Source organism: Canis lupus, chromosome 4 (assembly GCF_048164855.1).
Source record: "Canis lupus baileyi chromosome 4, mCanLup2.hap1, whole genome shotgun sequence".
Lineage (NCBI taxonomy): Eukaryota > Metazoa > Chordata > Mammalia > Carnivora > Canidae > Canis > Canis lupus.
This window is the reverse complement of record NC_132841.1, coordinates 2296461-2556245: the sequence shown is the minus strand read 5'-3', so window position 1 is coordinate 2556245 and position 259785 is coordinate 2296461. Positions and strand designations below refer to the sequence as shown.

The 259785-nt window shown below is 35.1% G+C and overlaps 4 long non-coding RNA genes across 15 annotated transcripts; 2 read left to right on the top strand and 2 right to left on the bottom strand.

The window, feature by feature from the left end:
• Positions 1-16978: 16978 nt before the first annotated feature.
• On the bottom strand, positions 16979-196071 carry LOC140631725 (uncharacterized). 12 transcript variants are annotated; one of them, XR_012029222.1, is made up of 8 exons: positions 195249-196071; positions 176650-176813; positions 175507-175695; positions 160855-160944; positions 156857-156914; positions 88582-88800; positions 80528-80564; positions 16979-17391 (listed from the first exon to the last, which is right to left on the bottom strand). It is a non-coding gene; the product is annotated as an uncharacterized lncRNA (long non-coding RNA). The 12 variants fall into 12 exon arrangements; XR_012029226.1 differs by lacking the exon at positions 16979-17391 and adding an exon at positions 31881-32038; XR_012029223.1 differs by lacking the exon at positions 16979-17391 and adding an exon at positions 33331-33457.
• Positions 55192-84691, top strand: LOC140631727 (uncharacterized). The gene is made up of 3 exons (XR_012029232.1): positions 55192-55311; positions 83310-83550; positions 84625-84691. It is a non-coding gene; the product is annotated as an uncharacterized lncRNA (long non-coding RNA).
• Positions 196043-242950, top strand: LOC140631723 (uncharacterized). The gene is made up of 4 exons (XR_012029217.1): positions 196043-196354; positions 205936-206070; positions 237571-237742; positions 242506-242950. It is a non-coding gene; the product is annotated as an uncharacterized lncRNA (long non-coding RNA).
• Positions 230560-252191, bottom strand: LOC140631726 (uncharacterized). The gene is made up of 3 exons (XR_012029231.1): positions 252054-252191; positions 231587-231773; positions 230560-230825 (listed from the first exon to the last, which is right to left on the bottom strand). It is a non-coding gene; the product is annotated as an uncharacterized lncRNA (long non-coding RNA).
• Between the last annotated feature and the right edge of the window lie 7594 nt (positions 252192-259785).

Sequence of the window (259785 nt, the reverse complement as noted above, 5' to 3'; positions counted from 1 at the left end):
TCCTGCCACTTGTACGTGAGAGGTCTGCTGACAGTAGTCTCATTTAATGTCTTTGTGAATTCTAATACTTAAAAAACAAAACAAAACCATAGTCCCTACTTCAAGCTCGTTTGACTTCTTTTCTAAAGGAGTACAGTGTTTAACCATATTTTTATTATTTTCCAGGTCGGGTAACTATGAGTAAATAATTCATATTGTTTTGGTATATTACAGGCACAAATTTGAGATTTTAATGTATTTTGGTTTTTTTTAATTACAAAATAATCCAAATCTTGAAATCTTATTCTTTGAAAGATTCCAACTGACGTTTAGAAAGTAATTTAGTCTCAAATATGGTACACAAATTCCTTCACATCATCACAGAGGAGTGACAATCCAAAGTCTGCCTAAACACAATCAGAGGTGGAAAAATCAGGGCTTAAATGGGGGGGGAGGGGGGGTTCTGATTCGTCTTCAGAAAGTTCTATTTATTAAAAAATTCCATTGTGTTAAGCCAAAATTTAAGTTCCTCTAATTCCTACTCATTGATATTAGCTCTGCCTTCTAGAGTATATATATATTTTTAAAATGCTTGCTTCCATTTTTATTTCTGCAAATGTTGAAACAATTGCCCTGACTATTCTTTCTTCGAGGCCTAACAGAATTACTTCATTTTATCATATTTTGTGTACCCTTGTTTTAGTTTCATCATTTCCATCACTTAATAAAACCCCATCCACTAGGAAAGCATTGAACTCATGTCTGAACATGATACAAGAAGTGTGTCCTAACTGCTGTAAAATTTTCAAATTTCTTAAATCTGCAGTTCTTCCCATTTATTCAAACTACATTCAAGGCATTATATTTTTTTCTGGCACTATAATCAAAAGGTAGGAAATATAGAACCTTGTGCTAGGGCCTCGCTTTGCCACCCATCCTATGTCTGTTGTCATCTTGAGTGACTTCCACATTCTCTGGATCCATCTAGCCCCATAATCCAGTGTTTCTCAATGTCTTGTCCATAATTCACTTTCTCAGAATCATCTGTTTCGCTTGTTGGACACAGAATTCTTACAGCTGGATCTCAGATAACTGATCAAAGTTACCTTCAGTTTTATATATGTCTACTAAATCTTGACAATGACCATTCTAGTTTCTCACAATTCCATTAACTCCCCTCCTCTGGTACTCTGTTCTCATCCACCTCACTCAAACAATTGGATCTAGACTCCAGCCTCCAGAACTGTGAAAAAAGTTCATGTTGTGTAAGCTGCCTTGTCACTGATAGATTCTTATGGAAGCTCCAACTGACTCTTAATTTTCTTTTCTAACCATTACCCATTCTTAATATACCTACTCTTGATCTTCATAGAGACCTTTCATACATAATTATTCTTCTACTAGGAGGCTGACTTCACTTCTCCAAGAATGATGCCCCATTGGAGGCTCAGTGTTGGTATCTGCTTTTGGCAGTTTATTCCAGTGGCAAGAATAAGGTCAACCTTGGTGAAAGGAAATCCCATACTATTGATTACATATGTAATCTCCATCCCAAATACTATGCTCATTTTTCCATGAGCCAATTAAGTAATCATTATGTTGACTTGAGAAAATATTTAGCATCCATAGCAAGTCGTAGTGTCCACCTAATTGTTCCCTTATAGTTGGTGCTGCCTTATGACTAAGGGCTTGTAAATGGAATTTAGCTGGGAGTGAGCATGTCATATCCACATGTCACCTGTAGAATAGTTTCATAGTGTGGGATGAAAATATGCCAATACTCTGTGCCATTCCTAGTGCTCTCTTGTGCTTTCTTGTATGTATCTTTCCCATCCTCTTAACCACCAACCTTACTGTCTTTTCTAGGAACATGACCATTCAGTCAAAATATTGAATACTACCCATTAACTGGTGTATTTCTGTCAGTGAGACCATCTTCCTTTTTAAGCACGGTTAGCAACCAGTTCTACTGCATAAAATTCAGCAAATAGTGGATTTCTCTTTTTTACTGTACCTTCTAGGCACTCTTAAGCAGGGCTATTATGTTGCAGCAGTTTATAATCAGGTAATGGAATATGAACTATAGGCACATTTATAAACTAGGTTCTAGTATTTTTCTTTCTCAGTTTTAGGGTCAGAAGGAACTCTGACCATTAGGCCCCACAAGTGAGCTGAAGACAAAATGAATAGGGAGCTTACTAACCTTACTTACTTACCTTTGGGCCTGTTTGATTTTATCTTCCATAGTACAGTAAACTTAAAGATGGATTATTGTTACACATCCATATATGTATGGCATGATAACTCAAAAAATGTAATTGACAGTTTAGGATAGTTGGGCACATCATTTCATAATTAAACATGATATTTGTCCAGAATCCAGAAAGTCTCATCAATTTTTTTTTCTTAGATATAAGGGGGCAAAGTATAGGAATCTGTAAGCTATTTGGGATACAAGCTTCAAATCAACTAATTCCCTAAATTTAACTTCTGGGGTAGATCCTTCTATCTTCATGAAGTTATTTTACCACCATGGCAATCATGTCTCCTTTAAGGAAGTTAGCATACCTGCCAATTCCCTCTCTCTAGATTGAATTGGAATAATGTCATTGAAGTAGTGGAGCAACATGATATTCTGTGGGATAACAAAATAGTTAACTTTCATTCAGAGTGGATTGTGACAGAGAACCTAAGCTCTGACAAAGCCCTGAGAGGGGATGGTGAAGTACCGCTGTCACTGACAAGTATAATCAAGTGGCTTCTAATGATCTTGGTTAATAACTGTAGCAAAAACAAAAAGGCCAAATCAATATCTGTACACTAGATGTTGAGGGCTCTGTCTATTCGCCTCACTAAAGAGATTGCATTTGGAATGGCAGCTGCAATTGGAGTGACTACCTGAACAAGTTGATGATGACCTACTGTCAGTTTCCAGAACCTACATGTCTCCTACATAGGCCAAGTAAATAAGCAAATGAATTAAACAGAATTTAATAACAACTACTATTATGTAGTTAGAAAGGAGTGAAGTAGAGAGGTAGATGAGAGGCTTTTAACACATTTTTTTTTCTGGTGATAATAGCCCTAGTTCACTAGTCAGGGAACTATTATAGAGATTATCCTTCTTTCCTTCCTTCCTTCCTTCCTTCCTTCCTTCCTTCCTTCCTTCCTTCCTCCCTATCCTTCCTTCCTCCCTATCCTTCCTTCCTCCCTATCCTTCTTCCTTTTGGTAGTTCTATCCAAACTTCAAAACTATAGATTCGAGAACTATGAATATGATCAAAACTTGAGGCACTAACTCTATCTATCCCACTATATAAAAGTCCTAAAATGAAGATTTTTTTGCCAACTCTGATTAGTAGACTACAGAGACATTTTCTATTCTCAGGGATTTACAACACCTCAATGTTAGTTCACAGTAAATCCCCAAATTATGAGTTCTGTTGGAATATTTTCATAGTTTTTTTTTTCTTTTTAGGGAAAGCCTTGGGAATATTAAGTACATACTTGAGAATGCTTCAGGTTTCTTTTTTATGTGGATAAACTTCTTCTCATTTATGGACTCTGAATCTGTGAACTGGCTCTGATATAAAAATGGATTAAAAAGTATGACTCTCAAATACAGCCCTCATCAGCCAGATCTAAATTCTTTCCATTCACATAGATCAAGTAAAACTTGAGTTCACTGCTCACACACTAAAGTCCTTAGAACATATGAGTAATCAAAGACCACCAACAATCTCTAAGGGTCCCACCATTATAATTTCTGCCCTGGACTTGCAGCCCATGTTAGAAAACATGTTTACTTTGACTATGATAGTAAGAGCTATGTCTGGAAATGCCACTGCAAAAATCCACCATCCTCACTGAATTGAGGGGGTGCAATCTCAAAGTAAGGCCTCCCCTACCTTCATTCTTATCCTGGAATACAATCTCTAGAAGTCTACACACAAAGTGTTTTAAGAAAGCTTTAATCTTCTCCAATATATTTCTCAAAAGTTGGAAGAGAAGCTTAGAACTCTGCCGGTATACTGGCATTCCAAACATCTTTCCCCAAGTTTTGGATTCCATGATTTCCATGATTTCCACTTTATCAATGTACATGTACTTGCAACCACTCCCTGTGGTTCAGAGGAGAGTCTAAAAGTGAAAGAGTATTTCTGAATACCTATGGATAGTATCTCAAGTTCAATGAGCTAATGTATTTCCTTCATAGCTAATAGCTTGTTAGTCTTTCTATTAATGGTTGAATTGAGATCTCAAGGGAGGTGGACTTTCTACCTTCCACCTCTAGATCAACCATCTTTGGGTGCAGGTTGCCTTGGAGAGAGAAATTATAACCATAGTCTCCTCAATTGAGGGTAAATCCTGGGCTAGGACTAAACTGTGAGCCATCAACAGGCAATGTTCCCTGTGTCTGGGATAAGGAGCCTTTCGTGTGTGCACCAGTGTCCACTACCATGTTATCATTTACACATGTGTGTATCAGCAATATTTTTCATTTTGCTTTATTTTATCTTTACACAAAACCATCTAACTATATGAAATATTCTGGCACTTTACTCTCACGTGTTATTTCATTTCTAAGGTTCTTATATTGGTTAAATGTAACATCAGTTACTATGTTTTCCTTCCTGTATAATATTAATCATGTTAATATATACAACATCATGTTGTCAATTTTGTTATAGTTTGCAGTTATGAGAACGGTCTTCAAGTTTTTTGCAGTTATACAGAGCACTTCTGTACATCTTGGTACATTTTGTAAGAGTTCCTGTAAGACATACATCTAGTAGTGTAACACACAATCGCCAAATCTTCAGATATGCCAGTGTTAAGTGAATACTTGTTCTGAGCTATAATATGGAGTATTATCTATTATCAGCAGCTGATTGCTAAACAAATAGTGTTTCCATTTGCTATCCCTATATTTCTATATTTCAAAGTAAGTATGACAGTGTGCATAAGATTTAGAGGGAAAAATATCCAAAGGAATTATACACATTACATCACTCCACACTTTTAAGCAAACAGGGACTCTTTTATCATGGAAAGGTTTCCTCTGAAACATTAAATATTACTGATGTAATAATCTGTTAGCAGAAGTAAGGAGAAAGACACAAAATAATATATTAAAAACACATTAAAATGTAAACAGTTGAGGGATTTTGAGCCATGTGAACCAGAGTGGGTGGTTTCTAATGTGATCTCCTCTTTATCGTTCCTTTTCCTTTCCTAACGAATATAACTTGCTGCTGTGTTTCCTACTCTTGTTGTTTAACCAATTATTAATTAAAAGATATTGAGCAAAGACAAAGTTCTTTATTACTCTTATTTTGATGTTAATCTATTCACTAATATTCTAAAGAAGTCATAGGAACACAACCTATTTATGGGAATCTTCTATTAAATTAGCTAAATATATTGTAAGAGAGACCACATTATGAATTTTTTTCCAATGAGGCATCTAGCAAATGCTTAGCTAAATTCAGTATTCATTATACTAAAAATGGATGTGATATCTGGGTAGCTCAGTCAGTTAAGCACCTGACTCTTGGTTTCAGCTCAGGGTTGTGAGATTGGGTCCCACAACAGGCTCCCTACTCAACACAGAGGCTGCTTGAGTTTCTCTCCCTCTGCCCCTCCCCCTGTTCATTCATGGGTGTGTGCATGTTCATTCTCTTTCTCTCTCTAAAATAAATAACTATATCTTTAAAAAAATGAGGCCATGATTTCCAATATCTGATAATTGAATACACTCTGGAGTATTTATCTTTAAGAAATAGATTCTAGATCTTAGTGACCTTCACTTAGCTAGATACACAAGTAAAACTTCTAATATACCTAATATACTTCCATTACAGTTCTTATGAATTTCTATACAAATTTTCAATTTTAAGAATTTTAATTTTAAAATTCTAGGCATTTGTCAATTTGTCTCATAACACCTCTTATTTGCTTCAAGATATTACTCTGTATGTTAACTAACTGGAATTTAAATAAAAACTTAAGACAGATAATAAATAAATAAATAAATAAATAAATAAATAAATAAATAAATAAATAAAAATAATCACACACACAAAAATAAAGAATATTTAGAGCCCCTCCCCCCAAAAAGGATATGCATAGATTATAAATAGCCATTTATCAAGCTCATATGAAACACTGTTCAATATTGTGGAATACAATACATAGAAGAAATATTAGTTGAAATGGTTGTAGCAATTAAAATTAGGTTAACTCCTCTATTTTTGTCCTTCCCTTTCATCCTCTGGTGGAAGGTGTGTATGCAGCAAAAGTGCCAGATCTCCATCTCTGAAATATTTTATTAAATGAAAAACAGGAAGTATAATATGTAGAATGGAACACACACATTTATAGACACAAATACACATTGGAAATTATAATAGCATCTCGATACTGCCTTATTAGAAGACCAAGGATCAATTAAAATATGATGAAAAAATGTTGAAATATTTAAATTCTTCCTGAAAGAATAAGAAATTTATACCTGAATGTTAATTGCCATAAGTTCCATTTCAATATTAAGTTTAAATGTAAAAAAGTATTTGGATATTTTAAGGTTGCTAGAACAGCAGGTGAACAAATTAAGGATAAGACAGTAGGTAGTGAACTATATAGAATCTTATGGAAAAACAGAAAAAAATAGGACAGATCCAAATAAACTCCTTTGAGTAAAGTTTGGAATCAAGGGGAATTAATTAACTTTTAAAATAAAGGTTACACTAAAAAAATATGATATATTTTCCTTACTTTCAGATGAAGAATATGTAAACCATCTTTAAGGAGTCAAAAAATAAGATGCAATTTTGATAGCTCTTTCAGTATTAAAATTATGATGATATAAGTTGATTTTTAGAAGAAATGCATAGTATACTGAGAAATTAATGAAATATGTTTCCTATTTTATACAAATTTTGATTATTATAATGGGACTGATTACTAATGAAAATAACAGGAAATATGCTCTTACTGGTCTCCATAAGCACCTTCTCAAAAATTTTATTACTTCTTCAGAGTTACTACATTTCAAATATGCTAGCATATGAAACTGAAAGGCTTATCAGACAATTATTTTCCAGTATACCACAATCAGTATAAGTGTAATTTTTAGTTTATTTATGTGTCCAATATTATTAAATTCAAATATCTCTAGGTAAAAAATACACATCAGTAGCTACAAATAGTAACCCTAATTATAATGATCATAATGTATTAGTTATATTTGCTTTTGAGAGTATCTTTAACTCAATTAAACATCATACATTTTTTAAGGAAATCATTCTTTCTTATGAGAAAACATTGAATTCTTTAGAATTTTCAGAAGCATTCACCTAATCATTTATAACCAAGGTATGTTAATAAGGACAATTATTATATCATATTTGAGTGTTATTTATATTTATAATATTTATATTTAAATATTATTTAAATTATATCACATTCCATTGTATCATATTTAAAAAGTGTTGAAATAATTCCACAATTTCAAATAAGAATGTATATAAACACATTGAAAGTGAAAATGTAGTAGTACCAAAGTTCATAGAAAATTTGTAAGAAAATTTGAAAAAGGGACACCTGGGTGGTAGCTCAGTAGTTGAGTGTCTGCCTTTGACTCAGGACATGATACTGGGAGATCCTGCTTCTCCCTCTTCCTGTGTCTCTGCCTCTTTCTCTCTCTGTCTCTCAAGAATAAATAAATAAATAAAATCTTTAAAAATTTTGATCAATACTTCATATCCGACTCACTTTTGCACTGGAGAGTGAGTATATCCTTAACCTTCACTGTGTTTTTAACCAGCTTCCACCAAAGACTAATCTTTTTTAAATTTATTTTTTTATTTTTAATTCAAGTATAATTAACATACATTGTTATATTAATTTCAGGTGTACAGTGTAATGATTCAACAATTCTATACATTTCTGAGTGCTCATTACAATAAATCCCACTCTTAATTCCCTTCACCTGTTTCACTCATCCTCTCCTCACCTACTTCCCCTCTGGCAACTACCAGTTTGTTCTCTATTTTTAAGAGTCTGGGGGCTCCTGGGTTAGCTCGGTCAGTTAAGTGTCTGCCTTAGGCTGGGGTTTTGATCCTATGGTCCTGGGATCGAGTTCCACATTGGGCTCTCAACCCTGCAGGGAAAACCTGCTTTTCCTTCTCCCTCTGCCTGCCCCTCCCCCTGCTTCTGCTCTCTTTCTCTCTTTCTGTCAAATAAATAAATAAAATATTTTAAAAAGGAGTCTTTTAGGGAACCTGGGTGGCTCAGTGATTGATGGTCTGCCTTCAGATCAAGGCGTCTCAGAGTCCTGGGATCAAGTCCCACATCAGGCTCCCCACAGGGAATCTGCTTCTCCCTCTACCAGTGTCTCTGCCTCTTTGTGTCTCTCATGAATAAATATATAAAATCTTTAAAAATTAAAAAATAAAAATGGAGCCTGAATATTTTTTTGTTTTCTCCCATCTCTTCCCTTCTGTTTTCTTCTTTTTTCCTTTGTTCTTTTTTTCTTAAATACCACGTGAGTGAAATCATATGGTATTTGTCTTTCTCTGACTGATTTATTTCATTTGGCATTATATCCTCTAGATCTAGCCATGTTGTTGCAAATGGCAAAATCTATTCCTGTTTATGGCTGAAATATTCTATTGTGTGTGTGTGTGCCTGTGTGTGCGTGTATCAGTTTCACTCTCCTGCAAGTAGCTGTCCAGTTTTCCCAACATCACTTTTTGAAGAGACTCTTATTTCTTTAGTGTACTTTCTTGCCTCTTTTGTTGAAGATTAATTGACCATATGTATGTGGATTTATTTCTGGACTCTGTTCTGTCTCATTGATCTATGTGTCTATTTTTTTAAAAAAGATTTTATTTATTTATTCATGACAGAGAGAGAGAGAGAGAGAGAGAGATGCAGAGAGATGCAGGCAGAGGGAGAAGCAGGCTCCATGCAGGAAGCCTGATGCGGGACTCGATCCCGGGTCTCCTGGATCATACCCTGGGCTGAAGGCAGCACCAAACCGCTGGGCCACCTGGCCTGCCCCTATGTGTCTATTTTTGTGCCACCTATCATACTGCTTTGATGACTACAGCTATGTAGTACACCTTGAAATCTGGGATTGTGATACCTTCAGTTCTGGTCTTTTTCAAGATTTCTTTGGCTATTTAAGGTCTTTTGTGGTTCTATATAAATTTTAGGATGATTTTAGGAAAAGCGTTTTGGGTATTTTGATGGGGATTGTATTAAATCTATAGATTGCTTTGTTTAGTATGGACATTTTAACAATATTGATTCCCCCAGTCTATGAGTATGGAATACCTTTCCATTGTTTGTGTCATCAAATTCTTTCATCATGGTTTTATAGTTTTTAGAGTACATGCCTTTCATCTTGTTGGATTTTATTTCTGGGTATTTTATTCTTTTTGATGCAACTGTAAGTTATTTTATAATTTCTCTTTCTGCTACTTCATTATTAGTGTATACACATGCAACACACTTCTGTGTATTAATTTTGTATCCTACAACTTTACTGAATTCATTTATCAGTTCTAGTAGTTTTTTTTGCTGGAGTCTTTAGGGTTTTTTCTATATAGTATGATGTCATTTGCAAATAGTGAAAATTTTATTTCTTCCCCACTAACTTGGATGCCTTTTTTTTCTTTTATTAACTGATTCCTATGGCTAGGACTTCAAGTACTATGATGAATAAAAGTGGTGAAAGTGGACATCCTTGTTCTGTTCCTGCTTTTAGAGGAAAAGCTCTCAATTTTCATCATTTGATGTTAGCTGTGGGGTTTTTCATATATGTCCTTTATTATGTTGAAGTATGTTCCTTCTAAACCTACTTTGATGAGAGTTTTATCATGAATGGATGTTGTGCTCAAATGTTTCTTTCTGATTTATGGAAGTGATTATATGGTTATTATTCTTCCTTTTATTAATGTGATGTATCATATTGATTGGTGAATATTGAACCACCCTTGCCTCCTTGGAATAAATCCCACTTGATCATGGTGAATGGTTTTTGTTTAATATATTGTTGGATTTGGTTTGCTAATATTTTGTTAAGGATCTTTGCATCCATGTTCATCAGAGATATTGGCCTGTAGTTTTTTTATTGTTTTTATTTTTTGCAGTATTTTTATCTGGTTTTGGTATTAGGGTAATTCTGCCCTTATAATATGAAGGTAGAAGCTTTTCTTCCTTTTCTACTTTTTTGGAATAGTTTGAGAAAAATAGGTATTAAGTCTTTTTAAAACATTTGGTAGAATTCACCATGAAGCCGTCTGGTCCTGGACTTTTGTTTGTTTGGGAGTTTTTTGATTACTGATTCAATTTCATTGTTGGTAATTGGCCTGTTCAAATTTTCTTTTTCTTCCTGAATCAGTTTTGGGGTAAGTGTGTTTCTAGGAATTTACAGATTTATTCTAGGCTTCTTCTATTTATTTGAATTCTTTCCATCTTCCTTCCTTCCTTCCTTCCTTCCTTCCTTTCTTTCTTTCTTTCTTTCTTTCTTTCTTTCTTTCTTTCCTTTCTTTCTTCTTTCTTTCTTCTTTTTCTTTCTTTTTCTTTCAAGTCTGGCTAAAGGTTTATCAATTTTTTGATCTTTCAAAAAAAGCCCAGCTCCTGCTTTCATTGATATATTTTTCTCTTCTCAATTTAACTTCTTTTGTAATCTTTTTTCATTCCCTTCCTTCTACTGACTTTAGATTTTGTTTGTTCTTCATTTTCTAGCTCTTTAGGTGTAAGGTTAGGTTGTTTATTTGAGATTTTTCTTGCTTCTTCAGATAGGCCTGTATTGCTATTATCTTCCCTTTTATGACTGCTTTTGCTACCTCCCAAAGATTTTGGACAATTGTGTTTTCATTTGCATTTGTCTCCATGTATTTTTTGATTTCCTGGCTAGTCAATTCACTGTTTAATAGCATGTTATTTAACCTCCATGAATTCGTGTTCTTTCTGGGTTTTTTTCCTGCGATTGATTTCTAGTTTCATACCACTGGGGTCAGAAAAGATGCATGATATGATTCCAATCTTTTTCAATTTGTAGAGTCTTATTTTGTGGCCTAACCTGTGGTCTCTTCTGGAGGATGTTCCATGTGTACTTGAAAAGAATGTGTATTATGCTGTTTTGGGAGAGAATGTTCTGAATATACATATTAGCTCTGCCTGGTCCAATGTGTCTGTCTGTTTCTTTGCTAATTTTCTCAGTGAATTATCTATCCATTAATTTAAGTGAGGTGTTAAAATCTCCTACTATTTTTGTATCTCTATTAATTTCCTCCTTTATGTTTGTTAATAGTTGCTTTGTGTATATGGTTGCTCCCATGCTGGATGCATAAATATTTACAATTGTTACATCTTTATGTTGGATTGTTCTCTTTATCATTAGGTAGTGGCCTTCTTGGTCTCTTGTTATAGCCTTTGTTTTAAAGTCTATTTTGTCTGATATAAGTATTGCTACTCAGCTTTATTCTACTTCCATTTGTATGATCAATGTGTTTTCCATCTTTTCACTTTCAACCTGCATTGTAGATGTGACATCTGCAATGAGTCTCTTGTAGGCAATATACAGATGGGTCTTGCTTTTTTTCCCATTCTAGCACTCTATGTCTTTTGATTGGAACATTTAATCCATTTACATTCAAAGTGATTATTGATAGGTATATACACATTGCTATTTTGTTACATGTTTTACAGATGTTTTTGTAGTTCTAGTCTGCAGTATTTTTATCTGGTTTCTCTTCTCTTGCTTTCTTCCCTTGTTGTTTGATGGCTTTCTTTAGTGATATGCTTGGATTCCTGCCTCTTTATTTTTTGCATACCTATTACAGATTTTTGACTTGTGGTTACCCTTAGGTTTATAAATAACATCCTATGAATACAGAAGTCTATATTAAGATGATAGTCATTTAAGTTTGAACCCATTCCCAATGCACTAATTTTTTTGTATATTTTTTTATTGGAGTTCAATTTGCCAACATATAGTATAACACCCAGTGCTCATCCCGTCAAGTGCTCTCCTCAGTGCTCATCACCCAGTCACCCCACTCCCCCACCTCCCTCCCCTTCTACTACCTCTTGTTCATTTCCCAGAGTTAGGAGTCTCTCATGTTTTGTCATAGTCTCTGATTTTTCTCACTCATTTTCTCTCCTTTCCTCTATAATCCCTTTCACTTTTTTTAAATCTTCCCTGTATGAGTGAAACCATATAATGATTGTCCTTCTCCGATTGACTTACTTCACTCACCATAATACCCTCCAGTTCTATCCACGTTGAAGAATACCACACAAATGGTGGATATTTGTCATTTATAATAGCTGAGTAATATTCCATTGTATACATAAACCACATCTTCTTTATCCATTCATCTTTTGATGGACACCGAGGCTCCTTCCACAATCTGGCTATTGTGGACATTGCTGCTATAAACATTGGGATGCCAGTGTCTCAGCTTCAGTACATCTGTATCTTTGGGGTAAATCCCCAGTAGTACGATTGCTGGGTCATAGGGTAGCTCTATTTTTAACTCTTTGAGGAACCTCCACACAGTTTTCCAGAGTAATGCACTAAATTTTTACTCCTTCCCATGTTATATGTATATGATGTCATATACATAAATGCATTTTGTGAATATCTTGACATACAAAGTAATATTTTCCCCCTTTACCTATAACTCATTATCATTTCAGAGATTTTCACATGTTTTTTACACATAAGCATTCTCAAATGGGGTGCAAAAAGGGAATGTTCACGTATTCTTGTTAATGGGTATTTTGATTGGAGAGTAACTGAGCTATAAATGAATAAGGATCTTGCTATTCTAAAATATTATAAAAGCCCACTCTATCCATGGATTTAAAATAAATATTGAGGATTTGCTGTTCATATGATAGTCTATTTGGCAATATGAAGAATAAAATAATAAGTGTTATGATTTTTGCCTTTACCATCCAAGAAGAGAAAATTATACCCAAAGAGTAACAGCACAATATAGAACATGGTTAAGTTATAAGTAGTAAAAATCAGAAATTCTACCATGAACAAAATGTGATTAACTATGGGAAAGATAATCAATCCTTAACACAAATAAGAAATAAGACAATTCACTTAACACTAAAACTCCTCCATACATAATTTGATACATTTCAGGTTTTTAAGGTTATTAAATGTCTTATAATAACCTAAGTTTATCATACTATATTTCAATTATCATCATGCCACATAAATAGAAAACTAGGCTTTGGAATTAGATCTGGTTTGGGTGTTTTATTTATTTGTTAACTGTGTGAACAGTTGCAGGTGATTCATTTTAAATGGTTAATTTTTAAAACTGAAAAATGGGGCACCTGAGTGGCTCATCTGTCTTTGGCTCAGGTCATGATCCTAGGGTCCTGGTTTTGAGGCCTGTATAGGACTTCCTGCTCAGTGAGGAGTCTGCTTTTCCCTCTGCCCTTCCCCCCAGCTTGTGTTCACTTGCTCTCTCCCTCTCTCGTAAAAATAAATAATATCTTTTAAAAAATAAATAAAATCTTTTGAAAAATGTAGGATATATATGTTACAGTGGTCTTGTGAGGAAAGGAAAGGAAAGGAAAGGAAAGGAAAGGAAAGGAAAGGAAAGGAAAGGAAAGGAAAGGAAAGGAAAGGAAAGGAAATTATGTCTATAAATCCCTCGTCACACTGTCTGAGCCAGAGTAACCACTCAGGAAATTGGATATTGTTATTATTCCTATTACAAATGATAATTAAACATAATGAGATTTGAGGCCATAGAAATTGGAGAAAGGAGAGTTTGCCTGCATAGCTCAAAGCACAAGAAGGTAAATATTTTTTATTAACATGGATTATGTATAACTACACATTGCTGTCACATTTTAAGCCCTAAGAAGGAAATAACTTTTATATATTTTATGAAATGCATTATTAACCTTTTGAAATATGTCAATATTTTCTGTCACCTCCTATTTTGAAATATTGACAGGCTGACTTTAAATCTGCCTCTCCTGTATATTCTCAGAACTCGCCTCACTGTTATGGATGCTTTTACCTCTATATTGTGGAAAAGAAACTAACATATTCTTCCATTTTATGTTCTGCCTTTATTAACAATGCTACTCAGCCACATTGAAAGACTGTTTTTGCAAAACTGACAAAGTGATCAAGTAAAATTAAATATAGCTCTATAATACTCTTCCTCAGAGCTCTTTTCTTCCCCTGAAAAGTTGCAGTGAGTTAATAAAGGTATTTTTGAACATTCAGTTTTAGGTTCTCATATTTCTGCAGAAGCATTATGTTTCTGCTGGTAATAAACAACTAATACATGGAATCTCTCTATGTAATCTGCTGCATATAAAGCATCTCTGGGTTTCCAAGACAAGGGAGATAAGAGACAACAAGGAAGAAGAGACAGAGAGGCTGACGAGTGACTGCTGATTACCTGCTCTTAACCTTGTGTTTTCCCCATAAACCAAAAACAAAGTCAAGTTATTCTTTATTTCACTATAACATCTGTAAGATAGATCCATTTTTTCTATAAATAGGCTCTCCTGATAAAATGCTTTCTACCAAAGCTGTAACTGACAGAAATTTATTTAAAGGACAACCAAGTTAACATTTTAGGAAAGGAGATTAAGTGTACTTTTCTTTCATCTGAGAGAATTGCCTTTTGGATCTATCAAGGGTGGAAGGATATTTATATTTAATTACCCCCATAGATTGGTTAAAATCAGAAATCCATTTCTATCTTGTTCTTTTGTTTGTTTGTTTTTGGTTTGATTCTCTTTCTTTATCCTCCTTTAAAGATGTATGAGGTTGTTCTGGAGGCATTTCAAGAGTTGGAGCCAATCAAATCTGTCCTGGAACCAACCTCACTTTGCTTACTATGCTACACCATTGAGTCAAAATATCAAAAAGGTTGCCCAATATTATAGCTTAGATAAATGCCTTATTTACAAAACAGTCATAGTGAAAATTTTACAATCATATTTCAAGGTTAAAAATAAAAAGAGTAATTTTATTTCCATATATTATGACTTCTACACTTGAAATATCTGAAAGAGTAAAACCAAGTGTTACTAATTTTTGATAGAATTATCCAAGTATTGAATGTCATTTTTGGAGAGATAAATAACTCCTATCTTCTAGCAATGACAAATCATTAATGTGGACAAGCATGTTTTTTCTTTCTTTTGTTATTTTCCAATAACCATTGAAGAGAGACTTTTCATTTGCAGCAGCTGAGTGAAACATTTCTTAAAGAAGTGTCATATCAGGATCCCTGGGTGGCTCAGCGGTTTAGCGCCTGTCTTTGGCCCAGGGCGCGATCCTGGAGACCCTGGATCCCACGTCAGGCTCCCGGTGCATGGAGCCTGCTTCTCCCTCTGCCTATGTCTCTGCCTCTCTCTCTCTCTCTCTCTGTGTGACTATCATAAATAAATAAAAAAAAAATTAAAAAAAAAACCTGTTTGAAATAGAAAATTAAAAAAAAAAAAGAAGTGTCATATCACCCTTCCCCTCATTGGTCAAAAATATTTTTTTCTTATTAATGATGTTTTCACAGCATGTTTATTAAATTCAGAATGTAAATCAAGTAAGATGAGAATACATTAATACAGTTAATCTCAGATAAGTGTGAATGAATAATTTAAAAATCCACATGATGGAATGCATTTGAAATAGATACTCTTTTAGTTAAAGAGTTTATTTTTACTCTGGTAAAAATATTTAATGAGCACATTACTGACTGATCTTGTAAAAATCCAGGGGTCATAGCAATTAATTAAATCAGATCAGATTTGAAATGGTTGATGATCCTAAGTGAATCCAATATGAAAATCACTCAAAGTGTTACAGGTGCTATGATGGAAATATCTAGAATGTGCTATATTGACGAAAGGAATGGAGAGCAGGAAAACATACATTCCAGAAGGAACAAAAACACTTTCAAAGGCCACACTCTAGAAACAGTCCCATTAAAGCCTGATTTAATCAGTACCTGATATGACACTCCACCCCCCACCCTGCTGCCAGCACCCAATGACCCTCCAATATAGAAATAGCAAATTAAACTTAAATAATATCCAAGGTGCAGACTCTCTCTGTGGAGCAATAAAGCCAAGGAAGGTGGGGGGGAAGGAGTACACCAGCATATATTGAAATATCTGGCATATATAGCTGCATTAAACTCATCAAACTCTTAGCCAGATTAATGTAAAAGTTCACATTAAAGATCTGATTATCTTATTATATTTGTTGGTTTGGTTACATATATTTTTTTGCTAAAATGTTATTTTTAGGGCAGTTTCACAACAAAATTAAGGAAGCAAAACAGAGATTTTTCTTGTACATCTCTTGTCCCCCAACATGTACAGCCTCTCCCATTATTAATGTTCCTTACTAGAGTGGTACAGTTGTTATAATCCATATATCAGTGTTGACACATCATAAGCACCAAAGTCCATAATTTAAGTTACAGTTGACTCTTTGCAGTCTATAATTTATAGATTTGGGTAAATATATAATGATCTGTATCCATCATAATGATGTCATACAGAAGAGTTTTACTAGTGTAAAAATCTTATGTGCTCCATCTCTTCATTCCTCCTTCCTCCAAGACCCCTGCTAGCCACTGATCTTTTTACTTTCTTCATGGTTTTGCCTTTCCAGAATACCATTTAATTGGAACCACATAGTAGGTAGTCTTTTCAGATTCAGTTATTTCATTTAGTAATGTTCATTTAAGATTTCCCCATGTCGTAGGAAATATCAGAAAGGGAGACAGAACATGAAGACTCCTAACTCTGGGAAACGAACTAAGGGTGGTGGAAGGGGGGGAGGGCAGGGGGAGGGGGAGAATGGGTGATGGACACTGAGGGGTCACTTGACGAGATGAGCACTGGGTGTTATTCTATATGTTGGCAAATTGAACACCAATAAAAATAAATTTATTATTAAAAAAAGATTTCCCCATGTCTTTTCATAATTTGATAGCTCATTTCTCTTTAGTGCTGAATAATATTCCATTGTATGTAACACAGTTTACTTGTCCATTCACCTACTGAAGAACATCTAGGTTTCTTCCAAGTTTTAGCAATTATAAATAAAGTTGCTATAAATATCTGTGTGCAGACTTGCTCTTGGATATAAATTTCCATCTTCTTTGGATAAATACCAGTGAGAGTAGTGCTGGATCATCTGGTAACAGTATGTTTAGTTGTATAAGAAACTGCCACCAACTGTATTCCAGGGAATGTTTATCATTTTGCATTCCCACCAGCAATGAATGAAAGGCCTCGTCTCTCCTCATCCTCTAAAACGGTCTAGAGTAGCAACAGTACCACAGTAGCAATAAGCACACCAAGCTCTCAGATCTTAGTTTCTTCACCATCCTGCAATTTAAAAAAAAATCAGTGACCTTTGAGATAGTACTTCTTGATTCTATGATTGGGGTAGGAAACATACAGGATAAGCCTGGAACATCTTATTGTGCCAACAAACAAGGAAGTGTCCATAAAACAAGATGGTGGGATGTGTCAGAAGGACTCAGAAACCAACCTTAAAAAGCTTTCAAAGCTGGAAGTTGGAAGAATTTGAGCAGCAAAATAAATAACATAATACCAGTTTATATGCCAAAGTGACTGTGCCCTGAGTGATAGATTTTCAAAAAATTGAGAAGCAGCAAACAACCCAATGGAAATTCAGAAAAAATATATGGACAGGAAAAAGAAACACATAGAATGCTTAAACATGTGAGAAGGTCAGCTTTATACATAGTAAGGCAAATGCAATTAATACTACCATTATTCACAATTCCTCACTGAAAAATCTTAAATTTTGAAAACATATAGTGAATGAGGCTGTGGATAAACTGCATTCTTATGCATTTGTAAAAACCAATGCAAATTATTAACAACCTCTTTGGAAGAGAGCTTGGCATTTTCTAGCAGAATTATTTAAGAATTTATCCTTTGATCAAGAAATCCCACTTCCAAAAAAAAATCTTTTTTAATTAAAAAAAAAAAAAAAGAAATCCCACTTCCAGCAATCTATTCCAACATTACTCTAGCACAAATATAAAATGATTAACGAACAAAGATATTCTCTGAAATACTCCTGGGAATAGCAAAGGTCTTGAAATAACCCACTTGCCCATAGAGAAGCAGTTTAAAAGACATGATACTTTCATGTAATATATTGTTATGCAGTTATCAAAAGAAATAAACACTGCTACACATTATTTCCACCATATGTCATAAATCAAAGCAAAATAATAATCAGAAGAGTGCTTATAATGTACTCTGGTGTAGAAAAAAGTTGTACATAAATATGTGTTTATAAGTTTATGTTGTCTGAAAGGAAAAATGAAGAGAAACGAAAAAATGATAAGCAATTCAAAATGCTTACATACAGAAGGAAGGATAAAAGAGAGGTAAGAGGATCTTTTGAATGTAATTTGTATTGGTTTTATACTAAATTATGCTATAGTTTTTCATAGTTAAAAAAGACATAATTACACTTAGCCTTCCCTTATTTGCAGGATATGTTCCATGTTCCAGTACCCCCCAGTGGATGCCTGAAACCACTTATCTTGTATTTTCATGCAATCAGACTTAGAAAGAGCCATTTTTGCAATGAGTCCTAGTTTTTCCAAGAATGGCATTTAGAAATAAAGACCTGGATTCTGGGTATGTTTGTTGCTACTTAGATGTCACAGACTGTAGGTGCTGTCAGCAGAGACAGAAAATATGTATGTATCCAATTATAATATACATACATACACACACACACTATATCCAACTGTATAATTGGATGTAATGTCTATGATACATTTTAATTTATACAGAGTAGAGTAACACTACAAGTTCCAGAAATGATCAAATGTAAGAATTTCCTAGATAAACCCATAAACTTCAAATGTTGTTGGAAAATTAAAAATACTTAGCATACTTCAATTTGGACCAAAAGTAAAATAGTGCTTATGATTAGTGATTTTAAAAATATAGATATATATAAAATCAATATTTTGACTTCTTTTGTTTAATTCACATGTTTGCAAATGCTACACTGCTCAAAAGTAATAACACTGAAAATGATGTTATGTGGATAATTTGACTATACTTATGAAATATGTCAAAGGGCTTTGTTAATTCACCTCTGAGTTGATGATCAATAGTTCTGAAATTCTGCTGACTAGACAGAGAAATTTATTTCAAAAGTACACACTCAATCAATAATAGCCTGAATCATAAAGTAGAAAAAGCCATTTTCCTCAGTGACACAATCATCAAACATAGTTTATTAAAGACTTTTCTGTATGAGAAGCTGATGAAGTGACTAGATAGGTATGCTTTTCAAATGCAAGAGATTACAAATCAAGGTTCAAAGCATTGATCACCAAATAAAAATATAATACAGTACATATGAGACATAAACTAATAAACACACTTGAGCATAAAAAGCCGCTGCATAATTATAGATACATTTGAAATTAAAATAATAATAGGAAATAAATTTTCCAAGTAAATCTCAAAAATTAGGTGAAATGAACAAGCTTATAGGAAATAAAACTAACAAATATTTTCAGTTCAATATTGATTGAATTTAAAAATTAAGTGAACCAAAAAATAATAAATGAATTTCTTTGGTATTTTAAAATATCTCCACAAAGGTCTTTTTCTCTCTCTCTCCCTCATGTAAAATTTATTTTTCTAAGCTGCAGGAGAATAAGGGGGAAATTGTGATGCCTATATAAGCCTCAATACTTCAGTGGATATTTACCGAATGTAAGATATTCTGTTACACAAAGAAACTATGATTATCAAAATCTAGAGATGAATAATGTTAATATATATCATCTAATACGTAGGCTTTGTTTCAATTTCTCCACTTTTCCCAGGAAGGTTTATTTCAGCAAAAGAAAGCTACAAGACCACACAATTGCATTCAGTTGTCATGTCTCTTTGGTTTCCTTCAGTCCAGAATGGCACTGGTCCTTGTGTTTCATGGCATTGAAATGACGGAACAGTACTGGTCATTTAAAATGATCTTCAGTTTGGGTTTGTTAGATGTTTATGATTAAAGTCAGATATGCACATTTGTTTTGGTAGGCATGCCTGAAAACATGCTAAATATGTCTCAGTGTGTCCTATGAAAAGGCCCAAGTCTGTTGTTCAATTACATACAATGTTAAGTGTGATGATTTGGTTAAGCTGTTATAGCTGTGTGCCATTCTTCTCCATGGTAACATTATCATACATACTCTTTGGATTTTATCTTGTGCTTTCTTCTCAGGTTTTTTATTTATGAGTTAATTTGCATCATTATTAATTTATGCACATTTCTTATCTTTGTGCTATAACCTAATACTATCATTATTTATTTTGTTACTCAAGTTCTTGCTATTTTAGTTATCAGAAATCTTTGTAGGTTTCCCCTGAGTCCTTTGACATCTTTGTTTTTGAGCACTTCCTTAATTTCTAGAACTGTAAGATTCCCCAAGCCTATCTAAGCCATCAGCCTTAGAATTGGCCATTTACCTCCAAAGGAATCCTAGTCTGTTTTTCAAGAATGTTATTTAGAAATCAAGATCTGGACTCTGGGTATGTTTGTTGCAACTTAGATGTCACAGCCTGTAGGCACTCTCAGAGGAAAGAGAAAATATGTATATTATACAATGCAGACACACAATCTCTATTTTGTAAGATAGTTTAAACTGTTGCTCATTTATATCCCTGTGTGCAGTAGATTTACCAATGAGAGCATAATGTTAAAGTACAGTTATCCTGATCTTCAGCATTATTGCATCTAATCAAAAATAAAAATTTTCCAAAGTTATTTCTGTTAGTTCCTCTTTTCCTACTCCTTCATTGAGGTTATGTCACACATTTATAATAGATTCATTTGTCACAGTCTGTATTCCACCCTGGGATCCTCTGACAACCTGCTTCTATTGTTGTTGTTTTGTTATTGTCATTTTGAATACAACCAAATGTATTCTTTGTGGTGTTTTCTATGGGGTTAACAAATGCATAGTCATGTATCCACAAGTTTGCTATCTTACAGAACAACTTCATCACTAATAATTGCATTGTGTGGTATGTTAATACTAAGCCCTCACCATATCTCACATTCTGGCAAACACCGATCTGTTTTCCATCTCTACATTTTACCTTTTAGAAACTGTTTTATAAATGGAATTACATAATATACAGATTTCTGGATCTGAGTTTCCCTTATCAATATGTGTTTAAGTTTCACAAATGTTGATATGTGAGAAAATAGCTTGTTCCTTTTAAATTTCTGAGTAGAATTTCATTGCATGGATATTCCACGGTTCATTTATCTGCCCACCCGTTGAAGGATATCTTGGTTGTTTCTTGGTCTTAATAATGAATAAAGCTTCTATAAACATGCATGCACAGATTTTCATATGAGTATGTTCACTTGGTTAATAACTAGGAAGTTTTTGGTTGATTTAGCTGAAATCTGTGTTTAGCATTATTAAAAAAGAGACGCCTGGGTGGCTCAGTGGTTGAGTGTCTGCCCTTGGCTCAGGTCATGATCCCAGAGTCCTGGGATTAAGTCCCACATCAGGCTCCCTGCATCTTCCTCTGCCTATGTCTCTGCCTCTCTCTCTGCATCTCTCATGAATAAATAAATAAAATAAATACAATCTTTAAAAAATGTATTATTTTAAAAAATTGCCAAAATACCTTCCAGAATGTCATTTCACAGTCTCATAAAAATGAATGAGACTTCCCACTGTGTCTTATCCTCACAATCATTTGACATTGTAACTAACCCCCTTTCCAGTCCACGAAGCATGTCATAGAATCTCATCTGGGTCCTTATTTGCATTTTCCTAATGATAAATAAGGCTGAGCATATCTTCATATGTGTATTTAGAACTTGCACATCTTCTTTTGTGAAGTGTTTGTTCATATTTTTTTCCTATTTGTATTTTTTTAATTGCTGTTTTAAGAGTGCTCTAAATATCCTGGGTATTTCCTATATATATTTTATAATTATGTGGCATGACCAGATGAAAAATTAGAGATAGTTATACAATTAATAAACATAAGTAGGAAGTGTTCATAATCCAAAATGGTTATCTTTCATGAGTGATGTTTCCTCATGCATTTTAAAAATGATTGTTATTTCATAATCAAAACATATCCTAGTATAAGAGAAATGGAGCTATGTCAAGTGATTTGGACAACTTCAGAAAAAGAATACATTTTTAAAAGATTTTATTTATCGATGAGAGACAGAGAGAGATGCAGAGACACAGGCAGAGGGAGAAGCAGGCTCCATGCAGGGAGCCTGATTTGGGACTCGATCTTGGGACCCTGAGATCACACCCTGAGCCAAAGGAAGATGCTCAACTGCTGAGCCACCCAGATGTCCCAGAAAAAGAATATTTAATATATATTTGGCATTTACCAAAATCCCTTTAATCGATAATAAAGTTTGGTGTTGGATAAGATCTATAATTCACATAATTCTATGTTGACAATTTCAACTCTGTGTAAACTCAATTTCCTATTAAATCGAATGAGGCTGTGATAACAAAATTTGACAGACAGGTAACAAGATGTTAAAAGCATAGGCTAATCTTGTTCCAAAACATTAATGCAAAATACTTAACAAAATGTCAGAAAACATAGTACAGAGATACATAAAAGATTAAAAACATGATTTTATTTATTTATTTGAGAGAGAGAGAGACAGAGACAGAGACAGTAGAGCACGAGCTAGGGGTACTGGCAGAGAGAGGGGAGGAAACAGGCTCCCCACTGAGCAGGGAGCCAAATGTGGGCCTCAATCCCAGCACCCTGGGATCATGACCTGAGTGGAAGGCAGATACCCAACCGACTGAGCCACCCAGATGCCCCGAGAAAAGAGAGTTTTTAAAGTTTTCTGATCATATCGATAAGATGCAATATATATACATATATGTGTGTATATATATATATATATATTTGATGAAATTAAATATCTATGTACTCAAAACATTTATTCATTTAAATTTTAAATTTAAATTTAAATTCCAGTTAGTTAACAAACCATGTAATATTAGTTTCAGACGTACAATATAGTGATTCAAGTCTTCCATCCAAACCTGGTGTTCATCACAAGTGCACTCCTTTATTCCCCATCACTTATTTAAGCCATCCCCACACAATAACTTCTGGAGACAACCTCTTTTTTCTCTATAGTTAAGAGTCTTTTTCTTGGCTTATCTCTCTCTCTCTCTCTCTCTCTCTCTCTCTCCACCCACCTTAGCTCATTTGTTTTATTTCTTAAATTCAGTATATGAGTAAAATCATATGGTGTTTGTCTTTCTATGACTGATTTATTTCACTTAGCTTAATAGTTTCTAGCTCTATCTATGTCATTGCAAATGGCAAAATTTCATTCTTTTTATGGCTGAGTAATATTCCATTTTATATATATGCTATATCTTCTTTATCCATTCATCAGCCAATGGATATTTGGACTGTTTTAATAATTGAGCTATTGTTGACAATGCTGCTATAAACATTGGGATGCATGTATCTATTTGAGTTAGTATTTCTATATTTTGGGGGTACTTGGTGCAATTACTGGATTATACGGTAGTTCTGTTTTTTTTTTTTTTTTTTGGTAGTTCTGTTTTTTAAATGATTGTATTTATTTATTTGAGAAAGAGAGAGCATGAGTGGGAGAAGAAGAGGAAGAGGGAGAGAGAAAGCAGACTTTGTGCTGAGCAGATAGCCCCACAAGAAGCTCAATCTCAAGACCCTGAGATCATGACCTGAGTCGAAACCAAGAGTTGGATGCTTAATTGACTGAGCCACACAGGCACACCTAAGGTAGTTCTATTTTATTTTTAACTGTTTGAGGAACCTCCATATTGTTTTCCAGACTGGCTGCACTAGTTTGCATTCTCACCAACAGTGCCAGAAGATTCCCCTTTATTCATATCCTTGCTAGCAGTTGTTGTTTCTTGTCTTGTTTATTTTAGTCATTCGGACAGATGTGAGGTGATATCACGTTGTAGTTTTGATTTATAGTTCCCAGATGATCAACAATGATGATATTTTTCATATGTCTGTTGGCCATGTGTACATCTTCTTTGAAAAAATATCTATTCATATCTTCTACTTGCTTTTTAATTGGATTATTTGGTTTTGGATTATTGAGTTTTATAAGTTCTTCATATATTTTGGATACTAACCCTTTGTCAGATATGTCATTTGTAAATATCTTCTTCCATTCTATAAGCTGCCTCTTAGTTTTTCTGATTGTTTTCTTCACTGTGAAGAAGGTTTTCATTTTGATGAAGTCTCAATAGTTTATTTTTGCTTTTGTTTCCCTTGTCTCAGGAAACATGTCTAGTAAGAAGTAGTCAAAGAAGTTACTGACTATATTGTCTTCTAAGATTTTTATGGTTTCAGGTCTCACATTTAGGTCTTTGATCCATTTTGCATTTATTTTTGTGTATGGTGTAAGAAAACAGTCCAGTTTCATTCTTTTGCATGATGCTGTCCAGTTTTCCCAACACCATTTATTGAAAAGACTGCCTTTTTCCATTGGATATTCTTTCTGCTTTGTGAAAGATTAATTGACCATATAGTTGTGGGTTTATTTCTGGGTTTTCTATTCTGTTCTATTGATCCATGTATCTATTTTTGTGCCAGTACCACTCTGTCTTGATCACTACAGCTTTGTAATATAACTTGAAGTCTAGAATTGTGATGCCTCTACCTTTGTTTTTTGTTTTGTTTTGTTTTGTTTTGTTTTCAAGGCTGCTTTGGCTATTTGGAGTCTTTTGTGGTTCCATACAAAGTTAAGGATTGTTTATTCTAGCTCTGTGAAAAATGACCTTGGTATTTTAATAGGGATTACATTAAATGTATAGATTGCTTTAGGCATTATAGACATTTTAACAATTTTGTTATCCCAATCCATGAACATGGAATATCTTTCCATTTCTTTGTGACATCTTCAATCTTTCATCATTGTACTAGAGTTTGAAGAATATAGATCTTTTGCCTCTTTGGTTAGGTTGAATAAACCTAGTAATCTAAGTATCTTATTATTTTTGATGCAGTCATAAATGAGATTATTTTCTTAATTTCTCTTTCTGCTGCATCATTATTGGTGTCTAGAAATTCAGCAGCTCAAAGCTTTTAGAAAATTAGGAATATGTATGAAAAGAATAGTGTTATTGCTCTTTCCTCTAGCTTTAGGGAAGTGTTCCTTTCAAAAGTAATTTAAGAAATGTGTTGGATCAAAATTAAATGAGGGTCCTGCTGAATTTGCTATGTGCTGACATAGATTGTTTACTGAATGATGCAGCTATCCAGAAAACAGAAAGAAGTAACATGCTGATGTAGGGCTATGTAGTTAGCAAAGAATAAAAGCTGAAGAGACTACAGATCTAATGCTTTTCCTGAGCTGAGGTGGTTGATATCCACTCAGAGCCATCTGCATTGACAATGTGATCCCTAACTACAACATAGTTTTGGGAAATTGGAAGCTGCACATGGGGATCAAGAATCCTCTGCTCTGTTATTACTATGTATCTGTGTTGTCTCTTTACTATTTCTTAAAGCTACATTAACTTGGTGATGAGTGAAGTCCGTAACATCCTATAAATTTAAATCCACCTTTACTGATCATTTAAACCTTGTGAGAATTGATGAAGGAAATATCTTAAGTTTACTAAGAGGTCATCTTCAAAAAATAAATAAAATGATTTATTTAATACTGAAAAATTTAAAGCTTTCACATCTGAGTTTAATATTCAGATAAGAAAGGACACGTTTCTATTCAATATTTTACTTTAGGCACTCACCACTGTATTAAAGACAAAGGAAAAATATTAAGAATGAAAAGGAGGCATTAATATTGTCATTTCACAGATAATGCATTCATATATACAGAAAAATTAAAATCTACATAAAAATAATAGGTATAAAAAATAGGTTTAGTGTATTTAATGAAACTATATCTATATCCAAAAATAAATTAGTTCACTATTAGGGAAAATTAGAAAATGAAAAAAAAAACTTTAAATATTATTTACAGAGGCATCAAATATGAACAATGGAACTAGAAACATAATAAAAACATTTAAAAATTAGTAAGAAAAACTGAAGTGATTCTAAATAAGTAAAGCAATGTATCATGTACCTAAATTGAATGTTTCAATTCTGTAGAAATATCAATTTTCTTCAAATTGATCTACAGATTCAGTATGATCCCAATCAAAACCCTAACAGGATTTGTAAAAATTCATATGCTAATTATAAATTTTTGTTATTAAAAATCAAAGGACCAAATTCAGACTAAAGAACTTTGAAGAAAATTTTAAAAGTTGAGGACCTATTTTACCAGGTGTTATGATTTATTATAATGACATGAATTAGAACAGTCTCATATTGGTACAAATATAGACAAATCAAATTATAGAACTTAATAGAGAATTCAAAAACACAGCTGTTCATATACAGATACTAGATTTTATTTTTGACAACACGACCACCAAGAGCAGTAAGGAAATGACAGTCCTTTTAATAAATATTGCTGGGTCAATTGGATAACCAGGTGGAGAAAAATAAAACTTCACTTCAGGATAATGCCATATTCCAGATTCAGGATTAGCAAAAATTTTTGACAAGGCAAGATAACAAATATTTTATGCTTTGGGGTCATGTCACATCCACAGTTATTACATAGGCACCACAAGCTACTTAACTATTTAAAAATATAAAAACTATTTTTAGCTCATGGGACACACCCATACACATGAAGCAGGAAGCTGGCCAGATTTGGGCTTTAAGTTTGCTGACAAGCCAGTGAGAAAAGGCCAGAGTATTCATTATAAAAATGGCCAAAGACCTTGAACAGCCATTTCATAAAAGATGATATCTATATGCTCAAAATCATGAGTAATCAGAGAAATGCAAATTAAGCCAAAATAGATTCTATTACATACCTCCAATATAGGTACACATTAAAATTACTGACAATGTCACAAGCTGGGGAAGCAAGTGTAGAGCAATTGCCAAGTTTTCATAAAAGTAGAAGTGCAAATTACTACACATTGGGAAAATGTTTTACATTTCTACTTAACTTGATTATATGCACACTAAAATACTTAACAATTTTACTTTTAGGCATGCATCCAACAAATATAAATGCATATGTGATCCAACATACACATACAAGGATGTTTATAGAAGCATTGTTTGTAATCAGCACAATCTAGAAAAATTCAAATGTCTGCTCACAATAGAAAGGATAAATGATTTAACTGGAGCAATGAAAATGAACAAACTACTGGTGAACGTGAAGATAAATTTCATAAACATCATGTTGAACAAAAGAAGTCAGCACATAACAATATGTACCATTTAATTTCATTTTCCTAAATTAAAATGAATGAACAGGCAAAAATCAATCTATGGTGCTTGATCATCAGAATGGTTCTTATCTTTACAGAGGAAAAAGGGAAATTTCAAGTCTGGTTATGTTATTATTATTATTGTTATTATTATTATCTTTTTTGAAGTCTTATAGAAAAATAATTAAAGATGGAAACTGGAGCAATCAGCAAACCAATCTTAAGCCAATGACTAGTAAAAAATGCAGAATTATCCAAGGGACTCAAATTAAGAAAGTCATAGTAATGCTGTCAAAAATTGCCACTATCAAGGATGCTCCCCAAATTACTTCCTATGAATTTATAAGAAATCATTACAATTTAACCAGTCATAAGTTTTTATAAAAGCTTGCTGAGACAAGATACCAGGGCTATTTTAAAAACTGTGCTCTTGGAATCTCAGATTTTGAAAAAGTTATGAGATGCTAGTTTTTCATAGTTGAAATCATAAAAACTATGAATCACTAAAGATAAAATTTAAAACATAGTTTCATAGACAGATTTTTTAAAAATATTTTATTTATTTATTGATGAGAGACACAGAGAGAGAGAGATAGAGGCAGAGACGCAGGCAGGGAGAAGCAGGCCCCACGGAGGGAGCCTGAGGCGGGACTCCATCCTAGGTCTCCAGGATCACGCCCTGGGCTGAGGTCAGCGCTAAACCACTGAGCCACCAGGGCTGCCCCATAGATAGATATTTTTTATTATGTCTGTATGAAGGCTAATTTTGTACTTAACTTACACTCAGCAATCAATCAAATGGTTGCCCAAAGGAACTTGTGTGCAAGGTCACAATATGTAAACAGTATGCGATGCTCTGCCCTGCCATTCCCATAATAAATAGAATGTGGGGAAAAAAATGGAAAAATAGCAAGCAAATCTTTCAATTCTAAGTCACAGATTTTTAGGATTCTGTGATATATGTTCCTTAGTTTTGGATCATCTACAGACAGACTATAAATAAAGGATTAAAGTACAGGATATGTACCTAGCAAGTCATCCCAGGTAACAATGGTAACATAGTAGGGGAATTGAGATGGGAAGAAAGGGAAGCCACAGAAGGCTGTGTTACCAAGACAGTCACAACATTTGGGCAACAAGAGTTCAATCAAACTGGTCAGCTCTGGGAGATAGCAGTGGCCTCAACCGAGGTTATTTTCCAATGAAATCAACTTTTGTTGAATTGGTTAATTAGACTCCTCAAAGGGTAGCTCAACATTTAATGGCTCAACATTGGTCTATGATGCTGACAACTTCACCCATCATGGCTGTAGGTGGATCAGCTGTGGGGTCATTGCACTAGCCCTGGAATACATAAACAGAAGCCATAAGCAGAAGTGTGGTAACGTATGCTGGATCAATCATGCTATTGATCTGACTATTCAGATCATTCTTTCTAGTGGGTGCTCTCTAGTGAGTTGATGTAAGACCCACTACATAGCATTATACACATACCGACTTCCATACATGAATCCACCCTCTTTCTCTGAATTCATTAGTCACACATCATTTGATCTTCTTCCTTCCAATCCCTGATTAAACAAAAAGCTATTAAACATTACCCAGAATTCATGAATATCTTTACCACAGCCCACTTTTTCCTCTATAGCAAGTTGATGAAAAGGCATCTCTATAGACTAGCTCACAGCATAGCATCTGGCTCTAAGTGAGGGAGAGCAAGTTGGAAGCTAGAGACATTTGTAATTTAATTTCAAAAGATAGACATCCTATCAAAATTTCTATATTCTGTTCATTCCATTAAGCCCAAACTCAAGGGGATCACCTAAAGCTGTGAATATCGGGAAACAGTGGTCAATGGGTGCCATTTTACAAGTTTCCTACTGCAACAAAATTAATCTTTTCAGAAAAAGCAATTGATAGCATTCCATATCTAACCATGAATATTAATAATTATTATAATCATAATAAGCTTTCAGCAAATTAAAATAAAACTAGTGACACTAAGATTAGCAAAACGACTAAAATACCTACTTTTACCAATTCTATTCATCATTGTACTGAGAATTCTAACCATGACAAAGGGATGAAAAATATACAAAGACTGCAAAGCAAGGAACAAAACTATTTGCAGATATTTTTGTGTCTTTATAAAATACAAAGGAACACACGTATAGAATATTAAATTTAATAAGAAAGATTGGAAGAGTGGCTGGAAACAATATAAATTCACAAAATTTAATTGCATTCCTATATACTGGTTATATACAATTAGATAAAAGATTTATCATTTAAAATTACAGCAATTCAGGGATCCCTGGGTGGCGCAGCGGTTTGGCGCCTGCCTTTGGCCCAGGGCGCGATCCTGGAGACCCGGGATCGAGTCCCATGTCGGACTCCCGGTGCATGGAGCCTACTTCTCCCTCTGCCTGTGTCTCTGCCTCTCTCTCTCTCTCTCTGTGTATGAATATCATAAATAAATAAAAATTATTTTAAAAACAAACAAACAAACAAATAAATAAATAAATAAAAGTACAGCAATTCATATGAATTGATTTTCTTAGAAATCACCTAACAAAAGAGAAGTAAAATTTTGTGGATATAATTTTGATTATCAAAATTTAGTAGGCAAAATTAAATAAATAGAGTGATATAACATTTTCATGGATTTTGTGGAACACACATGCCACATATAAATTCTTGACAAAAATGTATATAAATTAAATTAAAATTTGAATCACAATCCCAGGAGATTTTTGTGTGCAATTTATCAAGATAATTCTAAAAGCAAACAATTGCCAAGAACAAGGCAGAAGGTCTTGTTCTCCAATAATCATGATATATTTTTAAACTGTAATAGTTTAAATATGACATTAAGGAATATAAATGTTACATTTATTGACTCAGGGGAATATAAACAGGTTTAGAAAAACCTTCAAGAAAACCTAGAAGCATGGCCATAGATACATGTATGACATAGGTAGCAAGGTAGATCAGTGGTAAAAGAACATGTTTTAATAAACATAAATGTTGCACTGTTGGGGATTTACCCCAAAGATACAGATGCAGTGAAACGCCGGGACACCTGCACCCCGATGTTTCTAGCAGCAATGTCCACAATAGCCAAACTGTGGAAGGAGCCTTGGTGTCCATCAAAAGATGAATAGATAAAGAAGATGTGGTTTATGTATACAATGGAATATTCCTCAGCCATTAGAAACGACAAATACCCACCATTTGCTTCAACGTGGATGGAACTGGAGGGTATTATGCTGAGTGAAGTAAGTCAATCGGAGAAGGACAAACATTATATGTTCTCATTCATTTGGGGAATATAAATAATAGTGAAAGGGAATATAAGGGAAGGGAGAAGAAATGTGTGGGAAATATCAGAAAGGGAGACAGAACGTAAAGACTCCTAACTCTGGGAAACGAAAGAGGGGTGGTGGAAGGGGAGGAGGGCGGGGGGGTGGGGGTGAATGGGTGACGGGCATTGAGGGGGGCACTTGACGGGATGAGCACTGGGTGTTATTCTGTATGTTGGTAAATTGAACACCAGTAAAAAATAAATTTATTAAAAAAAAGAATAAAAAAAATAAAAAATAAGCATAAATGTTTAATAAACATTTAATTTCTAACAATGGTATGTCTTTATATCAAACTAAGAAATTATAGCTATATTTCATACTGTAGCATGTAAATTATGTACAGGGAAAAAATGGATAATTTTCACAGGTTAAAACTAAAGTCTGTGGAAAAAATAGTCAAATGACATATTAGTTTTACCAAAATAGAAAAAGAAGAGCAAAACAAACTCAAAGCAAGCAGAAGAATAAAATAATAAGGACTACGGTGGAAATATATGAAGAGAACAGAAAAACAACAGAGAAAAGCAACAAAATTGGCTCTTCTAAAAGGTCCTGTCACCAAAAATAGTCATTTATCTACTCAGAGACTCAAATAACTGAAGTCGAGCATGAAAGAAGGGACAATACTGCTACCTTGACAGATTTTTTTTTTTTTAAGTTACCCTGAATACCTGCATGCCATTGAATTGAGTTGTCTGGTCCACAAAGAGATGAGCTCAGAAATTGAGAATAAAGATTTAGAAACTTTTATAGCAAAGTGATTTGTATCTGCTACTCTAATAAAAATTTGGGACTATTTTTATATATTAGTTTACATTTATTTTTCTAGAAGGCATTTATACTGTATCTTATAATTTACTAACTACTGAATAAACCTAAACTGGTAATTTTGTACTACTATTAGTAATTAGTCTATTGCAACCACTAAAAAGTAATTTTCTATTCCATGAAGGATTTGAAATTTAAAATTAACATGTTCCTTCATCAAGGCTAGCTTGAGCTCTGATCTAAGAAATATGAATCTGAGCTGCCAATTATAGAAGGATACATCATCAATGTTTTGGGAATTTATAATTTACTTATAATAGACTTACACTTTAAATAAAGTTATTAGAGGGTCACCTGGGTGGCTCAGTGGTTGAGCATCTGCCTTTGGTTCAGGTTGTGATCCTGGGGTCCTGGGACCAAGTTCCTTATTAGGCTCTCTTTGGGGAGTTTGCTTCTCCCTCTGCCTACGTCTCTGCCTCTCTCTCTGTGTCTCTCACGAATAAATAATACCTTTAAAAAAATAAAATTATTAGAGGCATTAGACTAGCATGCTTGCTGAAGTTTTCCGTAGTGTTGGTCTTTAACCACTTCCTAGATGTATTCTTATTTTGCACATTGAGCAGGTAACATGCTGGTGACATATCTTTTGATAATAGTAATTACAGATATTGAGAAAATCATTTATAAAAAATCTTTCAATTCCTCTTTCACAACCACTTCACCTTACCTGGAGAAAAAAAATCTTCAAATGCTCAAGTTCCTGTAGAACTACCTGGCACACTGCCATCCTTGTAACTCCCCCAGCAGGCTGTCTCAGGTGAAAATGAGATTTACCTCTGTGAATCTGAGAGCCATTTCCACACTACATAAAAAAGGAGCCAGAGCACTGACAACAGACAGTTTGCTTCATCCTGATTTCTTTAACCTGGGGTGTTGACACCAATGTACCCTGAATCCATATGAGTGTTATCCATGGCAGACCTTCTCCAAGGGTTGTTACTGTTAGCATTCTAATAATCCCTGGAGATCTCTCATTTCAATATGTCAGATTTGTAACTTGGGAGTAAGAACGTCTATGACCCCAAATTTCCCAACATTCTTCTGACTACTTTGAATATAAAATGTACTCTATATTGTTTTGACACCATGGTAGATGGCTTGGAGACTTAATGGACTGTTGGGACAGCTAGTGTTGAGCTGAACAGGAAGTTGTAAATGGAGAAGTAAAATAAAATCCACAAGAGTTTTGGCAGAAATCTGTGCCACAGGATATTTGAGACTCTGTCAGGAGAGGTGAGGCAAGAGCTCTTCATGTATTATTATTTTGTTTTGACAGATTGTAGGTAATTTTTTAAAAACTAAAATCAAATAACAAACTAAAATCAAATCATATGTGAATCTTTCAGTCATATATTTTGAATCTGGAAGAGATTTCGTTTAGCAGCTTTAGAAGTTTCACTTGGAATATCCTGAAACTAATTATTCCAATATAAAGAACTAAAAGCCCATGTTTGTATAATGAAAAATGAAACTCAGTAGTGTCACCTAAAAGGATCTCAAGAGATTCTGAGGGGCCAACCTATGTGGAAATTCAAGAAAGTGTTAGAGGAATTTTATGATTTTTTACTGTTACTGTAGTTGTTTGTGCAAGTAGCTAGAATGATCCAGAGTTGAGGTTCTGTGGCTATAGTAGAGATTCAAAGAAAAGAGGGCGAAGTCACTGACCAGGCTGACAAAAATATATATAATCAAGAAGGACAAAGGAATATCTATTAGAGGAATACTGTAATATTTATTGTTGGCTTTGACTATCAGAGATGTTGACCATAGAATATTTCTTTCCTTCTGTATTTTTTCCATCCTTTGTCTATTTCTTTCCTGTGAGTTTCCCAAGGCAGATATTTGATTACTTATTTTCTATCTTCTTGCCTAATAAGTAAATAGAAGATAAATTAATAAGTAAATTGTTTTATTTCCATTGAGTTTCATTAGAAATATATGAATATAGAACCTGATTGAGGCCAGCATCACCTTAATTCCAAAACCAGACAAAGACCCCACCAAAAAGGAGAATTATACACCAATATCCCTGATGAACACAGATGCAAAAATTCTCAACAAGATACTAGCCAATAAGATACAACAGTACATTAAGAAAATTATTCACCATGACCAAGTGGGATTTATCCCCGGACACAAGGCTGGTTCAACACTCGTAAAACAATCAATGTGATTCATCATATCAGCAAGAGAAAAACCAAGAACCATATGATCCTCTCATTAGATGCAGAGAAAGCATTTGACAAAATACAGCATCCATTCCTGATCAAAAACTCTTCAGAGTGTAGGGATAGAGGGAACATTCCTTGACATCTTAAAAGCCATCTACGAAAAGCCCACAGCAAATATCATTCTCAATGGGGAAGCACTGGGAGCCTTTCCCCTAAGATCAGGAACAAGACAGGGATGTCCACTCTCACCACTGCTATTCAACATAGTACTGGAAGTCCTAGCCTCAGCAATCAGACAACAAAAAGACATTAAAGGCATTCAAATTAGCAAAGAAGAAGTCAAACTCTCCCTCTTCGCCGATGACATGATACTCTACACAGAAAATCCAAAAGCCTCCACCCCAAGATTGCTAGAACTCATACAGCAATTTGGCAGTGTGGCAAGATACAAAATCAATGCCCAGAAATCAATGGCATTTCTATACACTAACAATGAGACTAAAGAAAGAGAAATTAAGGAGTCAATCCCATTTACAATTGCACCCAAAAGCATAAGATACCTAGGAATAAACCTAACCAAGGAGGTAAAGGATCTATACCCTCAAAACTATAGAACACTTCTGAAAGAAATTGAGGAAGACACAAAGAGATGGAAAAATATTCCATGCTCATCGATTGGCAGAATTAATATTGTGAAAATGTCAATGTTACCCAGTGCAACTTACACGTTTAATGCAATCCCTATCAAAATACCATGGACTTTCTTCAGAGAGTTAGAACAAATTATTTTGAGATTTGTGTGGAATCAGAAAAGACCCCGAATAGCCAGGGGAATTTTAAAAAAGAAAACCAGAGCTGGGGGCATCACAATGCCAGATTTCAGGTTGTACTACAAAGCTGTGGTCATCAAGACAGTGTGGTCCTGGCACAAAAACAGACACATAGATCAATGGAACAGAATAGAGAACCCAGACGTGGACCCTCAACTTTATGGTCAACTAATATTCGATAAAGGAGGAAAGACTATCCACTGGAAGAAAGACAGTCTCTTCAATAAATGGTGCTGGGAAAATTGGACATCCACATGCAGAAGAATGAAACTAGACCACTCTCTTGCACCATACACAAAGATAAACTCAAAATGGATGAAAGATGTGAGACAAGATTCCATCAAAATCCTAGAGGAGAACACAGGCAACACCCTTTTTGAACTCGGCCACAGTAACTTCTTGCAAGATACATCCACGTAGGCAAAAAAAAACAAAAGCAAAAATGAACTATTGGGACTTCATCAAGATAAGAAGCTTTTGCACAGCAAAGGATACAGTCAACAAAACTCAAAGACAACCTACAGAATGGGAGAAGATATTTGCAAATGACATATCAGATAAAGGGCTAGTTTCCAAGATCTATAAAGAACGTTTTAAACTCAAACCCAAGGAAACAAACAATCCAATCATGAAATGGGCAAAAGACATGAAGAGAAATCTCACAGAGGAAGACATAGACATGGCCAACAAGCACATGAGGAAATGCTCTGCATCACTTGCCATCAGGGAAATACAAATCAAAACCACAATGAGATACCACCTCACCCCAGTGAGAATGGGGAAAATTAACAAGGCAGGAAACTACAAATGTTGGAGAGGATGCGGAGAAAAGGGAATCCTCTTGCACTGTTGGTGGGAATGTGAACTGGTGCAGCCACTCTGGAAAACTGTGTGGAGGTTCCTCAAAGAGTTAAAAATAGACCTGCCCTATGACCCAGCAATTGCACTGTTGGGGATTTACCCCAAAGATTCAGATGCAGGGAAACGCTGGGACACCTGCACCCCGATGTTTCTAGCAGCAATGTCCACAATAGCCAAACTGTGGAAGGAGCCTCTGTGTCCATTGAAAGATGAATGGATAAAGAAGATGTGGTTTATGTATACAATGGAATATTCCTCAGCCATTAGAAATGACAAATACCCACCATTTGCTTCAACGTGGATGGAACTGGAGGGTGTTATGCTGAGTGAAATAAATCAATTAGAGAAGGACAAACATTACATGGTTTCATTCATTTCGGGAATATAAATAATAGTGAAAGGGAATAGAAGGGAAGGGAGAAGAAATGGGTAGGAAATATCAGAAAGGGAGACAGAACATGAAGACTCCTAACTCTGGGAAACGAAAGAGGGGTGGTGGAAGGGGAGGAGGGCGGGGGTTGGGGGTGAATGGGTGATGGGCACTGAGGAGGGCATTTGTTGGGATGAGCACTGGGTGTTATTCTGTATGTTGGCAAATTGAACACCAATAAAAAATAAATTTATTATAAAAAAATAAAGAAAAAATAAACAGACCCTAAAGGTTTGTCTCTCTAATTCCTTGCTGTAAAGTGTTTCTCTTTTAGACAATTTAATGTTTCCTCATTTTTTTAGAACCACCATAATAATAAATACATGTCTTACATCTGCCTAAACCCATAGAATGCACAAGGCCAAGATGAACAGTAATGTAAACCATGAAATTTGGGTGAATGTGTCAATGTAGGTTCATCAATTGTAACAAACAGCACTTTGATGAAAGATGTTGATAATGGAGAAACTGGGCATGTGTGGAGACAATGAGTCTGTGCTCTGCATCCTCTCCCTTCATTTTTGCTGTAAATCTTAAATTGCTCTAAAATGTGATCTTAAAGAAAAAGACCTCATATGTTGTGTTTATGATTAAGCAAAAAAATGGCACCATACATATGTTCACAAGTTAAGGACATCATGACTCATGTGTCACAAATGGTCAAATGATACAAGATATTTTGGGTCTCTTATGATAATCACATCTTGCTGGATATAATGCAACCTTAGTACCTGATAATTTATAGAGACTGTGAAATGTGATGTGTTCCTATATGTTGAGTAAATGTTTCTGATCTGCTGATATTAGTGTCCTGCCATAATATAAAATTTAGTTCACAGTCTTTCTTCAGAAATAAGTATTATTTTACACACTGTCAGATGGTAAATCTCTAAGGGTTTGTGTTAGGCAAAGAATTAAAACAATAGCTTATTTAAGGAGAGAGATTATTTAGAGGAGTGAATGTCTTAAAGAGTCTCATGAAAAGCTGAAGAAACAGCTCATGATACCAGGAATGACTTGAGAGTCACATGGCAGAACGAGGGTATTAAGGAATCATTGTCTTTTCTGTAATTAAGAACATTTTATGATCAAGAAGCCATTGTAGAGGAGTGCCTGGGTGGCTCAGTTGGTTGAGTCTGACTCTTGATTTTGGCTCAGGTCATGATCTTAGGATCTTCAGGTTGTGTGATCGAGCCCTACATCAGATTCTCTCTCTTTTAAGAAGAAGAAAGAAGAAGGAGGAGGAGGAGGAGGAGGAGGAGGAGGAGGAGGAGAAGGAGGAGAAAGAAGGAGAAGAAGGCGGCACCACTGCAGAAAAACGAAATATAACAACAGCAAATATAACCAGAAATGGCAGGAAAAACTGACCAGTCTGTTTCTATCAAATCTTCCAAACTGTATTTATGTACCAAAGATCTAAATATTAAAAGTCACATGCATATAAATGTGTATATGTAGGGAGTCTGAGAAATGTATTTTGTAGTACAGAAACACATAAAGTTGGAGACTGGTATAAACTATGTGTGTGAATGTGCCACACCCTACAATGGGAAAGTTTCCCATATTCACTTGTACATTCCAATAACTTAATCAGATGATAGGGAGGTAAAGATTTGGACATCAATTTAAAATTGTATCTTAAGTATCCACCATGCTTTTTCACATTCTGAAAACTATAGATCAAAAACACAAATACTTTTTTATATAAATAATTCAGTAGCTATACTTTTAGGACAGTGAAGTTTAAAATTTTGCTCTGAGAATCAACAAAATATTCTGTAGACCTACACCTACAAAACTTACAAAAAAACAAACAACTCATTAATTAAGATAGCAAATAATACACAGATGCAAAAGTTTATGAACACTAGAGAATACTAAGCTAATAAAAAGATACCAAAAGAAATCAGGTACACAGTAAGGAATAACGAAGTTAAGGATGCCCACTGAAAAAACAAAATAATACAATAATTAAAACAATTTCATGTGTTCCATTGAAATTTCAGGGAACTAAATTATTGGCAAAAATGACATAATGGAATGAGTGAATCTACCATTCAGTGAAATATTTGTCTAGTCTACAGAAAAGTACACAAATAAAATCTGATATGATTATATTGCCTGTAATAATTTAATAAGAATTAATTTAGTACCAATTAAATAATACAAATAAATGTAATAAGAATTATTTGGTATCCAAGCTCATTTGAAGGAAGTTCTGTTTTAGTTTTTTATATTATCAGGCCAGCAATCCCTGCTGCAGTATTTCCCAGCTCCCTATGAAGACACCATGAAGACCACCATCAACTCTAGAAAGTGACCAAAACCCATAAGCCCACCAAAATCCCAAAATTTACTAACCACTTCTGTTCATAATTATAGGATAATTTTTAATAATTGCAAGAAGCTAGATAAAGCAACACTAAAAAAAAAAAAAAACAGTGAAAAGTACCTTGGCCAATTAATTCTTTCTTAATGAAACAGAATAATCACATGGGAGGGCAGAAGATATGTCACTTTGCGTCCACTCTCTGTTCTTCTCTATACTCTTATAGGGTATACAAAAACCTAAGCCAAAGAAACTAGCATTTTTTTCCTCTGGGATAATAATAATAAACTTTGAGGGAGACAAAATAACACTCAGTGAGTCCTCTCATATTGTGCATCCCTCAGGAGAGCAGTTCTCAAAAGACCAAAAAAAAAAAAAAAAAAAAATTCAAAGGAAGTAAAAAGCTAAGCTCTCAAGACTAAAAGGCTCAGTCTGCTTTACTTCACAGTGATGCTACTTTCCTGATCTTAGGCAGGTGAACCAAACTTTACAAGCCTAAGTATATTAATACATAAAATGTGTATATAATAATATTTACCTCAAAGGGTTGTTGTATGTATAGATGATTCTTCATTTTCTACATACACAATCATGCCATTTTAAAATAATTATATTTTTAAATTTTCCCAGTTCTTGCATGTTTTCTATTTTCCTTTTCATTGCCTTATAACACTAAGACTTCAAACATGATGACTTTTGTGATCATGACCTCAGAGGGAAAATTCTCAATTTTCTATCACTATCATTTGTGGGTGTACATAACCTTTGTTAAATTAAGAAAGTTATATTCTATTCTTAGTTTTCTGAGGATACTCTTTATTGGGTATTAAATTTTAAGAAATAATTTTTTTTTCTCTGAATAAATTCAGAGATGATTATATGATTTCCCCTCATTTCTATTAATGTAGTAAATCCTATTGTTTGAAAGTCAAATGTTTAAACTCACATGTGCATAAATCATACATGATAATATACATATTCTGATTTGATTTTCTTATACTTTGTTAATATTTTGTAGATGTAGGGCAGCCTGGATGGCTCAGCGGTTTATCACCGCCTTCAGCCCAGGGCATGATTCTGGAGACCCAGGATCGAGTCCCACGTTGGGCTCCCTGTATAGAACCTGCTTCTCCCTCTGCCTGTGTCTCTGCCTCTCTGTGTGTGTCTCTCATGAATAAATAAAAAAAATCTTATAAAAAATATATTTTGTAGGTGTATTTATAATTGTTAGAACCATTGCCAAGTTTTTATTTTAATGTTACTCTGGCTTAAAATTGACTTTTGATATTTGATTGGATGTAATATTTTCTAAAGATATTTCTGTAAGGTTGATTTATCTCTTGCTTACCTGTTTGGCAAAAGACATAGGGAAAAAAAGAAAAAAGAGATATTGGACTTCATAAATATTTTTAAAATTTGCATTAAAAGATACCATCAACAGAATTAAAAGGCAATCCACAGAATGGGAGACACAATTTGCAAATTGTATCACTGATAAAGGATTAACATCAAGAAAATAAAGAAAACTAAAACTCAACAACAAAAAACCAAACAACTGAATTAAAACAATGAGTGAAGAACTTGAATAAATATTTCTCCAAAAAAGATATGCAAATGCCTAATAAGTTCATGAAATACGTCCAAATCACTGATTATTAGGAAAATGTAAATCAAAACTGCAAAACCACCTCACACCCATTAGGATGGCTACAATCAAGAAATATGGAAGCAAATAATAAACGTTAGCAAAGATGTGGAGAAGTTAAAGCAGTTATTGGTAGGGATGTAAGATGGTGCTGCTGCTGCTGTGGAAAACAGTATGGGAGTGCCTCAAAAAAATAAAAAGAGAGTGATAATATGATCCAGCAATCCACTTCTGAATATATGCCCAAAAGAAGTGAAAAGAGGGCCTTGAAGACACATTTGTACACTCACAATAGCTTAAATGTGGAAGCCATCAACAGAATGAATGGATAAGCAAAATATGGTATATACACAATCCTGCCTTAATAAGTCTGCTGGAGAAAGGTAATTATCATATGATTTCACTCATTTGCAGAATATAAGAAATAGTGCAGAGAACCATAAAGGAAGGGAGGGAAAACTGAATAGGATAAAACTAGAGAAGGAAACAAAATGTGAGAGACTCTTAACTCTGGGAAACAAACTGAGGTTTGATGAAGGGGAGGTCGGTGGGGTGATGGGGTAACTGGGTGATGTTCATTAAGGAAGGCACGTGATGTGATGAGCACTGGTTGTTACAGGCAACCAATGAATTATTGAAAACTATATCTGAAACTAAAAAAGAATAAGATAGATAAGAGTCTTTAAAAAAAGGAAGAAAATTCTGACTTATGCTACAACATGGATGAAACTTGAGGACATTATATTAAGTAAGCCAGATACAAAAAAGACAATATATAATTCCACTTATATGGAGGTACTTAGAGTATTCAAACTCATAAAGAAAGAAAGTAAAATGGTAGTTGCCAGAAGCTGGCAGGCAAAGAGGTAAGAGGAGTTCTTGTTTAATGTGTATAAAATTTCAGAATTACAAGATGAAAAAGAACTCTGGGATGGATGGTGATAATGGTGGCATATAATGAATGTATTTAATACCACAGAACACACTTAAGAAGGGTTAAGATAATTTTGTGTCTATTTTTTCAATTAAAAAATAGAAAAAGGAATACTTACTTAAATATTTAAAAGTTAAAAGGCAGTTAGGTTAGAAATTGGCAAAAGCCAATATTAAGGAAGCAAGACAAACATACAATTAAGAAAATCAACAAATATCAAATTTATTGATTTACTATATATTAAAAATCAAATAAAGATTAATTAAACTCATAAATAAATGTGATCAAAAAAGGATAACAGATTTCTGTTATTAAAAACTAAAGTCATCACACCAGAGAAGTTGAAATCAATGAATCTGTTAAACAAATACATTTGAAAATTTGAATGAAAAAGAAAATATTATTTAAAACAGTATTTCATACCAAAAACATAAAGAAAAAAGGGAAGAAAAGAACAGAAAAATGATCCACAAATAGAAAGCACAGATGGCCCTGTATCATTAAAGTATAAAGTACCTCCATTCAAAAGTAAAGACCACTGGACAAACAAAACTCTTTAGTAACAAATTGTGCGAAACATGTAAGTGAAGAGATAAATCAACCTTACAGAAATATCTTTAGAGAACAGAAAAGGTAGAAACCAAATTTCAAATCATTTTTAAGCCAAAGAAAATTAACAATCAAAAGTTGGCAATGGGATGCCTGGCTGGCTCAGTCTATAGAACATGCTGCTCTTGATCTCAGGATTGTTGGGTTCAAGCCCCACGGTGTCAAAATTTTTTTGACAATGGCTATAGCAATCATAGATATAACTACAAAAAATATCATTGGGCTTTTGATAAGGATTACAGTGAATCTGTAGATAGCTTTGGGTAGTATTGACATCTTAACATACTGTCTTCCCACCCATGAACATGGGATATGTTTTTATTTATTTATGACTTCAATTTCTGTCATGTTTTGTAGTTTTGACTGTACAAGTCTTCTGCCTTCTTAGTGAAGTTAGTTTCTAAGTATTGTATTCTTTTTGATGCTATTTCCTTTTCAGATTGTTCATTCTAGTGCATAAAAATGCAACTGATTTAGTGCATAGATTTTATATCCTGCTACTTTGCTGAATTTGTTTATTAGTTTTAACAATTTTTTTGTATGGAATCTTTAGGGTATTCCACATATAAGTTTATATCACCTCCAAACAGAGAGATGATTGTACTTCTTTTCAACTTGAACTTTTTATTTTTTTATTTTTTGGTCTAACTGCTAGAGCTAGAATTTCCAGTATTATATAACAAAGAAGTGGCAAAAATGAGCATCCATTAATTTTGTGGAAAACTTAAATGTAAGTCTTATTATATCTCCTTTGAATTTAATCTGTCCTTTTTTTGTTTCTTTCCTTGTCTTTTTTTTAATATTGTATTTATTTATTTATTTATTTATTTATTTATTTATTTATTTGAGAGAGCTGGACGCATGAGCATGAGCTGGTGCGGGGGCAGAAAGAGAGGGAGAAGCAGATGCCCTGCTGAGCAGGGAGCCCAATGTGGGACTTGATCCCAGGACCCCAGTATCATGACCTGACCTGAAGGCAGATGCTCAACCACTGAGCCACCCAGGGGCCCCTTCTGGTTTCTTTTACAAGTTATTGTTTCTTGTCTTTGGCTATCTGCAATTTTACTATAAGAAAATTAGATGCAGTTTTCTCTTTGTTTATCCAGGGAAGTGTTTGCTGAGCATCTTCAACTCATGGCTTAATATCTTTCATTAGCTTTAGAAACTTCCCGGCCAGTATTGTTTCAAACATAGTGCTTTAACCTTTCCTTTTTTTCCCTCTTTTTCTCTGACCCCAATTACATGTAAAATGTCTTCATTCTCATTTTCTCAATTCTTCAGTCTGAACATTTTCTACTGACTCATAGTTTTGAGTTCACTAATCTTTTCTCCTCTTGTGTGTAATATGCTATTAAGCTTATATTTTGAACTTTATGTCTGGGTATTTATTTTTCCATGTCTAGGATTTGTTTGATTTTTTTAAAAAATAAGTCCAAGCCTCTGATGAATTCCCCCATTTTTCATATATTTTGGAAGATATTTAAAACTCATGCCTGATTGGGACGCCTGGGTGGCTCAGTGGTTGAGTGTCTGCCTTTGACTCAGGGTGTGATCCTGGAGTCCTAAGATTGAGTCCCACATTGGGATCCCTGCATGGAGCCTGCTTCTCCCTCCATCTGTGTCTCTGCCTCTCTCTCTCACTGTGTCTCTCATAAATAAGCAAAATCTTCAAAAAAGAAAACCTCATGCCTGATAAATCTATGATGTGGATCACCTCTGTGTCTGATTCTATTCTTTCTGTCTCTCTCTCTTGTTTTTTGCATTCTCTACCTTTTTTTACCTTTGGCTTTTAATCATTTGGTCTTGACCCCTGTGATTCTCATGTTTGATTTTAATTGCATGCATGACACTGACTTTTAGAGAGGTTAAGGATAATATTATTACATTTAAGATACTATCCTCACCTCACCAGTAGAATAAAATCACCTTTATCAAATGGGTGTTGTGTTATTTGGGTCTAGCTTTCAGGGAGCTAGTCTATTTCTGGTTTACTTTTCCTGGTAGTCCCTAGTCTCACAACAGAAAGGTGAATATTTTACTGTGGCCTCTTATCTTTGTTAACCCCTTAGCTTTAAGAGTTTACTTTTTTTTTTTTTTAACTTTTTTGTTTTTTAATTTAACTAATCTCTATACCCAACATAGGGCTCAAACTTATGACCTCAAGGTCAGGAGTCATAAACTCTTCTGATTGAGGCAGCCAGGAAACTTTCAAAGCTTTTTTTTTTTTTTAAGATTTTATTTATTTACTCATAAGAGACACACAGAGAGAGGCAGAGACACAGGCAGAGGGAGAAGCAAGCTCCCTCAAGGACTTGAGGTCCCACACCGGGGACTCAATCCCAGGACCCTGGGATCATGACCTGAGCCGAAGGCAGGTGCTGAGCCACCACTGAGCCACCTAGGTGCCCCTCAAGGTTTTACTTTTTAACACTTCACTGATACTGCAAGAAAATTAGGAAGAAGGATCAGACCGAAGTGAAGGAGGATGGAGAGAGAAAGGAGGGTTAAGATGAAAGAAACAAATTTCATTATGGATTTTAATGAAAAACATGAATAAAACATTATCAAATGTAATTCATTAATACATTAAAGTTAATACATTGTCAATACGTGGGAGTAAGTTTAGGTATGCGTACAGAATAGGAAAAGACTGATATTTTCACCATATTAATGTTAGAGGAAAACATCATTTCCAGGTATATACTTTCAACATCTATTCCTGATAAAGTTAAGGAATTTTGTTAAGGTAACAGGAAATATTTATTTAAAGAAAAAAACACTAGCATCATTAACTCTTATAAAAGATTACAATGAGTTCTATAAAATCCTGAATAAGACAAATATATTCATTATCATCCTCATTAAATTAAATTACATTGAAACTAATAGTCAATGAAATCAATTGAAGTACAAAACTATTCATTATACACAGAAGGAAAAATACAAAGTTATCCTTTTGTGATTAAAAAAATATATGCCTATAATACATGAACAATGCAAGAGTAAAAATAAGCAAATTTAGTAAGTATAAAATTTTAAATTTTAAATTAATAATAGCATTATTTTAACCAATGTGATCAATTTTAAAATATAGTGAAATAAATTATTCTGTTTATAAGCATCACAGAACAAAACTATAATACTTTATCGTTAGAGAAAAAAAAATCTTAATGATAAATAAGAAGTCAAGATGTTATAAATGTGCACATTTGACCATGATTAGTCCACAAATTTTGTATGGTAAATACAAATGGTATTTGTAGAATGTACAAATTATTGTAAATTTCTGTTGAAAGAGAGGAGGAGTACCTGGCTGGCTCAGTTAGTTAAGTGACCAGCTCTTGATTTGGGCTCAGGTCATAGTCTTGGTCATGTGTCAAGCCCAGCCTAGTGTGGAGACTGCTTGGAATTCTCTCTCTCCTATTGCTTCTGTCCCTTCCCATCACTCATGATTCTCTCTCTCTCTCAAATAAAAATTAAAATTAGAAAAGAAAATAAAAAATAAAAAGAGAGGAACTGGTAGGCAGGAGTACTAGGGAGATTTTTTATTTTTTCCAGAATACATTTTTAGTTTTCCGTGGCATTTTTATGCATAAGATGGGCTTCAATTTATATGTAACAATATAATATATCAAATAATAAATATAAAAGCTCCTCAGTTCTCAAATGCAAATTTATGACAGAACTTAAATATATATTCTCTTTGGTTTGGTTACTACACATATTAAAAGCCCTTTGGCATTATGCTAGTATGTTCATTCTCATCATGCCTTCAATAGTAAAAGTACTGGAAACTACCCAGATATATCTCAATATGGGAATTTTTTCAAATTAGGATAAACTAAACAGAGACTGTAAAACTATTTAAAGGTATATTGTATACAGATAAGGCTGGCTATTTTACAATATTCAGGATGTAAACACAATACTTGTATTAAATACATTTTTAAATATATACTTATAAAATTACTCAACATTTCCACAAGATACATTTAACATTGAAAGTTTCTGGGTGTTTGAAGAAATCAGCACATTATGAATTATGTATTTTGCCCTTTTGTATTTTTTTTATCACAAGCAAACACTAAATGTATAAAAAAATAAATGTAAATGTCTCATTCTTGTCATTGTTACTACATTTTGGCTTGGGTAATATGATTCTAATCACTCCTATTTTTTTCTCATTAGAAGTGGCTTGTGCCTCCAGATTAGATATAAAAGAAGTAGCTAATTTTTCCTCTTTTTAAAGTTATTGTTTCAACATACTCTAAAATAAGACCTTCTAAAAACTTTAAATTATTCAAGGATTTGCTTACTCAATTTTTTGAAGCAAGAAAGATGTAGGGAAGAAAATGCTTTGAACAAGTCAATGGAAAATAAACGGTTTCAAAGAGTACTCCAGGTGGCAAAGACATGGCCATCATTAATCTGTCGGAAATTATAACTACGACTTTGAAAACAGGATTAGTCATTAAGGGATTGCCTAGAAGAGAAAATTGTAGGATACTTAATTTAGTGACTCTGATTCACTACACAGAATTAAGTAACAGGGTTGATATAATGAGGCATCCTTAGCTGCTCCCACACCATCCCACAGGTGGTAGTTGAAATGCCTATTTACAATATCTTCTTAAAAGTCCTATTCCCATTTCTCTTTTCCATACCAACTCCCCTCACTCACACACACACACACACACACACAGAAAGAAAGAAAACAGAAAGAAAAGAAATGAACTCTGTAAGTAGTAGAAAGAATAATGACATTTTTGAAGACTTTTTATAGACTGTGGCATACATGCACACTGTGACTCCAAATAGAAAAATGGGAAGGGAGTTGTGATAGAAAATGTATATGAGGAAGAGATACCAATAGCAAAAATGTTCTGTGCCTGTCACCTCCGATAATTGGAAACAATTAAATAAACAGTACCACTGTGTTAATTATACTTGTGACCTGGAATATTGAAAGAGAGATAAATTGATCTTTAGCCGATGAAGACAATGGGCTAATAAATTTTCATCCAGTTAAATTAGATGCTGCACAGGTTGCCATAACAACCCACTGTAGATTAGATCACAGCAGAAATGAACTTCAAAAAACTTGCCTCCAGTTAGTAATGAGGAATATGTTTTAAGAAGAAAAATATGTTTGTTTTGAAGAAAAAAGTTGAATAATACAATACATATTTAGTTTCTTTGTATATTTCCTTGAAAATGAGAATACCCATAGAGATTTAACAGGGTACCATTGTAGAAAATCTGATAATGTGAATATACAAACTGTAATCTGGACATATTTTTCTTTTACATAGTATGTTTATCAGTAGACTAGAATCTTCCTATTTATTCAATGCATACTATCTTATGACACACATCAATATATGCATATAATGTGGCTTATTTAGCAGAGTATACAATCCTTGATAAAAGACATTATTGCTCAGAAATTTTGCAAATACTCCCTTCATATACTGTGTTGCTATAAGGCTTATTGTAAATGAAGGACTTATCAGTATTTATTAGTGATAAGTGATTAATATTGAAATGTGAACAAACTTATTAGTGATTTTTCTTGCCTGTTTTGGAAATGGCCATGAAATACTTCTCACCTACCAAGTGAGAAACCAGGAAAGCAGAATTTTTGTCCTTTAAATAAAATTTTAAAGAAAATACTCAGTATATCAAAATAAAGCTATGCAAAACCGTAATGAAGAAAAAGTGAATAAATCCATGTAATTAAAAAAAATGTGGGTAAGATTGTGTGGCCTAATGCCCTTTCTTTAAATGCATTGGAGAAAAATCCAGCCCTAAATCCAAATCCCCATTAGATTTCTCCTGTGTCATTGCTTTCTAATTCTCATTCCAATAGCCACCAGGGAATCTCACTGAAGAGGTGTATCGAGCAGAGGTAATTTAAGAAAGAGAGGGAAAAACAGCTGAGAGGAGAGAGCAGGTAGAAAGGAATTCTGGGAACACTCACTTTACTACTTGCCTTATCATGAATTTATCAAACTCTCTAAACCTTGTACTCTTGTATTTTGCAAATATATATGCAACTAATTGTTGTTCTATTTCCACAAAGAAAACTAAAAATTGTCTGTTTTTCTAGAAACTTCTCCATGCACTAATTTTCAAATTTTGGGGCAGCATGGAAGCCTGAATTACTTAACAAAAACTATTTAACATCTGCCAGAAAAAATATAAATGTACATATTCACAAAATCTTTTTCAGAAGATGAATGGATAACTGAAGTCTATGAACTATAGCCTAAAAACCAATGATTTTCCGAAAGAATGATTTTCTTATATAAGATACCATGGTTATTATTTCTCATTTTTAAATAATACATTTTCACTATGATGCCAATTTTGATTTTCATATAGATTTTTCTAAAAAAGAAATCCAAAGTGCATATAATGGTTTTGTGGTGGGAAATGCAAAGATAAAGAGTTCATTGTCTTTGCCTAAAGAAATACACAATCAACTCGGGGCCTTGGTTGAGCCTGGTTTTATTGTATTTTATTTTATTTATTTTATTTTATTTTATTTTATTTTATTTTATTTTATTTTATTTTTATTTTCATTTTATTTTATTTATTTTTTTGAGCCTGATTTTAGATGAGAGCGTAAATAGCCTTAGGATCAAAAGGATCCAAGTTTGGGGAAACATATCCTTATGCTTTATAAGAAAATCAGGTTTTGGTGTGAAGGCTGACAGAAACTTTGTTTTGTTTTTGTTTACAAGTTTTATGTTCTTACGGAATTTTTATTTTTTGTTGTCTCCAATGAAAGGAACACACTAACCTTAGTTTATTAAAAGGAAAAGACAGAGTGATTATTTTACGTTTTCCATTACGTTAACAACTGGAGATTATTCAAATACAAAAGGAATTCCCCTCACTCATAAGTCACTTTTTAAGCCTTAAATGTATGCAATTTAATTGACCTTAAACCTCAGATGCAGAAAATTATCATGGTTGTCAAAATAGACATATTTTTTGTTGATTTTTTTTAGAAAATTGTAAATTCACGTCTAAGAAATAATATTGATAGAACACATGTACTCTCTCCAGCCTCCCGAGTAGTAATAGTATATTATTATAGCCAGGATATTGACACTCCATAAATAAATTCCATAAATAAAATCATCTTTCATCGTGTGCTTTTACTGTTATACTCTTCATCATGGAATGTATTAGGAGTATTCCCTGGAATGGATGTAGCACAATTTATTTAACTATTCATCCATTGAGAGTTGTTTCTGATTTTTGGCCCTTAGAATAAAGCTGGTGTGAACATTTTTGTCCGGTTTCTATGTGAAATAAATATTAATTTCTGTGAGAAAATGCTTACTCATACAACTGCTGACTCATATGGTAATTACATGTTCAGTTTTTCAAGAAACTGCCAGGTTTTTTTTACAGTGCCTGCACAATTTTCCTTCCCAACAGCAATGAATGTGTGATCCAATTTCTCAACCTTGACAGCATTTGCTGTTGTTACTTTTTCATTTTATCCACCATGATAAGTTGTGTAGTGATATCTACATATTTTTTGTGAAATGTCTCTTCATGTCATTTGACTATTTTCTAATTGATTTTTTTTCTGCAATGTTTGGATGTTCTTTATGTATTCTAGATATGTATCTTTTGTAGGATATGTGGTTTGTGAACATTTTCTCCCACGTTGTTAATTGCCTTTTCATCCTCTTCACATGAGCTTTCACAAAGTAGTTTTTCATTTAATAAGACTAAATGTACCAATTTTCTTCTTTATAGGTAATTATTTGGTACCATGCCTACAATGTTTTGCCTAAACCTAAATTGTGAATATCTTATTTTATGATATATTTGTAAAAACTCTTCATTTTATACTTTCCATATAAATCAATGATCCATTTTAAGTAAATTTTTGTGTAAAGTATGAGTTTAGGTTATGTTTTACTTTTTGTTTGTTGCCTATAGATTTCCATTAGCTCCGGCACCATTTGTTGAAAAGCTAAAACCAACTCTCTTGATTTGTTTTTGCATCTTTAAAAAAAAAGTTAAACATACATGTGTGGGTTTTTTTTTCAAGGTTTTCTGTTCTGTTCCATTGATCTACTCTTTATCCATCACCAGCACCATAGTGTATTCATTGCTATATCTATATAGCTAGTTTTTTTTTAACTTTTATTTATTTATTCATGAGGGACACAGAGACAGAGAAAGAAGCAGAGACACGAGCAGAGGGAGAAGCAGGCTCATGCAGGGAACCCGCCGTGGGACTCGACCCCAGGTCCCCAAGATCACACCCTAGGCTGAAGGCTGTGCTCAACCGCTGAGCCACCGGGGAGCCCTATAGCTAGTTCTTAATATTGAGGAGACTATTTTCTCAAACATTCTTCTTTTTCAAAATTGTTTTAGCTTTTCTATGGCTTAGCTATCCATAGAAGTTTCAGAACAGGCTTGTCTATTATTTACAAAAATCTATGCTGGGATATTGATAAAACATTTATTAAATGTATATATTAATTTTGAAAGAATTGATATTTATAGAAGATGTATGAAATTTGGGTCTTCCTCTCTATAAGCAAGGTATAGGTCTTCATTTATATAGTCTTTATTGGTTCCATTTGTCAACATTTTACAATTTTTTGGCATATAGAGTCATCTTGTATTTTGATAAGGCTATAATTAATATTTCATTTTATTTGGAATTATTGTAAGTTGTATTGTTATTAATTTGATTTCCACCAGTACATTGTCAATATATGGAAATGTGAGTGATTTTTGTATTGATCATATATTTTGTGACCTTGCTGAACTCACTTATCAGTTCTAGATGTGGTTGGTTTGTGTTTATTTATTTTATTTTATTAATATATTTCTTGGGATTTTCTCCACAGTCATGTTATCTATAAATAGGAAGTTTTATTTATTATTTTTAATCTGTATTGCTTTTATTTCTTTTTCTTATTGCAATGGATAGAATTTATAATACTATGTTGAATAAGACTAGTAGTAGTGGACATCTGGCTCTACTCCCAGTCTTGAGGGAAAGAACTTCATCTTTCAATATTAAATATAATGTTAGCTACAGGGTTTTAGTAAGTGCTCTCTATTAGGTTAACAAAGTTCCCCTCTATTTCTATTTTCTAAGAGTTTATATAATGAATGGGTATTGGATTTTGTCAAATGCTTCTTCTGCATCAATTGATAATATAATTTCTCTACATTGTCTATTGAAATGATGGATTACATAGATTCATTTTCCAGTATTGTAGCAGCTTTATGTGTCTAGAATACATCCTACCTAGTAATGGTGTACATAGTTTCTATACACTGATATTTAAGTCCCTACTATTTTGTCAAAAATTTTCTCTGTCAGTTTATGAGAGGTATTGGTTTGTATATCTCATTTTTGGACTGCTAGTCTGTTTTATATCAGGGTGATACCAGCCACATAAAATTAGAATGTGTTCTTTTTCTATTTTCTAAAAAAGATTATTTAATAGTGGTGATCATTTTTTGGATATTTGGTATATTTTTCCAATGAATCTGCCTTTTGGGAGTTTTAAAGTCACTATTTCAATTATATTTATAATTATAGGACAATTCAGTTTGTCTCTCATATTGAGCAAGTTGTGGCAGTTTATAGTCTTAAAGAACTGGTCCATTTCTTCCATGTTCCATGTTGTTAAATTTAATTGTAAACTTATATATAGTATTCCTTTATTATTCCATTCATAGCTGCAGGGTCCATAGCAATTTCTACTGTCTCATTCCCAATACTGGTGCTTTGTGTTTTATCTTTTTTTTTTTTAAACTTTGTAAGTCCTATTAAATGTTAACCAATTTTACTGATTTTTCAAAATGTCATTTGGTTACTTTCTGGTTTAAATTTTATTGATGTCTACTTTTATATCTATTGTTTCCTCCCTTCTTGCTTGGGTTTATTTTACTCATCTTTTTCTAGGTATTTGAAGAGTAAGCATGGATTATTGATTTGAGTCATTTCTTTTTTTAATGTACACATGTATTGTCAGAAAACTTCTAAACAAATAAAACACAAATTTTATTAATTATATTTTCAATTTCTTTAATTTCAATGTATCTCCTTTAAGACTTTTTTTTTTTTTTTTTTTTTACCTAGAGGTTACTTATTACTGTGCTAAGTTCCAAGCATTTGGAGATTTCTCTGTTGTCTTTCTTTTATTGATTTCTTTTTTTTTTTTTTTTTTGTTATTGATTTCTAATTTGATTCCATTATGTTCAGGGAACATACTCTGCATAATTTTGATTCTTTTAAATCTGTTGAAGTTTGTTTTATGGCCTAGGGTGTGGTATATATTAATGAAGTTCCATGAGCATTTAAAATAAATGTGCATTCTTCTTTTTTTAATGTGTTAAAAATCCCAATTAGGTACTTTTTCTTTCTTTCTTTCTTTCTTTCTTTCTTTCTTTCTTTCTTTCTTCTTTCCTTTCTTCTTTCTTCATTGTCTTTTGTGTGTGTGTGTGTGTGTTTAGTTCTTCAAGATGTTTACTGGTTTTATTTCCAGTAAATTTAGCAGTCTGAAAATAGGATATTAACATTCTAACCCTAATTATGGATTTTTGTATTTCTTATTTTTTGACCAATCAGTTTTAAATGTATTATAGAGTCTATTGTTTGGTACAGATAGGCTTATAATTGTTAGGCCTTCCTGGTGAATTTGTCCTTTTGTTATTATGTGATATGTCTTTCTGTTTCTAATAAATTTTTTTTTTTTTGGTTTGAGGTTTACCTTGTCTAATAATATAGCCACTTCTGCTCTTTAAAGAATATATATTTGCGTAGCATATCTTTTTCCAAATTTTTGTTTTCAATCAATACCATTGTATTTGAAGTCAGGTTTTAATAGACATCAGATTGTCGAGTTATGTTCTTTCTTATCCAATATACAAATCTTCATCATATAATTGATATATTTAGACCATTTATATTTAAGATAATTGTTGATATATTAGGACTTAAATTTGTCATCTTATTTTTGTTTTCTATTTTTTTCTTCTTCTAATTCCTCAATTTATCTCTTCTTAACTTTTTATGGATTTTGAATATTTTTTAGGGTTTCATCTTTATTTTTATAGTGCCTTTGTATATATAATTTTGTATGGTTTTCTTAGTACCTGTTGTAGATATTACAATATATAAATGTAAGTTATAACAATCTACTGGTATTGATTTTTTATCACTGTGAAAGAAGTATAGAAACTTAGTTTCCACTTAGATTTCTTTACATTCCAAATTTTAAGATACAATAGATTATTAACTATAGAATACAAACTGAGGATTGCTGGAGGCAAGGGATGGGGTAAATAGGAGATGGGCATTTGTTATGATGAACACTAAGTGTTATATCTAAGTGGTGAATCACTAAATTCTATTCCTGAATCTAATATTACACTGTATGTTAACTAGCTAGAATTTAAATAAAAACTTGAAGCAAAAAATAAATAAAATACAATTCTGTTAAGTAGGTCCTTAATATATGTCAAGCACTGCACCTAGAATAATTTAGGCTTCAATCTTCAATTTTTTAAAAATAAAACTGACTGAATTAGAATATTGTATTTTATTTACCATTTTAATTATCTTATTTTTTGAATTTCTAAAATTTCTTCTTTTATTATCTATATGGAGAATTTATTTTAGCCACTAGATATTGAAGAAAACACACACCCACAAAAACGGAAAGATAGTCTATGCTCATGGATTGGAAGGATCAATATTGTTAAAACCTCCATACTATCCAAAGCAATCTACATGCTTAATGCAATCCCAATAAAAATTCCAATATCACCTTTCACAGAAATAAAACAAACCAGCCCTAAGGTTTGTACAGAATCACAAAGACTGAATCACCAAAGCAATCTTTAGAAAGAAGAATACAGTTGGAGGCATAATACTCTCTGATTTCAAACTATATTACACAGATATAGTAATCAAAATAATATAATATTGGCATAGAAAGAAACAATGGATCAATAGAACAGAATAGAGAGTCCAGAAATAAACCCACACATATGTGGTCAATTGATTTATGACAAAGATATCAGGAATATACACTGGTAAAAATTCTCTTCAATAAGTGTTTTTGGGAAAATTGGACAGCCACATGTGGAAGAATGAAACTGAACACAATTTTACACCACAACAAATATTAACTAAAAATGTATCAAGGCTTGAATGTAAGATCTGAAACCATAGAACTCCTGGAAGAAATAACAGTAAGCTCCTTGATGTTGGTTTTGGCATATTTTTGGATTCAAGACCAAAAATAAAGGCATCAGAAGCAAAAACTAGAAAGTGGGATGACATTAAACTAATAGGTTTTTCACAGCAAAGGAAACAATAAACAATAGCAAACAAAACAAAACAAAAAAACAAAAACAGTCTGATTTTAAAATGTGCAGGGGATCCAAATAGATATTTTTCAAAAAAGACATACAGATGGTCAACAGGTACATGAAATGGTACTCAACATTACTAATAATTGGGGAAATGTAATCGAAACCACAATGAGGTATCACCTCACACCTACAAGAATGGCTGTTACAAATAAAATGATAAGAAACAGTCAGTAAGTGTTGGCAAAGATGTAGACAAATGGGAACACTTGTGCACTGCTGATGGGAAAGTAAATTGGTGCAACCACTAAAGAAAACTTTATGGAGGGTCCTCTAAAAAAAAAAAAAAAAAAAAAAAAGAACTCCCATATGATCCACCAATTGCACTTCTGGATATTTATCCAAAGAAAATGAAAACCCTACTTCAAAAAGCTATATGCATTCCAAAGTTCATTGTTGCATTATTTTCAATTGACAAGATATAGAAGCAACTTAAGTGTCCATCAACAGATGAATACCTAAAGATGTGGCATATATATACAATGAAACATTATTCTCCCATAAAAAGAATGAAATCTTGCCATTTGAGGCTACATGGATGCACCTAGAGGGCATTATACTAAGTAAAACATGAAATAAGTTACATAGAGACAGACAAATACCATATAATCTCACTTATATGTGGAATCTAAAACAGACAAAACAAAACTCATGGATAGAATAAATCAGTGGTTGCTGAATACAGGGCAGGGAGGTATAAGTGCCGTGGGAAAAGGCAGGTAAAATGTACAAATTTCCAACTAATGGAATAAATAAGTCATAGGCTGTAGTGTACTGTCTGGTCAATGTAGTTACTTAACAATTTTGTATTATATATTTGAAAATTGTTAAAAGAGTAGATCTTAAAAGTTCTCATCACTAGAAGAAATTTATAGCAATGTATGGTGATAATGTTAACTAGACTTATTATGATCATTTTGCAATATACATAAATATTGAATCATTGTACACCTGAAACTTATATAATGTTATATGTCAAACATATCTTTAAAAAGGGGGCCAACTTGCTAACAATATTTTATTTTTGTTTTTCTTTGTTGAAACATTTTTATTTCCTAATGATTCCTGCAGTAAATTTTAACATTACATATAATTTGTGATGGGAAGTTATTTTCTTTCAGTACCTGAAAAAATGTCATGTGACTTTCTGTCCTCCAGGTTTTATTTTTTTTAATTTTTAAAGATTTTATTTATTTATTCATGAGAGATAGAGAGAGGCAGAGACATAGGCAAAGGCTTTTCAATGAGAAATTCATTGTCATTCAAAATAATTTGTAATAAACATAATGAAATTCCCAAAATACTAATGTGCCCTTTCTCTCTATCTGTTGCCCTCCACCCCCTACCCTGCTGACACCAAGAAAAGAGAAGAGGGAAATGGAATGACAGCTAGCTCTGCCTCTCAGCACCTCATTCTGACTACTGAAGCCGCGTGTGAATGGAAGCTCATTAAGTCACTTGATCTCACTGATACAGAAGAAGGTAGAAACCTATTTCCCACTATTTTGTTCAGTCTCTCTTTTGTCATGTTGGTGTAAAGGTTCAGCCTCTTACTAGGCCTTGATAACACCAGAGGTAGGAGGAAGTGACGTGCTTATAAACTTTTGACTTGTGAAGATGGTGGAAGAGTAGGGTTCTTCATCCCACCTGGTCCCACCATCTTACCCACCTGGTTTTACCATCTTACCTAGATAACTTTCAAAACATCCTGAACACTTATGAATTTGACCTGAGATTTAAAGAGAGAACACCTGGAATGCTACAGAGAGAAAAGTATTTGCTTCTAACAAAGTAGGAAAGTGAAAAAAAAAAAAAAAAAGGAAATAAAAAAGAATAAAGTGGGGGATGGGAACTGCAAGTAGCCAGGATAAAGCTGAGTGGTGAAAGCGCCTGGGACAAGAGAGCCCAGCCTTGGAGAAGCAGGAACTGTAAAAATCCATGGAGTTTAAACATCCAAGGAGTTTTCCCTGAAGGAAAAGTCCTTAACAGGGAAATTGGGTAGGTCCCAGGGGGGCGGTGAAGCCTCCAGATTCCCAGAGTCACTACAAGAGGAGAGGCACTCAGGGGAAAGCTCATCATAAACCGTGGTCCAATATCAGTAAAGGGTGCCGCAGCCCTTCAGGGCATTTGGGAGAAGCCAGTTGGTTAGGTAGGCTGGCTCCAGATGGACGTGGCTGAACCCTGTTCCCTTCGGGAGGTGCAGCCCCTGGGAGCATGGGTCCAGTGGCACAGGGCCCTGGATCCCAGTGTGCCCAAGCAGACAAAGCCTGTGATCCTGAGTTCCCCCTGGAACAGGTGGAAATGGGGAGGTCACAGGAAAGTGAAACTCTCCAGCCGCTGAGGGCCCCAAGCTGTACAGATTGGTCACCCACGATGCCCCAGGAGCATCTAGGTCACTGCAGACTGGGAGACGGCAGTTAGCTACTTGCAGGGAGCTGACTCCAGAGCTGGAGATCTGGCTGTCACCACTGTTGTTTTTCCTCTTTGTTTCACCGCCTGCTTGGGACAGGTGAGGCCGCCAGGGAACAAAGGCCTCACGGGGTAAACAGCTCACACTGAGCCTGGCACCTGGCAGAAGATGGGTCATCTCATCCCAGGCACACACACCTGAAAATCAGAGCAGCAGACTCCTGCCCCAGAAGACCAGCTGGAAGAACAAAGGAAGCGCAAGTTTACTGACCAAGCAGCATTAGAAATCTCCAGGACAAAGGGAAAATAGTATACTGAACTAGAGGGTCCCTTTTTTCCCCTTTTTTCTTTTCTTTTTTTTCTCCTTTTTCCATATAGACTCATTTTTTTATCAGACTAATTTCCCATCCTAATTACACTATTTTACCAACTCTTTAAGTTTTTTCTTTTTTGACTTTCATATTTCTACAATTACATGTGTTAGATATATTTTTCACTTCTGGATTCTCTTCAATGTATTCAATTTAATTTTGGTAGATATACAAGATGGGTTTCTGGGTGTTTGTTTTGTTTTGTTTTTGTTTTTGTTTTTGTTTTTGCCTCATTTTGCTTTACAATGGTGGAAGTTAGTACCTTCTAAAACATGACCAACATACACCCAGAACCAAGTGGAATACCATGCTGTTTTATTCTGTGAGATTATATTCTCCCTTCCCATTCTGCCTCCCCCCACCCCTTTTATCTCATTTATGCTTTGGTGGTCAGTGTTGGGGCTTTCTAGAAGTATTGCTGGTTTATATGATTTTGGGATTGAGCATCTTCTAACATGCAGAACAAAATACACTCAGAACCAAGAGGATCACCCTCTGGGATCCTTCAGGTATACTAGGCTTTCTCTCCACTACCACTTCCTCACCACCAGCATCCGCCCTACCTTTTTCTCTTTTTTCCTCTTTTCTTTACATTTTTTTTCTTTTTCTTTTTTCTTCTTCTTTGTTTTTGGTTTGGCTTTTTATTTTTACTATTTTGTGTTAAAATTTGTTTTTCACTTTAGTGGTCATTTTGTTTTATTTTGTTCTGATCCTCTTTTTCTTCTATTTACCAGTCTCTGACCTATTCAGAATCACCTAGGATGTATTTTACTTGGCTTGTGGTTGATATTTTTGACTCAGCCCACTCATACAGCCACTCTGCCCTGGACAAAATGACTAGAAGGAAGAATTCACCATAAAAGAAAAAAAAAAAAAACAGAAACAATACTCTCTGCCACAGAGTTACAGAATTTCGATTTAAATACAATGTCAGAAATTCAATTCAGAAATACAATTATAAAGCTACTGGTGGCTCTGGAAAAAAAAGCATAAAGGACTCTAGAGACTTCAATACTGCAGAACTGAGATCTAATCAGGCTGAAATAAAAAATTAATTAAATGATATGCAATCCAAACTGGAAGTCCCATTAAAAAAAAAAAAAAAAAAAAACTGGATGTCCTAACTGCTAAGGTTAATGAGGTGGAAGTGAGAGTGAGTGACATAGAAGATAAGTTGATGGTAAGGAAGGAAGTAGAGGAAAAAAGAGAAAAACAATTAAAAGCCCATGAGGAAGGCTTTAGGGAAATAAATGATAGCCTGAGAAGGAAGAAACTACATCTAATTGGGATTCTAGAAGAGGCTGAGAGATAGGTAGAGGAACACAAAGTATATTTGAACAAATCATAGCTGAGAACTTCCCAATCTGGGGAAGGGACAGGCATTCAGATCCAAGAGAGAGAGAGGACGCCCCCCCCCCCAACAAAAACCGTTCAACATATAGACATTTAATAGTGAAACTTGCAAATTTCAAAAATGAAGGGAAAATTCCTAAAGCAGTGTGAGACAAGAGATTCTTAACTTATATGGAGAGAAATATCAAATTAACAGCAAATCTCTGTACAGAGACCTGGCAGGCCAGAAAGGGCTGGCATGATCGATTCAGAGTACTAAATGAGAAGAACATGCAGCCAAGAATACTCTATCTAGCAAAGCTCTCATTCAGAATAGAAGGAGAGATACAGAGCTTCCAAGATAGTCAGAAACTGAAAGAATATGTGACCACCAAAGCAGCACTGCAAGAAATATTAAGGGGGACCCTGTAAAAAAAAAAAAAGAGGGAGTCAAGAGAAACAATCCACAGAAACAGGGACTGAATTACTATGACACTAAATTCATATATTTCAATAATTACTCTGAATGTGAATGGGCTAAATGGCCCCATCAAAAGATGCAGGGATTCTGACTGGATAAAAAAGCAAGACCCAGGGATCCCTGGGTGGCGCAGCGGTTTGGCGCCTGCCTTTGGCCCAGGGCGCGATCCTGGAGACCCGGGATCGAATCCCATGTCGGGCTCCCGGTGCATGGAGCCTGCTTCTCCCTCTGCCTGTGTCTCTGCCTCTCTCTCTCTCTGTAACTATCATAAATAAATAAAAATTTAAAAAAAAATTAAAAAAAAAGCAAGACCCATCTATTTTCTGTCTACAAGAGACTCGTTTTAGATCTAAGGACACCTCCAACCTGAAAATGAAGAGGTGGAAAATCATTTACCATTCAAATGGCCCTCAAAAGAAAGCTGGAGTAGCAATCCTCATATCAGATAAATTAAAGTGTATATCAAATACTGTAGTAAGAGATGAGGAGGGACACTATATCATACTTAAAGGGTCTATCCAACAAGAGGACCTAACAATCATGAATATTTATGCCCCTAATGTGGGAGCTGCCAAGTATATCAATCAATTAATAATCAAAGTAGAGAGATACTTAGAAAAGAACACATTAATTGTAGGAGACTTCAACACAGCACTTTCAGCAAATGACAGATCTTCTAAGCACAACATCACCAAAGAAACAAGGGCATTAAATGATATACTGGACCAAAGAGATTTCATATATATATATATATATATATATATATATATATATATATAACTTTCCATCCAAAGCAACTGAATACACATTCTTCTCAAGTACACATGAAATCTTCTCCAGAAGAGATGACATACTGTGTCACAAATCAGGTCTCAACCGATACCAAAAGATGCAATTGGGATTGTCCCCTGCATATTTTCAGACCACAGTGCTTTATAACTTGAACTCAATCACAAGAAGAAATTTGGAAGAAACTCAAACACATTGAGGTTAAAGAGCATCCTACTAAGAGATGAATGGGTTAACTGGGAAATTAGAGAAGAATTTAAAAGATTCGTGGAAACTACTGAAAATGAAGATACAACCATTCAAAATCTTTGAGATACAGCAAAAGCGGTTCTAAGTGGGAAACACATCGCAATACAAGCCTCCCTCAAAAAATTGGAAAAAATTCAACTATACAGGCTAACCTTGCACCTACAGGAATTGAAGAAAGAACAGCAAGTAAAACCTACACCAAGCAGAAGAGAGATTATAAAGATTCAAGCAGAACTCAATGAAATAGAGACCAGAAGAACTGTAGAACTGATCAATAAAACCAGAAGTTAGTTCTTTGAAAGAACTGATAAGCTAGACAAACCCCTAGCCAGCCTTATTACAAAGAGAAAAGACTCAAATTAATAAAATCGTGAATGAAAGAGGTGAGATCACAACCAATACCAAGGAAATACAAACAATTTTAGTAATGTATTATGAGCAGCTATATGCCAACAAATTAGGCGATCTACAAGAAATGGATTCATTTCTGGAAAACCACAGATTACCAACACCAGAACAGTAAGAAATAGAAAACATGAACAGGCCAATAACCAGCAAGGGAATTGAAACAGTCATCAAAAACCTCCCAAGATACAAAAGTCCAAGGCCAAATGGCTTCCCAGGGGAATTCTACCAAATGTTTAAAGAAGAAATATTACCTATTCTACTAAAGCTGTTCTGAAAGATAGAAAGGGATGGAATACTTCTAAACTCGTCTTAGGAGGCCAGCATCACCTTGATTCCAAAACCAGACAAAGACCCCACCAAAAAGGAGAATTATAGACCAATATACCTCATGAACCTGGATGCAAAACTTCTCAACAAGATACTAGCCTATGGGATCCAACAGTACATCAAAAGAATTATTCACCATGACCAAGTGGGTTTTGTCTCCCAGATGCAAGGGTGGTTCAACACTCCTAAAACAATCAACATGATAGATGACATCAACAATAGAAAAAAACAAGAACTATATGATCGTCTCAATAGATACAGAGAAAGCATTTGACAAAATACAGCATCCATTCCTGATCAAAACTCTTCAGAGTGTAGGGATAGAGGGAACATTCCTCGACATCTTAAAAGCCATCTACGAAAAGCCCACAGCAAATATCATTCCCAATGGGGAAGCACTGGGAGCCTTTCCCCTAAGATCAGGAACAAGACAGGGATATCCCCTCTCACCACTGCTATTCAACATAGTACTGGAAGTCCTAGCCTCAGCAATCAGACAACAGAAAGAAGTAAAACACATTCAAATTGGCAAAGAAGAAGTCCAACTCTCTCTCTTCACAGATGACATGATATTGTACATAGAAAACCCAAAAGACTCCATTCCCAGAATGCGAGAACTCATACAGCAATTCGGCAATATGGCAGGATAGAAAATCAGTGCACAGAAATCAGTGGCATTTCTATACACTCACAATGAGACTGAAGAAAGAGAAATTAAAGAATCAATCCCATTTACAATTGTACCCCAAAGTATAAGGTACCTAGGAATAAACCTAACCAAAGAGCTAAAAGATCTATACCCTAAAAACTACAGAACACTTCTGAAAGAAATTGAGGACGACACAAAGAGATGGAAAAACATTCCATGCTGATGGATCAGAAGAATAAATATTTTGAAAGTGTCTATTCTACAAGGGCAATTTACACATTCAGTGCAACCCATGTCAAAATACCATGGACTTTCTTCACAGAGTTGGAACAAATAATCTTATGATTTGTAAGGAATCAGAAAAGACCCTGAATAGCCAGGGGAATATTGAAAAGGAAAACCAATGCCAGGGGCATCACAATGCCAGATTTCAAGCTGTACTACAAACCTGTGATCATCAAGATAGTATGGTACTGCACAAAAACAGACACATAGATCAATGCAACAGACTAGAGAACCCATAAATGGGCCCTTGACTCTATGGTCAACTAATATTTGACAAAGCAGGAAAGACTATCCACTGGAAAAAGGACAGTCTCTTCAATAAATGGTGCAGGGGAAATTGGACAGCCACGTTCAGAAGAATGAAACTAGACCATTCTCTTACACCATACATAAAGATAAACTCAAAATGGATGAAAGAGCTAAATGTGAGACAAGAATCCATCAAAATCCTAGAGGAGAACACAAGCAGCAACCTTTTTAATTTGGCTACAGTAACTTCTTGCAAGATACATCTATGAAGGCAAAAGAAACAAAGCAAAAATGAACTATTGAGACTTAATCAAAAGAAAAAGCTTCTGCACAGCAAAAGAGACAGTCAACAAAACTAAAAGACAACCTACAGAATGAGAGAAGATATTTGCAAATGATGTATCAGATAAAGGGCTAGTATCCAAGATCTTTAAAAAACTTATTAAACTGAACAGCAAAGAAATGAAAAATCCAATCATGAAATGGACAGAAGACATCAACAGACATTTCTCCAAAGAAGACATGGCCAACAAGCACATGAGAAAATGCTCCACATCACTTGCCATTAGGGAAATACACATCAAGACCACAATGAGATACCACCTCACACCAGTGAGACTGGCAAAAATTAGCAAGACAGGAAACAACAAGTGTTGGAGAGGATGTGGAGAAAGGGGAACCCACTTGCACTGTTGGTGGGAATGCAAACTGGTACAGACACTTTGGAAAACTGTGTGGATATTCCTCAAAAAGTAAAAAATTGAGCTACCCTATGACCCAGCAACTGCACTACTGGGTGTTTACCCCAAGATACAGATGTAGTGAAATGGCAAGACACCTGCACCCCAACATTCACAGCAGCAGTGTCCACAATAGCCAAACTGTGGAAGGAGCCTCAGTGTCCTTCGACAGATGAATGGATAAAGAAGATGCGATCTATATATACAGTGCAATATTACTCAGCCATCAGAAAGGATGAATACCATTTGCTTCAACATGGATGAACTGGAGGGTGTTATGCTGAGTGAAGTCAGTCAGTCAGAGAAGGACAATCATCATATGGTTTCACTCATTCATGGAATATAAGAAATAGTGAAAGGGATTACAAGGGAAAGGAGGGGAACTGAGTGGGAAAAATTAGAGAGGGCAAAAAACCATGAGAGACTCCTAACTCTGGGAAACAAACAAAGGGTAATGGAAGGGGAGGTGGTCAGGGGATGGGGTGAATGGATGATGGGCACTGAGGAGGGTGCTTGATGGGATGGGCACTGGGTGTTATGTTATATGTTGGCAATCGAACTTAAATAAAAACAAATAAAAAAAACAACTTAAGAAAACAACAAACCTCTGTTTTGCAGCAACTTGTTTACTGTCTTTGATGTCAAGTAGGTATAAGGTTTAGTTCCCCACAAGCTCTACTAATTCCAAGTGTATGTATCTGCATGAAGCAGAGGTGAAGACTCTTGGAGACCGCCTCATTAAGTGTTACCATTTCTGGGCAGAAGTGAAGGATCAAAGCACCACCTGGTTCTGACAGGTAAGGGAGGGAAGATCAATTGCCCATTAGGTCCTATAAAAATCAACTGGTTGGTAAATGGGAGCATCGCATCCCTTGCTTCTGTGAGAAAGAGGGATTGATTGAAAGATCATCTCCCCAGTTGGTTCCCTGAATTCTTAGAGGAGGTGATGCAATTTTTCTGTTGATGTTGCCTGGAATAAAGCAGGTAATGCCAAAAGATTTTCTATTGTTCGGGTGTGGGTAGGAGACATTTTTTGGAGCTTCTTTTGTGTATGCCTGTTGATTTTATGTTGGAGACTATTGTAATACCCTGTCTGGGATACATATGAGCCATTAACAAAATTCAGGAAAATCCAATGAAAAATCCAACAAGAAGGATCCCAAGATCCTCTCCCTGGTCCAGTTTCTTCTCTCCACCTTTCAGAGTCTTCCTATGCTTGCTGGTGTGCTGTTTTAACTGTAGAAGCTAAAGGTTTTTTAATTGTAAAAAGTAGAACATGGGAGGAATGGGCCTCCTCCATCTTGATGGACCAGAACTCTCCAACATTGTTTTATTGTTAATTCTGCATTGTTTTAGGTTCCCCTACCTCTGATATTCTTAGTCCTATTCTTTAGCCTCACAGCAACATTCACTTGAATCAACAGATTGATGTACATGAAATATATTTTCATATTGATAGATATCTATTAAAATATATACTTGTATTCTGTGTGTTTTGTACGTGTGTGTGTGTGTGTGTGTGTGTTTAGTATATTTACATTAGTGATAATGTGTTCTGTATCTCATTGGGCTTTTAGTTTACTCATTCACAATTAATTTTGAGAATACATCCATAATTGTACCAATGGATATACTATTTTTATCAATGTGTAACACACAATGAGCAAAAATGTGTTTTATTTATACATTTAAAAATTGATACTTAATATGTCTTTGATTTTTTTCTCCTAATATTGCCACAACAACTATTAGTTGATAAGTATTCCCTTGAGTATTAGCCTCAGTATGTTTCTGGATATATAAGTGAAATTGCTGTGCTGTGAAGCATGTACATATGCAATTTTATAGGACACTGCTACATTTTTCTTCAAAGAAATGTCTATTTACACTCTGGACATGTGCTATTGCCAGACTTTTTGGTTCAGGCTTAATTTTAATGATCTAATGTCCTTTTTAAATTTGCATTTTTTCCCTATTTCCAGTGGATGGAGCAACTTTTTATCCACAATCATTAAGTTGGATTGGTCTGTGCAATCCCTTTATAAATAACTTTCCCATTTTCCATTTTATGTGAGAGGTAGTTTTTTATTTGTTTAGTTACTGGTTTTCTGTGTTTAACCATAATCTGGGTACATGACTATAGTACATTTCCCCCAGCCTATCATCTGCTTTATAGACTTGCTTATAATATCTTCATCTTTAAATGTCTTATCTGTTCTTTATATTTTGCATAAGACAATGTATTGCATAAAAATTGTAAAGTGTGCATATCTAAAGTATATTTCTCCATTAACTTTGCCCATCTGTGTAACCAATGAACAGATCAAGATATAGAAACATAAGCAGCCTTGAGATGCTTGAGTGTCCTGTTCTAATCACTGCCTCCACACTAGCCCTTACATTTTTTGAAACATTGTTAGCTTTGTTTGTTTCAAATTTTTATTTAAATTCTAGTTAGTTAACACAGAATGTAATATTGGTTTTGGGAGTAAAATTCAGTGATCTATCACTTCCACACAGCATCCAGTGCTCATTTCCACAAGTACCCTCCTTAATCCTGATCACCCATCTGGTCCGTCCCCTGCCCACCTCCCTCCACCATTCCTCAGTTTGTTCACTATAAGATGGAGCTACAAAGTATTAAGCTAAGCAAAATAAGTCAAAGAAAGATAAATACCATATGATTTCATTCATATGTGGGATTTAGGAAAGAAAACAGATGAACATAGGGGAAAGAAAACAAAAGAGAGAGAGAGAGGCAAATCATGAAACAAAGTTGTAGTTTTACCTGTGTTTGAACATTTCACAAAGTGAGTTATGCAGCATGAACTCTTTCTGTCATTGATTTCACTCTTTTTCTTTGAGTTTCACACATTTTCTCTATAGATTCAGTTCATTGTCATGTAGTTTTTATTGCATGAATACAATACTACTATTCATATTACTATTAATATTTTGTTAAAGGTTTTGGTGATTTTTAATATTGTTTCTATAGACTTTCTTGGACAAATTTTTCCAAAGTGATTTCATTACATAATCCTCTATCAGCATATCATGTGTGTGTGTGTGCTCATGTAAATTATTCCAAGTGTTCTAAGGTTCTTACTATTATATCCTGAAATAAACCCTACCTTGTTAAAGCTTTTGTTTTCTTTTCTATAACTTTGTTATATTTAGTTTACTAAGATTTTTGTTTAGGATATCTTCATCTATATTCATGAGGGAATATTATACATATATTATGCATATATATTAAATACATTGTCTAGTACATTTCTTGCTTGATTTTGATGTCAAGTTAATAACTTACAAAGTGCTTTATTTATCCTCATTCTTCTATTCCATTTTGAAACCTTGAATATTGGGCAGAATTAACATAAAATATTTTGGGACAAGTTTCTATTTGAATTATCTTAGTAAGGAATTATCTTAGTGAGGAATATTAATGCTTTTTATTTAATGAATGAGAAATATTAATTTTTTTTTCTAGAAAATTGTCCATTTTATCTAAGTTAAAAATTTAAGGTATGAATTTCTTAGGGAAAACATCTTAAATGGAGATGAGATAGAGTCTTTAAGTAAATGGATGTTCCAGAATGGAAGAGCATTGTTTGCTTAGAGTGGAAATGTAATTTCACATTATTCATAGGCTAATACTAGAGTTTGTTAATGGAGATTTGAATTTATAATTGTCATTTACCAATACCCTTTCTAAAACACATGGGAGACTAGCACTCTTGTGATTTATGGATTTGAATGTTTTGTTTCCGCAAGCTAGATATAAATTGATATTTGATCAAAGTGTATCTGGGGTTGCAATTAGATCTGTGTAGAAAATGAGAGAATTATACAGATATAAATAAGAGCATTTCAATCTGAATAAAATTATAAAGGCAGGTTTGCACTGATAAACCATAATCACTGCCAGCATTTGACATGCCATAGTCATCTCTTACTGGGCTGTTATCCCAAGAAGGCATTCTTGGGAAAAGTAAAGAATGATTATTTCCTGAACACACACCCAAAGGAAAAAAAAAAGCAGAAAGAAAAGTTCATGATCTAAGACATAAGAAAAATAATGTGATGAAAGTTAGAATTCTGCCTATAAAAGATACTGAATAAAGAAATACTGAAAATGAGAAAGGTCTTCTTCAAAATGAGAGGAAGAAAAACCTAGGCTATCTGTAACCTTTGAGTCTTTTTTTTCTCATTTGAAAAATAATAATTTGTGCTAAAAGATGTATATTATTATTTTAAATTTTGAAATTCTGTGACTATGAAATGATATTGAATCCAAAATATTTAAGATCAATATATATTGGGGCTTTGCAGGGGATTTTGCATCTTTAGATAAAGAAATGGGTTTTAATATAAAGAATTTCATGAAATAGGAGCTAGAGATGCTGGTTGGTTAAGCATAGAACACTATAAAACTTCTGAGCTGTGGGGCACCTGGATGGCTCAGTCCATTAAGCATCTTACTTGAGCTGAGGTTGTGATCCTGGCACCCTGAGAATGAGCCCCATGACTGACTTTGGCCCTCCTCCTGCTTGTGTGCACTCTCTCTCTCATAAATACATACATACCTACATATGTAAATACATACATACATACAACTTCTGGGCTGCACAATGTGAACTACTACTATATATAAAATTCAAATTAACCTATCTGATAGTAATTAGTTCCCTAGTTCTATTAAAAAGGTTTTCAGGGATGCCTGGGTGGCTCAGTGTTTGAGTGCTGCCTTTGGCTCAGGGCATGATCTGGGAGTCACGGGATCAAGTCCCACATTGGGCTCCCTGAATGGAGCCTGCTTCTCCCTCTGCCTGTGTCTCTGCCTCTCTCTCTCTCTCTCTGTGTGTCTCTCATGAGTAAATAAATAAAATAAAAAATGTAAAACCACATTAAAAAATAAAATAAAAAGGTTTTCATTTCTATCCTGGATGCAATACCAGTTAGAAAACAATCCGGAACATAGCTTAAAATTGCATAACCTCACTGTTTCCTAGGTGCTCCCAAATCTTTCATTCTTCCTTTCCTGACATTATCTTTCTTGACTGAATTGTCAAATTCTTTGACTTATGGTGTTGCACACCATGTAAACTGTGAATCCAGCTATGGCCACACTCAAAAATGAGCAAGGCCCCACCTCTGCCATCCAGGTATCCCAGAAAATTGCTGTGTTGTCCAAGCCAGTCCTATTTCATTTCCTAATTAACTCATCCCAATTTGCAGTCTCTAAGTTTGTTTGAAGCATTTATGACACCTCTTTTAGTTATTGAGATAACTAGACCAACCAGAAATCAGTGAGAATATGAGAGATGTACAAATAACCTTAAATGATTTGACATAATGGACACTTTTAGAATGCACATAAAATACTAATTATATTAGTGTTTATAATATATATATATTATATATATATATTATTATATTCTTTTCAAATGCATGTGGGACATTCATAAAAATATACCACATTGGAGCTATAAACATAAACAATTAGAAAATATTGAAATCATTCAAGTACTTCCTACAATTTTATAGGAATTAAAGTAGAAATCAATAATGAAAAGTTAACAAAAAATTCTCAAATATGTGGAAATTGGGCAACAAACAAAATAATTTCAGCCTAAGACATAGAAGAGAAATTAGATAGTATTTTGAGTTTATATAGCAATGGGAATATGACTGGAATTTTTAAACAAAGCCAAAAGAGTTGGTGATAAAGAAACTTATACCTACAAAAGACATTTAGAAAAATGGAAAATTTTAAATCAACCTAGTTTTAATGAAGAGGTTAGAAAATAATCACAAAATTATTTTAAAAGTTTGAAAAAAAAGAAAATAATAAAGACAAGAATAGAAGTAAATGAAGTCTAATTACTACTGCTGGCCATGTTTCTACTCTTTCATAAAAAAGAAATAGAATACATGAAACAGCAATTTTCAGGCATTAGGTACATGCAGGATTAGGATTACAAAATAAGATGCAATCAATTGAGGTCATATTTATGATACACTTACTTGGCTTTTCTGGAAGTACATTCTAGAGAGTGTAGAGAGGGAGGCAAAATCAAGAAGAGCACTTTACTACTGCACAATTGAGTAAAACAGATTGGAGTTTAGGGATGATGAGTCAGCTGGAATATATAAGGAATAATATGGGAGAGGAGAGAGCTACACTGAGAAACTTCTCCAGAAATCTGCATGAAAGTCCCCTTGAATCTGTTACTGAAGAATTATCTGCAGATAGGTTGTGTGAAATCTAGCATGCCAGGTGAAGTACATCTGAGCAGCTGTGAGCTGAAGAATTCCAAGGGTTTTCCAGGCCTGAGAGAGTAGTGAGTTCCAATCAACCAGAAAGGAGATATTTAATGAAATGCCCAGGTCATTCAGTGAAGGCTCCAGAGAGCTCATTCCTTAGTAGGAGGCATAGACTACCCTAGGGTAAATGCTAACTTTACACCTGCTCTAACACAGCTTAAAAACAAAGATTAAAATTACTGAGTTGATTCATAAGTTAATTTCCTGGCAAAACAAATTCAATACATCAAAGCACTCAACAAAGTTATAGTTACAATCTTCAGCATTTAAACCAAATTACTAAGTATGAAAGGAAGCTAGGAACACATGACCCATAACCAAGAGAAAAATCAGCCAATAGAAAGATGCAGACACAATAGCATTGATGGATTGGCAAATAATTCTAAAAGAACTAGTATAAATATACATAGGGTTTAGAGAAAAAATAATAAATTGAAAAGACAAGTAGAACATTTAAAAAAATCTATCACAAATGAACAATGCAATTTGTCAAATGAAAACATGTACTTGATAAAATTAATAGCAGATTGCATAAGAAAAAAAGATATTTGAGTTTGAAGATATATAAATGGAAAATATTAAAATTGAATCACAAAGAGTAAAAAGACTAAAAAATTTAACAGTTATCAATAATTTTACTTTCAGACAATATATATAAAATTTGAGTCACAATGGGTGTGTCAGAAAAAACACACTTGAAATATTAACAATTTTTACTAAATTTGATGAGAAGTAGAAATCCACAATTCGATGATCACCAAATAGATTAAATACAAAGAAAAAACACACTAAGCAAAGTATATCATAATCAAATTGTGTAAAACCAATTGATGCCAACAAAAAAGAAACATAATACAAAGAGAAAAAATATAAGAATAAACAATATTCTTATAAGAAGGAAAACAAGCCAGACTATTATGGAACCATATGTGTAAAGTGCTGACACAAAAGCCTTGTTACCTCAAAATTTAATATGACAGAACATATCCTTCAAAAATAAAAGTGAAATAAAGACATTTTTATTCAAACAAAAGTTTAGACGAATAAGTAGTATATCTGAACTGCAAGAAATGAAACAAGAAATTCTTTAGGGGTGGGGCACCTGGTTGGTTCAGTCAGTTAAGCAACTGACTCTTGACTTGGTCTCAGGTCATGATCTCAGGGTCTTGGGATTGAGCCTCCACATCAGTCTCCATGTTCAGCAGGAAATCTGCTTGAGATTCTCTATCTCCTCCTCCTTCTGCCCCATCCCTTGTTCATATGCTCCCTCTCTCTCTCTCTCTCTCTCTTTCTCTCTCTCTCTCTCAAATAAATAAATACATCTTTTAAAACAGAGTTTCTTTAGAGGAAAAGAAAATAATATCAAGTGGAAACATATATCTGCAAAAATAAATGAAGCATGCTAGAAATAACAAATGTTTGGATTAATTAAAAGATTTTTTTCTGATTTTTAAAAGTCCATAAAGAAATATGTACTGTTTGAAGAAACGTAATATCAATGAAAATACATTGTGAGGCTTTAACACATATATAAATAATATGTTTGACAAAATAGCGCAAAGAATAAGGTGGGAAATGTACAGGCCACAGACTGTTACATTATACTTGCATTGATATTTTGTTAAATGAAAGTAAGAAATGATAAAGATACATACTGGAAACTTAAGATTGGAGCCTGTGAATGTTCCCTTAAAGGGCTACATGGTCAATACTTTAGACTTAGTAGCCATTCATTCTCTGTTCAGCTATTCAACCATGACATTGTAGCACAAAATCATCTTTGGGCAATTTGCAAGTGAATGGGTGTGTCTATGTTCCATTAAAATGTAATTTGCAATCTACACTGCCATCTTGAGGTCATAGTTGCTGACCTCTGCTAAACTGACTAAAAATTCAAACCAAAGGTATACTACTAAACCAATAGAAGAGATTAAAAAAAAATTAATTTGATTCAATTAAAAAGTTCAGCAAAATAGGAAGAACAAAGTAAAGAGGACAGCAGAAAACAAATAGCAAGTTGGTAGACTTAAAGTCTATAATATTGGTAATTGTACTATACATAAACATCCTAAACACTTAAAAAAGGAGAGATGAGGGATCCCTGGGTGGCGCAGCGGTTTGGCGCCTGCCTTTGGCCCAGGGCGCGATCCTGGAGATCCGGGATTGAATCCCACGTCAGGCTCCCAGTGCATGGAGCCTGCTTCTCCCTCTGCCTGTGTCTCTGCCTCTCTCTCTCTCACTGTGTGCCTATCATGAATAAATTAAAAAAAAAATTAAATTAAATTAAATTAAATTAAAAAAAGGAGAGATGAACAGATTGTGTGAAGACAGACAACCCCATCATATGCTGTATACAAGAATCTCATTTTAAATATAAAGACACAGAAAGGTTAAAAGTAAAATGATGAAATAAGAAATACCACAAAAAAGTACAAATATCAGTGCTTATATTTATTTCAGATAAAATAGTCTTTAAACAAGTATTACTGCCAGGAATATAAATGTCCACTTTCTACTAATAAAGAGGGCAATTCATCCTAAAGATAAAACAATTCTAAACATTTTGTATGCACCTAATAACAAATCTTCAAAATACTTGAAAAAATAACTAAAAGAAGGAATTCACAAATTCAAAATTAGATTTGGAAATTTTAATGTTCTTTACTCAATATTTGAAGTATAACTTGAAGATAAGACTTAAATAGCTTATAGAAGGTTTGAACAATACTTCTAATAATTGACATTTATACTACACTCTACCCAATAGCATTAGAATACACAATTTTTTCAATGCATATAAGATATTCACACACAAAAAAGAACATGTGCTGGGCAATAGCACCTATCTCCATAAACATAAGGAGACTTAAATCACAAATAGTATAGTCTCTGATTATGAAACAGTTAATTAAAATCAATAATAGAAAAGAACCTAATTTTTTTTTTCAAATATTTGGAGCCTAAAGAATGCACATCGAAACAGTCTGTGGTAATTAGAGAGTAATTTTAATTAGAACTAAAAACAATAATCAACATATCCAAATTCATGAAAAAGAACTAGAGCCGATCTTAGAGGAAATTTTGTGATTTAAAATGTTTATATTTGACTAGAAAGAAAAGGTCTAAAATCAGTAATTTATGTTTATACTATAAGGAAATAGAAAAAGTAGTATAAATCAAATACAAAATAAGTAGAATAAAGAAAATAATAGAAATAGGAGGAGAATTACATGAAATAGGAAATGGATGTATATAGAAAAAAATAATAGAGTCAAAAATCTTTCCCTAAAATTAGTAAAATTGATAAACTCCCAATCATGAACAACGGAAATCATAAAATGTCCGATATTAGGAATGAAAGAAAGGATAGAAGTCTGTAGAGTTACAGATATTAAATGGATAGTAAGGAAATATTACAAACAACTTAATTACAATAATTTTAATAAGAGATGAAATGGACAAATTTATTGGAAGACAGCATCAAAACTGATTAAGATGACGTAGAAATAAGGAATATGAATAGCTTTATATAATTAAAAGACATTTAATTAATAATCAAATCCTCCCCAAAAGACAAAAGGACCAGATTACTCTACTTGTGAATTATTTTAAATTGTAACCAAAACATAATACTGCTATAAACAAATCATTTCAGAAAACAGAAGAGGAAGTGCTAAGGAAATCATTTTATGAGATCATTACTCTGCTACCAAAAATAAGGACATTGAAAGTAACAGTTTAATGTCAGACATGAATATAGACAACATCTCCTTAAAATATTTTGGCAAGTAGAATTCAACATTATATTCAAAGGATATTATGCTGTGCGATCAAGTTGGGTAATTCCCAGAAATGAAAGTTTAACCATCAGTTCCACTGTCATTCAGTATATTGACAAAATAAGGGGGAAAAACAAAACCAACAGACATATGGAGAACAGAAACTAACAAATTTGAAGTCCATTCAAAATGAAACTTTAGGTAATTAGGAATAGAAGGAAATTACTTCAACCTTATCAAGAGCTTCCATAAAATATTACAATTAATATCACATGTAGTGATGAATCATTGAAAACTAAGAACACTTGCAGTACAAGTATGTACTGCAGCTACTATAACTAATAAGAAAACTGAGCAAGGTTGCAGGATATAAGATGATTAGACAAAAAAATCAATGTAGTTCCATATGCTAGAAATGCACAATTGAAAAATTAAATTAATAAAAAATAACATTTATAATTGGATTAAAACAGAAATACTTAGGAACAAATATAATAAAATATTTGCAAGGACTGTATATTTTGAAAGACAAAAGGCCTTGTAAAATCTAAAAGGTGACCCTCCCTAGATCTTCTCTGCTACAGAGCTTCAATAATCTTAAAGCTGTTATCCCAAAGCATGTTTTTAGGGAACCCAAGGTAAAGAAATAATTGTTTTAATAAGATAAGAGGACATGTTTTGCAAATCATTTTATAAGGTCAACATTACCTTTTTTTCTGGATGGAGTTTATTTTCTGCATGTGCTTTGTCTAATGGAGTATATTTCCATTGATTTCCATAATGTTCTCAAGATTTTTAAATTAATTACAGCAACATGGACTAAAGAAAAAGTCAATGCAAAATGAAAAGAGGCTTTTGGAACTTTAAAGTACTTACCTGCAAATATGTGCTATTCTAATGTAAAAGAGAGAATGACTCAGAAAACCATACTAAGAGCAAGATGCTAGAGCTCAGGTCTATGTGCTTGATTGGATTTCAGAACTGCTATGGACCAGTGACTACTGCTTACAAGCCATTCCCTGTCTCACTATTTTTGAAACAAGTGTCTCTAGTAGTTTTTTGGTGCCTGTCCCACCATGTTATGCTTGATAACTTCAACACTTAGTTCACATATTTTAAAGTGAGACAACTTAAAATACCTGGGTGGGTCAGTGGTTAGGCAACTGCCTTAGACTCACGGCATGATCCTGGGTCCTGGAATCAAATCCTGAACCAGGCTCCCTGCAGGGAGACTGATTCTCCCTCTGCCTGGTTTCTGCATCTCTCATGAATAAATAAATAAATATTTTAAATAAATAAATACATATATAAATAAATAAGACTTGTACTCAAATGTCTGTATCTGATGAATGATATTTTAGGTGCCTCATTTGCACATGAACATGATGCAGATGATGAAAACCTGAACTTTTAGATAAGTCACAAATGACAGAATGCCTAGGGGTTTGGAGTGTATTTTTAAATTTTTTTTCCATTATTTTATTATTTTATTTTATTTTATTATATTTTATTTTATTTTATTTTTTATAATAAATTTATTTTTTATTGGTGTTCAATTTACCAACATACAGAATAACACCCAGTGCTCATCCTGTCAAGTGCCCCCCACAGTGCCCGCCACCCATTCACCCCCACCCCCAGCCCTCCTCCCCTTCCACCACCCCTAGTTCGTTTCCCAGAGTTAGGAGTCTTCATGTTCTGTCTCCCTTTCTGATATTTCCCACACATTTCTTCTCCCTTCCCTTATATTCCCTTTCACTATTATTTATATTCCCCAAATGAATGAGACCATACACTGTTTGTCCTTCCCCAATTGACTTACTTCACTAAGCATAATCCCCTCCAGTTCCATCCACGTTGAAGCAAATGGTGGGTATTTGTCGTTTCTAATGGCTGAGGAATATTCCATTGTATACATAGACCACATCTTCTTTATCCATTCATCTTTCAATGGACACCAAGGCTCCTTCCACAGTTTGGCTATTGTGGACTTTGCTGCTAGAAACATCGGGGTGCAGGTGTCCCGACGTTTCATTGCATCTGAATATTTGGGGTAAATCCCCAACAGTGCAATTGCTGGGTCGTAGGGCAGGTCTATTTTTCACTCTTTGAGGAACCTCCACACAGTTTTCCAGAGTGGCTGCACCAGTTCACATTCCCACCAACAGTGTAAGAGGGTTCCCTTTTCTCCGCATCCTCTTCAACATTTGTGGTTTCCTGCCTTGTTAATTTTCCCCATTCTCGCTGGTGTGAGGTGGTATCTCATTGTGGTTTTGATTTGTATTTCCCTGATGGCAAGTGATGCAGAGCATTTTCTCATGTGCATGTTGGCCATGTCTATGTCTTCCTCTGTGAGATTTCTCTTCATGTCTTTTGCCCATTTCATGATTGGATTGTTTGTTTCTTTGGTGTTGAGTTTAAGAAGTTCTTTATAGATCTTAGAAATTAGCCCTTTATCTGATAGGTCATTTGCAAATATCTTCTCCCATTCTGTAGGTTGTCTTTTAGTTTTGTTGACTGTATCCTTTGCTGTGCAAAAGCTTCTTATCTTGATGAAGGCCCAATAGTTCATTTTTGCTTTTGTTTCTTTTGCCTTTGTGGATGTATCTTGCAAGAAGTTACTATGGCCGAGTTCAAAAAGGGTGTTGCCTGTGTTCTCCTCTAGGATTTTGATGGAATCTTGTCTCACATTTAGATTTTTCATCCATTTTGAGTTTATCTTTGTGTCTGGTGCAAGAGACTGGTCTAGTTTCATTCTTCTGCATGTGGATGTCCAATTTTCCCAGCACCATTTATTGAAGAGACCGTCTTTCTTCCAGTGGATAGTCCTTCCTCCATTATCGAATATTAGTTGACCATAAAGTTGAGAGTCTACTTCTGGGTTCTCTATTCTGTTCCATTGATGTACGTGTCTGTTTTTGTGCCAGTACCACACTGTCTTGATGACCACAGCTTTGTAGTACAACCTGAAATCTAGCATTGTGATGCCCCCAGCTCTGGTTTTCTTTTTAAAAATTCCCCTGGCTATTCGGGGTCTTTTCTGATTCCACACAAATCTCAAAATAATTTGTTCCAACTCTCTGAAGAATGTCCATGGTATTTTGATAGGGATTGCATTAAACGTGTAAGTTGCCCTGGGTAACATTGACATTTTCACAATATTAATTAGGGAACTCGGCGCACTCTCCCCGGGGCGCAGGTGTCTGTTAATGTCCCCGGGAGCCCGAGGGCATCCCCGCCCTCCTGGGTCCTGCTCCACCTCCCTGCGAGCCCCTCTCCGCCCAGGAAGGTTGATGCAGCTCCTGCTTCTCCGGGACGGGGCTCTCCTGTCCTGGGGACCCTCGCCCCGGCCTCAGCCTGGCTCCTCGCGTGGCCCCTCCCCCTTGGAGGCCTTTTGTTTCTTTATTTCTTTTTCCCCGTCTTCCTACCTTGATAGAAGCGCGAACTCTTCTCACTGTAGCATTCCAGCTGGTCTCTCTTTAAATCTCAGGCCGAATTTGTAGATTTTCAGGATGATTTGAATTTTATCTAGGTAATTTGGTGGGGACAGGTGATTTGGGGACCCTACTCTTCCGCCGTCTTCCCCTCCATCTGGAGTGTATTTTTTTTATATGAGAGGGATGTGAATAGTTGTGACTAGAGAACAAACACTTTATTTTCCAAGGATGTCCATCACGTGAATAAGTCTACATGAGCCAGAATTGGCATATGATTTTGACTATGCAGGTAAAGAAGAAAACATTGAAGGTTAATTCAGCCAAAGACATTACCAATGTGTGCAAGTATACACACTCCTTAAAATAGAGCATTGGCAGTGCTGCTAAAGTAGTGGTATAAAAGTCACTTCATCTTGAAACAGATATCACCTTTATGACTGCTCTGATCAAAAGAATGCAGTATATGTAATGCTATATGACTTTAAACATTTAAACTAAGTTATAAAAATGCCATACACCTGAACTTTTCTTGGGATCTTTATTTTTAGAATCCAGCCAACATGTTGTAAGAAAGCCAAATAGCCATGTGAAAAGATATCCATAGGGCTTTTGCCACATAGCCCCAGAGAGGTCCTGCTGATAACCACAATTATCATCAGATATGTGAAGAGATATATGAGGAGATATTTGCAAATGACATATCCAATAAAGGGTTAGTGTCCAAAATATATATAAAACTTATAAAACTTAACACCCCCAAAACAATCCAATTAAAAAATGGGCAGATAACATGAATAGACATTTCTCCAAAGACAGCATACAGATGACTAATAGACACATGAGAAGATATTCAACATCACTCATCATCAAAGAAATGCAAATCAAAATACAATGAGTTATCATCTCACATCTGTCAGAATAGCTAAACTCAACAACACTTAAAACAAAAGATGTTGGCGAAGATGAGGAGAAAAGGGTCCCTCATGCACTGTTGGTAGAAATGCAAACTGGTGCAGCCACTCTGAAAAACAATATGGAGGTTCCTCAAAAAGTTAAAAATAGAACTACCCGATGATCCAGCAATTGCACTGCTGGATATTTACAATAATACCCAAATATCCAAATACAATAACACTCAAATAATAATATACTGTTTTTTTCCTACACATACATACCTATGAAGAATTTAATTCATAAATTAGGCACAGTAGGAAATTGAAAACAATGACTAATAATAAAATAGGACAAGTATGACAATCTTTTGTAATAAAAGTTATATAAATGTCTCACTCTCAGTCTTATTGCACCTTACTCTTACTCTTACTCTATTGTCACCTTACTCTTCTGGTGACTATGTGAGATGTGAGATGATAAAGTAAATGCCTACATGGTGAGAAGTGAGGTGAATGACGTAGACACTGTGACATAATGTTAGGCTAAGTTTGACCTTCTGACATTATGTGAGTAGGAAGATCACCCGCTTCTAGACTGCAGTTGACTATGGGTAACTGAAATCACAGAAAGCAATAAGGGGAAACTAATATATATATATATATATTTTTTTTGCATAAACATATATATAAACACCTACAGATAAATATGTATATTTATATAAAATATATAAACATATCAAAATATATAACACATATAAATGTATAATATATTTTATATTTATATATACTTAACTTTGAGATATTTGTTTTTCCATAAACACTGCAGATCTGAATTTCTGAACTTATATAAAGAAGCAGCAGCTGTTGAATAGTTTCCCCAAAAGTGTTGCATATTAAAATACTTTCTCTAATTTCTTACTATATCTGTCTTCCAAAACCACTGGTTCTGCTCCAGTAAAAGGAATTAAGAGCCAGAGCATATCTGACTGGTTCTTAAAGACTATGACCTCCATAAATAAAAGCTCCTGCCCAGGAAGGAGAAGCAAACTATTGAAGTATGATTATTCTGGACAAAAGAGGGTAAAACAGGGATTCAATACACTGACTTACTTACCAACATCTACACTGATTATTCCCCTTTCATCCAACTCGCCTCATTTCCTCCTATCTATTGTGATTTTCAACGACATTACCTTGGGAATAGGTGAAGCAAAGGAGAAGGTGTAGATGGTGCTGGAGAAAGAATGAGCTGGACAGAGGGTCTAGGACACACAGGTCATTGCATTGGTGAGAGTTCTTATTTGTAGAAAGAGAATCCATTCTAGTAACTAGAAAGAGATTAATTAGGCCACAAAGAGAGAGGGCTGAAAAGTAGATTCTAACTCAGGGAATGATTGTTTAAAATCAATCAACATAGATTCCAAAAACATCTGAGGAGATGTTTTCCATCAGGAAGCCACCTGCCAAACCTAAAACAATGCTTCCTTGGCTGGTCATGATACATGCTGTGATCTCCTTCTAGTTCCTGCTAGTCTCCTTCTAGCTCAGTTTCAAATTATAGAGTTGGTCTTATTCATTTCAAAACAAATCCAGGCCCCTGGCCACAAGAGAATCTTTAGAAATCCTATTTGAAGTTTTTACCTTTAAAATTTGTCTTGAAAAGAAATCCTAGAAAGCACTTGAACTCAATATTTAATGAAGCAATCTAAAGACCCTGGAAACATCCCCAAGGAATTCAACAATAAAAGTTAGGTTTTCAACAATTTGGAGGCCTATTTGTATATATGTTAGGGTGGACTATAGAAACACATAAAGGAAGTAGTTCCACACAATAGAAGTTATTTTTAAATTATATAGGAAGCTAAGTTTGCAACAGATATTAAGGACTAGTGTACATTAGTTCTGACAGAGACCTAAACATGTTGGTCTGTAAACAATAGCTCGATATAATAGTAGTTTTTAAATTATTTTAACAGATCGGGATGGTTCCAGATTTACAGGAACTCTGCTATTTCCCGTGTGCGTGCCCTCTGGTGCCTCATGTGTTATTTCCATCTCAGCCCAACTGAAGAGAAAAAGAGATGGAGAAGCACATGTTTGAAAGATTCATGGGCTGGAAAGACCTGGGGGATGGGGCAGAGAAGTTTTGCTCACAAAGTATTGCTTAGAAATCACTGATTTGGCCACACTAACTGCAAAGGAGATTGGCACATTTGGATCAGCAATGTGTGCTAAGAAAAATTGAAATGGATTTTGATAAACCTAGTAATCTCTGCTAAAATATAAAGAAGGATTTGTGCAGAGGGTCATTTCAAGTGCAGGTTAGTGGACAACATGAAGCCTGCAGTGAATAGCTTAGGAAAGGCTGGAAATGGATAATTAGTATAAAATATATGACTATAAATAAATTTACAGATGAACCCAACAAAGAACAGGGCTTACAATGGGCACTATCATGAGCTAGAATTATAAAACACTTAAAACTTATGTAAGCTATTAAAGACGTCATCACAACTTGCACAATTAAAAATCCATGATTACTAATGCTACAATGAAATTTATAAAACCCTACTCAGTGTTTTGTTTAAGCCTAAGGACTGTTTTCAGATGAACATGGTAGGGTTGACTTTTGTTGAGTGAGGAGCAGAAGAAGAAGAGAAATGGTGGGCAGGAGTCATTAAGAGAAAAAAATCAAGGGGCACTGGGGTGGCTCAGTGGTTGAGCGGCTGCCTTCAGCTCAGGGCATGATCCTAGGGTCCTGGGATTGAGTCACGCACCAGGCTCCCCACAGGGAGCCTGCTTCTCCCTCTCCCTATGTCTCTGCCTCTCTTTGTGTGTCTCTCATGAATACATAAATAAAATCTTTAAAAAGAATGGAGACTTCAGAACGAATGTTCTCAGGAAAGTTTCTTACACTTTAAAGCTCAGCTGACTTCCTACTTAGATTAAAGTAGATCTATTAACAGGGTGCCTGGGTTGCTCAGTTGGTTAAGTGTCTGCCTTCAGCTGGAGGCCTGATCCTGGGGTTCCTGGGATCATGCCTCCTGCCACAGATCCCTGATTATTGGGAAGTTTGCTTCGCCCTCTGCCCTCTGCCCCTCACCCCCCATTTGTGTTCTCTCTCTCTCAAATACATAAATAAATTTTTTAAAAATATGTCTATTAAACTACCCATAGTCTCACTGATAAAGCTATTCTTTGAACCCTTAGGACACTTATAATCTTTTTTTTTAATGTTTATTTATTTATGATAGTCACACACAGAGAGAGAGAGAGAGAGAGAGGCAGAGACATAGGCAGAGGGAGAAGCAGGCTCCATGCACCGGGAGCCCGATGTGGGATTCGATCCCTGGTCTCCAGGATCGCGTCCTGGGCCAAAGGCAGGCGCCAAACCGCTGCACCACCCAGGGATCCCTAATCTTCAATATATAACTCATGCTTAGTTTCCATGGCTTTGTTTTGGCCATGGTTTCATTTGAGTTTATGTATACTGAATAAGAACAATAATACTTGGGGATCCTTGGGTGGCTCAGTGGTTTGGAGCCTGCCTTCAGCCCAGGGCATGATCCTGGAGTCCCAGGATTGAGTCCCACATGAGGCTTCATGCATGGAGCCTACTTCTTCTCTGTCTGTGTCTCTGCCTCTCTCTCTCTCTCTCTCTCTCGCTCATGAATAAACAAATAAAATCTTAAAAAAAAAAGAACAACACTTGAGTAGTCAAAATTACTACAACATGGTACTAATAAAAATATTATTCACCTCAACTATATTGTAAATTAAATATATTGTAAATTACTTAAAGGCACAATATGAAATCCTATGCCCATGCAAAGTTATTAAAACATATATACTTAGTTAATAAAATATAATATAATAAAGGTACAAACTACAGATAATGATTTGAAGAAAAGTCTTGATTTTAGACCTCTTATATAAGTCTATCAAAATATATTCCAACAAGTGTGGCTTTTACCTCTCACAATGTTGCAATTCAACAGATGTGTATCATCCTGGAAAAGAATGACAAAGTATTAAGGACAACTCAGATAAAGAATACTTAATTAAACAAGCTGGCACTGATTTTGTTCAAAAACTCAGATTGAGGGCAGCCCGAGTGCCTCAGCAGTTTAGCACCTGCCTTCAGCCCAGGGTATGGTCCTGGAGGCCCAGGATTGTGTCCCCCATCGGGCTCCCTGCATGGAGCCTGCTTTTCCCTCTGCCTGTATCTCTGCCTGCCTCTCTCTCTCTCTCTTTCTCTGTGTCTCTCATGAGTAAATAAATTAAATCTTTATTTGTTTATTTGAGTGTATTTGTTCCAAAACACCCATCATAAATAATGGGGGTGAAAATCAACACTGGAAACAGTCCTACTAAAGTTTTACTAAACTCAGGAACAAAACAAATACGCCCCTAGCATTTTATGATATATTAGACAGTGAGATTATAATATAATTATGCAAAAGAGAGAAGTAGTTGGTATCAAAATACAAAAAGGGAAGCGAAAATATTCTATTTCTACAGATATTATTTTACATATGGAAATCCTAAAAGGATCAACTCAATACAATCAATGTTCAGAAATCAGTAGACTTATATATGCAAACAGAAACAAGGAAGAAGTTTGGGCAAAATGGGTGAAGGGGAGTAAGAATGTTATGGAATGAATAACTCATGGGAATAAAGGACACAGACACAAATAAATAAGATCTTAAAATAAAAAGGTTTTGTTGGCTATCTATCATATGATTCAGATTATATGATGTTTTGGAAAGGGCAAAATTATGGAGACAGTAAAAAGATCAGTGGTTGGGGGAAGGATGGGATGGGCAGGTGAAGGAAAAAATAGAGCAGGGAGGATTTTTAGGGCAGTGAGAATACTCTGTATCATACTATAGTAGATACATGTCATTATATATTTGGCTAAACCCATATACAACACCAAGAATGAACCCTAATGTAAACTTTGGACATTGAATGATTATGATGTGTTAGTGTGGATTATTTGGAACAAGTGAACCATTCTAATGGGTATGGTTATAATGGGGGAGGCTGTGCATGAGGAGGTGGTATATGGTAAAGCCCCATACCTCCTCTTAATTTTGCTGTGGACCTAAAGCAGCTCTAAAAATAAAAATTCCTTATTTTTTTAAAAAAGATTTATTAATTCATTTGAGAGAGAAAGAAAAAGAGAACAGAGGGGAAAAGGTCAGAGGGAGAGGAAGAGAGAATCTTAAGTGGACTCCTCTCAGAGTGGGAAGCCTGACATGGGGCTTGATCTCATGGCCCTGACATCATGACCTGAGCCTAAACCAAGAGTCAGACAACTGACTGAGCCACCAAGGTGCCCCTAAAAATTCCTTTAAAGAAATAAAGACTCTAAGAAGGACTGAAAAAAATAGTTGATTATATCCACTGCTGAGGCATTCTTACATAATGATAAATGTAGATTGGGGTATATTTTTGAAAAATAAAACTCTGTAGTAATTGTTTAAGATAATTCCACTACAAAAATTTTATCTTACAGACTTACCTATATATATGCATAAAAGACAACATGGGATTTTTTTTAACAAAGGGTTTTTAATACTTCACTATGAATAGCAAAAACCATGAGCAACCTAAAATGTCCATCAATATGACATTAGCTCAAAAGATTATGGTAATAATGGAATTCTATGTAATAATTATATAATGAAAAGTAGATCTATACAAGCTAATGTGGAAAGGTACAAAATATGGTGTACATATGGTTCCATCATGTATCTATATTTTGTGTTTTAGAGAAAATACATGCAAATATATAAAAATATACACGTGAAAACTATGGAGACAGTAAAAATATCAATGGGTGCATTGGTCAGGAGATAGGCAGGAATGAATAGGTGGGGCACGGAGCATTTTAAGGGCAGTGGAAATATTCTGTATAATAGAAAGATGTGTGATACATGATATCATCATGACATAAAGATGCATGTTACTACACATTTATCCAAACTCATAGAATGTACAACACCAAGAGTGAGCTATGAGGTAAACTATGGATTCTATGATTATGATGTGTCCATTGATTGGAACAAATGTACCACAGTGGTAGGGGATATTGATAATTGGGAAAGCCATGCAGAAGGGTTATGTTCCAACCCTTGCTTGAGGGTTTATGGGAAGTTTTTGTGCCTTTTCTTCAATGTTGCTCTGACCTTTAAATTGCTCCAAAATATTAAGTCCTAATAAAAAAATAAGCAGGTGCCATTTGCTTCTACGTGGATGGAACTGGAGGGTATTATGTTGAGTGAAGTAAGTCAATCAGAGAAGGACAATCATCACATGGTTTCACTGATACGAGGAATATAAAAAATTATGAAAGGGATTATAGGGGAAGAAGAGAAAGTGAGTGGGAAAAATTAGAGAGGGTGACAAAACATGAGAGACTTCTAACTCTGGGAAACAAACAAGGGGTAGTGGAAGGGGAGGTGGGCTGGGGGATGGGGTGACTCTGTGATGGCCACTGAGGGGGGACACTTGACGGGATGAGCACTGGGTGTTATACTATATGTTGGTAAATTGAACTTCAATAAAATATGTATATATATATTTTTTAAAAGTACGTGCTACTTATACTAAAAATTAACATGCTAATTGAAAAATGGATTTTGGTGTATTCACCTGTAAAATGTGTGTAACCGTCTTGTGATTGCCTTTAAAGTGTTCTTTAAAACATCGTTTTTCCTTCTTTTTTTTTTTTTTTTTTTTTTTAGAGAGAGAGATTGAGAGAGAGAGCATGCACACACTCATGGACAGAAAAGGGTAGAGGAAAAGAGAGACAATCTGAAGCAGACTCCAGGCCCAGTGCTGAGACCCAGGACAGGCTCAATCTCAGGACCCTGAGCTGAAATCAAGACTTGGACACTTAAGTGACTGAGCTATTCAAGCACCCTGTTTTTCATTTTCTAATGGAAATTGCTATATACCATTAACTCTCCTTTCATTGTCACTTTGGTAAGCTCTATTTTCATAAGAAAATGTATTTTCACAGAATTCTGTAAGATAGTCTTTTGCGGTTTTAAAAGTTTCCTCTTCGTGTTTATTTTTTTCTTTGTGTATATTTCTATCTCAAAAGTTCTTACTGCATATTTTCAACTACTTAATCTGTCATTTTGCTTGTGATTTATTATTTTTACTGTTTTTTTAAGAACCAAAGCATTTAGTTATTCAATTATACAGTAAAACTGCATTTAAGTTTACTAAATTTTGCTCTAATTTGTATTAATTTCCTTCTGGTATTAGAAGTTTTAGTTTTATATTTTCCTTCACTTTTTTAGTTCAATTCTTAATTTATTAATTTTCACATTCTTATTAATGATTATTTCATGTTATGACTTTTCCTTCAGCCACTGTTGTAGTTGTGCTCCATAGATTTTTCTGTCATATTTTCATTGTCATTGTTTCCTCAAAATTCCTTTTTGACTTAAAAAATTAAGAGGGAAATACAGATCTATATTTTAATTGTTCAAATTGAAGAACTTTTTTGTTTTCTATTATTTTATTTCTGTTGTGGTCAGAAAATGTTACATTATTTATACTATTGGGATTTATTAAGGTTTCTTTTTGACTTGATATATTATTAGTTTATATAAGTAGTCCTTGGAATCTGGAAGCAAAGTCTTGTTTTTTCTTATCATAATAGGATGTTCTACATAAATCCATTACACTGCATTCTTCTTTGCTTTGGATCTTCTATAGCCTTTTTTTTTTTCCTCTATCTGATTTAACTTGATCCCAGAGGGGTTAAGAAAATTTAAAACTTGAGTTATTACTATTGGTTTCTTCTTGAATCTCCTATAATGTGTTTCTTAACACTGTTGCTCATTTGTTGCTCAGATATTTCTAATAGTCATATCTTTTTCTTGAATGAAATCTTTTGGTGCTAGCAAATAACCATTTTAGATATTTTGATGAGATTATGCTAGTAACTCATTCTTTATTTATGTTTATTTAAATATTGTCTTTATATTTTGCTTCATTTACCATTGCTCAACTTATAATTTTTGCTTTTTGAATATTTTGTTTTAGTGTATCCACCGAGGAATTGGATTTTGCTCTTGGACCTAATCTGAAAATCTTCATATTTTGATTGGTAAGTGCTATGGACTGAATGTTGTATTCTCACCCCTCCACCCCCCCATTCATATATTGAAGCCTTAACCCTACATGATATCAGCAGGTATTAGCAGGTAGAGGCTTTGGAAGGTAATTAGGTTTAGATGAAGCCATGAGGGTGGAGCCCCCACAATGGGATTAGTGGCTTCCTCTTAGATAAAGAAATACCAGAGGCTTCTCTTTTCTCTGTGTGAAGATATAAGGGGAAGGCAGTCATATGCAAGCCCAGAATAGAGCCCTCTCCAGGAGCCCAATCAGCCAGCATCTAGATCTTGGACTTCCTAGCCTCTGAGAATGGTAAGAAATAAATGACCACTTATTTAAATATTTAATACTCAATTTATAGTACTTTGTTATAGCAGCTTGAACAGACTAAGTTAACACTAATTAGTTTTATTATAATTGCTGATATGACAAATATCTTTTCTGTTAATTCTCTCATACTATATACTTTTTTTCAGTTTATAGGTGTGTATGTGCATAAAAATATAAAATATTTCCCATTTAATCTCTCTTTTAAATTTGCAATCTGTTCTAGTGACAATTTATATGCATGTTTTTTTACATTTATTTCATTATTTCCCTGTTTAGCTTATATCCTTACATCATTAGCTTTTCCCCTTTCGATCCTATTATTTCATGATCTGACTTAGGTAAACAGTACCTTCTCTTCAAGGGTTAGCTTTTTATTCTTAATTATGCTTACTACTTGATTTGTCAGTTTTAAATATCATTAAATATTTACTCTTACACCAATGAATAATCTTCTTCTGCTATCCACTGATTATGTCATTGTTGGATCATATAACTTTTTTTTCCTTTAATTGTCAGGTAAGTTCTGTTATGTATCTTACACTTCCAGAATTCAGCAGAATTAGCATAAAGCAAATGTCAATAAAATTAGAACTGCTGAGTGGCCACTTAATCCCTCTGAATCTCAGTTTCCTCAGTAGTCAAATGGAACTCTCAGCTCCTTTAATGTGTTCTCACGAGGATTAAATGAGGCTTCTGGAGAAGAAAATTGTCCAACATGTAGCAGGCTAAACAAATCTTAGTTCCTCCTTCATTCTAAATTACTGAATATAAGCCCTAGTGGCACAAATTCACTTTAAAAAAATATTTTAAAGATTTTTATTTATTTATTTGACAGAGAGAGCGTAAGTGCACAAACAGGGGAAGGGGAAGGGGCTGAGGCAGAGTGAGAAGTAAGTCCCCACTGCCAGGGAGCCTGATGCGGGACTCCATCCCAGGAGCCCGGAATCATGACCTGAGCCAAAGGCAGTTGCTTAACTGACTGAGCCAGTCAGGCGCCCTGCAGATTCACTTTACAATGATCTATTCCTTAATAGCATGACTTTAGGCATATAAACAAAAATGACTAAATATATATTCAAATTTGTGATGCAATATATAATAGCCAGATATCTTCCTGTCTATAATATTCTTGTTTGCCATAACATAGCATATATGTTAGCACATTTTAGTTATACTTGGATTTAAAAAAAAAAAACAGTTAAATGAGAAAATATTTGAGGGACATTTCAGAGTTATATGTACCGAAGTAATCATTAATTTCACAAAGATGCTATCACACTGTCCCCTATATTATTTATTACTCTTTTATGGAATATGTCTTTTACTAAATTCAATACATGCTGATTTCTTGAAGTCAAATATAGTTCTAATTTTTCTTGATCTATTTTGTTACTCCCAGCTTAGTTTTTATTCTAGTTCAAATTCTTATTTCTCCTTAAAGTGAACTAAGCCTTTTTCAATATCGAGGTAAAAGATCACTAAATGAAAATTAACTCACAGAACAGTCTATGGACAATAATAAATTTTTGCTTAGTAAGTCACATTATCACTGTCTTTCAATAAAAGGCTTATCCAGCATTGCCTGTTTCCACATTGTCTGCGTTTCCTCCCTGTAGGAAGAGAGTAATTCTGCTCCATTGTCTTTTCATCTGACTTCTTTGGACCAATAGAAATGTTCTTGGAAGATGCCTTATATCAATTCAGAGCAGAAACTAAGAGACATCTCTCATTTCCACTCTGTCTTGCTCTTTTTCCTCTACCATGACAAAAGAATGACCCAAATAGGGGTTCCTTCTGCAGCTTGGGACCTGTACTGGTAGGACAGTGCTATAGTAGATAGATGCACCATCACCTCCGTATAATGTAAACAAGAAATAAATGTTTGTTGTAAGTCACTGAGATGGATCAGAAAACCTAATAAATAGAGCATCAGCTGTCTATGCAGGGATGAAATTACTTTACATCTAGTAACTGAGTGTTAGTCCTTGTAACAAGACCAAATCAGGGATTTGGTATCAGTTTATTTGTTTCCTCAAGTTACACATTGAAAAACTCCCCTGGGTTGCCTATAACCACTCATTAAAAAGTATATTTTCCTTACTTCAATAAACTCTGAATCGAGTGGGTGACGGGCACTGAGGGGGACACTTGACGGGATGAGCACTGGGTGTTATTCTGTATGTTGGTAAATTGAACACCAATAAAAATTATTTTATTAAAAAAATAAAAATAAAAAAAATAAAAAAATAAAAAAATAAACTCTGAATCTGGAGATGACTCTAAATGCAGCCACTGTTAACCTTCTACCATGTACTATTTTAGCTCCAACATCTTAATTCGTTGTGTCTTCAGGGGTACACAAATTTGAGGATCATGGAGCCTCTTGCTGGCATGAGATGAAGGAGGCAATAATCTCATCATTCTTTCTTCTGAGCAGAATTAGTCTGGCAAATACACTTTCAAAGCAACCTCTTCAAAATAACCTCCATCTCTTTCCATTCTGACCAATTTTTATATTCTTTATCATGTTGAGGAGTCCCAATGTCAGGGAACCAGTTCCTGAAATATTCTTTTGTAATTTCTGCATGTAACAAACTCTCTCAAACTCAATTGGGAATGAATAGCTATCATACTGATACTTCAGTTAAGACCAGTGTAGGAAGAGTCCTGCCTTAGAAACCATTTTATATGAATAGGAAATGATAACACACTTCATTTCCAAATAGAGATATTGTCAGGATTTAAAATTTGAATTTTGATCCACTAATTTTAGTTAGAAAATATCCATAAGCATACAAATAAGAAAATCTTCCAAAGTAATTTATCCAGGATTTATCAAGTGAATTTTTAAAAAATATTTGGAATATGAAGCAATTTATTTTTATGTAACCAGCTTAAAAGTGTACCCAAACTACCAAGTTATGGATGAGCATAATATTTGATACTGAAAATGTATGCATCTTGTGAGAGTCTTATAGCACTCAGCTTCTTTTTTTCAATCTTCTAGCAAATCAAGTTGGTAATAAAAGACATATGGAAACACCTTAATCAGATGACTTCCTGATAATATCTTTTACAAAGGAAATATCTGACTACATATTATCATTTAACTCCAAAATAATAATTACTTAGGAAAAAAAGAGAGAAAGATATCATCACTAATTTAGCTAACAATGCATTATTTTGGTATATTTATCTTCTGTATCTTCTTAAGATATTTCAAAGAGTTAAAACTATCCCATATATTTAAATATGTTTCATTTTATATACTTATTAAAAAATAAATGTTTAATTAAAAGTCTTCCTTTACTTCTTTTCAGTCTTCATAAGAATGATTGGAAACACTGTGCACTAGCCATCACACTATCAATGGCCACTGCTTATTTAGCTATTTCTTAATTTCATCACATTTCAGCTTTAAAAAAAATCTTAGCTACTATTTATGTTTGCCATCCCCAACACATATTTGTAAAACATTACAAAATATATTTATATAAAATTACAAAAACTTAAATCTATCAGAAAAACATTGACTGAAAATGGGACCATACATACCTGATTTTGAGAAACTCCTGGAAGTACTAAATGCAGAAGCAAAGCTGCAGGAAGGCCTATGCATAAATATATGCAAGAGAAGACCATACAAAGGTAGAAGATAGAGCAACGAAAGCCCAGAGAAGTATGATCTGTGGAAATCTCCAGCAGATATGTCCCAGGATAGCAAGGCTGTTCTGTTCCTCTTCTTTCTCTCCCCAAGGACTATGGATTTAGATGCTGGAAACAGAGTCCAATCAGTTTCCCAGATAACTACACATTCCAAAAAGAGGGAGAAGCTATGTCCAGAATATATATCATATGCAGAAACATAACTAGCTCCTTTTCTACAATACCTTGAACAGATGCTCAAGCAATACAAAGAAAGATAAACTTATTCAAACAAAAATTCAAATCTGAGAAAATAATATAGCTAAGAGAAAACTTTAAGTGCAATTATATATGCTGGGAAGAATTTTATATAATTTTATACATAATAAACTTACATAAAAATAATTGTATGCTATGAAATAGGACTACTTAGAACCAATAGGAGATCTTGGAAATTCAAAACTGATTTGTAATGAACAAAGCAAAGCAAATAAAAATTCAGTAAATAAAAACGGAGATACACATAAAAAGTGGATAAAACAGGGGATTAACACTAAAGAAATAGCACATAGAAAGTATGAGACAAGAGTTAAGGTAGAAAATAGATTGAAAGGGTCAATTTCTTCTTCAAGCAATGAGTTCTAGAGTGTGAGAAAAGAGAATGAATGGAGCACAGGAAGAATGGTAAGGCAGAAGAGAAGGGATAGAGTGAGGGAGAGAGGAAGGAAAAAAATTGAGCTTTCTTAAAAGTAGAGTTGAAATGCATCTTCAGTCTGTTAGAGGCTCACTGAGTGTTGAGGAGAATGAATGAAAATAAAATAAAATAAAATAAAATAAAATAGAATAATAATAATAATAATAATAATAATAATAATAATAACTAGCAAAATCCTGGAGTAATTCTGAGCTCCAAGGTAAAAAAAAAAAAAAAACAACGAATCGCAAACACTTTGAATCTGACCATACAAGAAAGATAATGAATTTTCATCATATTTCTCATTAGGAACACATGGTTCTGGAAGAAGAAAAATTAGCAATATTTTGTAGTTCTAAAGGAATATCCTGTATTCTGTTAAACAACTGCTCATGTAGAGTGGGAAAAAAGCAGTTGAATAGGTAAGTTCTTTACTCTGTAAAGAAACTTAAAATCTTTAAATACTTTCTTATTTTAAAAAAGGGGGCAGTAAAATAGAGTTATCACTGCACACCTACTATAATGGACAGGACCAAATGCTAGAGAGGCTGTCAAGCAGCAAGAAGTCTCATTCATTGCCAGTGGGAACACAAAATGGTAATCATTTTGAAACAGTTTGATGATTTCTCACAAGCTAAAGATACTACTGCCAGGTAATCCAGCAATCGCCCTTCTTAGTATTTAACCAAAGCCGTTGAAAATTTATATCTTTTTTTTTTAATTTTTATTTATTTATGATAATTACAGAGAGAGAGAGAGAGAGGCAGAGACACAGGCAGAGGGAGAAGCAGGCTCCATGCACCGGGAGCCCGATGTGGGATTCGATCCCTGGTCTCCAGGATCGCGCCCTGGGCCAAAGGCAGGCGCCAAACCGCTGCGCCACCCAGGGATCCCTGAAAATTTATATCTTGAGATGTTGAGGAAATCCTCTGCTTTTTGATGTCTCATGTGATAGATTGGGCCACTCGGATAATCCAGGATACTGCTATTTTAAGGTCCTTTACCTTAATTATTTTGGAAAATCTCTTTGGCCATGTAATTTAACACATTCATGGGGTCAGGAGATTAAGACCTGGGCATCTTTAGGGGGGTATTATTCTGCCTACCACAAGCTATTCTCAGACCTGTAAATTCCACATCCAACCCACACAGAGAGTACATTCATTCCACCTAAAAATCTCATTTAAGTATCATCAATTCAAAATCCCCAACTCTCAACATCTAAACCATTGAAATTAGGTGTGGATGAGTAATTGTCAGGAGGCCATTATTCTATCTACTGCCCTCTTCACTCATGAATCTTACAATTCACATGGGAAAACAAACAAGAGAGCAGTAATTCAAAAAAACAAGTACATTAATAAAGATAAATGCCAGTTTATATGGAAGTATAAATTAGAAGAGTCTAATATAATATGGGGAGCCATAGAAAACTAAGTTTACCTCCAGTATCTGAAACCTCGAAGAATAGTAGATATAGCTAAGTAAAATAGTAATGGATGGGGGGAAAGATAGAGCTGTAGGGCATCCAATAAGAAGGCTGTTTAGTAAACCAGGTAAGAATGGGCATTAACTTGTGCTAGCATTAAGTAGGAATATAGAACAGTAGAAATTTAAGATTTGGAATTATATGTATAAACTATGTTAATTTAGTTTGGGGAGCTAGTCTAAGGATGAGTAAGAGTCATCAAGGACCTCCAAGTACTGGCATAAGCAGGAGATGACAGAAGTACCTTCTGCACAAGGATTCAAGGGTGATGAGATCCATTTGGGAATTTTTGAGATTTGAGACCTCTGTAAGACATCCAAGTGAAGACACGTGATAGGCAGGTGGTTAAACAGGTCTTTGGCTTGCTTGCAAGAGGAGTCTTTGCTAGATATTTGATTGAAAAGTAATCATACTATAAGTGGCAATTAAAAACACAAGTAAATGGGGGTGTCTGTGGCTCAGTGGTTGAATGTCTGCTTTTGGCTCAGGTCATGATCCTGTGGTCCCAGGATTGAGTCCCACATGGGGCTCCCTATGGGGAACCTGCTTCTCTGTCTGCCTATGTCTCTGCCTCTCTCTGTGTCTCTCATGAATAAATAAATAAATAAATAAATAAATAAATAAATAAATAAAAATATAAACACAAGAATATGCATGAAATAAGCAAAACAAAAGGAAATAGCAATGATTTCAATGACCCTGAGTTTTTATAATAAAAAGAAAGAAGAAAGCAGAGAACAAGCATTCAAAAAACAGGAATATATAAAGACACGAAAGGATGGACATGGGAGTGGCTTATTCAGTTGGATGACTCACTCTTGGTTTCATCTCAGCTCATGATCTTAGGATCGTGAACTCAGGGTTGTCATATTGATCCCTATGTGGGGCTCCATGCTCAGGGCAGAGTCTGCTTAAGACTCTCTCTCTTCCTCTCCCTCCCCTTCTACCCTCCTTTGCCCCCCATCCCACACTCATTCTCTCTCAAATAATAAATAAATCTTTTTATTAAAAAATGACACTAAAGGAGGAGATAAGAAAAGTAACAAGAACGAATAGGAAAATGTAGTAGGATGAAAAACAGGGTTTAAAATTAACAGAATTTGGATTGGTATAACAGAGAATATACATTCTAAGTAGGAGGCCAACATGTGAAATGTACTATTATTGAATTGACAGTGGACATGAAGGTGTATCAGGAACTGAAACAAGCATGAATATTAAATATGGAATGGTTCCAAGTTCCAGAGTTTGTAATTGACCTGATAATTAGGCAAAATATAGATCCTTACATACAAAATGACCCAGTGAAAATAAATGTCTATTATTTAGATTAATATAACAGATAATAAATATGCTTTTCTTTTAGTACTTTTCAACAAAAAAAATACTTTTCAACAAAAATAACATTGTTAATTTGTCACATTGATGTACATCATTATATATATATATATGACGTGTGTGTATATATATATGTATATACATATATATATACACACATACACATGACATATATATATATATATATATATATATATATATATATATATATATGACAGTCCTAATCTCAAAAGTCTTAAGTCTAAAATGTAGTAAATGTTTAATTAATAAATTTTCTGGGGATTAACTCTCTGCATAAATAAATCAAGAGGTAATCTGAAAGATTTTATATGGGGTAATTAGTAAAATTTCCTATAAATAAAATTATTTTATGGTATCTCACTCTGTGGAAATCTGAGTTTCCAGCTATTGCATTTTTGCCCTGAGAACAGGATGGCAGATCTTCAAACAACAGCAATAATGAGTTCTGCTAACTGGTTTCTGCCAAGCCTTGCTTTATTTCAAAATTCTTCCTGATTACCTAAAGTTCTTCACAGGATGAGCCATCTGGCAATCTCTCTGAATTTCTCACTGGGTTGATGGCAGAAAATAAGAACAAAGCCAATTCTCAGAGAACCCAAAGGAAGCATGTCTAGATTGGCATGGCAGATTTTTACATCAATGCCAAGAATCTCTGCATAGATGCCAGGTAAGATATTACCACTGAAATCTGATTTAACTATCGAGGGACATCTGACACTGAGCTCACTAATTATGCCTTTGCTAATTGAAATTTGCAAATATCCATCATCTGCATAATTAAAAAAAATCTCAACCATGTATTTATTCACAAAAACAAAATATTGATATTGATATATGTAACATTAAATGTGTGGTAAACTTATTTTTGGAAGTAAAGACATAGGATGATTAATTTTACCAATTTAATACAGGACTTTTTAAATGATTTTACTTATTTATCTGAGAGAGAGAGAGCAACAGGTAGGAGCAGAGAGAGAGGGAGAGAGAGAATCTCAAGCAGACTCCATGCTAAGCATGAAGCTCAACGTTAGGCTTGATCCCACAACCCCGAGATCATGATCTGAGAGAAATCAAGAGTTGATTCCTTAACTGACTGAGCCACCCAGGTTCCCCTCTCATGTCGGTTTAAAGAAGCATAATGCTAAGGCAATATAAGGATTTAGAAGGATAATTTATTGCAAATAAGGAAGCTACTTCATTTTTACATGGATTTCTACAAAAATAATGTAATTAAAATATGAACTTTTTAAAAGCTCAAATGGAATATAATTTATACTTCATCCAACCCCATAAATCTTCTAAGAATAGATAAATAGAAATAATTCATTTTTATTTCCTTTTTTAATTTTTTTACATTTTTAAATTTTTTTCCCATTTTTATTTCCAATTAAAGTATTGAATTAAGATGTAGTAGTTGTATTTTGTTTTTGTTGTTTGTGCATGTATTTATGAAAGCCTATTATGGATCAGGTGTTAGGAAACTGCTAGAAATACTAGGAATAACAAAACAGATTCTGACTCTAGGAATTGTCAGAAACGAACATGGAAGACAGGTAAATAAAGTACATCAAATATTAGACTTTTTCATCTGTGGAGGAAAACACATTTATATTAAAATTTTCTTCAATCTTAATTAGATATGTCTTTTAACTGGCAATCTTCATTAGATTTGACAAAAACTTTATTTGATTTCTTAGATGTTGAGTTCTTGAATGTACATATCCTGCCACACGTGTTTTCAACCATGCCCAGAGCTCTTTGAGACTAGCTATTGTAACATAGAGTTTATGATCAATTAATGAATCTTCAATAAATATTCATAAATGAAGACAGCTTTTTTTAGATAAATTATATGCTTCACTTATTAATTTCATGCAATTATGTGTTTCCAGTTCATGATAGCATGGGGAGAGCTAAGTAATAATACTAGCTGTGAACTTCAAAATCCAACTTGCTCATTATTGTCATGGGTACTTTCTATTTCTCCTTCCTGCCAACTTCAGGGGGTTGAGAGGAGGTGCCTTTGTGTTCCCAGATGGTTGCAGCAGTTCTAGGAATTATATAAACATATGAAAAATTCAGAGAAAATGAACTATTTGTCATATCATTTCATTTTAGGAATAAGTAAATTTTTCCAGAAGCTCCTTCTTTGATTCCCTTTCATGTCTTATAAGTCAGGATTTTGTCCAATCCACAACCCTAAGCGACTCACTCATAGGGCTTTGGTTTACCTCAGTGACCCTGAATTCTTAATTTGGGATGATATGGATGTTTGAGATTCAATCATTCTGACTCATTCCAAGTATATTTTAATCATTTTCATTCACTCAGAGATTTGAAAGCTAAGAATTTTCATGATAAGAAATTCATTCTAACAGAGAGCTGGTGTGCACAAACTTGGCAAAATGTCCATGTTTAAACATCAAAGGATATAGTTTGCATTTGGAAATACAACATAGTGCGTGTTATTTGTTGAATCTACTAGCCTGGTTTTCCCGAAACAGAGAATGCCTCTAGAAGAAAAGGGGGTGTCCAAACACCAGTGTCCTTAAGATATGGTGTTTGGTACTGACAACATTGAGGGACTGTGGATTAAAGTCTCATAAGGTTTTCATGGGCACTATTTTCCGATGCAGACACCTTTGAAACCTATTGGATAATGGAGACATTTTGCATTAGAAACAGCAGAGATCCATGTGATCAGCAATGAGAAGAAAAAAAAAATCCAACACATTGCATATGGTAATATATGTGAACAACCCTTAGAGGATTCTTTGCATAGTTTGAAAATTCAGGAATTTTGGTAGCTACAGGCAAAGCCAGAAAAAATATTGACTATTTTTTAATAAAATATTGTATCTCTCATCTTTGGCCTGGAAAATATGAGCTATAAAGAATAATTAGTGAAGCAGCTTTTTAGGGAATGGTGATGAACTTGGTTTTGGAAATACTGGCAATAATGTGTCATTTAGATATTTAATTGTTTAATCACTTAAAACAATAAAGGCATAAAAATGACTGTAATTCATGACATTTCCTAACAGCTATTTTAAGAGTGTGTATTCTAGGTAACATAATTGCTAATTTTTTTTTTCAATATGAGAAAGACATTCTCCTAAACTCATACACGCACACACACACACACAAACTTAATGGGGCAGCTCAGGTGACTCAGCGGCTTAGTGCTGCCTTCCACCCAGAGCCTGATCCTGAAGACCCGGGATCGAGTCCCACGTCGGGCTCCCTGCATGGAGCCTGCTTCTCCCTCTGCCTGTGTCTCTGCCTCTCTCTCTCTCTCTCTCTCTGAATAAATAAATAAAATCTTAAAAAAAAAACCAACTTCATGTTTACCATATAGTACATCAAAGATAGAATTTCCTCCTAGTTGTTTGACAAATAGGATTCTATTTCACTTCTTTTCAAGATGTAATTTCTTACTTGATGCTAGGCATGACTCAGTTGATTGTATAGTTGGCTTTTTTCATGAAGAGCCAAAACCTGTTAAAATATGCATCTGTATTTTTAAAGTGCACATGTGCAGCTACTGATTTCAGAATCACAACTTCTTACTAGAACAAGAATTTAATTTCATGTAAGTCTTAATGATGGCCTCATGAAATCCTGGGTTGATTGGAGGAAATTTGTTTATGGAACAACTGGCTTTACCTGACTTCCCAAAACCAGTTTATATTAACTTGGGGATTAATTCATGCTGTCTCCTTGTCTTCTTACTCTTTTCTTCTTCAACAAGCAGCCTCTGAGGGGCTAGACCCCATTGGCCATCATTGAAGAATTAAAACTGAGAAAATACAGGGAGACTGTTTCTCATTAATAATACCCTGGTTGTTTTCTTTCATTACCACCTTTTTCCTCTTAAATTTGATTATTCTGTTATCCAAATAGACTTACAGCTGTATGGGATCATGGTCATACCTCTTCCTCATACTCTTTTCAAAATTCCCACTAAAGCCTGATATTCTCCTAGATGTCCATCTTGTTTCTTTTATCTGCTCACAGAGCTTGCCTTTGGGTGGACGTTTTCACCTGGAGGCTTTTGAACTTGCTATTGGTCCACTGTCACTCCACTGTCCTATGACCCTTGACTCCTTTTATCCATGTTTCTGAATCAAAGAGTTCTTTCTGAGCAGACGGCAGCTGATCAGATTCAAGCCTACCATTATAGTCTTTCTTATTCTTTATCATCATTGTCCTTGCATTCAATTAATATTACATAGTAAAACTATTAACCTATCTACTTTTCTCTTTCCTACTATAATATGTTCAATGAGGTTGGAATTTTTATATATCTAGCACACTGCTATAACAACTGAAACAACACCCAACAAACGCAATACATCCAGGAATATACGATGAATTCAAAGGAATGTATGCTGTTCTGGAGCTAAAAATGGCTAGTGGGAACAATAGATATTGTGTTGCTCTGCTAAGGCTGCCATAACTAAATACCACCAATTGAGAGGCTTAAACAACAGAAAGATATTTTCCCAGGCCACCTGGGTGGCTCAGTCAGTGAAGCATCTGCATCTTTGATTGATTGATCTCCCTCTCTCCTTCTGCCCCCTCCTGCATTCATGTGCATGCTCTCTTTCTTATCTAAAAATAAAATAAAATAAAATTTATTTTCTCACAATTCTAGAGGCTGGAAGTTCAAAATCAAGGACTATCTTCCTGACTTGCAGGCAGTTGTCTTCTTGCTATTTCCTCACACAGTCTTCGTGTGCGCTGAGAAAGAGATCTTAGGAGTCTCTGCCTCTTATAAAGATACCGGTCTTAAGGGAGTAGGACCGCATCCCTATGATCTCATTTAACTTTACCTTCGTAAAGGCACTATCTCCAAACATAGTCACATTGAGGGGTTAGGACTTCAACATATGAATTCTAGGGGAAATCCACAGTCCATAATAGGTGGTAAATGATTGGAAAGAAGGAGTTATTTTTCATACTAGAAAGTTAGGTGTTTCTCTATCATTCTTATCATTATGTTTATTAGATCAATTATTTACTTGATTTCTTTAATTAGTAATCTACTTTAATTAGTAATAATTATAATAATCTACTTGATTTCTACTTGTTACTTTTCTAGTGTTAAATTTAAAACATTAAATACTCTATTATCTCTAAGGAAGGTCATGTGGATTATAAACCTTAGGTATTGAAATGTTGGCTTACTTAATTCCTTTGGAAAGGTTGTGTTCTTCTGGCTACTTACCATTTCTATGCTTAAATATGACAGATGAAGTGTTTGATCAGGTGGAAGCTATTGCAAATTAAAAACTGCGATAAGAGATAAAAGAGTACCACCTTTCAGTTATAAGATGAATAAGTTCTGAAGGTCTAAGGTGTGCCATAGACACGATTGTTGGGAGTGATGTATTTTATAATTGAAATTTTCTGAGAAAGTCGAACTTAAATGTTCTTAACAAAAAAAATTAAATACGTGAAGTGATAGAAGTGTTAATTAACTTGATAGGGAGTTCTTTTCGCAGTATATGCATATATCAAATCATCATGTTGTACATTTTAAGTAACTTACAATTGTATTTGTCAATTATACCTCAACAAAGCTAGAGACAGATTTTAAAAGCAAACTAAGAAACTAATATAAGAGAATAAAGTTGGAGATAATTGGAACTGTGCCATGTGTGTACACTGAAGAGATATATTATGGAGTTCAGGGATAATTTATAAGTTGTTCTCAACTCTATCACATAATGCCCCTTAGGCCAAAAGAAAATGTATATAGAATAAACCTACCTATATACATATAATTTTAGGGATATTAATATAATGCCCCTATTATTGCATAAAGGAGAAATGGAGAAAACAACTTATAAAAAGGATTCTTTTTTCAATATGTCAGTGTTAGACAAGACTACACAAGAAATTATAATGAAGATCACAAATGCTTGCACTCATAGAACACATCACTGTAAATGCAATAGCTGTAACTACAGTATTATGTAGACATATTTTGTTAAGAATCAGCAGCATCCATGGCATCAAATGATTTTTCCAAGTGGTGAGTACTTCTCAATAAAGTTATAATGAAAAAAAAAAGTTATAATGAAATGAATTATAGTTTTCTCTCAATTTGCACGGTGTTTGCATTCTTGGAAAGCCTAGAGTGCATTAAGCTACACACAAATGTTTTTTGCTAATGTGTAAAATGGAGTTATTTCTAAGCTTGGAGAATTATAAAGATGTGTTTCACCTATATGACTTCTAAAATCAAGAAAGACACAGGATGAAACTTAATTGCATAGAATTATCACAGACACTACAGAAAACATCATACCTGGCCCGTTGCCACTGAATGTCAGTAGCACACCTTAATCATCTTTACAGAATAAATGCCCTCAGACATTTGCAAAATATCTGCTATAAAAGGTGGACCTGCCATCTCTCTCAATCCCAGCAGCTGAAAACCACTGAAATGAAGTCACTAAAGATTCAAAATGAACTTTTTCTTGCAGAGTGTACAAGTCTTTTGAAACTTCCTTTTTTTAACAGTTCTGAGTCGTTATAATACTTAAATGCATTTCCTCAGTCATTTAAGAAACATTTATTAAGCACGTAATACTTTATTAGTCCATAGGAATTTAAAAAGGCCCCCTAAAAACCAAAAGCAAAAACAATTTTTTAAAAAGTTGTCTTAATGAAGGTTATAACCTATTGAAGTACAGAGACTCTTGGCCTATAACTTAATTAAAAGTTCCCAAAGCAAAAATTATACAACATAGTTCACATGGTTTTTATTCTTGATGCTGACCTTCTATCCCTACCTTCAAACTCCCCAAATTGTCACCCAGCAAATAAACTTGAGGTAGAAGTAATTAAAATGGAGTCTAGTTTTAGTGGCTACTTTGGTAGGTAGATCAGCCAGTGGAATAAAAGGACAGATTTTTAACTGAGTTATATTGAGGTTTAACTTAAACACAATGAAATTCACTGTTTTAAAGCACACAGTTCCATGAATTTGGATAAATACAGTCAGATAACTACCAAAATAAACAGAATATTTACTAAGCACTTTAAATTCTCTCATGGCAGTTGGCAATCAATCTCTTCCAAAACTAGCTGCCAGTAGCCACTACTTTGTTTTCTATTGTAATTTTATCTATTCCAAAGAGTCATATATGTGGAATAATGCATAACGATACATAAGGTAGCATTTTGCTTTCAGCTGCTTGCATTTAGCATTAGCCATTAACATGAGATTCATTAATTTAGCTGCATAGATCAGTAGTTCCTTCATTTTTTATTTCAAGTACTATCCCATTTTACACCCAGGAATGAGACTATTAGGTGCTATGGTAGGTGCACATCTACCTTTCTAAGAAATTGGTGGCAAATCTTACAAAGTGATTATGCAATTTTGCACTCCCACCAGCAATATATGCAGTCTCAAGTTGCACCAAATTCTTACCATGTTATGATCTTATTAGTCTTTTTTTAATTTTTGCCACTCTCCTATGTATTATCATAATTTGTAATTTTATTTTTTTTATTTTTATTTTTTTTTAATTTTTATTTATTTGTGATAGTCACAGAGAGAGAGAATGAGGCAGAGACACAGGCAGAGGGAGAAGCAGGCTCCATGCACCGGAAGCCTGACGTGGGATTCGATCCTGGGTCTCCAGGATCGCGCCCTGGGCCAAAGGCAGGCGCCAAACCGCTGCGCCACCCAGGGATCCCATAATTTGTAATTTTAATTTGCATTTTCCTGGTGACTAATAATGTTAGGTTAGGAATATTTTCCTATTACTTATTAACCATTAACACTTCTGTCTTAGTGAAACAACTGGACAAATCCTTTCCTTTTTATTTTTTTTTTTTTGAGGTTTTACTTATGTATTTGAGAGAGAGAACGCACACACAAGCAGGGAGGAGGGGCATATGGAGAGGAAGAAGCAGGCTCCCCGCTGAGCAAGGAGTCCTAGTATGGGGTTGAACCCCAGGACTCTCAGATCTTGACCTGAGCCAAAGGCCGACTCTAACCAACTGACACCCAGGTGCTCCTCCTTTCCTCATTTTTTAACATGTGTTGTTTGTTTCTTATTGAGTTGTAAGAGTTCTTTATATATTTTGGATACAAGTACATTAAAAATATATGTTTGCAAATATTTTCTCCCAGTATGTGGTCTGCTTATTCATTTTTTAATAGCGCCTTTTTGTTTATTCATGGAGGATATTGGTTTGTGATTTTCTTTCCTTGTAATATCTTTGTCTAGTCTGGGTATTAAGGTAATGCTAGCCTCATTAAATGAGATAGAAAGTATCCCTCTTCCTCAGATTTCTGTTTAGATTGTATTGAATTGATATTCCATCTGAAACGGATCTTGGGTTATTCTCTCTCTATATATATACACACACATATGCCTATAAATGATGTAGGCAGATAACTTATTTCTTCAAGACTGATATTTATGATCCTTGTTAGCTTAGGTATTTGAAGAATTTAGCAATTTCATTTAAGTTGTCAAATTTCTGGGCATAAAGTTTTGTATAATATTGTTATGATACAATGTGTATAGGATCTACAATGAGGTTTTCCTTTCCCTTCTTTGTTCTTTAAGTTGTAATTTTTAATCTTTTCTACTTTTTCTATTAGTCTGACTAAAGGTCTATCAATTATATTGATCTTTTCAAAGAACTAGTTTTGGGTTTCACAGCTGGAACTGTTCTTGATCTCCTTAACTTTTTTAACAGCTACATTAACATTTTATTTGTTTTCTTCTAGCTCTTTTTAAGGTTATTGTTAAGTGTTTCCATAATCATAAGTACTTCAGATTGGATTTTTGGATGCTGGTGATAAACCATAATCTCATGAGAGATTTTTTTCACCCCAGAAGGATTGCTTGTGTGCCTATGTGTTTATTCCATCATTAGGAAAAATATTCATAATTAAATAATTTGCTATTAGGATTTCTCCAGATATTGTGAAAAGAAACTGGCTTCTCTACATTCTCAGTGGTTCCCTAAAGATTTCCTTTAGCTTTGACTCGGTGAAAATTACATATTCCTTAAGCAGTTGTTTTTTTTAACTTTTTCATTTATTTATGATAGGCACACAGTGAGAGAGAGGCAGAGACACAGGCAGAGGGAGAAGCAGGCTCCGGGAGCCCGACATGGGATTCGATCCCGGGTCTCCAGGATCACGCACTGGGCCAAAGAGCAGGCGCTAAACCACTGCACCACCCAGGGATCCCTCCTTAAGCAGTTTTTAAAGAGGAGTACAAAGTTGAGATGTTTCCTGAGCCTTATATATCTGGGAATGTCATTTTGAATCTCTGCCTTTACCAATCAATTTTTTTCATTGCCTCTGGCTCTTAATGTTGTTGCTGTTGTTTTAATTTAAATTCAATTAACCAACATATACCACATCGTTCCAGATGTAATGTCCAGTAATTCATTGGTTCTGTATGACACCCAGTGCTCATTACATCACATGCCCTCCTTAATGTCCATCACTCAGTTACTCCATCCCCCACTCCCCTCCCCTCCAGCAGCTCTCCGTTTCCTATAGTTAAGAGTCTCTCATGGTTTTTCTCTCCCTTTCTGATGACTTCCCATTTAGTTTTCCCTCCCTTCCCCTATGATCCCCTTCACTATTTCTTATATTTCACATACGAGTGAAAACATGTGATAATTGTCTTTCTCTGATTGACTTATTTTGTTTAGCACAATACTCTCCAGTTCTATCCATGTCAATGTAAAAGTTAAATATTTATCCTTTCTAATGGCTGAGTAACTCTCTCTCTGTCTCTCTCTCTCATATATATATATATATGTGTATGTGTGTGTGTATGTATCAGTCTCATATGTATATATATATGTATATATATATATATATACATATATATATACATATTTTTTTTTAGAGTCAGATGTTTATTTAAAAATCTGATCCACTGGGATCCCTGGGTGGCGCAGCGGTTTGGTGCCTGCCTTTGGCCCAGGGCGTGATCCTGGAGACCCGGGATCGAGTCCCACGTCAGGCTCCCGGTGCATGGAGACTGCTTCTCCCTCTGCCTGTGTCTCTGCTTCTCTCTCTCTCTCTCTGTATGACTATCATAAATTAAAAATAAAATAAAATAAAAATAAACGAGAAAATTAAAAAAAAAAATCTGATCCACTAAAACTTAGAGTTTTCCACCAGCTCGGGGTGTGGAAACCTTCACAGGCTTCACAATCTTTTGCTTAGGTTCTGCCTTTGTGGGAGCCTTAGCAGCAGCCATTGTTGTCTTTTTTAGATGCTCGCTTAGCCTTTTTTGCTTCCTTGGAAGCCCTGATGGCTTGTTCTCGTTGAGCCTATATATGTTGATATATATATATGGCTATTGTGGACATTGCGGCTATAAACACCAGGGTTCAAGTACCCCTTCGGATCACTACATTTGTATCTTTGCAGTAAATACCCAGTGTTACTTTTTCCAGAGTGGTTATGCCAGCTTTCATCCCTACCAACAATGTAAGAGGCTTCCCCTTTCTCTGCATCCTTGCCAAAATTTGTTATTTCTTGCCTTGTTAATTTTATCTATTTTGACTGGCATGAGATGGTATCTCATTCTGGTTTGGATTTGGATTTGCCTGATGCTAAGTTATGTGGAGCATTTTCTCATGTGTCTGTTGGCCATTTGTATATCTTCTTTGGAGAAATGTCTTTTCATGTCTTCTGCCCATTTCTTGACTGGATTATTTGTTCTTTGGGTGTTGAGTTTGATAAGTCCTTTATAAATCTTGGATACTAGCTCTTTATCTGATATGTCATTGACAGATATCTTCTCCCATTCCATAGTCACCTTTTAGTTTTGTTGACTGTTTCCTTGACTGTGCAGAAGCTTTTTATCTTGATGAAGTCCTGATTAGTTTATTTATGCTTTTTTTCCCCTTGCCTCTAGAGACATGTCTAGCAAGAGGTTGCTGTGTCTGAGGTCACAGAGTTTTCTGCCTGGGTTATCCTCTAGGATTTTGATGGATTCCTGTCTCACATTTAGATCTTTCATCTATTTTGAATTTATCTTTGTGCATGGTGTCAGAAAATGGTCCCATTTTATTCTTCTACATGTGGCTGTTCAATTTTCCCAACATCATTTGTTGAAGAGACCATTCTATTGGATATTCTTTTCTGCTATGTCAAAGATGAGTTGACCATAGAGTTGAAGGTCCATTTCTGGGATCTCTATTCTGTTCCATTGATCTATGTGTCTGTTTTTCTATCTGTACCTACTGTCTTGATGATTACAGCTTTGTAATAGAGCTTGAAATTTGGCATTGTGATGCCACCAGGTTTGGTTTTCTTTTTCAACATTTCTCTGGCTATTTGGGGTCTTTTCTAGTTCCATACAAACTTTAGAATTATTTGTTCCAGGTCTGTTAAAAATGTTGATGGTATTTTGGTAGGGATTGCTTTGAATGTGTAGATTGCTCTGGGTAGCATAGACATTTTCACAATATTTATTTTTCCAATCCATGAGTATTGAATGTATCTCCACTCCTTTGTGTGTTTCTCAATTTCTTTCCTAAGTCTTCTGTAGTTAATAGAGCACAATTCCTTTGGTTAGGTTAGGTTTATTCCTAGGTATCTTATAGTTTTCAGTGCAATTGAAAATGGGATTGGTTTGTTTGGCTCCCTGCATGGAGCCTGCTTCTCCCTCTGCCTGTGTCTTTGCCTCTCTCTCTCTCTCTCTGTGTGTCTCTCATGAATAAATAAATAAAATCTTAAAAAAAAAAAGAACGTTGTAGATTTCAGCATACAAGTCCTAGGCATGTTTTGTTAGATTTAGACCTAAGGATTTCCCTTTTTCCCAGTGATTTCAAAAGGTATTTCATTTTTCATGTTCTCCAGAGAATATATATATATATATATGTATGTGTGTGTATGTAACTACATATAACTATGTACTATGTATATAGTTTGACTTATTTATTTAGCATAATATCCTCCAGTTCATCCACGTCAATGTGAATGGTAGGTATTCATCCTTTCTGATGGATGAGTTACATTCCATTGGATATATATATATACCACAACTTCTTTATCCATTCATCTATTGTAGGACATTTTGGCTCCTTCCACAGTTTGGCTCTTATGGATATTGGTGCTATGAACATTCAGATGCAGATGCCCCTTTGTTTCACCACATCTGTGTCTTTGTGGTATATAACCAGCAGTACATTTGCTGGGTCATAAGGAGGGGAAACTGAATGGGGTAAAATCAGACAGGAAGACGCAAAGACGCATGAGAGACTCTTTTTTTTTAAGATTTTATTTATTTTATTCATGAGAGACACCCACACAGAGAGAGGCAGAGACACAGGCAGAGGGAGAAGCAGGCTCCCTGCAGGGAGCGGGATGTGGGACTCAATCTCAGGTCTCCGGGATCAGGCCCTGGACTGAAGGTGACGCTAAACCACTGAGCCACCCGGCTGCCCGGTTTGTTTTGTTTTGTTTTGTTTTGTTTTGTTTTTGTTATGTTTTGTTTTAAAAGACATGAGAGACTCTGAACTCTGGAAAACAAACTGAGGGTTGCTGGAGGGGAGGCAGGTGGGAGGATGGGGTAACTGGGTGATGGGCATTGGAGAGGGCACAGGATGTGAAGAGCACTGGGTGTTATACTATACGTTGACAAATTGAATTAAAAACAAAACAAAACAAACAAAAATAAAATTGTTGAGACTTTTGTACTGATCCAGAATATGGTCTACTAGTGAGTTTTTTATTTTATTTTATTTTATTTTATTTTAAAAGATTATTTATTTATTCATGAGAGACACAGAAAAAGAGGCAGAGACATAGGTAGAGGGAGAAGCAGATTCCATGCAGAGAGCCTGAGGCGGGACTTGATCCCAGGACCCTAAGCTCATGCTTTGACCAGAAACAGATGCTCAACCACTGAGCCACCCAGGCATCCTTATTAGTGAATTTTCTAAGGCCAATTTAAAAGAATATGTTTTCTGCTTCTTTGAAAATATCAATAAATTTTCCAAACTTCTAGCACAACTGACAAAGAAATGAGTAAAGATATAAATTACCAATATCAGGAATGAAACTGGTTATCACTATAGACCCTTCAAATACCCAAAGGATAACAAGACAATATGGAGAACAACTGTACACACTTATATTTGACAACTTACATAAAATGAACCAATTCCTTAGTCTTCCTCAATTCACCAAATATGAAATAGATATTTCTACCACAACTCACCACAACTCACCAAATATGAAATAGATAATTTGATAGTCCTATAACTATGAATTCATAATTTGAAAAGCTTTCTCCAGAAAAGTAATCTTCAAGCCCAGATTTCACTGGAGTTCTATTAAGCCATTAAAGAAGAATGAAAGTCAATTCTACACAATCCTTCCAGAAGATGAAAGAGGAGGGAATACTTTCCAAATCATTTTATAAAGCAAGTATTACACTGATTCCAAACTCAGACCAACATAGTACCAGAAAGAGTGAGAAAGAAAAAGAGGGTGGAAGGGAGGGAAGAAAAGAGAGAGAGAGAGGAGAGGAACAAAGAAACAAAACCACAGAAAAATATGCTTGTGATATAGATGTAAAATCCTTAACCAACTATTATCAAATTGAATGTGGAAATATATTAAAATAATTGTGTAAACCTGACTAAGTGGGATTCATTCCATAGAAACAATGCTTGACCAATATTTTATAATCAAACAATGCAATCCACCATATTAACAACCTGAATGAGAGAAAAAATGGTCATATCAATTGATGGAGTAAAAAGCATTTGACAAAATTTAATAGTAATTCATGATAAAAAAAAAAAAACCCTCCCAGATAAAAAGGAATAGAGGGAACTTCCTCATTTAGAAAAACAGAATCTACAAAAATCCTGTAGCTCACATTCTACTAATGGTGAAAGTTGAAGTACTTCCTTCTAGGATCTAGAACAAGGTAAGGATGCCTGCTCTTAGCCCACCATTCAATCTAATGCTGGAAGATCTAGTCAGTGAAATAAGAGGAGGAAAATAAAAAAACAAATGGTATATACATCAGAAAAGAAGAAACAAAACTATCCTATTGAGAGGAAACAGATTATGTAAAAATGTCTAAAGAATATATATATATAAAAAAACCCTCCTAAAACTAATGATTAAATTAAAATGGGAGTACTATGATGGTTAATTTTACATGCCAACTTCACTAGGGTAAAGAATGTCCAGATAGTAAAACAAGTGAAGATGTTTCAGGAAGACATTAGCACCTGAATCAAGCAGGCCAAGTAAGGAAGATTCACCCTCAACAGTGTGGGTGGATATCATCCAATTCATTGAGGATGTGTATAGAGCAAAAAGGTGAGAGAATTCTCTTGCTCTTCCTGACCTGAACCTTCCACCTTCTCCTGCCCTGGGACAACAGAGCTCCTGCTTCTTCAGCCTCCAGACTCGGGACTCACACGGATTACACCATTGGCTTTCCTGGTTCTCCAGCTTGCAGATGTCATTCTGTGAGATTTCTTTCTCAGCCTCCACAACTGCATAAACTCTCTTCCTCTCTCTGTGTATATATATAGTATATATACTATACTACTATATATATTACTAATACATAGTTTTATATAAAGTTACTAATATTACTAATTACATAGTTTTATATAAAGTTATATAGTTATGTATCTCAGTCATACTTATATATAATTATACATAGTTATAACTCTCTCAATATAGTTATATATACATAGTTATATATAGTTACATAGTTGTATATATAACTTCTCTGGAGAACCATGGAAAACGAAATATCATTTGAAGTCATGAAAAAAAAAAGAGAAGTGCTTAGGTCTAAAAAAACTAACAAAGCATGCCTAGGATCTATATGTTGAAGTCCTCAAAGTGCTGATGAACTAAATCAAAGGAGATCTAAATAAATAGACATATTGTGTTCATTATTGGGTGGTACAATGTAACAAACATGTCAATTCTTTACATATTAATATAAAGTTTTGATGCAATTCCTAGCAAAATCCCAGCAAAGCTTTCGGTAGAGATAGACAAGCTTATTTTATAAATTATATAAAAATGCAAAGGAGCTAAAATAGTTAAAACTATTATGAAAAGTAAGAATTTAGAGAGATGGAACTGGCTATCTCATTCAAGATCTATTATAGAGGTATAGTAATCAAGACTTTGTGATATTGGTAGAGGGATAGACACATAGATAAGTACAACAGAATAGAGAACCGAGAAATAAACCCACACAAATATGCCCAACTAATTTTTGACAAATGTGACAACTTTAGGGGAAGAAAGATAGCCTTTTCAACAAATGGTGCTGGATCAATTGCGCACCCACAGACAAAACATTGAAACTCAACCTATTTCACAACTTACGTAAAAATTAATTCAAAATGTGTCACAGACTTAAGGGCAAAATATAAAACCATAAAACTTCTTGGTAAAAAAAATAGGAGAACATTGTTAGGATCTAGGAGGAGGCAAATAATTCTTAGACTTGACACCAAAATGGGATGTATTAAAGAAAAAGTTGATGAATAGGACATCATTCAAAATTAAAAATGTTTGCTCTGTGAAGACCTATGAAGATAATAAAAATGAAATCTATACATTTAGAGAATATATTTGCAAACTAATGTACTACATATCTGACAGAGGGCTAGTATCCAGAATAAAACATTTTTTTTAAAAAGTTATCAAAAAAAAGCTATCAAAACCTAACAGATTAAAAAATATCCAATTAGAAAATGGGTAAAAGCAATGAACAGATATTTCACCATAGAGGATATATAGATGAAAAACAGCATTAGGAAGCACAAATTAAAACCACAGGAGGTACCACTGCATGCCTATCAGAATGGCTAAAATAAAAAAATAACACCACCGAATACTGGCGGAGATCCAGAGCAACTAGATCACACATACATTGCTTATGGGAATGTAAATTGATACAGCCACTCTGGTAAACAATTTGGCAGTGTCTTTCACAGACTAGACCTGCATTTACTATAAAACCCAGCAATTGTCCTGTGGACAATTTATTCATAATAATGATATTTTATGTTCAAGTAAAAATGTCAGCATGATGATGACAGTATCTGTATTTGTAACAGACAAAAACTTTTTTTTTCGAAGACTTGTAACAACCCAATGGGTTTTTTTTTGTTTTGTTTTGTTTTGTTTTGTTTTGTTACCCAATGGGTTTAATGTCTTTCAATAGGCTCATGATTAAACAAACTGTGGTACATATATATCATGATATATTACTCATCAATCCATTAGTCAATAGACACCATTAATAAACACAATCTGGATGTCTCTCCAGAGAATTATGAGTTAGGGGGTGGGGGATGACGACCCAAACCACAAAGATTACATAGTGCACGACAATATCCTTGAAATGGCAAAGATTTAGAAATGCAAGACAGATTACTGGTTGCCAGGGGCTAAGAAGTAGAGGCAGAGAAGGAGTGAGGTATAACGAAGGGAATGTATTAATGATGAACTAACCTTGCAGTGATTGCAATGTTCTGTGCCTTGGCTGTCTAAGTGCAATACACTAGGTGGACAAGATGTTACCATCAGGTCACATTAGGTAATGTGTACATGAGATCTGTCCATATTATATCATATGACTACATGTGAACATACAATTACCAAAAATAATTTTTAAAAGTTTAATTTTAAAAGTATTAATACTCAGGAAACAGGCCTTCACAAACTGATAAGGTCATTCATTAAATATTAAACAAATTTTATGAAATCAATTTGACTCTCTATTCCAAGAGTCTTTTAAATATTCCTACCCTTTCACTCAAGCATCTGTTTTGAGGATTTGATACTGTGTATAATCAATCACATGATGTCATGTCTAAGATTTCCATTATTAAAAATAAATAATCTAATGAGCTAATGAGATTTAGGTGCACAAAACTCATTAGTCCCTTATCATAGCACAGCAACAGAAAGGAGACTACCAAAATGCCCAAACATAGAAAGCAAGCAAAATAAATTACATTGTTTACATTGAATAAATACATCCACTTATTTGCATGGTGCAAACAAGTAAGTAAAGCAAATTATAAGTCTGTATATTACACATTATTTTAATTCTGTAATAACAATTGTTAATTAGTTATTAATAGTCACTAATATCTCATCTAAATATACTAACAAAGATTGTTTGCTTGACCAAACCTTAGGCCTAAACTTCCTCTTAGGCTCCCATGTGTACAATTGAAAATCCAGTCTTAGCAAGAACTAAGTCTGTCTGACCAGAAGCCCCTACTCTCAGTATCTCATCACCCTAAGATACCTGGTCAGATGTCTGATCACCCTGTCCTGTTGGCTGCAAAGAATCCTGCTAGCTCCACTTAGCCAGAATCCCTTTTACCCCTGATATTCCCCCTTAGTAATTTTCAATTCACTGACTCCTGCCCTGCTCCTATGCTATAAATTCCCACTTACAGTTTTTTGGAGTTGAGCCCAATCTCTGTCCCCTACTGTGAAATCCATTGCAGTGGGACCTCTCATGTCACCTATCATGACAGTCCTGAATAAAGTTTGCCTTAACCATCTTTAACAAATACAATTGAATATTTTTCCCTTAATAGTATTTTTACCAAAATAAAAGTAGCAATTATATTTAGGAAAGAAATTATGGAGTTTTTGAAATGTTTTTCTTTATGCATTTCTTGTATTTTAATTTTCTACAATTAACATGTTAATTAGAAAATAATCAGAAAAATAGTCCTCTAAATTGAAGTTAATACTCTAAGATTTAAAAAAAGATTGATTCTGCCTTTTATGAATAAATTATGAATTTCATGGGGGTCCAGTTGGAAGTTAGTGTTATTCTGGTCTTCCATAACCTTGTTAATTTCTTCTTCCCTTATTCTGTCAATTACTGAGAAAAGAATGTTGAAGTCTCCAATGGTAGTTCCGGATGTTTTGTTGTATTTCTCATTTCAGTTCAATCAGGTTTTGCTGGGATCTTGAAGCTCTGTCATTACAGGCAAAAGCATTTAGGGTTGTCTTGTCTTCCCACTGAATGAACTCTTGGCTCTGGAATCTCCTTTATCAGAAATTAGCACAGTTTACTTTTGTGAAGTGTTTGTCTATCTCTTTACCTTTAACTTACTGACATTTTTACATTTAATGTGAGTTTCTTATAGACAGTATCCAAATTGGTCTTATTTTTTTAATTCAATGTAACAATTTCTACTTTTTTAGTTGGAGTATTTAGACCACTTAGTATAGCTTAGTTTAGTGCAATGATGGGTGTGGTTGGATACCTCGTGCTATTTTCTATTTTTCCCATATGTTCTTTGATTGATTTTCTATCTTGTGGACTATTTTGACTGTTTATTTTATTTCAGTTTATCTCCACTACCGGCTTATGTGTGAAACCTCTATATTTTATTTTTGCATGTTGCTTAACTTTTCCTTCAGAACCTTGAAGGGCATTGCTGATGGTTGTTTTACAGTCCTTTTTAGATAGTAGACATTTATCTGGGCCATATCTTATGAGCACATAATATACGTTCATATCTTATGAGCTCATCTCTTCCCATCTCAGTACAATCATACTGTGGATTTAACCAATCTCAAAGTATTGGACTGGATTTGGTTTTAGTCGTTACTTTTGTTGCTTTCAGAAATTTACCAGTGTAGGATTGCCTCAATCTCCAAACCCTTCAATGACTTCCAAACACTCAGGATAAATTTAAAAACTTACCATGTCCTAGAGGTCCCAGATTGCTGTATCTTCTACTTTCCTCAACTTTTACCCTGCCCTCTTTAAATTTCATAGTCAGGATAAGCTCTCCAATGTTTTCAGAGGCTGCTTTGCTTTTCATTTCTAGTACGGTTCACAATTGGCAATTAGGTGTTCATGTCTTACTTAATTTATTACTTTTACTCCCTTACTGAATAATAATTTCCATGAGTGCTTAGTGCAATCTGACATATTGTGTGTTCCCATTAAATATATTTTTTAAAATAACAAATGTACTGTAACGAGAAGAAAACACACCAATTAAATTAAGACTAGATGTTAATTAGGAGGATAATGGAATTACCTAGAACATGTGTGCAATGTTGAATAATTGCAGACTTACAAAGTTATTTTACATAGTGATTCTCTATTTAAAAATATTATTTTATTTGATTCATTTCCTTAAATATACTAAATCCATCAGAACTAAATAGCTTTTGCTATAAAAGTGGCCTGTTCTATTTAGTGAAGTGCAATGCTTTGATTTAAAATAGTGGTTGATGGTCTCTGGGTCTGTGTACAAATTCAATATTTTATCTAAATGTATAAATAGAAGCATTTCATTAATTGATGCATGTGAGGTTTATACAAGTTATTTTGAAATTTGTCCCACATATCTCACCATTTTTTTGACTTTCTGTGACTGTGATTGTAAAAACAAAAACTATAAAAAAATTATGAAGGTAAGGATTTCACCCACTATGATCTTCTTCAAAAACCTTACATTTTTTTTCTTTAACTCATCCCCTGACATTTAGCTTACTAGTGTAGCCTGTTCACCTTAGAGACAAAGTAAGAAAATTATAATCTAACTGTATGGTGCAGAAAATGCCATTTTTATATTAGTATAACACACCAAAAGGGTGATTTTTAAATTTCTTTTTGAAACCACAAGATTACAGTATATTTTCCAAATAGGCATGGGATTATTAAGAAACTTAATTATGCTACAAAAGGTCTGGTGCAATGATGATTCATAATGATTATTGACAGGTGGAGGGGCACAAATCTTCATTCTATAGGAATGTCCAAGCTATATGTCATATTTTGGATGAGAGTATTTCTCACATCATTGCTCATAACACAGGAACACAGATTATATTTTTTAAGAAAGGGGGAGGAGGTGGAGCCATAGGACTCACTCACAGATAGTATCATGAATTCTATCAACTGCATGCAAAGACCATACATAATAAGAGAATGCCTGCTACACAAGCTAGAGGATATTAAATCATGAATCTAGCAGCTGGCTTAGAAGACACAAGATGGCCCATGATAAAGGAGACTGTTCCTCCACTTGATAGCATATTAAAAATGTGCACAGTTCAAGACTTGGAAATAGAGGCTAGTGCCTTCTATAGTTGCAACAAATGATTGCCTTTATATTTTTTCCTTGAAGCAGGATCATAGGGGAAGAGAGGGAAAAATAAAATAAAATGAAATCAGAGAGAAAGACAAACCGTAATAAACTCTTAACTATAGGAAACTAACTGAGGTTTGCTAGAAGGGAGGAGTAGGAGGATGGGGTAACTGGATGGTGGGCATTAAGCATGGCATGTGATGTAATGAGCACTGGGTATTATATGCAACTGATGAATTACTGAAGTCTACATCTGAAACTAATGATACACTGTATGTTAATTAATTGAATTTAAATAAAACAAGTTTTAAAAGATAATATAATTGTTTCTTATCCTTATGATTCTGAACTATGGCAATTTAAGACATGAGTTCCTAGGGATAGGAGGCAAATCAGGGAATAACATAATGTTTTTAAAGTATTGGGTCTAATATTGACACTTCATTCTGGAAGGTGAATCATGGTTTTGACTGGAATGACTGACCCTCACTATCAATAGGAAATTATTGAAATTCTAGTTGCAGTGATACAGTGATACCAAAAGCAGTAGATGTGCTGAAGATACATTTGGGTTGTTTGCACATCTTCATTCCCTGCTAACCATTACTGACTTTCTGCATGCTTCTATTTCCAAGTACACTGTGGGAGCACCATATGTGTTCGATACCATGACCATAGGTGAGTGGACCACATATAGGAACAAGATCAACACGGGAGGGAGCACTCAAGCTCCTTGCAAGGTTAAGATGACATAGTAAACACAGAATCTCTTGCATACTACTTGCCATTAAGATAGATACAATATTGAAAGTGATATTAAATAAAAGTGATCTTTGGGTCAGAAATAAGCTATGCAGCTTCCTGGACCAACAGCAAGATCAAAAATTTGAAGAAGGAATGGGAGAATTTTGCCTATGAAATATCAAAATCTAATGTCAAGCAATAGTAATTAAGACACTATGGTATTGGCACACGGACAAATAGACCAATGAAACAGAGGAGAAGACTCATATAGAACCACCTATATATGGAATCCTGATGTAAGTGGCTTTACAGAATAGCACTAAAATGATGAAATCATCAATAATTGCTTGTAAGCAATTGATTGTTCATATTTTTTAATAGAAAATATAAAGCCAATTTAGAATCAGTATGCAAATGAAAGCAAAGTTTTACATTTCTTAGGAGAAAATGTCAGAGAACATATCATTAGCCTTGGATAGGGTAAGGTGTTTGTAAGATACAGGTACAAAATGTATAAACCATAAAAGTAAAATTTGATAAATCTGACTATATTAAAATGTAAAACTTATGTTTACAGTATGATGTTCTAAGGGGAGTCAGAAGACAAGCCATGGCAAAAGAAATAATTTTTAAAATGTGAGTAAACAACAACAACAAAATAAGTAAACAATCAAGACAGTATATTAAGAATTTAAATAAATAAATAGATGCATTATTATTGAAAATAAAGAAAAATAACTCCCTAGAGAAACAGGACAATTCACAGAAAAAGACGCTGAATGGCTCATGGAAAGCCATTCAGTGGAAAGATGCTCAACTTTCTAATGTTCAGGGAAACGCAAATGAGATATACACTAATGAGATATATCCAATTTTAAAAGCCTGACAATATCAAGAATTATTGAGACTATGAACAGCGACTTTTAAAATGACATCCTCAAGCAAGGCTGAAGATGTGACTGTCCTATAACCTAGGGGGAGGGGGAGAAATGTGCAAATATCATGAGACCAATTGTAAAACAGAATGATCCACTGATCCAAATGCTAAATCAGCTTATAAAGCCTTTGCAATGGCCAATGATACTAGGCAATAGATTTCATTTTAAAGCACTTATTTGCATTTTTAATTGAAACTCTCAGAGATCTAAGACTTCCTCAAAATTGCCCAAAAGAAAGATTTGCTATAAGTCTTTCATTATCCTGAAAAGAAAGACTTTGGGATGCTTGAAACCCAGCTTGGTGCTGACCATAAAGGCAAAAAAAGAGGAACAAATTTTCCAAAAGTATGTGTAGTGACAGTCCCTCCCAAGGATGAGTTTTTTTTTTTTTAAGATTTTATTTATTTATTCATAAGAAACACACAGAGAGAGAGAGGCAGAGACAGAGAGAGAGGGAGAAGCAGGCTCCATGCAGGAAGCTTGATATGGGACTGGATCCCAGGACCATACCCTAAGCCAAAGGTAGAGGCTTAACCACTGAGCCATGCAGGCGTCCCACAAGGATGAGGTTCTGAAGTCTGGGTACTTTGCTGAATATGCCTGCTCTTCAGTGTGAGATTGCACAAATTTTTGGAAATAAATAATCCCAGGATTATACTAAAAGTGCTAGTCCAGGTACTCAAGACCTTGATGACATGGGCAAGTTTGAATCTTCCTTTCTAAGTAAACATTCTCTGCTTTATTATCCAGTCTTCTGGCTTTCGAAAGGGTTGTGCTTTACCTTTCTTAGCAATCTTATTGATTTCATGCTTCAAACTCTCACTTTTAATTGGGTAACCATACAATTAGTGATTCTATGTAGAATTTTGCTCCTCATTTTCAAACCCACATGCCCAACTAGTGGACATCTCCATCCATAAGTCTACCTCAGGTCTGTCCAATAGACCTAACATGTTGGAAATATTCTGTGCGCTTACTGGTAGAATAACTACTAGCCACATGGGGGAACTGAGTGTGGGGACTGAATTTATTTATTTTACTTTGATTTGATTAAAGGTTAAATAACCACATGTGGCTACTGTATTATACAATCTACATGCACCTAAGAGCACAAATCTACCCTACAAAGTTTCATTTGCCAAGAATTAATTTCTCCAATTCTTTGGAACCTAGCCAGCTTTGAAAGTACTTTTGTGTAGCTTTGTTATTTTTCCCAGAGAAATGCTTACTCGACCCCTTTATTGTCAAATGGTGTCAACTAAGAAGTGACAGATACACTGTATAGCAATCAGCACTTAATATTTTGGGTTTTTTAAAGCATATGTTTTAATATTTTAGTATTTACTACATCAAACATATTTTGCTTTGCCTCAAGATATAGGAATATATCACATTAATTTTTTTCCTCTTTCATAAGCACCTTAGCTTAGATGCCAATAAGCTCTTTGGGTCCAGCCCTCAAAGAAAAATTCTAATCAACATATCCAAAGTTAAAATGAAGTCTACATTACACCAAAAGTGAGCAAATAATTTCTTGATTTGTGTTTAATTTTCTCTGCAAGTAGATGATAGAGTAGAAACTTACAAAAATCAATTAGCTATTGTTTGTGACTGGATAATTATAGACTGGTTTCTCTGAACTTGTTCATGCAAGAGAAAATGAAAAGAAAAACGTGTTGCACCATTTTGAAATAAAATGTCAGGATAAAAAGCTGACTGAGAGGAAAATTGGACCACATTGAGTGGTGACTATTCATGAATATATATGAAGTACTATTGTTACTGTAAGTTTGCATAATAAATAACTTGTTTTCAATTTTTAATTTTATATATATTTTTTTACAATTTAACAACATACAGAATATTAACAGCATTAATTTTCTTTACTAATACTGTCAAAAATAATGTTAATGTACTCGTATTGTGGTAAGATAATGTTTCCAAAAGCATCTCTCTGACATCAATTGAATCCAAGTCAGAAATAAAATTTTTGCCACATCCATACAATTATATAGTGAGATATTTAAAAAGATCTTTAACAACCGGCTCTCTATAGCCTACTGATGTCCATGGGATGTATTCATTCTTTCCCCTTTTCATCAGATTTCTCCGGATCTCCTTTGAAATGGATCCAAAAGCACACTTGCTTTATGCCACTGTGTCCTGCCTTCAAATTAATATATGTAAAAAGCACATCATGAAAAAAATATAGTTCAATAGCAATATATGGTTTATAATGAGCTATAACTCAGATCTAAACCCCAACATCCTAAGCACACTCACTACCCCCAAATAAAATAAAATAAACTTGCATAAACATATGCCAAACAGGTGTTAATGAATTCCAGCTAAAATGTACTAGGTACAGATAATTATAGAAAAAATAATTTAGTTGACTTTCAAATAACATAGATAGCATAGTAATTTTTCAAGCAATGTAAGAATTAGCGCATTAATTTTCCCAATTTATTTGAGGAACGAAATATGGCTTAATAATAAAACACACGGACAACTCATTTATAGCACGTAAGGTGTCTTCCCAAGGTCTCCCTCCTCTCAAAAGGCAAATTTCTATATTTGATTCCATCTGCACAATATCCCATAGAATTTCTTGGACGTTATTGTAGTTTGACTGCTCTATTTTGTAGTTTTTAACATCTAGGCTTGATTTTCCTTGTTTTTATAAGGATAGTCTACTTTTAATTGATATTCTGTAGACTTTTTTGGGGCGGGTAGCAGAAAAATTGAGAGAAAGATGCAGTGATTTCCCATATGCCCCTACCATGCCACATGTAGAGTCTCTCTCATTATCAACATCCCTACCAGAGTGGTATATTTGTTATAATTGGTGAACCCATATTGACCCATGTTAATTACCCAAAGTCTTTAGTTTTCTTAAACTTTATTCTTGGTTTTGTATATTCTTGGTTTAGACAAATGTATAATGACATGAATCCACCATTATGGTGTCATAAGAGTTTGTTTCACTGCTGTAAAAATCCTCTGTACTCCACCTATTCATTCCTATTTCCCAGCAACCTCAAAACCAATGATTTTTTTTATATTACTATCTACATTAGTTTTGCCTTTTGTAGTTGGAAACTCAGATTGGCTTCTTCCACTTAGTAATATGCACTTAAGTTTCCTCCATGTCTTTTCATGGCTTGAACATTCATTTCTTTTTGGCATCAGATAATATTCCATTGTCTGGATGTGTCAAAATTTGTTTATTCATCTCCTAAAGAACCCTGGCTGCTTCCAAATTTTGGCATTTATGGATAAAGCTTTGATAAACATCTATGTATAGGTATTTTTATGGACATAAGTTTTCAACTCCTTTGGGTAAGTACCAAGGAACATGATTGCAGAGTCATATAGACATTTTATACGAACATATCAAACTGTGTTCTGAAATAGCTGTACCATTTTCTATTTCCACAAGCAATGAATGAGGATTCCTGTTGCCTCACATCCCCCCCAGCATTTTGTGTTGTCACTATTCCAGATTTTCATCATTCTAATAGGAGTATAGATCTTATTGTTTTTTTAATTTGCATCTTCCTGATCATGTGAAACATCATTTCTTATACTTATTTACCACCTGTATATACTCTTCAGTGAGGTGTCATGTCTTTGGCCCATTTGAGGGCCATTGTTTGTCTTCTTATTGTTAAGTTCTGAGAGTTGTGGTATATTTTGGATAAAATTCCTTTAGGACATATGTCCTTACTTGGGAGAATACTTTCTCCCAGTCTTCTCTTGACATTGTCTTTCACAGAGTAGAAGTTTTTCATTTTAATTGTGTCCAGCTTATCCATTCTTCCTTTCATGGATTTTTTGCCTTCACTGCTGTATTTAAAAAGACATCACCATACCCAAGGTCATCTAGGTTTTCTCCTATGTTGTATTTTGGGAGTTTTATAGTTTTGCATTTTATGTTTAGGTCTATGATTCATTTTGAATTAGGTTTTGTGAAATATAAGGTCTGTATTTATATTATTTTGCATACGTATTTCAAATTGTCAATGCATCATTTGTTGGAAAGACATCTTTTCTCCATTGTATTGGCTTTGCTCCTTTGACAAAGATCAGTTGACTGTACTATATGGCTCTATTTCTGGGCTCTCTATTCTGTTCCACTGAGCTTTCTGTATTTTTTCTTTCACCAATTCCACACTGTATTGATTACTGTAGCTTTATAGTAAGTTTTGAAGTCAAGTAATGTTAGTTTTCTCTCTAATTGTTTTTCTTCAAAGTTGTATTGGCTATTATGGGTCTCTTTCCTCTCCATATAAACTTTAGAATTAATTTGTTGATATCCACAAGATATTGGAATTTTGATTGATACTGTATTGAATATACAGATCAATTTGGGAGGGACTCACATGATGACAATATTGAATCTTCAAAACCATAAGCATGGACAATTTCTCCATTTTAGCTATTCTTTGATTTCACTCATGAGAGTTTTACAGTTTTCCCCATAAATATCCTGTGCATATATTATTAGATATATACTTAAGTACTTCATTTTGGGGGATGCTAATGGAAGTGTTATTACATTAGAAATTTCAAATCTCACTTATCCATTGACTTTTGTATATTAACCATGTATCTGGAAACTGTGCCATAATTGCTTATTAGTTCCAGGAGTTGGTGTTTTTTGGTCAATTCTTTCACATTTTATACAGATGCTCATTTAGAGTTTTATTTCTTCCTTCCCTATCTTTATGCCTTTTATTTCCTTTTTATGTCTTATTGCATTAGCTAGAACCCCCAACACAATGTTGAAAAGTTGTGAGAAGGGACATCCTTGTCTCATACTTGATTTTAGTGGGAAAGTTTAGAATTTATCATCATTAACTATAATGTTAGCTTTAGTTCTTTCATAGAGATTATTTATCTCATTGAGTAAGTTACTTTCTGTTCCTGGTTTGCTGATAGTTTTTATCATGAATGGGTATTGGATTTTTTTGAATGCTTTTTCTGCATCTATTGATATGATCTTGTTATTCTTTTTCCTTTTGGGATTACATGGTGTATAATTCTCCTACATTGTTGGGAATTTTTGTATCCATGTGCATGTTCTTTTTCTTAATTAAGCTATCTAAAAATTTGATTTCTATTGATCTTTTCAAAGAACCAACTTTTGGTCTCGTTGATTTTCTTTTTTAATTTCCTATTTCCAATTTTATTGATTTCTGCTTTTACCTTATTATTTTCTTCTCTTTCTTTAGATTTAATTTTCTCTTATTTTCTAGTTTCTTAGGGAGAAAAATTAGATTATTGATTTCTGAATCTTTCTTCTTTTCTAATATATGTGTTTAATGCTATAAATAATCTCTCTAAGCACTGTTCATGCTACATACCAAAAAACTATGGTATGTTGTATTTTCACTTTAATTAAGTTTAAGATCTTTTTTTAAATTTCTCTTTATATTCTATCTTAGATCTATGTGTTATTTAAGAGCATGTTGTTTATTCTCCAATTATTTTGGGATTTTCCAGTTATATTCTGTTATTTCTAGTTTAATTCCATTTGTCTGAGGTCAGATATTGTATGTATTTTATTCTTTTAAATGTGTTAAACTGTGTATTATGGTCCAAAATATGGAATATATTGACAAATATTTATTTGAATATTGCTGTTTTTGGATAAAATAGTCAATAGGTAGCAATTATACCCAAATGATTGAAGGTAGTGATTAGTTCAACTATGTTATTATTGATTTTTCCACCCACCATATTTGTTCCTATCTTATATAGGCATATTGAAACTTCCAATTGCAGTTCTACTAGTTTTTACATCACATAGTTTGATGTCCATGGTCAGGCCTATACATGTTAGTCTTTGTTATGTCTTCTTGGAGAATTAACCCCTTTGTCATTATATATTTCTCTTCTGTATTTTGGATCACTTTACTTGCTTTAAAGTCTGCTCTCTAAGAAAATAATATATCTACTCCTACTTTTTTTGATTAATGTAAGAATGACATATTTTTCTCCATTTCCTTACTTTTAATCTATATCTTTATATATATTGTGACTTTCTTGTGCTTTACATATAGGTGAATCTTGTCTTTTGATCCACTCTCACAATCTTTGTATTTTAATTGGTGCATTTAGATGAATGACATTCAGAGTGATTATTGGTATAATTGGATTAATACCTACCATATTTATTACTGTTATTTACTCTATTTGTTATTCTCGTGCTATGTTCCTATTTTTGTATTCCACTCTTTTCCTCCTTTTTGTCATTTTAATTGAGCATTTTATTTGATTACATTTTCTCTCCTTTCTTACTATATTATTATTATTTGCTATTTTTTTTTTTAGTGGTGATCTAAATTTGCAATATACATTACCACTAGTCTAGGTTCACTTTCAAATAACACTGTAGCAGTTCACAGGTAGTTTGAGGACTTTATAATAACAAAATAATCTTAATTCCTACACCCATCCCAGTATTATTTCCATCATTGGTTACATTTATATACATACATATATATATGTACACATATATATATATACACACAAATATATATGTATATTTTGTATGCAAGAATGCAATATATTTACAATATAAATAAATATGCAAATATATATGTGTATATATTCACACATATAAGTATATATATATACACATATAAATACATAATGAAATGCATTGTTGCTATTATTTTGAACATCTATTACATCAATTAAGAATGTATAAGAGTTTTTATTTTACCTTCACACATTTTTCTTCAATTCTTCCTTTCATTATGTAGATCTTACAATTATTAATTATGCATGTATTCAAGTTTGCATGTATTTTTTTCCCTTTTAAAGATTTTACTTATTCACTCATGAGAGAAAGAGAGAGAGAGAGAGAGAGAGAGAGAAAGGCAGAGACACAGGCAGAGGGAGAAGCAGGCTCCATGCAGGGAGCCTGACATGGGACTCGATCCCCGGTGTCCAGGATCCCACCCTGGGCTGAAGGCGGCGCCAAACCGCTGAGCCACGGAGGCTGCCCTTTTTTTTTTTTTTTTTTTTTTGATATATCTTGACAGACTTTCTACTGTAATGTTCTTCTTATGAACTACATAGTTTTTATTGCTACATTTGTATTTGTTTTCTTATTACTTAATAACTAGAGTTATATGGAATATATGTGTGTGAGTGTGTGTGTATATATATATATATATATATATATATATATATATATATATATATATATATATTTAGCTTCACCCAGAACAAAACCCCCTTATAATGGATGGCTGTTGCCAAAGTATAAATATGCACTTACCTTCAGAGCTGTCAATCAGTATACTTCCATTCTCTCTCCCTCAGCCTTTGTGTTATTTTTGGCATTCATATTACAAGTGTTAGAATCCTTACAATTCATTGTTATTGTATTATTCAAGATCATTTCACTTGCAAATGATGTAAACCCAAATTAAACTAAGTTGGGCAAAAACTAAAAGGAAGGAGGAATATATTGTCTTCTATACTAAAATAGTAAAAGGAACCATAGGGTGGATCTAGCTGCAACCAGAAACTCACATGCTCTCAGAATATTCTTTCTTCAACTCTCATCTCATTCTCTAAATTTCCCCATGCACATGGACTTATGACATATATATCCTTACATGTAACAGAACTGAAAGAAAGCTTTTCCTCTTCTGTATGTAATAATAAAATATTGTAAAAAATATTGTAAAAAATGCCTAATTTAAAGATACACATTCATTTGTGCACCAATAATTTTAGCTAATTAGATACAGGTGTGCTACTTACAATAGTCATGAGTCTATAGGGATTGAACAACAACAACAAAAAAACCAACTATCTTTATTCAGAGATAATATCCTGAGAAAAATCTAAAGAAGGCTACTAAAACTAGCAACTTTTATATGTTTGCAGAATACAAGGTCAATATACAAAAACAGTTGGTTTTCTATGTACTAGAAAAGGAAATGTAAAATTAAAATTTAGAAAAACAATTTAAATAGCATCAAAAAGTGTAAAATATTTACATATATATTTGCTAGGAGTTACACAAGATCTGTACACACACACAAAAATAAAACTATAAACATTGCACAGAGATTAAAGAAGAACAAAATAAGTGGAGAGATATGGCCCATCATGGATTCAGAAACTCAATATTGTTAAGATGTCTATTCTTGCACAAACTGAACTACAAATTTAATGCAATGACAGTCAAAATCCCAGATTGCTTTTGGTAGAAATAAATGGGCTGATTTTAAAATTAGTATGGAAATTCAAAACACTTAAAATAGCAAAAACAAATTAGAAAAAAAATAAAATGTAGAACATCAACACTACTTACGTCAAGAAGTAGTTTAAAGTTACTCTAATCAAGCAACTATGAAATAAAAATGCATGGTATTGAATAGAATTCAGAAATGGACCAACTCAAATTGTCTGACTTTTGACAGAGATCCCAAGGAATTAAATGGAGAAAGGATAATGTTTTTGATAAACTGTTTTGTAGCTATTGGATATTCTATATGCCACGAGAGAAATGACAATCCTTGGCTCTTACTTTTACACTGTATGAAAAATTATTGCCAATGTCTTACTTACCTGTATGCAAAAATTATTGCAAAGACCATTTGCAGTTGTTGAACCTATAAAACTTCTAGAATAAAATATGGGCGAAAATTCAAGTGACTCTGGGATTTTGTAAACATTTATTAAATAGAGTGCTTGCAACAATCACAGCTTCTGAAGGAAAATAATTGATAAACTGTACTTCTTCAAAATTAAAATAATGCCCTTTAGAATATAATTACAAATAAGAAAAGGCATTCCACAGTAGAGAGAGAACATTTAAAAACATAAGTTTGACAAAGGACTTATAACTAGGATATATTTTTAAAAAAGCTCTTATGTAACAAAAATAATATAACAAACCAATTCTTAAATTGATAAAAGATTTGAAAGACACTTTGAAAATTTAAAAATACTGTTGCAAATACATGAACATATCTTTATTATTAGTTACAGAGAAATTCAAATTAAAATACAAGATACCACTACATATCTACTAGAATGACAACATGTAAAAGAATGCTGATTTCAACAATTGAAAATAAATAAATAGATGTGATCCACTGTCTCAACAAACTAAAGTCACACAAAGACCAATAGAAGACATAATGACTGAAAATGTGCCAAGATTTTGATAGAAACCAATCTTCAAAGTTGTGATGGCAAGAGTTTGCAAAGGTTCTAGAAATACCTATGCAAAGCCATGTACAAGAAACAGGAAGAAAGATCCGTGTGTATAGATTAGAGGGCAATGATAAAAGGAAGAGTGATAGAAAATAGAATCAGAGACAGATAAGAGAGCTGGCTCATCTAGGACCTCATTAGCCATGGTAATGATTTTGAATTTCACCCAGTGAGGTAGTAGCCATTGGAAATTATTGAGGAGAACAGTGACATTATACGGTATATGGCACAGGGTGAGGGTTAATTGTCCAAGAATGATCTCCTGCAGGCTGGCCTCCCAGAAAAGGAGCAGGCTTCCTAGAGGGTCCTGGAGACCAGCTACAGCCTTGTAATTAAAAAATTAATCCCAATCAACAACAAGACTTTCCTCAAAAAGGCCCTCCACTTCTCTCCAACTATTATGATGAGGTGCTGGTTTATGTCATCACACAGCTGCAACTATAAGGCTGAATCACTAGTCTTTCCTCCCTGGTGAAAGTTAGGCTTCTGCAAAATTTGTCAGCTAGGAGAATAGGGCTAGAACCAAGGATTTTCATGCCACTTGGTGCTGGATCTTAGTCCCTGGTCAAGTCATGAAGGATCACTTCCATTAAAAGACTCAGGGCCAATCTTGCTCTCCTAGTCTTATGCCCATCCACATTAGATTACTATGCACTTCCTATAATGCACTCAGCACCAAGGATCCCACACTCTTGCTCTTGCCTCAAGAAGTTTTTTTCCCAGTAAGAGCTGTTCATAATTGTCTTTTTTGTTTGCTAGGCACTGGCTTAATTTTTAAAAATTAAATAATAATAATAAAAAACAGGGATGCCTGGGTGGCTCAGTGGTTGAGTCATGCCTTTGACTCAGGCATCCAGGCTCCTGGGGTGGAGTCCCACATCAGACTCCCCACAAGGAGCCTGCTTCTCCCTCTGCCTGTGTCTCTACTCTCTCTCTCTCTGTATCTCTTATGAATAAATAAATAAAATCTTTTAAAAAGAAAACCCACTCTGTTTGCTATATTAAGAATAAACTGTATTGGCAGCATGAACATAATCAATGATATAAATTTGAAACCTGTTCCAAAAATCTAAATGAGAGATGATAATGTAAGATAATTTGTCGAATTCTAGGTTTATGTGAACAGAATCATGGATTTCCTGGTTGACTAAGTGTTTGCATGAAAGAGGTCAACTTTGACAAGATACAGGCACCAATAATATTAGATGATTTAGAAAAAGAGGGGGTTAGGACTACAGTACAGACTCATTGGGTCAAAATAGCCAATAAATCTAACTCTTTAATTTGGCAACAGCTTTTTACAAGGACTATATTTCATCGAATGTCAGTCTCTGCCACATATTAAAGGGTCCAGAATGCTCCCCATCTCTAAGAGTGTTAACAATAGTGAATATCACAGAGACCTGATAATTAAGAAATCTGAGCCACACATGAATGCAGAGTTCACATCTCCAGAAAAGCCAACAGCATTGAATAATGCACAAAGGATTTTCTGTATCAAAAAAAGAAGCATATATTTGCCTGTAGTAGTCTCTGTTCTCATCTTCACAATTTTACTTCCTGAGAGTTGTTATATTAAATGTGCTACTTTTCTTCCCACTTCCCTTAAAACTTTTTTGAAGATGTGTATCAATGCTTGCCATTCAACTGAAACTGTCCTTGTCAAAGCAACCAACTTCTCTGAGAAATTCAAAGGGGCAGATTTTGCATACAACTTTTTTTTTTTCAGCCCCCAGGAGAATTACCTCCTCCACCTTAAATTGCTCTCTGTCCTTAATGTCTATAAATGATGTCCTAATTTGGTTTAATCTTTGGCCTTTTTTTCTTCTCAATCTACATATTTTTTTCCACTGTGTTTATCTACACCTCAATTTTTGTTTTTAAGATAGAGAGAGAGAGAGAAAGAGAGAGAGAGGGAAAGAGAGAGCATGGACAAGAGGGACAGAGGAAGAGCAAGAAAGACTCTCAAGCAGATGTCATGCTGAGTGTGGAACCCAATCTGGGGCTCCATCTCACAGCCCCGAGATCATGATCTGAGCCAAAGCTAAGAGTCTAAGGCTCAACCAACTGCCCAGGCCTCAAATTACACCCCAAATTTAATGACAACCAAATCTGTTTGAGCACCTAAATATCTTTCTTGAATTTTAGAAACATACATCAAATTGCATGTCTACTGGATACCTCTATTTGTACCCAGTGTCCAAAATGGAAAATCTTCAGTATTACCCCAATTATTACTAGTCTTGAGTTCATATTTTGAATAATATAAACATTTATATACCTACCAAGCTATATAATTTGAAGTTCTTAAAATTTCTTCTCTTCTCATTCCTACAACCAATCCTGGTGACTTTTCTGTGTATCTCATGAATCCATATTTAATTTTATCATCATCATTCTCTCTCCCTGGATTATAATTACTTTAATGAATTTTAACTGTATCCAGCATGGAGCTGTCCAATACATTTTCATTGGATGAATGCATAACAGAATAGGTTACATTTTACATAATCTAATTTTAGACCTTATTTTGCAGATCAAGATAATGGGTAAGGCTAGGAGTAGAGGTTCCCTAAGGTTTATAGTCTAACTTAATTTAACAACAGACAGGGCTAAAAGATTCCTATAGTTAAGATACATCATTTTAAAAGGGAGGGAAGAGCTAAGGAGCCTTTCTAGAGCAAGTTCAGAAGCCAAATTTCAGTGACTTGGGTGTATAGTTGAAGAAAAATGCTGGGAATAATTGAGAAACATAGGAAATACTAAGAAAACAAAGAGGGAAAAAGGATTTGAGAAATGTTCTTTATTATAAATTTTAACTTTATTATCCCATCTGCTGGTGTGTTTTTTGAAATTACTGGGAAAGATTTTAAATTGTTTGGTAATTATTTTCAGATACCACCCTAATATTTGCATACAATTGAATACTACACGGGATCAGCTACAACTAGCCCCAAGCTTCTTCAGTTCACAAATGAATTAGTGGAAATTCTTCTCAATCAAAACTATAACTCCACTCTCCAAAATTTTGAAATCAGTTTTGACAGTGCAATCAAAATGGTACTTTTCAGCACAACCCTAGACACTTTAATTCTCTGCTTAAAAATCTTTGGTGGCTACACTTTTAGAACAAAATCCTTATTACATTCATGATATCTAGTCCCTACTTTTCTCTTCTGATTTTTTCTTGATGTAGGCCTCCTATCCAGCATGACTTTCTCCTTCTCCCACAAATAAATTGGTTTTCTGCACATTCTAAAGCATTTTTTTGAGCATTCTCTTTGGTTTCTAATAATGTGTATACTATGTTCTTTATTCATTCAATTTTGAATATCCTCATTTTACTCATTCTCCCTACCAAACCTCTTATTTATCCTTCACAATTCAATTTAGATTAGACTTCTTCCCACCTCATTGACCAATCTCTTACACTGACCTTGCTACAGATAGTTTAGAAGTCTTTCCTGTATATTCTGATAGGTAAGATAACTTGAACAGATCAATGATTGTACCAAATCATTCCTTCTTTTAACTGGAATTACCTAAAAAATAAATAAATAAACTGGTATTACCTTGAATATATATTATATTATATTATATTAATTATATTAATTATTTTATTTTATATTTATTTTATATTTTATTTATTTTATTTTATTTTATTTTATTTTATATTATTTTATTTTATTTTATTTTATTTTTTTATTTTATTTTATTTTATATTGGGCCGGCTATTGTGCCCAAGATTGTGAATCTGAGAAACCACCAAGGAGCCACACCAATGCAAACACACGAGGATTTATTATACAAGCTCGAGCTTGGGTCCAAGTGTACCAGAGCAGGGACTTGGACCCAGAGGTGGGTTCCAGCTGAGTTTTATGGGCTGTCTAGGGGTCTCCAGAAGGGGAGGAGGAATTTCTCAAGTTCTGTTTACATTCTGATATGGGCTTTCCAGGGCATTAAGCTCTGTTCTCATTCTAATATGGGGTTTCCTAGGGCGTTAAACTGTCCTCCTTCCCCTAACTGAAGTAAGGTAAAGTTCAGCTCTTCTTCACAGCGGCCTGAGATGGCTGTACTTATGCTAACACTGAACTTAAGGTGGAATGGCCTTAATTTTCTTTGGCCTCCACATCAGCAGGATCAAGGGGGATCAGGAGGCACCAACACGGTAGCCGCAGATCCTTCATCTTGTTAAGCCCACACTCAGAAATTTCCCACCAGCAGCTAAACCACCCAAGGACACATCATCAGGGGGACACAGGACCTATGCAGGAAACCTGAACCGTACCTTACCCAGACCCCATATAAGGGCATAAGCAGTTATCGCCCATACCGATTCCACCAGCAACATGCCCTAATACCTAAACACCCGTACAGACACACAACCCCTTACCCCTCCCCCTTAAAAAAGTCTGCTTGTACTCCCCTGGGTGTGACTTCCCCAGACCCGAGACTTCCCCGGCTTCACTCCTTTGTGGGGCCTTGAAACCTCACGCGAGAGCACATCCCATTAAAAGCCTGTTTCAGGGATCCCTGGATGGTTCAGTGGTTAATCGCCTGTCTTTGGCCCAGGGCTTGATCCTGGAGCCCAAGGGTTGAGTCCCTCATCAGGCTCCCTGCAGGGAGCCTGCTTCTCCCTCTGCCTGTGTCTCTGCCTCTCTCTCTCTCTGAGTCTCTCATGAATAAATAAGTAAAATCTTAAAAAAAAAAAAAAAAAAAAAAAAAAGCCTGTTTCAACCAACTTTTGCCTGGCTTCTCCATTTCATTTCACTACCAATCAGAATAAACCTGACATATTATATTATTATATTATATTAATTATATTATATTATATCATATTATATTAATCTCAAAGCCTAGCCTAGTGCAATGGTTTAAATGTTTGCATCCTCCCAAAACTCATATGTTGTAATCCTAATGTCCAATGTGATAGTATTAGATGATGGGGCCTTTGGGAGGCACTTAGTTCATGAGGATAATGCCCTCATAAATGGAATTAGTACACTTATAAAAGAGATACCATAGAGCTCACTAGTACCATCCACCATATCAGGACATAATAATAAGTCAGCAGTCTGTAACCCAGAAAAGAGCTTTCACAAGAATATGATCTTTCTGGAACAATGATCTTGGACTTCCAACTTCTAGAATTGTGAGAAATAAATTAAGCCACCCAGTCTGTAGTATTTTGTAATAGCAATCTGAATGCACGAAGGTACCCAATGAAGTCTTAATAACCCTTTAAGAAATATTTGTTTAATAAGTACATACCATTTCAAATTTACTAAATTTACTGTAAAAATACAAAAATAAAAATGCCAATTATATTTGCAATGCATGTATTTATGCCTAATTTAATGTCCAAGAAAAGAGTCAAGATGACTGCAGCTATAAAATAGAAGAAACACGTATATAGAAAGAAAAGAAAAATCAAGAAGAAATTCTTAAAATCAATAACCATGTCTAAAAATTACATGTACTTACTATACCTTTTCCAATATACATAGAATCATATGTCATCATCTTATGGAAAGAATACTATATGTAGTCAAAATGTAAATAAAGACAGCATCAAGTTCAAAGTGAATATTTTTTATTGGAAAAGTTTGTTAATATATTCTGTGTGAGTCTTTGCTTGATTCCCAACTCACTAAAGCTTGTATTTTATCTTTTCTCCAATGATATGGTATTTGACTCAGTGTAAAGACTTGTGATCATTTATTTGATTGCAACCATCTGTTCCCTAAAAGTCATTTATCTCTCTCAGGATTTAGAATCATATCTACAGATTCCTAGGGTGCCCCCTTTCCTCTCCCTTGAGGGAAATTACTTTGTCTTGATTGCCTGTTTCTTTTTTATTCTCTCCTGGGTTTTATCCTAAATCAACCCTGTCCATGGGAGTCCAAAGGCAACAATTATAAAGCTTGAATCTAAGAATTACCAGTGACTGCATATCAGAGAAAATGAATATGTGTGTTCAGGTGCCTGTTGGGACTTCTCATGTACCCTTCAAATTTTCATGCAAAAGCAAATGCATTCAGAAAAGTCAAAACACTTACAATATGGTTTTCTCTAGATAAAATATTGAGGTGATAAGAAGATATCTGAGAATTTACCATAATGGACAGATAATGTGTACTCATTACTATGTAAGATAATTTTCTTGTATCATCTATTAAATTCTCAAGACAAAGCAATGAGTTGGGCATTCCTTTAGCTATTTTTAAAGTAAGAAAACTGAGGATCACTGACTTGCCCAGGCTCCGCTTAGCTCATGGCAGAGTTGAATTCAAACACAGGTCTCAAAAACTTCAAAGCATATTCTTTCATAAGCTCTTTACCTCATACGGACATATAACAACATTAGTATACTTTAAACGTGTTCTTTACAGCTCTTTCAACACGGTTAATTTATAAGTTCTATAATGTCAGAGTACATATAGGGAAACATATATGCTAGACATGTCTCTGTATTGCAAGGTGTTTATAGTCTAGTTGGGAAGACAGGACATGAACCAATGTAAAATATTTCACTTAAAAAGATATAAGGAAGGCGCCAAACCACCTGGGTGGCTCTGCGGTTTGGCACCTATCTTCAGCCCAGGGCATTATCCTGGAGTCCTGGGATCGAGTCCCACCTCAGACTCCCTGCATGGAGCCTGCTTCTCTCTCTGCCTGTGTCTCTGCCTCTCTCTCTGGGTCTCTCATGAATAAATAAACAAACTCTTTTAAAAAAGTAAAAAGATGTAAAGAAAATTTGAAAACACAAAAATTTTTCCTTTTTTTTTTTTTTTCTCAGTTTTTAAGGCTAGAGGGTAAATCCCATCCAGTTACTCCTGGCTAGTGCTGGAATTCACTATAAGCCTTAAAATCGAGGAGTATTTTCTTCCAACTTTGTTCATCCCTTTAAAATTGGTTTGGCTGTCCTGTGTCATTAATGTTTCTATATAATTTTCTAACAAAACTAACAATTTATAAAACAATCCTGATGGAATTGTAAATGGAATCATTTGGAACTTATAGATCAATTTGGAACAAAATTACACTTTGGAAATATTGAGCCTTCTAATTCATAAACACAATGAATCTTATTTGCTTAGATTTTCTTTTATATCTGTCAGCAATTTTCAGTGGTTTTAGTAAAGAGATCTTGCACTCCTCTTATCCCTAAGTATTCTACATTTTTTGGCACCATTATCACTTATATTTCATGTTATTTTTTCTTTCCAATACTCAAAACTATAATTGATTTTTTGAGTGTTATCAAAGAATTTGATCATTTTTGAGTACCTGAAATTATGGTTATTAGTAACTGAGTGTTATTTGAAAATCATTGACAATAACACTCTATATTTAACTTGTCCTTTATAATATAAAAAGCAATTTCATATTTACTACATTATTTCATTCATCCAACAAACCTTGAGCCAATCTTTAAGATATTATTTTTATTTGCTCAGTTTAGAACAGAAAAAAAAGCTTAATAGGCATCATTTATTGAACACATAAACTATATTTGATTGTTATATCTCAAGGTTATGTTGCTGCAAGCTTATTAAATTAATGTAATAGTTATAGTAGTTTTATAGATTTCTTAAAATTTTCTATGTAGACAACTATGCAATCTTGTAGTGACTAGGACAAACAGTATAAGACCAAATAAAAATGGGAGAATGGACATCCTGGCTTCATTCTCAATCTTAAGGGAAAGTGCTTGCATTTACATAGGACATATAGTGTCCTACAATATTGATAATTTTTATATTTGTTAATTTTGTCTTTGTCAGATTTTGGTTTGGAGGCTATACTGGTTTTGTGAAACAACTGAAAAGTATTCCCTGTTTCTACATTTTGTGAGTCTGTTGATAAGGGCTACATTAAAATAAAAATATTTCATGGCACCAGGGAAGCCATGTGGATTGAAGTTACCATTTTGGGGATTTTGATGATGAGCTCATTTCTCTAATAAATACAGAACTATTCAAATTTTGTATCCAATTTTGTTGAATTATAGTTTTTAAGAAATGTATCCATTTCATATACATTGTCAAATGCATGGCAACAAAAATCACTTCCCTTTGGATGTCATTTGGATTATGGTAATAGCACTCCTTTTGTTCTTGCTATTGATTACAAATAATTCCTTCTTTTTATTTCTTTTTTTCTTTCCTTCTTTTTCTCCATCAATCTAAGGATCCATCAATTTTGTTTAACTTCAAGAGACAGATTTTTCTAATTTTATTTTTTTTTGTTGCATCTTCTATTAATTTCTGTTCTTATCTTTCCTTTCTTGTACTTATCTTTTTAGTATAGTTGACACACAATATTACATTAGCTTCAGGTGTACAACTTGGTGATCTGACAAGTTCATACATGCTATGCCCATCACAAGTATAGTCCACTACTTGTCCATTACATCACTACAACAGTATCATTGACTCTATTCCTTATGCTCTACTTTTTATTTCTGTAACTCACTTATTCCATAACTGGAAGCTATGTCTCCCTCTCTTTCACCTGTTTTGCCAAACTGCCCACAGCCCCTCCCCTCTGGCATCCATCAGTTTATTCTCTGTATTAATAGTTCTGATTCTGCATTTTGTTGTTGTTATCTTCTTTTTATTCCATTTATGAGTGGAATCATAACAGTATTTCTTTTTCTCAAGCTGACTTAGTGCACTAGTGTAACAACTTGTAGGTCCAACCATGTTATCTCAAATGGGGACATCTCATTTTTAATGGCTGTGTAATATTCCATATTACACTATATGGAATATATATTATATATTATATTCCATATATATTACATATATTATATATTTTATATATATGTCACATTTTCCATATCCATTCCTCTATTGATGGACACAGATTGCTTCCACGTCTTCTACTTATTTGGGGTTTGACCTTTTATTTCTAACTTCCCAAAGTGGAAGTTACTTATATCACCAATTTTAGAACTCTACTATTTTGTTATTTATTATTATGATTTTATTTTCTAATTTAAGCATTTAAAATCATAAATTTCCCTCAATAAACTGTGTCAGTGGCATTCACAAGTTTTATTAGACTATCGTTCCAATTTCATACATTTTGAAATATTTTCTAATTTTCTTGTGATGTCTTCTTTGTACCATGTATTATGAAGTATATTATTTAATTTCCAAATATTTTTTCTAGATATCTCATTATTATTACTTTTTCTTTTAATTTTGCTCTATTCAGAAAGTAAGCTATACATAATTTCAAAAGTACTGAGTATTTCAACCTTTTTTATGACTAACTTATGATCTTTCTGGTGAACATTTTGTTTTATTTGAAAAGAATGTGTGTGACATTTTCATATGTAACATTCTACAATGTCAGTGAAGTCAACGGGTGATAGTTGTTCACATTCTCTGTCTCGATTTTCTGTGTAGTTCTATCAATTACTGAGAGAGAAGAGTTGAAATCTTCAAGTCTTTGCAGATCTGTTTGCTTTTCTCAATTCTATCAGTTTTTGATTCATGCATTTTGTGGCTCCCCACCAGATGCATACATTTTTGGATTATTAACTCCTTGAGGAGTAATCTTCTTTCATTATAAAATAAAAGTATAAAATCTCCTTGTCTGTTGTAATATAACTTTTTTCTGATGTCTACTTGTTCTAATACTAAGACAGTCATTTTAACTCTTATGATATGGTATATCTCACATTTTAATACTAAAAATGTTTAAATGATAAAAAGCTTTTTCATTTGCCCACATATGTTTTTCCATTGTTTTTCACACTTGTCTACAGATCCAGGTTTATATCTGGTATCATTTTTTCAGCCTGTAAAGTAGTCTTTAGTGTGTTCTGTTACATGCCTGCTACCAAACAATTTTGCTGGAAAAGTCTTTTCAATCTTTATTTTTGAAAAATTTTTTTTTTGCGGGGGGCACAGATTTTAGATGCTCTCCCCACCATTTTCCTCTTTAAATATGTTATTTGATTTTCTTCTGGAAGCTTTTTTCCTGAGAACGGTTAATCATTATTTTTCCCCACACATAATAACCCACACACACATGCTTTTAGTATTTCCTCTTTATCAGTGCTTCTCTACAATTTGATTATGATGGTTTCCCATAGTATAACTTTCCTTGTTTATTTATTTTAGAGTTTTATGAGCATCTGAGGTCTCTGTGTTTATAGATTTATTACATATGAAAAATTTCCAACCCTTTCTCAAACTTTTTCTTCCCTAGATCTGCTTCTAATGACTCATCTTTCCTGGTTGTGGGACATACCTTCCTCTCTGGTAAATCTAGATTCTTGTTGGGGATTTTGAATCTTAGATTATTAAGCATATGAATTTTCTCATCTTTCTCTAAAAGCTATTGAGTTTAGTGGTCTTAGGAAGTCAGCTGAATTGCAGATTAGCTTGATCATTTTAAGGCCTCCTTGGCCCTATTCCTAAGGCATCTCCTATTTGGTCCCCGATCTTGATTTCTCCATCAAGATATCTCTAACTGGGACTCAAATTATGCATGCTTTACTTGTTTTGCAGTTTATATCATCCTGTACTTGTTTTTCCAGTTTCATACGTCATTTTTACCCTTTGTATGTGCACATGAATATTCAGGAACACACTTGGTGGATATTCAGAGTGCTTCTCTGATTATTTCCTTCTTTCTGATTCTCTGCCTCTCTAATTTGATATCTCCTAAGTCCTCAATATTTAATACCTGTATCTTCAGTTCAATGAGATATGTATGTTCTCTTGAGTACCCAGCCCTATTTGACAAGCACCTATAGGCAGAAAGCCTAGACCAGCTTTAGGGTCAATGTGTTTCTGTTTCCTTCCCTTTCTCTGAGTTTACAGCCATGAGCTGCCTGTTGTCCAAAGTCAAAAAGTATCAACAGAAGTTAATCCATTATGGACTGAAGAGAAAACCTCTTCAAATGTTTTTCTTAAAGGAAAAAAAATGTTTTTCTTTTTCTTTTAACTCAGTAGCCCATCAGGACCTACCAAACTTATTTCATGGGGACTCAAATAGGTTCTTAAATTATATTCCCTACAAAAATTAGCATTCTTAAAGCATGTTTTCTAGTACATAATCATTTTACAAAATGAGCTTCACTTTTATCTACTACAAAAGATTTAGTGTAATATCTAGTCATCCATCCATAAAATGGTGGCTTATAGTAGTTGTTGAGGAGATCCTTCAAAGTTTGTACACTATGAAATGTTTAAATTAAACATTAGTTATTAAAGTACAACATAGGGATCCCTGGGTGGCTCAGAGGGTTAGCGCCTGCCTTTGGCCCAGGGCGTGATCCTGGAGTCCCGTGATCGAGTCCCACATCAGGCTCCCTGCATGGGGCCTGCTTCTCCCTCTGCCTGTGTCTCTGCCTCTGCCTCTCTCTCTCTCTCTCTATCATGAATAAATAAATAAAATCTTAAAAAAAAATAAAGTACAACATAATTTCCTCTACTTCTATAAAGAGAAATAACGTGTATTGGTCAAATGGCATAATATAGCATTTATTTTCATATGGCAGTGTATGTGTGGAAAAAATGCATTGATTCACAGAAATATTAAAAGCACATTTTTTCTTCACTATTCTCAAATTATGCATTTATTTAAATTAGAGACTTTGTAAATGCTTTTCATGTAATTTAGATAGGCTTTCTCAGATATTTAGATATGATTAATATAAATTAAAACACATGCATATCAAGTTGTTTCCTTTTGCCAGAATTGTTCAAAATTCCAAACTTTCTCTGTATCTCAAATATTGTGGTAATCTTAACATAAAGTTCCTTTCAATTTAAAAATGTTCTCTCTATAATGAGAACATGGTAGGGGAAAATCGCATAAATTTTTAAATGGTCTTCTGAGAAAGCTCTGAAATAATGCATTTCTTTTCTTCATTTTCAAAGGGTGAACTATATTACCATGTACCTCTCAACTAATAAATGCCTATGGTTATACAAGATATACTTCAGGAAAACAATTTGACATTCTCTTACTTCTTGCTATTAAGTTATGCTTTTGAGGTCCATAGATAAAATTAGTAATATCTCTTTCTCTATAACTCACTGTACAGAAGCAAATACACACACAAAGATGAGCTTTAGTTTATTTCTTAATGACTTCCTGGAGACTGTATATCAAATTACATTTGTTTATCTAGAGGGAGAGAAAATAATAATGCATCATTTCATTAGTTGTGGAATATTCTTTGCATTAGTTATGCCAGACACTAATGATTTATCTTATTCAGTGATGCCTTCTTTTTATTAAAATATTATAAATCTCAAAATATTCTGTAATTAAATCCTTAATATTAAAGAAAAAGTCTTGGTGAGTTGCTTTCTCCAATATTTTAAATATTTCTTTATTTCCAATGAGCTGAATAATCTCAGAAGAATTTTAGTTAATCACAAAGAAGATGCTTGGTAAAGCTGACTGTGGCATAGTAATTAAGAAGCAGCCAAAATCCCCATTTCTTGCAAATTTTCAACAATATGCTCTTCAAAGGATGATTTTAGAAGAAACCATTGAATCTGTCCTCTAAATTTTATTTTAACTTGGTCTACTCATGACATTTTATCTCAAGAGTGAGACCACATTCCCAAAATGTAGTTGCTGAATGCTCTTAACATAATGATTACTAGGGATGAAATTGAGATTCCTGAGATATGTGAGAGCTTCAGTTTGAAGTTAAATTGTCAGTGTCACAACATTGTGGGGTACACTCTCTCAAATAAGGAGTGTGCATCCGATGTCACTAATAACCTTTAGAGCTAAGTATATTTAAAAAAAAATAAGCTTTATTTTAAATTCTATGTATATTTTTATTCTTTACTTCCTACAATATCACTTCCATGACAGCAGTTATTTGCTATTTTTCCATATAAATTTTGGGATCTGAGGCTAACCTATGAATAATGATAAGTTTGAGGCATAGATACTGACAACTCTATAGGGTAGTGGGAAGATTCATATATTATGTTTGAAATGTAGAAATTAACTCATTCTCAGATAAGGAACTATGTATATAAATGGGTACATTTATAGACCTGAGTTAAATGTTAAGATACATTAAGATTATCACTTCTGTTTCAGAAGATTAGACAGACTCCTATAAAAACTGAGCCCACTATCTGGTTCAGTCTAACACAGGAAACATCTCAGTGTGAGTATTTCAGAACAATGTCCACTGTATACCATATTGGATTTACTGTGCTTATTAAAGGAACAGCTTACATGTGTGGGAGTAATGTTAAAATATCCAAGGCCTTAGAAAAGCACTATATGTGAAATCAACCCCTTACTCCTAAATTTGTCCCCCACACCCATAAAGATCTTTTAAGTAAACTTTTGAAGTATTAAAGTTAAATGCAAGACATCTTGAGGAGTGTGCTTCTTGAGGAGTGATGTGTGAGAATGAGCAGTCCTATCTGATTTACCACAAAAACATTATACAGAGCGAGTTACAGAGCTGTGGTTTCAACTCTGACATGTAAAATATTTGAGTTGTGTCACTCTTATCCTTAAAGTTAAAAAAAAAAAAAAAGGTGAACTAAAAATCAGTGAATTTTCTTAGACCCACCAGATAACTCAAGACAGGATAAATTGGCCATCCCCAAATCATGAGATAACTGAATCAGTCATGGCAGTGATCTGCTTACTTGGAGCAGAAGCCATGAGAGCAATAAACAGGTAGCAACCCTTAAATGGTAATTCTGTAGACTGTTTAAGTATTAGTAAAATTGGTACAAGAGAGAAACTTCTGGTTGCCAGTCTTAGGCCACAATCCACAAATTTGTGGATTTTGCCTCAAGGAACTCAACAGGTTCTTACAGTGAAGATCCCAAAAGATAACGTCATGGTTCTGGTAGGGGGAAGGAAAATTAACATCTAAAGTACAACCAGAGTCTCAAAATCAAGGCCTACTGTCCAAGGAAAAAGACTTTATCAGAGCCTTATTATACCTGGCACAGTGTTTACCTGACTTATGTGCCCATTAGTCTGTTTGTCTAGAGACAGAGAACGTTTTGTTATTGGACTTATAAGCCAAATTGCATACTAAAAATATCTATAAACTACAATATCTGTATCAGGTTCTTAACTTTTAAAATTTATAAAACCTGCACAGTGACAGATAATTACAAATAAAGAATCTCAATATCACTAATTTTAGCTCTAATGAAATGTTTTTAACACGAGATAATACAAACAGCATATAGACCTTAAGATGTAGAAAAACACGGTGATTGCTTTAGATCAGTCTCTAGATTTACATTGTCTAACACAGTAGGCACTAGCTACATGTTGGTATTGAACTTGAGATGTGTCTAGTCCAAATTGAGATTTTTGTAAATATAAAATAAGCATTGGATTTCAAAAACATTGGATTTCAACATGTAAAATGTACATTTATTTTATATTGATTACATGCCAGAATAATGATATTTTGGATACATAATGTTAAATAAAATTATATTATTAAAATTAATATTACCAGTTTTTAAAAATAGTGGAATACTGAATAATACATATGTGGCTCCATTATATTTCATTTGGACACCTACTGTACAAGGAAAAAATGCAAAACTCCTGATCAACCATAATTATTCAGTAATATAGTAATGGGTCATCTGATGACTTACAATACAATGTGACAACTTAACTCACAATGCTTTTTAGCTTATTGATACCACTTCACTGATTTTTTTTTTCAACAAACTGAATTTTTCTGTGAATTTTTGCATTGGGAAGGCACAAGTCAGAAAACACCACCGTGAATTTGTTAAAATTTTAATTCAAGAGCAGCATGCATGACTGTTGTCTGGAATAATAATTTTTTGGATTTTCAGCTTTGGCTATACCAATAGATAACAATTATTAAGGTAAAATACTGAAACATTTATCAAAATTAGTACCGCTGGTAATTTCCATTTCATTAATATTTATACGTGTTTCCATTTGTAAAGTTTCTTAAACTCTGTGAGATCCATGAAACCTTTCAACATTTATAGATGGAGATCATGAACTCAGTGAAATTTTATGGAACATTTTGTGGATTTGTTAATTTTTCTATTCTGGAGAGAAGAGTCAAAGACTTTACTAGTTTGCTAAAGGACTCAATACAAAAAAATTAATTTCCTACTTTAGAACTAGCTTAATCTCTTTCCAGTACTGTGGCTTCTTTTTGGTTGAGATAAAGACTAACATACATTTCTTGAATTTAATGTGTGCTAATAAATTTTTTGAGCTTCTGAGTTTTAAGAAATTAACTGGAAGTACTGAGAGATATTAATCCTTGCAGTGGAGGATGAGGGACTCCTTTTTAATCTGAAAATGATAGCAATTTTATATGGTTTAAATCATATTTGATGTATTCTCTATGTCTGCTATCTGTAGTTAATGCCTTCATGTAGAGTATTCTCTATATCTGCTTTCTGAAAGGTTAATGCCTTCAGGTAGAGTAGTTGGTGTAAAAGAAACCCTCATGCATGGGTGATGGGAATGTAAACTGTGCAGCCACTGTGTAAGACAGTATGCAGGTTCCTCCAAAAATTAAAAATAGACTTAACCTACAATCCAGCAACTGCACTAATGGGTATTTACCCAAAGAATATGAAAACAGTAATTCAAAAGGATATCTGTACCCTTATGATTATTGCAGCACTATATAATAGTCAAATTATGGAAGCAGTCCAAATGTCCATAAACTGATGAATGGATAAATAAGATGATATATATATCTATATATATACACATACATTGGAGTATTAATCTACTATAAAAAATAGTGAAATCTTGCCATTGCAACAATATGGATGGAGCTAAAGGGTATAATGTTAAGTGAAATAAATCAGTCAGAGAAAGACAAATACCATATGATTTCACTCCTATGTGGCATTTAAGAAACAAAACAATGAACAAAATTAAAAAATAAAGAAAACAAAAAAACCCCAGACTCTTAATTATAGAGAATAAACTGATGGTTATCAGAGGGAAGATGGAGGTGGTGAAATAGGAGAGGAGATTGAGTACCCTTATCATGATGAGCACTGAGTAATGTATAGAATTGTTGAATCACTATATTGTACACATGAGATTAATATAACACTGATGTTAACTATACTCGAATTATAATTTAAAAACAATAAAAAAGTAATTGATGTCTAAGTCATCAAAATTTAGTTAAATTAGTTTAGTATGAGGGCAATCATCAATTTTATCCAAAAGAAACTTCCTTTTTGGTATTCTCATTATTAACTTCCCAGGCACACAAGCTAATATAGAGCAAAACATCCCTTAGGCTCTATAAAAATAAAAACAAACAGCTTTCCACCATGCTACTGCAGGCTTTAGCATATGAAAGAGTGATTTTTTCCTATCACAGGAACCAGATTTGCTTTAGAGAACACTAATTTCATAAGTTTGTCTCCAAACTTGGTACAGTCTGAAGACACAACCCTTATACACAAAAAGCCACAAAGTCTTCAAAAAACTAAACCATTTAAAAATAAATAAATAAAAGCCCACAGTTTTATTTGCTCTTGTGTTTATGCCATCATAATAAAACAGTCAATGCTCAGTGTGGCAATTTCAAAAATTTGATCCCGAATATGTGTGTAAATAATAGATTGAGTTTCTGAGTGTTTCCACAATGTAACAATAACTCAAATTATAGCAGGATTGGAGGCAAGTAGCCACTGGCTACACAGATACAGGATATACAGGGAGTCAGCTGAATTTTGTGGTTCTAGCAATTCAGGAATCAGCCTGGGCTAGAGTGGAGTCCTAGAGAGTCATGGCCAGGAAGGAACACGGACACACTGTATCACCTGTAGATCACAGGAATCCAGAAGAGAGACCAGAGGTTGGGTAAGGGAATGGGGTGGACACCAGAAGACTCAGTACAATGAATATGTTCCCTACTTTAGAGATGTTTTTGATATCTAGCTCTTGCTACAGGAAAGCCATAAACCTTGATCATAAACTATAAATTCACACCATTTCAGTGGTTTCAGAGGCTATTTTCATAATGATACAAATACACTGTATGTATATTTCACTGTCATTCTCTTGTAAGTGTAGAGTGGAAATTACAGAGGCTGCATGAAGTATGATTCATAAATAAAATACATGGAGCCTGAAAAAATGAATTCAGGAGCAAACATAACAATCTAGCAAGACGCTAAAGCAATCTGCAACAATATAAACCAGTGTCATTCTCACCATTTTTGTCTATTTTACAAAATACAATTATTTGAAACAAAAATGTTACTTAAGTTAATATAATGTTTAGTATTCTGTTTTAAATTTATACAATTATTTATTTATTTATTTATTTATTTATTTATTTATTTATTTTTAGAGAGAGAGAGAGCATGATCAATCAGGGGGCAGGAGAAGTGCAGAGGGAGTGAGAGACAAAATCTTAAGCAGACTCCACACCCAGCATGGAGCCAACGAGGGGCTTAATTCATAACCCTGAGATCATGACCTGAATTACTGCAATTTTAAATGAATTAATAGAGGTTTAACATTTTTTCTTAGTTTTAATTTTTAGTTGGTAAATATTAATAGAATAGCCCACATAAACTAAAGCTCCTTCAGGTGCTCAGTTACTTTTAAGAGTATAAAAGGAGCCATGAGTCAAAAAATTTTGACAAACATTATCTTACATTAACACATCAAAATAGAGAAATACAGGGGCACCTGGGTGGCAGTCCTTTAAGCATCTGCCTTCGGCTCAGGGCATGATCTCAGGGTCCTGGATCAAACCCTCATTGGACTTCCTACTCAGTGGGGAGCCTGCTTCTCCCTTTATCTCTGCCCCCTGGCTTGTGGTCTCTCTGTTTCTCACACTCTCTCCATCTCAAATAAATGAATAAAATTTAAAAAGTAAAAAAATAAAATAAGAGAAATACAATCTTCTCACAGGGCACTTAAAATGCATCTTATAACATTCAACATCTTTCTAATAAAGAAATAAGCAGTTTGCATCTGGCCTGTGTCTGGGCTGGCAACTCCCAATTGTGGCAGATCCCACTGGGAATTTTGAAGGGTTATATTGAGATATAGCATCCAAGTGCATGTCTTAGCTATTTCTTCATGCTTTCTGAGTCCTCTTCTCTATGATAAGCCTCTGGGTATCCATGGGCCATTCTCAAAACTTGTGCATTTTCTTGCTAGGGTAAGTAGAAACTTCCAGATCCTTTCACACTCTGGGCAAGGCATGTGTACACCCAGGAGTTTCTCTTCAGACTCTGCAATGAGGTCCCACACAACCTTCATGTCTGCACCAACATGCCCACTCCATGTTAGAAACTGTATTCAGCCAAAGTCTTGAGAGGCAGAACAACGGAAACAATATTCTTCAAAATTTATTTAGGTATTTCTAAGGCAACATTTCCTCATCATTGATCAATTCAAAAATCTAGAGATCAAAATCTAGTCTACCAATCACTGCCCTACTGTTGTCTCCCTTATACACTCACCATCTCTTGGGTCTAGAGGGACAAATTTTCTTGGGACCTCCCTTGGCTGTCTCTTTTTGCATCTTGATTCCTTCCCTGGTAAGCTCTCATATGAATAAGAGAACACAAACCAAGACTCATCTCAAAAATTTCATATATATAAATAAATATATATATATATATATATATATACACACAATTTCTATTAAAAAATGAAAGTGATATCTTCAAAAATCTATAGCAAACATTATACCAAATAATAAAATATTAGAAACATTTAAAGGAATATCAAGGAAAAATATGGATGCTCAAGATCATCTGTAATATTCAATATTTGCATGTAATTTCTACATAATAGTCTTAAGACATAAAAATAAAAGAGATACAAATATCAGAATTAAAGAGACATAACAGATATCTTTATGCTAATGTTATTATTGTTGGTTTAGAATAACCAAAAGAAGTGTCTGTCACATTGGTAGATTTGTTAGAGCTTCCAATAAGGTGATGTGCTATAAATAAATACAAGAAAAACAGTAGCTTTAGAATGGCTTAAAAAACAAATGAATTAAAATAAAGTTCATAACAACAATTAAACATCAGCAGTACAAGTGAAAACACTTTTCCTTCCTCTTTAATTTCTCTATTCCCTCACATTTCTTAGAAACTACAGTTAACAAGCTGGAGAAGTAAGGAAAGAAGCCAAAAGTCAAAAGTCACATATTAGCTGATAAATTATCCCTTCCTGCAGTACCTACCTGTGGATGGTAGATATATTTAAAATCAATTTCAAATATTTCATTATATAATGGTGCCAGACAATTTAATTTGTGAAATGAAATGTTTTAATTTATAATGTGAAGATGTGACATGGGATTACAAAATCCTGCCACTATCATAATTTTCATCCAGAGCAATGGAAAAAAAAATTCAACTGAGTATATTTTAAAGAGACATGGAAGACAAACTAAGTTGCATTGTATTTCATCTATGAGTAATGCTAGTTTAACTTCTGGTTAACAAAAGTATATGTTTTTCAATATCTGAGTTTATTTAGTCACAAAATAAATTATGTACAATGTATTTTATATAAGACATTTTTAAAAATTGTAAAATTCCGATATCAAAAATATATGTGCATTATATACTAATCAAGGAATTCCAAGAACTTTCACATTTTTAAGATACTCATACTATTATTTACATCCACAAAATCTTATAACACTGAGTTCAATTGCCATGAAACTTGTCAAACATTTTTCCTAAGCCCCCAAATAGAATTCATTGTTTCCCTTTTTTTTTATGTTCCTCTTTTTCATTTCAAATAATGCCTGTATTTGGTATATTTCAGTTGAATCAGATGTCTCTCCTGTTAGATTAAGCTCCCTAGGAGCATGATAATTTTCTCATCATTGTTGTATTTTATGTGCTTGGTATGTTAGATACCTATTAAAAGAATGAGACACAAAAATTCTGTTGAAATATATAACTCAAAATTCTGAGCCATGAAATTTTTCCTTACTATTGTTATGGTTATGTTTTCTAAATTTACTACATTGCTTTTTGCTATTTATTACCTCACTTTACATTGTTTTATTACATGAATTATTATAAGCATGAGCTATACTTAAAAATCATCAAGAATTATTTCTTTTAAGAGAGAGGGGAAAATGGTGTCAGAGTAAAAGTACCCTAGGCTTGCCAATGAATATAACTAGATAACTATTAAATTATCCTAAATCCTCCAGAAATCAATCTGAAGACCCAGAGAACAAACTTCACAACAAAAAGTAGAGAAGGGGCCACATCAAAGAAGGTAGGAAGTGTGGAGAGGTGGCTTAGGAGAGAAATGGATCATGGTTGCTATGGTAGGGAGGCAGCTGGTTGCAGAGAAAGGCATCAGACAGACTAGCACCCAGAGCAGCACACACAAGGAAGATGATTCCTCATAGCAACTGACTTGGAAAAGAAGAGGGCCTGAATTTCATGACTTCTTGCAACCAGCAGGACTTAAAACCTGGAGTTTTAAAGGTCAGTGTGCTTGACTCTGGGAGAGTTATGAAGACATTGGGCTGCTGATGGAGTAAAGGAGGCCAAACAGCCTGTGGACAAACAGCATGGAAACAGCAAACTGAAGAGCACATGGGGTACACAGTGGGGAGGTTATTCATTCATCTTGGAGTATGTCTCAGAGAGGCAGTTATCACAGAGATACCTTTCCAGGAACAAAGGAACCAGCAGGTGACATTTCCTTCCCCTATCCTTCAGCATAAACAGAACCACTACAGAAACCATTACAGTGCTGACACTGGCTACCTAACTGGCTTACAATAAGCCCTGCCCTCCATACTCAAGAAGAACTACCCTTCCCAGTCATGCTTGTCTCAGTCCCAGTGCAGTGGGCCCCCTCCCGCAGAAGACAGCCCAAACCCCTGCCAACACAGCACCTTTCAACTCAGGAGCTGTGCAAGGCCTTGGTTTTAGTGGTGACAGTGATAAGCCTCATTTCACAAGCAGATCAGAGCACACATGGTTAGAACACACCACTTTCAGGCCAGAGACCAAACACTGCCCCCAACAGGCAACAAGAGCCTCTGCAGATAACTGGCCTAAAAAAATAAAGCAGCCAGGACATAACAGCAGAGGACATGCAGCACACATTGGAGACACTCCTGGAAGTGCCAGGCCCTGAGGAACAGAGCAATACAGGACCTCTTCTTCATAAAGCCATAACCTTCAAGAACAGGAGACATAGTTGACTTCTAACACATGGAAAGAGGCACAGAGACTTACACAAAATCAGGAGAAAGAGAAATTTGTCCCAAATGAAAGAACAGAACAAGGCCACACCCAGAGATCTAAGCAAAACAAGACTTAAATAACATGCCTGATGGACAATTTAAAGCAGTGATCAGGGATCCCTGGGTGGCGCAGCAGTTTAGCACCTGCCTTTGGCTCAGAGCATGATCCTGGAGACCCGGGATCGAGTCCCACATCGGGCTCCCAGTGCATGGAGCCTGCTTCTCCCTCTGCCTGTGTCTCTGCCTCTCTCTCTCTCTCTCTCTCTCTCTCTCTCTGTGTGTGTGTGACTATCATAAATAAATAAAAAATTTAAAAAAATAAAATAAAGTAGTGATCATAAGGATACTCACTGGACTTAAGAAAAGAATGGAGGACATCAGAGAGACCATTAACACAGAGATAGGGAATAACATAGCAAAGTAAAGGGCTCAATAAACAAAATGAAAAATACACTTGATGGAATAAACAGCAGGCTGGAAGAAGAAGAGTGAATTAATGTCCTAGAAGACAGGATATGGAAAGTAATCAAGCTGAACAAGACACAAAAAAAGAATTATGCAAAATGAGAATAGGGAACTCAGTAACTACATCAAATGTAATAACATTTATATTATAGGAGTCTCAGAATAAGAAAAGAGAGACAATTTATTTGAAGAAATAATACCAGAAAATCTCCCTTTTCATTGGAAGAAAATAGATATCTAGATCCAAAAAGAACAGAAGACTTCCAACAAAATCAACAAAAGTAGATCCACACTAAGACATATTGTAGTTAAAATGGCAGAATACAGTGATAAAAAAATTCTTAAAAGCAGCAAGACAAAAGAAGACAGTTACATATCAAAGAACCCCTTAAGCCTATCAGCATATTTTTTCAGCAGAAACTTTCCAAGCTGGAAAGGAGTGGCATGATCTATTCAAAGTGCTGAATGGGAAAAATCTACAGCCAAAAATACTCTGTCCAGCAATGCTATCATTCAAAATGGAAGGGAAGATGGGATTTCCCAGGTAAACAAAAACTAAAAGAGTTCATGATCCCTAAACCAGCCCTGCAAGAGATATTACAGAGGACTCTTTGAGTGGAAAGGAAAGACCAAAAGTGACAGTATGAAGGTAGGAAACACAAAAGCAGTAAAAATAAATAGTTCTCTAAAAAATCAGTCAAGGAACTCATAAAATAAAAGGATGTAAAATATGACACCATATACCTAAAAGGTGGGGAGGAGAGGACTCAAGACTGGATTCAATCCTAAAATCAACCTAATATAGACCACTATATATGCAGAAGATGTTATATACAAACCCAATGATAACCACAGATTAAAAACTACTAATAAATATGCAAAAATAAAGAGAAAGAAATCCAAATACATCACTAAAAATCCCAAGCAAACCGTGAAAGAAAAACAAGAAGGGTCAGAGAAAATCTTAAGAAACAACCACAAAAAAGTAATAAAATGGCAATAAATACATATATCAAAAATTACTTGAAATGTAAATGGACCAAATGCTCCAATCAAAAGACACAAGAGTATTATACTTAGTGAAATAACTCATAGAAACACAAATATGATTTCACTTATGTGTGGAATTTAAGAAACAACATGAACAAAGGAAAAAAAGAGAGAGAGTGAGCCAAAAAATGGACTCTATAGAAAATAAACTAGTGGTTACCAGAAGTGGGTGGCAGGATGGATGAAAAAGGGGATAAAGGAGTACACTTGTGATGAGCATTAAGTGATCAAAATAAAAAAGTTACATAAATAAAAATTTTAAAAATGAATAGGCAACCTCAAAACAAAAGGAGCAATCCCTTTTGCTTTTATCTTCGAAAAGTTTAATTTACATAAACTAGGAAAACTGTAATATGTATATTAAAAATTATGAAGCATTTGAGTGACATTGCTATTATACATGTTGTAATAAAAAATAATGTAATTTAACTTTCTGAAACTTAATAATAGAAATTTAAAAATATTTGCTTGTCACGTTATGAACAATGAGAAAAGATTTACTTTGAAAAAGTAAAATAGCCATAAATCAGTGTAATAGTGGATAACACCGTAAATATTTTAAAGAAAACAAGACAGTGGTTTAATATATCCTAACTGAATTTTAAATTTTATAAATAAAATATAAGTAGGTAGGAAGGAAATTAATATATCAAAGTGGAAGTAAAACAGTATATATGAGGCAGAAGCAAACTAAAAACCACAGTGAAGTTCTCTGGGAGATATTCTATAATTTCATAGGATACCATGAAATGATCTATACACAGTTTGTCTGATAATGTCATTTATTGCCTTAATTTAGCATCATGTAAGAAATACAGATGGTATACTTACCCTATTTTCTTCTTTCTAATGATGTCTATGTAATTTCCTTGGAATGTGAAATTTACAATGTATATGTGACATATTGTATGCACATCTTCTCCTTCCTTCCTTCCTTCCTTCCTTCCTTCCTTCCTTCCTTCCTTCCTTCCTTCCTTCTTTCCTTCTTCTCTTCTAACTTTGACCCTTATTATTCATAGCAGATATGCCATATCTCAAGCCTAGAAATGGATTTTGATTGATGTAAATCAGTCATAATGGTTCCTATTGTCCTTACCAAAAGTTGGTTTAAAAAAATGCTCTGGGACATCATTTTGGCTAATAAGACAAAAGATAACTTCTGAGGGGCTTCTAGGAAATGTGCCCTTGCTTTTACTTAAGAGTTCCTTTTAAAACTTTGGATGTTATAGGGACTAAACGAGATATTTTGAGACAGATGAATCAATCTGGAATAATCTGATATAAAATTGCAAAGGAAAAGATTTTGAAAGTATAAGTTCCTGCGGCCATTATCGAACCATGATGTCTTCAGTCAGCTGCTTAACAGAATACCATAGACTATGTAAACAACAAACATTGATTTCTCCCATTTCTAGGGGCTAAAAGTCTAATGAGTGCACTCTCCCTGGTTTGACGACAGTCCTTCCCAGTGTATTCTCACTTGTAAGAGAGAGAAGCAATAAGCTCTCTCCTCTTTTGTCATAAGGATGCTAATGCCATCATGAGGACAGGAAGGTAGAGCCATCCCGAGGGTGTCATTTCCAAACACCATTACATTGGGAATTAGAGTTTCTTTTTTTGGGGGGGAGGGGTAGAGTTTCAACATGAATTCAGCACATGGATTCAACACGTCCTGGAGCTCCCCTAATCCCGGACTTCTTATTTGAAATACTAGTTCGTGTTGTGCAAAAATCTGAATTTGAGATTTTAACATATAACTGAAAGGATACAAGATATAAAACAATTCTACAGTAACATTATAAATGATAACACTTATGAAGGTCAAGGTTATAAATCTCTGAGTGTGTTATGCCTTTTTGTACCCATCTTCATTGAGATTTCCTTGAAATACATCATGCATTAAGAATGTCATTTTCTTTTTCTTGGTAATTTTGACACTTTCTTGGTAAAATTAGCATTTTACATTTTTAACTATTTCTTAAAAGTGAAATATAATATACATTCTGTGCCTACAACTACAGAGAGCACACTCCTACAACTCAATGAACAATAAAGCCAATGATCATGTAAATACAACTCAAATGAAGTAAGAGAAGATTGCCAGAACCCCAGAAGCTTCTTCCATATCCATTTCCAAGCACAACCCTGACTTCTAACTGCAGAGATTAGCTTTACTTATTTTGGAACTTGTGATAAGGGGAATCACAAGGAATGTATTGTTTTTATTAGATCATTTCTTTCATAAGCAGTTTGTTTCTAAGATCCATGCATTTTTATAAGTAGTTACTGATTATCTTTTTTTTGTTTAGCTGTACAGAATTCTAATATGAATATAATACCATTTATTTATCTATTTTAACATTGACAGACATTTACCAAAAGCCTTCCTTAAAATGTGAAAATTCCACAGACCAGTGGAAGGTATTTTGAAATACATAGAGCTAACTGAGATCTCACATTCAGAATGCAGAGTCTACGGCCATACCATCCTGAACATACCTGATCTTGTCAGAATAAAGAATCCCCAGAATTCAGTAAAAGACAGAAAATCAAGTAATAAAATGTGCAAGAGATTTACAAGTGCTATACAATAGGTGATGTTCCAGTCTTCAATAAAAACCTTTAATTATTTTTATTAGTAGTAACCAGACAAGTGCACATTAAAACATAATTAAATTCCACTATACATGCCCCAGAAAGGCAAAAACAAAAAAAGTACCAAAAAAACACAAAACAAAAGCAAGTTCATGACAATACCAAATATTAGCAAACAAGTTTAGCAACAGAAACTCTTAGACTCTATGCAGCTAGAATTGGCAATTAGTACCATATTTTGGAAAATATCTTTCTTGATCTTCTAAACTTTAGCATTTGTTTTTTCTGTTACCTGAAAATTTCACTCATAGGTACATTCTCACTTAGTCGCCATTTGTTTCAGAGGACACGTGTTTGAATATTTTTAGCAGAATCAATCTAATTTGTCTAAAAAATGGAAAGTACTTTTTAAAATCATCAAATCTCTCTTTCATATCAGTTCAATTGTGTGATAATCTACAAAAGACCTACAAAAGACAAGAGCACTAAAGGAATGAGAAAAACAGGGAATGAAAGTTTAATGTTGAATCCAGAGAGCTAAGCAAAAGAAATCTAGAGGAGGTCTATTGTATTCAAAATCTGTGGACACTAAACCTAGCTGTGTCAATCATAGAATTTGTTACTGTCTCCTGGATGGATTCTCTCCCATTCTAGAGAACAAAAATCATTCATACCGTCTCGACTATTCTCAAGCCTGACATGGCAGCCATAGATGTGTACTGCTCAGATTCTTCCCTAAGAGGAACCCACCCAGAACGTAGCTGGCTTATGGACTTCAGCTGCCACCACTTTGGCCCCATCACCACCTCCCACACAGGATACATTCTCCCTGAGTTGCTCCCTACCAGTGATTGTATATGGCAGAAGGAATAGAGTGCTGTTCTGTCCAACAGACAACTCAAATGTACACTCTTCACTCTGGGACCCCATCACCCTGATTGAGACCCTCTCAGAGTTGTGCCTCAGTCACTTCTACTCAAATGCCCTTCCTTCCCTACTTCCTTCCATAGTTTTTCTTATCTGTGTTTGGCCTGAAAGCTCTCCCTGCTAACCGTCTTTCATCATTCACTGAATTACCCCAAATGATTCTTTTGCACATCCAATTCCACTTGGATGTCTACTTCCAGGAGGACATGAACCATCACGTCCAGTATCTTATACCTTTCCCAAAACTCTCAAAAACATCACCTCATGGTCCCTACCTACCTCCACAGGGAGCTTGATGTGGGACTCAATCCCAGGACCCTGGGATCACAGCCTGAGCCAAAGGCAGATGCTCAACCACTGAGCCACCTAAGGGTCCTGCTTATTTAGTCTTATCAATTAATTCTTCCTTTCAATTTTTTAAAAGATTTTATTTATTTATTTATTTATTTATTTATTTATTTATTTATTTATGAGAGACACAGAGAAAGAGGCAAAGACACAAGCAGAGGGAGAAGTAGGCTCCTCACAGGATGCCCAATGCGGGACTCAATCCCTGGACCCAGATCATGCCTCGAGCCAAAGGCGTGCCAGCTGAGCCACCAAGGCATCCCTCTTCCTTTCAAGTTATTAAAAAGAGTTGTTCTTCTGCTTTAGATTAAAGGTAACTACAAATTATTTGCTCAATCATTTAAGGGTTCGACTCTTGGTTTTAGCTCTCAGTTCAGGTCATAATCTCAGGGTCATGGGCTCAAGCCCTGCATCAGGCTCTGTGCTCAAGAAGGAGTCTGCTTGAGGTTTCTCTCCCTCTCCCTCTACCCCTCACCCTGCTCGTATGCTCTCTCTCTCTCAAATCAATAAATAAACCATTAAAAGATAAAAATTTAAAGGAAGCCTGACTTTGAACTCTTATATTAATTTAATATAACATAAACTTGTACACAGGGATTAAATCTCAGTAAAAGGAAGTGAAATGGAAAGCTTAATACAAAAGAAACCAATACTGTAGAAAGCCAGGTGAGAATAGAAATAAACAAAATTGAAGGGATTTTTTAAAATCTAAATTTAAAAAGGTAAAAATGAGAAGATTCTCATGCATGGAGGGCAAATACATGACAATTCTAATAGTGTCCAAAATATTATATGGGACCTGGGTTCAAAAAAATTGCCAATAGTATTTCTCTGTGTTTCCAAGGTGCAAAGAAATCTTGCTTCTAAACCATTGTTTTTAAATGGTAATATAGATACTTGTTTTATTTATTCATCTTGCTAACATTTACTTACCAAGAGGGTCTTGTACAGAGTGGAAGGGGATATGGCAAGTAACAAAGTTTGGTTGTTGTATATTTTAGTTGGAGAAAAGTATTCATAAACAATTTTGCTACAAAGCAGTAACAAAGTAACTGTTATACAAGATGTTGTAAAGTGCCATGGGGATAAAAGAAGGGAGTGGTGACTCTTGTTGGTGTGATCAAAGAAGACCTCATAACAAAGGTCACATTTGAGGGAGTCCAGAAAGATAATAGGATTTCAACACTCAGAGATCTGAGGGTGGGGATGGTCTCATAAGGATAAAGAATACTTTGAACCAAAGCCTTAAAGCAGAAATGTAACCAAGGAATGATAAAGAGATCCCCTTGAGTGTATAGAAGAGGGTTTGAAGGATTGTAGTAAGTGGCTAAATTAAAGTGTGATAGCAAGGCTCGAATTATAGCCTGTTTAAATCTGGATTGAAGACTTTTTTATAAATTTGGTAGAAAATACTAATTTTAATTTGACTAGTTTATCTTTTCTAGAAATTGTTATAAAGGGTCAAAGATTTCAAGAGTGAGATTTAGGAGTTTCACAAATTACATTATCATACATTAACTAAATTATGCCTCACAAAAGTGTCTTACACATTACTTCTCACTGTATCACTGACTGAACATTATAACAACAGCAGAGACCCAATCAGAATTTAAAAGCCCCCCTGATGCTTAAGTGCTAAGAGGAGGAAGACACCGGGAGGATCAAATTGGATATGACAATACATTGGCATAAGATATTAGTACATTTTCCAAAATATTTGCAGTTTTGATTTGCAACCACTACTCTTAATAATGAGCAGTTTGCCTTTAAGATGTAAGCTAATAAAAATATAAAACCATCGCAAATAGCCAAGTATGTAAAATACCACATTCTTAATCATTTTTAAAAGTTCTTCTTTCATATTTAAATTTCAAAATATACTGGCATAGTAATGCATAGTAATTATTTAATACATATGCTAAACTTTTAACTGATAGCAGCAACCAATCAGAAAAGTTTACAAATCATTGTAAAGTATAAGGATATTTGCAAACTGGAATCAAAGTTCACCATAACCCTCTTTGTGGGAGGAAAATATTTGAATGTTTATAAATGAAAGTTAAGTTAGTTGGCTCTAGGAAATATAATCTGTAGATAATATAAATCAGACACAAGTATTCTTCCTTTCTATTGTACCTTACTATTTGTCAAACATGAGAGAATATTAACATATCAATGTTGAAATGTGATAAACATTTTAACATTTATGATATGTGACCATCTGACATTCAGACCAGGATAGGAGGGCTGGTGTCATCTGTAAATTCAAAATCCATTTAAATTTTAGTAAATCTTAATTTCTTTATTATTTGCATTAAAATGAATATTAATACAAGTTCAAAAATTGGCTTCTACACCATCATCAATTCTCTCTCTCTTTTTTAAAGATTTTATTTATTTATTCACAAGAGACACACACACACACAGAGGCAGAGACAGGCAGAGGGAGAAGCAGGCTCTATGCAGGGACCCCGATGTGGGATTCAATCCTGGTACTCCGGGATCACAACCTAAGCCAAAGGCAGATGCTCAACCACTAAGCCACCCAGGCATCCCTAATTCTCTTGATCCTTACTTTGTAAATCACTACTCTACCTTTAGCTTAATATTAAAATTCTATTCAGATGCAGACACATTGACAGTATAATCTATTTCCAACTGTCTGCATAAAATAGTAACACCTGATTGCATGAAATAAATCCACTTTCCAGCTGGCTGTTCTATATTTTCCCTTACCTGAAAATTTTATAAGCCTAGTTTGCCTTTAGTTCAAACTGGATCATCACCCATGCTGTCCTATAAATAATGCGTCATTTTGTCATCATTGTATTTTCACCTACCTGGGTTTGTGAAAAAAAATAGTAGGTTAGACTACTTATTTTTCACTTTTTCACAGACCTCTTAAGTCTGACCACTAGTATACCTTTTCTCTCCCTCTTAAACCTGTTAATCTTCTTCATAATCGTCCCCTCTTCCTTTTCTGTTTTTAAAGCACTGTCATAATGTCACTGCAAGATCCCAAACATGAATGCATGTATGCACACACACACCCCCACACAGACATATCCAGAAAACTAATGCATTGGTCAGGGGAAAACAAGGTGTATAGGATGTCAACTTTAAGAAGAGGGGACTTTTTTGCAACGGGTTTGCCGCCAGAACACAGGTGTCGTGAAAACCACCGCTAAACCTAAACCAAAATGGGAAAGGAAAAGACTCACATCAACATCGTCGTCATTGGACACGTAGATTCGAGCAAGTCTACCACTACTGGCCATCTGATCTACAAATGTGGTGGGATCGACAAAAGAACTATCGAAACATTTGAGAAGGAGGCTGCTGAGATGGGAAAAGGCTCCTTCAAGTATGCCTGGGTCTTGGATAAACTGAAAGCTGAACGTGAACGTGGTATCACCATTGATATCTCCTTGTGGAAATTCGAGACCAGCAAGTATTATGTGACCATCACTGATGCCCCAGGACACAGAGACTTTATCAAAAACATGATTACAGGCACATCTCAGGCTGACTGTGCTGTCCTGAGTGTTGCTGCTGGCGTTGGTGAATTTGAAGCAGGTATCTCCAAGAATGGGCAGACCAGTGAGCATGCCCTTCTGGCTTACACACTGGGTGTAAAACAACTAATTGTTGGTGTTAACAAAATGGATTCCACTGAACCACCCTACAGCCAGAAGAGATACGAGGAAATCATTAAGGAAGTCAACACCTACATTAAGAAAATTGGCTACAACCCTGACACAGTAGCATTTGTGCCAATTTCTGGTTGGAATGGTGACAACATGCTGGAGCCAAGTGCTAACACGCCTTGGTTCAAGGGATGGAAAGTCACCCATGAGAATACCAGTGGAACCACCCTGCTTGAAGCCCTGGATTGCATTCTGCCACCAACTCATCCAACTGATAAGCCCTTGCATCTGCTCTGAAGACGTCTACAAAATTGGTGGTATTGGTACTGTCCCAGTGGGTCGAGTGGAGACTGGTGTTCTTAAGCCTGGCATGGTGGTCACCTTTGCTCTGGTCAATGTTACAACTGAAGTAAAGTCTGTGGAAATGCACCATGAAGCTTTGAGTGAGGCTCTTCCTGGGGACAATGTGAGCTTCAACGTCAAGAACGTATCTGTCAAAGATGTTCATCGTGACAATGTGGCTGATGACAGCAAAAATGAGCCACCAATGGAAGCAGCAGGCTTCACGGCTCAGGTGATTATCCTGAACCATCCAGGCCAAATCAGTGCTGGATATGCACCTGTGCTGGACTGTCACACAGCTCACATTGCTTGCAAGTTTGCTGAGCTGAAGGAGAAGATAGATCGTCATTCTGGAAAAAAAAGCTGGAAGATGGTCCCAAGTTCTTGAAATCTGGGGATGCTGCCATTGTTGATATGGTTCCTGGCAAACCTATGTGTGTTGAGAGCTTCTCTGACTATCCTCCTTTAGGCCGTTTTGCTGTTCGTGACATGAGACAGACGGTTGCTGTGGGTGTCATCAAAGCAGTGGACAAGAAGGCAGCTGGAGCTGGCCAAGTCACCAAGTCTGCCCAGAAAGCTCAGAAGGTTAAACGAATATAATCCCCAATACCTGCCACCCCAGTCTTAATCACTGGTGGAAGAATGGTCTCAGAACTGTTTGTGTCAATTGGCCATTTAAGTTTAATAGTAAATGACTAGTTAATGATAACAATGCATCGTAGAACCTTCAGAAGGAAAGGAGAATGTTTTGTGGACCACTTTTTTTTGTACATGGCAGTTTTGAGTTATTAGTTTTTCTTTTTAAGATTTTATTTATTTATTCATGAAAGACACAGGGAAAGAGAGAGAGGCAGAGACACAGGCAGAGGGAGAAGGAGGTTCCATTCAGGGAGCTGGTTGTGGGACTCGATCCTGGGTCTCCAGGATCATACCCTGGACTGAAGGTGGAGCTAAACTGCTGAGCCACCCGGGCTGCCCTAAGTTATTAGTCTTTAAAATCAGTACTTTTTAATGGAAACAACTTGACCAAAAATCTATCACAGAATTTTGAGACCCATTAAAACAAAAGTTTTATGAGAAAAAAAAAAAAAAAAAGAAAGAAAAGAAAAGAAGAGAGGGGCACAGAAGGTCCCTGTGCTGAAAATGATTAGCTGTATACATTAGTTGATTTGAAAAGGAGTCAAAGAGCTCGGAATTTAAGGCTAAGCAACTACAAAAATATCCATACTACCAAGAAGTAGGATACAGAATCTGAGTCCACATGGGAGACTAATTTTGCCTCTTGGTAAAACATTAGGCTCAAGATTTCCTACACTGTTTCCTTTTATTGCTATTATTGTTTTGATGCAAGAAATTATTTTTGTGTAGGAGAGGTATGAGAAGATTAATTATAATGTTAATTGATTCATTTATTAGAGTGATTTTTGAGAGTGATGAAAAGAAACATCAAAACCAAAGGAACTGCATCTATAGAAGTCTAAACATCTGTTATAGGGAAGGAAAACTTCCCTTCTTCCCTTCTAGATTCTTTGGCTGGTCAAATAATTAAATTGACATAACACAGATTAACAGGAGAAAAACAAATTTAATTTTGTGCATATGGGAGCCCATAAAAATATGAGATCCTCCAAAGTGACCAGAAGGGTCAGTTTTTACACCTTTTAAACAAGGAAACAATAAACTTGTGAAGAATTGACAAAACAAAGGGGTTTGGGCTCCAGAAATCACAGTGCAGGGGAGCTTCCTGAAGGCAAAGCAGGAGCTCCTGGGCCAGGGCAGCCCAAGTTTCTAGATGAGAAGCTGGCATTGGCAGCAGAGGTGGCAAGGTTCTTTCATGGGGATGCAGACAAGGAAACTGATGGCCAGGAGTAGACATGTGTCTACAAGTACATGCAATATCCACAGGGACTCTGAGAAATAATTAGGAGAGACATTTGATGAGATTAAAAGGCTCTGCAATTTGATCATTAGTGTTGACTGCTCCCACAGAGCAGTCACAAGTAAAGCAATCAGTAATCACAGGCAAATGTTTGAGGTTGGTTTTGTGGAAGCAAAATCATCCACACTTGGGTTGTGGTTCCAGCTATGGGCATAGAAGTGATTATTAGTGGAGGGAACTACAGAATTTCTTTCAAGAAAAAAATCTTAAGACATCCTCATTTATTCTACAATTTAATATACATTGATATATTTTTCTATAATCAATCAGACTAAACTTTTGATTTTTGGTGAATAAGAGTTGAGAGGGGAAAAATGAATCAAATAGAGTAGAATAAGTTCCCTAAGATAAAGACTTTTAATATAGCATGCAGAAAAGAACTTTTAAGTGAATGTTAAGAGGCCATCAGTGTAAAGATGTACATAGTAAATTCTGCTCAATTTAAAGACAGGGACATATCAGCACCATTAAGGTCGATTTAATTAAAAAAAAAATATCATTCAGGCTTAAGATTCCATATTTCATTTCAGTGGCCCTGATCACAACTGCTTTACAGAAATTCTTTGGTCTATTTTCAGAGAAATATTTTCTCAACTACAGATTTGGTTGCTCTAAAAATGTATGGAATATATGGTTTTGTATCCTTTGAAATGCCTCTTTTCTTTGTCCTATGATTGTCAACAGAGGAGGGTTTTTTTTTAAACATAAATCATTTGCTAGATCAAATACTAGATGAGTCATCAAGTCATTTACACTATAGTTTCAAATATTTTCTTTTTTAAATTGCCAGATTACTACTGAGCAGGACAAGATAGCACTTTTCTTTAAAATTGTGCTTAAAAAAATAAATAAAATCAAAGAATAATTTCTGTAATATTAATTTAGAGGAGTTGCAGCTACTGGAATGAATAAATAGTAAAAAAGACAGCATTGAAAAATCGACATGAGTTAGGGTTTTCTTGGTTTCATCAAGTTTTTAAGCTTACCTTTCAAAGCTTCTTCCAATTTAGATTTGTCTAGAGAACATGCAGGAAAGCTGAATACCTTACATAAGTAAACAAAAGAATAAAATTAGCATTTGAAGGATTTTTATAACCAAAAGGATAATACTATTAATTGTTCAAAGTTAAGGATTACTTAAAATAATAAAATATTTTAAAATTTGATCATTTTTATAATGGAAAGGAAAAAATTTTTAAAGAATTATTTATTTACTTGAGAGAGAGACAGAGCAGGGGGAGAAGGAGTGGGAGGGGGAGAGGGAGGGACAGAGGGAGAGGGAAGGGCAGAGGGAGAGGGAGGGACTGGGGGAGAGGGAGAGGCAGGCTCCCACTGAGCAGGGAGTTCAGCAGAGGGCTTGATCCCAGGACCCTGAGATCATGACCTGAGCTGAAGGCAAATACTTAACTGACAGAGCCACCCAGGCACCCTAATTGAAAGAAATTCTTAAATTACCTTCCTCAATGATGCATTTAACTACAAACAAATGACAAATTTGAACAAAATCTGGAAAAAAGTTCTATATATTTCTAGGAAAGAATTATAATAGAAAAACAACAGTAAGCACTAAGGAGGATTTGTAAAATAGAATAAGTGCAGGTAATTGTCAAAAACATAATGTTCTCCTAGAGAATCAATCCTTTAGTTGCATACAATTACTGTTCCAAAGTAAGAAAGAATAGAAAAACTGAACTATGTCAACCAACTTTTACTCTGTATCAACATGGGGTCATAGCAAATCAAATTAGAATTTTAAAATATAATTGGAAGACACCAAGTTTTTTGACAGAAGCTCAAAACAAGATACTATTGGAAGAACTCAATGACTGACAAGACCTGGCCAAAGATTTTTGAAATACTTACAGAGCAGCAGAGAAGCACAAATTAAAGAAAGCAACTGTGTGTATTTTAGCATGAACAAACGAAAGATGCACATAGAAGCTCCAGTTTGATTCATTTACCCTTTCACAAATCTCTAGAGAATATTCTTGAGGCCCCCCTCAGGCCTAGTCGGTTCAGCACGTGATTCTTGATCTTGCAGTCATGAGTTCCAGCCCCACATTGAGTGTAGAGATTACTTAAAAAAGAGGAAAGAGAATATTCCACCTGACATCATAATACATAAGAAGGAAGGTCATAGGCAGCCTGGGTGGCACAGCGGTTTAGCACTGCCTTTAGCCCAAGGCATGATCCTGGAGACCTGGGATCAAGTCCCGTATTGGGCTTCCTGAGTGGAACCTTCTTCTCCCTCTGCCTGTGTCTCTGCCTCTCTCTGTGTGTCTCTCATGAATAAATAAATAAAATCTTAAAAAAAGAAAAGAAGGGGGGATCCCTGGGTGGCTCAGCGGTTTCGCGCCTGCCTTTGGCCCAGGTCGTGATCCTGGAGTCCCGGGATTGAGTCCCACGTCGGGCTCCCTGCATGGAGCCTGCTTCTCCCTCTGCCTGTGTCTCTGCCTCTCTCTCTCTCTCTATGTCTCTCTCTCTCTATGTCTATCATTAATAAATAAAAATAAATCTTAAAAAAAAAAAGAGGTCAGACAAGGAAATAATAAGAACATGGCTCTTCACAGGAGAGTTTGTAGTTTGGTTAGACATGAAGAGACATGACCTGACATGTGTAAGATGGTAAGAATGGATAGACAGCTCTCAGCAGAAGGATGAGGGAGGAGATGGGAACAGTGGGACCAAGGAGTCATGACTACATCTGCTCAGCTGTGGTGGGTTACAATGAAATGCAAGACATAAATTTCAGGATTCAGGGGACACCATAGTTCTGTTTTATAGAGCAGGAAATATAAGCCAATGAGTGGACCTACAATTACTCAAATAAGAAGAGTTGCTCAGAGACTCTAGTCACATGTACTTCTGATTTCTGAAATTCACTCGGAGCCTGACTGAAACAAATTATATTTGATAGAACTGAGCCACCAGAAAGCCTTACGAAGTTTCTTACTGAGTACAGTGTAGGAGAAACACCAATGACCAACAAGAATTAGTTATCTATAACAAGTATTTGCTTTCTTACAAGAACCTAAAATGGGTCTCAAATTTACCCACCTGCAGCTCTTATGATTAATGTTTCTTTTCTTAATTGATTTTCCCAATTTGTTAGGGTAAAATCAACAGAATTTGCTTGCCTTATCTTTAAGGCATTTATATGTTTTTTGTTGTTGTTTTGTTTCTTACTATGTAGATTTTGCCAAGCTGAGACTATACACTTCCCACATTCCCTTCCTCATATGGTTCTGGGTTAAGACTGACTACAGGAGAAATTAGCAGATGTGGAAGGCAGGAGAGAAGGAGGAGGACTTCTACTCTGCAGGCAAAATTCACACATGTTGTTGTTGATTGGCTGGTGCACCTCAGTGACACAGAACAGCCAGATCCTCACCCCCTCTTCCTATTTTATCTCCTCATTACGCTTTTCAGAGTTCTGGGCCAGGTGTGTGTGCAACCATGACACGAGGGGCAGAAGCTTCTTCTGCAGGACACCTATCAGGTCAGTGGGAGACAGACAGGGTTTCCAGTTTGTCCACATAGTTTTCTGATTTGCCTTGTTGATTTGTCTTGCAGGTCCTAGTGTGTTGTTGGTTTCTTCCTTTATGTGGCCTGGAAAGTGCTGCCCCAGACTTCCCAAGCAAAAACAGAGTCCACAGCCCTCCTTTTATGTCCTCAGTTCCCTCGGCAATCTCTAGTTGGTGACTTTTCTCTGATCTACCAACCACTCCCATTCAGAGTTAATTTCCTCAACTTCTCCCATAATTGTAGAAGGTCTCAACCCCGCAATAAATATTTTATTCTAGGCAGCCTGGGTGGCTCAGTGGTTTAGCACTGCCTTACAGCCCAGGGCCTGATCCTGGAGACCCAGGATGGAGTCCCACATCAGGCTCCCTGCATGGAGCCTGCTTCTCCCTCTGCCCGTGTCTCTGCCTCTCTCTCTCTCTGTCTGTCTTTCTCTCTCTCTGTCTCTCATGAATAAATAAATAAAATCTTTAAAAAAATGTATTCCATATCATGTACCAGACTTGAAGACATACAGGCATGAAATGAAGAGGTTTTATTTTTTCAATTGAACCAAGACTTTAATTTCTGCTTTTCTATTAGTCAAAATACTTTAAACAAATTCAGCATTCATTTGAATACCATTTTAGAATACCTTCCTCCATAATGGTAGACTTTATATTGAGAATCTTATATTGAGAAGATGTTAGGTAAAATAATACAAGTTGTAACATATTTTCTTCTGATAAGGGCTGACTGCTCAATAAAAATTTGTCCATGGCCCTTCACCACCTTATTTAATTCTATTGTGGTGGTTTTGATCCATTCTTTTTTTTTTAAATTTTTATTTATTTATGATAGTCACAGAGAGAGAGAGAGAGAGAGAGAGGCAGAGACACAGGCAGAGGAAGAAGCAGGCCCCATGCACCGGGAGCCCGACGTGGGACTCGATCCCGGGTCTCCAGGATCGCGCCCTGGGCCAAAGGCAGGCGCTAAACCGCTGTGCCACCCAGGGATCCCTGATCCATTCTTTGTTCTTGTTTATCTCCTCTATAATGCTTCATTTCTTTTAATGTATGAACCTTCATATAATCTGAAATTAATTCTGACAGGAAGATGCTTGAAATCACAGGCTGGTCACCATTCAGCCACTAGAGGTACCACCCATGTTATATCTGAGGATCTTGGAATAATAATAATAATAATAATAATAATAATAATAACAGCAAAAAAGATAGCATTTAAAACAAATACCATATACCACAGCATGTAATTTTTAGATGTAAGCTCACTTAATCTTCTCTATCATGGAACATGTATAAGTTCACATTATTCTTAATTTAAACATGAGGAGCTGAGACACCAAGGACATTTTTAAAATTGCTTGTAAGTCATGCAGCTCCTAAGTGGCAGAGGAAATATTTGAACTTAAATCTGCCCATTGTCGAATATTACTTAGTCATCAGAAACGAGGAATACCCACCATTTGCTTCGACGTGGATGGAACTGGAGGGCATTATGCTGAGTGAAGTCAGTCAATCGGAGAAGGACAAACATTATCTGTTTCATTCATCTAGAGAATATAAAAAAATTCTCTGCTTCTATTCAGGACTCACCTGTTTCTCCTTATTTCAAAACTCATCTTTTTTTGTGAGACCAAAATATAGCATATAACAAAATATAACATATTTTCTTTCTTTGTGTGTCCTTGCATGTTATCGATATCAAGGTGATACATGGACTCTTTTGTATGGCTACCTTAAACTATTTTTCCCAAAATTATTAAATCTGACAAGGCTGTTTTGGCCATCATACAAACAAAAGCCAATGACAACAAAACAGAAAAGCATAAAGAAAAAGTTAGAAAAAAAAAAGAAAAAGTTAGAAGTTGGGTCTTTAGAGTGGGATCCTGATAGGATAAAAAAAAATTCAGTAATGTTTCCTCAACTCAGCCAACTTGGAAATATGACAAGAATCATCTCTCCTGACATTACAGTATTTCACTTGTCAAACATTTTAAGAACAAAAAAAGAGAGATGATGTGTATTGGCTCTAGTCCCAGTTCAAAATGGGTTTGCCCACTCATTCCTAAAAGCACTTGTATAAATGCTGTCAACTCATCCACTCAGCCACTTCGGCATTGACAAACTTTGTTTACCAAAAGGTTGTGATATGTGGGGTTGGGGAAGACCATGTCCTCTTGCTGTTCCCTTTTTTGCATTTTCAAAGTACAAAATGTAGATTAAGAGATGGGAAGTATAACTCCTCTTTCGTGCTTTCATGTTCAAGAACGTATTTCCTCAAAATGGTTTTGTCATGACAAAAACTGATGGCAATTTTGAAGTTTCAAATATAAAAGTGTAGAATATGAGAGAGAGAACATGAAAGAGAAAATGCTGAAATTCCATGATTAATTAAATTAGCATACAGAGATTGAACATGAGTGATAAATGACAAATTTATCTTATAATTTAAAAATGGATAGCTATTAAGAAACCTGTCCTATCTATTTCTCTCAGTGGGGAGAGATTATTCAATAGAATAATCTAGCATCTCTCCCTGCAATGGCCACTCCTCTTAATTTAAAGCAATAAAATTCAGAACACAGTCAGGAAGTCATAGTTTGTTTTGCATCATAACTTGACAATTCAGTTAACCCTTTAATCCTTCCTTAGGAGCATCCCATTATTTTATTCAGGTGTGTGCATGTGTGTATGCAAATGTCTGTGTCTAAGTTACCCATCAAGTAGTCAGAATTTTAGAGCTGTAGTTTGAGAGAAGAAGATGACAAGAGTTGATGGGATGCTTCACATATATTCATGCTAGCTCTAAAGAACTCACTGCCAACCTGGGAGTTCAGAAAGGTCTGATAAGTATATTTAGAAGAGAGACTAGGAAATGCCAAGACTTTCCCACTGCCTGGAAAGCTCCTCAGTCCACTCTCCAGACCTCAACTCAAAAACAGCTTCTTCAGAGCCACTTTCTCTTAGTCCCCTGAAGTTCTCAAGTCTGAGTTAGTTTGCTTTGTTTTATGCTCCTTTCTTGCAATTTGTCTCAGTTCGTAGGATGATTTGAATAAAGTCTATAAGGCCTGTGTGGGAGACAAAATTTTTGGTCTTTGCATCATTGCATCTCCAGGGACCAAAGACCAGCCCTGTGGTTAGTAAATGTTAGGTGCTTTTAAATGTATGTTGAAATAACACTTTTTTTAATGTTTATTTTGATTTTTTTAAAAATTTATTTATTTATTCATGAGAGACACAGAGAGAGGCAGAGACACAGGCAGAGGGAGAAGCAGACTCCCTCCGGGGAGCCTGATGCAGATGCTAGGCCACTGAGGCACTTAGGCATCCCAGTTGAAACAATACTTAAATGAGTACCTAATCCATAGGTAATGATACTGGCCTGCAATTTATATTTGCTTTTCACTAAAAAAAAAAAAAAAATGCTGAAAGAAGACAGAGGTGTATAAGACTCTTTAAAAATGCAAAACCAAACTTGATATCCCCTGACATTAAATGATAAATAAACTTGCTTTGGAGAAAATAAAAAGCAGGTATATGGCACACTAGAGAAATCAAAGTGACTTTAGTATTAATTTTACTACTCTTGTGTTTCAGAAGGGCAGAGTGGCTCAGATTCATTGTTCTGCAAGAAAGCTAAAGAGCAGAGAAGAATGAGAAAAGCAAATAGGGGAGACATGAGATGGGATAGAAGGTTGGAGGGGGAGGGAGAATGCAGTGTGGATCAGCCCGAGTACAAAAGGACAGGAAATACTTATCTGATTTACTGACAAATTGGTCTTTCCTGACCTTATCAAGGGTTCCTTGGGGCGCCTGGGTGGCTGGGTCCCTTAAGCATCCAACTCTTTATTTTGGTTCAGGTCATGATCTCAGGGTCATGAGATGGAGCTCTACATGGGGCTCCATGCCCAGCTTGGGATTCTCTCCTTCCTTTTCTCTTTCTCTCTGTCCCTGCTCCAACCTCGGGGCAGGAGGTGTGTGGGGCGGAGGGGGGGATGTTGCTCAGTGGAGTGATCCTCCAGCAATCAGAGCAGAAAAGATCAAAGATTGATAAAAATAGTATCTTCCTCATGTTATTTCTCTGAGGATTAAAAGATTTTCTAAAGCTCAAGTTGTCTATTTCTTGGAGTATAGTAAACTCAGAATAAGTAACCTCACAAAAAATACAGTTCCTTTTTAGCTAACTAAAGACTTTGTGGATTTTCTTTTCACAATGAAAGTTAGATACCATTGTCACAATTGATGTTCTTGTCATTTTCATTATTTCAATGTCTCAAGATGTTCCTCTTTGAAAGGGTGGGATTGGGCCTGTGATGTGTTGCTCCAGTCATAAAATCACTGAGTAATAATGTGCAACATTTAAAGTAAAAGCTATGAAAGTCTGTTTAAACAAGCTAAGCTGACTAGGTGTAATTTACTGAGAATAAAAATACAAAATAAGAAACTAAAAATTTGAAAAAATGGTATGTGTGTTATTTTATATGTATACTGATGATAGAAAATTTGGACAATATTGACAGGAAGAAAGAATGATGTTTTTCTTTTTTGTTTTGAGATTTTATTTATTTATTCATGAGAGACACAGAGAGAGAGAGAGAAGCTGAGACACAGGCAGAGGGAGAAGTGAGCCCCCCACAAGGAGCCTGATGAAGGACTCGATCCTGGATCCCACGATCATGCCCTAAGCTGAAAGCAGACTGAGCCACCCAGGCATCCCAGAATGGTGTTTTTCTTTCAGATAATGAGATTATATAATAAACACAATTTTTTAAACTAAAGTCTCTTTTGAGTGGTTTACCTTTCAGGATACAGGTGGTGCAAGAAGTTGAGGATACATTTTCTGAATTATAATGTGATATACAATATTGAGCCAAAAACACAGATTTTTCTGTTTTCTTAGTTTGAGATCTAACTCACTAGAGATCATTCAAATATATATAAAATAGGAAAAGCTGTTTGTATTATGTGTAGATTATTAATATCTGGTAATAGGCACAGATAACATTTGGTTGACATCAACTATAGGTAATTAGAAATTACTGCTGTCATTTCTATTAGAGTATATTCTTATACCTCAATTTGAGGATCTTTTCAGCATTTATTAAATTTAGACAAGCTCTAGGGGCGCCTGATTGGCTCAGTCAGTTGTGTGTGCCTTCATTTCAGATAGAGCCCCAGGTTGGGCTCCCTTCTCAGTGGAGAGTCTGCTTTTCCCTCTGCCTCTATCATCCCTCTCCCCTACTCATGCTTTCTCTATATATGAAATAAATAAATAAAATCTTTGAAAAAAATTCAAAAATTTAGATAAGCTCTAGTTGAAGACAAAAAGTAAACATACTTTTAAGTATCAATCACATCCTAAATATCCATTATTAAGACAAAATTTAACTTTATAACTAAGAGTCTTAAAGGAAGTAAAAGCTATTCAGAAAAAAATTTAAATTAAAGCTGCCGGATAATTCATAAATTGTTTCTGAATTAAATCAACTCAACATGGAATTCAATGGACAGATACAATTTTGTCTTCAATATAAAATTATTCCAAAAACAGATTTTTTTCAAAAAATTACTTGTATCTTCCAAAAATATTTCCATTAAAATTAACTGGGAAAAAACATAAAACACTACTAAGCAATAGTCTTGAAGTTTAAACATGATGGTTGCCTCTTGTCAAATGTTTACTGCTATCTATAACTCACAGTCATGTAATTAAGGATTTCTGGATTTGTTAAAAGTCATTGCACACTGAATAACCACACTGAAGAAACAGTGTCAAGGTTCTATGTGGATACTAGTGCTGCTCAGAAGTGTGGGAGTGCTGATAATATTTTCTTTTAGAAGGTAAATCTAGCATTGTCCTTTGAGACTCAAATCCAGGAACACAGGCAGGCATTTATAAAGAAATTAGAGCAGCAAGCTGGAAATAGGACTTACTCCAACTTCCTTTCTTCCCACCCTTTGGGGGAATGTGAATCAAGAGTTCATTAAAAAAGAAAAATCTCAGCAAGAACTCTGTTAATAGTTAAGGCTGCCACTTTCATTTTACTAATGGGAAACAGAAAAGAATTTGCCCACATAGTAAAAAAAATCAAGTTCCTTTTGTCACTATCTTCTGATTTCTTTATCACATTTTTCTTCACTAGCTGAAAAGAAATCCTAGATCCCATCTAGCTATTCCAATTTTTTAAGCAATAACATTTTGTATTTAAAATGTCATTCACATATTGTTTTAAAAATGACTCCATAAATCAGGCTATTATAGATTTATATGTATTTCATCAACTAAAAATAATTGATGAAAAATGTCACCATCCAGCCATAAGAAACTTCATAAAATATTTAAGTATTAGTATTCTGAGTTTTATTAAACAGCAACTGACAAATATGTTTTATACAGCTGAAAGTCAAATGTTAAGAAGATATATATATATATACATATATATATATATAATAAAAACTTTAATTAGCTGTATGTTGTATTGAAACCAATGGAGATTCACTACAGTTGCACAGCTTCATGCTTTATTGCTTAAACAAATTTAATAAATGGCAAGTAACAGCTGCTGAAGCCACTGAACTTGACTCTTCATGTATAACACTTTTTTTTTCTTTTGCATATAATGGATAGAACTTCAACTGGCAGTGTTAGACATATATTACAACTACTTTGAACATGCAACATGTTATTTTTTAACAAGGAGACAAGATATTTTAAAAGGCTCAGCTAAAAAACTGAAGTCATGATCACCAAAATTATTTTTATCTGTCCAAACACCTTTATCACTTGATAATTCAGATAGTGAAAGACATCTAAATTCTTTAATGTAACTTTGTTGTTCGGTTTGTTAATGTACTAGTTGAAAAAGAAGGCTAGCACAAAATCTATTAGAATAAGCATAAGAATACTAAAGAGTTCAAAGGAATGTGAAAACATGGTAAGAAGGTAGAAAAGGAGCAATAAATTAATAGAAAAAGTCACACTCTCTGGGAGATGACAGATGAGGTGTGTACCATGGTTAAGGCCAATGAGCTTTGGGAAACATTGGAGCTCCAACAGAATAAAACACAGGTGCAAAAACAAAAGTTGGGACATCATCATACTAGACTTCTAGAAGCTAGATCCAAAATAGGGGCCTGGAGTAATTTCTTGGCAAGTACAATTTATAACACAATAGGGAAAGTGTTAATAAAGTTGGTTAGGAAAAGGCACTATCATTTGATTACACTCAAGGGCAAGGAAATACAATTTCTGCTTTTAACTCAACTTTTTGCTTCATTTATATTTTATACTTTTAAATTTCTGCTTTTAACTCAACTTTTTGCTTCATTTATATTTTATACTTAATTACACTCAAACACTGAGCCACCCAGGCACAATTAATATGAGTTTGTTATTGTAATAAAATCACCTAATACAATCACTGGACAATAATTTTTGTTTATATGCCACCCATATATTAAGGTACATAATCAGGAACCTGGATATATACAATTAGATAATTTCTTTTCGTTTTATAACAAGTTAATTCCTTTCTATGTCAACATATACAATACTTATACACAGAAGTTATTATCCTTATTCTCATGTTATGGATAATAAAACTGTGGCTACTTACAGTTAATAAGTATAGTCAAATGTCAAATAACATATATTATCCAAGTGTTTTGACTTTTATTAACAAATTGCACAAAATTACACCAGTATAATTCCCTCAATAACATATATATGCATACATGTTGCATATATGTATATATACACAGGTATATAGTCAAGGGAATTTTATATATTCTCTCATCAATACAGATAATTAAAATATTTTTCATTTCTGCTAAAAACCACTCTGGAAAACAGTGTGGAGGTTCCTCAAAAGCTAAAAATAGAGCTGCCCTATGACCCAGCAATTGCACTACTGGGTATTTACCCCAAAGATACAGATGTAGTGAAATGCCGGGACACCTGCACCCAATATGCACAGCAGCAATGTCCCCAGTAGCCAAACTGTGGAAGGAGCCTCGATGTCCTTTGGCAGATGAATGGATAAAGATGACATGGTCTATATATATATACAATGGAATATTCCTCAGCCATCAGAAAGGATGAATACCCACCATTGGCTTCAATGTGGATGGAACTGGAGGGTATTATGCTGAGTGAAGTAAGTCAGTCAGAGAAGGGCAATCATCATATGGTTTCACTCATACATGGAATATAAGAAATAGTGAAAGGGATCATAAGGGAAAGGAGGGGAACTGAGTTGGAAAAATTAGAGAGGGAGACAAACCATGAGAGACTCCTAACTCTGGGAAACAAACAAAGGGTTGCGGAAGGGGAGGTGGGAGGGGAGTTGGGGTAACTGGGTGACAGGCACTGAGGAGGGCACTTGATGGGATAAGCTCTGGGTGTTATACTATATGTTCCCAAATCGAACCTCAATAAAAATAAATAAATAAACACTATTGAAAATCCTAAGAAATAAAAATAAATAAAAATCCATTTAAAGTTGTAATTTGTTTTTTATTACTTTTTAAATTGCACATCACCATATACTTCAGAATCATTTGCACCCTAATTTTTTTTTAGTTTATTTCTGTAAGAACTTTTGGAAGAGTACATCAATTTCTGTTTGTGACACAGATGTTTTAAGTTTTTTCTTAATTCTTAACATGTATTTGAATTTGTATCAATTAGAAGATTTCACTTACTGGAGTTTAATCTGTATGTTTTTAATGCTTTATCTTTGAATTTATGCTTCAAAATCCTTCCCCACCACACTGACATTCCCCTCAAGTATATTTACAGCTTCTCTCTTTGCATTTAAATATTTGGTCTAGGGATCCCTGGGTGGCACAGCGGTTTGGCGCCTGCCTTTGGCCCAGGGCGTGATCCTGGAGACCCGGGATCGAATCCCACATCGGGCTCCGGGTGCATGGAGCCTGCTTCTCCCTCTGCCTCTCTCTCTCTCTCACTATCATAAATAAATAAAAATTAAAAATAAATAAATAAATAAATATTTGGTCTATCCAGTATTTATTTGAGTAAATAGTATGAGAGGAGTTGAGCCATTACATGATTTAGTCTATTTTCCCAAGTTGATAAAAGGAATAAAATAATCCGGCATATTGATTTCAGGTGCTCCTTTATTACAGATCAGAAATGTACATTTTGAAAATCTATTTCACACCTCTCTACTTGAAATTTATTTGGCACCCACTTATTTTACTCTTTCTATTAATGTGACTTAATATCTGGCAGGTCAATTTTATATTAGATAATTTTTAAAAATAGAGTTTTTCCTAAATTTTCTTGGCTATTCTGTCTTCTTTATTTGTCTACATTGATACGAGAATTATTTTTTAAAGAAAATGAAAATCTTGCTAGTTTGATCCAAATTTCATCACATCCCAGGTGAGTTAAATCATTTTGCATGTATTGAATTATATTCCTCAGCAAAATTTGATAATTGTTTCTCTAGAGATTCTTTTTTTTTTAAGGATTTTTAAAAATTTATTTATTTGTTCCTGAGACACACACACAGAGAAGCAGAGACACAAGCAGAGGGAGAAGCAGGCTCTCTGCAGGGATCCCGATCTGAGCCTCCATCCCAGGACCCCAGATCACGCCTTGAGCCAAAAGCAGACACTCAAACACTGAGCCACCCAGGCATCCTTATTTCTCTAGAGATTCTAAACAATTCTTGTTTTAGTATTTCTATATATTTTGTAATTTTGATCTTTTTCTCTTTTATAATTGATGGTTAGACTATATTAATATAACATATGGTGGCTTATTTGATTTTTTTGCTGGAATCAGTTGACGCTTCTTTGTGGAAAAAAATTATTCTTTTAACATTTGGAATAAATCTGATATGTAGGGCAGGATGATATCAACGTAAGTATAGTTATGTATTTAGGCTTTTCTACTTTAAATATATTTATAAATATCAGTATAAAAATCTTAACCATTTAGATTCTATGATTGGTATATAAAAGATAAGTTTTTTTAATAGTTCCTATTTTTATTGTACTTACCAATTTTGCTTGATTTCGTAAAAAAAAAAAAAAAAATTCTTAGTTTGGCAAATCATCACAGGATGCCTGAATTAAAGAACAACAATAGGGGATCCCTGAGTGGCTCAGCGGTTTGGCGCCTGCCTTTGGCCCAGGGCGCGATGCTGAAATCCCAGGATCAAGTCCCGCATCGAGCTCCCGGCATGGAGCCTGCTTCTCCCTCTGCCTGTGTCTCTGCTTCTCTCTCTCTCTCTCTCTATGTCTATCATGAATAAATAAATAAAATCTTAAAAAAAAATAAAAAATTCCTTATTTTTTCAGCCAGAAATTTAAGTGATACATGAGGTATATTTGATTTTATTTATTGCATTATATTTTGTTCTTTTCATTATTTTGGCTTCTATTTCTTTGTAATTTTTCTTTTTTTTAAGATTTTATTTATTCATATGAGAGAGACAGAGACAGGCAGAGGGAGAAGCAGGCTCCATGTAGGGAGCCTGACGTGGGACTCCATCCTGGGACTCCAGGATCAGGCCTGGGCTGAAGATAGCACTAAACCGCTGAGCCACCCAGGCTGCCCCATTTCTCTGTAATTTTTCTATGATATCAACTATGACTACTAGCATTCATATTCTTCTGTTTTTAAAAGTGTTTTATGGCTTTGATTAATAACTATATTTCACATTTTCATAGGTATTTATTATCTGAAGCTACCACTTTAGGATCAAATAAGACAGTTTTCTATCTCAGTGAATTAGATAAATATCAAATCTTTCTTTAGTCTATGTTGCATTCATACCATGATTACTTCTTTTTAAAATATTTTGTTTGTATATTACTATTCTCATAAAACTTCTATGGAGAAAAATGGTACATATGTCTTCTTTTTGCGGTAATACCTATGATAGTCATCCCATTTTATTTCTATTTTAAATGATGTAATCCACATAGACCACCTTTCTAAGCCTTGCCTTTCTTGTTCTCATCTATAGTCAATAAATCTTCACTTCCTTTTTGGTAAGTTTTTAAAAAATGCTGTATATTAGAACTCCCTGTAGCTTTTATACATTTAAAAATGCAATTAAAACTCTTAAATTTTAGGAGAACCTGGGTGGCTCAGTAGTTGAGGTTTGCCTTTGACTCAAGTCATGATCCCAGGGTCCTGGGATAGAGTCCCCCCCTCAGGTTCCCCATATGGATCCCGCTTCTCCCTCTGCCTATGTCTCTGCCTCTCTCTGTGACTCTCATGAATAAATAAATAAAATAAAAATTCTTAAATTTTAATCTGTTTTTAAACTTCATTAAGGTGGCTCCATGGATTTTAAGAAATTGACTCATAGACACCTACAGCTATCATTTTTTTTCTTAGGATTATTCAAAGTATAACATTTCTTTTTTTTCTAATATTTATTTATTTACTTATTTATTTATTTATTTATTTATTTATTTATTCATTCATTCATTCATTCAACTCAATGGGGGACTTGATCCAAGTACCCAGAATTATGCCCTGAGTCTAAGGCAGATACTCAAACATTGAGCTATCCAGGTGTCCCAAAGTATAACATTTCATTAGTGCTCCACTCTCCTTCCATCCCTCCCTTCCTTTATAATATTTCTCCACGTTTTTTTTTTTTTTTTTTTTTAAGATAGTGAAAGAGAGTGAGTGCACTTTGCAGGGGTAGGGGCAGAGGGAGAAAAAGAATCTTAGGCAAGGTCCATGTCCAGCACGGAGCCCCCATGGGGCTTGATCTCATCACCCTGAGATCATGACCTGATCTAAAACCAAGAGTGTCACATTTAACCGACTGAGCCCCCCACACACACCCTGAGGATATTTTAATAATAGACCTGTAAAAGTCTTTATTCCTAAAAGATAGTGTCCCTGGGTTTAGGATTCTAATTCAAAGTCACATCATTCCAATGTCTCTTGGCTGCACCATTATTGCTAAGAAACAAATCGCCACGCTAATTGCCCTTCCTGTGTGGGTGATATGGCGACTTTTTACACTCTTCTCTTTAATTGGAGTATCTTCTGCATTTCAGCGTTATGTCTCTGGGTATAGATATCTCTTTGTTATTCCTGTTTGGGAATCACAGGACTTCTGAAATGAAGGACCCATGCCTTCCATCAATGCTGGAGCAGTATCAGTTGTTTTATGTTTTGAAAATCTCACCTTCTGAAAAACAGAAGGTTTTTTCTGTCATCCTCTTTTGGCTATAGTATATCTTTTATATGTAAAAATAATTTGGATTTTGTATGAAAATATTTCTTGCTTTCTTCTCTGTTCCAATTTTCCTCTCTTTTACATTTCCTAGCATCTATCTCTATATCACTTATCTTGGGTATTCTATTTCTCAGAGGTGTCATTTGGTTCACTCTCTCCCCAACTGTGGCTTATCTTTGGCTTACCCCACCCACTGATCAATTTTTTTTTTTTTAGATTTATTCATTTATTTTAAAGAGAGAGAAAGTGTACATGAACAGGAGGAGGGGCAGAGGGAAAGATGAAGCAGATTCCCCACTGAGCATGGAGCCTGATTCAGGACTCCTCTCTGGCCTGAGATCAGGACCTGAGCCCAAACCGAGTTCAATGCTTAGCCAACTAAGCCACCCAAGTGCCTCTGATTGAGTTTTTTAAATCAATTTTTACATTTTTAATTTCTTAAAGGTCTATTTGTTTTTAATCTAATAAGCTTGGTCACATTAATAGATTTTTATTTCCTCACATGATTCTGATTTTATTTTTTATAGTTTAACAAAAAGAATCACCATTATATTCATTATATATAAATTTCCTTATCTGCAATTATACACTTTTTTGGTTTTGTTGATGACCACTTTTCCCCTTATATATTTAAAGGTTTTTGATTATAAGTTTATGTTTCTTGCCAGTTCATTTAGAATATCTTTTAGGTGTGTTTTTAAAATGCCTCCCGCAAAGATTTCTTTTTAGTTTTCTTTTGCTAATTTCCTTTTTTAAAAAGATTTTATTCATTTATTCATGAGACACACAGAGGGAGGGGGGTAGGCAGAGACACAGGCAGAGGGAGAAGCAGGCTCCATGCAAGGAGCCTGACTTGGGACTTGATCCCGGGACCCCAGGATCACGCCCTGGGCTGAAGGCGGGCACCAAACTCCTGAGCAATCCAGGGATCCCCTCCTTTACTAATTTCCTAAAAGCACTTACCACATGGGGACAATTAGAATATGTATTTTAGTTTGAGGTTTTTCTGGCCACATAGGTAATATGAACTGTCCTAAATCCAAGTAAGAACAGGTTTTCGTTTAGAAGTTTTCAAGTGAAAATTTTTTCCCACTGTATTTAGAGCCAAGGCCAAGATAATTATAGATCCTACGACTGTCCTTTGTAGAGTTCTCTTTCTTTTCTTTTCACCTGGTCAGCTCACTATGAATGTCGACTTTTAGTGGTTCCAGCATTATTGAATGGACCTCCCATTTGCCCTCCCATTCTCCAATTCTTTAGTTCAGTGACACCTAGATTCTGTGTCAATAGAAATGAACAAATTATGTCCTAGTCAAGCAATAGTTCCAAGACTTTCTTGCCCCAATGCATTTGTCACTTATGAAGAATTTCCTTTCTTATATATCAGCTCAGTCACACATGTAGGAAAATATATTTTTATACCTCAACCACTATTTCTAGAGCTGTGTGCCCAGAAATTTCTCTAATCATTTTATCCACAGTATTTGAAAAACAGTAAATCAATTTAGTTCTTTGCACTCAAAATTATTCATATATTTCTCTTCTTATATTTTTCCTAATCATTTACTTCACATATTCTCAGGGTTTATCAAGGAAGAGTCTCATTTAATTGCCATTCAACATGAATTTATAGGGATAAAGTTTGGATAGAAATTTTAAAAATAGGAGTGCCTACATGGTTGAGACCTTTGGTTCAGAGCGTGATTCCAAGGTCCTGATTCAGAGTGTCACCTAGCTTCCTGCTCAGAAGGGAGCCTGCTCCTCCCTCTCCCTCTGCTCCTCCTCTCTCTCTGTTCCTTCCACTTTGCTCCTGCGGTCTCTCAATTTCCTTATCTCAAATAGATAAAATCTTAAAAAGAAAAGAAAAGAAGTTCTAAAAATAAATAAGAGTGGTTTTAGCAGGTTTGAAAAAGACAAAGTTTCTTTCTGTCATATAATATGGAATTTCTAAGACAAATATTGTGCTTTAAATATCATTAGAGATCTAAGATCTCTGCACAAGATTTCTACCCCATAGTTCCAGATGGCTGTACTAACTCCAACTATCACATTGGCATTCAACCCAACAGAAAGAGAGAACATTGAGACCCTGCCTTTGTTAAGATTTGTCAGAAGTTATACACACTGCTTCTACTTACGTGGCACTCACCTGACTAGAACACTTTTACATTGCAACATTTAGCTTAAGGTAACTTGGAAAATACCAGCTTTATACTAGGTAGTTATATGTCCAATTTATATTCTAAGTTCCTATTAGTGAAGAAGGATAACTAGAAACTTGGAAAGAACCATCGGCCTCTGATACAATATATCCATCCAGAAGCACAGACCCTTGCATAGGGGATACACCAATTTTCATCTGTAGGATCAGTCTCTGTCTTTGGGAGGCTGTTCTTTGTCCATTACCCTTCATGGACGCATCTGAAGATGCTCATCCTATAGCATCCAGAGTTTTTGTGACCTGCAGATTTGGGAGCCCCCTACATTGATTATCCTAAATGATGAGTCATCACAAATTTCTGTAGGCTATTCTCACAACTTTTCACTCACTTCAATTCTTTTTGAAGCCTATTGATTATTTTGCTTGGTCCAGTGTACAAGAAACCACAGCCAAATATTTTCGTCTAGACATACCTTTTAACCTAAAAGCTAATCTTACACATACTAGATCCTGATCTCTTATTCCATTTTTCTTTCCTTGAAAAAGCTGCATCATATATTTCTAAAATAGCAATTTTGGATAGAAAGACAATACAATCACTTGGTCTTTGCCTTCTAGGAAGTTTGCATAAGGGAAGAGAACTCTTCACCATGGAAGTGCTTGCTGCCAAGGCTGCTCCCACAGAGCCACCACTGGGAAGAAGGAAGGAGCAAAGGAGAATATTTTCCGCTGAAATATTGTACAGACCACCTCCATTTCATTACATCAGATGGGACTCTATGATTCCACACACACCCCCTTTTAACAAAGCCTGTAAAATTTGTTTTTATCTCTGGCTTCCATATGCCAGAAGACTACCGGGGCGGGGGGGGAGGTTCTATTACACTATGTATGAGGAGGAATATATTCCAAGAGCAGTACCTCCCATGATAGGTCTTCTTTGTTTTTAATTCAATTAAGAGCTTGGATTACAGAGCCAATGCCTCAGTTCAAATCCTAGATTTACTACTTTTAGTGAGCTTTGGTAGGTTTGTTTCAAATGAAGATAATACTGCTGCCTATGTCCCAGCATTGTCATATGAATAACATCAAATAAAATCATGTTAGCAGGGTGTCTGGCAGTTAAGTATAGAACTCTATAAATGTTAGATATGATTATACTAAATTATGTTGCTTGTAATAATAATGATAATGATTATTTTGTTTGTCCCATACCCCTTAGATCTGCCCTCGGATTGACAGTGAAATGAAGCTGAAGACCACATTTCCAGTCAATTCTCTGTATCCCTGTGTATTTAATAACTACTCTGTACCAGACACTATTCAAGGCACTGTGTTGAAGCAGTAAATAAACAAAAGTCCTGCCCCACTGGAACTTCTGGCAATCTCCAATGATCCTCATTTCCCACAACATCCCAATGGGATGTATAACATTCCAATCCTCTGGATAGATTGAGTAAATGAAGAACTATAATTTCCTAGCATGAATTGCTCTCAGGGTTTTTCCTGAAGGCACATGCATGCCTTGCCTCAAGAAATTACACTTCCAGAATAAGCCACCAGTTTACTGAGTCTCCACTTAGCTATTTTATGACCCTCTTATTCTTTCCCTGGGCTGAAAAATATTTCCACAGGTAAGGAATATAGGTTGTTGCTCATCCTGTGTAATTAAGCTTGATAACATTTGGTGAAGGAGGTACTCGACATCCTCCTACCTGTTTCAGGTAGACTCTCTTTCATGAAGCAGAGTCAAAGTACGCTATGTACTCCAGTCTTAGAAGATTATTCTCACTCCAGATTTGTCTACCTTATAATTACTGTCAAATCTTCCAAGATTCCTGCTGTAGGTGTTCTGCAGTCTTTACCTTCTGTACTTTGGAATTCTTGTCTCTTGCCTCCTATGCCTTCAGAAGAAATTTAATTAGGATTTTAGAAAGAATTTATGTTGCACTGCTAAGCACACATCATTTAAATCAGATACACTCATCATTTTCAGATATAATCCTAAACATGTTACAATTTTTACTGTTAATCTGACTGGACTTTCTGCCTATAATATTTTTAGCACTTTTTATTTTGCTTTTTAATCTCAGGAAGAGTTCTAACCAGACTTGTGTATATAGCATCCTTAATGTGTATGTAATTTTAGTATCTGGTTAAAATATCTTTATCAGAGTATAATTTTATGTTAAGATTCCTTAATATATCCACCACCTTATATTTACATCATTAAATGTATTAAACATATTAAATCTATTGCAAAAATTACACATAACCTCCAAAAGAAATATTTCTTGAACTTTTATTTTTACAGACTTCAAATGTATTTTTTAAGTATTTTACAATACTTTGTTTGTGGTATGGGTTTTTTGTAATAAAAAAAAGCGTATGAAATATTTATGTGAGGCTAGAGCACATTTTCCAACATCCTTGCAGTTTCCCCTGATTATGTTGTAAACACAAATGTGGCCTGGGAATTCCCTCCCAAGAAAATCCTTTCATGCAAGTCTCCATTCCTTTCTCTTCTCTGAGGCCTTTTCTCAGAGAACTGAGTACTGACATGGAGAATAAGCCTGGGTTTTTAGGTGACTATGCTGAGCAGAGACAGCCTCTTTTTCCCTCTCACCAGTGTTGGAACTTCACACAAACAAGACATAAACTCCTGTTGTATCAACCCATTTAATTTTGTGATTGTTTCTACAGCAGTAAACTTAACCTGACTGATTCAGAAGCTAAATAAAGTGATCATTGAGATCCCTTTTTCTGTTTCTGAGTAAGGATGAAACAAGTCTCAGTGCTCGGGGAAGGAAATACTGTAGGAAGGAAAGAATGTTATAGTATTGATCTCTCTTTCTCACCTGATTCCATTCCCTTGTGTAGTCTCCCTTTAATTAGGACTTAATTTAAGAAAGAGTTCATAGACATTCAAGTACCACAGGGTACCTTACTTCCTGCTTTCATGTGCTGTGTTCTGAAAGAGCATACTTATGATAGCAACAGATCCTCTCTTTGGGTAGTTCTCCTAGAAAATTAAAAGGCAAAAAGAGTGAAAGAATGAGGTACTATCATTGTCAAACCTCAGAATCAATGATAAAATTGTTCCAGCATCTTGCAAGGGAGAGGCTGACTTCAGCATAAAGCACCAGGATATGGGGACCCAATGATGTACTGAAAAGAAAGCAGAGGACTGTGAAATTCTGTTTGCATGGATACACGTGTGCAGGCTGGCAATGCACTCAAGGAGTGCTTCTCCAACCCTCCCAGCACATAAAGTGGTGAAATTAACGTAGGTTAGATTTATGTCATGATGAAGAGGAACATTCCAGGTCTATCTTTCTGCTCTGTCAGAGCTGTCAATTCATCACTGTGACTGTGGCCCCTGAATTGAAAAGAGGACCCATGGCCCAGACTCTTTGGCTTGAGTCTTCTTTGTTTCTCATTTGGCTAATTCCCTAAACATATAAATAAAATTGTCATGCAATTTATCTTACTTCTCTCATTAGAAGACCCAATTCTCAATTTATTGAATTAGTGGCAACAGTAGGTCAGCAAGAATATCATCCTGATGAAGGAACAGTGCAATGGAGTTTGGAATACCCTTCTTGGGGGCTCAGGTACACTGCTTCCAATGCAGATACATAGACACAGGACTTCCAATGGGGTTGCCTGTACACAGGACTTCCAATGGGATTACATGTTTACATATAAACATAAGCAGTGTTTATGGTTACGCTTTTATTTTTATTTTACGCTTTATAACCAAACTCCTTCCATTGGAATGACCAAAAATATACTGACATGGTAATGACTTAGGGATTCACAAAGATGCACTCATATTTCTTTCAGTACTTAGATACTTTCAGATACGAAGGACATAACATTTCCAAGACCTTCCACCCTCAGTCAGTTTATAGGTGATCTCTTGTCTACGTCTGTTCTCAAAATCTCCCCAAGAGACTCAATCTATTTCATAAAAAACAAAAAAAAAAAAACAAAAAAAAAAAAAACAAAAACAAAACTCATGGCTGACTAAACATCTTTAATCAAAAAGAAAAAAAAATAGGATTTTGTCATGTATACTATTTAGGTCCTCATCTCTTTGCTGGAAGGTATATTCTAGCCACAAAATGGTAACAAGGTTGTAAGCAATATCTGAAATCATCATTGTGAGGAAAATTGAAGTATTTTGAGATCTACAGAATATTGTGACAAAATCCCAACTTTTTCAGCATAATTCAACCTCCTTACAAAACTATCAGAGGGTAAAAATAAAACAAAATGAAAACTCTTACTGTGGACTGCTGAGGCTGAATCAGCCAGCCATTTCTCAATCTTAATTATATATGTCCCCAATAATACACCTATCTGAAATTACATATATACAAGTACATATATATATATATACATATATATATATATATATATATATATACATATATACATATATATGTTCATAAAATTAGAATGTGCATTAGGGATTCTAACTCTACAATGTGGTGACCACTAGCAATTCATATCCTATATGAATGTTTCTCCAGATCCAAGAGCTGGGCTTACCTTCCTTGTTTATGCCCATAAAACAGCTAAACAATGGTAAATATTCCTGCAGATACTGTCCTTGCCACATCAGGGAATTGAGGGGTTTTAATGTTGATGAAACTATTTTATTGATAATCCACTGAGCATTTTTCAAAGCTCAATTAAATATTTTAAGTTACCACTCTTGGCCTATAAATACTAGAGACTCAATAGAAGATATTTTGTAGGGCTTATGCTTTCAATGGAGTTATTTATAATACATGTTGTGGTATACAGCAAAGGCAACACTGAAGAATCCATAGAGAATGTACTGGAATATTGTTATGAAAAACAAACAGTGATTTTACCTCCATGCAAAGAGGTTGCTTGAGACAATGATAATATTAGAAATTGTTAACTATATACACAAGGTAATTCAAACATAAGTAATGTGGCCCCAGACTCGGAAAAGAAACATTGGCTAATATCAGGAAGTCTGGCTATTTTCCTGGCCATGAGATTGACTAAGACAGCCAGTTAATTGTGCCTGCAGAAGGTACATCAATTAGATTTTACTGGTAGATATAAGATTATTGCAATCCTGAATAATCATTGTATACCCATACATACTGGGGAATTTCACCTCTATTGTTGGAGATGGGGCTGGTTCATGCCTCACCAGCTGTAATAATAGTCTAATGAAAGCCATAAAAATGGGATATAGTTCTGAGCTAGATCCAAAGTATATCTGCACTCCTCAGGATAGAATTATCCAGTTGCTTGATCACAATTTTATGTATATGTGCTTATGATTATTTTAGAACTCTCTGAATGTTTTAAAAAATCTCAAACTCAAAAAGACTATTGGAGTAACCATGGCAAATTAACTATTAGACGTTATTTTCCTTAATACATACAAGTACTCAATTTGTTGGAATCATCATGAAGGAATTTTGCAAAACATTAGAAATCAATGAAAAATTTTATTGCCTCCATCTTCCACATTTTCAGGAAAAAATAGAGCATACAAATAATACTATGAACTCAAATTGGCCCAACTCTCAGAAAATCTTGAAAATCTTCCTTTACCCAGGAGTTTTGACCTTAATATGTTAGTTATTGCCAGATTTCATGCACTAATCTCTATAAAATAATAATGGGAAGACCTATGGTCTAACAATAGCAGTACTCATCACACAGTACACATTCTGCCTTGACGTTTAAAAATCTGGCTATGTATTCTTTTTACAGACTAGATCAATATTCTAATCTTTATCATCTACAGATATAAAGTTCCTTTCTTTAGCACCTATCTTCAGAATGTCCCCAAAGGATACTGACAAGACTGACAAGTCCTCCTGACAACCAATAGGGTAGCTAATTACAAGGTGAAATTACAAACATAGACACAGATTAGCAGAAGAGAATAGAAATCCCAGAAATAAACCTCTGATGATATGGTCAATTAATCTTCAAACTTTTAAAAAAGACACAAATGCAATGGGAAGAAGGTAATCTTTTCAATAAAAGGTGTTGGGGAAATTGGACACCTGCATGCAAAAGAATGAAATTGAACCACTTTCTTACACCATACACAAGAATAAACTCAAAATGAATCAAGAATGTAAATGTGAGACCTGAATCCATAAAAATCCTAGTAGAGAGCATATGCAGTAATGTCTGACATCAGCCATAACAACGTCTTTGTAGATGTACCTCCTGAAGCAAGGAAAATAAAAACATAAACTATTGGGATCAGATCAATACAAAAAGCTTCTGCACAGCAAAGGAAATAACCAATAAAACTAAAAGACAATCTATTGAATGGGAGAAGATATTTGCAAATGGCATATCCAAAAAAACAGGGCTAGTACCTGAAATATATAAAAAACGTATACAATTCAACACATAAGAAATGAATAATCCAATTAAAAATGGGCAGAAGACATGAATAGGTATTTCTCCAAAGAACACATACAGATGGCCAGCAGACATATGAAAAGATGTTCAACATCACCCATCCTCGGGAAAAAGCAAATAAAAAAAATAAAATAAAATAAAAAAATAAAAAAAAAACAAATAGATATCACCTCACACCTGTCAGATGGCTAAAATAAAAAACACAAGAAGCAACAAATGTTGGTGAGGATATGGAGAAAAAGGAAGCTTTATGTTCTTTTGGTGGGAAGACAAACTGGTGCGGCTACTGTGGAAGACACGGTGGAGATTCCCCAGAAAGTTAAAAATGAAACTACTCTATGATCCAGCAATTGCTCTACTGGGTATTTACCCAAAGAATACAAAAACACTAATTCAAAAGGATATATGTACATCTGTATTAGGTCTTGATCTAGTTTTAGTTAACTTTTGTATATGATGTGAGGTAAGGTTCCAACCCTTTTCTTTTGCATGTGATAGTCAGTGAATTTCCCAGCATTATTTGTTGGAAATCTATTCTTTCCTCCAATGAATGGTTTTTAGCATATTTGCAGAAAATAAATGAACCATAAATGTATGAATTTACTTCTGAACTCTTTATTCTCCTCTGTCATACAAAATGTGTTGAATGAGCCAAGTAGAAAACAATCAGATAAAATCTTACAGATCTTTACCAGTGGGGCCACTTTGCTTTGAGTGAAATGGATCTCATTGCAAGAGTTTCATCAGAGAAGTGTCATGATCTGACTTATGTTTCAAGAAGACCATCTCCATTTATATTGAAAATAGGGTGCTCAGTAGGTTAAGCAGCTGACTTTTGATTTCAGCCCAGGTCATAATCTCAGAGTCCTGGGATCCAGTCCTGGGTCAGGCTCTATACTCAGCAGGAATCTACTAGAGGATTCCCTCTCTTTCCCTCTCCTCTGACTCTCCTCACTGCTTGTGCTCTCTCTCTATCATAAATACATACATACATACACACATACATAAATCTTTAACAAAAGAAAAGAAAATAGTCAACAGAGTCAAGGATGGAAGCAGAGAAATGAATTAAGGGATTACTGCAGTAATCTAAGAGAATAAAGATGGTAGTTCAGATCAGGGTGGTACCTGGTAGTGGGAATCTGAATACATTTTGAAGATAAAACTTAATCCATTTTCTATAGGATTAGAAAGAAAAAGTGGTGTCAAAGATAACTTTCAGGGGTTCCTGGGTATTTCAATTAGTTAAGTGTCTGCCTTTGGCTCAGGTCATGATCTTGGGGTCCTGGGATTGAGCCCCTCATCAGATTCCCGGCTGAGCAAGGAGTCTCCTTCTCCCTCTCCCTCTTTCCCTGTGTGCACACTTTCTCTATTTCAAATGAATAAATAAATAAATAAATAAATAAATAAATAAATAAATAAAATCTTAAAAAAAAAAAGATAACTTCAGATTTTTAACCTGAGCAATTAGTGGGATAGAGTTGCCCTTAAATGATATGGAAGAAGTATAGATAATGGATTGGTGCAGGATATAGGATTGGTGCAGATTAAAAGAATTATCTACTGTTCACCACTAAATCTGTTATATTAGAATATATGTTAGACATCCAAGACCAGATACTGAATTATATATATGAGTGTGCAGCTCAGAGAAAATTTTAGTGTAGGCATATTAATTTGGGAGTTGTCTATGTTTTCCTTAGGTTTTTTCTATCATCTATCTATCTATCTATCTATCTATCTATCTATCTATCTATCATCATCTATCTATTTATCATTCACCATCTATATCTGCTGTGGAGTGAATTTTTGTGTCCCCCCAGAATTCATACATTGAAACCCTAATCCTCAATGTAATGATATTTGGAGATGGTACTCTGGGATGTCCTTAGATTGTAAAAGAAGAGCAGTTATGATAGAATTAATTATTTTTTTAAAAAGATATTATTTATTTATCCAAGAAATAGGGCTCACACAGGGGGAGAGGAAGAGGGAGAAGCAGAAGTCCCACTGAGCAGAGAACCCAACTTGGGATTCAATCCTAGGACTCTGAAATCATGACCAGAGCCAAAGGCAGTTGCTTAACTGACTGAGCCACCCACATGCCCTGAATTAGTGCTCTTAGAAGAAGAAACATGAGCAAGCTTGCTTTTCTTTTCTCCCTCTCTTATCATATGAGAATACAACAAGAAAGCTCCCATCTTTAAACCAGGTACAGAATAAGCCTTGGTCCTAGATTTCTCAGCCTTCAGAACTTCAAGAAATAAATTTCTGTTATTTAAGTCATCCAATTGATGCTATTTTTATTATAGCTTCTCAAACAGACTAAGATACTGTCTGTCTCTCAATTATCTGTGATTTTGATATAGAGATATATTTCTTCAGCTGAAATCAACTCTCCTGAAAATTTATTGCAAGGAACCAATTGAAGTTGGGATACCATTTGCCAGAAGTCATCTGATAAGTCAAAGAACGGCTAAAACTGTAGTGAAGAATCCTGAATTTCCCTTATTTTATTAAGTATTGTCTTCAGTTACCAAGCACATAAAACTATGCACACATGGACACACATACATAAACACACACACAAGGAACAAAGGTAGTGAGATTAAGTAGAGAATGAAATAGTTCAGCTTTACTGTCAACTAGAGACTCATATGTACTCTGATCCTAATCCTAAGTAACATAATGACCACTATCTACCAAGTACAATAAAATAAAAAAGCCAGCAATAATGATCTGCACAAGTAATATGAGGTAATGAGGTACAGGAGGACTATTGATCCAAACCCAAAATATTGACCAATGTATCCTCATATTTTCAAGATTTTTCTCATCAAAATTGTAAGATGCTTTATGTTGTCCAGATTGTCTTAGTACCCTATATATATTTTTAAGATTTTATTCATTTATTCATGAGAGACACAGAGAGGGAGAAGCAGAGACACAGGCAGAGAGCAAGCTCCATGCAAGGAGCCCGATGCAGGACTTGATCCCAGGACCCTGGGATCACACTCTTAGCCAAAAGCAGAGGCTCAACCACTGAGCCACCCAGGCATCCCTCTTAGACACCATATCTAAAGTATTGTTAACATCACAAGTTTCATCACAACTATAAATATACATATATAGTTAAGTGAATGTCTGAGAAGGGCTAACAGCAAGTCTAAATGCTTTTTCTTTGGACAGAATGACCTCGGACTTACCTCTACTAGCACCGTTTCCCCAAAAACTTAATGGTTTAAGGTAACTGTGGCATATAAGCTCTGTTACCAAACAGTGATGTTTATTGCAAAAAAAAAAAAAAAGATTTATATTTTATGAACTGCATTTGAGTTTGCAGGCCTTAAGTATTGTAAGGATTCCTCTTGAAGACAATACCCCTGAAGCTGTCAGGTATGTTGGGATCCCTGTTCTGTATTTTTGCAAAAAAACTAACGTGAACTTGGTGCCAGATTGTGGCCCATGCTCATATGAATGAAAATGGCAATCCAAACATGAAAGTACCCTCAATTTATGTGGAGTATATGTGACAGTCATTTTTAAAACTTATACTGTCATCATTTATAAGAGCAAATGATGCAGATAGTTTAAATATTTCACCAACATGTCCAGTAAAAATTTAGCCGTATCTTCATATTCTGGGCAATGACATTTCTATGTTTACTTATATTTTCAAATGCCTATTCCTGCTAAGGATATAAAATTTCTTTGAAACTAAATTAAAAAAAATTATTACAAATACTCCATTATTTAAGAATAAGTATCTTCATGTTATTTTTACTTAATAATATAACATTTAAAAAAAAAAAAAAAACTTGCTTGAAATTCTAGTCTTTTTATTCATAAAATTTTTATTAAAGATAATTTCCCTATTTATCACAATTTTAATTACAGTGTGCTTTATAAATAGACTTTATGTTGTGTTCTTTCAAAAGATGGGCGGGGCAAGCTGGCAGAGGACTGGGTCCCCGGTCACCTGGCCCCACCAACTTACCTAGATTACTTTCAAACCATCCTGAAAACCTATCAATTTGACCTGAGATTTAAAGAGAGAACAGCTGGAACGCTAAAGAGAGAAGGGTTTTCGCCTCCAACAAGGTAGGAAGGCGGGAAAAAACAGTTAAAAAGAATCGAGTGGGGAGGGGCCCCCAGGCTCCGGGGTCACCACCAGAGGAGGGCGCCCGGGGAGAGCGCCCACCCCGCGGCCGGAGTAAAGGGCCGGAGCGCCCGGCGGGGCCTGGGGAGGAGCCGGGGTCGGGGGCTCCCTCCGGGCGGGGCTGCACCTGCTGCCTCGGAGGCGGCGGCCCCGGGAGCGACCCCAGCAGCGCAGGCCCGGAGCCCAGGGCGCCCGGCGGACGCAGCCCAGGACCCCGCGCTCCCCACCCCTCCTGGGACAGGCGGAGGCGGGAGGGCCCAGGACAGTGAGGACGCTGTGCAGGTCAGCGCCCCCGGAGCACCTGGCCCGGTGCAGACTGCGACGCTATATCATTCTTTCAAAAGACGAATACATTGCCCTTAAGTACATCAAAGTTTTCTTTACTTACGTACTTCTTCTATCTTCAGAAATGTCCAGGTTGAACCAAGAATGTTTACCCTGAGGCTGATGACATCTAGCAGAACTACCCGACCTGTGCAATATAAAAATGCAGGCACAGAGGACCTGGGGGGCCCGGTCAGTTAAGCATCTGACTCTTGGTTTCAGTTCAGATCATGATCCCAGGGGCGTGACATAGAGCCCTGTCTGGGGTTCCACAGTGAGAATGGAGTCTCCTTGGGATTCTAGTCTCTCTTTCCCTCAACCCTTCCCCACCCCTGCCCACATGTACTCTTTTGAAAAAAAATAAACATTTAAAAAAATGCAGGCCCACATTTTCCACAGAGGCCAGAAATTTTGCTTATGATTTGAAATTTCCTAGTCATTAAACATTAGCAACTATGATAGAACCCATTTAACATTCACAGTGCTCCTCATCCTCTTACATTACTGTGATGCTCCCTCTCCACTTTGCTAAGCTAGGCTCCTGGTCATCCAGCTCCTGGCCTCCCTACAAATAGATATGCTACAAGTTCAAGCCAAAGGCATATGAGTGGAAGTGACTGCCCACTTTAGACTTAACCCTAAAACATCTTTAAATTTTATTCTTCCTCCATTTCCTCTTACCAATGCTAGATCACACATGTGGTTGTACCCAGATTCCAGTGTATAAATTAGGGAAAGGAAGAGTTAAAAGGACTGAAGGAAGCTGTGTATCTGAATGCTAGACATTCTGCCAATTTGTACTACTGACTCTGAACTGAATATGGGAAATATTTCAATCTCATGCAAGCCAGCTTATTCTGAGAACTCTATATTACTATATCAAACAATGACCTTAAGCAACACTGTTACTTCATTCAGTATATAATTTTAGAAGTTTCTGAAGGAAAAAATGGAAAAAACATCTGTTGGCTTAGAAATTGAGGCCATAGGGCCAACATTGCCAGTCTAGCCCTTACCTCCTACACCAGCTGTATCTTCTCCTTGCTGGAATCATAGCAAAATACTTGTGCACCAATCTGGGGTTTTAAAATGTTATTTTCTCTACCTGAAATGTGTTTTATCACTTTCTGTCTAATGAAGGCCTATTTATCATTTAAGATACACCATTGACATCTACTATATTGTCAGCCTCTCCTTTGAAGTAATGAAGTGATTTAAATGATAAAAAATAAGATGAGACCAAGTAGGATTTATTCCCGGGACACAAGGCTGGTTCAACACTAAAAACAATCAATGTGATTCATCATATCAGCAAGAGAAAAAACAAGAACCATATGATCCTCTCATTAGATGCAGAGAAAGCATTTGACAAAATACAGCATCCATTCCTGATCAAAACTCTTCAGAGTGTAGGGATAGAGGGAACATTCCTCGACATCTTAAAAGCCATCTACGAAAAGCCCACAGCAAATATCATTCTCAATGGGGAAGCACTGGGAGCCTTTCCCCTAAGATCAGGAACAAGACAGGGATGTCCCCTCTCACCACTGCTATTCACCATAGTACTGGAAGTCCTAACCTCAGCAATCAGACAACAAAAAGACATTAAAGGCATTCAAATTGGCAAAGAAGAAGTCAAACTCTCCCTCTTCGCCGATGACATGATACTCTACATAGAAAACCCAAAAGCCTCCACCCCAAGATTGCTAGAACACATACAGCAATTTGGTAGCATGGCAGGATACAAAATCAATGCCCAGAAATCAGTGGCATTTCTATACACTAACAATGAGACTGAAGAAAGAGAAATTAAGGAGTCAATCCCATTTACAATTGCACCCAAAAGCATAAGATACCTAGGAATAAACCTAACCAAAGAGGTAAAGGATCTATACCCTAGAAACTATAGAACACTTCTGAAAGAAATTGAGGAAGACACAAAGAGATGGAAAAATATTCCATGCTCATGGATTGGCAGAATTAATATTGTGAAAATGTCAATGTTACCCAGGGCAATTTACATGTTTAATGCAATCGCTATCAAAATACCATGGACATTCTTCAGAGAGTTGGCACAAATTATTTTGAGATTTGTGTGGAATCAGAAAAGACCCCGAATAGCCAGGGGAATTTTTAAAAAGAAAACCAGAGCTGGGGGCATGACGATGCCAGATTTCAGGTTGTACTACGAAGCTGTGGTCATCAGGACAGTGTGGTACTGGCACAAAAACAGACACATAGATCAATGGAACAAAATAGAGAACCCAGAAATGGGCCCTCAACTCTATGATCAACTAATATTTGACAAACCAAGAAAGACTATCCACTGGAAAAAGGACAATCTCTTCAATAAATGGTGCTGGGAAAAATGGACAGCCACATTCAGAAGAATGAAACTGAACCATTATCTTATACCAGACACAAAGATAAACTCAAAATGGATGAAAGATCTAAACGTGAGACAAGATTCCATCAAAGTCCTAGAGGAGAACACAGGCAACCTTTTTGAACTCAGCCACAGTAACTTCTTGCAAGATACATCCACGAAGGCAAAAAAAAAAAAAAAAAAAAAAAAAAAATTAACTATTGGGACTTCGCCAAGATAAGAAGCATTTGCACAGCAAAGGAAACAGTCAACAAAACTAAAAGACAACCTACAGAATGGGAGAAGATATTTGCAAATGGCCTATCAGATAAGGGGCTAGTTTCCAAGCTCTATAAAGAACTTCTTAAACTCAACACCAAAGAAACAAACAATCCAATCATGAAATGGGCAAAAGACATGAAGAGAAATCTCACAGAGGAAGACATAGACATGGCCAACATGCACATAAGAAAATGCTCCGCATCACTTGCCATCAGGGAAATACAAATCAAAACTACAATGAGATACCACCTCACACCAGTGAGAATGGGGAAAATTAACAAGGCAGGAAACCACAAATGTTGGAGAGGATGCAGAGAAAAGGGAACCCTCTTGCACTGTCGGTGGGAATGTGAACTGGTGCAGCCACTCTGGAAAACTGTGTGGAGGTTCCTCAAAGAGCTAAAAATAGACCTGCCCTACGACCCAGCAATTGCACTGCTGGGGATTTACCCCAAAGATACAGATGCAATGAAACGCCGGGACACCTGCACCCCGATGTTTCTAGCAGCAATGTCCACAATAGCCAAACTGTGGAAGGAGCCTTGGTGTCCATCGAAAGATGAATGGATAAAGAAGATGTGGTCTATGTATACAATGGAATATTACTCAGCCATTAGAAATGACAAATACCCACCATTTGCTTCGACATGGATTGAACTGGAGGGTGTTATGCTGAGTGAAATAAGTCAGTTGGAGAAGGACAAACATTGTATGGTCTCATTCATTTGGGGAATATAAATAATAGTGAAAGGGAATAGAGGGGAAGGGAGAAGAAATGGGTAGGAAATATCAGAAAGGGAGACAGAACATGAGAGACTCCTAACTGCGAAATGAACTAGGGGTGGTGGAAGGGGAGGAGGGCAGGGGGTGGGGGTGAATGGGTGACGGGCATTGAGGGGGGCACTTGACAGGATGAACACTGGGTGTTATTCTGTATGTTGGCAAATTGAACAGCAATAAAAATAAATTTATTATTAAAAAAAATAATAAGATGATAGATTTTAAGACTATCACAAATTTATTAACTCAGTAAACATTTATTTAGCATGCAGTGTCACCCCTGGACAGTGAGAACGATGACCCAGAGGATATGATCAGCAGCCCAGATGCCCCCTGAAGACCCCCCCTTCCTATCGCCTCTTTTGTGCTTTGTTATATTCCATTTATACATATACCACAACTTCCTTCATGATGATAATATTGACTTGTTCCGATGTTTTCCTTCCTTTGGAGTCTGAGGATAGACTCTAAGCCTTATTTAGGTTTGTTTTTCATTTTAGGTTTATCCCCCAGGAAACAGACACCGAAGCAAAGATATGCTGGTAGAAGGTTTGTTGGAGAATATTGTGGAACAGTTCTCTAAGGGAATGTGGAAAGTAGAATGGGGCAGAGCGAGAAGTTAGATTGCGTGGCAGTTGCACAGAGGTGAAGATGGATGCTTCATTGAACTCTGGGGCTAGGTTGATGCTTCAGAGTTGGCTTACATCACGGACTTCTTAGACTTCTACTGAACAAACAATGGGTTGGAGGGATGCCTGGATGGCTCAGTGGTTGAGCATCTGCCTTCGGCTCAGGTCCTGATTCTCAGATACAGAATCAAGTCCCACATCCAGCTCCTTGTAGGGGCCTGCTTCTCCCTCTGCCTATCTCTCTCTGTCTCTCTCTGTCTCTCTCTCTCTCTCTGTCTCTCTCTCTCTGTGTGTGTCTTTTATGCATAAGTAAATAAAATCTTAAAAAAAAAAAAAAACATTGGGTTGGAGCTATCACCAGGGAAAGAAGTTTGAGTAAAGCAGTACCCTTCCCCTGAGGCAATTCCCTGGGGACAGACTCATCTGTGAGCTGCCAACAGCCAACTTCCTCAGCAAATAGAGGAAATGAGTGTGTGGTCCCAAGGGGAAGCCAAGCAGAGGAACACAGAGTCCGCCTCAGCATCATTCATGACAGTGGATGCTAAATATGTTTATTGAAGTAATAATGTTGAGGTAGTCTTAAAATGCATCATTTCATCTTTGTGAAATGATTCATATGGTCCTGTTTAGCACAGTTTCTCAATCATTTGTGCTGTGACATATGGACTACAAGTATCCATTCATTGATTCCCTCAGGCATCAGGGCAGCTGGCCAGGAGCCCTGGATCAGAGCTATGATTCGGTAGACATTGGGCTGTGAGCAACCTCCTCCACCAGCCATATTCAGTGGACTTTAAAATATTTCATTTTCTGTGTGTTTCATTACATGGAAAAGGTTGAGAAGCACAGGGGCACTGGAAATAAAAGTAAAGAAAATATCCCAAGGACTCTTCAAGGCATAAGACTATATAATTTCACTCACAGAAAATGACAGGATATACGCACTTTACTTTTACTAATGGAAAACCATGACTTATGTTTGAAAGAAAAAGAAATGAGGTGATTCTCCATAAAGCTTAAATTACAGCAATCCTCTTCCAATTGAAATGCAAGGCATATCCAGAATCTTTTATCCAAAGAGCTCCATCTGGCTTAGGGGTTTTTATTTCTGCAAGTCAGTAGGCCGGAAGGGACTCTTTGTGACTCCTGTACTGGAGCACAGCGGAGAGATAGATAAAACTTAGACAAATTCATTTTCATAATCCATAGTTGAAAACTAAGAGAAATCCAGGGAGACACTCAATTATGATGAGTTAATATGCTTTCAAATCATTTCTGAAATTGATTCATTTAAACTGTATTAAAATAACTAAGTTACAGTTCAGAGAACATCCTTCATTTTTGACAACTTAAGAGAAAATATAAAGGAATCATGTATTTACCTTCCCTAATGACTAGCCTCATAATTTGCTGTGTAATTACAACCACTTCTTAACCTGTCTGTATTTACCTCTCAGGGTTCTATGTGCTTTAAGAAGATATTCTTTATAACTGAAAGGAATGTCTCTAGGGTGAACATTTACAATTTCTGTTAACCATAAACCATCCATTCAAGTTTAGGATGAGCCTACAACTCTGTGTTACCAGGGATGCTGTCCTGGAATCTATTACCCAGAACTGTGACTCTATGTGAGCTCAAGACTAGACAACGAGACTAGAAGGTCAATATCTACCTTCAACATTCAGTTATCTGCACTGTATGCCTCAGAGTGTGTTATGATAGTTCTACACAGATGTTCCGATGTTGAAAGACCTTTGTCACCCATGTCTGTTTGAAATCTAAAAATGAGAGCATAAGAGGTTCAAGAAAGGGAACTTGGTACCACATCATACTCAAGCAAATCTGATGCAGAAATGATGACGACTATGTGACACCTGTTTGGCGCTGCTTCAGAGTTTCATTTTGTGTGTTTTTGGAGCCCTTGATGCTTGGCTCATCTCTAACTGCTGATGAGGAGAGCTACTCCTCATGCATGCTGTCAGGCACAAACTGGAACTCTCCATGAGCAAACATTGACCAATCCCTCTCCATTTTCCCTTTTATGTCCATTTCAGAGCATGGGGTTTTCTCTATAGCTGATCTGTTGATGTTGTGAGTAACAGGAAAAGCTTGTGTCTCTCCAGGAAGCAAGGACTTCTGATTAATGCTCATGCCTTTATTTCTCACTCTTCCTTGCCCTGTTTTGGTTTTTTTTTCTTTTGTTGTTTTTTGTTTTGTTTTGGTTTGTTTGTTTGTTTGTTTGTTTTTTCCTGCTCTGGCATTTCTCAATAAAGTGTCAGTACAAAAAAAAGAACGTCCATTATTAAAATAGAACAAACGTAGACTAAATTATTATACTTTAGTCAGATTACTTCGGAATACCTTCTTTTTAAAAAGCAGAGGAATAAGAGGTAATCCATTGGGCTAGTAGCCAAACCTGCATATCTAAGAGTATTCACCCAAAAATGAAGTAATTAGACTTGATGATCTCTCAATCTCTTCCAGCATCCATCTTTTAACTAAAATGTGACCAAATTGAAGATTTGGGACAACTATTCTCAGAACTTGAATTTAAAGAATGCTTTAAAAATTGTATTTTCAGGCAGCCCAGGTGGCTCAGCGGTTTAGCGCAGCCTTCAGCCCAGGGTGTGATCCTGGGGACCTGGGATCGAGTCCCACGTTGGGCTCCCTGCATGGAGCCTGCTTCTCCTTCTGCCTGTGATTCTGCCATTCTCTCTCTCTCTCTCTCTCTCTCTCTGTGTGTGTGTGTGTGTGTGTGTTTCTCATTAATAAATGAATAAATTTTTTTTAAAAAATAGCAAAGTCAATTTTGAAGCTGATGAATGTGGATGGTTTATCTCATAAAGTATCAAGCTTTATGTAATGTTATGGCCATGCAAAGTAAACAGGGCCCCCCGAATATCTTTCCCAGAGATTGGGATATGTGAAAGGAGAGGAAACTGAGTTTAGAAACTCTCAGGCATACCCCAGTGGCACCAAGAGAAGGAAGCTAGGGCGTATCCTGGATTGACATTCAAAGATGGGGGAGTCCACTAGCACATGGATGCCTTGAATGATAGCTGGTACATGAGCTGAGTCACCTTAAAAAAAAACAAAAAACAATGTATTCATTCATGAGAGACACAGAGAGAGAGGCGGAGACACTCTCCGGAGGCACTCTCTGGAGGCAGCGGGAGAAGCAGGCTGATCCCCGGACCCCGGAATCACACCCTCAGTAGAAGGCAGATGCTTAACCGCTGAGCCACCCAGGCATCCCTGAGCTGAGTCACCTTAAAGGAATTTTTACAAGTAAGCATAATGTCAAGATTGGGAGACTCAACTATTTAGGGGGTATGAGTTTTATTTCTGGCAAAGAACCAAAATAGGAAGTGGGTGGCAAGACGTTAACCATTATCTATGTCATAAAACTTAATAATGTTCCTCAAGGGCCCACCAAAGAACATATGCTTTTATCCCCTAATAACATGTAGGATGACTGCTACTGAGCATTTATGACCAATAAAGAAAGACCGGCAAGAATAGGACAGTTGAATGTGAATACACAACAACATGAATAAACAAACAAGCAAACATGTAACCTGTTCCTTTCCTATCCTGACTCCTTCACTTATTTCAATTCTAGAAAAATAAGGTGTATGCCTGTAATGTAATCCAGAGCAGGAAGACATGAGTGTTCATGACAGTTGTCAGTAGTTGAAGAAAAATTAAGACATTTATACCCTCTATGAATTCAACCTATTTAATAAGCTATTTATAACAACAAAAATAATATACAGAAAACTCAGAGTACTAAATTTTATAATCTTCTTGAAATCAGTATTTTAACATTTCTAAACTCACTTTTAATGGTTTGAAAAAGATTTATGTTAATAACATTTTCTCTAGCTAAAAAACAAAACTACAATTCTTACACCATAGTTATAATTATGTGGTTTAGCCTTATACAAGGAGGATCATCAAAATAATTTAACAGAAAGGCTAAAGTTAAAAAACAAAAAAGAATGACTAACAGTCAAGATAATAGTTTATACATAGATGGCATTTCTCACTTTTTTCTTGATATGGAAGAAAAATAATGAGGCATGACTATCTGCTGGAAGTAACTCCATAAATACATCATTAGAATAGAAATCATCATAGTTACAATAACATAGTATTAATTAGTATATATTTGTATACATTATTACATAATATTTATTATGTTGTAGTATTATAAAATAAATACATAATATTATATTAGGTCAAGGTTTATCATTGCATATCTGTTATAATAAAGAAATGTTTACTGTGGACTACTATGTAACATGATGCTATTAACAGAATCACATTTATGCCTAAATGATCACAAAAAATTGGAAGCAGAGCCCAATCCATCTGGGTTATTTGACATCAGCTCTTCCTTAATGCTCTACATTTGTTTACCTTCTTTGTCACTTGAGATTTTGATTGATTTTCTAATAAAATATACATTTAATAAGAAAGGACAACAGAGTAAATTTAACATGCAATATCCCTAATCAAGAATATCTGTGTGTTTATAGGGGAAAGGGAGTAACTTACTAGCTGGCCACATTTCCTGATATAGCTTTCTTTGTTGTTTTTTACAGAGTAATTGAGTTGACCAGAAACCATGTGTCCGGGCAAGACTTACTAACATGCCACCCTTTCTGTAGATGAACAGGGAGCTAATTTTCCAGTGGGAATACCAAATGTTAATATATACAGTAATGTTCCTCTGGAGAAGATTCTCCTGGCTATGTGTATTTTTGTGGAGAATGTAAAGCAAGAGGGCAAGGAGTACTTTCTTCCACGCTTTAGACTTCCATTTAACATTTATATTCCTGAACCTAAACACTTCTCTCATCATTTCGCCTGATAATCCTAAATCTGAAGTTTCTCAGATTTTAGTTCTTCAGAAAGAAAATCCAGACACCATAATGGTGTAGGTAGAATGAATACTATCTAGTTAATTCTAAGAGCTTTCAAAGGAACATACAAGTCTGACTGCTCCCTCTGGAACAATCCTTCCATTTTTAGACTTAATAATAACATCTGCCTTCTGAGATGCCAGGGGGACTTAAAGGTATGCATTTTTCAAGTGTTGATATCATTCTCTTCCTCTCTATTTTATGTTCTTTTTTTTTTTTTTAAGAAAGTTATATAACTCTGAGAGTGTGGATGGTAGACCCAGCTGTAGAGACCCATGGCAAGAAGAAAGAGGCTGAAAGAAATGAGCTTTTCTACAACCCTACTGTAAAGACACATTGTGCCATTATTTAACATTTAATGTTCTATGCTTTGTCATAAAATCAATATTGATATCAGAGGTAACTGCTAGAAAGTTTTAAAAATCAGATGAAATCTTAAGGAACATATAGTCCAATGCCTCCATTTTATAGAAAGAACAATTAAGCTTCAACTCTTAAATACTAAGTGTTCATAAGTATATTTTCATGGTTCTTCTACTCAATGTATTGTAGAGTTGTGCAGTACAATACATTATAGAGTTCAGTGTAATGTATGTACTCTAGAGCTTGCATCTAATGAATATATTATTTTCAGTAAAGTCTACTTGGTTTCGTGTAGTTTTCTTACCTATTAGACAAAAATTACACTTCAATCTCTTATTAATGGGGAAAACCTAATCCCTTTTCACCTGTGAATATTCATATTGAGCTAAATATATTTATTTAGAAAAGATGAATGTCTGTCACCAATATAACCATAATTTGGAAGAATAATGATGCAAATGAAATGCATTTTAATGAAAAAATAGTTATAATTCTGGATTAAAGAAAGTAATATTCTGTTCCAATTTGTGCCATTAAGTAAATAGCTTTGTGGTTTAGGACAAATGACTTAGTCTCCCTCGTCTTCATTTTCCTCATTGGCAAAACTTCCAAGCTGAAAACAATCTAGTCCTTTACCCTTTACTCACAATTTTTCTGCATGTAAGTTTCTTATAATTAAGAACTTTTCATAGGATTTACCATTCCATTTTTTCCCCTCCCACCATTTAGGTAATGCTGTTTCTTACCATTTAGAAACAAAGGTAGTTTTACCAAGGTAACACATACTCAGTGTCCAATTTACTATAACATTATGTGATGTTTTCTGTCTCTTTAAGAAAATTTTTATTAAGTTCTAGGGACTTTCCATTGTTTTAGATACTTTCTATAAACCACAACGAACATGCTTTTGAATTCATTCTAAAACAACACCTGAAAAAAAAATATTGTGATTTGTGATTAGAGTTTTCAAATGAATGACTCAGGGAATACCATTAAGAAAAGAGTAATACAGTAATATGCAGGGGCGTCTGGGTGGCTCAGCCCAGTCAGCCTCTGACTCTTGATTTCACTCAGATTGTAACAATAATTGTTCTTCAGGTAGAATAAGAAGACTATAAGGCCTAGAGATAAAACCCAATAGCATAGAGAGAGGGGCAAGATGGTGGGAGAGTGGGGTCCCCAACTCACCTGGCCCCACAAACTTCCGTAGATGACCTTCAAATCATCCTGCAAATCTATGAATTCGGCCTGAGATCTAAAGAGAGACCAGCTGGAATGCTACAGAGGGAAACGTTTAAACTTGCAACAAGGTGGGAAGGTGAAGAAAAAATGAAAGAGAATCAAGTTTGGCCCAGGCCTCCGGGCCGCCCGGGCGCTCAGCAGTCTCCCATGTGCTCGGGTCGGGCAGGGCTCCGTCGGCGCGTGGCTGTCGGCCTCCCTGGCCGAGGCAACGGCACGGCTCAAGCAGGGCGTCCGTCCGCACGGCCCTTCAAGCCCGTCGAGCCCGTCCCCAGAGGCCGGTGGCGCCTGCGGGTCTTGCGGTGACAGCGGTTGCCACGTGGGCTGCCAAGAAGTGGGTCCGCGGCCAGGAGGGGCCCAGCGGGAGCGGCCGAGGACGCACGAGAAGAGGGCTTTCTGCTGGATTTGCAAGAAGAGCAGAAAGTTCCTGAAAGCGTTTCTGTGGCCGAGGGAAAGGATGCAACCAAGAAAACGACCACCACGTCTTTCCCCTCTAAGCTCCCGCGTTCCCTGGGAAAGGAAGGCCCGCCGGCTCCAGCGGGTGCGGTCGGATCCCCGGTACCGCGGCTGACCTCCTCCCAACGAGGGGCGCTGGTCCCCGTGACCTGGACACGCGAGCAAACCACGGGCTGAAAGAATTCCTGCTCTGGGGTAAGCTGCGGGGAAGCAGCTCAGCTGCCACGGTCGTGGAGGCCGGGCCAAAGCGACACGGGGGAACCCACAGAGGACCTGGCAGACGTCCCTTTGCAAAGCAGCACTTGAACCCAAAGATGCCGACATGCCATTGTGACGTTCATCTTAGTGAAAAGGACATTTATGACCTCTCCTACGCTGTGTATGTGGGGAAAGCTGCGTGTGACTTTTCTTCCAACAGAGAAAGTACAGATATTTGATCGCGGCACACGTGCTCCTGTGTCAGTGCCTCTCGAGACATCCCCGAGCGTTAAAAACCTCCCTTAGACGTCACTCCTGATGGATGGTTACCGAACTAGAGAGACTTGGCACATCTTTTCTTAGTCCTTGGATTCCGATTCAAAACTTGCAGCACAAACCAGGTCAGAGTTACTTTCAGTTAGAACTTATTGCCATTTATTCCTTTTTATAAATTTCTATAGATTATACTCTTATTTTTTTTATGTTACTAATTGGTCTACAGCCTCAGATATGGGGCTGTCCCGAGTACCTACCTTTTCAAATGACTTGGTAATATGGAAATGGTTCTGTGCATGTTCTTGGAAATACTTGTGTATGTATAGAAGGGAGGGGCTGATTATTTTTCTACAAAGTAATTTATGATTTCTAATTTTCTAATGTGCCTTGGATATGTGCCAAATGATGGGAAACAAACAGTAAACTTTATGATTCTTAAAAAAAAAAAAAAAAAAGAAAGAAAGAAAAAGAAAAAAAAAGAATCAAGTAAGGGAGGGGAACCATGAGGAGCCAGACTAAAGCTGAGCAATGAAAGCCTCCTGGGCAGGAAAGCCCAGCCCTGGAGAAGCGGGAACTTTAAAAATCTGCACTGGAGTTTTCCTGGACAGGAAAGTGCTCAGCAGGGAAATGGGGCAGAATCGCAAGAGGGGCAGGGAAGCCTCCAGATTCCCGGAGTCGCGATAAGAGGAGGGGCGTGGGGTGCGGGGAAGCTCACCACAAATTGCGAGCTGATCTTGCTAAAAGCGTGGAGTGCCACAGCCCCCGGGCATTTGGGAGAAGCCAATCCGTCAGTTAGACAGGCTGTCGCAGGACACAGGTGGCTGAACCCTGTTCCTTGGGAAGAGATGGTTCCCAGGAGCACGGGTCCAGCAGCCCAGGGTCCGGGATCCGAGGGTGCCCAAGCAGGCAAAGCCGTGATCCTGTGTTCCCCCTGGGACAGGCAGAAGTGGGGAGGGCACAGGACAGAGCGAACTCCCCTGCCACCAGGCACCCCCAAGCTATGCACCCACACTGGCCCTGGGAGCATCGAGGCCAGTGCGGACTGGGAGACTGCGGTTCGTTACTTGTGGGGAGCTCGGCTCCAGAGCTGGAAATCTGTCACCACTGTGGTTTTCCTCTTTGTTTCACTGCGTGTTGGGGAGAGGCGGTGACTCCAGGGAAGGAAGGCCTCATAGGGTAAACAGCTCACACTAAGCCCGGCACCTGGTGGGGATGGATGGGGCATCTTTGTGCCCGCACACACACCTGAGAATCAGCACAACAGGCCACTCCCACAGAAGCCCAGGTTGAAGAACAGGGGAAGAGCAACTTTACTTTTTTTTTTTTTTAAGATTTTTTATTTATTCATTTATGATAGAGAAAGAGAGAGAGGCAGAGACACAGGCAGAGGGAGAAGCAGGCTCCATGCACCGGGAGCCCGACGTGGGACTCGATCCCGGGACTCCAGGGTCGCGCCCTGGGCCAAAGGCTGGCGCCAAACCGCTGAGCCACCCAGGGATCCCCGAAAAGCAACTTTATTGACCAAGCAACGCTGGAAAGCTCCAGGACCAAGGGAAAATAGTATATAGGACAGAGGGTTCTTATTATTTTTCTTTTTTTTTTCCTTTTTCCATTATGACTCATTTTTTTATCAGACTAAAAACTTCGAATATTTTTCCTCTTTTCCCACCCTAACTACAATATTTTACCAGCTCTTCAATTTTAAGTTTTTTTTTTTTTCCTTTTTGACTTTCATATTTCAACAATTACATGTCTTAGATATATTTTTCATTTCTGGATTTCCTTCAACATATTCAATTTACTTTTGGGAGATACATGAGATATGGGTTTTTGTCCTGTTCTTTGTTTTTTCTGCTTCATTTTGTTTTACAATGCTGGAAGTTAGTACCTTCTAAAATACAACCAACATACACCCAGAACCAAGTGGAACACTGTGCTGGTTCATTCTGTGAGATTATGTTCTCTCTTCATTCCCATTCTGCCCGCCTATTTTATCTTGTTTATGTTTTGATGGTCAGTGTTGGGGCTCTCTACAAGCATTTCTGATTTATATAAATTTGGGATTGAGTATCTTCAAACATATAGAACTTAATACACATAGAACCAAGAGGATCACCCTCTAAGACTCCTCAGGTAGACAATATTCTCTCTCCACTACCATCCTCACCACCACCATCCCTTCCATTCTTTTTTTTTTTTTAACTCTTTTCTTTACTTTTTTTCCCCCTTTTTCTTTTATCATCTTCTTTGGTTTTGGTTTTTGGCTTTTTATTTTTACTACTTTGTTTTAAAATGTGTTTTTCACTTTAGTGGTCCTTTGTCATATTTTGTTCTGTTCTTCTTTTTTCTTTTATTTTCTGGTCTCTGACCTCTTCAGCATCATCTAGGGTATATTTTACTTAGGTCATGGTTGATATTTTTTACTAAGCCCACTCATACAGCCACACTGCACTGGACAAATTGACTAGGAAGAAGAATTCACCACAAAAGAAAAAAAAAAAAAAACTCTGTCACAAGGTTACAGAATTTGGACTTAAATATGATATCAGAAATTTAATTTAGAAGTAAAACTATAAAGCTACTGGTGGCTCTGGAAAAAAAGCATAAAGGCCTCTAGAGACTTCATTATGCAGAATTGAGATCTAATCAGGCTGAAATTAAAAATATATTAAATGAGATGCAATCTAAACTAAATGTTCTGACTGCTAGGGTTAATGAAGTGGAAGAATGATTGAGTGACATAGATGACAAGTTGATGGTAAGGAAGGAAGCTGAGGAAAAAAGAAAAAATAAGAGTCCATGAGGAAAAGCTTGATAGGGAAATAAATGATAGTTGGAGAAGGAAGAATCTACATCTAATTGGGATTCCAGAAGAGGCTGAGAGACAGAGAGAGGATCACAAAGTATATTTGAACAAATCATAGCTGAGAACTTCCCTAATCTGGGAAAAGGAAAGGGCATTCAGATCCAAGAGAGAGAGAGGACCTCCCAAAAATCAATAAAAGTTGTTCAACACCTCGACATTTAATAGTAAAACTTGCAAATTTCAAAGATGAATAGACAATACTTAAGCAGCAAGAGACAAGAGATTCTTAACTTATATGGAGAGAGATATCAGATTAACAGCAGACCTCTCCACAGAGACCTGGCAGTCCAGAAAGGGCTGGCAGGATATACAGGGTCCTAAAGGAGAAGAACATTCAGCCAAGAATACTTTATCCAGCAAAGCTCTCATTCAGAATAGGAGAGATAAAGAGCTTACAAGATAGGCAGAAACTGAAAGAATATGTGACCACCAAACCACCTCTGCAAGAAATATTAAGGAGGACCCTGTAGAAGAAAGAGGAAACCCAAAGAAATAATCCACAAAAATAGGGACTGAATAGGTATTATGATGACACTAAATTCATATCTTTCAATAGTAACTCTGAACGTGAATGGGCTAAATGATCCCATCAAAAGATGCAGGGTATCTGACTGGATAAAAAAACAAGACTCATCTATTTTCTGTCTACAAGAGACTCATTTTAGACCTAAGGACACCTCCAACCTGAAAATGAAAGGTTCATTTACCATTCAAATGGTCCTCAAAAGAAAACTGGGGTAACAGTCCTCATATTAGATAAATTAAAGGTTATCCAAAAGACTGTAAAAGAGATGAAGAGGGACACTATATTATACTCAAAGAATCTATCCAACAAGAGGACCCAAAATTATGAATATTTATGTCCCTAATGTGGGAGCTGCCAAGTATATCAATCAATCAATAACCAAAGTAGAGAGATACTTAGAAAATAACATATTAATAGTAGGAGACTTCAACACAGCACTTTCAGCAAATGACAGATCTTCTAAGCACAACATCACCAAAGAAGCCAGGGCGTTAAATGATACACTGGACCAAAGAGATTTCACAGATACATACAGAACGTTCCATCCAAACACAACTGAATACACATTCTTCTCAAGTGCACATGGAATTTTCTCCAGAGTAGACCCATACTGGGTCACAAATCAGGTCTCAACTGATACCAAAAGATTGGGATTATCCCCTGCATATTTACAGACCACAATGCTTTGAAACTAGAACTCAATCACAAGAAGAAATTTTGAAGAAATTCAAGCATGTGGAGGTTAAAAAACATCCTGCTTAAAGATGAATGGGTCAACCAGAATATGAGAGAAGATTTAAAAAGATTCATGGAAACTACTGAAAATGAAGATACAGCTGTTCAAAATCTTTGGGATACAGCAAAAGTGGTTCTAAGAGGGAAATACATCACAATGCAAGCCTCCATTAAAAAACTGGAAAAAGCTCAAATACACACGCTAACCTCACACCTAAAGGAATTGGAGAAAGAACAGCAAGTAATGTGCAAAAGAATGAAACTAGACCATTCTCATACACCAGACACAAAGATAAACTCAAAATGGTTGAACAATCTAAATGTGAAACAAGAATCCATCAAAATCCTAGAGTAGGACATAGGCAACAGCCTTTTTAACTTGGCCACAGTAACTTCTTATAAGATACATCTATCAAGGCAAAGGAAACAAAAGCAAAAAAATGAACTATTGGGACTTAATCAGGATAAAAAGCTTCTGCACAGCAAAAGAAACAATCAACAAAACTAAAACACAACCTAAAGGATAAGAGAAGATATTTGCAAATGACATATCAGATAAAGGGCTAGTATTCAAGATCTATAAAGAACTTATCAAACTAAACACCCAAGAAACAAACAATCCAATCATGAAATGGGCCGAAGACATGAACAGACATTTCCCCAAAGAAGACATACACATGGCCAAGAAGCACATGAGAAAATGCTCCACATCACTTGCCATCAGGAAAATACAAATCAAAACCACAATGAGATACCACCTCACACCAGTGAGAATGGCACAAATTAACAAGGCAGGAAACAACAAATATTGGAGAGGATGTGGAGAAAGGGGAGCCCTCTTGCACTGTTGGTAGGAATGCAAACTGGTGCAGCCACTCTGAAGAACTGTCTGGAGGTTCTTCAAAAAGTTAAAAATAGAGGAACCCTATGACCCAGCAATTGCACTACTGGGTATTTACCCCAAAGATGCAGATGTAGTGAAACGCTGGGACACCTGCATCCCAATGTTCATAGTAGCAATGTCCACAATAGCCAAACTGTGGAAGGAGCCTGGGTGTCCATCGAAAGATAAATGGATAAAGAAGATGTATACAATGGAATATTACTCAGCCATCAGAAAGGATGAATACCCACCATTTGCTTCAGCATGGATAGAACTAGAGGGTATTATGCTGAATGAGAAGTCAATCAGAGAATAAAAATCATATGGTTTCACTTATACGTGGAATATAAGAAATAGTGAAAGGGATTATAAGGGTAAGGAGGGGAACTGAGTGGGAAAAATTAGAGAGGGCAACAAACCACGAGAGACTCCTAACTCTAGAAAAGGAACAAAGGGTTGTGGAAGGGGAAGTGGGCAGGGGGGTGGGAGTAACTGTGTGATGGGCACTTGATGGGATAAGCACTGGGTGTTATACTATATGTTGGCAAATCAATCTTCAATAAAAACAAATGGGAAAAAATAACCAATAACATAACTGAGTACTTCCAAGAAGTCCAATGTGACTTTTGCATGGCGTATAAAGGCTAAGAGAAGAGAAGAAATAAATATAAAGTGATGGCTCTTAATAAGTGGTTCTCAAGCCAGGAGCCCTGGCATCAGTATCCCTTTTGGTCTTATGTATGATATATTTTCAATGACTATTTATTAATTCTTTCAAATTCAAGAGTGGTTCTAAAAGAAATTCTAAAAAATTCTCTGAGTCTACGTCCTATTTATTTTGGACACGTACAGGAATATTTTTCCTCTGTGGTAAAATACAAAGATTTGTTATCTTTATCATCATCATCATCATCATCACCATTGTCATCAACATCATCATCATCATACTATCATCTTCATCACCATTATCATCATCATCATAACTTTATGCTAGTAACATCTGTAGAAAAATGTTTAAGAAATTATAAAGAAAAAGAATCACTTTTGAATTGAGTGCAGCCTAGTAAAAGTCTACAACCTTAGAGTATGTTTCTTTAAGTAGATGCAAGAATGGAGCCTACACAAATGTTTGAATAGGATAACCTAGTTTCTAAAAAGAAATGTGTTCATAACCAAGGAAAATGAGCACATGATTAATAGTAAATAAAATAGATTCCAATGTTTTACGAGCCATTTTTAAATATTTACATAGATCTGTATAGTGCTTAATCATGATATCACGAACTAGTTGATCAAATACCTGTGTTTATGGCTGTGTACATATGTGGGGGAGGAGGAGAGTAAGAAGACAAGAAAAGAAGGACAGGAGAGAGGAAAGGGTAAAGAAATCAACACAAAAACCTTGGATCATCTATTTCAGGAAACCAGCACTTTCTTGTCAATGATACTAGTTGGCAAAAGCTAGTCCTTCATGTTTGTCATTGATATGCTAAGGAATTTACAAGGAAAAGTTATAAGTTGAACTGGAGAAACAGAGTCTGCCATGGGGTTTGCACATTTTCACTATTTAATGATAAAACTTTTAAAAGAAACTTAAGGCATTTAAAATAATCCCTAATACTTTATTTTAAAGATAAATTTAAATAAACAAGGAGAGTCCAGACTCCATTCTATTTATGTTTCAACGCAAAATAAACAGAAAGAAGCTAAAAACTATAATAATTACTTGGATGGAGAATAGCGAAAATGTTGAATCTTTTATCCTTATCAAATTCTCTGATGAAACTAATACAAGAAGATGTTAATAGCCTCCTTGGTCATGATCATCATTAATGTGTATGCTGATTAGAGAATTCAAAAAAGACATAGTTCTTATAAGATCATACCATCTAAGTGTTCAAATCATTTGGTGCAAATACACAACTTACAGAAAAGTGATGCAAAGGCTTCATTTGTTATTATTCACATGGGATTTAAGAGTTACTAAGAGTTCCTCAAGGTAATTAAGGTCAACAATTTTGTTTAACTAGGAAAATAAAGTTAGGATAGCTTCTTGAAACATTTAACTGTAGTTGCCTTTCTGATTTTACTATGTCGCATTTATTCTTATCCTTCATGCATTCTGAATCTGTGCCATTCTACCAAATCTGCTTTCCAGATCACTAGTCAACAACCTAGCACCAAGTCAACAATTTGGCCATTCATCAGTATTTGATATTATTAACAAATTTCTTTTGAAAAACCTCTCCACGTTTGATATTTCTTTGATCTCCCTTGCCACTACTACTTGACACTCCTCCCTAGACTCTTTTGACTTCATCCTCCAGCCTTTATCTCTTTGCATGGTGTATACTTTCCACTAGCAATCTTTTGTTTTTCTTTCCTTGCAACTACAATATATTGATTGGCAACATCTAAATCTACACCCCCATACACAACTTCATCCCTGATATATATATATAATCTTGCATAATTAACTGACCAGTAGTCATCTTAAATTTTTTTAAGTTTAAAACTATTACATTCTGACAAGTCCAATTTTTATATCACCAATGTAATTCCTTCGTTTGATGACTCTCCCCATTATTCATTCAAGTCAGAAGCCTTGTAGTTTGTCCTTATTCCACTTATCAACTACTCTCATTCCTAGTATCTACCTAATCAAAAGGTACACTAATTATTTTTCCTTAAACCTATGGATTCTTTTCTTCCCTGCTCTCCAATAATCACAATTTCTACCAAAGCCTACTATATCATATAAATTCATCAATCTCTTTTCCACATCTTAACCGAGTGATTTTTCCAAAGTGTAATTATAATGAGAAGCCCTGCAAAAAAAAAAAAAGTGTGTAAAACCTGTATTGCCTCCCCAAAACCTTAAAGATAAAATAACAATCCTTTAGCATAGTACTTAAGAGACTTCATGATATAATTTCTGTCTTAAGTTAAAAAACAGCAATTAAAGTTCCTGTTGTTCACTTCATTACTATTTAGTCATGTTAAAGTTTCTTTCCTAAATAGGCTACCCTATACGTCTTTGGATCTTTGAACCTTTTACTTGGGAACATCTTTTTTCATCTGATATCACCTATTAATTCTTTAGATTTCATATTCACATTCACCTTTGGGAAATTTTTTGATATCCAAAATCTGGAATAAGAGTTTCCTATCATGAAAATCATAAAGGATTTGATTATCTGTTAGCTTTGTTGTCTTCTCCCCTATATTTGCACACTTTGAAAGCTTTGGTTTTATAAGCTGTACTAGAAACTCATTAAATATTTATAGAAAAAAATCAGCAGGGTTTAGAGTTTCAGGCTCAACAAGAAAACAAAAGGTATTAGGGCTAGAGTTCACTTTCTTAAACCTGTTCTGAATCTGGCAACCCCTTGAGTTAGGCAGGCAGCAATTTTTACTTGATTTTTTAAGTGAAGGAACAAAACCTCAGAGAGATTGAACAATCTTCCTGCAGACATACAACTTGTCTGATATGTGTTCTCATTACCCTTAAGCTAAACAGAAATGGGTGGGAGGAATAGTAGGAATATAAGTACATAATACTGACTGAAGTTTGATTCAGCTCAAGAAAATTTACTGAAAGCCTATGCTTAAAGCAATGTATTTTGGCAATACCTTTTTAATTTTGAAATAAGTTAAATTTATGAAAGAGTTATAGAGTATTATGGAGCTCATATATTCCCTTCCTTGGGCTTCCCTTCATGTTAGCAATTTATATAACAAGGGAATAATTGTCATTCAAAATACTATTAATTAAGCTAAGACATATTATTCAGATTTCACTATTTTTCCCTCATAATGTATTTTCTTTTTTCTATCCTGGAACCCAATCTAGCCTTCCACATTGTATTCTAATCTGAGCCAGCTCTTAATGATTTTGACAATCTTTGACAATTTTAGTGAGTACTAAACAGTTATTTTGTAGAATATTTGTCAATTTGAATTTGTCTGATATTGGTAATCCCTTATTATTTACATGGCATGAAAATTTGTTGACTATATTGCACAGTTTTTTGTAACCTATAAACAAAACAAAACCAAACTTCAAAAATCTATTTCCAATTTCCCCATTATATCTTCTTTTTTTTAAGATTTTATTTATTTATTCATGAGAGACAGAGAGAGACAGAGAGAGAGAGAGGCAGAGGCACAGGCGGAGGGAGAAGCAGGCTCCACGCAGGGAGCCTGAAGTGGGACTCGATCCCGGGACCTTAGGACCATGCTCTGGGCCAAAGGCAGGTGCTAAACCACTGAGCCACCCAGGGATCCCCCATTACATCTTCTATACCTGTAATATTCCATATGATAGCCATGAAATACATGTGGCTATCTAAATGTAAACTAACTAAAATTAAAATTTTACTTCATCATTTAAAGTAGCTGCATTTTAAGGGCTGAAGGGCAACATGAGGCTACACACTTTGTACTGGACAGTAGAGACTATAGAACATGCTAATCATCACAGAATTTGAGCAGCACTATCCCTGGACCATGATTGTACAAGAGAGCCTTCACATTCACATAGACATATTTTCTGGGTTATTGCTATAGACTGAATGTTTGCATCCCCCCCAAAATTCACATGTTGAAACCTAATCCCCAGTGTGATGATATCTAAAGATGGGGTCTTTGGAAGGTAGCTATCACATGAGAGTGACCAGTACCTTTTTTACAAAAGGGACCCTAGAGAGTTCTACAGCCCCTTCAGCCACATGAGGACACAGAAAGAATAGAGTTTATGATTCAAGAAGTATGTTCTCACCAGACATGAAATCTGCCAGTCTCCACCCTGGACATCCCAGCCTCCAGAACTGTGAGAAATTTCTATTGTTTATAAGCCATTTAGTCTATGGTATTTTTGTAGCAGCCTGAACAGAAGACAATTTCTTCACAAATTAAGAAACAATGTTAGTTTTGTTAATAACTATGTAGATCTCTCAATTATAAATTATTATGATTTCTTTTGTCATTTATCGATATAATTTAGTCAACAATCCTTTGCTTAACTTAGGCAATCATAGAAAAAATAGGTACTTATATGCAGAGGATGCTATTTTAGTTCTTTATATACATTATCTTATCAAATTCTCACAACTCCATGAATTAGGCACTAAGAAAGTCTCATTTCCACAAGAGGAAACTGAAGAAGAAAGTTGTCCAAAGTCATAGTCAGTAAATGATATGCCCAAGATTTATCTCTGCTCTTGACCATTTTTGTATGCTATACCACCTGGTATGCCAATTTCTTTCTTGCCTTTTTTTTCCTTTTATGTTAGATTACTATTTCAACTTTCTGTATATATCCTGGGAAAATTCCTAAAATGCATACCAGGAATATTTGTTGTTCTATGCTGTTTGGGGCATGTAGAAATCAATAAAAATAAAAGTCATCAGTTGTTAGTTATCACCCTAGTTATTCTAAGGAATACTTTTTAAGTTTAACAGCATAATGTAAATGTTTACCTGGTTTTAACAGAATCTGAGAAGATTTAGAAAAAATTAAGTTTTGAGCAGGAAGTAAGCTTATTTAGGTAAGTACTGACGGTTGCTTTAAAATAGTCTTGAAGGGGTACTTGGGTGGCTCTGTCAGTTAAGTATCTGCCTTCAGCTCAGATCATGAGCTCAGGGTCCTGGGATCAGCCCCATGTCAGGCTCCTGGCTTAGCAGGGAGCCTGCTTCTCCCTTCCCATCCTGCTCATGCTCTCTCTCTCTCTCTCTCTCTAAGATAAATAAAATCTTTTTAAAAAGTAAAAATAAGATAGTCTTCCAGAGAAGTAAGAAATAAATTATACTGTTCTGATTGAAAGGGAACTAGAGAATGAGGTTTGCTTCCAAAGTCCATCAAGAAGGCTGTGATTTGTTGCATGTTTTCTTGTATTATTTCCTTTCTCTTTTTGTAAGATTGTGTTTATTTGTTTCAGAGAGAGAGCATGCACACCAGCAGAGGAGGAGCAGAGGGAGAGAGAGACAATCTCCAGGAGATCCCTCATGGAGCACAGAGGCAGACTTGGGGCTGGATCCCACCATTCTGAGATCATGACCTGAGCCCAAATCAAGACCCTTAATTGACTGAGCCACTCAGGGGCTCCTGTTACTTCCCTTGTAAATGAAAATGCATTCTTGTCCTTAGGTATGGACTTGACCTTAGCATTCCCCAAAGTTAAAGTAACATCCAGCTCATTTATTTAAAGAGTGTCCAACCAGACCTTGGGAAGAAAATGTCATTGATTTATCTACCATCTCAATTTAATGGAAGCAATAGTGGACAACTGTGAATTGGAAAATGATAATTAATGTTAATGATAATTCACATTATTGTGCCTGGCAAGACTTAAAACTATAAATTAATAAAATATTTAGGGGCAACTGGGTGACTTAGTTGGTTAAACATGGTACTCTTGATTTGGGCTCAGATCATAAGCTCAGGGTCTTGGGATTAAGCACTGAGTTGGGCTCTCTGCTGAACATGGAACCTGCTTGGGATTCTCTCTCTCCCTCTCCCACAAACTCTGTCTCTCCCCTCCCCCAAAAAGTAAATAATAAAATATTTCATTTTATTTAAAAAAATATTTTTATTTTATTTATTTATTTATTTATTTATTTATTTATTTATTTAAGACAAAGAGTGTGCAAACGTGAGCTGAGAGAAGGATAGAGGGAGAGGGACAGTGAGAATCTCAAGTAGATTTAGACTCCCTGCTGAGCAGACAGCCCAAGGAGGGGCTTCATCCCAGGACCCCAAAATCATTTCCTGAGCTGAAATCAAGAGTTGAAGTCTTAACCAACTGAGCCACTCAGGTGCTTCTTAATAAAATATTTTTAATTCACCACTCCCCAAAGTCATTTTCATTTCATTAAAACTGTAGACCTCTCAAATGCTCAAAATTATTTCACTCCAAATTATATAGAGTATTCTTGGGTTAGATAGTTGAACTAATCATAAGCAGTCATATTCAGAAATTAAATTAAATTTCATCTGTTCTGGTGGGTATTTCAAAATTTGTGATGCTCCATCTCTGGGTAAGATAACATTTTCCCTATTTCTTCTGTTCTGCACTTTATTTGTACTTTACTTTGTTGATGCCCTCTTCTAATATCTTCTATGCATTTATTTTCTTCTTCCTCCTTAATGGGAGGAAGACTTCCTGATAAACTGTAAATCTCTAGTAGTTTTTATCTTACAGCCACTGCACTTAACTTTTTGCTATGTTCCCTTCTTTCTGCCAACTACTGATGGAGCTTACTTCCTCCTCTCCCTCCCTTGCCCCTCCAAAGTAATCCAGAAGACACAAAGTGCTTGCTCAGCCTATTAAACCAGGACATCAATTTTTTAGTGCTCAATAATGAAACAGGCTGACTCTGCAAGGAAACTATAAGGAATTGCCCTGCTAACCCTTGCCCAGCTCATCTACATTTATTGATGATAACATACTATTTCATAATATTTCTTGAGGGAGAGTGTAGTAACACTAATGCTCCAATTTTAGGAAACTGAATTAAATGCCATATAAGCTATATAAAATCAGTGATTTTATTATCATATCATTAATGACTACCCTCTCACTGCATGAACATAAATATTTCATCATTAATGTTTGGATTGGTGTGCAAGCTAATTTGCAATATAACTTTTCATCACTGGAAATTTTCTATTACCTTTACACTTAATTTTAGAAAGTATAAATTTTGGATAAAAACATATAGTTTGCTATTTCATCCCCTAAAAAGACATAATCTAGAAAGTAGATTATAAATATCTTCCATGGTAGTCATCACTTCCAAAACTTCAAATTTTTCATAAATTATTCCTTAATTTAAATGATTAGGGGTCAGCACCACTTCCAAACTAAGCTAACAATTGTGGCAAAAGCATCATATAGACCAATGTTGCATTCGAGTCAATATTCTTTCTTAAAAGGTGCCACAGGTTAAGTGAGGCAGTTGGCCTTCATTGGATGGTCCATTCATGTCTTCAGTAATCCAGGGTATTCATTTCTCCTTACATTTTTTATTATATGTATTTTATTTTTTTAATTTTGAGCTAAAAGATTGACATTCTTTCCTTTTTCATTTTCAGTGATGTTAATTCAAGTTTTAGATTAATTATTTTTTTTTATTTTCAAACCACTTGCTTTTCTTATGCATTTATCTTAGCCACTACTGTGGTCATTTAGTGCAAGAGAAAAAATAAGCAAGTGTCTAATTTGGAATGTATTCAAACTACCACTCTCAGCTTTTTATCAAGGATGTTATCATAAATAACAGTCTTCTTCCCTTGATTTTCACACACTATGCTCCTTTTCTGTGACATGTGAAGTACATTCGTTGGCAGAAACTAAGCAGGAAAATATAGCTTGCCTGGAGGAAATGCAGCAGTGCAGAATTCACTTGTGACCCATTAATTGATCCCCAATAAATCTAGTTGCTTTCCACATTTGACTTCTTCTTAAAATATATTCCTCCTCTGACATCTAAGACAATATATTCTCCTATTTTCAATATATTCTCCATCACTGTTGTTTGATCCCTTACTCTATTTTTCCATCCTCCTATCTACCCTGTAAATGCAAGCGTTTTTCAGAGATATAGCAAAATAATCTCCATCTTCCTGCTGCCCACAATCTCACCAGGACACCCACAACTCACAGTTGCACATGCCTTCAATTATCATCTACATACTAGAAAATCCTAGATCCCTAATTCTTGACAGCACTTACCCCCAAGCTTTATGCTCATTTGGTAACTGCTTACCAAACACCTCTATGGCCACATCCCATCGCCATGATATTACAGAGTCCTCTTAATACTGCTCATGTTGATGAAAAATGGTACAGTCATTTGCATCAAGCCAAAAACCTGAAGGTCATCCCTAAAACCTCAGATTCTTTCCATCTCTTTTAAAACCAATAAATTTCCAAATAATATTGCATTTTCTAAACATAATCTCTCACCTGTCATCTTTTCCCCATCATCATTGTCAAATACTTGTATAGCATATCATTCAAAGGATTTCAAAAATATTGACTGATTTTTATATGTTAAGTACTATGATCGACACCATTTTATAATTTATTATTATTTATTGATGAACCAAATAGATATTTTGACCTACAAAAATGGCAATTTGGTACATTTTAACCTAATTGTCTTTATCTTTAGGAGAAATTCCAATATTCCTAATATGTTCATGGTCTCTGAGCTGTCTCCAACTCAACCCTCCGGGCCCTGCTTATGTATTTACTTTCTAAAAATAGTCATAATGCCAAATTATAACTCTATTTTTTCTCAATCACTAGCTTTTGCCCATGGAAGATTTTTCCATGGTACATTGTCTCCTTCCCCCATTTGTTTGTTCAACTCATTTAGTTAGATATTCTTATTGAATTCTCATTTCCTTTGGATAGTCCTCTCTACTACAGCAAAACTCCCTCGAAGGCAAGAATCACATGTGACTTACATTTAAATTTCTGGTTTTAATGCTGTGACTGCCACATGATAGAAACATACGTATTGATTGAGATACTGTTTTTGAGTTCTATGCCTGTAAATTTGTATTTATTGTTTTTGATGTATAAAAAAGATTTTTAAGCCAATTTTATAAATTATAAAACTGAGGTGCAGTGAGGTCAAATTCCTGGAACTAAAATATATGCTTAATAAATATTAGACCTCAAAATCAAACCCAGATTTGTAGACTCCAAAACTTAGGAATATTCAGCATTATTCCATATTTCCAATAAGGTATAGAAACTAGGCCAATATAAGTCAACTCAGATGGTTAAAAATTGTCTTCAACAGGGCAGCCCGGGTGGCTCAGCGGTTTAGCGCCGCCTTCAGCCCAGGGCCTGATCCTGGAGACCTGGGATTGAGTCCCACATCAGGCTCCCTGTATGGAGCCTGCCTCTTTCTCTGCCTATGTCTTTGCCTCTCTCTCTCTCTCTCTCTTTCTCTTTCTCTCTCTCTCTCTCTCTCTCCTCTCTCTGTGTGTCTCTAATGAATAAATAAATAAAATCTTTATTTATCCCTGTATGGAGCCTGCCTCTTTCTCTGCCTATGTCTTTGCCTCTCTCTTTCTCTCTCTCTCTCTCTCTTCTCTCCTCTCTCTGTGTGTCTCTAATGAATAAATAAATAAAATCTTTAAAAAAATAAAAATTGTCTTCAAAATAGTTAAGGTCATGGATTTAATTCCTATAAAGACTTCTAGTAGACAATATACAACACAGTTTTGACACTACTACTAAATTTAATTTGACACCCATCTCAAGAAGAATCATATGAAATAAATTATTCACTATTAACTAGATTTGTAAGCATATTAGTTCACATGGTAGTTTTATTAGATGAATAGTACCTTTAAGAATTTCTAAACTCTCACTCTGGTATTGTTTTCTATTTCTGTTACCTTCATTTAATTTTTTTTAAAGTGTGTGTGTGCATGTGTGTGCATGTGTGCAAGTACTGTGAACCTAGAGGAATATTCAGAAGGTAATATTCCAGTGAAAAGAAGTATTTGAAATCATTTTTTTGTTTCCTTGTCACCTTTTTTCTTTAAAATGTGTCATTTTCCAACTAGTTAATTTAGTATGATATCATGTCACACGTGTATAGAAAAATATGTCATTAAGGAAATACAGATTCAAACTACAATGAGTTACCCCTATACCTGCATTAGAATATCTAAAACTTAAAAAGATTTACCACACCAAATATTAGTAAATATTTGGTGAAACTTGATGTCCCATTCATTATTGGAATATAAAAAGGTACAACTTTGAAAGTTTGGGAATTTACATGTCCCATATGATCTAGCCATTCTACTATGAGCATTTGCTCAAGAGAAAATGGTGCTCTTAAAAAGACTTGGATGCAAATGTTCATAGCAGCATTATTACTAATAGCCAAAAATTGGAAACAATCCAAATGCTCATCAACAGGTGAGTGGCAAAAACAAAGAAAAGCAAAACAATTGTAGTATCTCCTTACAATAAAACAATACTCATCAATAAAAAGAAGAAAGTACTTATACAGACTACAATATGAATGAATCTCAAAACTGTTATGCTAAGCAAAAGAAATGAGACAAAAAATAGTACATACTATAGGATTCCTTTAATCTGAAATTCCAGAAAATGCTAATTAGTCATAGTGACAGAAAGCAGCCCAACAGTAATGGGGAATAGAGATGGGTGTGGGGAGAGACCAAAGGAGGCATTACAAAAGGCAAGAAGAAACTTTTGGGGTAATGGTATGCTAATTACCTTAATTGTGGTCACGATTTCACAGATATACATATGCCCCAAACTATCAGATTGTACAATTTAAATATGCACAATTTGCTTAGTCAATAATATTTTATTAAAGCTGTTAAGAAAAAAAGAGGAAAGATGTTTTAATCAAAACACAGGTTTAAAAAGTGATACGGAGGGCAGCCCAGGTGGCTCAGTGGTTTAGCGCCTCCTTCAGCCTAGGGTATGATCCTGGAGACCCGGGATCCAGTCCCACGTCGGGCTCCCTGCATGGGGACTGTTTCTCCCTCTGCCTGTGTGTGTCTCTGCCTCTCTCTCTCTCTCTCTCTCTCTCTCTCTCTCTCTGTGTGTGTCTCTCATGAATAAATAAATGAAATCTTTAAAAAAAATTAAAAAGTATTATGGAGAGCTTAATATAGTGATTCATGAGGATACTAGCAGGAAAAAAAATGAAAAAGCATGGAAAGGAATGAATAAAACTGTCATTATTTGCACATAACATAACATGACTGTGTATATAGGACACATTAGGAAATTTATTTTAGGGAAGCCTGGGTGGCTCAGTGGTTGAGCCTCTGCCTTTGGCTCAGGGCATGATCCCAGAACCTGGGATTGAGTTCTGTGTCAGGCATCTGCAGGGAGGCTGCTTCTCCCTCTGCCTATGTCTCTGCCTCTCTCTGTGTGTCTCTTATGAATAAATAAAATGTTTTTTTAATAAGGGAAATTTATTTTAAAAATCTATCATTATTAATAAATTAATTTAGCAAGTCAGCATAAAATTAATTTTATATATCTAGTAATCATAAACAATTTGAAATTTAATTTAAAATTAACCAAATTTTAAATAATTAAAAATATCCTATCAAGTGTCTGAATAAATTTAACAAAAAATATGCAAGACCTACACACTATGAAAAATTGCTGTGATAAATTAGAGGGAACAAATAAATTGAAACATATACAATGTTCATGGAACTAATCTACAGATTCAATGTAATCTCAAAATCCCACAGGCTTTTTGAAAATATATTGCAAGCTGCTTCTCAAAATAGTATTGAAATACAAATGATCTAGAATAACTAATAGAACGAGAAGGAGAATGACGATGAGAAGAAGGAGAAGAAGAAGGTATTTAGAAAGAAAACTAAGTTGGAGGACTCTGAAAATATTCTGATTTCAAGACTTACTATAGAGATAGTATAGCATTGGATGAAGGATAGCCAAATATATCACTGGAACAGAATAAATAGTCCAGAAATAGAATCAGGCCTATACAGTTCATTGATTTTTAATCAAAGCATTAATTTAATTACTTTTTGAAAAGGAAAAAAAAAATTAAAAGATTTTATTTATTTATTTGAGAGAGAGCAAGCACAAGTAGGGAGAGGAGCAGAAGGAAAGGGAGAGACCTGGGGCTCTATTCCAGGTCCCAGAGATAATGACCTGAGCCAAAGGCAAACACTTAACCAACTGAGCCACCCAGGCACCCCAGGAAAATCTTTTTAATAAATAATTCTTATAATATTGGGTATCTATATGCTAAAAAGACCTTTGTCAATATCATGTTTCATATACAAAAGTTAATTCAATATAAAATATTGAAAATAAATGCTATTGAATAAGTATACATACTAGAATGGCATAGTTTTAGAGAAAGCATATGACAAAATACAGCATCCATTCCTGATCAAAACTCTTCAGAGTGTAGGGATAGAGGGAACATTCCTCGACATCTTAAAAGCCATCTATGAAAAGCCCACAGCAAATATCATTCTCAATGGGGAAGCACTGGGAGCCTTTCCCCTAAGATCAGGAACAAGACAGGGATGTCCACTCTCACCACTGCTATTCAACATAGTACTGGAAGTCCTAGCCTCAGCAATGAGGCAACAAAAAGACATTAAAGGCATTCGAATTGGCAAAGAAGTCAAACTCTCCCTCTTCGCTGATGACATGATACTCTATATAGAAAACCCAAAAGCCTCCACCCCAAGATTGGTAGAACTCATACAGCAATTTGGCAGTGTGGCAGGATACCCAATCAATGCCCAGAAGTCAGTGGCATTTCTTTACACTAACTATGAGACTGAAGAAAGAGAAATTAAGGAGTCAATCCCATTTACAATTGCACCCAAAAGCATAAGATACCTAGGAATAAACCTAACCAAAGAGGTAAAAGATCTATACCCTAAAAGCTACAGAACACTTTTGAAAGAAATTGAGGAAGACACAAAGAGATGGAAAAATATTCCATGCTCATGGATTAGAAGAATTAATATTGTGAAAATGTCAATGTTACCCAGGGAAATTTACCCGTTTAATGCAATCCCTATCAAAATACCATGGACTATCTTCAGAGAGTTGGAACAAATTATTTTAAGATTTGTGTGGAATCAGAAAAGACCCCGAATAGCCAGGGGAATTTTTAAAAAGAAAACCAGAGCTGGGGGCATCACAATGCCAGATTTCAGGTTGTACTACAAAGCTGTGGTCATCAGGACAGTGTGGTACTGGCACAAAAACAGACACATAGATCAATAGAACACAATAGAGAACCCAGAAGTGACCCTCAACTTTATGGTCAACTAATATTTGACAAAGGAGGAAAGACTATCCACTGGAAAAAAGACAATCTCTTCAATAAATGGTGCTGGGAAAACTGGGCATCCACATGCAGAAGAATGAAACTAGACCATTCTCTTACACCATACACAAAGATAAACTCAAAATGGATGAAAGATCTAAATGTGAGACAAGATTCCATCAAAATCCTAGAGGAGAACACAGGCCACACCCTTTTTGAACTCGGCCACAGTAACTTCTTGCAAGATACATCCACGAAGGCAAAAGAAACAAAAGCAAAAATGAACTATTGGGCCTTCATCAAGATAAGAAGCTTTTGCACAGCAAAGGATACAGTCAACAAAACTAAAAGACAACCTACAGAATGGGAGAAGATATTTGCAAATGACATATCAGATAAAGGGCTAGTTTCCAAGATCTATAAAGAACTTATTAAACTCAACATCAAAGAAACAAACAATCCAATCATGAAATGGGCAAAAGATATGAACAGAAATCTCACAGAGGAAGACATAGACATGGCCAACATGCACATGAGAAAATGCTCTGCATCACTTGTCATCAGGGAAATACAAATCAAAACCACAATGAGATACCACCTCACACCAGGGAGAATGGGGAAAATTAACAAGACAGGAAACAACAAATGTTGGAGAGGATGTGGAGAAAGGGGAACCGTTGCACCGTTGGTGAGAATGTGAACAGGTGCAGCCACTCTGGAAAACTGTGTGGAGGTTCCTCAAAGAGTTAAAAATAGACCTGCCCTACGACCCAGCAATTGCACTGTTGGGGATTTACCCCAAAGATACAGATGCAATTAAACGCCAGGACACCTGCACCCTGATGTTTCTAGCAGCAATGTCCACAATAGCCAACCTTGGAAGGAGCCTCGGTGTCCATCGAAAGATGAATGGATAAAGAAGATGTGGTCTATGTATACAATGGAATATTACTCAGCCACTAGAAACGACAAATACCCACCATTTGCTTCGACGTGGATGGAACTGGAGGGTATTATGCTGAGTGAAATAAGTCGATCAGAGAAGGACAAACATTGTATGGTCTCATTCATTTGGGGAATATAAAGGATAGTAAAAGGGAATAAAGGGGAAAGGAGAAAAGATGAGTAGGAAGTATCAGAATGGGAGACAGAACATGAGAGACTCCTAACTCTGGGAAATGAACTATGGTTGGTGGAAGGGGAGATGGGTGGGGGGGTGGGTGGTGACTGGGTGATGGGCACTGAGGGGGGCACTTGATGGGATGAGCACTGAGTGTTATTCTATAGTTGGCAAATTGAACACCAATAAAAAAAATGAAATGGCATAGTTTTTAAAGGAAAGTCTGACACTTTTGCAAACTATGTATAAGCAAAAATTATTATATGTTATAAAAATCATGAATTTAAAAGAAAAAAAGATCATTTGGATCTCATCAGAATTAAGTTTTTCTGTTTCTCAAAAATTACAATTAAGAAAATGTATCAATAGGCCAAAGTCAGGCAAAACATTAATATCTATAAAATATAAAGACACATTAAACTATTAAAGAAAAATAATCTACTTAAAATTGGATAAAGAACATGAACAGATAATTAAAAAGTAAATAAATACCTACTGACAGCAAAGAAATATTTTAAACTCACTAGTTATTATAAAAATGTAAATCAAAACAATATTTAAATATGTTTTATACCAGTAAAGGATCTTAAATCAAAAAGACTGAAAATATAAAATGCTGATTAGGATGTGAAGCAATTTGAATGTTCATATCTTGCAGGTAGGAATGAAAAATTGTATAACTACTTTGAAACACTCTTTGGTAGTCTCCTTCAAATTTTTAATACCCCCCTATCTTGTGACCTAATAATGCTACATTAGGCATTTATCCAAGAGAAAAGCCTTCTGCAAGGAAAATCTTAAGAGTTTTATTCAGAGTCATCAAAAACTGGAAACAAGCCAAATATTCTTCAATAAGAGAATATTTTGAAATAACTGCAAAATGTTCACTAAATTACTACTCTTCAGTAATATTAAACAAATCCAGTACATGGGAAAATATTGAGTCACAAAAATATCAGGCTGAGTAAAAATTAGTTAAATGTAAGAATTCACTGTGACCCTGTTGATATGAGGTTCTAGAACAAGAAAACTAAGTTTGTAGTGATTGAATTCAGAAAAATGGTTTCCAGGGATGAGGAGGTGTGATAACTTCCTCTTGTGAAGGAAATATCCTATATCTTTTTTCAGTAGTTGTTACATGGATATATACAATTTTCCAAACAAATCAAATTGAAACATCATAAATATGTGAAGATTAAAACAGCTATCTTGTTGTTTTAAAATACAACAATAGATGCAAAAATTCTTTAAGAATATTAGCACTTGTAACAAACAAACAAAAATTAGCAAATTGAATGCAGTATTATATAAAGAGGTGATGCAGCATGACCAAATGGAATTTCACATGGAAAGATGAGTTAGTATAATTCACTCTATTAAAAAAAAATTCACTCTATTAAGAGGGGAAAAAATAGTAAAACCATATGCTTATGTTAATAGATAAAGAAAAATAACTTAAAATTCAACACACACCAATGATTAGAACTCCCAGTATTCTTAATAATGAAAACCTGAAATCTTTCTTCTAAAGATAATGAACAAGCCAAGAATGTTTCTTTTCACCCCTACTCTTTAGCATCATATTCAAGATCTCAATCAGTACAAGGCAAGAAAAATAAATAATACACATACAGATTAGAAAGGAAGAAGTAAAACCGTTGTTATTTGTAGATGACATGACTGGGTATGTAGATCATCCTAAGGAATCTGTAGAATGCTACTACAAATATGAAGTTAATTTAGTTTTTGTAAAGATTTATTTATTTATTTGAGAGAGAGAAAGAGAAAGAGTTTATGATAGGGAGGGACAGAGAGGTGAGGGAGAGAGAGAGAATCTCAGGCAGACTCCCTACTGAGCATGGAACCCTATGCAGGGCTCAATCTCACCACCCTGAGATCATGACCTGAACTGAAATCAAGAGTCAGAGCCTTAACCAACTGAGTCACCCAGGCACCCCAAATACTGAGTTAATTTAATAGGATGCACGGTTAATATTTAACACTCAATTTGATTCCTACATAGTAGTCAGGAATAATTTCAAAATAACATGGACAATAATAACAACAACAACAAAAAAAACAATTTCCAATTTTATCAAAACCATGAAATGTTAAGGTTTATTTAACAAAATATGTGCAAGATCTGTATACTGAGAACTACAAAACGCCTCTGAGTATAAGTATATACAGTGCTCCTGTCTGGAAAATATTAGGGTATCATTTGTTCCTATATTGATCTATAGATTCCATGGAGACCCAATCAAAGTCCTAGCAGGGGATAAACAGGACCTACCATAACTAAAACAATCTTGGAAAAGTAGAACGTAGAGAGAAGGACTTACAGTACCTTATTTCGGAATTCATTAACAAGCTAAAGTTATGAAGGCAGCTGGATTCATATAGATCAGTGGATCAGAAGGGATCCAGGAAGTAAATCATTCCTTTATGGGCAATTGATTTTTAACAAATTGTCAAGATATTTCAATGGAAAATTAAAATCTTTTCAATAAATGGTGCCAGAACAACTGGATATCATTTGGAAGAAAAAAAAATCTACAATATTTTCTTCACAGTGTACAGAAAAAGTAACTAAAAATGGGTTAAACCTAAGATCTATACCTATAAAACTTCTAGAAGGAAACATAAGGAAAAATATATCTCTCTCTTGATTGGCTTGTAATGGCTGCAATCAAGATATCTATATCTATATCTAAATATATATATATATATATAGAGAGAGAGAGAGAAAGATATAGATATATACATTGATATATATATCTTGCTCACTTGCTAAAATTTAAGATAGGTGGAGATATCTTCTTTGGGTCATAAAATCAAATGAAATAATAAATTGGCCTTCATCAAAAATTAAAATTTCTGGTTTCTGGTGAGAAGACATGCCACAGACTAGATAACTTTTCCTATATGTGTATCTGATAAAGTACTGGTGTTCAGAATATATAAAACCTACATTATGCAATTGTACACACAATTTGTATATGTTTACAACTTAATAAGGCAGCAACTGCATTTAAATGGGCAAGAGATAGAACCAGGCTCCTCACAAAAGATTTATGAATTGATAACGAGCCACATGGACCAATCTCAAAAATATTTTGTTGAAAGGATTAAAAGAGTGCATATTCTCTGATCCCATTAATATATAACTGTAGAAAAGAAAGCTGATGGAGGCTGGCAGAAAGTAGATTAGTGGTTGCCTGCAACCAGGGACCAGGAAAGGCAATGCCCAATCAGCTAGCTACAAAGGAGACAAAGCATCATGAGCATACTTGTGGAGATGATGGAAATATTCTCTTTCTAAGAAAGGCTTTGAGTTTGTGTGTGTTGGGGGGAGGCATATTATATGCTGCATATGTTTGTCAAAAATCATTAAATGTGCTATTAAAATGGGCGTATGTTATTTTTGATATTACACATTAATAAAATTAATTTCAAAGCAAAATGTACCTATGTTTCATTGAATAAGTTATAATAATGAAAAGTATACAGTAAAGTATAATAAATGGTAAAGACCAAAATGAAAAAAAAAATCCATTTTAATTAAAGATGTCCTTTAGCTGTTCTCTGAAGGGTTGAGACACTATGAATAACATAACAGATGACCAAAGAGCAAATGAACTTTGGCTCTAGAGCAAAAGGCTTTGTCCTTCAGGTCTGTGGAGCTTGAGACACAGTAGACAATAAAGTGAGTGGTTCAGGTAGTCTAGCACATTTAAAAGTCATTGTCAGCTGCAATCAAGAAGCCAATGGTTTTCCATCTAATGTATCCATGTTTGCACTCCTGCTCCAGGGAATGTTTTTGAGCTTTGGGAATGAAGTTGCTTCTGTAACATGGAAGGACAATATTATTCTTGTAATTATTGATATGTTATTGCTTGCATAACAATCCTCAAACTCTCACTGGCAGCAGTAACATCTATTCTTACTTTGGGTAAAAAAAATTCCTCACTTTAGAAGCATATATTGAACTTTTACTAAGCTCCTGATAAAGTACTGAGCAGATTGCTGACTATGAGATTAATATGATTTTATGGAAATAAATGGCAGGGAACAGAAAGGTATAAAATCTTTTCAAATGGAAGACCTCCTCGATGATTCTCCAGTGCCTGTTATAATGTTATCTGTCCTGGATTTTTGACTGCTGTGTCTAATAGCTCACTTCTAGCTACATTTTATTTTGTTAAAAAAAAAATATATTTTAAGCAGTTTAATATTTGCATTTGAAAAGGAGCTGTCAACACTGCAACCTTAAAGAATGCACTGTGTGTTAATTTCAAGAGTAACAGAAAGGTTGACAGGGGAGAGATTTTTGGCAAAAAAGAAACTTTCCCTGTGTCTACCTTTCTCCCCAGCCTCCTCACACTTTCATATTGTTTTTCAGAAGTTAAAATTAAATCCAGTACAACAATGTGTGTCAAGGTCTTCTTTTCTATTGTAAGAAGTAAATTATCAGCCTCATGGGCAAAAAACACATTCTTTCAGAAAGACAGACAAATGGATCATTGTATTATGATTAAAAATCTGTTAGTAAATAAAATATGATTGGCAATTTAGTGTAGGATAAAGTAACCCCCAAGAATGAGCAAATTATAGACTTTGATAAATGGGCAACTGGATAGCTATGCAAAAAAAGATGGATTTGGAGTTCTACATACTAAATATACTAAATATATATGGATTGAAGATTAAAATATGAAAATAACCAGTAATAATTAGATTCCATTTTAACAGTGTTTCTAACTACGAGTCATCATCTAGCAACAGTAAGAGAAAGATAAATTTGACTACATTAATAAATAGCAACAACAAAAGTTTTAAAAATGAAACTTAAAATTGGCAAAACTTGATAAACAAATGTAAAAGAAAAGTGACAAAAATTTGAACTATCTTATGGGCAAAAATACTAAACCTCAATGTCATGTTCTTTCTTGGAGAGGCTATGATGATTTGGGTTCTTTCATATACTGCTGATGGGAGTGGAAATACAACCCTAATTGAGGAAATTTTGTCAATATTTTTCAAAATAACAAATACATGTGTTTTCAACTTGGAAATGTTACATATGGGAATTTATTTTACGGATATATATATATATATATATATATTTGCAAAATGATCTCTAAATATTCACTGCAATTATTGTGATGGCAAAAGATTGAAGGAAAAACTCAAATACACATTAATAAGGTATTGATTTGTCTTAAATTATGATAATTTAAATTAAAATCATTTAAATAAGTTTATTTGTAATTCTAAGTAATTTAAATTAAAAATAAAGAAATTTTACTGGGCAGCCCAGGTGGCTCAGCGGTTTAGTGCCACCTTTGGCCCAGGATGTGGTCCTAGAGACCAGGGGGTTGATGAGTCCTGTGTTGGGCTCTCCGTATGGAGCCTGCTTCTCCCTCTGCCTGTATCTCTACATCTTTCTCTCTGTGTCTCTCATGAATAAATAAATAAAATCTTTACAAAAAATAAATAAATAAGCTTTGCTAATCCATAATGATGTATGGGACTGTTTTAAAAAAAAGGAAAATATGTACTGATAGGGGGAAAGTGCAAAAATATATTAAATATGAAAACAAAATGCACAACACTGATTTAGTATGTTTTGTTATGTGTAAATAGGGAGGAAATGAGACCCCATATTCATATTAACTTGAATATAGAAAAAGAAAATATAGACAGATACAGAAGTCAAGAATAGTAGTTACATGGATAAATATAAAGGATGAGCAGGTGGAGACAGGCCTGAAGCAGGTAGTGAAAATTATATTTTTCTCCTTTTATGATCAAATTTATCTGAATAAGAGGTGGGCTTGCCTTAACCTAACATGAACCATCCAAGACTTAACCGCTCTTTGTAGGATGCTCTGTCCACCCACATTCCTTCCTCTTGACTCTGGTGACTAGAACCTTGGATCTAGTCCAAGGATCCAAATTCAGGACACACGGGGCCAATATTTTCTCCCTTCTCTTTGACAACCAGAGTATGGTGCGCATTACTTAAGTTAAGCCAAACCTATACTCCACCTCAAGTTTGAATTGTAGCACCCAGAAGTGCCATCATCGCAACCAACCTTTGTCCCTTTGGATTTTATAAAGTTAAGGTCCTCAGCCTTCCCTCTATACCTCTGGACTTTCCTGGCATTTCTTCCCATAAATGCCATTTATTTTAAGGGTAATAACCAAAGTTAGTTTATTTTGCTAGCTGATATGGGGAAAAAGGTAAAAGAAAAAGTTAAGTTTCCTTACTGTTTCTAGCCCATTACAAGCCCTTGAAATAGGCAGAGGAATGTCACATTCCTCTAGGGACTCAGCTGCCTTGATGTTGACAATTTGCTAAGGGCAAAGGCACTCTTAGCCCAATATATCTAGATAAGTCTCCTTTAAATTATAAAAATTCCTTTAGAGGGACGTCTGGGCAGTTCAGTGGTTGAGCATCTGCCTTCAGCTCAGAGGGTGATCCTGGAGTCCATGGATCAAGTCCTACATGGGGTTCCCCACAAGAAGCCTGCTTCTCCTTCTACTTATGTCTCTGCCTCTCTCTGTGTGTCTCTCATGAATAAATGAATAAAATCTGAAAAAAAAATATTTTGGAAACTTCTTTTATCTCTTCCCCTGAGATATATGTTAGCACTCATCCACCAAGCATATGGCCCACTGATACACATCTGAAGGGTCTCATTTTTTTAAAAAAGATTTTATTTATTTATTCATGAGAGACACAGAGAAAGAGAGAGACATAGCAGAAGCAGGCTCCATTCAGGGAGCCTGATGCAGGACTCAATCCCCAGACTCCAGGGTCATGTCCTAGGCTGAAGGCAGGCGCTAAACCGCTGAGCCACCCAGAGATCCCCTGAAGGGTCTCATTTTACTAGACAGTAGTAAATGACCTTTTCCTAACAATAGCTAGCTCCTCAAGGTCCTGGAAAACTTGTTTCTGAAATTCCTTAAAGACTTAAGCTCTCCCTAACCCCTTCTCAACTTGAAAGTATATAATGGGCCACTCCTAATGATCCCAGTACAGCTCTTTCTGCTCACAGGTCCTGTCCCCGAGCTCTTTGCACCAAAGATGTCTCAAAGAATTCTTTCTTGGCTATTGGCTCCAAACTCTAACATTTCCACATCACTAGCCACATCTAGTTATAGTGCTATAATGAATTTCTTTTTCTACTCTCTTTGCCTTGCGACTTAGACCTCCAGAGGTCAAGAGGTTAGTCTTGCTCAACACTTAGGGCCTAGCACTGTGCTTACCATACAACAAAAGGTGGTCATTGAGAGAAATAATTAATTCAATGACTCAGATTAATACTGGTACAAGACTTTTCATTCATTCATAATCAAAAAGCTTCAAAATAACAAAGAGCTTCCAACTTCTAAGCTCTGGGTTTGTGTAAAGTTTTTATATTAACTGACTTGCTCATGCTCCCAATCTCTAATCTAAGAGCAGATTGAATAACATTATAAAAAGAGGTTGTTATTAAGAAGACAATGAATTATTTTTGCTTAAAATAAAACAGCAGGAAAGCTGTTCCTAAAAATATGTTTAATACTAAAATGAATGCAAAGTTTTCAAAAACCATTTCTTTTAAAATGATACATTTTAAATTATTCTCACTTTTAATGACTATTACTTTACACCCTGGTAATTCTATTTCTCTTGCACAAAAGAGAGGATAGTCTGTATTAGATAATTTTTCATTCAGTTAATGTGAGAAAATAGATTTCCATAAAGTATTCCATAAAAAAAAAATGTTTACAGGACAACACAATAAAAAAAAAAAAACCTACCTGGAATTTACATCCCAGAAACAACATTTACTGTGTTAATATAAAATCCAGAATGTCGCTGAAATAGATACAAAAAAAAAAAAAAATTCCACAACATTCAATTACTTGGATAATACATTTTACATAGCACTAATCATCTTCAGCTAACATACCTCTGGGAAATGAAAGCAAACATGAAATCTATTTGATTAATGTATTAGAAGATTGCAGAATTACATATTTTCCTCTAGACAGAGATCCTTGAGTAACTTCTCTGTAAGAGCATTCCAAATAGTGACTCCTTCATATCTTTATCTATAAAAATACGATGTAATATGCCATCCTACAAAGCTTTTGAAAATTATGTATCATCAAATACAATTCTTAACCATTAAATTTCTCCATGTACAATGAAAAAGACAAGATGTGGGAGCCACAGAGTCACTAGATCAAGGATTACATTGGCTTTGCTCTAAGGGCCACTGCTCTGTCAGTCTTGAAAAACCTTCAGGTACCAATGCAGTTTCTGCTCTCTTGCCCTGATTCTCCTCGATGGATCTCCTAATTCTGTTTACATCTAATTATATTCACTCTTCTTTTTCTTCTTACCTTACTTGGAATTTTTTCCTCTCCTGCATTTCGAACTTACTACTGATTGTTGAAAATCAGAACATATGCATTATACATTTTTAATCGCGTTTTTTCCACTTCCTTTCCTTGCATTTGATGCCACATTTTCTCTTACGTCTGTTTTGTAGTCTTGTTTATTTCAGACCCTAGTTCTGTTTTCTATTAGTTCTGTGTCTTTGTTTATCCTGGACTCCTTCTTTCATGCTAGAAATTTCCCTTCACTTTGTGCTAGTTCTCACAGTTTGTGTAAGGCATATTTCATAAAATCTAAGTTTGCATAAGAAAAACATTCATTGCCAATGAAATTACAATAAATGTGTAATACAGTAGTTAAGAGAGGCATTAAAATCCTGGTCAGAAGTTGTATGTTTATAAAGAGGGATTTCCAAATCTTGGACTTCTCTGTAAGGTGATCATAATACCAAGAGAGGATTTTCTTTATGGGAAACAAAATATCACTTATCTGATCATCCTTTTTTTTTTTTTCTAAAGCAAAAAGACTGATTTGTTTTTCCACTTCTATTTTTAAGAAGACACCAGTGCAGGGCACCTGCGTGGCTCAGTGGTTGAGTGTCTGCCTTTATCTCAGATTGTGATCCCAGGTCCTGGGATGGAGTCCCACATCGGGCTCCCTGCAGGGAGCCTGCTTCTCCCCCTGCCTGTGTCTCTGCCTCTCTCTCTGAGTCCCTCATGAATAAGTAAATAAAATCTTCAAATAAAAAAAAAAACACCAATGCAATTCACACTTATATTTTTTTAAAAAATGAAGACAAATAAATTTGAAAGAGAAACATGGTAGCAATCCCTCAAATGTGTTAATCATTCACTTACTTATCATCACTGATGGGCAATTAACTTGTGCATGTTAATTTTTCAGACAAATGAGGCAAATTCATTTGGTCATCCAGTTTATTTCAACTTCTTTGGCAAAAAAAGAAAAATCTAAAATATACTTCCTATTTCCTCACTTTCCCTAGAGACTACTGAATGTAATTAAACTTTTCTTGGTCATCATGAAGAAGATAACAATGAAATAAAAACAGAAACATGTCCTCTGGGGCTACTGAGGCATGGAATGCCATCTACCGCTTTCCTCCATGTACAAAAACATCTATGCTTTTTGTGTTATGCTGATTTTTTTTAAGTTTTTATATCTCCTCTTAAATCAGCTGTCATTTTTTGCTGCAGCCTGTGTCTGCTTCCTGAAAAAGGTCTCTAATTTGCTTCCTAATCTGCTGTGCACTGAAAAAACGCATTGCCAAGCATCTATAATTGTGTCTAAAATAAGAGTAAGTAAACTCCAAGATGGCTAAGGCGCCTCTCTATCAGTAAACTGCATGGCCAACTCTAGACTCAGGGCTTGCTGCTTTGCTAGCCTCTTAGCTCCTTACTAAGAGCTTGCCAAAATACCCAACTGTTTTTGCATATAACTCAAGTGTTAACTCAGTTTCATCGATGCATGTTTCTGTATTCCTACAACTCTGTTAATGAGTTCCGTCTTTGAAAGAGAAGTGGGTTTTAATAATTTTATATCTGTAATCAATAAATAATTTTATTTATTTCAGGGAAGTGCTAAAAAGTTCATTGTTTTTAATTGCTCGAAATGAAACACACACAAAATTTACGGGGCTGTCTATGGCACTTCAAATCTGTTCTCCAATGTATCTATTCTAGAACTAGTGGGTTGAGACTACAGATGCATGGATAATACAGTAGGTTCTGGCTAGCTGGAATTTGGGGTAAATGTGTTGCTCTAGATCCAAATTTTCTGTAGAGCTGAGAATTCAGCCAGTATAATGCAATTGAAAATTAGGAGTATTTGTATCTCTGTCTTCTAAGGTAATATCAAAATACATTTTAGTTGTTTTTATGTGAAGTTGAACATCACCAACACAAATTATTATATTTCTGCAGACTATTTTCCCCTATTCTAACTGGATCTATTCTGATGTGCCTTTAAATTTTGCACGAGTAGAATTTATTCAGCTTCATTGAGCTATTTTTAATCTGCTTTGTGTTTCCAAATCAGATAATTACAATAGTTAGAATTCTGTGTAAATTGAAAGTAAATTGAATCTTAATGAAGACCTGATAACTTGATTATAATTATGAGCATGGATATCATAACCTGTATTACAGTTGGTCATCAACATTTTTGTCCACTAGATGCTGTTAAGAATTTCACTGCAGTATTATAGTCTAGCATGACAGTGTGAGGAGCTCTGTGAACTCATTCCTCAGTGATACTAGGGAAAATTATATATGTACACACATTAAAATTATATATATATTAAAATTATACATATGTGTATGTAATTCATATATATGATACAATAATTCATATCTATGATACACATACACACACACACACACAGTGGTCGCTGGAAATGGTTCCGTAGATATATAATAAGTGAAGAAACATTTACTCAAGAAATTGTACTAACATTTGGTAAGAACAGTGAGAGTTTATTGTGTTTGAAGACCTGCTTCCTCCCTTCCTCCTATCAGTTCAACAGATAAAAATCCCAACCTTGTACAGCCAAGAATACCAGATTGCCCCTCCACCCAATATCCAGATGGAGGGCTAATTTACTTCCCCCAATACCTGTTGCTGAGACTAAGCTGTGGGTGAGTACAGGTAAATAGTGGGGACTCTATTCTTCCACCCGTCGCTCCCCTGTGAGAGAGAGTCTACCTTGGGCATGGAGCTGAGAAGCCTGGGGTCCCAATCACCCTTCCTCTAGAAGTGATTCTATGCTAGGAGAGGCAAGCACAGAAGTCCTAAGACTGGGGCGCCTGGTTGGCTCAGTTGGTAAAGCATGAAACTCTTAACCTTGGGGTTGTTGGGCACAGAATTTACCTTAAAAAAAAAAAAAAGTCCTGAAGCCATTTCTTCCCTCCACTGAACACTTCACTCCTAAAGCAGTGATGCCTTCCATGAAAAGTGTACTATTTTCCTCAAACCTAGCTCTAGATTCAAGTCTCAGAGTTTTTCTTTTCCTGGGCACAGAACAAATATGTTAAACAGATACCTCTTAGCGGATACCTCAAGGATTGACTCATTTGCAATAGAGATGAAGAAGTTCAAGCCTAAGACCCCTTTCAAAACAGTGTAGCTTGTAGTGAAGGACCATGAAGAGAATCTTGATGGACTCAAAGCACATGTACATTGTACATATTACAGTTCATCTTGTGAGAATTTGGAATAGAGACAGCAGGGAAGAGCCTGATTTGAGTTTAAATACAACTCAAAATTTAACCTCAGCAAGTATTCTTTTTAAAGATTCTGAAAATGATTGGTATAGCCTTTTGAGGAATTTATGCCTCAGACAGGGTTGATAACCATAGAGTGATCAGCAGACTGTCAAAGAGAACTAATTATGCCAAAGCCACTGTCTTTCCAGGGTTACTGTGGGCATAACCAAGTCTGTGCCTCCCAAGAAACAGCATTAGAAGCTTACTCTGTGAGAAGTAGCATAAATTCAAATTGAGTAACCCAGTGCCTAAATAAATAACTATAAACTATAACAAATTTGGTGAGGGCTGGTGGGTGGGGGTTGGGAAGGAAATACCTAGAGTTGCTACAATATATTACCTAAAATACAACATATATGAAAAATGATTAAACAAAGTAGTTCTAAAAATCAGAAAAGAATGACGCTTACATGAGAAAGAAGAAATCAGGTAATAGAAATTCTTATAATGTGGCCCTTGTTTAGAAGTTACTAATTGAAAATATAACTTCCATGGTGGTCACTCATAGTCTTCACAGTTTGCTTTGTAATTTTTACAGAAATGTTATGACCATTGAAAATAATGCAAGCAAAAAAATTTTTTACCCAAATGTAGATCATTTCCTGTCTTCTTCTTTCCTTTATATAGATACATATTTTTAACAGGTATCATCTTCTTTCTGCCTGATGGACCACTCCTGGTGATAATTTATTTCAGATTTTGTATGTCTTAACATGTCATTATACCATCTCTATGTTAAACATATATTTATTAGTATAGAATCCTAAGTTGATGGAGTTGTGGGGGTTTTTCATTCTTTTTAGTCCTGGAAAGGTGTTGCTCTACTGTCTTCTAGTTTGCATTGTTTTCAGTGAGAATTCTGCACCATTTCTGTCTTGGTTCTTCCATAGGGAAAATGTTCTCACACTCCTAATGTCCTTTAACATTTTCTTTTTCTTTGGTTCACTATATTTTGAGTAGTATATGATTTGCTGTGTCTTCATTGGTGTCCATTCTGCTCGGTATTCTCTGAGGCATGAGAATAACAACTTCCTAGCTTTTTACATATTGGAACTAAAGCCAAAACACTAGATTTATTTTTAGTTTTAGAAGTTTTAATCCATCGGGAATTTACTTGGTTGTTAAAAAAAAAAAAAAACAAAGTGGAGGAATCTTATTTTATTTTTATTGACCTCAGCTATTCAGTCTTTCTAATCATTTATTAAATTGTCCATTTTCTTTTTCTTTGGTTCACTATATTTTGAGTAGTATATGATTTGCTGTGTCTTCATTGGTGTCCATTCTGCTCGATATTCTCTGAGGCTCCTGGTTGGGTGATTTGGTGTCCAAAATTAATTTTAGAAAGTTCTCTGCCATTGTTACTTCAAATATTTTTTCTGCTTTGTTCATTATCCCTCCTTCCTCTATTCCAATTTATAGAGAAATTATGCCTTTTAATAGTATTCCACAGTTGTTGGATGTGCTGTTATGTTTGGGGGTTTGTTGCTGCTGTTAACTGTGTACATTCTTCCTTCTCTTTACATTTCTGCTTGTGGGCAATGTCTATTGACCCATGTTCAAGTTCACTAACTCTTTGGTTATGTCAAGTCAGCCAAAGGTTTTCATTTATGTTACTGCCCTTATTTTTTATTTCTAAGATATCATTTTGATTCTTCCTTAGAACTTCCATCTCTGCTTATATTACCCATCTGCCCTTGTATGTTGTCTCCCTTTTCAATCAGATCTCTAACATGTTATTCATGGTTATTTTAAATTCCCTGTGTGCTAAGCCCAAAATGCGTGTCTGATTTTCGTGTTGGCTATATCTCCTCATGGTGTGTTTTTTCTTGCCTTTTGTCAAGTTTTGTCACTCTGCTCTTTGAAAGCCAGACATGTATCAAATAACGAACTTGGTAAACAGTCCTCAGTGTGAGTATTATGTTAATCTGACTAGCAGTTGGCCCAGGTTTAATGTTTGCCGTAGCTGTGATTCTGAGGCTTCATATTTCTCTAGAGCTTTTGTTTTCATCTGGACTCTTGACTTTCAGCTTATCTAAATACTTTTTTCTTTTTTCCCCAAAGAAAGTCTTCATCTTGCTGTTCTTTCAACTGTAACTCATTATTGTTATCCTGGATCCCTACTGGTTTGGTTGTAGAATGGAGAAAGGGGGAGCACTCTATAATCTTCTGATTGTCTCAGCCATTTAGTGGGACTGTTTCTGTGCTGTGCACTTCACAAGGGATTCTTTCCCTTTTTTAGACATATAGCTTTTTTTCCTTGCCTTCTACTGCCCTTCCTGGCTGTGGCATTTCCAATCTATTTTTTTTAAGGTTTATTTATTTATTTGAGTGAGAGAGAGAGTATGCATATGAGGTGGGGCAGAACAGAGAGAGACAAAGAGAAACTTCACCACTCTGCCCTCAGCAGGGAGCCCAAAACAGGGCTCCATCTCACCACCCTGGGTTCACAACCTGAGCCAAAACCAAGAGTCCCACACTTAACAACTACTGCACCACCAAGGCACTCCTCCAATTTATTTGCTTAGAGCCCTATCCTTTGTTGAAATATTATCAAGGAGGAACTGCCTTCTCCCAGCTAAGATAAAGTCTCTGAATTGAGCTCAGGCAAAATCCTTTCTCTCCTCTCTCCCATATGACACACCCTTTTGAGTGTTAGGTGGAAATGCTCTGGGCTTCTTTTACAAAGATTGATCAACCCAGTCAGAGCTGGGAGGACATGTTCTCGGGTCTTTAATGTGAAGAATTTGTGAGAGGAGGGCTCCCCTAAGGGCTCACATATCATGACTCTCACTCAAACTCACAGTCTCCAGCAATTAATTGAAAAGGTCATTGTTTACTCCTACCAGGTTATGATTTCAGGCGACTGATCCAAACAGCCAGATCTGGACTTCTGTATCTGGATGTGCCAGGAGCATCAGTCTGCCGTTGACTTCAGTTGAATCCTAGAAAGGTTGCAAATTTACTTTTGTCCAACCTTTTCTTATTGTAAGCATGAGAATAACAACTTCCTAGCTTTTTACATATTGGAACTAAAGCCAAAACACTAGGTTTATTTTTAGTTTTAGAAGTTTCAATCCATCGGGAATTTACTTGGTTGTTAAAAAAAAAAAAAAAAAAAAAAACAAAGTGGAGGAATCTTATTTTATTTTTATTGACCTCAGCTATTCAGTCTTTCTTTTTTTTTTTTTAAATTTTTATTTATTTATGATGGTCACAGAGAGAGAGAGAGAGGGGCAGAGACACAGGCAGAGGGAGAAGCAGGCTCCATGCAGGGAGCCCGATGTGGGATTCGATCCCAGGTCTCCAGGATCGCGCCCTGGGCCAAAGGCAGGCGCCAAACCGCTGCGCCACCCAGGGATCCCTATTCAGTCTTTCTAATCATTTATTAAATTGTCCACTTTTATTATTAGCCATTAATTTTCATCTTTGTTATACTTAGAATTCCTATTTGAATTGAATCAAATAATTCTAATATTAGAAATCATCAACTCTACCAGTTCTTTTATTGCTACAATATCTGATTTTGAAAACAGAATTCTAAAAGAAAGAATCATGATCATGGAAAATTATAAATCTGATGGACTAATGCAGTGCTGTCATGAAATTATCTTAATTCATAAAACAGCGGTTACTAAGTGTTTAATGAAATGGTAAGCAATTAATGAAAGAAAATCATTTAATCCAACACATAAACAATACTGACCTTTGAGCAATTGGGCAATCGTAGGTCTCAGTGATAAAAGAGACTCCTTGATTAACTTCAAATTAGTCTTTATATCCATGGTGATTGACATGAACAATCTTGGCATACATTTCATTCAAAAGTCTGAGTATGTTCTTGTTTTTCAGTCCACCCATTTGTTAAGTAAGCAGTCTAAAAAACTTCTAGTCTGTTGGAGGCAAGTCTAGAAAGTTAGTCTCTCTCAACACCCAAATCCAGAGTTTATATTCAAGCTAAAACAGAAGTTATTAACCCATTTAATCTGACACAATTACAGGCTAGACAAAGCCTCCTTTCTTAAAGAGAGTTAGTTTCTACTTGATTTTATTAAGTATCTTTACATTTCTTGGGTGAAAGCAGAGAAAATAATCAGGCATTATGCTGTGAACCATTAAAGTACACCTGAATAATGGAGTTAGCTTTGAAGATTTAAGTGCTATGGAAAATATTCTAGATTTTATGTGACATTACAATATTGGGAGGTGATCACCCTCATAATTCTGCTTAAGTTTCATAGTCAGTACTTCTATTTATAATTAAGTTATTCATGAAAGTTATTCACTTTCACTTTTACTACCATGTTCACATTATTTTCCTTACTGTGGACCTCATCATGTTGTACAGGAAACTATGGTAGCACCACATTCTCAGAACAGTACAAAATAAAACAACAAAAGCTTCCTACTACCCTTATTTTCTTTCAATGGCTTTTTTTTTATCTTCTCATAGCTAAACTTCTTAAGAGTGGTGTATATTTTGGGGTACCTTGGTGGCTCAGTCAGTTAAGTGTCTGACTCTTGATTTGGGCTCAGGTCATGATCTCAGGATTGTGGAATCAAGCCCCAGTTAGGCTCTGCACTCAGCGCAGAGTCTGCTTGGTATTCCCTCTCCCTGTGCCCCTCCTCCTTCTCGTGCTCTCTCCCTCTCTAAAATAAATAAAATCTTTTTAAAAATTTAAAAAGTGGTGTGTATTTCTCTTCATTGCTTTTTTTGCTACCTACCACTCAATCAATGGTAAGTCACAGATGCTGAGGTGACATTTCAGATGATGTCCAAGCCACCAAAAGGAGTGGTCACCTACTTGTGTACATCTCCCTTCATCTCTCTTTATAGTCAGTTTTGACCAAGGCCTCCTTCACCTTAAGGTGTTCCTCCTTTGACTTTCTTATTGTCGATAATTCCAGTGGTGTTTCAGTTCCCTTTCCCCTCTTCCTTATCTCAGTAGCCTCACATATCAGCCTGGCCTTCTAATGGAATATCAAAAGCTAGTGGCTGCTCTGGATCTTAATTTGTACTTTCTCCATCACACACATGTGACTCCTCCTCACCTTTAAGGGCTCATCTACAAGCACTTCCTCAAGGAACAGTTCTCTGGCCCTTGTGGTTATAGTTCATTTTTTTTTTCTGATAAATGCTTTCATTTGTCCAAATGTAATTAATTTGTTTAATGTCTCTCCTGCTTCTTAGATTGCATAATTCATAAGGTCTGGAATGTATGGAATCTTTCTGACCTGACACAGAAGCTCACCCATTGTTTTTATTTATTCAATAAGTGGATATGGAATCTTAAAAAAATCCAGACTATATTGGGATCCATAATTCAATATTCTTGCCCAATATTAGATTGGATTTCTTTTCCTGCTGATTCGAGAAGACATCTCAGCGCATATTCCATTGTCCTGCTGAATATTATTAATAGACTTTTAAATATTAAAAATCTCAAAATAAATTTAGATCATATCTTGCCTTTTAAGAAATGCAAAAGTGAATAGAGTATATTGTAAGTTTAATCTCAAGTATATTAATCTCTGTAAGATGTTTTAGGCTTCTTCCATGAGAAAAATCTATAGAAAGTGAAGATACTGTCCAAATGAACATTTTTGTATTTAAGCCAGTATGATCTTGTATTTAGTTATTTTTGTGTCTAGTTCACCCTATTTAATCTTTAACTGCTTGGGAATAATGAAAACCTTAAGATGTTTAAGATAAAACAAAATAGAACCCACTGAAAGTACATTTGATTTTAATCTCTTATTGGATTTAAGAAGAAATGTTTTAATAAAAACAAAAACAAATTTGCTTAGCTATCATTATCTGACTTTTAAAAGGGAACTTAAATTCATCTTTGAGGAATTAAATTCTGAAAATAAGAATTCATAAATTTCTCATGAAGATAATTTTAAAAAGAACTTAAAGACCAAAATGAATATTATTTCTACAATATACCAAAGTGTTATTCATATGAACAATTTTAATATTAGTTCTGCCCAAAACAGAGATAAAGAATATAATTAATACAGTTGTGCTGAGGAAAGTGATAGTGGGTAATAAATTAAAAAACTTGTCCACATAAGTTAAACAAATGTATAGCTTATCCATCTGAATCCTGTATTACTCTCTATTTAGCTTTATCTCCAACACCTTAGAGCTTGCATGTAACACAGATTACAAACACTCCAGTACCTATGTACAGATGTGGTCATGATGGTCTTAATGCCTCCACTCCACAATTTTTAATCTCCAGCTGCATTAGCGTGAGATGTCAAACTTTTCACTTTATTCAATGTCCTGGAACAAAGATCTTGTAGAAATATGCTGAAAGGGCTCTGTATTTGGCCACTGTGCCAGCATTGCCCCTTCTCCAAAGTCCTGTCAGTATCTCCACCTGGCATCTATCCCCCTCCTTCTTGCACTTTGCTGTTCAGTGACCCCATGTCACACCCAAGGCTACTGGTATGTGCCAGGAGACACTGACTATGACTTAAGTAAGGAAACCAGAGCATCATTCTGCCTTAAACTGAGAAGTAGATGTCTTTTTAATGTTAGAAAAGTACAATGATCTCAAATCTGAGCATAATTCTCATCACCTACAACTGCACTCAACACACTTAGATGAAATTCTTCTTTATCTAAGAATTTCCTGTGCTTGTATTTCTTAATCACTTGGAGCCTAAGTGTTCTCATCTACAAAATGGGAACAATAACAACACCTACATTACCTCTAAGAGATATGACTGATTATTGTACCTTGAGAAGAAGGAAAGGAAAAGTGAAATCACATTAAAAAAATATTTTAGTTATGGACAGCCTGGGTGGCTCAGTGGTTTAGCATTGCCTTCAGCCCAGGGCGTGATCCTGGAGACCCGGGATCGAGTCCCACATCAGGCTCCTTGTATGGAGCCTGCTTCTCCCTCTGCCTGTATCTCTGCCTCTCTCTCTCTCGCTCTGTGTCTCTCATGAATAAATAAATAAAATATTAAAAATATATATATATTTTAGTTTAGAGTACATTATTCTGAGTAAATGAATAACTCACATAACTTTGAGTAGGACAATATCACTGGGCTTTGGTGGCAGCAATGTTTTCTTTCTAAGAATATTTATTTTCTCTGAATAAAATAAGGGAGTTTATAAAATTAGCAACTCAGGAAACAACAGATGTTGGCAAGGATGTGGAGAAAGGGAAACCCTCTTATACTATTGATGGGAATGCAAACTGGTGCAACCACTGGAAAACCACATGGAGGTTCCTTAAAAATTTAAAAATAGAGTGACCCTATGGCTCAGCAATTGCACTACTAGGTATTTAACAAAGGATACAAACATAGTGATTAGAAGGGACACAAGGACCCCAATATTTATAGCACCAATGCCCACCATGGGCAAACTATGAAAAGAGCCCAGATGTTCATCGACAGATGAATGAATAAAGAAAATGTAGTAGATGTACCCAGTGGAATATTAGCCATCAAAAAATGAAATCTTGCTATTTGTAATGCCGTGGTTGGAACTAGAGGGTATTATGGTAAGTGAAATAAGACAGAGAAAGACAAATATATGATTTCACTCATATGTAGAATTTAAGAAACAAAACAGATGAACATGGGGGAAGGGAAGGGAAAATAAAATAAGAGGAAAACAGAGAGGAAGACAAACTATAAGGGACTCTTAACTATAGGAAACAAAGTGAGGGTTGCTGGAAGGCTGGGAAGGATGGGATAACTGAGTGATGGGCATTAAAAGAAGTCAATTGATAAAATGAGCACTGGGTGTTATGTGTAACTGATGAATCATTAAATTCTACCTCAGACACTAATAATATGCTATTAATTAAATTGAATTTAACTAAAAAATTGAAAATTAAAAAGAAAAAATAAGGCAGTTCAGCATTGATAATCATGCCCTTACTTTTCTGAGTAAGTCTTGGGAGACATTCACTTCTCTCCTGGACAGATGTTAAAAGAAAGACATGGCACTGTATGGACTATAACATAAATAAGAAATATATCCAAGGTAGCCGGTGAGTAGCAAAATCAAGTCAATTTGATTTACCCCTAATTGTAGTTAAAATTAAATATCTTGAGCATCACAGGAAAAATATCCAGAAATGAGTGAACAGGAAAAAACATCCTGTTGTTTTTTACTGCAGGAGCACTGAGTATCTTCAGTATACCGTCTCATTGAGAGAAGACTTGGGATGGTTTTTCAATAGTTAAGAAGTTAGATGAAGAAAATGATGCTATTATTCTCCATTTCTAATATTGACAAGTAATCTGGGAGACATACAACCATTTATTTCTGTGGAAAATGTTGAATCTTTCTTAACGACCTAAGAAATGACAGCTTTTAATATTAGTACTTGTTGAGAAATGCGCTTCTAAGTGAGAGCTATTACTTCTGATCAAGAGAAATAATTTCAATATCTGCCTATGTTAGGCTTCAGAGTTTGAGTTTCTTCTTGATAAGATTCACATTTCACTCCAGTGACCACCTGTATCTCAGAAACACTGGTCCTCAAAATTCTTAAAATATACATTTGTCCTAACAAGGCATTAAATATAATACTTTTACAAGGGATATGTTAAATTCTTTGGGAAGAGATAATGCCAGTGAGGTGTATATTGGGAGAAAGAACTATAGCAGCTTATTTGAATAAATCAATAAGAATAAAAGAGAACAATTGCAAGGAGGATGGATGAGGATACATTTATTTTCCTGTATAAAGGCTAAGGGAGAAATGAACTATAATATCAGCCTATCATTCTAATTTAGAAAAAGATTGATTCTTACCTTTGAATGCCATGCATCTTAGTTACCATTTGCAAAAGGATTTAAAAAATAGATTAAGCAGGGACAGCGGTTTAGTGCTGCCTTCAGTCCAGGGTGTGATCCTGGAGACCTGAGATTGAGTCCCATGTTGGGCTTCCTGCATGGAGCCTGCTTCTCCCTCTACCTGTGTCTCTGCCTCTGTGTGTGTGTGTGTTTCTCTCATGAATAAATAAATAAAATCTTTAAAAAAAATTGATTAAGCATAGCAGGTTGAAAACTAGTCATACATATCAATGTGTTTTTAGATAAATTATACCTATATATTCATGGTTCATATTTTTTTATTTTAAGGATACCTTATTAAAATTAAATAAGTTGGGAATAGTAGAATTAAGAGATATGTTTTAATTTAACACCATCTGAATTACATATTCATGGTATTTTAAAATCAAAAGCTGTAAAACTATTTCTAAGACCAAGTTTTCATAACTCTGCACTAATAAGACTCATTATGTTGACTGCTGGCATTGTTAAAAATAAAAAAGATCAGGAGCAAGATATATTTAAATATGTCTGCCATAGAGTATTTTCATGGTTATAACCTCATATAAAGTAGTTAAATTCTGTCAGGAAAAAAAAAATTCTATTTTAAATATATTTTAGATCTATAATGGAGTAGGTTGAAAGTTAGAGTCTTAAAAGTTACAGCGACTTCTTTAATAAGTCTGCTTATACTAGTTAGCTATTGCTGAATAACCAAATATTCTAAAACCTATAAGCTTAAAATAATAGCTAATAATAGTGTATTATTTCCTCTGTGCATAAGTATTTAGGAGTGGCTTATCTGGGTGGTTCTGGCTCAGGACCTCCCATTAGGTTATGGCTAAGATGTTAGCCAGAACTGCTGTCATCTGCAGGCTTGACTGTGGCTGGAGGATCCTTTTTAAGAAGATCTGTTCACATGCCCAGCAAGTTGGAAGAGGATTCTATTCCTTGTCATACAGATCTCTCCAAAGGCTACCTGAGGATTCTCATGACATGGCAGTTGGTTACACCCAGAGAAAATGTCTGAAGAAGGAAAAGCAAAAGGTATAGTAATTTCCTCAATCTCTCACTTGTATCACAGGTTGGGCCTGCTCAGCACTGGTACCCATAGTATCAAGAGGTGAGAATCACTGGGGGCCAGCCCTGAATCTGGCCACTACAACTGTGTATCTTTATAAACACTGACAAGCTTTTCTGTGTACTCATGTAAATAGGACAGTACATAGAAAAGCATTGGAAACATGTTTTTGGCTTCACTCTTTCCATTTATAGCATTATGTCCTAGATTAACATTGCTTAAGCAGCATTTTGCTTTTCTTATAGCATTATTGCTGCCTGATTTCCCATGTTAAAAATTCATTAAAATAATACCATTTTCAACAGATCCATTTATCCTCTATTAGTAACAATCATTCTTCTGAGAATGCAGTTAAAATTTTTTTTTAAGATTTTATTTATTTATTCATGACAGACAGAGAGAGAGAGAGAGAGAGGCAGAGACACAGGCAGAGGGAGAAGCAGGCTCCATGCAGGGAGCCCAACGTGAGACTCGATCTTGGGTCTCCAGGATCACACCCCGGGGCTAAAGACGGCACTAAACCACTGGGCCACCGAGGCTGCCCTACAAATGTTCTTTTTTTTTTTTTTTTTTTAAATTTTTTAAAATTTTTATTTATTTTATGATAGTCACAGAGAGAGAGAGAGAGGCAGAGACACAGGCAGAGGGAGAAGCAGGCTCCATGCACCGGGAGCCCGACGTGGGATTCGATCCCGGGTCTCCAGGATCGCGCCCTGGGCCAAAGGCAGGCGCTAAACCACTGCGCCACCCAGGGATCCCCCTACAAATGTTTTTAAAGATTTCACATACAGGTGCTTTATGGCTACTTGGAAGCAAATCAAAAGGTACGTCAATGGGAGATGCATTGTAAAAGAGATATGCAAGCATTTCTGGAGGACTCAGTGACTATGAGAAATGAAAAAGGAAGTCAAAGTCAGAGACCTACTGGTGACTGAATCATGTCCCTCATTCTCATTTTGAGCTTTAGCCTCTTGTCTGGGGAACTTGAGGCATTAGGGTTGTGAAATAACTCAAGAGTGGATGATGATAGGGATAGGGACTGTAACATATAATCAGGAGTGATGTTTTGGTCAGATTTGCTCCCCTGATGAAAAGCCTTTGAAAATTGCAACTAAATTCTAAGTCCTATTCACTATGATTTGAATAATGTCCTTCAAAAGTTCCCTCTTTCGTACTTAAGGTCTTGTATGTCAGTGTTTTATTTCAATAAAAAAATAAATTTCTACGCTGAAGAATGAGAGTTGTTCAGTGTCCCTTATTCTAGAGAATGAGCATGTCTACTTTTCAAGGTATTCCTAATTATATAGGAGATGGGTTTGGGAAAACATTTCTTCTTATCATCTCTACTCTGCATAAGAAAAACTCAATTAAATTTTTTGCAGTCCTCTCAATAGCTCACATAAATTATATTTAATTTTGAAAACCTCTTTTGACAATGTATTTGTTTGACACATCTCAGGTATTTACTCAATTTTTTAGTATCTCTATTCTTTTTCCAGAATAGAAAAAAAAAGCAATATACACGGTAGAGCTTCAAACACTGGCAGGATGTGTAAAACAGGAGGTGAAAGTGCCCTGTAATCTGAGTGGGAGTCAGAGTCAAGGAGACTTATATTGAATATAATCATGGTCATACTTTTTGAAAGAAACTCATTTGTATATATCATGAAAAAGTGGCTTTGAAATAGGAAGAAAAGAAAATAATAAAAAAAAAAATCTTAGCCCTTTTAAAATGTTCTCCATTGAAGGCAAGAGATTACCCATGGAGAGATGACAAATAAAAACTGAGATAGTTAAGCCAGAATTAGGAAAGAGTTGATGATGGCTTTGAGGACCCATGCATATTCAGAATCCTTGGGAATACAAATAAGTGACCATTATGGACAAGCTACATAGATGCAGAAATACAGAAAACAGACACGGAATGTATGTACAAGTGGTATGGGAAGAGAGATATGGCTCTAAATGTACTAGAATAGGAGCTCCTGGAATGAGGATTTTTGTCTCATTCATCATTAAGTCAACACTGTCCACAACAGTTCCTGGCTATTATGTATGTATGTATGTATGTATGTATGTATGTATTTATATATTTAAAGAGAGAGTGAGTGCATGCACATGCGTGGGGTTGGGGGATGCAGGGGAGAGGAAGAGAGAGAATCTCAAGCAGACTCTACACTGAGCAGTGAGCCCTGCATGGGGCTCGATCTCACAGCCCTGAGATCAAGAATCAGACCCTTAACCACCTGAGCCACCTGGATGTCCTGCTCCCTGGCCTTTAATACTCAGTAAAAGCCTACAAAATGAAGCAATGAAATAACAAATGAATTGAAACTTATAAGTATATTAAAGTCAAGCTATTTTGTGCCCATACCACAGTTGAAAGAAAGCTCATTTAGTTAGAGGTACCACAAAGATTATATCATCAGCATAAGATTCTTAAATGAGTCTCCTTCTATTGGTTTGGTTTGAAAAATCTTCTTTTGTTTTTTGGGTGGTTTTGATTTCCATAGTTTGTGTATCATGCAATAGCCCCCAAACCAACATTGTGGTGGTTCTTTGGCAGATATCATAAAAATAGAAATAAGGGTTCATGAAAACTTCCTGGGATATGTACTTTCCCATCCACTTTATCATTGAATACAAGACTTTAGGGTGCTTGGGTGACTCAGTCACTTAAGCATCCAGCTCTGGATCTCAACTCAGGTCCTGATCTCAGAGTCAGGAGCTCAAGCCCCAAGTTGAGCTTCACACTGGGAGTAGAGCATACTTAAAAAAAAAAAAAAGACCATCAAACTTCATTTTCCATGCATAAGCAATGAATTATTGTTTTTTTTTTGAATTATTGTTATGTAAAGGAATATTAGATATGGTGTTCCCAGAAAAAAACATGTGTCTTGTTTACAGCTTGGCTCCAGTGGATTTTAAGTTTCCTGAAGGCAGTTGTTATGTCTTTTCTCTTTTACCATAATGGGGCCTAATCATTCATTGAATAAAATGATGCAAACATTCATCAACTTTTTGATATTTCACAAGATCAATCCATTAAATCCCTACCATATTTTACTTCTGAATTATTTTTCTTTCAATAAAATTTGCATATTTTATTTCTTGGAAATAAACTATTCATTAATTTTTTTTCATTGAATCCATTATTTTAGTTGATAGGGATACAGAAAATGTACGATTGTTACCCTCATTAAGTTTATAATACTGGAAGAAAAAATAAAATTGCTCATATGTGTAAATCAGATCTAGACTGATCTAGTCTGAGGAGCAGGCCTCAGACTGCCCATCACTTACTTGTCTCTCTGTTCTGGTGTGGAGACTAAACTCCTACTCTTCATCTCCTGGCTCTCATGCTCTCTTCCCACACCAAGGACCTTAGGGCAAGCCAAGGCAATCCCATGAGCAAATACTAAAAGATGCATTTTGTTCAGACAAATCCGACTTAAACTGCTGCATTTTAACACAAAATAGCTATTCACATGTATTGCTTGGCCTTCCCTAGTATCAGATTCCAGATGTCTTCTCAACAATTGGCTTAATGAAGTTTAGAGAAACCATCTTCTCTCCCACACACAGAACTATTTTTAAGACTTATGTTAATGTGTTGTTCTGCTCACTTTTACTGAATTTACTCCACTTTAACATTCATTTTGGCAGTGATATATCGTTAAGCAAAAAAAAAAAAAAAAAAAAAAAACAACACACACACACACACATCAAAGTGTCATTTTCAGGAGAACACATTTCTCAACATCCATTAAGTAATCCTGTATATATTAGCTGGGGTACAGGATGGCATTCATATTTCTTTTCATTGCATTCATATGGCTCTTTCTACAATACTTCTAATCTGAAGCAAATTTTATACTAGTATACATATCACTATTGATACTTATTTTCTATTTATGTAGAGCATTGCCATTATCTTCATTTTCCAAGACTTCTTCCCTCCCCAGTCTTTTATACCAAAAACTTTTTTCTTCCTCTTCCTAACTTCATCATTCCAAAGTCTCCTCAAATAGAATCTTTTCCTACTTATTTAGTAAACTCAACTATCAAGAACATATCTGGAAGACCACAAAAGAGAAACAAGCAGCCAGTTGAGCACCTGAAATCTAGGACTGATGCAGAAGTTTATGAAAATTATTTATAGAATCACACAGCCTCTCACCACTGTAGTAGATTTTTAGACAACCTGTAATGACTTTCACTATCTATGGTTCTCAGCTCACACCAGCAATTTCAGTTCCCTGAAGAAAATGAGACACAGTCTAGTGTGCCCTAAAATAGAGCATTATAGGAGGTGATTGACATCAGCCTTCTATGACCATTTCAAGTGACCTCAAGGAGGCATCAAAAGCAAGAAAATCAGCCAAGTAGAAGCATGTAGGCAATACTTTGGAATAATCAGATAGGACAGAAACATAATGTATTAGGATGATCTAAGGGACTTTCTCATACCTCTGTGTAAATCAGCAAACCTTCATTTCTTCAACTGAACAAATTATGCCTCGTGACATGACATTGTACCTTGGAGAGCACGGCTTGCAAGCAGGTACACCCCTTCCCCTTTCTGCATAGAGTCCTCTATATGCTTGGAGCTTGGAGCTTGGAACAGTTCTTCAGAGCAATCTGAAAGACTGTCTTCTGGGCCACAGACCTCAGTAAGATAACAAAGAAAGTAATCTAATATATTTTGACAATGGCTTTTTTTTTTCAGTTGATGCTATGGATATAACAGCTGGAGGTAAAAGTACACTTGTCAGCCCCGCAGAAAAATCAAGATGGAAAACTGCAAAAGGCAAACCTAAGGGAAGACAGAAGCCCAACATTCCAGGACTATTTAGTGGAGATGTGAACCAGTCTAGGCATCTCAAGGGCCTGAGTGGTCTCTGCATTAGAACATAAGGTGTACAATTATGAACAGTGGTCTCCAAGAATGTATATAAGTGTAACTAATCATGGATTCATTTCTTCTTTTGTTCATTTATTCACCAAATGAAACACACAAAACTGATTGGTCTGTCAATATCCCTACTTCAGCCAAAATGGCAAGCACCAAGGCAACTGAGAACAAAAGGATTTTGTGGAAATGCTTGACCGTGGGAGCCATACCTTACCAGGCTATAAGTGGATAATTTAAAAATAAATTATAGAACTCTAAACTTTGAATCATTTCAGTCATTTCAACTAATTAGAATGCAGACTGTCTCTTGACTCTAGGTACCCTCAGCATCCCCAGTTCTGTTTGTTTTCTTCCTTTTACAGAAAGTTTAACCATATCCTCTACCTCTCTTCCATACCCACTTCATCTGATCTCACCTAGGACCTTTGAGGGATTCATTAAGGAGTTTTCCTAATAAAGACCATTCTTTCACCAAGGATTTCTGTCCTCAGCTGGTAAACACAGTAGCTTTTGTCATGCCTCTACAAGAATAATGTGTTTAAGATATACGTTCCTGTAATAATGTTTTTAAGTGTCTAAAATTGCAAGGATTTATTTTCTGAAATTATCAACAAGGCCAAGATAGGTAAAGGTGACATGTTAACAACCTAACAATAGTAATATAGTTAGCAATATAGTTTTACATTACTATATTGCTAGTAAGTAAAAAGTCTATTTGTTCAGTTATGCCAAGTACAGAGTCAATTATAATTGGTTCTTTTCCAAGGGTCACTGCAGTCTCCAAAATTTTATTCTTAAAGATTCCTTCCATTGGTGAAGCACTGCCCTCTTCAGGCAAAATTTGCAAAAGTATAAATTCTCACTAAACAACATACTTGGGTCCATTAACATCTGCAATTAATTTAATTTGTAAGATCAGAACCATTGTGAAGACAAGCACACAAAAACAAAACTCTATGAGATGACACAAGTCTTGCCCAAATCTGGGTAACTTTTAGATAAATTAGTGAGGTTTTTCACTTGTTTTAAGGCTTAATATGTATTTTTTTAACTCTGCAATTTCATGAAAGGTAAGACTGAAAAGGAAGAAAAAAGTAATTTTAAGACTTGTGCAATGCACAAATTCATTAGAAATTATTTCAAAAGTATCAGGTCCACAGTGCCTGAAATTGTTTTCTCCTCTAGGAATAAAAAATCTTTTTAAAGATTTTATTTATTTATTCATAAGAGAGAGAGAGAGAAGCAGAGACACAGACAGAGGGAGAAGCAGGCTCCCTGCGGGGAGCCTGCTGCAGGACTGATCACTGACCCTGGGATCTGACCCAGGATCACGACCTGAGTCAAAGGCAGACAGTCAACCACTGAGCCACCCCCAGGTGTCCTGGTATTGTCAGCTTATTGAAATGAGAACAAATCTAATCTCGGAAAAATACATTCCTAAATATTATTTAATTAGCCTTACACTTTGTTTTAAAAATTAAGAGCATTTCAATGACTTAGAGATCAAAATCTATTTAAATGAAATACTTTAGTGGGCAAAGGCCAGCTCCACCACTTTATTCTTAAAAAGAGAGTATAAATTGAAGAGCCTCATTACAAGCTCCTTCCATAAGGCTTTGTTTGCACCCTTGATTCTCCATTGTAGAATGAAGCATTGTGGAAAAAAACATGACCTTGTTAATTGCAGGTGGATTCCCACAAAAATTTTTAGGTGTACCTGTACTTTTTTAAGACTACTTTGTGCTGCCTTGTTATAAACTTACTCATTCTGAGCATAAATTTTAAAAACTGCCTTCATATGAGACACTTTGATTACATCCTATGGGAACCTGAAGCTATAAATTTGGAGTCATGACTCTCTGACCCTCAGCAGTGAATTTCAAGTTGTGGACTCTCAGAAGGAAACCATTATACCTCTAACATGAGAAAAGTCAATGTTGACATCTGCAGAAAGAACATGCTATGTGCCAATAGTCAAAACAGACACATTCCAAAATATAAAACTATAGTCAATTGTCAAAAGTTAAATTTAAAAAATAGGACAATTGTGTCAGAAAATGTTCCTATGACTGTAGTTTCTACAAAAATCTGTAAATTATATAGAAAAGAATAGATTTCAAATTAAACATTTAAAAATCACCAATATTGAATTTGGTTTGAATCATATTCCCTATAAAATTAATCATTAATTTACTGTGCTCATATAAAATGGATAACAATCTGCAAGCTTGAGAATTAATTAAAATTTGTTTATAAAACTAATTTGAAATGAACAGTAGGTTGGGAAATATCAAGTTTGACCAGCAGATGCATAATGAAGAAAACTAAATTTGCAATGGATGGACTCAAGATATATTTTCTTTAAATTTTCTCATAAGGTATGTGATTAGTGAAGCATACAGATTTTTGAAGACAGACTTCTGGATTCAGTCACTTGCTCTGTACTTTACCAATTCTGTGCTAGCCTGGACATGTGCTTCTGTCTCTGTTTCGTCAGCTATTAAGAGACATTTATTTCTTATCCCTCAAGAATGTTATGTGGATTAACTCAGACAGCAGATAGAGATTCTACATCTTAATGGTGACTGATAATAAATATTCAATAAACATCAGTTCTGTTCATGTCTTGTTCCCCTTTTGTTCGTGTCTTGTCCTTTTGGAAGCATAGTTTCCTTATCTCTAAAATTGAAGCTATAATAAGGGGAACATAAGTAATTAAGTATACTATTACTAAGATAATTAATAAAATTAATATATATTTTACTTAAAATGGTTTTTAAACTATTAAGTTATGCCACCCTTTAGAATTCAGGGCGGAGAATGATCATCATAAATTAAAAAAGAGAGTTCATTGCTTGTCCATTATCACCCACAGTAAAGGCTATAGAATATATATATATATAATATACATAATATTTTATATATATATATATTTCTAAATGTAGAAGAAAAGGATTTATCACTCCAGTATAGATATACTCTATTCAGAATACTAAAATCTATTTTATACTATGCTCACCAACTTTGTTTTTTCTTTTTTTTTAATTCTATTTGTTTATTTATGAGAGACACAGAGAGAGAGAGAGAGAGAGGCAGAGACATAGGCAGAGGGAGAAGCAGGCTCCATGCAGGGATGCCAATGTGAGACTCGATCCCAGGTCTCCAGGATCAGGCTCTGAGCCAAAGGCAGACGCTCAACTGCTGAGCCACCCAGGCGTCCCCCGACTTTGTTGTAATAGTTTTGGGAGTAGATTTCCAAACAGAGGTCAATTCCTCAGACAATCAGTCTCAATTATCATGCCAAATTTATCTGTCCTTGTAAAATCTCTTAGTATATACCTATATTTTTAAGTAAGTCTTTTAGATGTCTACTTATGTGATACATGAGTAAAATGATTCACAAAGTTGAGAGTCTGATACTAAATGTGAGGATTTGATATTATGACAGCATGAAAAGCAAAATAAAATCTCCAAATGTAAAATTAAGATTCAAGACCCTCCATTATCTTAATTTACATGTAATTCCAAATATTTCTTCCAATGGTTCTTCTCACTCTCCATCCAGACCCTGTATTCCAAGCTACTTTTTATAGTCTATATTTTAATTACATTTTAAGATATAATGTATGTACTATAAAATGCACCCATTTTAGGTATACATCCTGATGAGTTTTCACAGATGTATATACCTATGTGCATACATGCACACAGCTATCACAAAAACAATATAGAATAAACTCATCACCATAGAATGTTCCTGAGAGCTTATTGCCAGGAGGTCACTAATCCAACCAGGCATCAACAACATCTGTTCTCCTTTCTATCTTTTCTAGGGTTCTATTCAAGCAGAAGTATACAGTATGTTTCCTATGATATCTTCTTAAAAAAAAAAAAGATTGTTATTTATTTATTTGATAGAGAGCATAGAGAGGGAGAGACAGAGAGAGAAAGCATGAGCTGGGGGTGGGGGCAGAGGGAGAGGGAGCCTGATGCGGAACTTGATCCCAGGACTCAAGGATCATGACCTGAGCTGAAGGTAGATGCTTACCAGACTGAGCCACCCAGGCACCCCTCTTTATTATCTTTAACTCAGCACACTAGTTTGAGATTCATTCATGTTTTTGCGTGTATCATTTATTGAGTCTTTCTTATTCTATTGCATGAATATATCAGAGTTTATCTATTTGTGTTTTGATGGATAGGCTGATTCCTGTTTTTGGCCATTCTGAATAACGCTTCTAATAAACATTTGTATACAAGTATCTGTGTGGACATGTTTTCATTACTCTTGGACAAATGCCTAAGCATGTAAATATTTATAAATGCTTAACTTTTTAAGATATTGCCAAACCAATTTCCAAAGTCATTGTACCAATTTCATTCCCACCTACGTTGAGTGGTCTAATTGAAAGCTTAATACTGAATCTTCCAATCTATATGGCATACTTCTCCATTATAAGTCTTTTCATTTTCTCTTGGCATTGTTTTGTAATTCTCCATTTCCATTCTTGCATGTACTTTTTAAAAACTATTTCATGCTTCATGCTATTAAAAATCATAACTTTAAAAAATTGATAACCAATTTTCATTGCTAGTATTCAGTAATACAATTAATTTTACATCTTGATTTTGTGTCAAATAATCTTACTAAAATCATTCTTTTAGCTGCTTGTAGAATTGTAGCATATTTCTGCATACTTGATAATATTGTCTACCAACAAAGACAGTTTTACTTCATTTTTCCTAGGATGTATGCTTTTTTTCTCCTCTCCTTAGTGCACTTGTTAAACTTTACATTCCTGGGACAGATTCTACTTCCTTTAACTATGTTATCATTTCAATATATTTTTAAATTTGATGCTAAAAATAGGAAAAATGTTTTTGCATCTATGATCATAAGGGATATTAATTAGACTGTAGATTTCTTTCTTTTTGATGCCATTATCTGGTTTTGATATTGGAGTAATGTTGGCTGTACAAAATGATTTGGTAAGTGCTACCATCTTCTGAATTTCAGCATGAGTTTGTAGAATTGGTATTATCTCTCATTAAATGCTTGGTCAAAATTAGCAGTGAACTTATCTGACCCCAAAATTATCATTAATTAAAAATAAATTGATTCTATTAAGAGATAGGTACTCTATTTTGAGTCAGTTTTGGTAAGCTGCATTCCTGAACAAATTTGCCAATCTAAGATAGTCATTAAACTGGCTTAAAGTTGCTCATGATAATCCCTTAGTGATAGTCCTATTTCATTGTTGATATTAGAAATTATGCTTCCTTTGCCTTTTTGCTTTGCCTTGATAATCAGACTATTTTCCTTGTATTTTAACCTTCTAATACAATCTACAATTGGTTTGAGTTTTTAAAACTGTTTTCCATATTTCATTTTGCCACTTTCTAATTTTAATCTCCTCATCATATTTATTACTTCCTCTCTGTATTACTTGGGATTGAATTCACTCTTTTTTTTCAGTTCCTTCATTCTCCCTCTCCTTGCCCTTCTCTTTTCTTCCTCCTCTTCCTTCTTCTTCTTTGTGGATTAAGGCAAAAGTTTAGATTTTTATTTTATTTTTTCTCTTTTTTAGTTATAATGTTCAAAGATAAATCTCCCTCAAATTTCTACTTCATTATTATCACACAGATTTTGATATATTTTCTTGCCATCTCTACTCAGTTCAAAATATTTTCTATTTTCTGTTGTAATTTTTCTCTATTATCTATGAGTTGTATAGAAGTGGGCGTTATAAATTCTCCAATAGTCAGCAATTTTGCATTCTGTTATTGATTTCCAGCTTAATTCCAATTGTTATTTAACATATTCTGAATGACTTCTACTTTTACAAATGCACTGAGATTTGTTTTATGGATCATCATCATATGGTCTATCTTGGTGGTTGCTCTATGTGCAGTTAAAAGAATTTCCATTTTGTTGAGTTGTGTGAAATATTCTATAAAATATATTAGAACAGGGGCACCTGGGTGGCTTAGTGGTTGAGCATCTGCCTTCAGCTCAGGGTGTGATACTGGGGTCTTAGGATCGAGTCCTGCATTGGGCTCCCTGCAGGGAACCTGCTTTCCTTCTACCTATATGTCTCTGCCTCTTTCTCTGTGTCTCTCATGAATAAATAAAATCTATAAATAAATAAATAAATAAATAAATATATATATATATATATATATATATATAGTTGATACCTTTTCATAAATCTCCCCCATCCCTAAAGATTTTCTCTGTAATTGTTCATTAATTGCTAAGCCATGAGTGCTGAAAACTCTTATTGTAGACTTGCCTATTTTTACTTTCAATTCTGCTCATTTTTACTTCACATATTTTGAGGCTATGCAGTTAAGTGTATAACCCAGTTAGAACTGTTTTTCTAATTGATGAATTGATTTTCTCATCATTTTGAAGTGATTCCCTTCATCCTTGGAAATATTATTTGCCATGAAGTACACTTATCCTGAAATTAATGTAGCCACTGCTGATTTATTGTGATTAGCGTGGAATGTGAATATATAAATTTATATATATAAAATTATATATAGATATATTTTTACAATGATTACTTTAAAATTTCTATTTTCTTTATAATGATTGATATCTTTGTATTTAAACCTCTGCTTTAACCAAACTATGGAGAGAACCCAAATGTCCATTGCCTGATGAATAGATAAAGAATCTGTGATGCACACACATGTGCACGCACACACACACAATGGAATATTACTTAGCCATCAAAAATTAAACCTTTCCATTAGCAATGACATGGATGGAGCTAGAGTGTGTATTATGCTAAGTGAAATAAGTCAGTCAAAGAAAGACAAATACCATATGATCTCACCCATCTGTGGAATTTAAGAAAGAAAACATATAAACATATGGGAAGGGGGGGAAAGAAAAAAGGAGAGAGGGGAAACAAACCATAAGGGACTCTTAAAGATAGAAAAAAAAACTGAGGATTGATGGAGGAAGTGGATGGGGAATGGGCTAGATACGTGATGGGTATTCAAGAGGGTACTTGTGATAAGCACTGGGTGTTGTATGTAAATGGTGAATCACTGGATTCCACTCCAGAAACCAATATCTCACTGTGTATTAACAAACTAAAGTTTAAATTACCAACAAAAGCCATCAGATGACTAACATCCTCATGAATGATCCCAGGCAAGGCCAATAGAAGAATTGCCTAGTGAACCCAGCCCAAACTGCTCACCCACAGAATCATGAGTAAATAAATGGCTGTAATCTTAAGCCAGAAAAAAAAATAATAAAACAAAACAAAAAAATGAGAACAATAACAAAATAAACCCTCTGCTTAAAGTAGACCAATTAGATTATTTGTGTAATAAAATTGTTTTAATATTAGTGGGTTAAATTAACCATATTCTAAATCTCTTCTGTTTCTCCCATGTGTATTTTCCTTTTCATATTTTTCCTGCCTTTTAAAAATTGTGTATGTTCTTGCATTCCATTCTGTCTCAAATATTAGCTTATTAGCTATATACCACTTTGACATATTTTCAATGATTGTTATACATTTTAAGTTCTCTAAGAAGTGGCCTCTGAGACAGAATTTAAAGTTTATAAGGGAGTACCCATAGCATTAACACCTGTGATGGAGGAAGAAGAAGGAGATTGGGCAGATAAAGAAATCAGATGTGATATAGACTTGATAACTTCCCCTGACCCCCACAGAGAGTCTGGAGGTGAAATAGCTCATCAGAATTGTCCTGTTTTGAGCTGAAATTCCTAGACATTTATAATTATGCTAGGTCACCCATGCTAGACTAGTTGTTATGTGCCCTGAGGTCAGTAATAAGGTTCTGTTTTGTTTTGTTTTATCTTCACTTTGGATAGTTTATTTTACTGTGTATTCTAGTTCACTGATATTTTCTTCCACAATGACTAATCTACTTATAATTCTACCAACTGAATCTTGCATTTTTAGATATTATATTTTTTATCTCTAGAAGTTCCTTTCAGTTCTTTTGTCCATGTGTTCTTTTCGCCCCTCACTCTGCTCCCAAAATATCTTAAACATATTGAGCATACTTAAAACATATTCTTTAACACCTTAGTCTGCTGATTTTATCATCTCTATTATTTCTGGCAGTTTTTATTGACTAAATCTGTATCCAAATGCACTTAATGTTTTTATTATATGTGGACTATTTTGATTATTACATTTTGGGGTGTTGGATTTTGTTTTCTTCCTTTAAAGAGTTTTGAGTGTTTAAATCTTGTTTTTCTTTGTTACAGAGTTCTGAAGTTTGCTTTTGTAGGCTTATTTTTAGGCTTTTGCAGGACAGACCTACAGCAGCCTTTATTTGGGAATAAATTAGCCTTATTAATAAGGATCAACCCTTCTTGTGGTTCTACTAATTGCGCTTTGAAAAATGTTCAAAGTGGTCTCCACACTAGCTGGATTTCAAGCTTTTCTCAACTCTGCTGAAGACTGGGAATTGTTCACATTTATGAGTTCCTGTATCTTTTTTCCTTTATGAGGCTTTACCCATGTGTGTGTGGATAGGTGTTCAGCTAAAGAGTCAGGGGAACCCGTTTTGATTCCTGAGGCTTTCTCCACAGGGTGCGCTACTTTTCAGTGTTCTGCCCTGCAAATTCTAAGGCAGTTTTCCTAAACTTTGATCTCTATCTATTCAACTTAGCAAGGCCATTGGCTCTGTCTCAGCTCCTTGTCTCTGTACCATGATTCAGAAGTTATCTCTGAGAAGAAATCTGGAGCAATCACAAGGTTTACCATGTTTGTTTTCCTTCTCCCAAGAAGCAGTCATACACTGCTTACTGTTCAATATGTGGCTACAAGTTTTATCATGTTTTGTCATATTTATTTTATTGAGGAGGGAAAACCTGATATGTGAATCCCCCCAGGTCTAGTAGAGGTGTTTATTCATTATTCTTTTTTCTTCTTGTACCTCCTAAAAATACAATTTATCCCTCAGAGCATTATAGTAGATTATTTGGTTTTTATTTATTTATTTAAATTAACAAGCCCAACCCAAGGCTTGAACTCACAACTCTAAGATCAAGACCTGACTTGAGATGAACAGTCAGATACTTAATTGTGCCAACCAGGCACCCCTATTTGGTTTCCTTTTGTTTTCCCCAGTTACTGATATCTTCTTTCTTAACTTCCATGATCAATGGCCCCACCTCTGGCCTTGTTGTTCATTAGAGTTTTTATCTTGGTTAGTTATTGTGGCATAATAAACCACCCCAAAATCAGTGGCTTAAAAAGTTGCTTTTATAATTCTATAAGTTGACTAGGCTCAGCTAGAGATTTCTCTTCTACATTATATCAGCAGTAGCCTCAGTAGTCTGGAATTCTGAGTCTACTTACATAGAAGGATGACTTGAAGGCTGGGCTAAGCATAGATTATGGGATTGTTAAGTATCTCTTCCCTTCTTGCTCATGTCGTCTCTCTATCTCATAGTTCCATACAGTCTCTCCAGCTGGGAGTACTTATCTGGAGACTCATGACTCCTACAAGTGAAAAGAAGAATCTGACAGCCTTGAAATTATTCCAGAGTAAATAGTTTATTTTTAAGCAGTGGGTCTCCTTATTTGGTTATTTTTCCTCCTTTACACTGATATTGATAGCACAGTGTCTTAATTTCTAATATAAAAAGAATTTGCAAAAATATTACTGAAAGCTTCCATATGCCTTCACTCATTTTCCTTTAATGTTAACATCTTACATTCCCATGAATACATTTGTCAAACTAAGAAGCCAACATTGGTGCATTGCTATTAACTAAACTCCAGATTTTATTGAAGAATTGCCAGTTTTTCCACTAATGCCTCTTTTTCTGTCCCAGGATCTATTCAATGCATAAAAACCCACTTCTATATGGTTATCTGATTATGAAAACATACAACTAAAATCCATAGGGCATAGAGTTGTCTTTCAAAAAGTGACACTTGGAGACCCATGGGGGACTCAGTTGTTGAGCATCTGCCTTTGGCTCAGGTTGTGATTCTGGGGTCCTGGAATTAGTCTTGCATCAAGGTCCCTGCAGGGAGCCTACTTCTCCCTCTGCCTGTGTTTCTGCCTCGGTCTGTGTGTCTCTCATGAATAAATAACTAAAGTCTTTTTTTAAAAAGTGACATTGGACCAATTGGATATTGTAGAGAAACATGAATATGAACTTACTTTATGCCTTATACAAAAGTTAATTTGAAATAGATCATAGTGCTTAGTTTGATATGTTAAATTATAAAGCTTTTAGAATAAAACACAGGATACTATCTTCATTACTTTGGAGTGGGCAAATTTTCTTAAACAGGGTACAGAAACACCAGACATAAAACCAAAAGATAAATAAATTACATTTTATTAAATTAATCACTTCTGCTAAATAGCAGGCAGCATTAAGAGATTAGAAATGCAAATCTCTCACTGAGAAATGTTAATTCAATACATATATGAGTCAATGACTCATATCTTAATTATATAAAGGTTTCCTTAAAAATGTCAAATCTACAAGATATAGATAAAAATGGAAAGTAAAAGGGGCAAAAGATTTGAACATATATATCAAAAAAGGGGTATCTAAATGGCAAGGCTATGAAACATCAATACTCACTATTAAAACACAAATTAAAGCTACAAAATACCACTACACATCCACACAAATGACTTAAACCAAAATGATGTAATACCCAGTGGTTGTGAGAATGTGAAGCAACTAGAATGGAAATATATTGGGTAGAACCATAATATGATAAAAAAAACTTTGAAGATTTATTTGGCATAATCTACTAAAAACTAAACAAACTTCTTCCATATGACCCATCAATGTTACTTCTTTATATATTCCTAAAGGCAATGAGTGTATAATAACATGAAATGACAAGATTGTCCTAGTTTTACAGGAAATAGCAGTTTTATTCATAATGTCCCCAAATTGGAAAAATTAAAACAAGTGTCCACCAGTGGTAGAATGAATTTTTTTAAATGTTATATATCCATATATTGAAATACATTTGGCAATAAAAAGGAACAAATTATTCACACCCAGGAACATGAATCTATCTCAAAAAACATTATATTGAGCAAAAAACATCTGAACAAAAGTAAATACTGCTCTTGTGCAGTGATATCAAGAAGATGGGGTGGGGGGGTTAGGAGGTCCCAAAGCTTGTTTTCTCAAAAAAAGAAAATAAACAACTGTAAAATGAGGAAACTAGCCCTAGGAAAGCTCTGGACTCCAATGAAGAAGCAACAAAAACACAGGGAGATGAAAATCCAAGGACAGTTACATAGAAAAATATAGGAAGCATTTTACCTGTAACGCCCTATCCCCTGGTCCAGAGAAGCTTGGAGCCAAGAGAGATACCTTCAGAGATATTTCACCCCAAAGGGAAAGGAGAGTAGAAGAAACACTACCAAGCATCACTACCATACACTTTTGTAAACTTGCTACTGAGGATCCCACAGTCTTTACCAACATTGAACCCAGCTGATAAAGCAGCCTGAAGCCCCTGTCACTCTGTCTCTTTCCTAGGACTGGAGCTGTCACTGTGGTGAGACTGACCTCCAGGGACCCCATTAATTGCTCTGCTCTGCTCTCTGAAATCAAGACACTATAGCACCTCATGATATACAGGGCCAGAACTAACACTGTTTGGCAACCCACCCTTTGTGTCCTGAGTTGGGGTTCAAACCTAGCATAACAACACCTGAGCTACTGCTGTTTGTAATTGTGCAATGTCAGGACTTTCATCCACCATCTCCAAGGCATGCTGCTACTGAACCTGTCTCTGGGCTCAAGCCAATCCTGCACCCTGTCAACCTAAGGTTCATACCACTGCTCTTCCCCCACACTCCCAGGGCCTGAGTCACTGTGGCAAACCCCAGAGACCCAGATCATGGTTCCATGGGAGAGCTATGCCAACCATACCTAAAATATCAGCACCACCATCACAGCAAGTGTACTTATGCCCAAGATCCAGGTGCTACAATAGTTCCAGATGCATCTTATCCCAGAACCCCAGATCAACTGCTGCTCTAAGTGCCAATATACCAAAATTGGTGACAAAAAAAGGATCCCTTGGCTATAAGTTCTTCCCACAGGCAAAAAGGGAGAACAAGAAGACCCCAGCAGCTTTTGCCTCCAAGGACCCTAATAGTCTTAGTTACCAGTGCCACAAACAGGATCTCTGCAGTTTTGACCAGAGAGGACCCCCCACAGTTTTCACTGATGTTGCCCTCAGGTGATGGAGCTGCATGGAGACTATCACCACTATGCCTTTCTGGGAACCAGAGATAGTGCACCCTACCCACCCAATGTTCTACAACCACCCTTAGGGTAAAATCTTTTCCCACAAAAGCCAGTACAAAAGACTGGAAGAGATGACCACTTCCTCAAATGTGAGGACATCAACACAAAGCTATCAAAAACACACAAAAAAGCAACAAAACATGGCACCATCTAAAGAAATAATTTTCCAGTATCTGACTCCAATGAAATGAAGATCAAGCTACCTGAGTTATCTGAAAAAGAATTCAAAAAAGCATTTTAAGGAAGCTCATGAGATTCAACAGAATATAGATAATTCAATGAACTCAGAAAAACAAACCATAAAAAAATGGTAAGTCCAACATAGAGAAAAATCATAAGTAAGAAACAAATAGAAATTCTGTATCTGAAGAATACAATGAATAAATAAAAATGCAATCGAGTTTCAACATCGGGCTCAATCAAACAGAAGAAATAATCTGCAAACTTGAAGACAGATCTCTTCATATTATCCAATTGAAGGAAAGAGAAGAAATAAGAATTTTTAAAAAGTGAAGAAAGCTTATGCAAATTATGGAATTCATTAAGCCAAACAATATTTGCATTATTGAGTCTTAGAAGAGAGAAAAAAAGGATAGGAAACTTATTCAGACAAATAATGGTTGTGAACTTCCCAAATCTAGGGAGAGATACAGCCCAAAAGATCTGCACTGAGACATGTTATAATCAAACTCTCAAATAAAAAAAATTTGAATTTTGAAAGAAACAAGATAAAAAAGACTTATCACATACTAAGGTATCCTAATAATGCAATCAGCACACGTAAGCTAGATGAAAATGTGCTTAGCATCATTAATCGTCAGGGAAGTGCAGATCACTATGGAAAACAGTATGGAGGTTCCTCAAAAAGTTAGAAATAGAACTACCATATGATGCATCAATCCCACTTCTGGGTATATATCCAATGGAAGTGAATTTATTTCAAGGAGCTCCCATGTTCATTGCAGCATTGTTCACAATAGCCAAGATATAGAAACAACTTAACTGTGCTTCACTGGAAGAATGAATAAGGAAAATGTGATAAATACTTGTAGGTAGATAGAAAGATAGATGATAGATAGATAGATAGATAGATAGATAGATAGATACAGATATTATTCAGTTCTAAAAAAATAAGGTAATCCTGTTATTTGCAAGGCCAAATTCATAGAAACAGAGATAAAAGAATGGTGGTTGCAAGGAGTTGGGGAAAGGGACAATGGGCAGCTACGAGTGCATAAATTTTCAGGTTTGAGAAAAATAAGTTCGGAAGATGTAACGTAAAGCAGAGTGACCTAGTTAACAACATGGTTCTATATACTTGAATATCTCTGAGAGTACATCTTAAGTAGTCTCATCACAAACACACAAAAAGTTAACTCTGTGAGGTGATGGATATGTTAATTATCTTGATCTTGGTAATTACTCCACAGTGTAAATGTCTAAATATCATCATGTCATACACTTCAAATATATACAATTATTATTATCAATTATTCCTCAATAAAGTTGAGGAGAAAGTAGATTCTACATGATTCTGTTGATAGAAAGTTAACAGAAAAATCTGATCTGTGAGTATGGAATTCGTGATTAGAATCTACCAACTCATCCAGGTTTTCCAAGATTATTCCTCATTTTTGTACTAGAATCTCACATCCAAGGAAACTCTCACTTCTGGGCAGACCAGAGCAGGTAGTCAATCTAGGTGATAAACTCTGGGAGATTGTAATTAGTTATCTATCACTGTATAACAAATTATCTCAAAACTTCATAGCTTAAAACAACAATCAACACTTATTTCACATTGTTTATATGGGTCATAAATTGTGGAGCAGGGTGGTTTTAACTTGGGGTGGTCTTAAGAGGTGGTAGCCATGCTAGCAAGCAAGGCTGTCATCTGAAGATTGACCTAGTGCTAGGGGATGTGTTTCCAAGAAGATTTGCTCATATGGCTATCACTTTGGAGACCTCAGTTCTTCATCATGTAGACCTCCCTTATAGAACTGCTTGAGTGTCCACATGATCGGGCAGCTGGCTTCCTTGAATGCATAATCCCAGAAAAACAAGAAAGAAGACCTAATGTTGTTGATGAACCTAGTCTCAAAGACAGCACATCATCTTATCTGCAATAAAATAATAATAATAATAAATCTATTTTTGTGCAAGGGAACTAGACAAGGATATGGATACTAGAGGCAGGATTCATTGGGGTCCACCTCAAGGCTGACTGTCAATGGACTACGGACTGGTAAAGAACATGATGGAATCTCCTGGGGTGCTGGAAATGTTTTATATCTAGGCCTGGGTGGTGGTTACATGAATGTATTTAGATGAGAAAATCCATCAAGCTGTGCACTTAGATTTGTGCACTTTACTCCATGTATGATATGCCACAATCTAAAAAATAGAGACAGAGAAAGAAAAAAAGTGGAGCTATGTAAAAACGTACATATTTGCACATCTTGCTCTGCTGCTTAAAATCTCTGAATGACTTCATAATTACATAGAAATGGAGACCAAAATCCTCACCATCGACTGTAAAGCCACAATTAGGACCTCATCTCTTCTGGCATGATTTTACTTTCCTTTTCCAATTCTTACTTCATTCTGCTGTTTACATTTATGCGCTATATACTTTTTAAGTCTAGACTCCGAAATACTGTTCCTTCTGTCTGAAAAATTATTTTCTACTTCTTGTTCTTCCTTTTGGTCATAGTTTAAAACTGTTTCATCAAATGAATTGGGAACCCAACTACTCATTTAAAGATTTGTAATTACAGATGGAAAAATAGGCATTTGTGATGCCTTGTCAGTAAAACTTGTGTTTCACGTTCACCAAATATCCCCAATTGATATTGAAAAGGACCTCTTTAAAAATTACCAGCGAACAAAAATTCCTGAGTAATAGAAAACCACAATTTTTCACTGTAATGGTATAATTGGTAACTGTGTATAATCATTGGACCCTACAACTCTATCGGTAACTGGATTTTTGGCAAGTTGAGGTATTATCCCAGTTTACTTCCTGGGTTTGGATACATTTATAACCTCTTTTTGAAGACATCTTGCCAGCTGTCTGATAATCCGGAAATCAAGCTTAAAACAACTGATAATAAAAAAAAAACATTATGCATTACATGCCTTTTGAAATGATACAATAGACAAAATTATCCATGGAGTGAATCTTACTCATTCTGTAGATTTAATTTTAAATTTACATAAAGTTCAAGGTAAAGGAAAACAAGTTAAATATATGAAAAGGAAATTGTTTAGACATCCAGAAGGTAGACTATTGCCCAAATCAGTGTCACCTGTGCATTCACATGCAGGTGCACCCAGGAAGGGGTCAATATTATAGATTAAAACAGATCAATGCAATGCATGGCCTTGACTTTGGTCTGTTTAAAAAAACACACAACCTTTTACCATTTAAAAAAACAATTTGAGAAGAATGAATATGACTAGGAATTATATATTATGGAAATATTGGTACTTTCTTAGTTTTCATAATGATTTTTAAGATTATGTAGAAAACTTCTTGACATTTTAGAGGTGTCTATTAAACTAAAAAAAGCAAAATAGTAAATAAATATTTTACTTTCAAAAACTCAGCAAAGGATGACATAAATATGGTGAAATATAAACAATTTTTTATATCTAAGGGAAACAATAAGATATATTGTTCTTATTGCTCCTCCACCCTGAGTTGACTAAGTAAGAACCTATAAAAATATAGTCACAATATTTTTCATAGTGTTCATCACAATTACAGTTCTTCATTTACTTGATTCTACTCAACGCTAGGCTGTAATCCCTTTAAAGTAAGGCCCATGCTATTCAACAGTATTTGCAAATGTTCAGTAATACTTGTTAAATGAAAAAATGAAACACATGGATGATTCTCAATTCTTTGATCATTTATTTTTTACTTTTTTCATATTTTTTCCTTTATGTTAGACAACCTGCTCTCCTAATCTCAATTCTATCAGCTGAAACTATGTAAATCTCCATTCAAATGTTACGTTTCCTCTGAAATTTTTTTATTTTCCTGATCAAAATAATTTCTTTCTCCTCTGTGTGATTATTAATCCATCATAACAAAAATAATTCGCATGTAACTAGCTATTTATTTGCATCTGTATTACACTATGTATATGTAAAAACAAGGATTATGCATCTTGGTCTGTCTTTTTCTCTTAAACACTTTATTAGTTTGTAGGGATATAATAAATACCCTTTAAATTGGGTTCATATCAATATATGCACTGTGTACCTTTTATTGTATTATTTTCTTAAGTTCTGGTATTTTGTGACAAAATATTGAGGATTTTTTCCCAGGTGTTTTGCAGTTTCATAAGTATTCAAAAATGTTAACTAACTCAATAGGATTAACAACTTCCTCAGACAAATCCAATCTTTAATACTGATGCTCAGAACCAGGCTGGATCTGTGCCAGAGTCTAAACCCACAGAGCGTAGAAGCAGGGAAACCAACAGCAAAAGAAACAGGGAGAACATTAAAACATGGGACTTCCCTGTCACACTGGACCCCCAGAAAACTCAACTGGATATGTTATCCCAAAAATAACAGTCAGATACTGGGATAACTCCTTAGATGTGTTATCCCAAAGATAATAATGAGAGATTGGGAAATTTTTTAGTCAAGGAATTAAAAAGCACATGAGATGAAAGGAAAACCTATAAAAATTCTAATACAATCACAGACCAATACTCACAATGCGCAGAGTTGCTGCTGCATTTCTGTTGGGCTGGAACTAAGGGAAGGCTCTT